The sequence below is a fragment of the Osmerus mordax genome, chromosome 16 (assembly GCF_038355195.1).
Source record: "Osmerus mordax isolate fOsmMor3 chromosome 16, fOsmMor3.pri, whole genome shotgun sequence".
In the NCBI taxonomy this organism is placed as follows: Eukaryota; Metazoa; Chordata; class Actinopteri; order Osmeriformes; family Osmeridae; genus Osmerus; species Osmerus mordax.
This window is the reverse complement of record NC_090065.1, coordinates 9,157,531-9,442,950: the sequence shown is the minus strand read 5'-3', so window position 1 is coordinate 9,442,950 and position 285,420 is coordinate 9,157,531. Positions and strand designations below refer to the sequence as shown.

The following is a 285,420-nucleotide window of genomic DNA, read 5'->3' as shown; positions in this document are numbered from 1 at the left end:
GTAACCTTGATCTTTTTTTTTATTTGAATGATTAAACTTTTATTATTTTTAATTTGTCTTACTATATGCTTTGTAGCACTCGGAGATTGCTTTAAATATAGAGTGCAATACAAATACAATTTATCATTGTTATTATTATTAACAATGGTTGTGGTAGAAACAGATCTACACTGAATGATATTCTCTCCTTTTCCAAAGTGGATGTCAGAATACCCCTCCAACCTCCAAATGATGAATGAGAATGTTTAAAAAACAAACATTTTAAAGAACAATATGGCATGGGTGTGTTTCACAACCTCCCTCTGTCAATGAATGATGTTGGCTGGCTGCCAAAGCATACTCCTAGCAAGTAGCAAAACAGAGAAGTTGGAACGATTGTGGCTTGAGCCAAGGAATGATGAATGGCTGAAAAGGGACACCCATCAAACTGATTATGACTGTTAAACATGGGTTAGTTGAGCATTCAGACAATGTTAGAGAAAGGCTTTGTTATTTCAAGGAAGAGCCTGGAATATACAACTGGAATACATTCTTCAAATCCCTATGAGCATAGACTGACATGCATGGATCATTAGCTTAAGAATGTTAAAAATAACCATAATAACGACAAAGTTATGCCCAGTAAACCAAGCAAATAACTTTTTTTATGACCTTCACTTCTCAACATGGTTTTTGCTTTCAACCACTTGTGAAGAACAGAGCTATGTTGATTCTGTGTGAATGGACTGATTTACGGTCCCTTATTGGAATTCCTTCACGAGAGAGTGCCACAGATGAAAAAGGATATGTTTCTCAATAGGAGTTCCTGAGTGATAAGGCCTATTAGAGATAGGGATCTGGAGGGCTGGAACTTTGAATCATTGTTATGTTGGCAGCGTGGTTGAAAGAAAAGAAAGTTGAGGCCTGACTTTATGCAATACACTGAGGTAGCCTAGGAGCTGCCAAAGCCAAGTTGATCTAAGGGTCTGAACTGAATGTTATTTGGATGTTGAGTTTAGAACGTTGCCCACTTCAGTTTGAAAAGTATTGCTAGTAACTTGTGGGTTGTTTGGACTTAGGACTGAACCTGGATCAAATGATGAAACCAATTACCCATGTATTATGATATGCATGCCAATGCGACCAATAATAAGTTCCAAAGTAAAAACAGACTTTGTCTTTTCTCTGCACAGCGTTTTTCTGTACCTTTTAGACTTGGGTCATGTACTGTCAACAAAGATTTACGTCACATTTTATAAAAGGCTCTTTTGGGTTAAAAGTTGACATTTAGGGAGTCAAACATTTATATCAATTTATAAATGTCACTTGCTGAAGGTTAGATTTGAGATGATGGTTTGGGAAACTATGTCTTAATGTTGGTGGGCATCAAAGGTTGACTTTCCGGTGATGCAATAGCCTGCAGTCGGGTTGTCAGCATGCTCTTCCACTCCAAGCTGACTAAATATCCAAACAGTACTACCCATATCAGAGCATTCTGAAAAGGCCATGTTTTAAAACACACCTTCCTGCTGTAACTTGCACAACATATTTCACCAATATCACAAAACCTGGGAGTCCCAATGTCTTTTTCCCCATCCCCATGGGTGAAACACGTCAACATCTTTGCTGTGAAACTTTAGCTTGAGGGTGTTTGCTCAATGTCACACGTTTTAGGCTGGGTTGCCTCTGAGAATAGTAATGTTGTGCCACGGTTGTAACATTCATGCAACATTGTTTTTTTCTGTGAGGCTGGGAGAGCTTGCAGCTCTTTTTCATCCAAAGAGGAACCTCTGCTACGTTGTGTATGAACAGAGTGAAGCCAACCCCTTTCAAAAGGACACATCTGACCTTTTCTTATGGACTGAACAGGGATGGCTCAAGATTTTAAAGGTGATTGCCTCATACCACATTTGAGTACACTTTAGAAATGATTTGCTCATGCCCAAACACATCTTACAGTGTCTGGAACATTAGTTGTTCTTAATAGGATGAATATTCTTTTGATGCCTTAAAATGTAGTCGTCACTTTCGTGCTACACTTGTCTTGGAATTCCTCCTTGAAAGTTAATACTCTGACATTGACATTCACTCAACTATTTCATATGATGAAGAAACAATGACATCAATCACAGGGTATCCTTAAAAATCAGGCTTAAGGTCAATTCTTTTTTTCTGTTTAGCAGCTGTTCAGATGTTGATCCTCGAGTGACACAAATCCTTTCCCATAATTCCCTGTTTAGTCTGTTTATCACCAGCCCTCAAGATAAATATTTGAATCCCTCAAAATGTTAAGCTGTTTATTAAGTGACAATGATCAATAATGACTGATGTTGTAATTAGGCTCTAATAACGTTGTGTAGATGTTGATTTTAAGCACCCTGCGAGGCGTCCAGAAAATAATGCAAGAACCATCTAAATCAAGTGATTTTACTCTGAGAGCTTTCTGTTTGGTCATTAATCTTCATTTTGATGGAGACTCCTCAAATAACAGAATAATAATGGACATCTTTGTTGTACGGCTCTAGACATTTACTAACGTACTGTAGGCCTGCAGACAAGAAAGCTATGTTATGGAAACGATATAGCTGTAGCTAACGATGTAGCTAAAAAAACTGCAGCAAGTGAGTTTAATTTTGTGCATACAACAGTATACTAAAGCATCTGTAAGAGTTTCAAATGAGTGGCATCCCAACAACAAACGTAATCATACATAACATAACATATTTACCAGTCCAAAAAAATAATAATCGTATTCACTTTTCCCAACACACACCTGCAATTTTCCTTTTGTTCCGCTGTTCCCATTCATTATACTGTTTGTGTGTGTGTGTGTGTGTGTGTGTGTTGTGTGTGTATGTGTGTGTGTCATAGTCCCAAGGACAAGAAGGGAATGGCAAAACATGCCAAGTCATTGTCCAGTTTGCATTGGGGAAACAAAAGGTTCACCCTCGATGTACTTCAGAGCTGTAGAAATGTGTCCTCCTTCCCAGAGCTGTTGCTACAGACCAGGCTGTGCAGCAATGCCAGCTGGGAAATGTTTGTCTCATTAATTATGTTCTGATGCTGGAAACATGTTCTTCTCTTTCTTTTCAATTAGCTCACATTCTCAGCAAAATGTGTGTATTTGTTCTCTTGTCCCTTGCTTTGCTGTGGAACTTCATGTGCTCATTATAAATAAGAATATTCATTGAATGCGAACACAAATAATCTTAAACTTCATCATTTACCCACAGCATTAGAACTTTAGTCACTTTCACCTCTAAGTCCTCTGTTGAATATTTGAAAAGTTTGGAGCACATTCCTGTGTGTCTAAATAATGCCTGGATTCTGAATTAAGTTTCTATGTCTTCAAATTCCATCACTGCTAATGTTTTTTTTTTATCAGTTTGTGTCTTCGATGATCTCCCTCAATATTAGGCACAGTGATGCAAACTTGCCTTCTTAAAGTATGTTGAGAAAGGATTCATCTAATGAGATCAGTAAGTGTTGAAAAAAAACCCTGCTCCCACCTATCCGATCACGTCAGATCAGACGATCACTCAGGTAAGAGAAGAAGTAGAAGTTGATGCATTTTACTCGGTAGTCAGATCCCTTCTAATGGTCTTAGTGAAATGGTCGTCCTGCACAAAGCCAATACTGAGCCCACTCATTTCCCTCTCCATGTCAGTATGATGAGATCCTGCTGTTTGTCTTCCCACCAGTATGACGAGAGATGCTTCCCTGTGAAAATTATCTACAGGGACTTGTTTTGTTTATGGCTTTATCAGGGCAATCTAACACGAATCCCATTTATTCAGGCTTGATTGATTTCACTCTGACAGTGTTTTCCCTCTTTGAAATATGCCATGAACCTCTCTTTTTTTCCTGTAGAGATCATTCATATTAAACTTGTTTTATGGTGAGTTTGTAAAAATGATCAACTTGATGATTGTGCGGTATTACCAGGAACACTCTCTTGAGTAGTTTCTCATTTACGTGTGTGAATTCATTCTCAAGCCAGGTTTCCTGTGACTCATTAGCAGTCATCAGCAGTACAACATCCACCATCGCTCTGAGGAGAGTGAACAAGACTGTTTAAGTATCCTGCCTTCCCTCCCACTGAGTACATGTAGTTTGAAGTGCAGTAAACCAACATAGCTGTGCGTCCAAGCCGTTTGCTACAACAAAAAAACCTTGTTCGTCTATCAAGTAGAGTTAGGGGTTGTGTTGGCCATTTTAATTTCCTGTCTTTTGAGGCTATTCAAAAAAAAAAAAAAACACAACATGAAACTTTTTTTCAATTTTAATTCAAGGGAGTACTGAGACAGGCTGGTCGACCATACCTTTGTGCGGTGAAGCATTCTATATTGAAAAGGTGCAGATCAGACCGTGCTTGTGTGTGTGTGTTTTTTGTGTGTTTTAGTCATATTGCCTCCTGTGCACGCACGCTCTGTTCTGAGTCAGTAGCGATGGTGGATTGTGAGGAGGGCAGGCAGCGTGTTCAGGCAGACGGGGGGAAGATGCAGCTTTTGTGTCATTCACAAACTCAGTGGAGCATCCACCCAACTCGTACGCTGGCAAACATCTCCCCATCTTATATCTTTCATTACAGGGCTGATGTTCTTTCTGTCTCTCCTTCTCCCACACGAACACTCGCACACATGCACACGCAGGCACATACGTGCGCAGGCCCGTGCACACACGTAAGCATGTGTACACGTTTATGAGTGTACATGTAATCTACATTACAGTACTACACATAGCCACCCCTCCCCCTTTCACACTGGCCATTTTTACAGTACATTCAAAGTCCAATGAAGTCATGGGAATGCTTGTCAGCACTCAATCCCAAATAGCTTTGCAAGTCTCTATGACATCCACAGAGAGGAAGTTGACAGTTAGATCCTAGCCAAAGTTTAGCCTGTACTTTGGTATGTTAGTACTTTATAAGTGGTGGAATTGAATTACACATTATTTTCTTTTGATCCATTTGTGTTCATCATTTCGTAGACAGGAATTGTGTGCAATGTTTTCACGAAGCTTTCTACAATTTTCTTTACAATTTCTTTTTCTGAAGAGGTTTGTGTGTATGTGTGTGTGTGTGTGTGGCCATGTGTCTGCATGTGGTGTTTTTTGCACTGCTTGGGGGTAATCCCAGTGCTGGACCACCATCCTTCACAATCGGTCGACAAAGCAGACCCTCACCCTGGCGAACACACACCACCATCATCCTTCGATGTGGCGAGTGCAAATGAAAAATTGAACAATAAAAGGATGAAAGTGGGAGTCCTCAGAGGGCTCAGCAGCAGGAGATGCCCTCAAAGCCCTTCTGTCTCTGTGCTGACAATGAGGCTTTCTGCATTTCCCATGTGAAGGCACTTTGTATTTTTTCCACTGCTCACTTCTCTTGCCAATTAGTTGACAGTTGTTTTATTATTCTATTTTAAGGAATTATCCTCAAAAGCAAAATAAAAAATTCGGTGCTTATCAACCACTGGCGTATCGCCCTAGTTGCAAACCGAGGCCGTTTTAGGAGAATAACTCAGAGATCTAACAGCTCAAATGACACATTGTTTACAGGACTTTGACTTTGGATGGCCAAATGTTTATGTATGTGTGTGTCTATGGGTGTGTGTGTGTGGTGGGGGAGGGATAAAACATGTTTTTTTTTGCCGCATTTATGTTCTGAGTTATATGTTTCTCCATCAAGCATATATGTTTCATTCAAATTGATTAAGTGTTAATCAATCATATGTCAAAACAATGACTGGTTGTCGGCACAAGAAGACACACCGTGTTTTGAAAGTGTCTGTGCATGGAAGGGGGTAAAGGAGGATGAAGGGAGCGGTGGAGAATAGAAGGAGTGTATACTTTAGTTGATGTACTGTGAATAAACATTTCCTCACATGTACTGTACTGATGTTTTTTTCTTTTACAAATCATGTCACAATATAAATTATAATCTTAACAGGCAGAGTATACCATGATTCATATAATAAAGATATCTTGTATGTTTATCTTTCATCATGGCTCAAGTGGACTTCCCTAAATGCTTCTCAGCAGAACAAAGGAAATTCACAATTACTTATATTTGGAGATTTCTACATTTTGGTTCCCCTTCAGAGCCAAACATTAGGAACTTGCACTCAACTTTTTTGTTCTCAACTTCCACAAATTGCTAGAAATGCTGACCCTTTTCTACTCTCCACAGGAAAAGCGTTGTTTTAATGAGCAGTTTTAAAGTATTAGTGAAAAAGAATAAACCCCATGGATTCCATATCTACACCAATTGGAATGGCTACCTAATGACTGGGCTATTACATTGAGCAATTGAACTACTGTCAACCTAACCATGCAAGTACTGAAAACTGCTGTAGCTATCAACATTACCGGAGTTCAGACCTAGTTAGCTTGCGATGCTAAAGGCTAAAGAAAAGGCTCAAGCTCAGGCCTACAGCCCTGTTTACGGTAAACAGAAGCTAGGACAGCCTTCTTGTTTACATCAGATAAACCAGATTGTTGCAACACGAGCCCATGGGAACCATGAGAAACATTTGAAATTAGGCTGTAAATATGAGCGCTATGGAGCCATAGGAAATCACAACCTGTTAATCAGGGTCACATCCTCTCTGGAGATACAGTATATACTGTATATACAGAGAGCGAGTGAGAGAGAGAGAGCGAGAGAGAGCGAGAGCGAGCGAGTGAGAGCGAGTGAGAGAGAGAGAGAGAGAGAGAGAGAGAGAGAGAGAGAGAGAGAGAGAGAGAGAGGGGAAGGAAACACATTGAATGCATGATGAGTTGATAGGCTCCTTCATCTGTTCTACTGACCAAGTGGAGGAATACAGTCGTTCTGTTTCTTTGGGAATACTTGTTCTTATGGACTTGCAGTAGCACATTCAGTACATCAGTAGTACAATGTTTTGAAATATGTCCTATAATGTTAATATGAATGTAAATGTCGAACACTATACAAAGTGTTTCTGCCTTCAGTTCAGTGATGGTGTTCAGTGACTGGTTCCAGTTTGGACTCAGTCAACCGGCCGCTACCAGGAGTCCCTGCTCTTGTGTCATTATTATCATGGTCCCTCCTGTCTTGATGAGGTATGCAACATACCTCTCTGCAAATAACAGGTTGTCTGTCTTTGAAGTGTCACCTTTGAACTAAAGCTTTCAGGAAGAACCTGTCTGTGATCTTGGACTGACCTCGGAGCTTGGCGAAGCACTGCTTCAAGCATGGTGGGGTGACACCCTCTGAAGTTGGGAAAAGCGCAGTCTACTGAACTAATAAATGGCATTTTTGGTTTGATGTGACAAGTTGTTTTCTGTCGGCTGTGACAGGGATGTGCTGATCTTTACTGAGACAAAGTCTCTGGGTCTTCTGTCCCCTGTCTGTCATGTGACCAGGTAGCTGAAAAATAAGAATGAAAAACTGAACTCTTACTTGGAATTAATTGGATTTTGAAAGTGAGTGTGTGCATGTGTGCATGTGACTGTGTGTTTGTGGGTTACGCTGTGCACATACACATTCTTGTTTTTGTGTGTTTACAGAAGCGTGTATATTTAGGGGGACATTGTCTGGACCCAGGGAATGAGAATGGATGGGGTAGTAATTACTGAATGGAGATATTCACACAGTGTGAAATTAGAAAAGGCTGGGCAAAACCTCCCACGGGCACAATGAGTAAAGAGAAAGTAGTTGTCATGGTGACAGGTCCATTTAGATGGAGTTTGTTAACGTAAGGGGAAGCACAAGGTGCGTATGTTTTTGTATTTTTATAAAAAGTTCCTTTTCAGTTTCCTGACCTTGATGAAAGCTGAGAGAATTGTCTTTTCAATTATCCAGTAGTCCAAAAGTTGTTCCAGTGTATTTTGCTCTTAATGGACATTTTACATTTTATATGTTTGATTGGTAATTTCCATGTCAAACATTTCTCTGTTATGGAAATCCTGGGTGCTTCTTGACATTAACAAGCATATATAATTTCACATATAGTTGTTAATCATCTGTAATGGTGAAAGGCAACCATTATATTGTCCTGTGCTGCAGTGCAACACTAACATTTTACATTTACATTTTACATTTAGTCATTTAGCAGACGCTCTTATCCAGAGCGACTTACAGTAAGTACAGGGACATTCCCCCAGAGGCAAGTAGGGTGAAGTGCCTTGCCCAAGGACACAGCGTCAGTTGGCATGACCGGGAATCGAACTGGCAACCTTCGGATTACTAGCCCGATTATTTCACCGCTCAGCCACCTGACTCCCTAACCCATCAGAACTGCCTTTCACATCATTCATAGGGTGGGTTAGCTGTAAATAGAGATTCCTTTGAATATTTAAGTACAAATACACTAGTTAAAAGTATAATAAATAAACTAGTTACTGTGCACTTACTCTCTTATAATGTCGGTTTATCTCGGTTCCAAGGAGATCAAATCTCCCTGGAAGCCCTAGACAAGAATGCCTGCTACATGCCCAACTTGTGCTGTAACTTTGCAATATATACTGGAACCCTGCAGTAGCATGGAGAACAATTCACTGGCCAACATCAAACAAGCTGCATGGCACTGACGATGAGAGACAAAACCCCTCTCCTCTCTTGCCGATGCCTCGGGCTGTTACGTAACCCTGAGCCAGGGGGACGAGCAGAAGATTCTTCAGGGAGTTCAAAGTGCAGTGTGAATGGATAATGGCTGCCTTTTATCAGGGCCCTTGGTAATGAGCCTGTACATCACAGACAGGAGGGGGGATGGGGGTTGACCAGAGAGGGGGCAGACGAAGCCAAGGAATGCCCATCCATCAGTCTCCGATCCCAGGGTCTCAAACCAGCCTCAGCCTCCCCGAAACTCTGTTCCCCCTCTGGAGCTACACCATGTTCTGTCTGCACAGTAAATAACCTTCTCTGTTCTGGGGCATTGGGAGGTACTGGGATTTACAAAATGAATTTGGGTTATTTTCTGAGGGAAATCTCTTTGAATCAAGGTTGAGGAACACTCATTTCTGTATGTCTGAATTGATTTGGAATTAGAATAGGTTGAACCAACCTGTAACAAACTGTAGCACACCCCACACATTCTACTGTTCATCTCTGTATAGTCTTTGTAACACAGACAAGCGTTATAAAATCATGTTTCGAATCTCCTGGGATTCATCAGATCTCTGTGTTGTTCCTCTTGTGGGTATGTGCACTTCTCTAAAGGTGCCTAGTATAGCACTGGGTTTGACGGTCTACTATCTCCATACTGGGTCACTGACCTTGCACTTGCGTTCTGTCTTAACAAGCACCTTAGGTCATATTCAGTGTGTTTATGTGTGTGTGTTTTTGTTTGTGTATGTGTATTAGCGAATGTAAGGGGGATGGGGGTTCTTCTCTTGTGGTTAGACTTGTGGGAGGATTTTGTGTTACTGGTCAAGCTTGCTTGTGCCGTACTGGTTTGGCCCTTCTACAAATGGTTCTACAGGGTTAGATGGGTATTGTATTACTGTAAATTAAAAAGTATCTATTCTTTGGCTGTCGTACGACAGAAAGCAAATGTACGAATCTGTTATTCATCCCGACTGTAAGAAGTTGCAGCATGTGTGATCTGCTTTCATATCAAGGGCTCACTGTTTTGGGTTGGTTTACAGAATGAGGGTGTAAGAGTCAATACAGTAAAAAGGCAAACGATTTGGATCATTCTTTTTTTATCGTTTTTTCAATAAAAAATACATTCATACAGAAACTATTTTACAAAACAATTTAAAATAAACGTTGTTATGCCAAAAAACAAACAAAAATATAAAATCATAATTTCTTTATTTCGATAAAGAGATTCTTTACTTAAAGATAGGGTCTTGTTGCGTACGTTTGTTTGATAAGAAAGAGGGGGTTAGAAACTGACCTTAAATGCAGGTAACTAACACCACATAGTGATATTGTCTAATATGTAAATATATTAGAGCTTTATTGGTCTCAAAACAGTGGTTTTGTTGTTGCTGAATGCAGAAAGCTGCTTAGTGGGTATTCCTTTGAAATATTACATTTCTATACATTTTGTTTTTACTTTGTGCAGCATTGTTTACCTTACATGTCATCGTATAAAAGCCATTCCAACATACTGTAATAGATGTGTCACTACATACACACACACACACGTGTATTCTATTTAGTTTTTCTTCATCCATTGATACTCAGTTTAGTTAAACGCATGGTCACGTTGCATTATCTCATGAATTCACATTGCCCTTGGTCCCTCACCCATCAAAATATAAGCTTCTGTACAAAATCATTATTTGAACATGCTGTATATCATTGCATGATTTCAATATTTACAATTTAAGAAGGGGCTTCCTCAGCTGGTGGACTACAACCATTGGGTAACCAGGGAGACCATGATAAGTAGAAGCATCCACAACCACAGTTGGGATCAATCACAGAGGCTAAGCCTTTGCCAGTCCCAGGGACATTAACGTGCCATGCCTGACTAGGAAGTGTTATTTGCAATAAATCTTAATTTGTCACGACCTTGGTGGTCGAGCATCATACCATATATAACGAGAACTCAACTCATCACACCACTGTACCTTTCGAAGGAATTTATCGCCTATTCCATTGGAAGAGCCGTGGCATACCACGTTATACTACATAGTAGTGAACCAATCAAATTGATTTGTTTTCAAGTGCTCCACAATATTGTGTCTTAGACCAAGGTCATTTTTTCACCCCAAACACGATTTATCTTGTCATTGAGCAGTACGTTATTTTGACAAATGATGCACAAAAATGTAAAATGGCAGTAAATATAGAGCTGATTTTTATTCAAGAATCTTGAGATCGTTTGCTAGACAAGGGCAAAGGTGCGACCATTATGAATTAGAGCCTCAATAAAGCTATTCAATCCCACACTACTGCATGTTCAACCCGATGTGAGTGATGTATTTAACTGGTCAAGGCCACGAACATAAGGCATCGTTTAGGTCAACAGTGCATTTACAGATATAAAAGAGGAGGACAAGAAATTTTAAAAAGCAAAAAGGGGCCACATTTTATTTGGATAGCCATGTGGATAATCTGAAGCTACTTTATCTGTCAACAATTTCCAACTGCCACTTTTTCTATATGCAACTGGTTAAGGTTAGGGTAAAGGTCAAGGTTACTTGATAGTGGGTTGAACATTTGTTGTAGTTAGTTGAGCATGTGAAAACCATTTATAGGCTTGTCCTACAAATAGGGTGTCACAAATGAGTTCAAATGGAATAGAGAACAGCTATTCCATGATCAGGACAGTGAAAGTGGTGTCTCCAACATATATAAGGAAATCAAACAAAAACATATCTGCCTCATATTCTGTACAATACTGTTATATGGAGTAAAATGGATGTAGCTGCTCTTTATAAGGGAATCGGCATCCTATAAGCAAACAGGTGACCAAAGCCCTAGAATCCCATGCAACTTCTGTTATAATTGAGATATTGTTGTGTACAACCTTAAGATACAGAGCTTACACAATGGACAACAAATGAGCTTCATAGCATGTACTTTTGAGACAGGCTACATAATACATTGCACATTTAATAGCTGCACCGAACACCACAACCTCCTTTTAAGAGTGTTGCGTTTCCTCCTCCTGTCGATAGGGGGCACTACCTCTTAAACAAACAGCCTCAAAACACTGCTGAACCCCCTAATCCTCCACCTCGAGACTCACTGGTCCACACAACAGCATTAGCAACACCTTTGCTTGCAGTCATCCCACACTGACACAATAAAAACCATGATGAATATATCACCCTGTCAACGTCATTCAGCCCACAAGCACAAGCCCATCCATTCCATACGGACACACCCAATCCCAGGCATTCAAAGTCCTCACGCACAAAGAAACGCACTGTCATTGGTGTAGCACCCCCCTCGTGCATCCAATGGTACTCCTCAAAGAGAATCTCTTCTCGTCCCTTCAAAACTGATGATGTTATCATTCTCTCCTCCGTCTGTGATTTTTCCAGTATGTGTTGATCTTTCAAAGCACTCTCCTCTGTGAGGTCTCTGAGGCACTAAGTGTGGTACAGATATCGGCCTGCCTCTGGCGGAAGCGTGCTGCTCTTCTCTCTCTTTCTCTCTGGGCGTCTTCAGCCTCGATCACCCACAGGTCAGGATCATCTGTCTGTTGAGTGGTGGCCATTTTAGATGTGTCTCTTCATGTGAAGCGCCAAGTGGTCCGAACGAGAGAAACACCTGAGGGAAGAGAAAGGACTCTGTGGTTACAGTAGTCTAGAGGTCAGGAGTCAACCAAATACCAAAGTCTTCAAACATATTTATGATGACTTCACAACAGAGTCGCTAAACAAATCGATTTTGTGTCGCGTCTTACCTGTCGCAATGACTGCATTTGAATGGCTTTGCCCCTGTGTGCTTCCTGAAATGTCTGGTTAGCTCATCGCTCCGTGCAAAACGCCACTCACAGCCTACCCATGAACACCTGTAAGGCTTCTCACCTGCAAATAAACATCGAAAGAGATATTGTCAAATGTGGCTGGTTTTTTTGGGCATGGGACCAGATATTCTATCCTTTCTGCACTGTTGGGTGCAGCATAGAGTACTAGCAGACAGAAGCGACTGCTGCAACTTCAAAATAAAAAAATATATATCTCAAAGGGGTTGTGGTTAATAGCTTAAAGACATGAGACACTGCTTATAGGCTGCCGAATGAATAGAGACCATTTTGTGATGGTTCAAATTCCATTGGCGCTACAATATGGTTGGCAAGGAATGCTAAGAATGCAGCATCATGGCTAATGGGCTGGACAGCTGTAAACAGCTTGGAGGGAAACCGCCCACACGCTAACTAGCAGTTCCCCCCACCCCCTTCACAAATAACAGTAAATGTCAGATTCCCACCCCTCTTCCAAACTAAATGAATCAGTGAATTCTCTTTTTCCCATGGTGTAACTGGATCTGTTTTCAACATTCACATCCTCGGTGAAGGCCCTACCCACAAAAGATTATCCCTCCCCCTTATCCCCCTAGCATTAAGTCACATACTACTGTGTGAATTAGGTCACAGTTAAGGCACTGTGTCAAGCTAAATATTCCCAGTATTCAGGGTTGATTTCAAAACTTTGGTGTAATTAATGTTTTTCTTGTGAAATTCCGAATAAGAGTGGCCATTAAGTTTTATTTATTCAGTTTTGTTTACAGTAAGAAAGTGACAATGTGACATTATAATCCAACGTGCTTTTATAGTACACTTTCCATGATTCTATGTTCTACTTTACCTGTATGTGTGCGCTGATGTGCTTTGAGATGGGAACTTTTCGTGTACACCTTCCGGCAGCCATTGAAGTGACACCTGTGCACCCGCCTCCTCCCGTCTGGAGAAGCCTCTCCATTGGCCAAGCTTCCCTTTTCCAGCGTTCGCCCAATCCCCCCTGTCCGTATTTTGCCAGGCGAATGCAGCACAGTCTGTATCCCACTCCACACCTGGGCCATGGAGCTGTCTTTGCCAGCCTCCGGAGAAGATGGCGGAGTACTTATAACTGTGGAGCTCAGATCTTCTCCTTCACCCAGAATATCACTCAGAGGGTTGGAGGAGAAGTCGAGAGTAGGCGAGAGCTCCTCGGAGCAGTCCGATGCTTCGCTGCTGGCGTCAGAGTGGAAGCTGCTGGCCTCGAGGTGAGGGCTGTCCTGATTGTCCTCCTCTTTGACGTGAGGGATCTTTGGGTCTGCCTGGGCCTTATCACCGCAGGCTAGGATCAGCTTGCTCCACAGGTCCTCCTGGTTATCAAACTTGAGGTCTGTTGCCGAGACATAGGGTTCACTCTGGAGATACCGCTCCAACTCCAAGCATGTCTGGAGGGGAAGAGAGGAGAAGGTGTCAAACAGGGAGGCTTCATCCCGAGGAACTTGGTTTGGACACCACAAAAGGTGCTCCATAGAATAACATGGTTGTTGTCTTCTAAAAATTCAAGTGTGTATTCTTTGAGCAAAAGTTAGGGGGAAATTACACCAGCATGTGTTTTGGCAACACATGTGCCCATACACAATGTCCTATTCTGTGGTTAGTCTTGTACATCCATGGGGGGTGAGCTTTGAGTCCTATCAGGGAAGCTAACAAGTACCGCATTTCCTGAGGGAAAAGTCAAGAACACTATGCTCTTTCCTAGACATACCAGCTATGCACGGCGATCATCAAATTTACATATGCTCGAGAGTCCCCCTGTGGGTTAGGGAAGTGCTTGTAGATCTTTTAAATGTATCAATTATTCAGCATAATGTGGATTTAATAATGCATTCAGCGGAATAGCTGGAAATAACATAGCACACGGGGGAATGAGAGGAGGTGGGTCTGGTTCAAGTAAGTCCATAAAAAGCCCAACATCAATACTGCAGGAGCTGCAGTGAGTTGAGAGGAGATTTTTTTAAGGGGAAGTACAGTATACTTCCGTACCGCTAGACATCGAGTTGAGAAGATCTCAATGTGCAAGACTTTAATGGCACTGACACGCTTCTTACTTTGTGACTATAGCCTATAGGTCTACTAATGATTAATCTATAAAAGCAGCCTAGCATATGTTGCCATGGCTTGCAAACAAGTTATCAACAGATTTGTAATAGTATTTACATTAGTTGCAAATATTTCTTTTTTAGAGCTCGGGATGCATTTCTGGCGAGGTTTAAATGCCTTCGAGGGCACTGAGAGAGAACTTGGCTCCAAGCCCGCGGAGAACTACATGAAGCCAATTCATTTCAATCACTCCACAAGTGAAAGCAACTGCGCAGTCCATTTCTGTTTCTCAATCTGTTTTAAAATCATGATGTCCGTCATGATAGTTATAGAGGCATAGAGTAAAAAAACGGAAGACTTTCTCTATATAGGCCTTTTCTTTCATTCACTTTCTGCCTCATACACACACGTAGCCTATTGCACAAACGAACCTTAAGACTACACTAAAATTCAGTCAATCGCAAATCAGAAACACGCTAAAACAGTCGTGCCTCTTCACATGAAAAGAAATTAACTGCAACAATGCTGTAAGTCATCACATAGCGGCTTTATACATATTAATTACACGTTCACAATTCGTTCGTGCTTTAATGACGATTTCCATGCTATTATGTAGGCTATAAGATAACAATAAGTTATAGAAACAGTCTAGGCTATACATAAAAAGTATCGAAAAAACTACTTTGGGGGTTTATATTGATATCGCTTGACTTGCATGTCCGCCAGCAAAGACCTGCGTTTTCATAATTTGGCAGCTGAAAATACAAGTCGTCCACATTTACAGCAAGTCCGCATTCGTTTATAATAACACACTAACACACTAAGATACAAACAATGTAGTATAATTGCTTGGTATTACCTGCTGCCAATACTCTTCAAGGGATGGTAAAGCTGAAAAGTATCCGGTATCGTGAACAATCTGAAGCTCCTGAAAGATGCTGCACATAGGAATTACATCCATTTCACTCCTAAAGATGCAGCTATAAATACAGCCTGAAATCAAGTTAGTAAATTGTTCTTCTTGCTTTGAAAAACAAAATACTGTCTTCAATTCTTAGCATCTATAGTTATAGAACTTGACTTTAAAGTCGCCTTCCAGTAGATAACGCAAGTGTTTTTCCCGTGAGCGCAAAAGCTTTCTTGCACTGACAGCAAGTAGTGAACCCTCTGGAAGTCCGACAGCGCACTGTAAACTTCAAAATTACATTCAACCATTCCCCACGTGATAGTGTTACGCTCTCGTGATGCCGACCAATGAGTTAGCCAATGGGTTATACCCGCCTACCATACCACTATAGACCAATGCTTTAAGACATGGGATCGATCTCCTGCGATGTGGTTGGTAGGTTGACCGGAGGTTTCTTCATTTCCATTGGACCATGATAGATCTATTTTTAGGGTACTATATAAACGCTGCTCGCGTACCACTGCGAGGAGGACAAATTTCAATACAGTAGTAAAGAGCTACCTTTAAGCAGTGAAGTGGTTACAACTGAGAAATATGCAGATAATACTTGTCAAGTCTGTACATTTAAAAGTTAGCTTTTGATATTTGAGCAGCTGAATTCGTTAATTGCTTATGTATCCCGCATCGTTCATTTTCACAAGTTTCTTAAGATGACTTGACTGGACTATCGGTCTAAAGACTACGTTGAACAGGGATCCTACTAACAGATCCAGCGCGCGCTGCACTAACAAAACGCAATCAATTTTGTTAGGCTATATTGAATTGGACATAATCAAGATCTAGCAACTTCATGTCATCGTTGTATGCTTATTCTCTTCTTGTCCAGAGCAGGGTTGAGACATGGGTTCCCGCATCCGATAGTGATGCTGATCCCAGTTGTTTTTCAGTCACCGTGTGTCTGTCTCTAAGGAAACGCTTTAGTCTGTCTCAATGCTTTATAATATACAATTGTATTCAATAATCTATATATTATCGATGTTTAATATATAGGCTACATTTGTGTTCTCCATTCTTAATGTGGAACAATGCATCTAATTAACATGCACCTCTAAATTGGCCTTGCATGTGAACTGTTAACTGTGGCTAAAACTCAACTAATCTCCACAAATACCTTCATCCAATTTGGAATGACTTAACGACTGGGATAAAGTTCCACTGGAATAACAACAACCACATTGAGAAGTTAAAGATGCTCACAATAAACAACATTTGTGGAACAGAACGCCATTGTTTTGTCCATCAGTGCAGTCTGCTGCTATAGCCTATCCTTAGCAGAACTGAGTGTCTTCTGTGAGTCCATGCTTTGGGCATATCTGCAAAAGTCAGCATTGGATTTTGTCATGCGGCAGTGTTATTTAAGGACAGCTACTATGGTGACTAAGCCCAGAAAAAATATAAGACAATACTGTTTAGACTATACTTTTACAAACAAGCAAAATAACCAATTATTTGATTGCAAACCCACCAGTCTTGGTGGTGCAAGCAGCTTGGTCCACTAAACTGAGCCACACAAGACCATATCATATTAAAAACACATTTTCCCCAGGAAAAACTCAATGTTTCACAGTTATCAAGTTTCCGTATGCAAACACACGCAGCTGATTTTGACCCCCAATGAGACTGAAGATGTCACATGAATATGCAAATGTTCATCTTGGCACGCATAAAAGTTGTGCATTTGAGACTTAAGTTGACAAATGGACGAAGCCCCTGTTAATTAGCTCAGGTTGCACTCCTGCCACCTACACTCAGTTCAACCAGAGTTCCCACCAAACCCCAAACTGTTTCCACATTATTAACTTTGACCTCTTCTTAACCAACAGCCAAAGGACAGGCCACCAGTGTATGTTCTGGATGCGTGTGTGTGCGCGTGCGAGGGATTTACATTTAGTCATTTAGCAGACACTCTTATCCAGAGCGGGATGGGTCATCATAAGTTTGATGACAGGCCACAATATGTTAACCATTTCATAGCACATCCCAGTATTTGGCCAAGGATCCTTAGGGGCACTCATGCTCTTCAGAGAGAGTACCCAGCTACACATCACTCCAATCATAGAGCCATTTACTGATGTGAATTGATGGCACCAGGCCTTGTTCAGGAGAGAGGCCATACAGCTGAGCATGACTCATAGTCGTCTCATGACTGCGTATGAGTAGAACAGATGCCTTCACTTTACCTTGACCAATAAACCATGAAGTGTGTCAATGTCCGACATTTTCCTTGGTTTATTATGGTATGAAAAATATGTCAAGGATTGCAGTCCTGCAAGGACACAGTATTGAAACTCAGAGGAAGCGTCTATTTTTCGGTTAATTGTTTACAGATGTCATCCGTTTAAATGGAATGAAGTGGTTTGATGATAAACTTTGTGGAAAATAAGAGTATAACCAAACAATATTCTCACTTGAACAAGGCAGACACAGAAATAAACTAGGCTTTCTTCTCTTGTCAGCTACTGCTAATACACAATGGTGGAAGCCCCTAATTGCACCAGTAAGTGCACCCAACATAATAAAACTGCATGCTTTTCACTTCCTCTGCCCCAACCACACTTTTAAAAGACAGGTACATTTAAGCAACAAAAAAAAAGAAAAGAAAAAGATAAGCATTCCAAAATGGTTTTAAGAGCGGATGTAAAATGTGATTGATTTTACTATTACAACGGAGGAGGAAAACAAGTGAAGTTAGGTACAAGATCCTGTACGCAAGGAGGATGATAGCATGTATCCTGCTCTCTTAAAGTCAGGAAGGAACCCACTACATACCCGCAAATGGGAAACGCAGAGGACAGAAGAACAGATTGGAAAAACAGATTGAGCAAACAGTCAAAAAGCCATTTTAGGATATGGAAGAAATGTGCATGCTATGTATTATGTAGAAGTGATGGTTGGATTAATATTACATTATCCATAGTGCAGACATATCTTTTATTTGTTATTCTGTGCAGCACAGAGAGGTTTGTTTTTCTTCTTTCAACATAAATTGACCATACTTCCATTCCTTTTTTCCTTTGGCTTACCTCATTCTTTCTACCTCACTCTTTTCTTATCTTCTTTTTTTATGTTAGACTTCTTCTTCCTAATGATGTTACTAATGTGAACTTCACTGTAAAGTTTTCCATGGGGCCAGCAGTGGTAGTGGCAGCAGCTGTGTATGTGATGATAGAAGAATTGACCCCACAGGAACTTCCCCTCTCCATGCAAGAGTACAAGGAGCGTGACCCTTTCCCACTGCATCCTAAACTTGGAATCTGCTTTCCCTCTAAGGGGAATCCTCCACCACTCCAACCGAAATTCCACATCCTGACTGACTCACAAGACAAATTCAGTGCCACTAGTGAAGCTTGCAGAAAAGAAAGAAAAGAACCCTCAGAAATGCAAACTTTATATCCCACAATGGCGTTCCAGACAGCGTGTTTACAGTACAAGGCTCTTATCTCATCACGCGTCGCCTTGTTTGAATCACATAGCTACAAACGGTGAATTAGCGTGTTGGAAAAAACACAGCAGCATGTTTGTTTAAGCTGTGGATTTGAATGTCAAGGTATTCTTAGGCAGGTGTGAGTCATCTGTCCTCAAACATGCAGTCGCTGCAACCACATTGGTTACCATGCAATCAAGTTGGTCTGTTTGTTTCCAGTGTGACTCACTTAGACCAGTCATACTGATCCCACTTATAATTTTGCCGCTGATCTCGTGTTTAGATGAAGGCAATATTGTATGCCATGAAAATGGACTCTATATACAGCACAGTGATTACTGTGTGTGTGTTTGTGTGCGTGTGTTTGCGTGTGCACATTCCATTGCTTGTGTGTTCACCCCTTGTACGTGCAAGTGTGCATGTGAGCATGTGTAGGACGGTGCGAGTGTGTGTATGTGCATTCCTTTGCTCTGTATGTGTGTGTGGGCCATGTCCAAGCATGTGTCTGTGTGTACGTGTACAACTTTGCATCCACCCTTGTGTGTGTGTATCTTTGATGTGTAACATGAGAATGGTGTCCATTTATGCTTGTTTGTGCCGGCCTCCCTGGTGCTATACAATGCAGTCTAAGATCTGCGGAGGCTACACTGTGTGGCCTGTTTGTTAGAACTACCAGGAGAACAGCAGGATGCTTCTCAGATACACCCCAGTCATACAGACAGGCTCTGTGCTCTGCGGTCACTGTGCTGAGATGATACTGGTGTCAGCACCACCAGCTTGATCCAAGACCCTAACAGACATGTTTGTGCGAATCTGAAGTTTAATGGCTTTTTTTGAGGGCTGGGGATGGGGGGGGGGGGGGGGGTTCGATTTCTCTACTTTCTGCCAAGGAGATGTCAATATTTTTTTTTTGTTCTCCACTTAAAATATGTCCCTACACGCCTTTCTTAAATGCATTTATGCGATGTTAGTCATTGCATATAAATGATATATACATTAGCAGGCAAATGATTTGTAGACCAAGGTCCAAGGTAAAACACCACAGGGTGCTCATTACATGTAATGAGTATTAAACATTCATAAGCTTCGATGCAAATGTACGCGCACCAACAATTATAATTGAGTATTGAGTAACATGGGCTGTATAGATCACCCCAAAGCAAAGGGGGAAAGGATTGTTTACCTGGTACCAAGCTCTGCATATGTACCCCATCGTGGTCCTAGACACCATGCTTTGTGAGGCGAGCGCCAAGAGCTTAGAGGCAGTCTGTCGCTCTGTCCCTCTTCTCTGCCCCTTTACCACACAGTGTGCACATGTGCACCGCTTCCTCACACGATGGTGTGTGACAGTGACTTGGTGAAGACGAGGTCCTGAGGGATGCACACCCCACATCCCGGACACCATGGCTCCCCTCACCAGTCGTTTTCTTCTACAGAAAAAAAAACATGAAAAAGGGACACTTAGCAGCAGGGCAGGGAATGGGGGCCCAGCATGTGAAAGACTCCTTTAGTGTCAAAGTCTGGCCATATCAGTGGCTCAGAATGACACTGCCTGAGCATAATGACACCAGCTTCAAGCTGTTCTCACACCTGCCATAGGGCTGCCTCATTCAGTTGACATTAACATTGAGAAAACTGTTTCCCATAAAAAAGAGAGAAAGCGCAATTATCCTTGAGAGCCCGATTAGGCAGCTAATGGACGAGTTTGCAGGAGGTGGTATGCTATATATGTGAAATAGGCTTTACCATGGCCTGTTAGCACATGTGTTCTCGTGACATGCTAGTACCTAGTTTTAGTTCTTTGGCCAGTATGTGTGATAGAACATTAAGAGGATTAATCACTTTAAATTATTTGACTCTGTTGAATGGATATGATCAATTGTTCTTTTATTACTTTAATGTATCCTTAATATTTAAAATATAATCTTATACAATGTCTTAGTCTTACTAGATTTCTTGTCTCTGCCGTATCTCACTGCATGGTCATATTTCCACACAGCACATTTCTCTGTTTTACAGGAGAGCAGGGAGGCTGGGATCCACTAGGCAACTGTCAAGCTCAGCGTGAGCCCTATTTAATTTGTTCCATGAGAAAATCTTCTGCCATAGTAGTCTGCATAGGAAGCCAAGAAGAGTTTTGGCAGCGATGCAAGGCAGCCCATTATGTAACTGTCTAATTCTCCCTCTACCTCTCTTTCTCTTGGACTGAACAGCAGTTATCAGGACCTTGTCAACACACACACGTTGAAAACATTTCTGAAGAAAACTGACTACTGCTAAACTTCTGTCTCAAGCCATTTTTGTTGTTTGTATTTTATCTTTCAACATTTTGTAGAGAGTTATGTAACAAAAGATTGCTCAATCACACTTTTTATACAAGTATTTGTTGTTTTAGTACATCTGGAGTGGTTTCAGCATCACTGTTGAGACTAGCTGCATTTTGTGATAACATCAGACTGCAACCTGCAATGTACTTTGTGTACTTAGTGGGCATATAATGTTCAAAATTATACAAAATTATGTTGAAAGGGTTAGGTTTGGCTTATGATGCATCCACATTTTCCATGCTTAGCTTCATTTAATCAAAGTGTGTACCCGTCTATGAAAGAAAGAACAAATTCGGGAATGTTTGCAATGCTAAATGTCACGGGACATCCACGCTGTCAGCACTTTATGATCTACAGTTATATGATGAGAAATGGAAATGAATGATGAACTTTCTTATTACTTTTGTCAGTCTGTCACGTGTCTCAGTTTGTGGGAGCATGGTACAACATCTGGGAAGTTGTACATGTCCTGTAGGGAGTGAATATGCTAAAATGGTTGTGTTTGCTTAAAAAGGTTTTGAATTAAAGTGCATTTTGCTGTGGCAAAATTGTACATTATATCATTTAATAGAATAGCCATAATACCTCCTGTGTATAACTACCAAAAGGCAGTATTCAAAAACAAATATTGTTAGTTACCAGAATTCTGCCAAGTTGAGTGCTCTGTCTGAGTGGACAATACTGTGGTGTTGTGTCTGTGGAACCGTAGAGAATATATATTTTATGCAAGTGCACCAAGCACCCTGGATCAATTAAGGCACAGACACACACATACACACTCATACTGCACACAAACACACAGACGCTGGAGGTGTGGGAAACAGCAGTTCAAAGAACACAAGTGTCCTCTCAAACAGACACACACACACAGTGGCAATGACCATGGAAAGGCCCTGCTATTATTAGACAAATGTGTAAACATTGCCTTACTTATACTGTATGCATGTGTTGAAGGGCAAGTTCAAATGAAGACAGTATTCATGTGGTTTTTATCCATGAGCATGCATAGCTGCAACCAAACCATGGGGAACCATAGAGGAAGTTCATAAATCTTTACAAACCTAAGTGTGGGTGTGTACCTTTTTACTGTAACATGGTCATTTACAATTGATACTTCTTACCTGCATTAATTGTGAGAAAACGTTTCAAACTAAACAAACTATGACTCAACTTCCTATCATGCATTGCATGGCAGGCTTTAATTTTGTAGTAGCCTTGCATTGGTGCCAGGGTGTTCGGTCATTACTCTCATTAATCAACCGAGATCCCTTCTCTCTCTCTCTCTCTCTCTCTCTCTCTCTCTCTCTCTCTCTCTCTCTCTCTCTCTCTCTCTCTCTCTCTCTCTCTCTCTCTCTCACACACACACACTCTCTCTCCTTATTTCTCTCTCTCACACACACACACTCTCTCTCCTTATTTCTCTTTGTAACATTTGTTTTTCCCATGGCCAACTTCCAGCTACTCTCATTTGTGTGGTGCAATCTCCTCCCACCTATGCGCCCGCACTTGTGCATGAGAAACCAAATCTGTAGTGTCGCTGTGAGAAAGAGCTTGTGTGTGCAGGACAGGACATGCATGACTACCTTCAATAAGTCCCTTTTGTATGTTGCTTTAAATAGGTATAGGTGTTTGGTTTTGTTGGTTTAGTTAAGCTATCTACTGTGCAAGAAGTATGGGGGTTTAGCTCATGAAAAGGGTTACAGATGGATGTTGTGCCAGCATCTTTATAATATAGACATGCAAGGATAGATTTCTTGAAGTGTTGGGGTAAGATGGAATGCTCAGGAGCTAATAGGTTATGCAAGAATCAATGAATGGAATCAATGTCATCAATCATCAACTGAAATTCCCATGTCACAAATCCTATAAAAATGGGCATTGAATCTCATGTAATGTTTAAGTTGGCCCATGGTTTCAACGCAAAACCGGGTTAGTTGTATGTCAAAAGCAAATCAAACTGTCACCTTAGGGATTCTCCAGGTTTACCAAAGGAGAACTGGTTCTCCTGTGTAGACTTGTGAAACATTGATGTGCTCTACTTTACACAAGGCTAGCCAGAGGCTATTGAGGCAGCCGGCACTGTCACCACCCCTCACCATTACACCACTGCACAGCCTCCAACCTGCAAGCACACACGCAAACTCTATATATTGCATGCACACACATATGTAGGCACATGTACAGTATCCAAACACGCACAAGTGCGCGCACACACACACACACACACAAGAGATGTTAAGGATTTCCTTACTGATCTATTGATCATATGTAATACAGTACACTCCAGGGGAAAGCCCTTCCCTGTTCAAGTAAATCCCATTTGCCTGATACACAAAGAACTGTTCTCATGTCACATAAACTACAGTATGATGAGATTCAACCTCATGTCTGATATTATCTCTGCCTCTGTCTCATGACAGATAGTCCTCGCTACTTCAAGCAAAGTAGCAGTTACAGTGCAGTATACTGTACTGCACTGCTCATTTACATTTCAATATTGTTGATGAAACTGTATCGAGATGACTGTATTCCTGTGATCTGTCTACATAGCCCATGTCCTCCAGGCTAGCCTCATGTATCAGCTGATAGTCATGTTTGTTTTCAGAGCGGGAAATAGCAGGAGGGATGATCAGGAGGCGAACACTGTATCTATACAGATGGAAAACCCTACGCCTACCCAGCAGGCAAAAAGCTGACGTCAGCTTTGAATTTATTGGTCGTTTCAGTGTTATATAGAAAACCTGAATTGGAAGCAGCCTTTTGTACTTTTTTTTGTACCTGTTGTACTACAGAATTGTGTTTGGTTTTTGGAGAAACGTCTGATTGGTCAATATGGGAATCATGTTTTCATCTGTAAATTATTTTAACATCATTATGCTCTGGAAGCTGTTAACTTGTAGCAGATTGTTGTTAGTTGATTTACAATCTTTAGGCTCATACCACAATTCTGGTCAGGATATCGTCTCCGGAGAGGTGTCAGGAGACACATACTGTCATTACTGTTGTCAGTTGGTTTTTCTCTGTTGACAATTGTTTTCTAAATGAATGTGCTATGAAGTGTTGTGACTTGTTTAGTTGGCACACAAGACATCAGTTCCTTATAATAACCAGCTTTCCATGGTAATATATGCGGTTCACAGGCAAACAGAGATTTCTTCGAATTTGTTGATGTTCTAGTCAAGGTTTTCCAAAAGATTGAGATACAGATAATTGGTTCATTGTATGGATGAATGCAACAACCACAAAAGAAGCAAGAAAACAATTCTTTGGCAGTTAGTTTCTTTTGAGAAAATGACCCAGACAACTAAGAATGCATGATTTCCAAACTTCTACAGTGCTACAGTAAAACCCAGAACCCCTTATTCATGTCTAATAACTGTCAACTTGGAAACTGAACTGTAACATATCCCACTGATTTAGTTTAACTTAGTTTGACTGAATGAATAGCACACTTTAAAATGCTGTACAGCAAGGGGTCATGAGAGGACCTGACCTGACCTGACTTATGTGTGTCTCAGTGTGCATATGATATCAGGCCCCCATGCCCTGTGGTTGAAACTGTCAGTGTCTGTCACTGACATGTAATCTTAGATGCCATTTCACAGTTTTCCTTTGGGAATTTCTAGCGACTTCAGTTGCGTTGCTGAACACACCCTGAAGGGAGTGCTACATAATCCGCTAGACAATGGCTGATAAACTATCTTGAGTAGATTCACTGTGGACCTTCACATCCTGTCCCAAGGTGTCAAGTGGCTGAAAAGAGGTATATCTGAAAAGAAAATTGAGGAATTGTCTAAACAACATACAACACATAGCAATTTCTTCTTGTATTGACAAAAAAAATCCAGATCTACATCCATTTACTGCATAAAGATATACTGTAGATATATACTAACTGGAAAATGAGATTGATGTTTATCTTTTCCATGGAACACTACCTGGAATTTTGCAATTTTCATTGGGTTCTTAAAAAATTGACTCTCTCACACACATGCTTAGTGACAATGTTAATGGGATTATCTCTCTCTCTCTCTCTCTCTCTCTCACTCTCTCTCTCTCTCTCTCTCTCTCTCTCTCTCTCTCTCTCTGTCAAGAGGATGGATCAAGATTCATAATTTACTGAAGTGTGCAAAGAGACTATAAAGCCTCGAGATTAGCTGTGTCATGCTCTCTGTATCTCTTCAAGGGAAGAAATCACAATCAAATTCAGTGCAAGATGGATTATTTAAAGCAGCCATTTCAAGAGAAGAACTGGAACAAAGAAGACATTTATTGTGAACTAACATCTTTCTGCAACTCAACTTCTGGCCTGTAAAATTAAACGTGCGAAAATGTCATCAGATAGAGTTCTAAACTGATTTTAACGTCCCCAAAATGCCATTGCTTGCACTGTCTTTCACAATGCAGATTGTTTTTTTATACTTTTTATTTCCAGACAATATATTCTGATAAAAGTTTACATAATTGTTAAAGGATTTATTAAAACTAAAGAAACTGATATTTATGTTATTAGATATCACATGATGATATTTATACAGTTTGTGGATTCATAGATCACTGCCATAACCATTCCTTTGAGATAAACATTTGTAACGAGTCATTGGCCGTGAATGAGCAGTCATGATTGAATAATAACCTCAACTGAACCCTTTCTTTGTTTATGTATTTATACCCACATAGCCTGCACCATATGAGTCGAGTACAGGGTGTCCTTGAGTAAATGAATCACTCTGAGTGTTCTGAGTTATCCCAAGGATACAACCCCGAATCTCATGTAAGTGAACCAGCGGGAGCATATTATCTATGACACCAATGTACCCACATAAACACATACAGCTGATATGTTTATTGAATTATATATCTTCGTAGCCCCGTTTAGGGCTAGCTTTCTCACATAAAGATCAATAGAAAATGCTGTTGAGGCTAACAAGGGGGACGGCTAGTATGGCTAACACTCCAGCCTGTCTCCAGATGGTATTTATTACGTGCTTTGTTTTAACATCAATTCCATATGAGTGAAAATCAATTTTTCATTTGGGACTAATTGTCTTGGTGGAGGTGGCGGCTCAAGGCTATCCTGTGCTTCGGTCTCAGTGTTATGGTCCAGCACCACCCACAAGCAGCTGTATTTTACACCCAATTACAGATGTCTTGGGCCACACAAAGGAGTGTAGGACCTCAGGGAGTCACGTCACTGAGGTGTGCCAAGAGGGTAGCTATCAATCTGGTAGGGTTTGAGCTATGCTTATGGCTTTACACAATAGCCTCACCCTCTGACCCAAAGCTATAGACATTGGATTTTCTCATGGTTTTTGAGAGATAGCTTTTGAGTCCCTCACAGCTTTTGATGGCCGTAGCTTTGGGGCATCTAGTCTGGAGTTTGAGATACAGTACACCGTACCTTTTGAGGACGCATTTCTGAGTCACTAGATGATGTCGTAATGATTGTGCTGATGAGGCAAACTTCAACCACATATTGAAACTAGTGGGTACTTGTTCCATAGTCACAGTTATAAGGCTTAGTAGACAGTAGAGTGATTATCTCACTTAATCCTCATTGTGAAACTCAACCACTATTACTGGAAACACAGTCAATGACATCAGCAGTGTGTGCAAGGCTTTGTGGGTCTTTCACATACACTCCTTCCTGGATGAAATGATGACAGGGCCAACTCATTGATACCAGGATGCTGATTCATAGAGAGGTAAATTGGAGACTCTGTAATGCAATGGGTCAGTGGTACACTATAATATGCTTGAGAGATCAAAAGTATCAAAGTACTATGTAACTTGAAACATTTTTGTTAATGTACATACCATGTCTGATCCTCCTTTGATGTATATTTTGCGACATACAACTCTGATATACTGTTGAAGAAGATGTACGGTACACTATAGAGATGACAATGTAACCTACAGTACACTGACAGTCCTTAACAAAAGTAATCTGTTCTCAACCAACTAAAATGCGCCATGGCAACCATACCACTCCATGGACAAGAGCACTCAGATAAAACATGTGACTCATCCCATGAAACTTTGATATGATTATCTCATCCGCCATGATGTCATAAAAAGGGGTCCTGAATTTACACACGTAGAAAGCACGGACTCTAGAAGAGTGTAGCCCCCCTCCTTGTAGCAGAGCAGTAGAAACACCGGATGATGTCACCCTCCACAGTTAATTTCCAGTGGCCTTAAATCCACTCTTCGACAAGTGGAAATTATTATGACAGGAGTGGGGCGCTAGGCTGGGGTGTGAGAGCAGCCGTCTGGAGCACTTAGTGATTATGTCATAATGGAGAATGTAGGGAACAATGTCTACCTCTGGAGCTCAATATCAGCGGCACACTAAACAAAACAATACATGGCACCTGGAAATTAACACAGCTTGTTCAAGTCAGAAGACATTATCTGCACAGTTCAGTTTCTATTTATGTTTAATTGTCTGTTGTGAGGCGCACGTAGAGACAAGTCTTGTTAGATTTTTTGAATCTTTCAGAGGTCACCTGCTTAAGTATAGGATAAAAAATTAATTTTAGGGATCAAGAAGTCGGTCAACGTTAGTTAATGCACTGGCTAGACATAGGACGATATAATAATATGTCTTCTATAATTACTTTCATGAATGGATTTTCTGTTTTTAATAAATATCAAATCTTCGATGAACATTCATTGGAAGGACAGGCGTGCCGTGCGATCCAACAATTTCATGTTCTTTGACAATGCAATTTTAAGGTTTGATTGCACTTGAGATCTTAAGAAGGACATGGAATAAAAACCTTTAGAACGTTCAGTTAGCCAAGACCGATCCAGGTCAGAAACTAAGTATCTCAACCATGTCACTCGATCTACTTCTTAATCCCAAGCTGATTTAATACCATCTCGGGGATATTGACAAAATGTAACATGATCATCAGAAATGTTACATGCTCCTGGTCTGTGGAATCTCATTATGGACTCAGGTTTCACCCTCCCTTCCCCAACTGGAACATGAAGGCAAAAGGGTAATGCCAATAAGAATGAGATAAATTGGAATGAGAAGGGGGGGGAAATCCATTCCTCCATTAACCCTCTGAGATGTTTGGCTTTGTGCACATGGGCAAGGTTCCAGTCCAGGATCATTATCCCATATGTTGCTGGAGCTAATTCTACACAGCCAGCACCACGGGCCATCCTCAGCATCCTAGTGCCCTTTCAAAAAGATCAAAAAGAGATGACCTTGTATATGCCAGCATCGCTGTATGGGTTTCCTCCTCCCTGGCTCAATGTGAACCTTATAGGCACATATACATCCATGTTATAAATAATTATATATTTGCACACAGTTTGCTAATAGTCACAGGTCACAGAGTTTTTTTCTTAAATAAAGCCCCTTGATATTTACTCTCGCTAATAATTTAGCATACTGTTTGTATGTGAAACTACTATATAGCAAGCTGAAACTGCTTATCATCTTAACCATCTATGACCATCAATACAGAGAGACAAGCTGGTAAGTGTAGATGTGGAGAGAGTATAGTATCTGTATCATCATAGGCTATATATTGTAGCAGGCCACATACAATAACAGTCCCTTGACAATGGCAATGAAACTAGGCCATGATGCGCAAACAGAGCTAGCCACATCAAACATCATCTATAGATTAAGGACATAAAACTCATTATCTTCAGTGGAAATCAATAGCAGACTGGTCAAGATGAAGGAAGCCTGCATGTTTTTGAGGTCATCTTACAGAGAACATTGTTCTTGCTGATATCATTTTCCCATCATTAACTGTGCAGATCAATACGAATGGTTCAACCGAGGTATAATGTAACAGTCGAAAATGAACAAGATGCTTTAATAGATATTCTCCAAATTGATTCAACATGTGAACTTTATAAGAACATGTAAAAGGGTTGTGACTTATTATACTTTGTATCTAGGGTTTGTCCAGAAGTTACCCATAGTGCTGTGGTGCTCAGTGAGAGCTCTGAGGTGACAGGCTGTGTTTGAAAGTCTTATTAAGGAGTAACACAGTCCCAAGCATTGTTTGTCCAGGCTTGTTCTGTTATTGGTGCACCCTCCATCCAATTCAAAGCAAGAATGATCCAGTCTCTCTATTCCATATACAAAATGTACTCAGTGTGTCTCTGAGTGGTATTAATAAATGTAAATGTGATGCGTGCAGACATAAACATAAACACAGACGACCACCTGTCACGCTATTCTCACGTGGCTCTGTGTGAAACAGTCCACCCGAGTCACATCCTGTGCATTGTGGATCCATCCCCATCCCAGCTCCAGGGAGGAGGAACACGGGGGTGAGACGGCTCTGCTCTCAGGGAGGCCCTCGCTTCCGGCCCTGCTTTCTGACACAACGCATCAATGGAACTGTTCAAAGAGGAGAGGAGGGAAAATGAATGGGAATGACTTGGCACAAAGTGCATGGGTGACATGCCGGTTAGACCCGTGTGTCTCTGAGATTAGGAACTATATTCTAAGAATGGACATAATGGTGGGAAGAAAAAATATGTGTTTTATCAATATTTTATAGTCTAGCCGTGTGTTGGCCATTTTAGCTGCATCCATTCATTGTAAATGAATTCACCCCCTGCTTACTTACACACACATATGCTTGCGCATGCACATACACACACACAAACGCACACACACACACACACACACCATTTGAATATGGCTTCTGTCCCAGACAGAGATTGTTTTGTGTCTGTACGTGTCATCCAGTTCAGAGGCCACATTCTTGGGGAGTGAAACAGAGGCTTTCAGAGCCCTCACCCCCAAGCCTTCCACCCCCGGGAGCGCTCCACCCCCATGTAACCCCCCTCCACTGTAGCTGGACTGTGTTATTACAGCTATTTGTTCGTTGCCCACGCCATTTCTGTTCTTCCCTAGTGTGGAAATAGCACCTCCCGCAAGGCTGTGTTCAACTCCAAATCAAGGCCTTAGTGGAGCCAGATGCTCTGCTCTCTAATTGTTTTCGATGGTGGAATTCAAAGAAAAGCACGTTCAATTCAAAAGGAAATGATGAACTTGTAGAATGAAGTGCTCAAAACAACCAACGTATATGTGACCCTCTGTGATCGACAACTCACAGCTTTCTGGCACATTCTGCTTTAATGTCATAGAAATTCTCAGACTGTGGCTCTATTGTGTGCTTGTGTGTCCGTACAATTTTAAGCTGTGCTTGCAGAAAATACCCCCACCACCCTAAATAGTTCAGTCTTTCACTCCTTCTCTGTCTGGGGTCCAGTTAGCTGCCCACTCCTTTGCCAGCAACCAAGAGAGAGAGGTGGGGGGGAGTGGGGGCACGGCTTGTACAATGCCATAGACCCACCCCCTCCTTAATTTCCCAGCAATGCTGTAAGTCAGCAACAATCAGGACATTCACCCAACATGGGTGCGAGCCATTTCCTCTCTGGTAAGATCTCTGATTAGCCAGAGGTACAGCGATCGCTGCAAGCGCTGTACCATGCCGGGCCAAGATTTGCCAAAGTGTTGAGAAATGACACTGTTTGGTCCCATGTGACTATGTGTGTGAACTCCAAACAATGTTCTGTTGCCAATGAGACACTGGGACAGATCCAAATCGGCAGCTCATGGTCTCCCAGTGGGCAGGATGCCAGAAAGGTAGCCATACCAGACAAGTAAAAGTAGGACCTCATTAATACATCCACACACAATGCCATTGTGCAATATATGTAAATCATGCAGTAATGCTTGTTGTTATAACAGCTATGCTTTATATGAATATCTTAACCAAGGGTCAGTTTCAGCTAATTGAGTTCTCATTGCCTCTAGTCAGATATGTGTTGCCCAGAAGATGAGCTACAGTAACCTACAGTAACTATAGTTACCTACTGTGTGGTGGTGGCAGCAGTTGTGATAAAAATATGTCTTCAAATAGATGTGCACATCATGTACATTATCTAAAGAAATAGGTTGTTGGTAACGAGTAACAAGTAAATATGCAAACACAGACCAAAGACACACCATAAAACTGTTAATTTGACAGTAAACAGAGGCAAAGTGGCGTGTGCCTCATTGAGGTGCCGCTTGGAGCTTTTCAATGGATCAATCATTGTCACCTGGGCATGGAGGAGTGGCAATTTAGATGCGAAGTACAGTCTTTAGCCATACATCTTTTGTTAGACCAAAAGAGTGAGCAAGAGGACTCCATGCACGTGTGCAAGTAAGAGAGATGGAGAGAGAGAGAGACAGAGAGACAGAGAGACAGAGAGAGAGAGAAACAGAGAGAGAGAGAGAGAGAGACAGAAAGAAAGAATCAGAGAGAGACTTACTGCAAATCAGGAGTCCATTTGTAATTGAATGCAGTGCCAGGTTGGAGGAAATGTCCTTTTTTGATCTACTTAGCATGGGACAAAGTACTCATAAATAAATAGAGCCGTTTAAAAGAGGAGGCTGGCTGCTTTCAGCTTTTGGAGCACAAAACCATCCCCTTGAACCATGTTCCATGTGGTGGAAAATAGTTCAAAGGAAACGTTAACAACGTAACACGTTTTCAGGTCTTTCATAAAAAAGATCCTATATCCAAGGGGAGCACGGTGACATAAGTAAAAAGCCAATAAATGTACAGCTATGAAGAAACATGTTCATGGTGTTTAATGCTTACATCACATGGTCAATGTAATACATCCCTTAGGACCGGTAGCACTTTAAGATGTGGGTGGTGGCAGCGAGAACACACTTCCTCCCTTTGCACTACTTTCTACCAACATGTGATGTGTGCAAAACAAATAGAACTTGTTACTATAACAGCAACCCCGTATTGAAATAGTAGGATTATCACATTAATTAAGTAATGTTATTGTGACATGAAAAATGTATCAATAATGCTTGATATCAATGTTCTGAACACTTGTACATTCTAGGTTGTTGTCCAGGGATCCAAATCAAAGAATAATTCCCATTTGGGTGAGGAGAACCTGTATTATCTTATTAACACTGTTGACTTTTTAGCCCCGTAGCCTAAATAAAAACATGTGTGTGTAAGGAAAAAGAATCCCTTTCAGATCTGAATGTAATTACTCAGGTGTCACTCTGGGAAGTTCCTCACTCCCTATCTGAGTCACTGTTACGACCCCGCCCAACAGAACATTGCTTAAGGTGCTGTAGTATGAATAGCTGCACAGTTCACAAATGTTATGTTGAAACGATCCGGCCAATGATGCATTCGTGCGATTAGGTGGCATTGTTTTGATCCATTTGGGATGAGACAAACATATCAAAATACTTCTTGCACTTCTTGCCTACAATTTATTTCGGTAACACATACATGAATGGTTTGTGAACCCAATGCATTGAACTGTTAAGCAATGCATCCCTGTAAAGAATATCAACGGCCTGACAAAGGGACCCTTTTTTCCCAAAAAGAATGGATCTGAGTTCACAATTTACGGGTGGCAATGCAGCTAGTTTGATATCGGTGTCAAATAGCACCACAGATGAGCTAGACAATGAGGAGCCCTCCAATCACACTTCACACACGACCAACCAAATCACAGGGACACAGACGAGCACCTGCAGGCCACTCCTTCACCATTTGAGGACAGGTAACCCACTTGAAGATCAGTTACCAATCACAAAAGCAGGTCAGGTCAAGTATCATACAGTCCTGGCATGGACGGCTGTATTATTCCCCTGTGAGCTCCAGATAATGTTGCTGGATGTTTCCTAGGTGATAACATCATTCCGTCACAGTGCTTCTCACACTGTAGTCTATTCATGGATTTGGCTTTGTTCAAAATCCAAACGCTGAACAAGTTCATGCATTGTGATGTCAATACCAGTGGACGGTATGCCATCTTCTCGATACCCATCCTTCGCTTTTTGTAACTGCACTCCACTGAGTATGCATTTGGCATGACATCCCCCTGCAAAACAAAGAACCACAGAGTACTGCATCTACCTGCAGCATGCACACACCAGCGGTGTAACATCAAGGACTTTCTCTACTTGTGATGTTGTCATTTGATAGCCCCTATTAGAACCACTGTGATGTATACAGTGTACTTCACTGCACAATCTGGTGTCCTCAGAGGTTCAGGTGAAGACCAACAGCATCCGTTTCACGGAACTCCTGCCATGTGTTCTCCGAGAAAGGAGGGCGATACGGGTCAGGAGTGTGTGTTTCATAATAACTTGACAAGTTAGAACAGTGCTGAGGCGAACCGCCTCCAAGGTATGCCCCCAGAACCCCCTGGGCTCACCCACACACACAACGCGTCTTTTCTTTTCATCCCTTCAGCCTTCGCTCAGCCTGTTCACACTCTGCATACATGCAACGGACTGCTCCTGCCCCGACAGTTTTGAGTTATTGGGGAACAAGCAGCCACTCCCACACCTACTAGGGTAAAGTAACCCTCTCATGAATACCAGGCGCTTCATTGCATAATGCTGATGAAAGAAATGTTGAAGCGCAAGGCCAATTTGCTTGTCTCTTTGTAAAGTGATGGTGCCGTATTCGAGTGGGAAAAACATATGGTCGTATTGAAACTACTCCTCAATTTGTTTGGTTACAGCTTCAGAGCAGATGGAGACTTCGGACTTTTCTTTTAAAACCACTGGCTGCTGCAGCTGGCAAAGAGCGATTGGACGAGAAAAAAGGCAAAAAGAAATGGGCCAAAGATGAAGCTTTATTTATCTGTGTTCCTGTCAAGCTACGCTGACTACACTGAAAGCCGACAGGGATTTAAGAGATTCTTTCTATAAGGAAATGTGTTTTCAGTCTAATATATTTAGCCAACTTCACAGTACTATTTTGTTTGGGAGCAGGATTACCACTGTAAAGCCATACATTGTTCTGATAGCTACCGTAGCTACTAGTATGTAGTCATGCTTACAGGCTATGGACAAATCCCTTCAGACACTGACGGCTGTGTCACTGAATGATGATCTCCCAGTGATGACTACTATCAATCGTTTGCATGCAGATTCTGTCTCTGACTGACGAATTCCAATGATTCTCTATGAAGTCAGCCCCTTCTATTACAGTTGTCCCCTAAGAGTTTTCAAGTCAGATCCTCTCTCCAGTACCCTGTCAAACTCTATTCAGATGCATGTGTTTCATCCCAAAATGGCAAGAGAGAGAAAAGAATACAGCTTTCCAAAAGCTGCTTCACAGCAGCCTTGATCTGCCGAGGTGTGAATTACAAGCTGCACGTCCCCTCTCTCATTGCGTCACTGTGGCAACGTAGTGCCTTCAAAACAGATGTGGCCTGACTCTAACACCAAGGTCAAAGGTCAAACTCTGACAGACGGGGTCAGGGAAGAAACGTGACCTCGGTTGAACCAGATAGTGTCACATTTCATCAGCACAGATAAACACACCTAGACTGAGGCCCTGGTTCGGGTTAGTTCAGCTCACCACCTGGTTGGAACTAGAGGTTTCTTTAATTTGAATTAGGAATGACACATTTCTGTCAGACGTCTAATCAGTTGAATCCGTTGAATCCGTTGAATCCCGTGAAAGTAGAAATGTTCAAGAGAGCTGAGACTTTTAATTGTGTTAAAACCAAACACACAGGGATGTCATTTTGAAAGACAGACAGGTAGTGACAGGTCGGATCATTATGTCTTTCCTGGTAAGCTTGTTGACCTCTCATTATTCTTTTAGTGAGGTCTTCCCAGTAGTTCATGTTTATGTGTGCACTTCCCTGAGAGAGGAAGAATTCTAAGAAATATTCCTCTATGAAGTATATCTCCCACAAAACATCTCCTGCAAGTACTTGCTTGTTTTAACTGTCAGGTAAAAAGAGCATTCTCTGGGCACAAGGCCAAGAAACTGAATTACAGATAAATGTATAGCAACTAAATATAGCACACCAAACTGATAACCAGCATCCATTAGTGTAAATATCAGAAAGTTCTCCTTGCATTTTGATAATGAGCCGGCCATCCCAACAGCTTTGTGCTGTATATTGTTAGTCAGCCAGCTAACAGTGTTTGAGTTGAATAAACAAAGCAACAGATGTTAACAGGAGAAAGATCAATCCCAGCATTCCTTCCTCGCTGAACTGAAAAAGCTTGTTCCTTGTTACTACTCTCTGTCTGCTGTCCTCTACGTGGAATATATATTTCTTCTTTCAGTAGAAACACATGTATTACAAGTCTAGTTCTATATCTACAATCTTCAGAGACATTATGTTGATGGAGACAATATACCATTGCATGTATGCGTGCAGTCGTAAGGTATCATTACAGACTAATTTCACAAGCTACTGCTTTGCACATATACATTTGTCATGTGAGACAAGTGAACTCCTCTCCTGTTTACAGCTCATTTCTGGACCCGATATCTTTGTCATGACTCATAACAAATCGAAATGAAAACCAGTCCTTGTGTCCTCATTCCTAAAACTCATTTCCTTTCAGCAGTGTATCCGAGGAAACAACATAATATTGGAGTTGTTTGGATGATTCAGTCGGGCTGGTCCATCTGTCTGTCCCCACCCTCCACACTCACACAAGACCCTCCCTCAGAGAAATAGTGTACATTTCTGAAGGAATTCCCTTGGTGTGGGAGGGGACTTGCAGATGTTGAAGCACAGCCCTTTCCCTCCCTCACACACAATCTGCTCTCAGACACACTCACTTGCATGCAAGTCTGCCCTTGCACGTCACACACACACACACACACACATTTTCCCATGACCTGATCTGGTTGTCATAATGTTTTGAAGTGAAGGAGCATTTGGAGCAGCAGTGTTCATGGGAGTCATTGTAAAATTAGATCTACATTGTTGCTGCAGCACTCATAAATTGCTGCCTTTACTGATTGTGAGTGCGCCGAGAGATGAGAGATTTCTTTTAGTACTGAAAGCTCTGTAGGGAGCACACTGTTAAATCCAGAACCTCGCTAAACACGACGAACCAGACAAAAATGTAGTACAGAGAGAGAGAAATGGAAAAGAATACATTTATTTCTATTTTATCGCATAACCCACGTTGACATTTTGATTGCCCTTTTATTGCAACTTCTCTATAGCCGTGGTTTATAAGGGGAGGCAGCAGGCAGGGCCTCTTTAATCCTCCTCTCAGCTGGTGTGGGATATGGAAAGTCTCTGTGCACCAGAGCCATACTGAGAAGGCAGAACCTGGCCCACTATACAGGGCACACAGCCATATATTGGTATTAACCACTAACACTAGCATTTACCTTATGTCACATCCTACTTTCCTAGTTTCCTACTCCAATTCTCTCTTCATAGTGCTTTCCTTAAAGTTAATACACCGTGCAATATGAAATGTATGACTGCACTAAAAATATTTTTAAAAGTCTATGGGTACACTAGTAGGTTGTTTTAAAAGAGCAGCTGCTAATATGCTACTGTATTTGTGCAATTTTCGTGTGATTATGTGTGTTTTTTTGTGTTCCTCTAAATATGTGCATACTTCCATTATTTCTATTTGAATGGCCTTGTATTGCATATTGGGCCTCCATATCATATACCACTATTTTAGCAGACACTGTCTCCATGGTGATCCTGTTTAATGAGTAAGCGTGCCACAGTCCAATCAGTAAGTGCCTCATTAGAGCTTATTTAGAAAGAGCAGTTTGTAGTGAGCTTTGCTTTAGCATGTTAACCACCATGCTGGCTCAAAACCTAGCCTGGCAAACCATGCCTCACACTCAAATGACGAAAAGCCTTTATAGTAAAAAGCAAACCACCATCCAATAATGAACAACAGATTGCTATGGCAACAAGGTCAATGCAATTATCAGTATGCTGGCCAAACAGTAGTAAGCCACAGGTTTTCAAAAGCACACATCTACGCACATGAAAGAAGGAACAATTTGTCAAGTCGAAGCAGATTGACACCTTAAAATTAATACATAATGTGCAATTACCCAACAGACTTCAAAAGAGTGTACTTCAGCCCCAGTCAAATCAAATTAACCAAGTCAAACCACGCAGACATAGAAATGTACAGCTAGAAAATGCGATTCGTTTGACCCCCTGTGTTGGAACTTCACGATAATGGAAATTGTCAAAGGTTTCAAAGACGAGGGAGGCCCCACAAACAATCAGCAAGGTAATGAAAATGATAATGCTAATCTTTATGTCCCACCATGCCAGTAGAGTCACGTTGTCCCACAGACAGGCAGGGAGATCGGATTTAATTATTTCCCCCCCTTTCCTTCTGCCCGTCTTTCATCAACTTGGCCTATAAACTATTAATGTCCTCTTAGGCAATTTAGCTTGATCACTCACACTGGTTATGTTCAGCTCATCTGAAAAATGTTTGAAGAGATTGAAAAACCTTGGCCGGGGAAAAAGAGAGAAATGGAATAAACCACCAGCTGGATTATTCATCTTGATCAAAAGCGTTCTATCATCATCATCATCGTCTGACCACCCAGTGGAAGGAGAACATCAAGGTTATCCTCTGAGCTCTTTCACATTCAGAGTGTGTTTTCTTGGCAGCACAGTTAGCATGGAATTATGTAAATGACGCTGCAGATTTATTACAATTCTCAGGCCTGTGGTAAATTGATTGGAACAAACAAAGCATTTATGCAACAATGTTGAAATGTTACTTGAAGGAGTATAGTTATCTCTATGGAAACAAAGAAGCCTCCTTCGATCTTCCTGTGCCAGTGTCTGCCACTTAACTGCCTCTCCCCAACAACCTAAATAGAAGTGTTTGTAAATATATTTTGTATGCTCATAACCTTAATGTAATGCTGAACTGCACATCCTAGAGTGTTGTATAGTGTTGTGTGTTTAGACAGTTATACTAACACTAGGGATACAACTGTAACACAGCTGAATACATTCCCCCAATCAACAGCTCAGTTACTTTTCTATGATCTACTGTATTAAAACCTTCTCAAAGGTTTTTCTTGACCAAACAGGCTCTCTAACTTTTACCCTCCACCCCTCCTTACCAGGGCATGTCCCAGGCAGATTGCTGCAGGGCTTTGTCACACTATAGCCCTCAGAGAGGAAGTCCATCCTGTTTGCTTTAAATCATTGAAGCAAATAAGTGATGTCACGCTGTACATGGGCATAGGTTCTCTAATGAATGCCTGCTGGTCTTGAAGCAATAGTGACTTATAGAAATGATTTCTGTGACTTATTTAGCTATTGAGCTACTCCCCTACCATTTTCTCTTCGGAGTTTAAGGAGAGAATCAATGCTGGATACAAAAACATATGGAGTGGTAAACTGTAATTGAACACATGTTTATTCTCCCATTCTCTTTGCTGCCAAAAGGCTTGAAGATAGAGCACAGTAATGGATCACCAGTAACCTCAGTTATTGACTCCGTTTGACTTACAGTTTTAATACTTCCCTTTCTAGACATGTATGATAAAGCATGCAAGTTGTCCGTGTCAATGGAAAAGAAAGCCCATTGGAGAAACAGCTTGCTTCTGTCTCGCTGGGCTTGTCTTGTCTCCAAAAATATATTACTCTAGGATTTTACTCTCCATCAAGCAGTTATAGCAGTAAAATAATCAAGTACAAAGTGAACACCCTGTCAATGTTGAGTTTGCCTTTAGTTTAAATATGACTTGCAGATTTTTCAACCAATCCATGTTTATGAGTTTACACACCATGTGGAACCTATTTTTAGATCACACAATCCTTTATTTTAATCACATTCACATTTTCTCTGCTTCATGGAATCTTAGTGTTGCATTTTTCAGGTTCAGACCGATACTACACTTCAGAGAAACCAATTACAACAACACTTCCTCAGGTATATAAAGATTTCTTTGAATATTATGCATAACAACATTCCGTTTTTTTGTTATTAACTCCATGACCTCCACGGTTATTTGCCTGGGGATATAAAAGCAGGCCATGTGATGATAATGGAGCCCTTAATCTGAGCAAAACACATGAATGACATTTCTCTGTCAGAGGTCCCATTCACAAACAGCAGGTGACCAATCAGAACAGCAGAGATTGAAATGAGATGGAAATGAGGCACATCTGTGTACATTATTGAAGCTTCTGTTGAAAATACTCTTCCTCAAAGTCAGGGCCATTTTGATACATTTGTTGTCATTTTTGGTAATCCATAACTTAATCCATAACTTAATTTACATACATTAAACAATACCATTTGGTTTATTACTGAACATCAGTAATACCTACTGTATAAATATGCGTTTTCACATCAACAACATTGTACAGTTACAACATTTTGTGTCATATTATCTCATTGAATCATGTGGACAAGGGCTTTCTTTCTACATTCTGTGTGGTGGTCATTGCTCATCATTTTATGTAGGATTACTGACTATTCTACTCATGAAATCACATTCATTCCATTGACATTTCAAACAGGAAACAACTGTTTTCAAACTGTTACTGATAACAGTGAATGTTGTCTAAAAGATCCCCTCATGTCTGATCATGCCAGTCCTAGAGAGGGGGACAACTGTCACCTTATCCCTCAGTGATGGATGTTTCCATGGAGTGTCATTTGTTTTGGATAGTGATAGGATTCCATGGGTTCACGACATGATCTGATGAATGTGTCACCGAATGCTACCTGTCCATCCAAATAAAGCAAATAGCAAACAGTACCATTCATCAGTAGTGTGGCATTTCTGTCTAACAAAGCAATATGTCTTGTCTTGGAAAACTCCCCAAAACCTGACAACTTTTCTGGTGTTTCTCCATGGTTTACGTCGTTCTGTTTAATGACCGATGAGAGATTTTCCAAACTCCCATTTTTACAACTGTGAATTTGAGGTAAGCCTGTGAGGATGTTGTGAGGACATCAATACAGTGAAACATCTTTAACGCATGTGAAATGAAATCTCTTTAGAATAATGTCAAAGACACGTGGAGTCTTACATTGAACGGCACCACACTTGTATTGTCCTTGCTGTGTGTCTGCGAACGTGCGTTGCACGACATTGCTGCCAATCCTGCGACAGAAAGACAAGACTGTACATCTTGCCCTTGTGAAATTCCTCTGATAAGCGCCCATTCTCCTGGAATGCCGGTGTCTTCTCTTCTCATTCGTCTCATGTCAGCGGTAATGTGTGTCTGAATCCAGGATTGTCCTTCCATCATCTTCTAAGGACATCTGGCCACGTACACAAGACATCCTCTACCTCCCCCATGTAATCACCATCGAGTCCACTGGCGCCACGCCAAGGCGTTTATCTTCAGAGAAAAATGCACAGCCGTTGCCATCTTACCTGGAAATGTATTGCTTATTGCAAAATCCATGGGGGGATACATTGTTCCCCTCATACATCTGGTTCTATATTGATTGGACGAGGACAATTTGTTTTAAATGATCGAGATGATTACACAACAGTGATCACACAACAATATTGCAGAGCGGTTGATGTATGGGCCATCCATCAACCTATGGATTGAGAAGATATTGAATTTCCTAATATTGGCAAAAGGGGGAGTGAGTTAGCTCAGAATTTATGAATGTTGCAATGATTACATTTCAAACAGCTATTTATTTTGGGGGGTATTGAATTTGGTTTGATGCTGGTCACAAATTCCAAAACCTATTCTTTATACGAAACAGCACTCTTTTTAATAAGTTCTTTAAGTATAGAATATAAACAATAATGAAAATAGGTCTATAGTGTGTCTGTGCTCCCTGTTAAAGTTAATAACCACAGCAACCTCTTTTCATTTATCCACAGGAGCTAATAGTTAAATAAATGTAGTCATAGAGACATCACGATGATACATATTGCCATTACAACAGTTACAGTATTATAGCTTCTCTTCCATGCTAACATCATATATCTCTGCAGTAACAGCAAGTGTCACTAATGGGTTTCAACTTCTCATTCAATCTACTCTCCCCCTGACCCGAAAACTTAGGCCATCCATCTCCTGCTGTGTTTCAAAAGGAAGCACGGCTAAGTGCCTTGTTACATTGGAATGGCCATGGCACAGCCATAGGACTGCCTCCGAACAAACTCTCTTTTCACATGACTTGAGTAAACAGCTCCTCTATAGATTTGTTGTGTGCTAAAGAGGGCACTGCTCCAAATACAAAACGATTATCCTGTTAAAACTTCTCTAAAAGCTCAAAAGGAAAGAGGCGCTTCCTCTGCTGAACTCCCTAGTGACGACAAGCCAATTAACCCGAAGTCATTAGCTCAAAGACCACAAGGAAATAAAGTTGCAGGATGGAGTGCTCTGTGGGTCTTTGCATTATTGATTCGTAATTAATGCCGGAAACAGCCGTCATTAGCAGGCAAAGGCAAAACTACAAGGGTTTGTAGTTAAGGTAGTTTTGACCTCTGAAGTAGAGATGTTTCCAAGTAAACATGATTATTCCCAAACATCCAGCGAGCAGAACACCATCTGTTTAAAATCACAGCCAATAGAGAGGACAGGAGCATTTGAATTACTTATAGATGCTGTACATAATAAATGATTGAATTTGCTTGATTTCTCTTGCTAACGTTGCAAGGTCACCAGGTATAGGCCAGTCGATCAAGCTTGAAGGAGAAACATAAGAGGGTGGATTGCATCATGAGCATTGCATAACTTGCCAAGGCAAATGTGCTGGATCTTGCATGATAATTGGGTTTGTAGAATAAGGCATGTTTCCTTGAAGCTACCTGACTGCATTTCGTAGAAACTGTTTTCTCAGTAGCACATACCAACTCACATCTAAGCAGGGACACTAAATACATTCATCAACAAGATTTCTTGGAGCTTTCCAAGAAACATAATTTTCCTTTCCTGCCTGTTACTGCCTGTTGGTCTCGTTTTCAGGAATGCCAAAATAGTACTGTTCAGTGTTAATGACACCCAAGTCTGTGGAATTGCAAAGTCCATACAGGAATGCTTGCCGTTCCGTGTCATCTGTATTTATTTATTCTTTTTTTTAAAGGATGAAAAAAATAGTTGTTGTAACAGTAAGGGTCAAAATAAAAACGTAGTAGTTTACATTTTTAAGTTTACATTTAAATTCACTTAAAATAAAATGTTATAACTAATTTTTCCACAACCAAATGATGGAAATGGTCATAGCGCCAAAATGTTTAAGAAGTCATAGTTTATTTATCACCATTTTCCATTGCACATTCATTTCTTATGTACACTTAAAAATGGAAAGTTCCAGTATAGCAGAGTGCAGGTGGTTTGTAATGTGAGCTATGTACCACCGTACAATAGTTTTCTAAGAATCCATTCAGTCCCCATAATAGACACACATATTTAAGATTTCCAATAATTAATACACCATCTCCCAGACACAAACAGGCTCACACACACACACACACACACACACACACACACACACACTGTATACAAAGTGAATACACACATATAATTCCTGGCCATGGAAAACAATAAGTAAACTCATTATTTTATGACTGCCTGACCATTTTCATGTTGGCCTACTGTACATACAGAACAGGAGACATGACTGTGGTGAACTGAATCTAATCCTTAATTACACAGCTGGGCTGAGGTGTGGCTGCCTCACTTTCAACGTCGACAGCAGCTCTGTCGCACCCTCTTTCATGACATGTTGTGTGTTTGTATACTTTTGTCTGTGTGTGATTGTGCTTCAGTTTTGGTGCGTGATTGCTTAATCCGAGGGTTAGTCATCACTATGCATAGACTGGGCACTGATTATTAGTATGGCTAGCAAGAACCTTGTATACACGGGCTCCTTTCCTTTTCTATAAAACAGAATATTTCTAAGCATGTTTATTCAACACAAATTGACAGAACTGGTCCTCAGTGATAGCATCTAGCTTCTTTCAAGCTTTGTTAGATTCGGCAAGGATATGCATTACAAGTTGATTCCAAATGACCAGCCAGTGCATACTGTACAGTCCATCAGGAAAGACATTTACCTTGTCACAAAGGACGCCAAATGAGCCTGCCAGTGTAAAAACACTAAACACAGCCTTATGAACGAGTCATGTCCTTCCCTCTCCCCTCCCTTCCCTCCTTAGTTCTTTCCTTCCTCCTTTTTTCTTTCCGTCACTCTTGTCTTCCTCCCCTCCCCTCCCTCCCTCCTCTAGGTGGGTGTGTCGGCCAGCTGAATCCATGATTTCATGTGTCGTAATGATGACTGTCGGAGGGAATGGCAGATGCAACTCCACAGGGTTGCATTTCCTGGGTTTTAGAAAGCCATTTTACGGCCTATGAGATCCTGTGTCGGACACCTCCATCCGCCTCGAGGCTGGATGGGGCTCCCATACACGTTCATCCATCACAATGCTTTCATTCTGCCTGCTGTCAGACACAACTATCCCCCCGAGGCAGATCTGTGTCTGTGTGTGTATGAGTGGGTGTGTGCTTGTGTGTATGCGTTTGTGCGAGTGTGTGTGGAGGAGGGGTCGGGCGGGTGGGGGCTTGGCTGAAGGCTTTGCTGGAGAGTTTATCCTGCATTGACAGTGCTTGGTGTTTCCAGAAGGAGTCAAGCCAGTTGTTTTACATTCCAAGTGGACCAAGAAATGCAATACAGCTTTTAAAAAAAGGTTGGGGGTCAGAGCAATAAAGAGAAGAGCATCCTTTTTTTTTCAACAGAGGAAAGAATTGCGAAAGCAATATTAATACAATTAATAATACACAAGTTAATCCTGAGAGGCTTTGTACTAGTGGTGTGAAGCACTTGCATCTGATATAAAATGAAATCACTCAGCAGAGCCTCGAGCGCAAACAAACCTCATCACCTGGTTACAGCGTTGTTGTTGTGAACACAGGCACGTCTAACCCCTGCTGACCACAGCTACCGGAACATTCTCCCATCACCTCCCATCTGTCATCCTGCCACTCCAGCAATAGCTTGATTCATCACACGCCGGGCATCTCACAGGTGCCCAGAACATGAGCAGGTAATTGGACATCACTTCACAGGAGGGGTTAAAAGGAGTCTGAGTGATTGTCAGGCAGTCAGGAAGTCATCATATCCCCAAGTCCTCTCCTGCGCTGCAGGAGTGGACACGCTGGATCTAATCAATCTAGTAGCCCCAGCCAAGGGACTCTCTATTAGTGGGCCACAAGTCCTCACGTTCCACAAGTTGTCTTCAGGCACAGTAGCATTTACTAGATGAATGGCTCTCAATGAAGAAAATAGAGAGCCTGGAATAATAAGACAACAAGTCCCTGTGCTGTGGTACAGGTAGTGAAATAGCTTTCAGTCAGAGAGGAGATAAAGATTGCAAAGTGAATGCAGAAAATGATGTCTACTTGGAGAAAAAATACATAGAAACTTCACAGAAAACTAAGTAGGAAACCGAAAATGATGAAAATGATGTAGTAGGAGATAGTGAAGAACAAGTAGGCAGCAGTCCCACACCAGCACCTCCCTGCTGTCTCTGCACTGCAGCACGGCTGTGACACCAAACACCCACGCTAAAGCACAATACACAAAACCCACCTAGATCTTTTTTCATTTGAAGTGATTTCTCTGTGGCTTTGCAGACATATTGATATAAAAGACTCTAGGCTACGCTCAAACGGAATGAGAGGGTTCAGCTGCCGTGTAGTGCCGAACCAGTGGACAGGAGAGGAGAATGACATGGTGCTTGGCCATGCCGGCACAGGGGGCAGGAGAAGGGGGTAGTGTAGTGTAAGATGAGCTGTGAAAGGGTTTGTTTAGATGTCGTAGTGTAAACGCAATAAAGTAGTCTGTTTTTGTATTGGGGGGTTCTTCGTGGTGGTTGATGATTGGCTGCCATAACCCCTGCTATGTTGTCGTCAATCACAATTTGTTTGTGTGAGAGAAGCTGGAGTTTACAGTTGCTTCTCCCCTGGGGTTTTGAAGATGAGATGGCGTGTCTTTTGGAGTGTAACATAACTGTACATGAGGTGGATTGAGAAGAGCAGATATGGATGGTTGGGCTGTTTACAAGGAAAGCGGCATGCAACTAATAGCCCTCTTGTTTATTCTACTGTGAGTTTAGTAAACCTTCTCATAAAACAAAATCCAAGGATCTATTCAATCCACTTTTATGGATTATGTATCAGTTATAGGACTGATAGTACTTTAGCTGCAGCAGTTATCATTGAGTCGTTAGCAGCGCTCAGTCTTCCCTCAGTCTACCCTGATGGTGGCAGGCTTGGAGGAAGCACTGGACAAGTAACTATCAGCTGTTTTGGTAAATGTCCAACAACCTCTCTCAAATGACTGGTGTAACATGTTTTTACAGAATAAGATTGCTGCTACATATTAGTTTGAGGAAATGAACACTAGAAGCAATACATAAAAGAAGAAGAATATACTGTACATAGGCCATCCCTCAGGAGTAACACTGATCTATGTTAGAAAATGCTAAATACAAAGAAGAGAGACTCAATGGTTTATTCCAAATGTGTATGTCAGACAATTTAACCCCTTAGGCTGATTGTGTAACTTCATCTAAACTCAATCTTTAACAGTATTGTTTGGTACTAATTAGCCATGCCAGGTCACTAATAGCTCATTCAAATCAGATCACCTTTTTTTGCAAAACAAAATACAGTATATCACCATATACTGTACCTGTGTAGCATATAAATATACATTTTTATAGCCGTGTGTATAATGCGTATAAATTGTGTATTTACTTCACGTATGTCTTCTGTTTTGACTGACTGTATGTCTTGTGGGGTTGGAGTAGTTTTTTTAACCTAATTTTACCTAATTGTTTTCATGGAATGACCCAGGAAAACATTGGTCGTTCCTTGTCTTCGAGACAACTAGAGAACTTCCATTTGTGTGATGTACACCCCTGTTATTCTGGGGGTATATTGTTCCATTTCCTTCATGGCACAAACCAAGTTGTGGAATGTCCCATTTCCTCAGCAAGGGTCGGTTCAGGGTCGATTGTTCCACTGGTTGGATGGCATGAGGCATGAGGTTGATGCTTGTGCATGCGCACACACACACAACTGCACACACACACATGTGCACAGTGTTTCTCACTTGGACATCATCCACTCCCTGTTGTTTCCTGTTCAGCAACAGTGCCTTGGAAGCCTTCACTCAGAACATGTCTCTGATGCACCTCCTTTAACACATACCCTGTATTTAGCTGAACAGTAAACATGATTATGAACCCATTTTCAGTTTTCACGCAACATCAAATATAAAACACACTAAATAGAATCAGCTAAATATGTATTGCTGCACTGCTGAAACTGGCTTCACTGAGTCTATGCAGGTTGGCTTCAACCTCTACTGACAACATTAGATTAAACTCCCAGTGTAATCCTCAGTGGAAGCCCAGTAAGTGTGCCAAATCAGTTAGCTTTGTTCTCCAGTTCTCTAGCCCACTGAGAAACCTCATTTGAGAGTAAACACCATCTTGGGTGACTGAGAAATGACCGTCTTCCTGCTGCCATTACCCAGCATGCACGTCGAAACCGCTGCCACTGTGACCGACGGCTCCCTCTCGGGAGTTTCCTCGATCCTTCTCTGCCACGCAGGAGGAGAGGACACGAGGAACCAACGACTGTGGAGGTTTGACCTGCTGCTCTGACGCTCCCTGGTGATGAATCAATGGAGGTTAAGTGGAGCTCTGAAGTAGTCCCCAGCTGCGATGAGAGACTTTAAACCCCATAAGCCACTCCACACTACAGCAGCCTACGAGCGTTTACTGTATGCAAAGAGAGATATTAGAGGGGCTTTCAGGAAGGTGAATGGAGATGTCGTAAGCCGCGCTAACACTTCTGAGCTAGTCTTGTTCTCATTCCTTTTCCATCAAAGCGTTTTGAGATTGTGCTTGGTTAGGAGCATCCTTTACTTGTTAAAGAAATTTTGATGTTGAACACAACGCCGTCTACGGGAATCTTGGACGATGAATGTATTCCACATTTGCACGTTCCAACTCCTGAGGTGTTTTCTTAACGCAAGAAGAGTTCCTTTTTTCTGACAGCAGGGCCTCTAGGGTCAGGTCTCGTGAGTTGAATGACTGGAGGTTCAAATCAGGGTTGAATCCACAAAGACAGTGACACTCCATAGGAGTTCAGGGTCATTCTGGCTTAGTCGTCATATTGAGTCTCCAACTGTGTGAGGTTGTTCCGGCCTAATTGAAAACTTGCTTGATCGAGGCGCCCTTCTACGGTCTGAGAACCTTTTGGAATTTTGCCCTTTTTTATTTAAGATGCTATGGGTCAACGTTCTGACTAAACAGAGATTATAATTAAAACTCCCAAAACATTTGAAATGGGAAAGTCTGTCTTTTGGTTCTATGGAAAAGTATATTTTATTATCACTAGTTGCTGGATACGGTCAGCCATGACACTTCATGAGGCACCGCTGGTCGGAACAGAAGTCAGCCCTTTTGAAAACAATGAAAACAGCATTAATCAAAGCTTTATCCTAAAATGAAAACGGCTTTGCTTGTTATCTCATTGCAATTGTCTAAAGATACATTTCAACAGTTGAAACTGTAGCTAAGAATTTGCCTCAGACCTAAACACAGAAGCATGAGTGTCTGGGCTTTGTTTTTGAAAACCAAACAACACAGCGGGTCAGCACATTTCCAGTCCTCCAGCTCACAGTCTAATCTACCAATTAACTATTAAATGTGCTCATTAAAAAGAGCAAAGCAAAATGTCCCAGAAAATTCTCAAAAAACTTGTTTGCATTTCTCCAAGATTCTCTCCCTAAGCCAGAGTGTGACGATTGGACAACAGCAAATTGGAAATGAATTCTGTTCACTTTTGAGATGTATACATTTGTATGACAGCATTCTCACAGTTGCGGTTTTTACAGGCATCGTTTAACTCCTGTGGTGCTGTGTATTACACTTGGGTGGGTAGTTTATTTGAAACTGAGAATTAACTAAAATGGCACTCGCTCGACTTAACATGCTGAAGCAATCAGATGTGGCTCTGTGGGAGGAAAAAACATCAGAGTTGCACCACACGCAGTGTTTCTGGACAGTCTCTAAGTGACATTTAAAAATGTGTATTTTTTTGGGAGGGCAAAACTAAATGTTCAAAGAAAATGCTTGAGAAACTGAGAATTTAAACAAGAAAACATGAAAACATCTCTGCAGTTCTGAATGTGTGTCACATGTGCATTCATGCCCAGCAAACGCACGCACCATAGCTCTGCTTTGACCTACAACCATGTCCATTAAGTGAACATACACAAGAGAGCATCAGTTTTTCAACAAATCTATTTAATGGCATTCCCTATTTGTCATGCTTCAGCCAAAACGTAATGTATGGTTAAATGATTGCATATGGGAAACAAAATAATAACAAAAGTCATTTAGGCTTACAGTCTTCTCAAGGATCTATAATTTGTGCTGTTTAATCTTGTTTCATGACCACTGGGCAATTTGTCCCTGTTCATTGCTTTGACATTTAGGAAGAGATATATAGAAATGCAGCATTAAATTTGATTGCCAGGAATTGTCCAAAACCGGCACTCCTGTTTCTTGGCCATTTGAGATGCATTTTTCCAACATTTAATCAAATAATTTTCCTGAAGAAAAGCACTGTGGATTAATGAAGGGGAAACCAACATTTGAGCATTTCACAAATAGAATTTATTGTTCTCAGATTGCATTATACATTATTTTAGAATATATCATTCAAATTTATGTTTATGGTTGTTATTTAGTTGATAATGTATTCTGTAATTTCAGACGTTAAAACCATTACAGATTAGAAAAGACAAGGACAAAATTGCTATGGTCAAAGGTCGAATAAACAAACACTATAAATGAGAAAGACCAAAACAAATGAAAAAACACTCAACAAAAACTTGAGTTTAAAGTTCAAAGCTGAAACAACATTGTCAAATTGGTTGGCGTGCCTTTGGGTGAGGTGACTCTGCTTTGTAGATCAGAAGGAAAAGTGCTGTCTCCCTACACTCCAATCACCTCGAAACACTTGAAGAATCAGACTGCCATTCATTCACCTCCTTTCTGTCAACCTGTTAATTCGCTTCCAAATTCCAAACCATATTTCGCAAACCTGTGGCAGACAAACATTCCTGGTGTCTGTAACCTTCCGATGCCTTCGAGCACTTGATTCCGCCCTGTACAAACGGTTTTATATGAGTCTCGACAAGGTCTTTGTACTGTTGAATGTGTTGCCTAATTCTACTCCATTTCCCAGCTGTCAACAGAGTGTTGCTTGAGCTACATACCTGTGAGGTAATAGATAAGAGGAGTGGCGAGACCACAAGGAGATCAAACACAAATTCTCCTTTTTTTTAAGGGATTGTGTGTTCGGTTGGTAACAAAACATGACAATTAACCGACATCTGCCTTACATCTTAAGTATTAGAACATTTGGGTTATAGCTTCACTCACTCACTCTAACACCATTCCATAACTAATCCTGTTCTCTTCTATCACATTTTCCATGTTGAAAAAACAGCTGTCATCAAGGTGTTGTTGGCATTGTGCGCACATATTCCCAGCTAATTGACAAGTGGGTCAGAGTTCACAGCTTGTTGATGTTCCTGAGGTGTGTGTAAAATGGAAACGGGAAAAAGAGGAATGGCCTGAGGAGGACTGTGTGTGTTTTGTGTGTGGGGGTGTGGCGTGTATGTGTGTGCGTGTGTTGCAGCTCTTCAGCAGTTGCAAAACTGCTGAAGAAGTGACCTTGTCAGAAGGGTATGCTGAAGAGGAGGCCTGTGTCAGGTGATCGAGGCATGACCAAACCCTTGTAGCACAGCTGTGGTCTCTTAGAGCTGTCTGCCTTTCATCCTCTTCAAGGCCATGGGTCTGTGCTCACACACTTTTAGCTAGAAGCAATACAAGAGACTCCTCAGCAAGCAAGCACTTTGGCAAATCATTTATGGTTCGGCATTGGAAAGGCATCCCTTGCCAGTAATATATAGCTATGATGTGGCGCAATAATGTCAGCAAGACATCACCAGTCAATGTGTGCACTCGTTTCTAGTAGGGACTCTCTGATCATGACGAACTAGGACGTCAAATACCAATGGGTTTCATTTTCATTATTGAAAAACTTTGGGAAGAAGTCTGAAACACAAAGGCATACAAAAAGAGTTTGCGAAGAAGTCTGAAACACATTCAAATTCTTTCCCACACCCAGTTTGATCTATGTGTGATGTGTGTGTGATGTGTGTGTGTGTGTGTGTGTGTGACCCAGGTCAGGGTCTCACTGCTCCCACTGACGGCGCAGAACAGAACAGCACAGCTGATGTGGGAAAGGACTGAAGGCCCATCGTAAACTTGCAATCAGGGCTTCCTCTCCAGATGCCTTGGAGAGTTACATAAGATGCAGCGTAAGCAGACACTCCATCTTCTCTCTCTCTCTCTCTCTCTCTCTCTCTCTCTCTCTCTCTCTCTCTCTCTCTCTCTCTCTCTCTCTCTACTTCCTCATCTCTGTCTCAGTAGTAAAACTTGGTTGTTGTAGTCATTGATTGGGCTCGAGTCCTGGTCTGCCTTTAGAGAACAGCTGGTTTGTGTTCTGCTCTGGCGTCAGGGGCTCTTCTCTGGCTCATGCATGTGGACGTAAATCATCTCAGCGGAGTGGAGAAGCTGTCCTCTGCAGTCTGGCTGACCCAGTCAGACTAAGGCATACACATAGTAGCTGCCAACGGAGACTGGGAACAGATGGGAGGCTGTTGGAATGTCTGCTATCGTCTTTACGTTCTCTACTTTCAGTCGCCTCTCATATCTACTGCCCTGATATTAGCTTGTTACTTCTCCTTTATTCTTTTCTCTTTCAGCCGCCTCAATTTTCTCATCCCCTCGCTCGGCTCCATTCTCCTCTTCTTTCTCCTGTCCTCACTCCTCTCCTCTTGTCTCTCCTCTGCTCTCCTCTGCCCCCTCTCAAACTGACAGATGAAGCATTAGGACATAACATATGAAGCCTGCCATCCCCGAGAGTAGTTCTGAATTTGCTTCATTTTTTTCTTTTCTTCCATTGGATCCCGTTTCAATGTTTCAACTGAGACCTGCTTCTTACTCACCACATCTGCTCGCCATTCTGTCCAAGTCTGCTGTTGACAAGTGCCGTCTCTTCATTGTCTGCCTGCCGTCTCTGGGTAGTGTCTTCTCAGGGACCCCCCGAGGGGCCAGTGATGCAGAGGACTGGGATCAGGAAGGTCCATCCTATTGCATTCATATACCCTCAAGTCCCTTGAGTGTGTTAGTCTTACGACATACAATACATACCTCCTTATTAGACTCCTCGGTGTGCGTGTGTGTGTGTGTGTGTGTGTGAGTGTGTGTGTGTGTGTGTGTGTGTGTGGGCGGTGAAATCAGTAAGGGAATAAAATGACCTCGCAAGGATTGAGAAGAGTAAGATTCATTTTATAGATCTCTAAACCGAAACAGGTTCAGAGGTACTCGATATAGAATCTGCTGCGGTGTAGCACAGCCATCTCAGACTCGTCCGTGATAGGTGTGAGGTTTCAATAATCACATCAATTAGCCTCGCAAGTCTTCATGACAAGACAATTTGTGCCCATGGTGGCTGATTATATGCCAAAGAGTGAACCGATAACAACACCTTCATTTCAGTGTAATATTTGCTCAGGCAGTTTATCATTTTGTGGTTAAATATGACTTTAATATGCCGCTCACACGCTGTGGCACTACATTGACTTGAATAAAGAATTTCAACCGAACCATTTTTGAAAACTAAAGATTTCTAGTTTAGAAACTCGGTCATTGGTTTCCTCTCTTTGTCTCTTGGTCGTCAGTGGGTAATTGATGTGTGTGTGTTTGTGGTGTAAATGACAGGATCAGTCACAAACCCCATTTCCTCTGTGATTAGATCTGAGCCTACTCTCATCTACAGATGCTCTCATTAGGACGGCAGTGAAGTACTGTGGATTCTTAACCGGAATGAACTGATTGACAAGAAAGATAAATCACTTCCAAGACTTTCTGACACATTCAATTAGTAATGTGGAATTCTTTGCTTGGAATAGTTTATCATTTGATTAGTGTAGACTAACTGACTTTAAACTTTTAGACTCTCATTTAGGGATATCTTTTGGCAGAAACCTCATAAGCAAAGTCATTTCAATGGCTAACAGCTTTACACTTTTAGGCTAAATACCACATCTTGGTACAGCAACTTATTTTCTAGTTCTGATTTTAAGAACTGTTCAATCATCATGCAGCACTCTCTTTCCCACAGTTCCAAAATGCTGAGATAACTAATTTAAAGTAGTTGATGTTTGTATCTGACCCAATCACAAAGTGTACCCTAAACCTCAAACTCCAAACAAAATATTATCACAATGCAATGCATAATTTTCTTTCTGAGGAGGCTTAAACAGGCTGGTTTGGGAACTACAGTCCTTAAATCTTTTTATAGGTGTGTGGTGGAGAGCATTCTCACCTTGTGTGTTACAGTGTGGTATGGAAACTTCTCTGTTACAGATAGGAAGGCCCTGCAGCGTGTGGTTAAGACGGCTGAGAAAATTATTGGATGTAATTTCCCTGCAATCGGTGACACATACATCAACAGATGCAGCACTGGGGCTACCAGCATTATGAATGACTTTTCCCACCCTGCCAATAGACTATTTGCCCCTCTCCCCTCTGGCAGAAAGCTGCGCAGCATCAGAACCAGAACAACCAGGTTAGAGAACAGCTTCTTCCCAGAAGCTGTCAGACTTATTAACTCTGCTCACTCCAGAACTGACAAACTGCACTTTGGACCTAAACTTACACTGAATTGTTTTACTATGCTGCTAATTTCTCAGGTTCTTTTAGTATGTATCTATGTGTGTGTATGATTGGTTATCTGTATTTATTGTAATTATTTATGATGAGTAGTTTAGTTTTTTATTTGTGAGCGGTTTTAACCGGACCTCAGTACCTAATTTCGTTCCAGCTCATGTACCATGTTTTTGGAATGACAATAAATTATCCTTATATTCCTCCACTGCATCCTTCTTTGTTACTAAAAGCTACGTGAAACCTGACTTGCCTCTACAGCTCATTCAGTTCAGGACTATATTTAGACAGCATGCCACCGAAACATCTGATAGCATAGCTGTTTTCAGTTGCAGATTGGTTTGTTTCAATGGGACCTTATGAATTGATCCAAACTATATTTAGCCCTTGGTACCGAACCGTAGATTTATTACCATCTGGAGGCCACTTTCCCCTTCATAATTTCATATCTGTTTCTTGCTCAAGGAGTTGTTTGCTCTTAGCCCCAAGGATAGTCTGTGATGCTTTAAAAATGCAGCCATTTCTGCCTGTTTGTTAAGAACAATGAGGGAATTGGAGGAAAATAGATGAATGCCAATGAAAATCACTTTGGAATCTGTTGTCAATTAAAGAACAATGGCTATATTCAGGCAACAGTAAAGGGTCAGAGAACGATGGTGGTTGGTTTGGAAAACAAGGTATGGTGTTTCTTGGAGAGGGGCGCGGCCAGAACACTGGGAGAGCTGGGCTTTGTGAAGGAAAACCTGTTGGAGGCATAACCCTTCACAAGAAGACCTACTTGTGTTCTATACTATCGATTGTCATTCAATTATCCATTCATTCTTCATAAATGTATTCATTAAGTCATTTCTTGCCGTTTGACTTCTGGTAGTTATTTAGAAACACGTTCAGGTTTTCTTTTAGTCCACAGCCCACTGTAACCAGTGGTATCTGCTGACTCAGACAAATGCAGCAATGTGGACAGTACTGCTCTTTCTATTTGGATTGTTTTAAATGGAAACAAACACAAATCTAATGGATAACATAGTAGTAAAAACAAATTATATGTTTCTCTCTCTAATCTTTCTCCCTTTTTTATATACACACACACACACACACACACACACACACACACACACACACACACACATGCAAACACATTTTTCAAAATGTGACCATATGAAATGTGAGCTATTGGTCTGGCTGGGGAGAAGACTGGGGTTGTGTTACACATAGTCTCTAGGTGAATGTAATGTTCACTCCTTGATGGTACTTGCTTGAATGCTGATATTGCACTTCAGCTGAAAAACTCAAAATCTCAGTTGTAGCAAGCAGTATTAGATTTTTGTTTTGTTTTGGGGTAACTTTATAATTCCTGACTCCATCGGAAGATGTCCTTTCAGGAACATAATGTTTTGCTTACCAAATACTACCTCAGCCTTGGCATTAGAATCTCAAGCAAAATGAGTTTGTATCAGTTCCAATGGGACACAGATACTGGGCCTCTTTTATGATTCATTAATGTATTAATTTACTCTTTTATACAACCTCTTTGTGTTAGTAAATGGCTTGCATAGAACAGTATTCAAAGAATCAAAACATAAGCCAGATTTTTACTTATCTGGAAAAAGGAAAATATTCTTGTTTCATAAAGTCCCTTTCAACTAAGGCAGGGGTCCGCAAACTATGGCCTGCGGGCCGAATATGGCCCACCCACACATTTGGATCGGCCCTCTGAACAATGCCAGAGACATTTTAAATAGGCCTATATGTTTTAATCATATCATATCTGTATTTGATTATACAGAAGAATAAGATCGGCTTTCATTTTTTTTTTTGTATTTACCTTTAAAAATGTCCCTTAGTTATTAACTATAATTATTAACGTAAACAAATTATTTGTTAGATTCACCCACCAATAGAATGGTACATTCGATACAACGTCTAAATAAAATCTCCACAATAATGCTGCTAGTCACTCCAGCCCATGTAATTTTCTGCTACAGACCGACCCGGCTCCACATTAAAGAAAGGAAAAATTATCTGGCCCTCGCAGAAAGAAGTTTGGGGACCCCTGAACTAAGGTACTGACTGACAAGAAACAGTTCCTAACAGTCTACAGCAAACCAGCCAAGACTGGAGTGCATCCTTGCCTGCTTAGTCAGCCAAACGTGTTGATGCACCCTCCACAGTCCCCCTCATGCATTCCTGTGGCGACGGTTAAAGGAACATTGAGTTGAAAACGAACCTGTGGTGTTTATAACCCGATCAAAGGGAGCACTTTCTCAGTACTGCAGTAAACGGTGACGTGCTACACAGTTTCAACGCAATAGTGGTGTCATTTCAAGATGTAAGGGGCAACTTTTAATCAAATTTCCTCTTGGTTTAAAGGGATTAGGACTAATCAAATCACCCATCACAGTCTACTCACCCCACCCCTCTCATGGGCGGTGATGTGCATTACTGACAGTGAGAAATGGTCTATGAAATTTAACCCACCACTTACATGGTAAAAGAGATCAAGTGTGTGTGTGTGCGTGTGTGGTGTGTGTGTGTGTGTGTGGTGTGGTGTGGTATGTGTGTGAGGGAGGGAGGGCGAAGAAGATGGAGATCAAGAAAGGAGTGGGGTTAAAGAGCCTCCATCTGTAATTTCCAGATAAGTGTTTGATATCTCTCAGTTACAGTGGTCGTTGCTGCTTGTTGTCTAGATGCAATTGAATCCTCCTCAAGTCAGGTGTATAATACGAGGATTCACTGCGACCAAGCAGGCATCCCTACGTACCTACACTAGGGTCAAGCAGCAGGGACATCTTCTGGTGCTCCTGGATAGTTTAGGTGGCAGTTTGTTCCAGGTATGTTCCATGTGTGTTCCAGGTACAGCATTTTGAATCCCTCATCCTGGGTATAGGTTGACCCTTGTTTTGGTTGGTGGCTTATCTATGATCTTCTCTATAAACACCTAAAATCATCATAACAACAATTAGAAAGAAATGCAACACTCCCTGTATATCTGCAATCACGGGGGGGGGGTCTTCAAACTAGTTATGTAGCCCATTCTGATAATAAACTTGACTTTTCTCATTGTGGTAGGTGGATGGAACACTTATCAGCAGAATGTTTTGACCTGGCTGTTTAAGGTAAACATAGTGCCCCCCCACTTGTGTTTCAGTGTCCCAGTCTTGCTGATCTCAGACCCAGACATGTTGATCCACCTCCTCTCCCTCCAGTCTAGTCATTTCAGCACACGCTCGTCTGGGTCTCATCATAACTTTACCTTAAGCAGCACATTCATATCATAATCAGCTTTCCATCCAATAAATATTCATTTGTCCCATGCACGTTGCCATTACATTCAGAATAAATGCAATTTAATTAGCATAATTAAACATTATCTATGGTAATATCCCCAGCCGAGCTGCCTCTTGGGAACTGTAGGCCAGCTCTAATGTATGTCAGCATCTGAAGAACCGTGATTGATAAAATCATTATGTCGCAGACAATCAGTGCACACAAGGTAATATTAGGATGTGCTGTTAATGGCACTACCACACACACAAAAGGCCTCTTGGCAAAGTGTGTGTGTGTGTGAGGTGTGAGTGCAGCGTCCAAACGTGTTTGCAGACAGCCATGTGCCCTTATGCATTTGTACATGTTCGTGCCGGTGCCTAAGTATGCACGTGTGTGCATGTGTGTGAACTTTGGGTCACACCCATCTTCAGGAATGAACCACAGAGGGTTCATCAGGCAGCAAGTGAGTCATCGGGGTGTGTTCCACCGACCACAAATAGAGGTCAACCCATGGCACGCTGCCCAAAATCATTAATTCCACTGACAGTTCATGTTTACATAAAGACCCGTTACTAGCATGTAGGCGTGTGTAAGATAGATGTTTTTCACTTGCTTCAGGTCTTTACAGTCTGGTGTTGAGGTGGAGCTGGGGTGTGCCCCCTGGTGGGATAGGCGTATGCCGCGAAAAGTTCACAAGTTAGACGGGGAAGATGTAAAGCAAAGTTTTCTGATAACTGTCTGGGGACATAGCACATGGGTGGTTATGTAACTGTGCTCTGTATCAATCAATAAAACCTCCATCTTAGAACCCGGCTCAGTACGAGGCCTTGAGTCGCTGTTTGGCACCTGACATGAATGCTGAAATGCAAATGGGATGGCTAGGATTGGAAGTACCATGCAGCAGTGCGGAGGGAGCCTGCGAACTCTTTGGTCTATCTAAATCAGACAGGCAGCGTACGCCACAGTGAGAACCTTTTTATCCTGTCTACTGTATGAACCCGTCTTGGGTTACAGGCAGCAGTGGAGCGATGGAGTGGTTGAACTAAGCATATGCCATTGTGGGCTTTTTTTTCTTTAAAGGCTCCCTGCTTGACGTTCGTTTCTGTTCACCCGGCTGGATGACAGTCGAGCAGGATACATTTATGCACAGAATGTGAGGGAGTCTTTGAAAACTGCATCCCACAATCCTACACGGCGAAATTATTTTTGTTTACAATAAACACAGTTTGTTGTCTAATAAACAATATAGTGTCTGTGTCGTTGAAACTGCTCTTAACGTTGACACCCAAACCGGCTCTGGTTGGCCTCCTCCTAGGGCTGTGTCTCTGCAACCATCCCGACTGTTTACCTTAAATGTTTGTCTCACAACAAACTGACGGAACTCACTCAATTCGGCTTTGTAGCGTCTGACAGAGAAGTTGAAAAGGTCGTTGCTATGAGGCTCATCATAATGATTGTCATAAGTATGAGGTGAAACCTCTCATGTAGAGGCGTGGTGCCAAGTTGGAAAGGTCACCACTATGTACAATGTCTGTCATCAGATCTCCCCAGAATGCTCCATTTCTTAGGTCTGAATTACCTACCTAGCACATATATAGGGAGTCATGTGGTTGAGCGGTGAGGGAATCGGACTAGTAATCCGAAGGTTGCCAGTTCGATTCCCGGTCATGCAAACTGACGTTGTGTCCTTGGGCAAGGCACTTCACCCTACTTGCCTCGGGGGAATGTCCCTGTAAATACTGTAAGTCGCTCTGGATAAGAGCGTCTGCTAAAATGACTAAATGTAAATATAATCTGTATTCATGAGGTATTGCATAGCCTATGCACAGTATCCAGATTAAACAGTATTATACACTACATGTTGGAAGTACTGGTACAATAATCCTCTTGTAATGCATGTCACAGTGAAGCAATGAACTGTGATAATCTCTAAACCTAATAAGAAATGAAGCACTTATTAAGAAATTAAGCACTTATTAATGATGAAAGGGAAGGCAATCTTAATCACTGATAAGGATCTTATCAGACATTTGCAAAAGCCAAACCTCTCACTGTATCTGTGTAGCAGACTGGGATGGGAAATGCAAAAAAGGAAGATTTCAAATATTCTGTTCATTATAAAAACATTACATCTCAAATTCAACTGTTTTACATGTCATAAAGAACTCATTATGACATACTATATCCCTTCCTTGCTGCAAAATGAAATCTTTAATTACAATTTAATAACGAAATGTGTGGAATTATTAGGCCACCTTTTCTCCAGACATAAAGGGCCCTCAGAGTCATGAGTGTAATTAAGACACATTAACACTTAACACCTACCATACTGACTCAATTATTGCTGCAGCTATTAAACTGGATTGCCCTGAAAGTCAGTGGAAATCGTGCTAGTTATGGAAACTGCTCTTCAAATGTTTCCATCACTTACAGCCCTGCCTGAACATATAAAACACTTTTTAGTCTTTGGATATCAGGTTTTTCAGCAGACACTCTTAGACTGTGGTATTCCGACACAGGAAACTATTCAACACTTCTCATTGTGGTTGATAGATGACAGTGTTTCCATCAAAGAGGGTTTGAATAGAGGTTATTTTTGCTGTGGATCTGACTGAAGAATGTATGATGTTATCTGAGGTAAGGCCATTTTGATAGGCATGTGGTAGCCTAGCACACTATGTACAAATTGAAATGAGTGTTTATATGTTTAAGTCATTATCGCATGGAAAAACAAGAATTACCCAGTTGAGAAGGTATGCTTCTGTGTAATGTGGAGCCAACAGCTTAGGAGAATCTCTGCTTGTATTGCAGCTCCCCCTTCTGACTGCTATTATATCTCAAATCCAGAACTGACAGATAAAACAATACTGTGAATGGTCCTTGAAATCACTGTTACTGCCATATAAGGGATTATATGTGATATTATAAACACCATTGTAATAAAAGATTAATTACTTTCTTCATTCAACAAGACACCAGTGGACCTCAACATTCAGACACTGGACTTAGAGACATTTAAAATATTTTATACCGTTTAAGTACAACTTAGTGTGCTTGCAAAGTGCAGTATTAGTGCATGAGTCAACAGTCCTGGATAAAGCTATAAAAAATGAAAGCCAACAGGACTATTAAAACACCGTTGAGAAATGCAGTAAAATGGGTAGTTTTGCTGTCTTAACAAGCTGAAACGCAGCACTAAATCATCATGTACTGATTCCAAAGACCTTGCAAGACCATCACTAAAGATGAACAGGCATCGCAGAGCAGCCATATAAAGTCATCCCCCCTGTCCTCCCTCTCACCAACCGAGAGACAGCAACAGAACGGCCAGACAGCTCTGACAGTTTCTTCAGCTTTCCAGGGGCTCATTAGCTAGACTTGGAGGCTGCGTTTGTGCATGTGTCTGTGTGTGTGTGTGTGTGTGCGTGTGCACGCGCAAAAGATCTTTGCATGCCTGTGTGTGTGAGTTTACTTTCTTTGAGTGTGTCTATGCGTGCATTTGTATGCCTGGGTGTATTTGCATATGCGTGTGTGTTTCTGTGTGTGTGTGCATGACAGGCCCTGGGAGCTGGCAGGGCCAGACCCCCAGTCTGCCCCTGTCAGGCGGGCCAGCTGTCAACCCTCGCACAGCCTCACACTGGGGGTTTGGAGCAGGGGCCGCTAAGTCACAGCACCAAAGGGACGCACATTAACTAGCTCCACCTGTAGACGGAGCACTCAGATGCACTCACAGCCCACACTAACACAGTAAAACCCAGCCCCACTCACTACAACACTTCATATAGGTCATAGATCTTATAGTTCCGTGACTAGAGTTGCTGGACGTTTACTGAATTCCTATTCCCCGACAGCCCCTCATGGCCTTCATGTACTGCCTGTCATTTAGGCCTCCAACAAATACTCTAGAGAGAGCAGCAGGCCATTGTATAATGACCATTAAACAGAACAAGCTGAAGTCAATGTGGTGTGTGTGATAGTGGGACATCCAAAACAGAAGATATCAAACAGCTCTAGCTTTTCAAACCCAAATTTCAGACACATCAGATATGTTGACAGGATGGAAATGATTCGGTCAGAGGGGGCTGTCAGGAGAATGGAGGGATGTGTACATATACAAAGAGAAGAACAGAGAGGAAGAGAGTACAGACAGCTGCTGTTGAAAGCCTAATAGATGGACTTAAAAAATATGGGTTGTATTTCTGAGCAAGGTGGGCTGTGTTAACCATGATTGGCATGTGGGGTAGGCCTGCGCACGCACCAACAGGCATGCACGTCTGACAAGAATGTGTCTGGCTCGCTGCTTTCCGGGTCATTCTATTCAACACTGAGATTCTCATTGAGGAAATGTCAGTTCGAGCCAGCCTTCTCTCCTGTGCACACAGTGAATCCACCATACGCTCACTTAAGGCTTAGTGTGGTGGGTAAGGTTATGTGTCGAATTAACATTTGTCTGTAAATATTATTTTCCCAGAGTATCCAAGGCTGGTTTAAATATATGGTCCCAGAACCAGTTTTTATTGAACCATGTTTTAAGGCTTTTATTGAAATTGCAGCAGAATACAAAAGTCACGTGGTCACATGTCTGAGAAAGAACAATTAATGTAGAAAATAGGGTAAAAAAAAAGAAGTAAATTAAAATCTTGTCCTGCCTGTTTGATGTAAAGGCTCCTATTAAAGATGCTATGAGTAAATAGTAGAATTCACAGGAAATTATAGTAAAATTCTCATCACATGAATTTACTATTTGAAAATCCCATGATTCTAGGGTTTAAATTTATCAGTGGCAGTAGTAAATTGTTGATTTAAATGCAACAAAACAAAACGTGAGTGTGTGTTGGCAGGTATTTAAAAACAATGATGATTGAAGTGTGTGTCCAACTTGAGTGTTTTGCTTGTTAATCTGGTGTAGATCTACATGTAGTTAGTTGATGGCATGTTACTGCACTGGTGGATTTCAACTTTGTTGACAATTCAAAACCATAAAACGGCATCTTTTTTTAAAAACTCATCATAAAAAGACCCAAACATTTGACAACAAATATATGGAACATAAGAGGTGTAGATAAAAAATAGGTTTTCTAGTAAGACCTTGGTTACAAGGTCTTACTAGAATTGGCCAACTGAAGTGAACCCCATGTGTCTGAATGCCATCTGCATGAGGAGACCATGCCCCACACTCACGCACACACACAGTGTCCATGGGACAAACATGACACCAACACAAATAAACACCTGGCCCAGTCTGGGCCTAGTCCTTATTGCCATGGTTACTATCCCTCTTTCCCCTCCTCCCCATAGGGAAGTACTAGGGCTTTGTCTTAAACTACAACCACGTCCCTCAGTCAGTACAGTAGAGGCTGGAGACGGTAGTGCACTGAAAACACCTGCTCCACGCAGGCCCCAAAATAAAACACCAGATTTATAAAAACCAACGACACAAAAACACAGGAGGAGCCGGGTCACTCGGTGACTTTGGCCGCCTCAAAGTTCACCGCCAGCTTCCTGTGTTTCCTTTTGGAGGCGGAGCCGGGGGTGTGTCCGGAGCCGGGGGCGGAGGGGTTCTGGCGCGACGCCTGGGGGGTGGAGGGGGACCTGGACGCCGACATGGCCATGTCTGGGGGGGTTTGGCTGGACGGAGGCGGAGTCTTGGAGGGCGTGGTGGCCGGGGCGGGGGCCTGTGGTTGGGCCGGGTTCTGGTTCTGGTTCCTGGCCACTGTGTGGGCGGCGCTGTAGAACTCCCGCGGCTCCTGGCTCTTCCTCCCGGATGATACCCGCTTCTTAGTCACCTGAGGGGGGGTCAAAGGAGAGAGCAGGTTACCACGGTGAACATTGTGACAGTGGAAAAGGCCCTGTTTGGTGGTCACACATGAAGCATGCCCGTTGGCCTTTCGACGTCGACATCTCACCTGCAGGGGGACGAACTGGTTGTGCGACCCAATGGGCACAGCCGGGGCCTGGGGTCTTGCACCGGGGAAGGTGCCCCCGTAGAAGGGCTGGCCCTGGTGGGGGGGCATGGGCATCCCCCAGTGGAGGGGACCGTAGCCCTGGGGGGGCATCAGGAGAGCACCTAGAGGGAGGGGTGATAGAGAGACATAGGAGCAGGAGGGAGGGGTGATAGAGAGACATAGGAGCAGGAGGGAGGGGTGATAGAGAGACATAGGAGCAAGAGGGAGGGGTGATAGAGAGACATAGGAGCAAGAGGGAGGGGTGATAGAGAGACATAGGAGCAGGAGGGAGGGGTGATAGAGAGACATAGGAGCAGGAGGGAGGGGTGATAGAGAGACAGGAGCAGGAGGGAGGGGTGATAGAGAGACATAGGAGCAAGAGGGAGGGGTGATAGAGAGACATAGGAGCAGGAGGGAGGGGTGATAGAGAGACATAGGAGCAGGAGGGAGGGGTGATAGAGAGACATAGGAGCAGGAGGGAGGGGTGATAGAGAGACATAGGAGCAGGAGGGAGGGGTGATAGAGAGACATAGGAGCAGGAGGGAGGGGTGATAGAGAGACATAGGAGCAGGAGGGAGGGGTGATAGAGAGACATAGGAGCAGGAGGGAGGGGTGATAGAGAGACATAGGAGCAGGAGGGAGGGGTGATAGAGAGACATAGGAGCAGGAGGGAGGGGTGATAGAGAGACATAGGAGCAAGAGGGAGGGGTGATAGAGAGACATAGGAGCAGGAGGGAGGGGTGATAGAGAGACATAGGAGCAGGAGGGAGGGGTGATAGAGAGACATAGGAGCAGGAGGGAGGGGTGATAGAGAGACATAGGAGCAAGAGGGAGGGGTGATAGAGAGACATAGGAGCAGGAGGGAGGGGTGATAGAGAGACATAGGAGCAGGAGGGAGGGGTGATAGAGAGACATAGGAGCAGGAGGGAGGGGTGATAGAGAGACATAGGAGCAGGAGGGAGGGGTGATAGAGAGACATAGGAGCAGGAGGGAGGGGTGATAGAGAGACATAGGAGCAGGAGGGAGGGGTGATAGAGAGACATAGGAGCAGGAGGGAGGGGTGATAGAGAGACATAGGAGCAGGAGGGAGGGGTGATAGAGAGACATAGGAGCAGGAGGGAGGGGTGATAGAGAGACATAGGAGCAGGAGGGAGGGGTGATAGAGAGACATAGGAGCAGGAGGGAGATTCAGAAAAGAGAAAAGAACATATTCAGAAACCATTTTCCTCCCCCCCAATGTCATCTCTACTTGTCGCCCGGAGCTCTCACCTGCTTGGTTGAAGACAGGAGGCATGTGACCCAGAGGGGGGGGTCTAATCTGCCCAATGCCAGGGAACAATGGAGGGGGCAGGGGGAACCCAGAGCCCACAGAGTTCTACGAACACAGGAGAAAACACACGCACAAGATGAAGGAATTAAAACTGCAAAACTCTAAAAATGACCTTAGACTCTGGACGGGGAAACAGGCGGAGCCAGAACTGACCAGGCGCTGCAGGGCGAACAGGGCAGCCTTCTCTTTGGCGTCGTTCTCCGACTGGCACTGCGGCCCGTGGACCATCAGGCCAGTAGACAGCTTCACCTGGCACACCACCAGACCCTGCAGGACACAGCACAGCTCAGCACCCCCTGGGCATTCATACACACTCTGTGTGGGGTTGTGTGTGTGTGGCTGCCTCTGACCTGTCTGTTGCGGAGGACAGTGAAGTCTGGTGGAGCCATGCCCAGACCCACGCAGATCCTGGCCAGCTCTGAGGCTACACTCGGAACCATGGCAGCGGGGGCCATGGGGGGCACCGATCCCCCCCCTCCTCCTCCTCCTGTCCCTGGGGGTAACATGGAGTCCCCCTGGGGGGCGTTCATCCTGGCAGCTGGTGGGTGATGGAAAGAGAGGACAGGTAAGGAAAGAGAAGGAAAACAAAAATGGCGTGATAACTCTTCCTAACCAGTAGCACTTGGCAGAGACCAGGGCTGCTCGTGTGTGATATCCATACAAGACTGACAGGAAGGACGGAGGCCTCCCCCCTCCCCCTGTGGGTGTGAACATACTGCTACTCTAACAGCAGGCTCCTCACCCAGCTTCTTGGTGGCTCGCTTCTTGTTGTGCTGCTGGCTCCCCAAGGGGGCGGAGCCAGCAGGCTCCTGGGCGGGACTTCCTGTCCCAGAGCTGTCGATCTTCAGCATCTCCTTCAGGACCAGAGTCCCCTTCTGCGCAGAGGAAACAACCAATCATATAGAGACACAGCCATAACTTAAAGCCAGTGACAATTAGATAAACTTTGTCACTGGCCAATAAGCTGCCACAAATGAATCAGGGTCCTGGGCTGAGGCGTAAATCCTAGGTGGCTTTAAATGTCCATAGTCAGACTCCCTACACAGCCAGACCATGAGAGCCAAACCACAGGCCTGACTCCCCACACCTCAGGGAGGCATGTGTTAGACATGCTGCCAGGAGAGCAGAGGGCTACAGTATTTCACCTTCAAGCTGCTTAAATGCCCTGGGCGTGTGTGTGTGTTCGCCTCATAAATAACACTGTGCATGTTTCAAATGTCTCACAATAGTGGTTTCTCACATGAAGAAATGTTACACCCTCGACTGCGGTCAATTCCATTATTTTTTGCTATGGTATAATCCAAATGTGCAAAGTCCTGAGGCGTGTACGAAGGTGGTTTGTTATTCCTGTGTGCACGTAATGTCTGCCGTCTGTCAGCGATTTGGGGACCACTGATAAACGTAGCCTAATCCATCTTCCAGCCCGATTTACACGTACCATAGCAAATGACTGGGGAGACAGCGGGCCGTCTGATTGGTTTATTGGCTCCGGCTTGGGAAGAGGGGGAGGAGTGTGCTCGTTGCCCTTGGAGATCTTCAGGTTGGCAATCAACTCCTCGAACTCGGTGGAGGGCTGAGGGAGAGAAACATGCTTTGGTATATGGGCAGGGAGGACACTGAACTAGGATATGACATCAGCGGGGGTCCTCTGACATGCAGGCAGTCCTGCACAGTACCTTGTTCTGAGCACCAAACACAGAGTTGACATCTTCATTTCTCTTCAGGAGTCGGATACTGCCCGCAGGACCCTGTAAAATGACACAGTTAGGACAGACACACACACACACACAAACAGCTACTCTCTCACACACAATGTGTCAGCCTGTCTTTCACATGAAAAAAACCTCTCTCGCGCACGCACACACACACAGAACTGGTTATCTGAAGTGCCTTGTGACAGTACGCTGACATGCTCCTGAATCCAATAAGAAACCCTGCACCAGTGGATGTTCATAGGAAGCTCATTTATTGACGCGTTTCTCCTGGACTACAGTCCGGTTACGTGCGGACGAGTAAGACTGAGGGGCTTCTGTGGGCCTACAGCTGAGGTTCATGGGAGTCGCAGTTCTCTGGAGCCCGATCAGTGGGGGGGGTGGTGTCTAGAGGGGGAGGAGCCTAACCAGGAAACATGGCTGAGGTGTCAGAAGCACAGGAACCATCACAGCACACCCACACTTTGAACACTCCTCTCCTCTCCCCGAGTGAGTTTAAAGACATTGCTGTCTCTTTGGGAGAGCTAGTTGGGTGTGTTAGAAAGGCTGGCTGGGTGATGAGGGGCACTCACAGGTTTGTTGTGGGGCTGCTGATGCTGCTGCTGTTGTTGATTTGGGCCCTGCTGGAACTGTCCTTCCTGGTTGTGAGTGACGGATATGTGACATGAGGGATGGGTCAGATCAGGCAAACAGGCAAGCGTGTAACACACACAGCCGCACACGCACACACACACACTTTCTGGACTTACATTGTTCTGCCAGTGAGCTGGAGGTTTCTGTGGAGGCCCAGTGCTTTGCAGAGCCTGCCACACATTGCTGAACTCCTCGTCCTTACCCTACACGCACCAGGAGAGAGTGGGGTTGGTTCGTTGGCTTCTTAAGGTGTCGAGATGTAGTTAGTGACTTAGCTAACTTGGTCACCTCCTTAGTTGCCTACAGACAGGCAGACAATGTACCTTGGGTTGGTGTTTGTGGCTGAGGCCTTTCTGTGGCGAGTTCTTGTTTCCCTGAGATTCATTCCTGAGGAAGTTCTGTCTGCCATTTTGCTGCTGAGCGAGAGGGGGAGGACAGAGAGAGAGAGAGAGAGAGAGAGAGAGAGAGAGAGAGAGAGAGAGAGAGAGAGAGAGAGAGAGATAAACTATGAGGAACACATCAACAGGGGGTGTGGTCGCACCTGTGTGAGTAGAAGGGGGTGTGGCCGTACCTGGGTGGGTACAAACGGAGAGCGCGGGGAGTGGTTCAGGCCGGCCAGCTGGGCTTTGTGAGCGTGAGAGGAGGAGGGCTGGGGCTTGACGATGGCAGTGAGCTTGTGAGAGCCTTGCTCCACCCTCAGGCCGTGGCTCAGGTTCATGAGGGCCGAGGGAGGCAGCCTGTAGCCCCGCCCCACCGCACACCTGGGAGACAAACCAACAAAACACTGAGCCCTGGATCCTGCGGTCAAACACAGAGCCCCTCTACATATGTCCTGCGATCATGTTTAGGCGAGACATTACCTGATGGTGAGTCCTCCAGCAAACTCCTCATCAAACACCACCTCGTACAGGACCTCCGCTTCACGCTCCGCTGCGCAGAGTAACACACTTTAGAAACTGCGTGCGTGTTTCTAAATGCGTGTGTATGTGTGACGTGTGTGTGTGTGTGTGTGTATGGGTGACAGATATGTGCGTGTGCTGGTGACGCGTGCGCGCGAGTTGTCCACTCACCTCCCTTGATGCCAATAACAGTTCCTCGGAGGCCCAGAGGGACAGAGAAGCTCTCTCTGACGTTGACCACACGGTCAAACAGATGGTACTCTGCATCTGGGTCAGGGACCACCCCGTGCTGCTGCTCTAGAGGCTGCGGGCCACCACACACACACACACACACACAGAAAGAGAGACGGGCAATTTATAAATCCATGTCTCTGAACCCATTGGAATGGCGTTCCCTTCGAGATGAAAGAGTAAACAGTGTTCGATACGAGAGAAACACTCACCCTGAACAGTAAATGTGGCTTCACTGTCACACGCACTTTCTTGGTGCTCTTCTTCACCTGAGAGACAGACACAGACAGAGAGAGAGAGAGACCATCAAACAAGTACATATATGTAGACGAGGTTTGTGTCCATGTAGGATGGCTGCGTGCGCTTCACCTTTGCCTTCTCCACCTCCTCCTCGATCTTATCCACAATGCCCGTGTCCAGGACCTGCAGGTCACACGACGAGCGGGACACAGAGCTGACGGGGTGCGACTTCAACCAGGACGTGATCTCCTGGACCTTCTCCGCCCTGCGGACACAACGCGGCGGCCAACACCATCACTGTCTGCTCTGATACGCATGTGTGTGTGTGTGTTTCAGTGACTTTGACGTCCTCTACCCGTTCTGGTCTTCCCCTGGCCAGATGTCATCTTCGTAGAACACATCGTCGTGGCTGTTCCTGGACACCAGGTCAAACACCTCCGAGAACCTGCAGGGGGCGACAAACACCACGCCAAAATGACACAGACTCTCATGGAGTCACGGAGGGGGGAATCTCCAAGCCAGAGCCGGGCGTTGTGTGTGTACCTGTCCAGGTATTCAGACAGGAGTTCCTCCACGGCAGGAGAGTACAGCCACTCCTTCTCGGTTCTCTTGGTGTAGCCGGGAACCTCCTCATTCTTCTTGTTGAACTTCAGGTTCAGCCCCACGTTGGCCTTCTGCTCCCCGTGCGGGCTGGGAGAGAGAGAGGGGGGGGGGGGGGGACAGAGGCAGCGGTCGTCAGCTGGCTGCAGGCAAAACGGGAGAATTCGGTCACAAGTCCGACCCGTGCCGATTGGACGAACAACTCACTTCTTCTTGGAGCCGCGGCCGATGAAGATGCTTCCTGAGAAGCGGGAGACGAGGTAACTGGTGACTCCGAGGCGGGAGGCCACGAAGTAGCCAGGACTGTACTTCACACAGTATCTCTGTTAGAGGGAATAGGCAGGGAGAGAGATGTTATAGTGGATGAGTGTGTGTGTGTGCCTGCAGTTAGGTATGCGTCTGTGTGTATGTGTGTGTCTGCTACTTACATGCTGGTTCTGTATCAAGGCTTCTAGCTGAGGTTCGTGAGGTACAGTAAATACCACCCGCACCCGTCCTTCTTTGATGACATCACTGGACTCCTGCACCTGAGTAGCCAATGGGGAACAGTAGTGAGTGGGGATTCTGAGACTGGATATACACACTGGTGGGTTCTCCTCTGGGCCAACCAGGAAGTACTGAGGAACCAGGAAATGATGCAGACCTCTCCCATGGCTCCGTAGTAAGGGCTCCCGACCATAAACACAGAGGTTGCCAGGGGAAACAGCTCTTCCAGGGTCTTGAAGCGAGAATGAGAGGAGTCAAAGGCCTTGATATCCTGGGAGAGAGAGAATGAGGGGAGGGTAGCTTGAGTAAAAAGATCAACATTCCACAGGGCTGCGCCAATGATAAGAGCGTGCGAGGGGGCGTGGGTGTACCTTGACCACCGTCTGGTAGGCGAAGGGCAGGGCCTGCTTGGCCCACTGTTTCTCCAGGTGCACCTCCCCGGACTGACCAGGGATGTACTTCCTGCCTGTCAGCTGCTGGACATACAGCAGCACAAACGTCTCATTCACCACGATGCCCTTGCGCTTGTTAAAACTGGAGGGGGGGGTGGGGGGGGGGGGGGGTGAAGGAGAAGAGACACTTTATGTAGTTGGAAATGAACATAGTTGGTAGATCTAGGCAAAGCCAGCACTTGGAACCCCCGTTGCTGTTTGGATAGGTGTGCGTGTGTGTGTCTTACTGTTCTGTGATGCCCTGGACGTCCTTCACCCAGTCCTTCTGCTCCTTGTCACTGAGGTAGATGACCTTGGTGGGTGGAGGAGTCCCCTCCTCGTACAGTCTCTGGACCCCCGCAGGCTCCTCTAGACAGAACCTACAGATGGACACAGATCAAGGACCACTCACAGGTGTTGACAAAGAAGGTTGGGGTCATTTTTAAATATTGTAATGTTCGTTGGAGCCCAGTCTTACTTGGTCTCCCCGTCACACACTGCAATGACCCTGGCCTCCTCTAGATGGGGCCAGTTGACGAAGATGGACCGTCCCAGAACCTGGGCCGCTACATTGTCACACACCTGGGGGGGGGGGGTGAGATCACAGTCAAATCTAACAGCCTGTGTATCACCACGGGTCCTTGAGAGACTGTGTGTGTGTGTGTGTGTGCTCACCGGCTCCCCCTCCTGGCTGGGCAGGATCTCCAGCATGATGTTCTCTCCTCTACTGCTCTGCTGGAATACCACCACTCCATTCTTCTTCTTATAGAACTGAGACAGCCAGAGCGAGAGAGAGCGAGAGACATAGAGAAAGAGTGAGATCACAGCGTATGGAACAAGCCCGTAAACCCTCCCAGACAAGTGCAGCGCGGCGTACCTTGTGGCGGATGTGCTGCAGGGTGGGGAACCCACAGAAGTAGAGCGCCCCTCTGTCGATGCTGCGCCCCACGTGGTCTAACGGCACGTGCCACGCGTCCATGGGGATGGGCGTCTGCCTGCCCAACACCAACACCAACACGGAGCGTTAGAGTCGCAATACGACGGCCGCGTGCGCGTGGCGCTGTCACGACGGCGTGAGCGTGTGTGCGGGTGTGGTTTTGGAAAGGTGAGAGCGTGTGTCAGAGGTCAAACCGGTGAGTGGGTGAGTGAGACTGGGTGGGTGAGAGGGTGAGTGAGACTGGGTGGGTGAGTGGGTGGGAGGGTGAGTGAGACTGGGTGAGTGAGACTGGGTGGATGAGACTGGGTGAGAGGGTGAGTGAGACTGGGTGGGTGAGTGGGTGGGAGGGTGAGTGAGACTGGGTGGGTGAGTGAGACTGGGTGGGTGAGAGGGTGAGTGAGACTGGGTGGGTGAGTGGGTGGGAGGGTGAGTGAGACTGGGTGGGTGGGAGGGTGAGTGAGACTGGGTGGGTGAGAGAGTGAGTGAGACTGGGTGGGTGAGAGGGTGAGGACAGTTACCTGACGTGGCAGTGTGTTATGTTGGGGAAGAGCTCGAGCAGGGGGGAGGCGTAGGGGTAGTCCAGCTCAGAGTCGTAGGTGTAGACTGCACACTCTGTGTGGCGGTTCCTGGCTTTCTCTGGCTTGCTCATCTTATCATTGTACTGCTCCATCGCTGCCAGCAAGCACCTCTGAAACACAACACAGGGTCAAGTAGCATATCCTCATCCCTTTGTATAACTACAAAGGTGTGTGTGTGTGTGTGTGTACCTCGTCTATGAAGGGGATGAGCACCACAGCCTCCCACTCCTGCTGCTTGCCGTTGAGGTCGGTCTTGAAGTCCAGAGGGTAGTACTCGATGATGGAGGAGCTCTCTGAGGTCATCAGGTGCTACGGACGCACAGGCGAGCAGGACGTGAACAAGGACACTCCCTCGGCACTGTGCAGGAGTTTATACATGCAGCTTTTGCTTACTGGGTGACTGGCACAATTGGCAAGGGTTTGAGTAAAGTGAGAGAGAGAGATAGAGAGTGAAAGAGGAAGAGAGAGGGAGGGTGTTACCCTGTAGCACTCAGGCAGCAGGTCCTTGCTGGCGGCAGGCAGGACTCCCAGCAGCTGTTGGAAGGGCATGAAGGGCTGGCCCATGTCAAAGGTCAACTGGAGCTCCGCGATGTTCCGCACGTCAGACAGGAAGGGGGCGTAGTGGTGCGGGTAGTACCTGCAGCCCCACACAGACGGATGGTCAGCCACACACACACACGTTACAAAACAGTGACCCCTGACCTGACTGCCACCACACGTACCAGCTCCAGGACTGCACTCCGTGGTAGTAGTAGTGAAGAATCCACTGGATTCCTTCCACATAACACCGTGCTTGACTGGCCAGGAACTCACTGAAAAGGAATACGTACGTAAGGGAACACGGATGGAATCTGATCGCACAATCCAAGCTTTCTAATTGGGAGTGTTGAAACCTCGGACCAATGTGGGGTGGAGGTGGGGGTCATTGAGTGCCTTGCTCAAGGGCACGCAAGCCGTGGTTTTATCTATAGACTCACTCCGAGACCACGTCGACACCCATCTTGGTCATGTAGTAGGTGCGTTTGTACTGGCGGAACTCCGCCTCAAACATGTCTTCCTCCTCGCCGTCCTCCTCCGCGGCCGAGCGGCCGGGAGCCCCGCCCCTTCCCCCGACCTCGTCTAGAGCCGCCAGACACATGGCGCTCTCCTGCTCACACACACACACACGCGCGTGCGTTAACAAGCAAGTCTCCGGCACATGGAGCATTTTGTGTTTTTGTACGGATGTTTGTGGGTTTACTTTGTATAAATGTGTGTGTGTTCCCCTCACCTTCTCCTTCTTCTTTTTGTCCTTGCTCATCGCTGCCTCCTCCTCAGCAGCCAGCCCCGCCGCCTCGTTCAAATACTTGTTCCCCACCTTGCTCTCGAACCACTTGAGGTCCACGAACACTTCATTGAAGTGGTCCCGGTCAAACTGGACAGAGGAGAAAGGTTTAATACAGAGCAGAACAGAGGGGTCCCTTTGAGATTCTCTCAACAAACAAAAAAATGCCTCCCTAAACATTTCCTTGTTTGGTCATTTTGTCCTTCTCTACACAGACGTCACCAGTCTCGTCAGTTCAGTGACATCTCCAGGAAGGGGACCTCACCTCGGAGAGTTTCTCCAGGTACTTCTCAAAGTTGCCCATGTTCAGATGACCGTTCTCGTTGAGGTAGCCTGAAGGACCAACACAGTTACATGAAGGCTACATTGTGCATGAGATTCTGTGTGGTGCTTTCAACAGGCATGGTTGGTAGGTTTGGTGGAGACGTGGGTGCGTGCGTGTGCCCTCACCCCCCAGCGACGGCAGCACGCTGATGTAGGTCCTATAGAGGAGCGGCAGGGCATCGTGGTTGATGTGAAGATGAGGAAGGTGAGGGATGAAGTCGTTGCCCACCAGGAAGCCCATGAGGACCCAGTCATCGATGATCCGCTCCAGGTCGTACTCAAATGAGATCTTTTTCTGAGGGGGACACACACACACACGCATATAACACAGGCGCAGGCCGTGATGCAACCCAGCATCGAGATCAAGCGCGCGCACGCGTACACAGTTACCGCAGTGTGTGTGGCTCACCCTCAGGTCTGAGAACTCGTAGTCGATGTATTCCCTCATGAGGGACAAGTGTAGCAGATGGAAGGTGGTCTCCTCTGGGGCGGTTATCCTACGGTAGGAGAATAAAGAAGAAATTAGATATAAAAGGGAAATAGGTCGTCATAAATCATAACTTGAGCACACACACACACACATCAAACACACACACACACACCTCTTTTGGTTCTTTTTCCCTCCGAATCGGACCTCTTCTCTGAGGAGTGAGAAGTGAGGCTCGTGACTGGTGAGCCCCAACATCATCTAGGAGGTCAGAAGATCAGCGTCAGCGGAAGAAAACAAACACTAACACACACACAATCAACTGTACAAACGAATACACACGCAAACTCCTGAAAGGGCAATGACAGTCACTAGCACCCACCAGGTCAGCGTCCAAGCCGTAGAGGCAGTGGCGCGTATTAGGGTTGTGTCCCGGCTTGGAGTTCTCTGAGCGTATGAATTCCATGATTTTGTGCTCTCCCTCTCCAGGGGTCTGGGGGGAAACGCAGAGACACAACACAGTCACGGTCAGGACGTCTCCAGGTGCGATCAAACACTCGTCTCATTCCAACACAGCACTAATGGAAGCACATCAATACGGATGTGTGGAGCAAGTGAATGGGTATAGTGACCAAACACGTGAGCGCCCCCCACCTCGTGGCCAGACAGGTAGACGTTGACACCCTGCCAGTTGTGGTCTGTGGACACTTTGTTGTTGACAAAATACTTGAGCTGCTCCTGTAGTCGGGCCATGAAGTCAGTTCCTAAAGGGCAGCAGGGATGAGGCTTTTAGTCACAGACAGATGCATGGAGGTGTGGATGAGGGTTGAGGTAGGTAGGTGGGTGGGTGGGAGGTGATAGGAAAAAGAAATGGGTCATGCGTGTTTGGATGGATAGATGCTTTGGGGGGGAAGGCAGGACAGTATGTATGTGGGTGGATGGATTGCTGGATGAAGGGAAGATGAAAAATAAAAGGGTTTCCAGTACCTGGGGTGATACAGTTGGAGTCAAAGCGAGCCTCGGTCGGGAGGACTTCCCCTTTCTCCAGAGCTTTTTTAATCTTGTCCTCTGCTTCTTTGGCTGACCTGTCCCAACAAAAACAAACAGGACGGAAGTTTACCCTACTGTCCAGGAGCAAATACAAACACAGCATTGAAGAAATGATCCACTCTTTCATCCGTGAGGGCTCACCTAAACCTGCGGCCTCTCTGCTGGTTCATCTTGGCACGAGGAGCTACCCCATCCACAGCCATGAAAAACACCTTCCTGGGCTTGATAATTCGAAACAACACCTCTAAATAGTGGAAGATGTCTGCAAAGATCTTCTCTTCCGAGATCCGAAAGTGGACGTCCTCATCGTTGGGGTGGGAACACTGATGGATAATACCATTCATGTCCAGATACAGGTTGTCAAATTCTGGAATCTGAATTACACAAGAGAGTAGGAGGAATATGTCAAAAGTCATTTACGATATTCTTCTCGCCTGCTTGTTATTTCAGTAACAAAAATAACTACTAGATAATGTGTGGAACTTAAAGATTTCGTGTTAATTAAATTAATTAATATTATTACTTAGCTAATGATAACAATAGATGTTACCCCTCGCTTGCTGGCTAATGTTAAGCAACGGTACTGTAGGTCATAATTCTCGTGAAATGTAACGTTACAATTACATGTGTATATGAATCTACACTACTCTGTTCATGAAATATTAGTAAGAGCTCACGCTCTGCCCGAGGCAAGTTATTTGGGTCAAAGGTGTGTTTCATCTGTCTGTAATAGACTACTACCATTATGAAAACGTAACTCAAGAACATCAGGTAGACAAAGTCTACATTGAACCAGGCTAGCTCTAGTTATATGGTAGTTCACAACATTATTCGTGTAAACGTTTTGGCTGCGAGATATCCGTAAAAAGAAGCACATTCTGTTCTGACAAATAGTTGACTGTGATTTTTTTGTACCTTGGAAAGTACCAGCTTGATGAACAGAACAAAGCAAACTCAACTGAGCCAGCACTACCACTAGTGAGCTACTTGGCCAGTTAGCTAGGCTAACAACAAAACAGCAATTAACACAAAAAATGCCATATTACGTACGCTAGCTAGAATCGGATACTAACGTTGGCAAGGTAGCTCTAGCCATCTCTAGATTTAGACGAGACATTGACGTGTTTATTTAGCAGACTATGATATAACTAGAATCAAGCCAGGATATCTGACCTGGCTAGGTGGCTAACATATTACGTGGAGCGGCAGTGAAGCTGGTGTAAATCGGCCTGCTATATTTAGCTTGTTAGCATCAATATTATACCTGGTGTTCCTTGACAACTTCACTCAGGCAAGGGTATCGCTCCGAAATCCATCGGTAAAATTTCGGCACTCCCATCGTCACCTCAAACTCTTCCCTTTAAATCAAATTAAAATAGTTAGGTAATGTGAAGAGATATCTAAAGTAACATGAGAAGTTGCTTAGGATACGGAGTCTGTCTCTGAAGTCGTGTAGCTACTAGCCTGTGACAACAGTCAGCTATCACTGTCCAATCAGTAAACCAGTCCGGGCGGGACGACGGGAGTTATACGTGACCAAGGCTAATAAACACACACAAAACATGACTTCTGAGTGGCAAAATAAATTAAAATGTTTACACATAATGGAATAAATACGTAGACTAATGTTTTTTAATTCAAATTCGAGCGTTATTTTCCAGTTTCTTAAATACACGTTCATGCAACTGTGTTCTCAATTGTGTCTGATTCTGAGATTGTATTTAAAACACACTGGGGTTATTATTTTCATTCAAATTTGTTTTTTTAGACTTTTAAAGCATTTTAAAAGCCTTCCAAACAACTGGCACATTGACATTTCCTTCCTTGTGTGAATTTTACAGAATGTGTAACGTAGACACGATAAATACAGTGAACACATTATGATAAAGTAATAACTGCGCTCTTTCTGGTGAGTAATGATAGACAACAAGCTACTAATTGTTATAAAAAATATAATATTAATAAATTATTAGGTAATCTCTTCTGATCGCGGTCGTGTGTGTCAGTGGCAACCCTTATATGGGGGTTATGAGCACCTTGAAAAGGGGAAGTAATCTGGCAACTGCAGTGCGTCGGTTGAGAGACGCACAACCTATGCGCACAACAAGGAAGCTAAATCTAGCCAGGCGGGCAGCCATTCGGTCATCCACGAGCTCCCTTTGCGCCCTATTAAAGATCGATTTTATAAAACCGGATCCTTCAAAATACCGACACGATGTTCAATAGAATGACAAGCCTTTGGATGGGTGATGTAAGTTAAACCCTATCTGTTTATTACGGTACTAGTACAGGTTTGGTTTGTTGGAACCATCGATTCTTGGCGCTTAACGACAGTCGTCGTACTGTACAGTACTAGAGCTAGCTATCTGGGCCACTAAGTTTTTGCTAAGTTGCCTGCTGCCTACAGCACTGTAGCGTAGCATGTGAAATCACCCAGTGTTAAATTATAATACACCCAATTAATTACATGCAGAAGTGTGGTGAATAGTGTGCACTTAGTATGTATTTCGGGCTACACAACTAGTGTAACAGTGTTACGTAAGCGTAGCTAGACTAGCACGGTTCTAGCCAACCTACTTCCTGAACATGCATCGCCGCCGCCTTTTGAAAGTCTGTGGCCGCGGCCATACCAATCAGTGGCTCACCTACGCCACCAGGTCATCAGACTCCACAAATGGCTCCATTGTCATATTGACTGATGAATAGGGGTGTAACGATACACTCAGCTCACGATACAATACGTATCACGATACTGGGTGTACGATACAATACGTATCGTGATATTTAGATTATTTTTTAATGAAACTGAAATTCAATTAACAGATTTATTTCCAAAACATTAACCATTTTCAATAACTTTCTTTGTTGTACATACTGTACAATTTAGTTAACTCAGTTCAAGCGATTTCTGTGAATGCACACATGAAGCAGGTGCAGAATAGGTCGCGTGCTGGTAGCTCAACCAATAGGATCAAACAGACTTCATATTGTAAAAATATTGCCATAACTTTACGATACATATTGTACAATTTTTGTATTGCGATATATTGTTCCACGATATATTGTTACACCCCTACTGATGAACATCTCGTGTTTGCAGCTGGACCCATACATGGACGAGAATTTCATAAAAGCAGCCTTCAGCACTATGGGAGAAACTGCGTATGGCGTAAAAATAATTACGCACAGGGTAACTGGGTAAGTTATCTTATACTGTACCTGGTTGTGAGGAGTCCTGAATGGATCTGGTGAGCATTGTGTTGGTTTCAGCATTATCCATTTCCTTCTGTCTGAACTTTATTGTTATTGTACTAAAAAGTGTTTGTGATTTTGTCTAATCTGCCTATGTCTGTATCATGCAGTGGTTCAGCTGGGTACTGCTTCGTAGAGATGTCCGACGAGCCGAGTGTTGACAGATGCGTCCACAGACTGAATGGGAAGCTTGTTCCTGCATCAAATCCGGTGAGCATGATCATAACTAGGAGCTTTATCGTTGAATAGTATTCCTTTCAATAAAATAAAATACAAGTGGAACAACCAGCCCCCTTTTGTTTCCTACTTTGTCAAATAATAATTTTGTTGACAGCGGAGCTTCACTAGCATTGGCCTCCACCTTGCGTTGTTAAAACGAGAACCGTCCTGTATTATGGGCCAGTGTTACTTACTGTCCTGACAGCCAAGTTACTAAGCTCCGTTATCTCCCTCATCTGATAATTAAGGTGGTTGAGGCTTGTTTGTAAAATGATTTTGTTTGAAGCTGGTGAATAAACTCTGTTAGGAACTAACTGAGGATTGGGATAAAGGCTGTACGGGGTGGTGGAGGTATGTAAACAAGCACCATATAACAACAAAAATAATACTACTCTCTATTCTCCAGCAATATAAGTCCTTACTACACGCACGTGTACCTGCGATGGCATTAACAATCTCTTTCTTCTCCTATACAGCCCAGGAAGTTTAAGTTAAACTATGCGACCTATGGGAAGAGGCCAGAGGCAGGGTAAGCAGCCCTCTCTCTCTCATTGGCAGTTTGACCTGCTTCTGTAGTGGTTGTAATAGTACTGATGGATCGTTAGAAAGTAGCACTACACAGATATAAAGTGTTATCTCAACTTTTGGTTCAAATCGGGGATGTTCTTTTCTCTCGTTTTCAGCCCAGAGTTCTCGGTCTTTGTGGGAGATTTGTCTTCGGAGGTGGACGACTACCAGCTTCATCAGTTCTTCTCCAAGAAGTACCCATCCTGCAAGGGAGCCAAAGTAGTCACAGACCAGTTTGGCAACTCCAGGTATGGGCACCTTGGAGTAGTTTGCACCTACAAAACGCCTGGACAACACAGGGTCTGAGTCAGCTTCATGGAAACCCATTGTCTTTGAAACTGAATTTGGGTTTACAATTCGCTGTTACACCATGACATGTTCATATATCTATGTCAGTGGTTTGCGGAGCAGTATGTGGGGATGTGCTGGTGCGTCTTTGTATGAGTTCACCTCTAGTCTTCATTCCAAAGAGAATATCAACACCTTGTTCCTGACCTTTTGCGCTAAAATTATTGTTTTCCCCATATAGGGAAAGCAAGAGCAACTCACAATTCAAGTGATGCTACCTCATATTAAAAGTAAAAAAACCAAGTTTCAGTTCTACCATACCATATTTGTTTAATTTTGTATTCCCTATTTGAATGCCTATGATAATGGCGAGTGTGGAGATGGGAGGTTACGCCTCGAAACTCAGCGCTGTGCTTGCTCCCTCAGGGGCTACGGCTTTGTGAAGTTTGGGGACGAGAATGAGCAGAAGAAGTCTATAGAGGAGTGCCAGAACTCCTCTGGCCTGGGAGGCAAGCCCATCAGACTCAGCATCGCCGTCAACAAGAGGTAGGGGGACGTCTCCTGCACCACTACAGCCCAATCGGAATATTCTAAACTTGATCTCAAATAAAATGTTTTGGTACAAAGCGTGGGGTTCTCTACACAATCTCTGCTAATGTTGTCTCTTCTCCAAGAAACAAAGCACATTTGATTAGGTGCATGTTAATTGTGACTTTTGCAGAGCGGTTTCATCTGCTAATGATATGTTCATGACAGCCCAGCCTGGCTTTGTGCCAGTAATGTTCAGTTCTGCATCCAGTTAAACTGCCTCCAGTATTCTAGCCTCCACTTAATTCTGTTCTCCCTGTGTTGTGTCCCGTCTAGCCAGAAGATGAATAATTACCATAGTCAGAACCAGGGTTACCATAACAACTACCAGCAGCAGCAGTACTACCAACAGTCCGGTCAGAACTACTACCCCCAGTGGGGCTACGACCAGTACAACAACTACAACAATGGCTATAACAATGGCTATAACTACAACTATGGACCCTATGGATACCCTCCCCCTGGGCCTCATGGCATGATGGGACCCCCCCCTCCCATGGGCATGCCTCCCACGCCCTCTGACATGACTGGGGCGGCCGAGGTGAGATCATGCACACATTTGAGGAAAGTTGTGGATCTGATTGAGTTTGTCACGTGCACAGCTGTCAAATTGGGCCTCACTCGGAGGGTAGATTTAGTGTTATTCACTCTACACATATCACAAATGCCCAACCGACTCAACAAGACCAAGGACCAAGTCCTTATGACCCCCGCGCTGTTCGTCGGAAGACTTCTGAACTGTTTCCTGTTCTCTCCTAGCAAACTCAGGAGGCAGAGGAGGCAGAGGAAGAGACAGCAGAAGGTAAACACCTTGTGTGTGTCCCCGCACCACCAGCCTGACTACACGACACACCTGCTACATGACACTGCTCGTGTTTCCCTCACTATCCAGTCTGGGCTCTGTCTCTCTACATCCGCTTAGAAATAATGCTCCTTCTGTGTCACCAGCTCTCAGGTGACTTATTCTAGCCTATCAGGGCGAGTGGCAGAACTGACCTTCTGTACAATTTCCCCCACTTGTGAGAGCGCTCGCCTCCTGTGATCGAACTCCTTCTCTAAAGTGTGACATGTTCTGCTTCCTCTTGCAGAGCCCAACCCTCCCCTGGACGTGGCGTCCATGAACAAGGAGTACATGGAGCGCAGCGAGGAGCTCTACGACGCTCTCATGAACTGTCACTGGCAGCCGCTGGACTCCATCACCTCCAGCATCCTTCCTTTCTCCTCCTCATGATCCTTCCAGCCTTCCTTCCTTCCTGCCAGCCTGGTGATTTACACTTTATCTCACCATCAAATTAAATGTCTTTTTTTCTAGGATGAGTGAGTCACTAAAAAACGCCTTTTTTTGTATGTTGTACACGGTAGCGATTGCTGGAACCGTACTTTTGTGTATCAGAATCTTCCCTTGTTTTTTTTAAAGGAATATTTCAGATGCTCACTTAAGCTATACATTGCAAATGTGAATGATCTTTCTGGATTTGAAGTGCATTTCAAAAGGGGAGTTTTCTGGTTTGTGCTCCCTGGACAAACAAATATCTTATGTATATGACTGGTCATGTGATGACTCTTTCATCAGATATTCTAGCAATTCTGTTTGGGATGGGTGTTTTTAAATTCATGTAATCAGTTTTGTTTGTGTTCTCGCTGTCCACTGTTTCCTGATTTTCTGTAGCTGTTTGCCATGTTGGAGACATTTGACGTCATTTTAATAAAAGCTTATTTTGGAAAAAGCACATTTGAATAGGTTGTTTTTTTTAAATTACATTTTGTAATTAACCTTGTCTTTTCATTAGAATAGACTGGAAAGACTGTGCACTTTTTCTGTGGGTCTGGGTTTCTCATACTAAACATAATATCCTTAAAATTCCCAAACAATTCCTGTTCTGAATCAGTGATGCTGCTTCCCCCTTTAACATCTGAGATGCCAGAATAATATTTGCAAGCATTACCATCAAGTTTAAAGTGTAGGTTTTAATGTCACATTCATATGGGTCGTTATAAATCCTTGAGTTTCTGCATATGATGATGGTCTATCATCCATATGGATATGCATTATCATCAAACAATAGTCATCCTCTCATCTAAAGTCTCTTATCCTTATATAACCAATCACAGCTCAGGTTATTGGGTCAAGAGATTTTAGCTGGTGCCTCCATCTTTGGGCCCGGCCTTGGTGGTAAGCAGTCCCACACCGGGCCTCCCAGGGCAGTACCAGCTAGGCCCCATCCGGTACCAGCCCTGGTAGAGCCCTCGCCAGGTCAGGCAGCCCAGAGCACCCCCCAGCAACTGTGTGGGGAACTGGGGGAAGTAAGCTAGCAGGCAGAGCAACAAGAAGATCCAGAGAGACAACAGCAGCACGCAAAACAGAAAGAGCAGGCGCAGTGGCGCCCCCGATGCCCCGCCCAGAGTCAGATAGGGCCCGAACACGGCCGTTTCCTCTGCCAAGATGAGGCAGCAGAGGCAGAGTAAGAAGGTGTCCTCCGAGACCTCGTACCCCCGCCACAGCATCCCCGAGCCCACACACACCGCCTTGCTCTCCCCCTCCCGGAGCAGCAGCAGAGGCTGCCCGTTGGCGCCTCCTCCCTGGCCCTCCGGAGAGGAAGCCAGGGGCTCGTAGCAGCTCCCTGTGGCGTTCTCCAAGAATCCCAGCAGCTGGCGGAATCCCACCCACAAGCCCCCTGCCACCGCCAGCCTGGATAGGTGGCGCAGGGAGAGAGCGAGGGATCGTCGCACAGAGAAGGACAAGAGAAAGACAAAGGAGCCCACAAAGACGCAGGTCCAGCCCCAGCCAGACCTCAGGAAGCCCCTGGAGAAGGAAAGAGCAGCAGTTGGGCACAGTAGACAAACTGAACATATTCTGATACAGGAAGTAAACATCTATCAAACGGTTGGTACCATAGACACATACAACAAACTGTATTCTGGTATTTACAGAACCAGAACAATAAATTCTGCCTGAATTTTAGGAGTACCCCTGGGTGTACAGGCTTGAGCGGAGCCCCCCAGGTGTGTATACTCTGACTAGTGAGGGCCTCTCCCAAACCTTTCTTCTTCGCCTTACCACCAGTCCACTAATGGAGATGTTACATTCTTCTCATTAAAATCAAGAAAGTAGTTCCAACCGTACAATCTGACAATATCCTAGTGCTACAGTAGTTATTTCTGTCTCCCTCAGATGTGATTCTGATCCTAAGGTTTACAGGAAGTGGGCCTCACCTGTAGAGGAAGTGGGTGCGCTTGGCAAAGACGCTGTATTGGGACACCCAGAGACTGAGGGCGGGGCCAAACATCACCAGGCAACCAGTGAGCAGCAGGTGGAAGTGACGGCGGACAGAGGCGTTGCCTAGCAACCCTGCTGCCAGGTCTGTCACCACCACCAGGATGGTGTTCAGAAACATCTGGAATCACACCTGGATCAGGATGGAACAAAAGAGGTAGAAAAGGGGAACAAAGCCTCTGTGGACTTTCCTTACTGAAGGAGCACAGTCAGTTTTATGATGGTAATCCAGAAAGGGTGTGGACTATTGACACTGTATAGATTACCCAGTTACCTAGGTCACCAATCCAGCATTTTATAATCCAATATTGAGAGTTATTTACTTGTGCCACAAATCTTGGAATGCACGGGTGTAATCCAAGAAGTAATTCTTACGAAGACGTGTCCTCACACACTGGCTTGTGAATTTCAGTTTTTGATCTCTTGCATTTCAGAAACTCCAAAAGTAGAATCACTGATGTGAATGCATACTGTATATTCCAGTTAGATGTACTTCCTGTATCCAATACACTATCAATGTCCCATTCCTCAAAAGCCCTGCTGTTTAAATTGTTACAGCAATGTCTTCGTTTAAGTTGTGTTCTATCTGGTTGAAGGTCTTGCAGAAAAGTGTGACGTTCCTTTCTGGTGACTTGACTCGTGTCCCCTGTTCTGTTCCTTTTGTTGAGGTCACTGCCTAGCTTGTCCCTGAACCACAGACAGAAATGTGGTCATCTAAAATGGCTACACCTCTTCCCCCTCTCTCTCTTTCCCACTGGTCATGCAACCGTTGCAACTGCAGACACTAACTGTTGTGAGTGTGGAGTTTCCCCTTCTCCCTGCTCTCTCTCCACCCCCCTCAAACGCAGGCAGACATATGTTCGCTCCCTGCCTTGCATCCCCCATTGCCGGTGTCACATTGCTATTACCAAAGTTCACAGGCCAGAGAATGCAGAAGCGAATGAGACAGCAACTAATGTGTGAACCTGATTACAGGGGCTTGTGAAGATGAGCATGTAAGAGAGACGTTATGTTGATTGAGCACTTACGGCGCCAGAGTAATCTCGAACAGTGTCCAAGTTATGTCGCAAGATTTTAGTTATTGAAGGTATCAGTTCAAATGACCACAAACAACTTTGTTAGTCAACAGTACTGAATGGATGTACATCGTGAGTGTGTTCTGCTACCCTCTACTGTCTAAATGCCAGGGGAAGGCTAAATAAATAGGTCTCTTCTGGTGTGTGTGTGTGTGTGTATTTATAGTTGTAAACTCTGTACTGTATCCCCTCATCGTCCCACCCACTGCTGCTCTCTCCATTCTTAGACTCAGCTGTCAGTGTGGCCTGTCTCTGTCAATCAGGAAGCCTCTCTCTTTTCCCTCTTTGTTCAAACTGCCCTCGCTCTTTCAGCTCACGGTGTCTCTCACGCGTTTTCTGGTTTCCCTCAAACACACGCATTCTTTTTTTGCTGTCCAGTTTCTCTCGACTTTACACGCACTCTTTCCAGGTATTTTTCCTGTTCTTCATTGCTTTACTGCCCGTCGCTGCCCTGCTTTCCTCTGCTCTCTGTCTGTGCAGCCCGTCCCTCTGGCTCCCTCTGTCATCACCTCCACCACCTCTACCATTTCTCCCTCTTGTATTTCAGACTGGACTACTGTCCATGTCTGTGCTTATTAATAAATATGTGCAAGCCTGAGGCTTGAAAGTCTGAAATAAACCTCGACCTAATTTCAAACGCACCATAAGAGTCTTTTGTCTTAAATTACTGACAACGTATTATTATCTCACGTGAGGGCTGTTTAATGTAACACTGTGTGCCAAAGGAAGTGCATTAACCATGGTTAATGCACATGGTTAATGCACTTTACATTTAACTTAGTTAATTCAGAGTTTGTAATGATTTGTATGTATTTATTCATTTACTGTGCGCAAACAGTGCTACCTTTCAAAAGTAACTTGTTCCCAAAATAAAAAAAATATCTCACAGAATAATTGATGACATAAGCACCTAGTTGAAGGTGTCCAATCTTTTTAACCTTCAGTGCTTCAAAATGGATAACGTGTGATAAAAACAAATCCATTTGTATTGAGATCTCACAGACCCGACAGTCCACTCAAGCAATCCACATTTATAGAGCTTTGGTGTCACCTACTGGTAGAAGAACAAGTACAGTCACCCTATTGAGACTGCAGGTGTGAGAGTGACTGTCACTCAGGACATTCTGATTGAAGACCATGGTGAGGGTGGCTAATTTGTGGACTGGTGTGGCATTACTGTCACTGTGTGGTCAAAAGCTGCCATTGCGGTGCTAACACATCTTGAATGGCTGTAACTTAGAGCCTGGGTTGCCAGCACAGATTTCCATGTGATTCAATAAGATGTGGTATACACTAGAACTCTGGAGCCCGACACAAAGGCATGTAAGGTATTCAGAGATAATACTTTTCATCTTGCATCTTGGATGTCCTTTTGTCCAGAAATGCCCTGTCTGTTTGACAGAAATAGATTCCCCACCCAGTCGCAAAGTACAAAGCAGAGCTGAGAAAAAAATGGAATTCCAGTCACTTTAAGTCAAGGAGAATGTGCAGAATGTCAGCAGGGAGACAGACTGCCTGCTCTGTCTACCTACATGTTGACTCAAGACTTGTGGATGCTCCCCTCATATAACACCTCAGATCTGTCTTGCCATGCTCAACTGGCATTTTATGAAAGATATGCGCTATATAAACAAATTGCCACACCCAAACAGACTTCATAAGAATGGAGAATTGGAAATGTTTATTTTTAGCGGCGTTACACAATAACAGATCATGATTACACATGATTGGATGAGACATTGGCATTAAAGTTACCAATAAGTCTTAACAGAATATCAGCTTGCACATTTTGTATGTGCTATTGTACCGTTTGATCAGTAACACTCCAAACTGTCTAATATACTTCAATGGGAACCCTCCATTCCCCTGTCCTTTGGTTCAATATAAGCCCCTGTGTCTGCTGGTGAACCAACAGTCAGCTGTGGGTCTTACCTCTAATCCCTGTCTTAAGGCTGTGACAGATGGGGCACAAACAGCTGCATCGGAGCCTCATTCTCTTTTTCTTGGTCCTGCAATGGACATGCTGACGTCCTTTCAGAGGAGAGGCGAAGCGAGAAGCGTGGCAGGAAGGGAGCGAGGGCAGACAAACATGAGAACAGGAGGGATCGTGGAGACAGAAACCTCTCATCTCAGTGTCTGTGGAAATGGGTTGAGGAATTGGGGTTGGTTGATTTATAAACTGCTCCACACGTATCCACGCTGACATGTCTCCAGTCCTTATCAGGGGTGAAACATTGCTGATAGCGACCATGGTGAAGTACATGGCTTTTGACAGGTCAATGAAAAGCATCTGGGGACTATTGGACTCGGGCCTGTCAAACTTGCCAACACCCTGAACTATGGTGCCCTGCCTGGTGTTGTTGTTGTCATTGACCTCTGCATCCATTCCAGAAGCCCAACCAGGACAGAAGTTAAAAGTATTCAAGAAACAATAGAAATTACATAGCTGTTTTATCAGTCACCCTGATAAATGTGGTGGAGTGGATGAGATTTGGCACTGGGTAACCTATGACTAAATGAATCCCTTGACTAACACATTTTCTGCGGGAAACCCTGTCTATCATAGCTTTTATCCCTCCCTATTTCCATAGGTAAGACTGTGGCATGAAGTGTGCCCATGCCTGCATAGTGTGCAGATGGGTCACTCATGACAAAGACATGGCTGCAGCTGACATGACGGTAAGACACATGCTCCAGGGTGGGCTCATGAAGACTGCATGCCTGGTGTGGTAAGTATGCCATAATGAGCCATGTGCTAATTTGAAACTATCACTCAGCCACTTAGCCCTGTTATCTTAGCTGTCAAGTGTCTCATTGACCACCTGGAATTCAACAATTCACAGTTATAAATAATAGACTAGACACAACAAGATAAGAGCCGCCATGTTTAGGTCTCTTCAGTGGAAGATATGTTGTGCATCAGCTAGGTGTTTATATGAACATGAACACAACCTCATCTTCTTGGACCACCACAAGCAGAGCAGGCAGGAAAAACAAACATATGGATGGACGAAGACAGGGTTTGGGTGGAAGAAACATTATTTCTGTTCACCACTCACCTTTTCTGTTCTGAATTGACCCCTTGTCACTAAGGTCATGTGGAGATAAGACAGATGGATGGATACATTAGAGCAATGCAAGGCTTCAGTGGGAGAGAAAAATCTAGTGTGGGAGAATGAGAGACAGAGGGCTCGTTTGAGTGTGACTCACAGAATAGAAATGTAAGATTCCTGGATGTGTTCCCAAAAAGTGACACACCAGACCGGAGATATGCGTTTGGGGGACGGGGTGCAGGACACATACAGCTATCAAATCTGTCACTCGTGTATCAGAAGTGGTATTTTGAGATAATAGGTATGCGCGTGTTTGGCTGTGAATGCTTGAGAGTAAGTGCGGTCACAAGTTGGCTGTGTTTTTGACCTTTTAGGGCAGGGCCTGCAGGTTATATATATTTGATCTGTGGGTTGGTTACCTTAGATACAGTGCCGAACAGCAGCAGGGTCCTGGTCTGGCTTTAGTGTAAGTTCTCCCCACTGGTCCATTGTTCCATGATATTTTATTTAGTTAGACGCTTTCTTATCAACAGTGACATACAAATAGTTGCTCTTCTTTATTTTGCTGTTAACTATTCTCTTTCCTGTGTTACACAGAGGCACCTTCACCTTCTCTCTAATGCCAACATGTGTCTTTCCTGACAGTCTTAACTCTAACCATCTTTCTCCAGGAGTGGCAAAATATTGTACACGTTCCACCTCCACCTCCGAGCACTTGAGACTACAGGTAACCTCTTCTGAACGTTGACTATGAAAAGGGAGGATTATGCGCATGCCTAGTGTTCATAATCATTTGTGTTATAATCATGTGCATGCAAAACACGAGACAGACAATGGACAAAAAGATGACAGTCATTTGACATCCCGCGTCCCGTCAGTGCAACTATGGGTGACGCGATGATGGCCGTGTTCGGGGCAGCAGCCCCTTACCTGAGGAAGTCTGACATGGAGCGTCTGGAGGCCCAGACTCAACTCTTTGACATGAAGAAGGAATGCTTTGTGCCCGACCCTGTGGAGGAGTTTGTCAAGGCTTCCATCGCCAGCCGGGAAGGAGAGAAGGTCACTGTGGATACTCAGAATGGGAAGGTTAGTGTTTCAGAGCAGTCGTCTGTACGATCCAAACGATTTGATTCGGTTGTGTTTGTGTATGTCATTGACAGTTGCAAATGCAACGGCTTGGTAACACTGTCATCTCTCCCACCCAGACGTTGACCGTTAAGGAATCTCAGATCCTGCAACGGAATCCTCCCAAATTTGACAAGATCGAAGACATGGCCATGCTGACCTTCCTCCATGAGCCTGCTGTTCTGTTCAACCTCAAAGAGCGTTATGCAGCATGGATGATCTACGTGAGAGGGAACATCATGTCGTTTACAACTATCCTTTCTGTGTTTAGTATCCCTTTGCTGTGGTTGACACATGGCATAGCATTAGCACTTTTATTTCTATAATGAGGAGTAAAATGTTTTTAAATATTTGTTGGCAGACCTACTCTGGGCTGTTCTGTGTGACTGTCAACCCCTACAAATGGCTGCCAGTCTACAACCAGGAGGTGGTGGAAGCCTACAGAGGAAAGAAGAGGAGTGAAGCTCCTCCTCACATCTTCTCCATCTCTGACAATGCCTATCAGTACATGCTGAAAGGTAAACTTGATTTAAACTTTGTAATTCAAGGAAGGTGTGAAGCGCTGTCGAGTTCTAATATGATTATTGTGTCCTACATCAATTACAGACAGAGAGAACCAGTCTATTTTGATCACGTAAGTTCTAACTCTTTCCATGTGGCTATCAACGATATCACATGCATACTCTGATAGTGGGTTATTCTGCTGTTAGATTTGAACGTTTGAAGAATGCCAGGCTGAGTTCACTAAAGACCGCTGGCTGTATTGTGTGTTTCCAGTGGAGAATCTGGTGCAGGAAAGACTGTGAACACAAAGAGAGTCATCCAGTACTTTGCAAGCATTGCAGCGTCTGGTGGGAAGAAAGATCAAGCAGCTCAAAACAAGGTCTTTAGCCACTTACTGCTTTCACACACAGTGGAGGTGCTGTGTTTGTGCATCCTCCAGACACACCCATTCAACATATTTAAGAGATATTTAAGCAAAGTCTCTGACGTGTATCAATAACAGGGGACCCTGGAGGATCAAATCATTCAGGCTAACCCAGCTCTGGAGGCTTTTGGTAACGCCAAGACCATCAGGAATGACAACTCCTCGAGATTTGTATGTTTCGGATAGATATTGAAGTTGATTGTTGATATATAAATACAAATCATTATCCAGATACATTTTTATAAACCTTTTATTTTACAGGGTAAATTCATCCGAATTCATTTTGACACCAGAGGAAAGTTAGCTTCAGCTGACATTGAGACATGTAAGGACAACGTTACCGACAACATCTCACACAACGTTTCCAAACAATGTATTTCTGTTTATTAGGGACAGCTGAATTTTCTTCTTGTCTGTGTCATTCTCTTCAGACTTGCTTGAGAAGTCTCGTGTCACCTTTCAGCTCAAGGCTGAGAGAGACTACCACGTCTTCTACCAGATTTTGTCTAACAAGAAGCCTGAGCTCCTGGGTCAGTATGAGTGACAGCACCACCGCTTGCTGCTTACCATGTGTGTATTGAAAGGATGTCTGGAAGCCTGTTAATCTGTTAACACATGTCTGTCTCAAACTGTCTACCCTCCAGAGATGCTGCTGGTGACAGCTAACCCTTATGACTACGCCTTCATCTCTCAGGGGGAGACCACTGTGGCCTCTATTGACGATGCTGACGAACTAATGGCAACAGATGTGAGTTGTTTATTCAATTAGATATGTAGCATTTTATTTTACAGTGATAAGAAACAAATTATTATATATATAAAAAAAAGTATTTCCGAATTTTGTGGGTTTGGGATGATAATGATGATGAAGCTAAAATATGATAAGAAAAATGATGTGGCTGACAGATATTTATCATGGATTTCTTGACTGATTGCTCAAATTTCCAGAGTGCCTTCGATGTGCTGGGCTTTACTCAAGAGGAGAAAAACTCAGTGTACAAACTGACGGGAGCTATCATGCACCTTGGCAACATGAAGTACAAGCAGAAACAACGTGAGGAACAGGCAGAGGCTGATGGAACTGAGGGTAAGTGCTCATTTAGAGCATACTGGCAGTAGTGTTGGTCTGTTCTAAGACTATTTCATGCAGTTACAAAAGTTAATCCCCTTCTCCAGATGCTGACAAAGTTTCATATCTGATGGGCCTCAACTCTGCTGACCTCATTAAGGGTCTCTGTCATCCAAGGGTCAAAGTAGGGAATGAGTGGGTCACCAAGGGACAGAGTGTCGCACAGGTGAGTTATTCTAGAAACAAACATTATTTCTCTGGACAGATTCAGACGTAGTGATATGATCCTTTGTGCTTGGTGTCGCAGGTGTACTCTGCCATCGGTGCCCTGTCTAAAGCTGTGTATGAGAGGATGTTCCTTTGGATGGTGGTGAGAATCAACCAATCACTGGAGACCAAGCAACCCCGCCAGTACTTTATTGGAGTACTGGACATAGCTGGATTTGAGATATTCGATGTGAGTCTCTTGACAATTAATATATTCTGGAACTATCAGTATAGACAGCTGTATGTGAGTTGCTGTAACGTCTACCCCCACAGTTCAACACCTTTGAACAGCTCTGCATCAACTTCACCAATGAGAAACTGCAACAGTTTTTCAACCACCACATGTTTGTACTGGAGCAGGAAGAGTACAAGAAAGAGGGAATTGAGTGGACATTCATTGACTTTGGTATGGACTTGCAGGCTTGCATTGATCTCATTGAGAAGGTTAGTAATATGATATTTCTGAACTCAGGTTGACATATGCTCTGAATCTAAATATTCATCTATAATTACAATTCAAACAAATCCAATAAATCCTTTTGTTTCAGCCCATGGGTATCATGTCCATCCTTGAAGAGGAGTGCATGTTCCCCAAGGCCAGTGATACTTCCTTCAAAGCCAAACTTTATGACAACCACCTGGGCAAATCCAACAACTTCCAGAAGCCCAGGATTGTCAAGGGAAAACCAGAGGCCCATTTTGCCCTGGTTCACTATGCTGGCACTGTGGATTACAACATCGGTAACTGGCTGGTGAAGAACAAGGACCCTCTGAATGAGACTGTTGTTGGACTTTACCAGAAGTCAGCACTGAAGTTACTGCCTGTCCTATTTGCCAATTATGCTGGATCAGATGCAGGTACAATAAATGTTCCATAGCAACAATTGTACTGGTCTGAACCTATCTGGACACGTGCTAGGGCATGCATTGTGTATTGTTGTGTGTTGTGTGTTTGTCTCTCTTCTGTTTCCCATACTCCGTCCATTTTGTGCCTTCTCACACTTTTGAAAGGACCTATACCACAAACACTTCATGCAAATTAATTAGTATTGATATGTAATTACATGATAGTTCATGTCATTTTAATGTAAAGTTTATCCCACTCTGTTATCCAGTAGCAATTTCAAGGTAGTGAATTTTCCTTGTTCTATTTTCTTTTCAGTTCCGGTAGAGAGTGGTGGAAAGAAGGAGAAGAAGAAAAAAGGTTCTACTTTCCAAACTGTGTCAGCTCTTCACAGGGTGGGTGGGCGTTTTTTAATAAAACATTTCAAACATTGAATATATTCATCATGGTAAACAAATTATTTCATTTCTACCACAGGAGAACCTCAACAAGCTGATGACCAACTTGAGGTCGACTCACCCTCACTTTGTGCGCTGCATCATCCCCAATGAGACCAAGACTCCTGGGGCCATGGAGAATCCTTTGGTGATGCACCAGCTGCGCTGTAACGGTGTCCTGGAAGGCATCAGGATTTGCAGAAAGGGCTTCCCTAACAGGATCCTATATGGAGACTTCAAACAGAGGTTTAGATTGCCTTTTGCAATTGTTCTTTTGAAACAAGGAGTTTAAAGATTAGGACTAACAGATGCTTCATGTATGACAGATATCGTATCCTGAATCCTGCTGCTATCCCTGAGGGTCAGTTCATTGACAGCAAAAAAGGAGCAGAGAAACTTCTGGGCTCTCTGGATATAGACCACAGTCAATACAAGTTTGGACACACTAAGGTAAAACAAATTAATTTCAAAATACTAATAGTAAAAATGAGGCGTCTTAAAAAGGAATCTCAGAATCAGAATCAGAATGGGATTTATTCGCCATGAAAGTTTGCACAGACAAGGAATTTGGTTTGGCAGGAAGGTGCATACAATAAACATATAGGGACCTAAAATTTAAATATGTGGACTATCTATACTAAGGGTACATAAACTAGCAGTACTAAGTGGGATTAGAATGGAATCTTTTAAAGTATGTTGATTTGCTGTTGTTAATATGCTCTCTTGGAAATCTCTTCAAGGTGTTCTTTAAGGCTGGACTCCTGGGGACTCTGGAGGAGATGCGAGATGACCGTTTGTCACTCATCATCACTGGAGTCCAGTCAAGAGCTCGAGGTCTACTTGCAAGAATTGAATTCCAAAAGATTGTTGAGCGCAGGTCAGACAAATAATGAACAAACCCATTGACTTACCTAGGGGTGCTATGTTGTATGTGTATATCATTGAATATACATTTTCACAGGGATGCATTGCTCGTCATACAATGGAATGTGCGAGCCTTTATGGGGGTCAAGAATTGGCCCTGGATGAAGCTGTTCTTCAAGATCAAGCCTCTGCTGAAATCGGCTGAGTCAGAAAAGGAGATGGCCAACATGAAGGACGAGTTCCTGAAGCTGAAAGAGGCCTATGCAAAGTCAGAGACCCGCAGAAAGGAACTTGAGGAAAAAATGGTCTCTCTTCTCCAAGAGAAGAATGACCTACAGCTGCAAGTCCAGGCGGTAAGCTTGAACAGTCTTCATTTCTTAATTTTTCCTGATGTTTTTTATTAGTTTAGTATTAAATTTTTTGGCAGGAGCAAGACAACCTCGGCGATGCTGAGGAGAGATGTGAGGGGCTGATTAAGAACAAGATACAGATGGAGGCCAAAGCCAAAGAGCTGACAGAAAGACTTGAGGATGAGGAGGAGATGAATGCTGAACTCACTGCAAAGAAGAGGAAGCTGGAGGACGAATGTTCTGAGCTGAAGAAGGACATTGATGATCTGGAGCTTACCCTGGCCAAAGTGGAGAAGGAGAAACATGCCACTGAGAACAAGGTCAGATCAATCTTTGATTTGTTGAGTTGTTTTGAAAACAAAAACATGTCACCATCTTCTGGTTGCTCAACATCTTTGTTTACAGGTGAAGAATATGACTGAGGAAATGGCTGCTCTGGAAGAAATCATCGCCAAGCTGACTAAGGAGAAGAAAGCTTTGCAGGAAGCTCATCAGCAAACACTGGACGACCTGCAGAGTGAAGAAGACAAAGTCAACACTCTGACCAAGGCCAAGACTAAGCTGGAGCAACAAGTTGATGATGTAAGACCTGAAGACGAGAATATCAAGTTATCAAAATGTATGTAGACATTGTTAACCATTATATTTTGTTCATTCCCCAATGCAGCTTGAGGGGTCGCTAGAACAAGAGAAGAAGGTTCGTATGGACCTTGAGAGAGGCAAGAGAAAGCTGGAGGGTGATTTGAAGTTAAGCCAGGAGAGCGTAATGGACCTGGAGAATGATAAACAGCAATTAGAGGAACGCCTTAAGAAGTATGACCTTTTTTCGCATTGAAACACATTCGGCACACTATTCGCATCTTGATTTACGCGTGAACATTTTAACGACTCAAACAAAATCATTTTCAGGAAGGACTTTGAGGTCAGCCAGCTGAATAGTAAGATTGAGGATGAACAGTCCATGATAATACAGCTGCAGAAGAAGATCAAGGAGCTGCAGGTAAAAGGTCTTCATCCATGTTTGATGTCAGTATGCTAAGTGGGTGTTTGTTTTACTGCAACGAAACGTCCTACGGTGCTATAGGCTCGTGTGGAGGAATTAGAAGAGGAGCTTGAGGCAGAGAGAGCTGCCCGGGCCAAGGTGGAGAAGCAGAGGGCAGACCTGGCCAGAGAGCTCGAGGAGATCAGTGAGAGGCTGGAGGAGGCTGGTGGATCAACGACGGCCCAGATTGAGATGAACAAGAAGAGGGAGACTGAGTTCCAGAAACTCCGCAGAGACCTCGAAGAGGCCACTCTGCAGCATGAGTCCACCACTGCCACACTGAGGAAGAAACAAGCTGACAGCATGGCTGACCTGGGAGAGCAGGTCGATAATCTGCAGAGAGTGAAGCAGAAACTGGAGAAGGAGAAGAGTGAGCTCAGGCTGGAGCTTGACGATGTGATCTCCAGCATGGAGCAGCTTGTGAAGTCGAAGGTAAATACGTCACGGCTAAATGTACAGCAGTGCTTGAGATCTAGAACCTTTATGCTTGTGAGGACGGTGGCTAAAGGTTTTTCATGCTTTTCATTTTGAAGACCAACTTGGAGAAACTTAGCAGAACCATGGAGGATCAAGCTAATGAATATAGAAACAAGTGCGATGAATTCCAAAGATCCCTTAATGACTTCACAACTCAGAGAGCTAAACTTCTATCAGAGAATGGTATGTAGATACAATGTCATATTTACAGATAGATCTACACATCCTCACATTAATGTGGTAGGTGACACAGTTTACACATTTTTCAGGTGAGCTAAGCAGACAAGTGGAAGAAAAGGAATCTCTCATTTCACAGCTCACAAGAGGAAAAACGTCTTATAGTCAACAACTTGAAGATCTAAAAAGACAACTTGATGAGGAAGTGAAGGTACAACAATTCCTGATGAATGTAATATATTCTGTACAGCATGTGTTTAACGTAATGCCCTTGACAACTATTGCTCTCATTCCACTCCTACCAGGCAAAGAATGCTCTGGCTCATGCAGTGCAGTCTGCCCGCCATGACTCTGACCTGCTGAGGGAGCAGTTTGAGGAAGAACAGGAGGCCAAGGCAGAGCTACAACGTGGCATGTCCAAGTGCAACTCTGAGGTGGCTCAGTGGAGGACCAAGTATGAAACTGATGCCATCCAGAGGACAGACGAGCTGGAGGAGGCCAAGTAAAGATAAACGTTCATTTAAATGTTGTACTAACAAAACCCTGGAAAAGTCTGAAGTGCTATACCAACTATTCATTTTTTGTGCATTTCTTAGTCACAATTGGTGTCCCTTTTCATTGAAATCAGGAAGAAGCTGGCTCAGCGTCTACAAGATGCTGAGGAGGCTGTAGAGGCAGTGAATGCCAAATGTTCCTCCTTGGAGAAGACCAAACACAGACTCCAGAATGAGATTGAAGATCTCATGGTGGATGTGGAAAGGTCTAATGCTGCTGCTAATGCCTTGGACAAGAAGCAAAGAAACTTTGATAAAGTAAATCCTATTTTCTGGTATTGATCCTGACATGATACATTTTGAAAGTAGAAAGAAGGCTTGATCTTTCATGCATAATGTGTTGGACCTACTGATTCTAGGTGCTGTCAGAGTGGAAGCAGAAGTATGAGGAGTCTCAGTGTGAGTTGGAGAGCTCCCAGAAGGAGGCTAGGTCTCTGAGCACTGAGCTCTTCAAGCTGAAGAACTCTTATGAGGAATCTCTGGATCATTTGGAAACCATAAAAAGGGAGAACAAGAATCTTCAAGGTAAGTGTCAGTTCAGGTCTGTACAAATTAGATATATGGAGATCAGGAAGGACAATCTAAATAATTTAATTAATAATCTATCAAAGGGATGTATAGACTTTGACTTTGGGTGGTACCAATTGAGTGCAACTTAAATATTTTTTTCAGAGGAGATTACTGATTTGACTGAACAGCTTGGCGAGGGAGCAAAGACCATTCATGAGTTGGAGAAGACCCGTAAACAGTTGGAGCAGGAGAAGGCAGATATTCAATCTGCTCTAGAGGAAGCAGAGGTACGTTTGAACTATTTCTCACAGCCAGGAGTTGTTCCACCTATTCTTGATTGTTTGTTTAACAGTTTTTGATATTAAAACTTTCATTGCATATTTAAATCCCAGGGTTCCCTAGAGCACGAGGAAGGAAAGATTTTAAGGGCCCAGCTTGAGTTTAACCAAGTGAAGGCTGACATTGAGCGCAAGCTGGCTGAAAAGGATGAGGAGATGGAGCAGACCAAGAGAAACCTGCAGAGGACCATAGATATCCTGCAGAGTGCTGTGGAAGCAGAGACCAGAAGCAGAAACGAGGCCATGAGACTGAAGAAGAAGATGGAGGGAGACCTCAATGAGATGGAGATCCAGCTCAGCCAGTCCAACAGACAGGCAGCCGAGGCCCAGAAGCAGCTCAAGTCTGTTCAAGCTCATGTTAAGGTAAAGGATCACAAGAGTCAACATATTTGGCTGAACTGAGAAGACTTCTTAACAGCAATACATCTTTTGGATATTTTCTGATCTTCCAGGATGCCCAGCTGCAGCTTGATGACACTCTTCGAGCCAATGAGGATCTCAAAGAGAACGCTGCTATTGTGGAGAGACGCAACAATCTAATGCAGGCTGAATTGGAGGAGTTGAGATCCTTGGTAGAACAGACTGAGAGAGGTCGTAAGCTTGCTGAGCAAGAGCTTCTGGATGTCTCTGAAAGAGTCCAGCTGCTGCACTCACAAGTAAGGTGGAGCATGCAATTAAGGAATTTCTTCAATTTCATGTTCACGTTTTTCAGATGGTTCAAATCTACATCGACCTATGTGTATGAATAGAATACCAGCCTGCTGAACCAGAAGAAGAAGCTGGAGTGCGATACATCCCAGCTTCAGACCGAGGTGGAGGAGGCGGTGCAGGAGTGCAGAAATGCTGAAGAGAAGGCCAAGAAGGCCATCACGGACGCGGCCATGATGGCCGAGGAGCTGAAGAAGGAGCAGGACACCAGCTCTCACCTTGAGAGGATGAAGAAGAACATGGAGCAGACCATCAAGGACCTGCAGCACCGTCTGGACGAGGCCGAACAGATCGCAATGAAGGGAGGGAAGAAGCAGATGCAGAAGCTGGAGGCCAGGGTGAGTTACTGTCATCATCAAAACTGTTGAATCGACATTTTTGGGGGTGGGCCTTTTATTGCTGTAACTCCTGGTTGTATTGGCCAGGTGAGGGAGCTAGAGATGGAGGTTGAAGCGGAGCAAAAAAGGGGCAGTGAGTCTGTGAAGGGCATCCGGAAATACGAGCGCCGTATCAAGGAGCTAACCTATCAGGTAAATGCACATATACAGTGTGATATATTGGCATAAAGTCACAGGAAAGAGTGTCAAATGTACTCAAAACTGCTTTACAGACTGAGGAAGACCGTAAGAACATGGCCCGCCTGCAGGACCTTGTGGACAAGCTGCAACTGAAAGTCAAAGCCTACAAGAGAGCTGCAGAGGAGGCTGTAAGTGTTAACATCCAGTGAACATACAAAGTAAAGTAAAGTAGTTCTCTCCCTGGTTTGGTAGTAGGCCTAATGGTTGTTGGTATCATTGGCTTGCCTGTGACAGGAGGAGCAGGCTAACATTCATCTGGGAAAGTTCCGGAAGATCCAGCACGAGCTTGAAGAGGCCGAGGAGAGAGCTGACATCGCTGAGTCTCAGGTCAACAAGCTGCGTGCCAAGAGCCGGGATGCTGGTTCCAAGGTTAGCAACAACTGCACACAGCACGGGGGCCAATCCGTGGCATCTGCCTCTTGTTCATGCTGCCCTCTGTCAGCTGCCTCGCTGTTTCACTAATAATTGTATGTCCTTAATACTGCGTAGTCATCTCTCTACAAGCAGCTTACTATTCCTATCTTTATTTTACTCTATGCTGTGATACATTTGCTGCACTAATGTGTTTTTTTCTGTGACACCTAATCAGTTACCTATTCAAACATACTAATTGTAATATACTCAGCTTGCAAGCTGGCACTTACTATCTTCTCTCTTTTCCTTCCAATATCCCTGGTCATCACAGAAAGGGTTTGATGAGGAGTGAAGTTTTGGACCCTTCTGAAAATCCTATTCTGCTGTGTGCTGTAGATTCCCCTCTTCCATCACTGTTCACATCCTGTTCACATCCTATAATTGTGTGAAATAAAATGTCATCCATCAGTCTGAATATTCGGTCTCCAGCCTTGTTTCCCAGCCATTTAATAAATGTAGGTCTTTACTTTAGGTAAAAAAGTGGCCTGAGTTGAATATCTTATCTACAACTAAAAACCATTTAAAAATGCAATGACATCCAATGAAAAATCTACTAAAAAGTATTTACCATAAAACATTTAATGACAGTTACTGCAGCCATTAAGATGGCAAAATTGCACTCTCTTTAGTAATACAGTGGTAGTTTAGTAAAACAGTTAAATAGTTTAGGGAGAAATCGATTCAATACAAAACTAATGATTATTAAAACAACTGATTAACAATACGCGGATATTTTGAAAAAAATACCATGAGTATCACTGCAAGAAACACATAAAAAACAAATCCTGTGTCAAATTGTGCTTCTTAAAGTATGGGGTTGGGGTTAGACAGTTGTATCAGTTACCCCCGTACAGAAACAGAACCACACAGATTCATTTGCACACTGTAGTCTCAGCTACATGTCTATATTCATGACTATCAGAGTGTTGATGGGTAGTGATAGGGTTATCTGAGGAATCCTGAGGGTCAAGCATGCCCTCTGACGGTAGCACAGAGATAAAAAATGAGCATGCAGGAATAGGGAACATGAGAAGGGCTTGGCAGTGGACAGAGAAGCCCATGGAAGCCCATGGAAGCCATGAACTAGGGTGGGCAGGCTTAAGTGTTTGAAATGCGAGGTGATGATTGCAAAAATAGAGAGAGACAAAACAAATCTTTTGTTCTCAAAATAGAGCGTTCAGGAAAGCTAAAGAGTTGGGGTGTCAAGGTCACACAATAAAACAGCATACATAGCCAGGCCACAGATAATCACAAGCAGCTGGCTGTCATAAATCCCTCTGCCACTCAACCACATGCACACACATACTCCTCTGAAGTCTGTTTAGATTTAATACAACATTTTATTTTTCATTTTTCAATTTTTGAAAATATTTTTTGCATCATTGATCATCCAAATAGAGTTAAGGATATAATTACACACACACACACACACACACACACACACACACACACACACACACACACACACACACACACACACACACACACACACACACACACACACACACACACACACACACAAAGAATGTATAACTCATATCTTGAAGTAGACACTGTATGTAAGAAATATTTAATGCACACACAACAAAACTAAACTCAGTACCAGTTTCTTTATACAGGTGTTTGCCCAAAATTGTATGTTTCAAACATGTAGTAAGTACTGTGACCAGGATAGATCGTGCAATGCACTTGATTATCTAATAGATCATTACTAAAATACACTCTCTCATAGTCTTAGTGAGGAGGATCATTTGTAATAGCCAATCAATTGCTTTACCAGAATGTATTCTGTCTTAATTTCTCTTTGTGACTGTCCATATTAAATTACATAATAATCAAAAAGAAACTTACCGTAGTAAATGAAAACAGTTGTTTCAGTGAGCAAGACATCAGTTCTTACCTTAAGGGACCTTGTGGAGGTTTTGTCTTGCTAGTTGTGTTGTTCTGGGCCCTTGGCAGTCTTACTGCTGAAGGAAGATCTTGTGATTAGAAGTAAGAGTTGGAGGGAGGGGGGAGAGACATTTAGGATTCTAATAAAAGACCCATTCTGCCATGGTGTGAATACTGTCACTGCTCTTATTACATGTCTAGTCATCATCCACACCTCCAGTGGACACACAGGTATCCATCAACAATGACTTCACGGATTAGTTAAAGGATTAACAGTATTATCCCAGATGAAGACATGTATTTGGTTTGATAAGTGAAACTTTGATCAGTTCCAACCTTTGTTAAAGTTCAACTTTGGCACCCTTCAAAATGGTTGCAAATTGACAATATTTTTAAGAAAGAATTAAAGAAATGTAATCTATAAAAAAAGAGCAAAATAAGAAACATACTACAGTATTTACAAGAAATGTACTAAGGAATATAATAATGAAGTAGTCCAGGAAAAGGATAGGACAACAAACACTAGCTGCAATGTGTGGTGGATATTCCAATGTAACTGTGATCATCAGCGATACCCCATTTGACGCTAACCAATATCTGACTTCGATTTACGTGTCTTCTTGTGTTTCCTATGACAAGTGCAGGTTTGACATTCGGCGGCATGCTATATTAGTGTTATCTTCCCTGGGTCTTTAGCAGTGGCATGGCATTTCTCACTTCATTTTGTCACCCTGACGCCAGCTGACATGTATAGGGGAGGAGTAGCTATCAGAATGGAAATGATCTCCACACTTGTCATCAGCACTTGACTCTCCTGTTATCTATTGACCTTTTAGGGCTGTAAATATTAGCCGAAGACACCTTATCATACTGATTCGTATATTCAAATGTAATGGTTAAAAGTATTTGTCAGATGTTTCAATGCATTGCAAATGGTTTAGATGGAACTTTTAAAGTTTCCTCCCTTTAAAAGTCATATTTCTTTGGTCTTTGACACCTTATCAGATATTGACAGGACATATTCTGAGGAGGGGCCTGAAGGAATACTAGCCACTTGATGCTCCACAGCTCAGTGTTGACGCCACTGTATTGCTGGTATTCCCCATTCTGATGTGTCAGGGAATATACCTGTCACCCTTTCTTTATTTATGTGAAAAAGAAACCTCTGTGGGCTACGGTGAGTAGATCCTAAACATTAGCATGGCTGGTCTAGGAAAGCCCTCTGTCCTTTGCAGCCTGTCCTATTCCATCAGTGTGAGGCAGTCTGTAGGAATTTCACAGGGTTATCTTTGTCCTCAAAGACACAATGCCATGTCAACTAGACGGCAGCTAAGGGGGCAGCTTTCACTGGCTGCTGGGTGATAATGGAGAAGGGGTCTGTGGTGACCTTGGCCACACATTGGTTCCACCCAATGGCCTTCCATTGTGCATCATCAATATTATCTTTCTGCGAATCGAAAGCACGTCACCTGTGGCAGACCTATGTCTTTTTTTCTTGACATTTGCCGCCTGGTTAATCTCACTGTCTAAATGTTCTTTATTTAGACCGTCCATTTGGGTATTTGAGAATGTCGTTTATGCGATTGTAAAGTCCAGGCTATGATGACCAAACACAATATGTTACCAATGTCACACATTAACTCCTCTTAAGTCTACTGGGTGATTGAGAATGGCATGGTGTCCTACTCCTAAATACATACTAGTATATATTTTTGAAACATCAGTATAAACAGATATACTTGTGGCATGGTAAAACCTGCCAAAAATCTTATTTGAAACCTCATTTTTATCACTTAATATTACCTTGTACATATTGCATTTGTTAATATTACATTGGCAACATTTTATTTTATTGGATCATGGATAACGATACCTGTAAAACTATATCAACGTCTTTCTTAGAATAACTGCATGATCTAAATGGCGTCCCAATACAATATTCAAAGGCAACACCCTCACTACATGGTCTTCAAGTAGTAAAACTGTGTCTTTTGTGAGTACATTTTGAGAGTGATGACAAAGGAATTCCCCAATTGTCTATTTAAAGATGGGGTTGTCTTCCATTCACTGCTTGATGAAAACAATGATTAATCACAACACTCCCTGGAACTCCTAATATGGACAAGCCAATGACTCCATCATTGATAAGACTATCCCAGCTGATTTCTATATTGCTTTCCACCACTCATGAAGCCCCTCCATATACAGACACAATGGCATTCCTGGTCACAGAGATGCACCTCCATATTAGGAAGAAGTGCTTCATTTATAAAGAGGACACATGGTTGGAGCCCCAATAGGTCACTATTCTATCTCAAGGTAAGACAAAAGAACAAAGCTCTGGACTGAAACAGAAAGTACTTGGAACTATGTGTTATTTTAAAGATTGGATAAAGAATTACGTATTTGACCATATTTAAAATACATTCAATATCTCATCAATTTTCTTTCTCAACAGGACCAGCATACCCTCATTCTTTTCTACAGGGGTTGATAAGGTAAGACATCTTGAAATCACAAAAATCTACTAAAATTATGTTTTATTGGTTGGATTCTTTGGTTTGACATCACTGCAATTAATTTGAGTTACTGATATTTTTGTAAAAATCGAAGCTTAAGAGAGACAATGTCTAATAGAATTAGGGACAATACGCAAACCTAAAGAAAATCAGTATTCACTGATGCTACAGAAGATGCTATACATTGACATTTGAAATTGAGACAATAACAATTTAAATTGATACCATTTAAAATGTCAAAATATTTACGTTATCAATATGTAGACTACCTAGGACAGAGTGAATAGGTTAACAATATAATTAATATATAATATATAATTTCCTTTACCAAGGCACAGTGAACCATGGGTGACGCGCACATGGCACAGTTTGGCACGGCTGCCCCTTTCCTGAGGAAATCAGACAGGGAGCGTCTGGAGGCCCAGACCCGACCCTTTGACATGAAGAAGGAATGCTTTGTTCCCGACACTGAAGAGGAGTATGTCAAAGCATCCATCACGAGCCGAGAGGGAGACAAAGCCACCGCTCAAACTGAGAGGGGGAAGGTTAGTCAGCTCGGAGAACATCTTCCTTGTAACTGGTCAACCAGGACATCTAGTGGTAATAGATGACACTCAAACTAAAATGATTGTCACTCGTGCATCCCCTTTAAAGAAACTGCAATCAAATGTCAAGAACTTTTACCAGGGTTCTAAATCTTCAAGACTTTAATTGGCCAACAGCACAAATTAATTTATACTTAACGAGTTGTAAATAAAAAGCTTAACCATGGAAAGTGCTCTTAACAATATGCAATACTTTTGCAGACTGTGACCGTGAAGGAGTGTGATATCCATCCTCAAAATCCGCCAAAGTTTGATAAAATTGAAGACATGGCCATGTTCACCTTCCTCCATGAGCCTGCTGTGTTGTTTAACCTCAAAGAGCGTTATGCAGCATGGATGATCTACGTGAGTATTGAAACACTGACTGTATTTTCTTATACTCCACACGGTGGATTAGAATAACATAGCTGTTGAGTCTTACAAAAAAAATAACATCCTTGGAAGACAATTCAACATCAGTTCATCCCCAACAATAGTGTTGAACTTTTTCCTATTTTCTGCAGACTTACTCTGGGCTGTTCTGTGTGACTGTCAACCCCTACAAATGGCTGCCAGTCTACAACCAGGAGGTGGTGGAAGCCTACAGAGGAAAGAAGAGGGCTGAAGCTCCTCCTCACATCTTCTCCATCTCTGACAATGCCTATCAGTACATGCTGACAGGTAAGAACAAGCTACCAAGGATAATCATGCTACCAAATTGCTTCTTTTTCAACAGTAGTACAAATAAAGTGAGCCTGGTATTATTAACTGGTATTTGACCAGCTCCATATTTTACTTTCAGACAGGGAGAACCAATCCATTCTCATCACGTGAGTTATTTCTTCTCCCCCCCCCCTCCGCCACACACTATAATCTTTCCTCCTTTAGGTATTACTTCTTTTACTGTAACTCATTTTTAGCATTGGCTTCAGCCAGTAACCATCCTAGTTAATGTATGGATGGAGATGTGATTTGCTGATATATATCCATCACATTAACAGTTAATGAATACATTTTGAAATCAGGTGTTTTTGGAGTCAATGAGGGGCAGCCCATGAAGCCTGACCAGGAGAAGGATCTTATACAGAGACGTAGTCCTGGTTGGGTGCTGAGGGAACCTTAATGGTGAACAGTATTGTGCATGTTAGCATTGGTTAAAGCACTTTCGGAAAGCTGAAGTAATGACATGATGGGCCATAGCTCCTTACAGCAGTAAGTGCAGTCTAACACTGCTCACATGGTAGACAGGATGGCTGAGAAAAAGACTGGGTCTGGCTTGTTTTGCACGTATCTGAAAGATATATTTGGAATGCTCTCTAATCTAATGTTTATAAAGGACACATCTACCTCTAAATAGAGGATGTACTTGAATATGTCAGGTGGAAACATCAAAACAGCAAATTGTAGCATGAGTACCGTTCAGTAGTTGTGGAAAAATCGATAACTCTACAGGTTAGTTTTGAGCATCTTGATGCATCTCTTTTGTTTTGGTGTTAATGCCTGGCATTTTGAATGAGCATTATTTATTTTCTTCTTTAACTAACATTAAATGTATTTGTGTCCTCAGTGGAGAATCCGGTGCTGGGAAAACTGTCAACACCAAGAGAGTTATTCAGTACTTTGCCAGCATTGCAGCTGCAGGAGGGGGGAAGAAGGACACTGGATCTGAGAAAAAGGTTTCCATCAAAAAATCTAATAGAGCACACATCATTTGCTATCTAAAAACACTGGGCTTGGAGGATTGCAATCACATGTTGCCATCTTGTATTTGTTTCAGGGGACCCTGGAGGATCAAATCATTCAGGCTAACCCAGCTCTGGAGGCTTTTGGTAACGCCAAGACCATCAGGAATGACAACTCTTCGAGATTCGTAAGTTTCTAATTGTGAAGTTGATCAATGATAAAAATGATAACGATAAAGATTTGTGAGTGTCTATCAGGCATTCTGAATGATGCTGACAAAATAGAACAGAGATAAGTACAATCATATTTGATCAATCATGTTTGCCCACAATTCTGATTCATACTGCCCAAATTAATATAGTTGACTGTTGCTTTTTAGGGAAAGTTCATCAGAATCCATTTTGCAGCGAGTGGAAAGCTGGCTTCTGCTGATATTGAGACATGTAAGGGTGCACATGCTCTATTAAGTTTCATACCTTTCAGTATCAGATAGAGAACAATCTTTAACATTTACATACGTTGCCATATCAGATCTGTTGGAGAAGTCCCGTGTGACTTTCCAGCTCAAGGCTGAGAGAGACTACCACATTTTCTACCAGATCCTGTCCCAAAAAAAGCCAGAATTGCTAGGTAAATTGTGAATACTACAAGGTACTAACAAAATAGCAACTTTGTTACAGGATTCATATGAAAATGGGACCTTTTGGTTTTGTTTTGCAGAGATGCTGCTCATCACCAACAATCCGTACGACTATGGTTTCATATCCCAAGGAGAGACCACTGTACAATCCATCAATGACTCCGATGAGCTAATAGCCACTGATGTAAGTTAAGTTGTTAGAAATGATGTTAGAAACTGATGTTAGAAACTGTTAGCGATGCTTTGATGGTATAATGTACACCCTGTCTTTCTCAGGATGCCTTTGATGTGCTGGGTTTCACTCAAGAAGAGAAGAATGGCATCTACAAGATGACTGGTGCCATTATGCACTATGGAAACATGAAGTTCAAGCAGAAGCAGCGTGAGGAGCAGGCAGAGGCTGATGGCACAGAGGGTGAGAGATGTTCCTTGGATGTCTGATACATTTCAGACTGGACCATGTCATAACTTCCAGAGGCAACGCAGACTTCACTGTGAATTATATTCTCTTTCTCCAGATGCTGACAAAGTTGCATATCTGATGGGCCTCAACTCTGCTGACCTCATTAAGGGTCTCTGTCATCCAAGGGTCAAAGTAGGGAATGAGTGGGTCACCAAGGGACAGAGTGTCCAACAGGTAATCCTGAAAAAAGGAATAGAAAATCATTCAACTTACTCTCGCCATGAGTACTCTCGCCTTTTGGGATAAATATAGATACATCTAATCTAAAAAAGGTTCTGTAACATTTGTATGTCCTTCAAAGGTGAACTACTCCATCGGTGCACTGTCCAAGTCAGTGTATGAGAAGATGTTCCTCTGGATGGTGGTGAGGATCAACCAATCCTTGGACACCAGGCAGCCACGCCAGTATTTTATTGGTGTGCTGGACATTGCTGGTTTTGAGATTTTTGATGTAAGTTCTAGCAACATGAATGTCTTATAATAATCATGTTTTTCCCTATAAATATAGTTATTATGTACGTGATGGTTGTTATACTTAATATGTACTTCCTTTTGCAGTTCAACACCTTTGAACAACTCTGCATCAACTTCACCAATGAGAAACTGCAACAGTTTTTCAACCACCACATGTTTGTGCTGGAGCAGGAAGAGTACAAGAAAGAGGGAATTGAGTGGACATTCATTGACTTTGGTATGGACTTGCAGGCTTGCATTGACCTTATCGAGAAGGTGAGTTTTTTGGCGTGTACAAGACAATGTAAACAGTCTGAGTGCGTTTAGTAATAATTAGTTAATGAATTCATTAGTTAATGAATTAATTGTGTGAACAATTCATCTTTCTATTTCAGCCCATGGGTATCATGTCCATCCTTGAAGAGGAGTGCATGTTCCCCAAGGCCAGTGATGCTACCTTCAAAGCCAAACTTTATGACAACCACCTGGGCAAATCCAACAACTTCCAGAAGCCCAGGATTATCAAGGGGAGACCAGAGGCCCATTTCTCCCTGGTTCACTATGCTGGCACTGTGGATTACAACATCGGTAACTGGCTGGTGAAGAACAAGGACCCTCTGAATGAGACCGTTGTTGGACTTTACCAGAAATCTACTGTCAAGTTGCTTGGGGTCCTTTTTGCAAATTATGCTGGATCAGAAGCAAGTAAGTCACAACCACATAATTGGCACATTGTCTGTAAAACTTGACTGCATTGTCATGACATGATACGTTATCCATGACAGGTGATGGTGGAAAGGGCAAGGGAAGTAAGAAAAAGGGTTCCTCATTTCAGACAGTGTCTGCCTTGCACAGGGTGAGTACAACATTATATTTCTAATCTAAAACCACAACACTTTAGGAAGGGGCCTACAAAGGGGAAATGGATTGGTACTGTATTGTGAAATATGTTTATTTTAAGTCTAAGACAGAACATCATTGTTACTACAGGAGAACCTCAACAAGTTGATGACCAACTTGAGGTCGACTCACCCTCACTTTGTGCGCTGCATCATCCCCAATGAGACCAAGACTCCTGGGGCCATGGAGAATCCTTTGGTGATGCACCAGCTGCGCTGTAACGGTGTCCTGGAAGGCATCAGGATCTGCAGAAAGGGCTTCCCTAACAGGATCCTATATGGAGACTTCAAACAGAGGTTTAGATTGCCTTTTGCAATTGCTCTTTTGAAACAAGGAGTTTAAATATTAGGACTAACAGATGCTTCATGTATGACAGATACCGTATCCTGAATCCTGCTGCTATCCCTGAGGGTCAGTTCATTGACAGCAAAAAAGGAGCAGAGAAACTTCTGGGCTCTCTGGATATAGACCACAGTCAATACAAGTTTGGACACACTAAGGTAAAACAAATTAATTTCAAAATAATAATAGTAAAAATGAGGCGTCTTAAAAAGGAATCTTTTAAAGTATGTTGATTTGCTGTTGTTAATATGCTCTCTTGGAAATCTCTTCAAGGTGTTCTTTAAGGCTGGACTCCTGGGGACTCTGGAGGAGATGCGAGATGACCGTTTGTCACTCATCATCACTGGAGTCCAGTCAAGAGCTCGAGGTCTACTTGCAAGAATTGAATTCCAAAAGATTGTCGAGCGCAGGTCAGACAAATAATGAACAAACCCATTGACTTACCAAGGGGTGCTATGTTGTATGTGTATATCATTGAATATACATTTTCACAGGGATGCATTGCTCGTCATACAATGGAATGTGCGAGCCTTTATGGGGGTCAAGAATTGGCCCTGGATGAAGCTCTTCTTCAAGATCAAGCCTCTGCTGAAATCGGCTGAGTCAGAAAAGGAGATGGCCAACATGAAGGACGAGTTCCTGAAGCTGAAAGAGGCCTATGCAAAGTCAGAGACCCGCAGAAAGGAACTTGAGGAAAAAATGGTCTCTCTTCTCCAAGAGAAGAATGACCTACAGCTGCAAGTCCAGGCGGTAAGCTTGAACAGTCTTTATTTTTCAGATGTTTTTTATTAGTTTAGTATTAAATATTTACAATTTTTTTGGCAGGAGCAAGACAACCTCGGCGATGCTGAGGAGAGATGTGAGGGGCTGATTAAGAACAAGATACAGATGGAGGCCAAAGCCAAAGAGCTGACAGAAAGACTTGAGGATGAGGAGGAGATGAATGCTGAACTCACTGCAAAGAAGAGGAAGCTGGAGGATGAATGTTCTGAGCTGAAGAAGGACATTGATGATCTGGAGCTTACCCTGGCCAAAGTGGAGAAGGAGAAACATGCCACTGAGAACAAGGTCAGATCAATCTTTGATTTGTTGAGTTGTTTTGAAAACAAAAACATGTCACCATCTTCTGGTTGCTCAACATCTTTGTTTACAGGTGAAGAATCTGACTGAGGAAATGGCTGCTCTGGAAGAAATCATCGCCAAGCTGACTAAGGAGAAGAAAGCTTTGCAGGAAGCTCATCAGCAAACACTGGACGACCTGCAGAGTGAAGAAGACAAAGTCAACACTCTGACCAAGGCCAAGGCTAAGCTGGAGCAACAAGTTGATGATGTGAGTCCTGTCATGTAAATTTAGAAACATCAAAAACATACTTTTGTAGACATTCTATATGTTTCTGAGACACTTTTAATCTTCTTCCTCAGCTTGAAGGTTCCCTGGAGCAAGAGAAGAAGGTTCGTATGGACCTTGAGAGAGCTAAGAGAAAGCTAGAGGGGGACTTGAAGTTGACGCAGGAAAGCCTAATGGACCTGGAGAATGATAAACAACAACTTGAAGAACGTCTTAAAAAGTATGTAATTTCTATTAAAACATTTCACCAACATTTCCAATTTATTTAAATATATATCCCCTCCCCCACAGAAAAGACTTTGAAGTCAGTCAGCTCAACAGTAAAATAGAAGATGAGCAAGTAGTTGGAATCCAGCTTCAAAAGAAACTGAAAGAGCTTCAGGTAATTAATGACTTTGAAACAAAGGGTCTTAAGTGTGTTCAATAGAATGTACATAATTCCAGAAAAGATTATGGATCTTTCTCTATAGGCCCGCATTGAAGAGCTGGAAGAGGAGCTTGAGGCAGAGAGAGCTGCCCGGGCCAAGGTGGAGAAGCAGAGGGCAGACCTGGCCAGAGAGCTTGAGGAGATCAGTGAGAGGCTGGAGGAGGCTGGTGGAGCAACAACAGCTCAGATTGAGATGAACAAGAAGAGGGAGGCTGAGTTCCAGAAACTCCGCAGAGACCTCGAAGAGGCCACTCTGCAGCATGAGTCCACCGCTGCCACACTGAGGAAGAAACAAGCTGACAGCATGGCTGACCTGGGAGAGCAGATAGATAACTTGCAGAGAGTGAAGCAGAAACTGGAGAAGGAGAAGAGTGAGGTCAGGCTTGAACTTGATGATGTGATCTCCAACATGGAACATATTGTTAAGTCTAAGGTATGACCACATTGGTTTTGTACAAAGTTTTTGTACATAAGATCTTTCAAAATATCTACCGTGTACTCAATATTTACATAAAAACATGTCCTTTTTCAGACTAATTTAGAGAAGGCTTGCAGAACTCTGGAGGACCAGATGAGTGAATACAAGTCCAAATATGAAGAGAACCAGCGCAGCATCAATGATTTCAGCATGCAAAAATCTAGGCTGCAAACAGAAAATGGTACATTTGTTGTCCCTTATCAAAGAAAACAAATGGCATGTGAAATTTGTTCCTGGCTTCAGACTAAGTAAATGTCACAAATAATTGCTCTAACCTTCTAGGTGAGCTTTCCAGACAGCTAGAGGAGAAAGACTCTCTTGTTTCTCAGTTGACAAGAGGCAAGCTATCTTTCACTCAGCAAATTGAAGACCTCAAAAGACAGCTGGAAGAGGAATCAAAGGTGACAGATAAATACTGACTGAAGTTACTGTATCAGAAGTGCTAAATATATGAATTGCCTAAAAACAGTACATAATAAGCTGCATTCATAGATTACATGAATCTGACCATTCATATTGGAAAATTATTGTTTTCCAGGCAAAGAATGCTCTGGCTCATGCAGTGCAGTCTGCCCGCCATGACTCTGACCTGCTGAGGGAGCAGTATGAGGAGGAGCAGGAGGCCAAGGCAGAGCTGCAACGTGGCATGTCCAAGGCTAACTCTGAGGTGGCTCAGTGGAGAACCAAGTATGAAACTGATGCCATCCAGAGGACAGAGGAGCTGGAGGAGGCCAAGTAAGACATTTGAATTTGTCACATTGAAATAATGTAAAATATGCAAGAAATCTCCCATGAAAGATAAATTGTTTTTTGTTTAGCAGATAAGCTTTTTGTTTGGGTTATGTTTCTTCTAAAATGTAAGACGAACAAAAGGTTTCTCTGTTAGATGACTGTGCAGCTATTAGTGGTACATTATGGTGTTAATACTCTATGAACAAAACATGTAAATAATTCCAGTCATTAACATCTGATTCTTCCATCCAGGAAGAAGCTGGCTCAGCGTCTACAAGATGCCGAGGAGGCTGTAGAGGCAGTGAATGCCAAATGTTCCTCCTTGGAGAAGACCAAACACAGACTCCAGAATGAGATTGAAGATCTCATGGTGGATGTGGAAAGGTCTAATGCTGCTGCTAATGCCTTGGACAAGAAGCAAAGAAACTTTGATAAAGTAAATCCTATTTTCTGGTATTGATCCTGACATGATACATTTTGAAAATAGAAAGAAGGCTTGATCTTTCATGCATAATGTGTTGGACCTACTGATTCTAGGTGCTGTCAGAGTGGAAGCAGAAGTATGAGGAGTCTCAATGTGAGTTGGAGAGCTCCCAGAAGGAGGCTAGGTCTCTGAGCACTGAGCTCTTCAAGCTGAAGAACTCTTATGAGGAAGCTCTGGATCATCTGGAAACCATGAAAAGGGAGAACAAGAATCTTCAAGGTAGGATTTCTGTTCAGGACTCTACAAATGTGACAGAAGTGGTTTGGAATGTCATTTGTTTGTCATTTGTTATCCGTACCAAGTACATGACAATGCATCATCTTTACATGTCAGAGGAGATATCCGACCTTACTGAGCAACTTGGTGAGGGAGGAAAGAGCATTCATGAACTGGAGAAACTCAGGAAACAGCTGGAACAGGAGAAAAGTGAGATCCAATCAGCTTTGGAGGAAGCTGAGGTAGGAACACTAGATTACGTTTGTCATATTTAAATCTATTTGTATATATATGGAAACTAAAACATCTCAAACATATCTCCCAGGCTTCTCTTGAACACGAGGAAGGAAAGATTTTAAGAGCCCAGCTTGAGTTTAACCAAGTGAAGGCTGACATTGAGCGCAAGCTGGCTGAAAAGGATGAGGAGATGGAGCAGACCAAGAGAAACCTGCAGAGGACCATTGATACCCTGCAGAGTGCCCTGGAAGCAGAGTGTCGCAGCAGGAATGAGGCCATGAGACTGAAGAAGAAGATGGAGGGAGACCTCAATGAGATGGAGATCCAGCTCAGCCAGTCCAACAGACAGGCAGCCGAGGCCCAGAAGCAGCTCAAGTCTGTTCATGCTCATCTCAAGGTAAATCTGAAGAAAAAAAACCCCACCTGGGTTTCATGAGGTGATCGGATGGATAAGACTGAAAAGATTGTGTCCGTACCTCACCAATGTGTTCATCCTTGGGTCGTCTAGGACGCTCAAATCCAACTTGATGATTCTCTCCGAGCAAATGACGATCTCAAAGAGAACATGGCCATTGTGGAGAGACGCAACAATTTGATGCAGGCTGAGCTGGAGGAACTGAGGTCAAGCCTTGAGCAAACCGAGAGAGGTCGCAAGCTTGCTGAGCAAGAGCTGCTGGATCTCAGTGAGAGGGTGCAGCTGCTGCACTCACAGGTGTGTAAAAGATGATGAGGCGCAGGCAGCAGTTACAATATTGTTTGATTGTTTGTTGTTTATATTTGTTTATATTATTGTTTATATTTAACTCATCTTTATTGCAAACACCACGGTAGAATACCAGCCTGCTGAACCAGAAGAAGAAGCTGGAGTGCGATACATCCCAGCTTCAGACCGAGGTGGAGGAGGCGGTGCAGGAGTGCCGAAATGCTGAAGAGAAGGCCAAGAAGGCCATCACGGACGCGGCCATGATGGCCGAGGAGCTGAAGAAGGAGCAGGACACCAGCTCTCACCTTGAGAGGATGAAGAAGAACATGGAGCAGACCATCAAGGACCTGCAACACCGTCTGGACGAGGCCGAACAGATCGCAATGAAGGGAGGGAAGAAGCAGATGCAGAAGCTGGAGGCCAGGGTGAGTTACTGTCATCATCAAAACTGTTGAATCGTTACTTGCCTACTAACTTTTACACACACCTGGTCACACATACCATATCCATCCCACCAAATATTATTTCGCAACTCAATGAAATTTGCTCACAGGTGAGGGAGCTGGAAAATGAAGTGGAGTCCGAACAAAAAAAGAGCACTGAGGCAATCAAGGGAATCCGTAAATATGAGAGACGCATCAAGGAACTCACATACCAGGTGAACATTTGCACTTCTATTACTTGGACTGGCACAGCCTTGCACTGTATTTGAGCTTTTCGTTTTCTGGAGAGTATTGCTAATTCATGCTGTATTCTATATGTGCTCACAGACTGAGGAAGACCGTAAGAACATGGCCCGCCTGCAGGACCTTGTGGACAAGCTGCAACTGAAAGTCAAAGCCTACAAGAGAGCTGCAGAGGAGTCTGTAAGTGTCACACAGGACTTCAGGCATTCAAGATGTGTCTTTCTTTGTGTGCTCTATTTGAAATGAAGTATTTTGTGTTGAACAGGAGGAACAGGCTAACAATCATCTGGGCAAGTTCCGGAAGATCCAGCACGAGCTGGACGAAGCTGAGGAGAGAGCTGACATTGCTGAGTCTCAGGTCAACAAGCTGCGTGCCAAGAGCCGGGATGTGGGATCCAAGGTCAGTGGAACTTCTTTTAATGAATTGTCAGTAAACTTCATTGATGCCCCAGTGTGTTTTCAGTGCAATAAAATGACACATTTTATTCATCAAGAGTCCTTGCCAAATAAACAAGACGAGAAACATTCTAAAAATCCATTTATTTGTCCTTTAGAGAATATCATAACATACTGCATTCTGCTTATATAAGTAGTGAACTGATTAGTTGATGAAGTGCAATTGCTGACTCTTGTGGACAAGCCCATAGGAACATGCCAACACATTCCAATAAATATAAAGAATAGCCTGTATCACATTGCTGACTTCTTGAACATAACCTAACCTAGGAAAATCCAGGATGTCTTCTAATACATTTTCAACATACATTTTCTTATAACCCTTTCTTACCAATGACTTGCCTTCCCTGTCTTTGTCTCTTTGCAGAAGGGACACGATGAAGAGTGAAGCACAATCCGAGACCTTCTGAGACCTTCTCAGAAGGTGTCTTCTTCTCATTACCTTTCTCTAAAGAATTCAAGTAACTGTAGAATAAAGTATAATTGCATCAGCTTTCAAGTGTCATTATTCTTTAAATGGTTTATGGTCATCTAAAGCATATCTAGCAGTCCTTCAATCCTTTATCAATTTAATTAGATTTATGAGAATCATATCTATACATATTTACTAATTGTATATGAAAAAAAAGAATCCTCCATTCAGGACAGAACTGTGACAAAAAGTATTTTAAATATATGCCTGATGAGGCAGGTTAATATTTATTTAGGATTTTCTTTTTACATTAAACCATCTCACGTTCTGTTCTTTCTGAGCACCTGTGCAGAGGCTGGTCATCCCCTAATCTGTCTCTCCTTCTGTCCTCCGCTGGGTCATGTTTGGAGCCCTCCCTCAGGTCCTCAGTCACCTTGAGGTCCAGGCCTGAAGGGAGGAACAATGTGGCACCCATGTTAGTCACATAAATGACATGAACAGGACAGTATCTAGGAATTACAATGAATGTAAAAATCAGCTATTTGTTGGTGTAAATGAGACAATGAAAAAGAAAATACATGGGTGACACAGGCCCCTTTTGTAATCCCAAAGAGGAAATTGACTACACCATCAAATCTCCAACATATTAGACATACAGACACATTTTCATGTGAATAATTCTCATTAAAAAAACATGACCTTAGAAAAAGTTATCTCGAACATGAAATTAGAATCCAGACATGTAAGGCAATGACTCTGACGGGACGTTCTCATGGAATTGCTCGAGAACAAACAGGGCTAATAATAGAAGCCTGTTTCAGACCACAAGAGTCAGGTTGCGGCGCATGACGGAGAATACCGAGGACAGATCCCTGATCAAAGGACGAAGAGCACAGCTGAGAATGGAGCCGCTTTTGATGGAAGGTTCAACCTTCACAACAGATCTAATTAAGGACCATTAGCTCAGAGGGCACGTATTAGAGAGGAGAAATGTAATAACATGGATGGAGATGAAACAAATTAAAAATAGGAGTGAACAGAGATGACATTGTGGTCTACTCTCAGAAGAAGAACTTGAATATGACAGTAACCTTGAATATGACAGTAACCTTGAATATGACAGTAACCTTGAGCTCTCATGACTACGTGTGTTATCATTGACCGTGGATTGGCAACACGTTACCGCCCTTCAATTTGTACTAGCAAAATGTCAGGTGGGTGCAGGTGGTCAGCAGGTGGTGACCACTATGCTGCTGACAGTACATTACATGCTTTAGTCTTCAACCCCACCATCTTTATGACAAGTTTGTGAGTCTCCCATTCATTGTGTATGTTAACATTATGTTTCATTCTGTACATTTAAGCATTACAAAAAGAACGCACCTGGTATTATCTTATCTAGATTGAAATGTATAACTAATTTGGACTATAAGCTATCCCTAACCCTATACTAACCCAATCAAGTCTATTGGAATTAAAACTGTCATTCAAGTAAGTTTTCATGTTGAGGTCAAGGCAAACAGCCTTACCTTAATGTGTTTACAAGAGAACATGTCTGAAGTAGACAGCTGTCCTACAGATCATCTGATTAATCTGTTTAAACAAAAGAGAGAACATGGACTTCACATGGAATTCACACCAACAAATCTTCACAATATTGGACCAGCTTTTCATTGTGGTATTACAGCCCTGAATGAAAAGATTTGGGCTAACAACATTAGCTGTGTATAAGTAGCTTATCTTCCAAATATTAAAAGTGGAGCCGAATCAACAAGCATGACCGCATCAAAAGGACTAACATGGACCTCCAACAATAGTCCCAGTCCCGTTCCTGGTGCAGTATCAGTCACCCAAGGTAGGTGCACAACCGTGCTTATTACTGGAACAATAAACAACAGCTGACCATGTCCCCTGTTAATGTCCTTGCTTGCTTCTAACCAAAGAGTTTAGTATTCTACGTATATGTGCTCATTTTGTATCGTACAATTACAGAGCAACTGCTGTGGGAATCTTAGTTTTTTTGACCCCACACGAAATTACAGGAGCAAATCGAGGAAGTGACTTGACAGGCTTCATGGAGGAACTTCAGTCATTTGCTGGATGTTCACGGGCGTTAGGATCCACCTTTTATCCGTTGTTCAGATATTTGAGAAGCCCGTAAGTTGAGCCAGCAACCCATCAGGAATGTCACAGGGTTATCTTTAACACCACTGATACCAGCGATAAAAGAAAGGAAACTCATGCCATGTCAACAAGATTTGAAGTTGAGGGCACAGTCTTTATTGGACCGAGCAACAGAGGGTGACTATGAAAAGTACTGTGACCTTGGCCTAGCCTTGCTTGTCTATGGACAGTTGGAGCCTTTTGTGGTCCCATTGTCCCTCTGACATTCACCCTGCATGACATCCTTTGAGAAACCTTGTGTGAACTTTAGTGTGATTGTTGCGTGTCAATCAATCACGTTGTCCAAAAAGGTTCATATCAGGCAAAGATGTGCTGTAACCTGCGTAGCCTGATACAAAACGTTTTATAAAACATAAGACTCAAGGCCAAACAGATTTCATTTTTATTATTGTTACTTAAAGTAAAACTGTAGAGCTCAACGTGTGTCTTAGTGCTACTTGTCTCTGTAGCCATATCCCTCTGCTGTGCAATGATGTTTGACTCTCCCCTCTGGTGATTCATAAATAACTTAAAATTTCAGGTTGGAGAGCTTGAAAATGAAGTAGAGCCTGAACAAAGACAGACCATGTCATGGGAATCAGAAAATATGAGAGACGCATCGAGTCTCAGGTCAATAAGCTGTATTGTGGGCTCCAAGGTACAGTACTCAATATTCAGAGTTTGAAAGCAAACATGGATGATTCTCTAAAACTGACATTTATTTTAGCAATAGATTCACAAAAAATCACTTTTTACTGTTAACATAACATTTCTGGCCCTACACGTGTGTTAGTGTATTTCCATGCTGCATACAATTGAGTTCAGAGTAGAGGGTTAAAAAAAAAATGGCCTCATTGGCCTGATTGCCCTGGGCAAATACATGTTTGTTTTTATACCATTAAACCCAGGCAGTCCTTGGCCTAAAAGGCCATTAGGTTTTCAGCCTGTTCGTTACATCGTTTCATGAGAATTAACTTAAAGTTAATGTATTGTTCATGATTTTGTTTTCAGAGTCTTATTTAAGTTTCATAATTCCTTGACCCAATGAGTTAATGATCTAACAACTGCCAACCTGAACACAAACCCTTAAACTATATTAGCTAATAAAGAACAATTATACATATTGTATTTACTATAGGATAGCGAAATGGTCAACCTACCTTGTGTGTTTTTTTTTTTTACAGCGGGTAGTCGCCTTTAACTCATTGGCAGACCTCCTTCCCTGTTCCATCTAGAGCCGCTGCATTCCACAATGGGGTCTTAGCAGCAGATATGCTGGAGACAAAACAGAGTCAACGTGAGAAACACCCCAGGCCTCTTTCCAGCACACACACACTTATCCAAGCAATATTCCAATGACATACAGAGCATCAAAAGCTTTGTGTGAATGTATCAAAACCACTCGTCAAAAAGGCTCAATCTTCAACCTTATCCGTCAACTACAGCTTCCTGATTTGTGATGAGTAGCCCGTTCAAAGGATCATCTTCGGTGAGAAAGTCTTTCTGTGAAGGTCCTGAGAGAGAACCCCAGGAGACACTTCAGTCCCAGCAGCCTCAGCTTAATGTCGGACCGATGGTAAAGAGAAGAGAAACACAAGGTGGAGGGTACCGGCACGATGACCTTTGAACCCCTTACATAAAAACATATAGCCTAACAATAGCCTTCTCTGAAACCCTAGCCTGCTCCAGTTTCCCACTTAAGTGAGGCAAGATATCTCACACTGTTTCTGACCCATACCAGGTGATAAAAGTCATAGACAAGGACTATCAACAGCTGGGAATGGAAACATTTCACCAAGAGTTGGGCTTAGAATAGCTCGTCCTTATGGCTAAGAAAAGAGCAGAGAATTTTTTGACAAGGACAAGGTCTCAACGTAATGTAATAAACATTGAGCTAGCACTGTCCTCTGATTTCTTTCATGTTGATGACAGTGTATAGTTCTGTAGAGTGGTTATTATGTGAGTGGTTGGGTTGGTCATGACTACATGACTACCATTCTGTTTTTAGACTGTAGCCTGGCTACTTCATTCACAAATGTAACATAAAAAAGCACAATTTCAGTATGTGTTTTGTAATATAGTTTGTTTCCTGGTAACTCACCAGTTACGTGTGCTAGTGTGCTAGCTTGACTCCACTCAGGCCTAATCCCCTAGAAGGTACCACTGTTAAGGCCCGGTTGATAATCTCATCAAGTGGTAACGTTGGCAGAATATCCTATCTCACAGACTCGAGTTCACATACCTAACTGCCTCCTAAAGGCTTGCAGCTGTCTATAACAGTAAGTCAGGCATCATATTTGAAGACGAAATCCAACAGCAAGTAAAGAAGTCAATCAATAACTATATCATGCACTTTCTTTCACTATGAAAACCATTAGTGACCTTCCTGGGCTCATATACTGTGCGATGTTGAAGGACAGGTGAGTGAGGATGGGAGACTGAAAGCGGGCAGCAGGTGCTCCCTTTTAGGCGGCAGGACATGTGAGCACTAATAACACTATGGTGTGAAAGGACCGAGGCGGGTTAAGTTACAGTCATGACATTTGGGGTGTTATGGTCACTTGTGCCTTCACTTGTGGCAGTGGGTTGACAATGAACTTTGTTCTGCGACACAGTCGGCTCTCCTCAATCAGTATGTGGCAGCTGGCAGGAATTTGTCTCACAGAGTTGTCTTTGTCTTGAAGGATAAATAGAAGAAAACAATGCCTGTCAACAACATTTTAGTCAGGGTGTGTCTGGGTTCAGCAGGCAGGATAGAGCTCACCTCAGAGTAGCCCGGTTGGTATGATCAAAGCAGCTGCATAAATGCATCCCCTGCATGTTCCCCTGTATTCGTAGAACAGCACGTGTACGACAAGGTGGAACCTCATGGACGGTCTCATGGACTCATGGAATTTTTCATGTTGTTCACAATAATAACAGAGAACAGAATCACAGAACATTCCGAAAAAAACACATATATGTTTGGATTTTCGTTTTATTTCAGGATTAATATTCACATCACTAGTTAACAATTAATCACAAAGAACATCTCTTTCATACCAAATATTCATTACATCTCAATTCAAAGGGGGGAAAAACAATGAATTCTATCTATGACAGATGTCTCTACGATCCATTGTCTCCTACATGCTCTTATGGTGTGCCTTATGGAATACACATTACTGCAGACAGGCCTCTGCATGAGGAGAGACACAGCCACAGGCTCCTAGTTGCTGTGTAGGAGCACTACTGTACACCACATGCCAAAAGACAGATGCTGTTAGTCTCAAATGGTAGGAAGGCAGGGATGTCTACACCACATTTAGGGGCGGTGTGTCAGGTGCCGCATGTGAAAGCACAACTTTTGACCTTTGACCTCGCAATTCCTGGGTCCTGTTTCTGTTCATAGCCACTCTGCTGACCAATAACGTGATACATATTTAATAAAAAACGGTATACTGTAGTGTATGCAACCATTATCAGTGTTTTAGTTTTGTCAAGCAGTTTAGTTTTGTAAAGTTTATAGTCTAACTAGAGAGTGCTTTCTTAGACCGACCATCTCTGAATCCGGACTATTCTTAGTCTTGTCCGCAGTCCCCATACAGGACTTGACACACCTCATAGTCAGTCCCATTGGATTTAATACGTCGTTTCTTAACGTGGTCTCTAAAACTGAACAAAATCTTCATACATATGTTCATAATCTTGCATCTTTAATACATTACATTTTAAAAACATTCTTGTACTTCAGCCCTTTAAAAAAAAGGCAGACTCCGAAAAGAAACAAATACCCTCCGTTAATGGGCTCATGAATGTGAAAGCTGCTCTCAAATCCACAAAACCCTGACAGCAACGTTTTTTTTAATATCTTTTTGAGATAAAAACATGTGAGGTGTCTATTTACAATTGACTGTATGGAGACTAGAGGCAGGTGCGGGTAGGGGATGGGGAAGTGTGTCCAGGTAGTTGGGAAATGCTGGAGGGGATGAGCAGTATATTAACCAAAGTGACTCCAAACAGGTACACGGAGAGCTGACTGCAAGTGAGTTGACCATCAAACACGACAGTTGACCACCAAACTCAAGCAAGCTCTATACCATCACCGACTACAAACATGACCAAAGAGAAGAAGCCACCAAGAAGAACAGATCTGATCGTCCAATCACACCGACAGTTCACTTCTACTCAAGGGTTTGATCACCAATACTCCATATAAACAAAGCGGGACGTTCAAAGTGCTTAAATCTTCTACTTTCATCGCTCCCTTCAGGGTTTATTACTGGAGACGGGGGAGGAGGGATGGGGGCAAAAGGGGGTGTTTCGGGCACAATACTGTGCAAATATCCTCATAAGGTGCTTGGTTTTATTCTTGACATGTCCATCACTTGCTAATTCATTATCTAGGAGTGCCATAGAGGATCACTATTGCGTTGTGAGAAATGGATACAAAACAGAGTTACCATCACTCATTCTTTCTGTCACTGCACATCGTTGGGCTTAATATTATTCTATCAATTATACAGCATTCTATCATCACAGTGTGCAACTACACAGCCCCCAGCACATGTATCAGAGTGGGAGAGCAGAGAGCCAGGGCGTGCTTCACTTCCTGCTCTGGGTAGGCAGTAATACCACAGCTCCACCATAGCATGCTGTATTGTTTTTCATAGCCCACTGGCTGGAAAGGGGAGATACAGTCTTCCTCTTCATGAGCCGAACTTTCAGTGCTTCAAAGGCAACCGGGTGCCTCGTAACATGCTTAACAGCAGGAGTGATCAGAGCTCAACATGGGCTTTGGGCCTTTCGGCTTATCGTGAGACCATTGCATCATCAATCCGTGACACTATTGTCCACTCACACACACATATTACTGTACACCCTGTCATTAAAAATCCAGTTTGAACTACCCTGCTTCTGTGTCAGAAAACCTAAAGCTAGTTAGTGAGGATGACTTATAACTCATTGGTTAAATAGAACAGAATGTTTGCTTAATCAGTGGTGCCCTATCCTGGCATAATACTGTCAACATAAATGTTGGGAAAAAATGTTAGCAGCCAGTTGAATTGCATCCTATTTAAGACAGCTCAGTAGTTAAGACAGCTACAAAAGTTCCCGTGTTACATTAAGACTCCCATTTTTGAACTGTGAATCAATTTAAAACCTTAATTTGTCTCTCTATTGTATTCAAATCCTTTACCACACATTAGTTATTCTTGCATATAACTTTTCGCAAAGTTTGGTCAAATTTTACAGTCTTGATCACTCTCGGAATATAGGAATAGGTCATTACTACGGGGATATCCCAGCCACACTAATCAACCAAGAGGAGGCCTTGCCTTACTCTGATTTCTGCCAGTTCTAGGCATCCAGTCTCAGTCTAGTAACCATGGAGGTTCATCTCTCTCTCTCTCTCTCTCTCTCTCTCTCTCTCTCTCTCTCTCTCTCTCTCTCTCTCTCGCTTTGTCTCTGTCTGTGACTGTACCAGACTGTAATGAATGTGTGCATGAGTAGCAAAGAATCTTGAACCCTCAGCGAGGACGGCTGTATTGCTCTCTGAGAGACGTGAAACATTAAGAGGGAAAGGGTATATTGACGATGGAACAATATAACGACACAGCCCATTGTTATACAATAAATTACGTAAAACACAATACAGAGTTTTTTTTCTTTTTTTCTTTAAGAGAGAGATGTTAAATAGTCTACCGGTTAAACAGCCTACAAGGTTCATATTGTTGTGAGTGCTGTTTCGGTGTGTGTGCTGGGGGTGGTGTTGGGGGGTTAGGGGGGTGGGGGGGGGGTAGGGTCACGAGTTTACAGAGGGGATCTAGACATAACATATTATTGGCTAGGAGTACAGGGGCGTGGCTTCGCAGCCCCTGTCATTGGGATCACATGAAAGTCCCACATGCTCACAAGGAGGGGTGCATCTCTAATAGCCATATACAGTATCATGGACCGTTTACACTACATCTCAGGAAACCTCTGGGGTCCCCATAGGGACAGTGTTACTACGCTCATTAGAAGGGATAGGTAGGGCAGATCTTTACCAGTAGGGCTAGAACAGTTACTTAGATAGCATTGGCTGGCTGTGAGTCTATGGTGAGCTAGACATTACAGTACGGTGACAAACTGTGAGTGTGGTGGATGTAGTCATTGAATATACACAGTTGTGGTAAGTGCTGAGGCTAGAAACTAAGGCAGGCAGGGATTCCCTTGTCTCTGCGCTGACATGTCAGTGAGCGTCTATGCTAGTGGGTTCACTCCGAGGCCATCTACTCCACTCATCACTGCAACATTTAGCCAGGGCCATCCAGGGAAGGCCAGAATCACACTGAACACCACCACAGTAGACACCTGTGGCTGCTCTCTCAGGGTGGGTTCTACACTCACTACTAAGCTGGAGAGACTAGGACAGAGAGATACCACGAGGGAGAGAGAGTGGTGAGAAGAGATACTGTGTATGGTTGAGGTAAAAAGCAGGATCTGGGAGCTGGAATGTGCTTGAGTCCTCGTTCTGCTAGCATCCAGTAGTTTGCCTCGCGGCTGCCCCTTGGCCGGGTTTGGGGGAGTAGGAGGGACTGGGTTGGGGGGGCACGGGGGTCTGGTGGGCTGGGAGAGGAGGCTGGCGGACCCCAGAGTAACACTGAGAGAGGTGCTGCGATGGGGGTGAGGGGTTGGCAGGGAGATGATGTCTGCGCCGTGGGTGGAAGCGAGCCTGTGCATTCTGGCCAAAGCTCAGAAAGGGAGACTCAATCTGCAGGGAGCAGGGGGAGAGGAGAAAAGAGAGAGGTAGAGACAAAAAAGCAGAGAGATGACAGGTGAGAGAGACAGAGATTAGACATTAAACAACCCACGAAGGTCCATACACACAAATAGCAAGACGTATTCATTCACTCGCACTCAAAGCACTACATGCAGGCTGTTTTATGCAATTGCAGCAGGGAGATTGAGATTGAAGAGGTACGAACTTGTCTCGGGGATGCGTTTGTCCATGCCCAGGGTGTCCCTCAGCCCCTCCCCACCAAAAGGAGTGGGTGTAGCCTGCTTCAGGCCGTTCTCCTTAGTCATGCTTCCTGGAGGTGCAGCTGGAGCACCACCAGGAGGGGATGTTTTCCCCATGGCTTTCTCCCGCACCTCCTCAGCCTGTGGAAACAGGAGAAGTCTTTCAGAGAGTGGAACACACCGAGGCAATCACAACCTCTAGTGGACAAAACCTCTCAAGGCACTGGGCATGCCTCTCACAGAAACAGCTATACCTGCGACGACTATGAGTATCGCACGAGTGAAATGGCTTTTTTTGACTTGGATAATAAATTGGATTGAATCAACCCCCACCTTGTTGTCTCCATTTCCTATCTCTTCACCAACGTTCTCCAAAGAGCCAATCTTGGACTTGGCCTTGGTGTTCACCTTGTTGGACTCGATTTTCACATCGCCACCTCCTGGGGAAAGTGAGGGTTAACAGAAAAGACAAAGTAGAACGGAAATGAAGAGAACAAAACAGAACAGAAAGGAAAAAAGAACAGAGTACAAGTTTATTTGAAATGAATCTTTCACCTCAAACAGTGTGTCTTGCAAAGAGGAATTTAATCCATCAGGTTGCTAATAGTCTCACCTGGCTTGTGCTTGATGTTATCCTTGGAGCCACACTTGGAAGTCACCTTGCTAAGATCCACTTTCTTACTCAGGATCTGGACCTTGGAGACAGCACACACACACACACACAAAAACAAAAAACTCAGCCACACATACGATAAGCTATGATGGAGAATGGACCATGGAAAATACCGTAATAACCTTCAGATCTTCTAGACAAACGACTTACTTTCACTTGTTAAGCACGGATACTTAACGTGGACAAGGTTAGGTTTGCAATAAAGATGTGTTTTGGTTTGGTATTCACCAAAAACATTTGACTGTTGTGCCATGCAAAAGAGTGAATACAAGACAGATAGAAAGCTAGATTCTTCAGCCCAGTTAGTTTTGGTTGGAGACAGCTTGCATGTACACCTGCAGTACAGTCACAGTGTACAGTGTCTATGGCAAATGGTAAAGTCCAATGGTATATGATTATGGAGCAAACAGCCACAATGGAACACCATCCCTGACTCCAACATTAACCTCTTCGCCCCCAGACATTCAGGACTGAATGGGTAACAACAACATGGCCGACATTCCACCCAACCTATCAAGCAGGTTGCTGGGCGTAACTGCCATTTGGAACTCCAGTCAGTCAGATGCGCTGGGGGTGGGGGGTGAAAGTGGGGGTGTGGGGGGGGCGGATGCCGGGGGCGGAGGTTTGATGTTGAGACTCGGGGCGGGTGTCGTAGCTACTTACGTTGCCTCCTCCAGGGACATGCTTGATATTGTCTTTGGAGCCGCAGCGCGAGGTGATGTGGCTGAAGTCCAGTTTTTTGTGGACTATCTGAACCTACGAGACAGCACAGCAGCACAGGGACAGGTGGTCACGAGAGACGAGCGTTAGTGAGGGTGGGGGGGGGGGGGGGGGGTGGGAGGTGCAGCAGCCGGCATGAAAGTGTGAGAGGCCTAACACTGTAGCACTCGGTGAGGAGCATCAACACTTAAAGCTGGAGTGGGCAGCCTAAGTGTTAACTTATAATTGGCTTTCATCAATGGCTTTGAGACTATTGCCAATTATCTGTACCAAATGTTCCGATAAATACCAAAACACACACACAAGCTTGCATGCAAGTGCATTTTTCATTAGTGTCATGTCCACTTCTGAGTTCATTATCATCGTCACATTGTAATGGCGTTGTTACATTACAGAAAGCTTCGGAGTCACAATGGAGTGTCTGTTTTTAGATCTGTAGGCAGAGAGGCCTGCTGGGTAAATGAGTTTATGGCACTATGATGACGCAGGTATCATCATCAGAGAGGGTGAGTCATCGTCTGCTCACCACAACGCACAGACCCAGCCAAGATCTGTCTGCCTCACTACTAACACTGCCCTTCAGCACACACACACACACACACACACACACACACACATGTATGCACAGATACACACACAAACAGCCAACAGGTTGAACTCACACATTTAAATGTGTTGTACGTATCACAGATGTTAAAGGACAACCACTGGCCACTCTCTTGGCCTTAATGTCATGCTGCATCTATAGCTACCCCACAGCCCACAGTCTCTCTGCAGAGGCATTCTTGTCCTGCTTGGCTTCATTCACACATAGGGAATGAAGTGCAGGGGAGATGACAGGTCTCCAGGTGACAACGTCCAAAACAAGGTGACAACAGTTCTGCTACAGTTTAGGAGAAATTCAATCTGTCGGCCTGCAGTCTGTCCGTCCGTCCGTCTGTCCATCTGTCTGTCTGTAGATGCGTGAGGTGTGTGTGTGTTGTGTCTTTGTGCGCGTGTCGATAAGCTGTACAGTATGCTTGGCAACCTTGTGTTCAGATGCCTAACAGTCACTGTCAGTACATTTATCAGTGAAAAGAGACAGTGAAGATAGTGGATGGGTGTCAGTTAGGATGAATCAGATGGTGGAGGAGTGTGGGGGAAGGAGGTGGTGGTAGTGACGATGGGAGGGACTCACTTTGGCCTGGCCGGTCTGTTTGGCATCAGTCTTTCCCTGGCTGGAGGAGACCTGGGAGGAGACAACCACCCCTGGGTCAATACCAGGACATAGGGCTGCTCGGCTCACTAGCACCAATCAGGAACCAGGATAATGGAATGTATGGCTCAGTAGCACCAATCAGGACTCAGGGTAATGGAAGGTGTGGGTCAGTACCCCTGATGCATTATCAGGAATACTGAGGCGGATGAAGGGAGGTGAGCGGCTATGTGACACCTGTCCAGGACGAGAGGCGGCGATATTTATCTGCCGTCTGCCTGTGTGACTCCCTCTCACATTTCTCACTGTGACTGACAACCTTGGGTAGAAGGACACTGTCACAACCTACGGAAGAAAAACGAGTCTACAGCCCAGTGTTGACCGAGCAATTGGCACACAGCAGTTGTGATGATTTGTATAAATGTAATTCCTTTTCCCCCACTTGGCTGGTGGATATAGGTAACGGCAGCTGGTGCCAGGCTGCTAGATGGGTGGAGGCAGCTGTCAGCTCTGATATAGAGAGATGAGAGAGGAGACAAAGAGAGAGTGACCGGCATGGAGGGTGTCTGTGATGAAGATATAGAGAGACAGAGAGAAGAGGGTGGAGGAGGGTCTGCAGTGGATGGAGAGAAATAAAGAAAGGGAGGTAGATTGACTTGGGAATGGACAGATACAGAGAGATTGAAGGTGAATTAGACTGAAAACAAAAAGACAGATAGAATAACAGAAAGACAGACTGATAGAAATGCTCTTTGGAGAAGCATGAAGGCATGCAGTAATGATAGAGTAAGAGAGTAATGCTGCTCGCGATGTGATGAGGGTGAGCTAAGATAAGCATGCTTCCCTGGTAGCAGCTGTGAGGAGGGAAGGAGCTGCAGATAATGAGATGTGCTTGGTTCTTGATTTCCTTAATAACAATGTGCCATACTGAAATAGCACCGGTTGACATACAGTAAGTGTGGAGAATAGGACAAGGCTGTTTACTGGTGGCTGCTGAAGCAAACTTGGGCTTTATCCCCACCCAACTGGCATGCTTTGCAATACAAGACCTGGTTTAAATACATTGTTTAGACCAAACTGGGTCTGTGACTATCATACAAATGTTTAACATGATATTGCGTGAGAGTGGATGACATTTCAAACAGCGCTATTAAACCAAATAACCAGTTTCCCAACTGCTAACTGTGAGACAAATCGAATACACCCCACTTTCAATTTGAAATGGTTTTTGATCATTCAGGAATGTAATTGGTCAGATTCACGCCATAGCTCCCACCCACAGTAGCATTGTGCTCCCTGTGGCCATCTCCGTCCCCTCCCCAGCTGTGTGCCCTCTTACCCGTCCTCCTCCAGGCTGGTACTTCATGTTGTCTGTGGAGCCGATCTTGGAACGCACATTCTTCAGGTCCGGGGTGGGTGCATTGAGAGGGCGGTTGGTTCTGGGGGCGCGGGGCACGGGGGGCTTCTTCTCTGGGACGGTCTGTTTGGGCACGGGGGGCTTGGTGATGCGCCTGCGGGGCTCCTTGGCCTCCCCGTTAGTGACAGGGGGGGTGGGAGGGGCTGCGGGGGTGCGGGGGGCCCGTGGGCGAGTGGCTGGATGGACAGAGAGAGGCAGGGAGCCATTAGTGAGAGAAGAAAGCCTGAGGATTTGTACAATGTCAAGTTACATGGAAAGGAACTGAACCGAGGACAATATTGTGGCTGTGGTTGTTACCTGATGCAGGCTTGGGTGTGCTAGGTTTCTTAGCTTCCCCTGTCTTGTTCTCAGTCTTATTAGCTATGGAGAACGATACAATATACAGAACATGTATTCACTTTGCACATGGACGCATCATTGGTGCATGAGTGTTGTACCAGCAGGTTTTCTTGTACTTGGTGAGCCATTCTTACCCGGTGAGCCATTCTTATTGGTTGATGCTCTGGCGGAGGGTGTGGCCTTTGGGACAGGGGGACGGCGTTCGGCTGTGCCGTTCTCTGTCTGAAGATGGAGAAAAGAAGAGTGAGAAGACGATGGAAGGCAGGGAGCCAAACGGAGGGAGAGAGTGGCTGTGGAGGATAGAGAGATCAAGCGTGCAGGAGATGAAAGGGTATAGGAAAAGGAGAGAGAACTAGGGATGGAGGAAGAGAGAGGTGTGGGGAAGAGAATAGGAAAAGTAAAAGCACAAGCTAGCCAATAGTCAGGGGAGGTCGGATCGCCCGATAGGTCGGTTTCTACAGGGAAGAGCCAACCAATGCCTTTGATGGCCGTGGCACCTCTATGGCGAGGAGGGCACTGACTCACCTTGGACTTGGTGTCCCTGGGGGTGGAGCTTGTGGGGGTTCGGCTGGTAGGCCGCTTGGCCCCAGCCGTGGGAGTGGGTGCCTTGTTAACTGGGGTTTTTTTATTGGCCGCTTCGTCAGTGGACAGGGAGGTGGGCCGTGTTTTGGCTGAGTTTGGCTTGGTTGACCCTGCAGCAGGCTGGGTATGACGTTGAGAACACGAGACGGGGAAAGAAAGAAGAAGCCAAAAGCAAACACAGATGACCATGGGAGCGTGGGCAGGCAGCGGCGCGTCCAGTCAGGAATCAGAGAAACCGTCAAATGATACAAATCATAAAATCTTAAGTCAACTCAAGAACATCAGCAGAGCGGTCGCTAACATGGGGGAAAATGCTCAAACTCTTTTTCATTCTCTGTCTCTGTCTCTCTCTCTTTCTCTGTCTCACACACACACACACACACACACACACACACACCGGAGACAGAAGTAACAGTGGCAGAAGCAGCTTGCTTTGAATTGAATGGGAACATTGTCTGATCCGAGCCTCGCCCTCCTGTTCCCAAGCCTACCTTGGTCTTACTGTCGGGACTGGCCAGGTGTTTGCTCCCGTTGGTGGTTGGGGATTTAGCTGTCCCTTTGCCAGCCTTCTCCTCCTTCTCAGCTTTCCCCGTCTTGTCTGTTACTTTCTCTGCCTGCTCCTTTTTCTCCATCTTCTCGTCCTTGTCGGTCTTCTCTGGCTTGTCCACTTTCTCAGCTTTCTCCGCTTTGTCGAACTTCTCCTCCTTGAGGATGCTCTGGGACTTCTGGGTCTGGTCGGAGCTGTCAACCTTCTTGAGTGGATCTTCTTTCTCTTTCTTGTCGAGGTGGTCCATTTTCTCTTGCTTGTCCTGCTTGTTCTCAGTCTTGATGTCAGTCTTGTTCTCAGTCTTGTTCTCAGTCTTGTTCTCAGTCTTGTTCTCAGTCTTGTTCTCAGTCTTGCTCTCAGTCTTGCTCTCAGTCTTGCTCTCAGTCTTGTCCACCTTGGGGAAGAGGTCTGCCTTCTCCATTTTCTCCTTGTTATCGGCTTTCACTACGGAGATACAAACGCAAATACAGCACAATTGTTACCTTAATCGGTTACGACCTTAACCCTGACTCTTGGTCACTCCGCCAAAACTTGCTGTGCTCAAACTCAAATACTCCGGCCACCAACATACACATACATTGCCAACACTTAACAAACCCTGCACTAAGAGTCACAGATACAGAGAGCCTTTGAACAATGACTGAGAGAGAGAGAGAGAGAGAGAGAGAGAGAGAGAGAGAGAGAGAGAGAGAGAGAGAGAGAGAGAGAGAGAGGGGAAGGCTCCCTGAGTTTTGCCAGTGACACAGTGAGGTCTTGGGGGAGGAGAGGAGAAATGGTGGTAGAGGCACAGAGAGCGGCATTGGTCGCCCTGAGCAGACAGAACGGGACATTGTTGGCCCAAACCTTATGTAACCCAGCCTGGCATAGGCTGTGCCCTCCACACAGACAGAGAAAAACAGATGATCGGAAACACCAAGAATGGAAAAAGAGAGAGTGAGTGAGAGAGAATGAGAGAGAGTGAGAGAGAGAGACAGAGAGAGAACGAGAGAGAGTGGGAGAGAAGGAGAGAGAGAGTGAGTGAGAGAGAATGAGGAGAGTGAGAGAAAGAGAGAGAGTGGGAGAGAGAGGGAGGGAGGCAGACCAACGCGGCTTTCCAATGACAAATCAGACACCTCTAGGAAAATAGAACAAATTATTCATCGTAGAAAACAGCACAATTGGCTGAAAGGGGCAAAACCGAAGACCAATACGTTGAAATGATGCATAGCAAGAAGGCTATTCACTGAGCTGGTTCTGCTGTAGCCTCGACTCAGCCATCACAATGGCACTAAAGCATGAGTCATCCACCCCTGGCAGAATGGCCTAGCTGGTCCTCGAAGGTCTCTGCTCTAGTAACTCATACACTCCACAACTGCAGCGTGGGATCGTGCGCGTGTGTGTGCGTGTGCAGGCGGAGTGTGTGTAGTTGAGTAAGCGCTGTCACATAAATGACTGTTTGACTAACACTGGGACATGGTGCTGGTGCTGGTTATGCGACCGCAGGCATCCAAAAAGCATAAGCAAACACACAAGCAACCACACACACACACTTGAGCAGGCAATAATTTGTATATCGCTCCCTCCGCATGTAAACATAATATTGTATTTTTGACCATTACATCATATCATAGATAGATAGACAGATAGATAAATAGATATATATATATATAGAGAGAGAATGACAGCTAGAAAAAGACAGATAGAGAGAGAGAGTTAAGGATTATATCCTGTGACCTTCATCTAGGGGGGAAAGAAGAGGTTGGCTGCAGGAGGCAGCAGCTGCTCATTCTGACGGCTCCCTGTTGCGCTGGCAGGAAGATGTGTGTGCAGGACCATCAATGTCCCTCAGGCTCCACACTGTGTGTGTGTTTCTGTGTGTAAACATACATATATATATATATATATATATATATATATATATATATATACGCATATCTACTTCTATGGTAGATAGATAGAACCTAATAGTATATGAAAACAGCTGTCACCTGCCCACCTGCTGCTCTCTGGTTGAGGACAGACTCAATTTCAAATCAATCCCAGCTCCATCCCCTCTCTGAGGGGGATCTCTCTCAGCAAAGTGAAACAGGTGTTATTTCTCTCTGAACAGCACAAACGGCTGGAAAAAGGAGAGTCTAGAGAAGCGTAGGTAAACACTGTCAAAGTGCCACCAGTAAAAACACACAACTAGAGCACATATTCTTGGACATTCATGGTCACGGAAGCACATTACCGAGCCTAGTTCAGCAGTTGTTATCCATGTTTTCTAGAACAACAGTTGACATTGCACCGGTCCCCTTCAACCGGACCAGTCAATACAGAATGTCCCATAAACTCTACCAGGCAGTACAACTGGGTCACATAAACGGCACTGCGACTCGCAGTTAACAACAACCATTTGGTTTGATGTTCGGAGCCCTGAACCGAACGGTCATTAACCTTGTACATCCCCCTCTGTGTTTGACTGCCCTGAGTGTAATTGGTCACCTGGCCTCCAAGCAGACATTGATTGGTCACCTACCCTCAATGTTGCTAGGCAGCCTGAACCCATTGAAGGCGGCTCCACTGAGAGGAACAGGAAGCAGTATGCTCGCCTCCGAGTTCCCGTCGTGCCTCCTGGGCGGTGGCGAGGCTGGGGCACGGGGGGAGGAGAGGCCGAGCGGTGACATCAGCGCCATGGCGCCGTGGCCCGTCCCTCTCTCGTCCGCCACGGTGAGGGAGCGTCTGACGGCGGCGTGCGGGGGCCTCGTCCCTGTGGTCGTGGGGGAGGGCTTGTCTCCAGGCAGGATGGGCGTCCCAGGGTAGGCGTCGGGTAGGTCCAGGCTGGAGGGCACGGACAGGTGAGAGCAGTCCGACATGGTGCGTCTCACCGCGGTGCGCTGGGCGGTCTCCGGGGCGGTCCCGCGGGGATCCAGGGCTCCCCTGAAGGAGGAAGGCTCCTCTTCCTCCTCCTCCTCGTCACTGTCCTCGGAGAAAATCACCACGGCCGTGCTTCTCCCCAGACCTCCATTCCTGCCTCCGCCCTGGGGACAGCCTCCCTTGTCCAGCCCTGGTAGCCCTTGGCCGGGACGAGTGCTGGCTGGAGGTGGGGTGCTGCGGGCTCCTGGGGTGTGCTGGCCTGGTTCTTGCAGCCCGGAGAAGAAGGGGTTCCAGACACAGTGCTCACTAGCCGTCCCCTGGGGCTGCAGGTGAGATGGGGCAGTCTGGGTCTGGGTGGCGGAGATCCCAGCTCGGTTGGCCTGGTTGTCGGTGGCGCTGGACGAGGGCGTCTTCCCGGGTGAAGGGAGCGAGGACGAGGAGGAGAGGGGGCTGGTGGGGCTCTGCCCGGCACTGCCCAACGACCCCCCTCCCACATGACCCGCTGGCACCTTAAGCTCCGCCTCTATCTTGAACCCCGGCTGGCGGTCGAAGAGGCACAGCTTGTCCTCATCTGTGAGCCGGGGAGCCCCTGGGATGCCGTCTCCAGGACCCAGGGCAGAGCCGCCCATCTGGCCCTGCTGCCTGCTCTGCCATGGGGGGGTGGGCATGGAGGGCACCTTGCCTAGTGCCATATCGCTGTAGTCACACCGCTGCTGGACAACACCAGTGCTGACGTTACCCTGCTGGGCATGACTGGGTAGAGAAGACATCCTCGCCTCTCTCTGTCTCTCTCTCGTCTCCCTCTTCCTCCCCCTCTCTGGATCTGCCCTCTCTTCCGCCACTCAGTCTCTCTCCTCTCTTCCTCTCAGTTGCTCTCCTCTCCTTGGTCTGTCTCCTCTTCCTCCTGTGGAAGGATTCTCTGCTTCCTTGTAGGTTGCACAGCCAAGAAATAGATCCTCTCCTGGTGGCCTGGATATATGGTGGGTGCGGTGTGTGTGTGAATGTCTTGTGAAGTGTGTGTGTGTGACGTGTGTGTGTGCAAGCTGGGTGACTATGTGTGTTTCGCTCGGTGTCTCTGAGCTCTGAATGGATCAGATGAGGCGGAGGGGCTGAGCTGAACGCTGTTCTCTCCCCCTCCCTCCCCCCTCTATGACATCACAGCCCTTACAGAATAGCTTTGGTCACATGACTGCCCAGAACATATCCCTATTCGCTGCAGAAGATTCTCAGTTCCAACCTCCAGCACTAGCTCACCCTCATTAACACACACATACGCACACACAAAACATACACGCAGACACTGTTGCTGCTCTTTAAACCACAGTGTAGTCTTTTCATGTGAAAGGCAGGATTGGCATGTATAGTTGTTGACACCCAGAGAGACAGATAAAGAAAGAAAGAAAGGAAGAAAGAGAGAGGAGAAGGGGGGGTAGAGAGAGAGGGGGGGTAGTGAGTTAGTGAGAGACTGAGACCTGCTCTGGGGGGAAACAGAGCTTCTGTTTGCCATTCCAGAGGGAGGACTCTGTCCTCTGTGCAGCAGCATCCATTACAGATACAGGGCTCTCCTGCTGGCTTGCTGCTATTAATGGGCTTATCCTCTCTCTGTTTACCCCCTGGCTCACCTTGCTATCACTCTTCTCTACCACCCCCTGCTCCCCTGCTCAACCCCTGCCTCCCCTACTCCTCTACCTCCACCTGCTCCTCTTCTCTCTTCCCCCCCCCTGCTTCTCTCCTCACTCCCACCCCCCCCCCACCTCCTCTGAGAGGACCCCTTCACCCCCTACCTCCTCTACCCAGCCCAACATATCCTTGCTGCTCTTCTCTCTTCTCCTCACCCCCCCCCACCCCCTACCTCCTCTCCTCAACATCCTGCTCTCCACCCCACCCTCCGACTCCTCCCCCCACACCCCCTTGCCCACTTTGACATCCCATACACTACCTCCTCATGCTTGCCTCACCCTGCCGTCCCTCACTCCTACCTCCCAATGCTCCCCCCCCCCCCCCATCTACCCTTCCCCCCTCCTGTCTCGCCCCTACCACCTCCCCTTTGTCCCCTATCTCTCTCCTATCTCCCCCTCGGTGTATATCACTGGGTGCTGGCTCCCGGCCCTGGCCTTCCCTTGTTTATCATGCTGGCTCTCTTGGTCGTGAACAATGTGTTCCCCTCCTCCTCACTCCACGTGCTGCCATCTGTTTTGGAAGCTATCGATCAGACGCCTTGGGGACAGAGACTGTGTATGATGACATTCCATCAATATGTACCAGTCTCAGACAGTCCTCTCTTCACTAGAGCATGGACAGACGGACAGACGGACAGACAGACGGACATGTTTAGTCCCTCCTGGTAATATCCCCATCCCCCTGTGAATGCTGCCAAAATAAAACCTCATTAAACATAAATGAATGACGCTTACGTAACGCCCCCCAAACAGGCCCCCATTTACAGTGCAAAAAGAGAACAAGGGGGAGAATGAATTATGCAAGGAGGGGGGCACTGTACAGTTTGGGGTGTCTCCAGGTGGTCCACTAAACATGATTTTCCTCTCAGACTGCCTTGAGGGTTTTAGGAAGAGTCAGTCATTTGTTGCTCACTATATTTGACGCATGTTCACCTGTATGACCTTCAAGCGCTGTATGACCCTGGTCACACAGGCTGTCATTGTAAATAGATACACAAAGGTTCAATGAAAGAAAAAAAAAACAGGAAACCTTTGAGTTGGTCACAGAGCACCAAATGTTGAAAATGATCGGTGCCAGTTCATGTTCAGTGAGTTGCGTGTCAGTGTGATGGAAAATCTCGAGGTTACACAGCATTTTGACAGACAGCCTAAGTCAGACAGACTGCCAGGGTTCAATGACATCACAACTACACTCCAAAACCTCTTTATCTGTGTTCGTTAGTTACGTCAGTCCAAAGGAACAAGCTGGCTTCTCATGAATGAATGCCATTATGCAACTGTGATGGACCGTGTTGTCCATCCAACACCGACCTACATAAGCCACTGATGATTCAACCCCAGCTTCAACCCCAAACTCATCCTTAACTCTCAACAAACTCGGTCGCTCGCATAGAGGAACACACACTGAATACTTCTCATGGATGACAGGGTCACTTCAATCTAGCAAGACACCCTGCTCAGTGTTTCTAGTGATGGTGGACAAGCTCTTGTGTTGATGCTTGGTGCAGTTAAAATAGGAGGCACTTTGTAGCAGTCATCCAACTAACAAGGCCAAGCAACTCCAACTGTAACAGAATGTGGAGCATGAGAAGAGGAGAGGGGAAGGAAAGCTACCAACCCTCAGAAGAGGTTAGACCACACAGGCTAAGGGGGACAAGGTCAAAGAGAGAAAGAGAGAGAGAGAGTGAAACTGCATATCAGACATATAGAGAGAGGGAGAGAGAGAGAGAGAGAGAGAGAGAGAGAGAGAGAGAGAGAGAGAGAGAGAGAGGTGCATACAGCTGGTTGTCATTGGTGCTGGGAGGACAGGGGGAGGAGAGGAGGAGTGGAGGAGGAGAGGAAGACTGTCAAGAGTGTTTCTATTTCTGGTATCTAACCTCCTGACAGACACACCCCATTTTCTTCTCCCTCCCCAGTCTCCGAGTCTATGTTTCCACGGAAACCACCGTCTCCCATATCCATGGCAACAAGCTTCCAGTCAGGGAGGCTGCTATGATTACGGTATGCGTCGCCGTGGCGACCCGGGGAGTCTGGGAGAAAGGCTGGAGCGTGAAGTGAAGGACGGATGGACTGAGGAGATTAGAAGGAAATAACCAAGATTATGGAAGAAGAGAGACCAGAAAGTATGGGGACAGGATAGCAGGTCATCAAACGATGGAGAGAACTCACGAAGGAAAGATTCAACATAGAAGCTTCTCTTCCCCACAGCCTGGCCCATATCTCCCTGTGTCTTACTGATGACTGACTGATGCATACACGATAATGACCCCCAAATCCAATCACGATGCCACATCAGGGCCTAAAAGGAAAACAGGGTGACGGAGTGCAGAGCTGGAGGGATGAGAGGAGACTGCTGAGAGACTGACAGGGGCTTATGTGCTGTAATGAGTCTTGATAGACATGATGTAGAGGAGACATCAGAAGGGATCAACATGAGGCAAAAGGAGGGGGAGGAGGATGTGGGTGAGAGGCATGTCTGTCCTTCCAGCTCCCCCTTGCAGGCGATGAGCATTTTCCAGACAGCTATTTCTGGGAGTGGCGCTCTAATCTAAAATAACATCTTCGGTAGAACATTCATGAGTGTTTTAGGCTGGAGCTAATATATTAATGTAGGTTTCCAAGTCCTAAAGTCTAATAATTAATTTCTTTGGAAATTAATCTTCTCAACACGGATAAAGCAAAAGAGACACTCATCTCTTTTCAAGGGTGTGGGAGTTGTAGTTCACTTAAAGGATAATATGGAACCATCCAGAACCAAACAGCATGGTGATGGTGAGACTGGACCTTCCAGTCTCTGTAGAAGACAGACAACTGCTTCATAAACAGATCAGAAAGCCTTCGCTTGTGATGTGGCCTACTTCTAATCCCGATCTCATCCATTATTCATGTTTGGCCTCTGGGCCAATGTGCTACCAATATGAGATCTCAGACTCAATCCCAGGTCTAGATATTATAATGTACTCGTGATCATCTGTACCTGATGAAACAGGAAGATAGTATATTGCATGAGGCATCTTTTTGCATTGATAGTGGTACTGCATAGTGCATACATTGTTGCTATAAAATCGCCTCGATCTCCCTCATCCTGTTACACAAGCACCACACCCTGACTGAGTCACTCAAATATCTTCTGAAGTGGATCAAAAAGTAATCCTCATTCAAATACCACGAATCCATAGTTGTTATACATAATATAAAAGCAACATAGATTCAAGTTCCTGGTTTTTGATTAGCCAATGGGGAGGCATTAACCTTGACACAGAAATGCACTAAGAGCACTATAAAGTATTTACTGAAGCTGCAGGTCTCACAGGGAATATACTTTATGTGAAAATGTGTTAAACGGCATATACATGCACAGTAAAGATCGCCTGTTTACCAGGACATGTACTGCATATGGTCATCTTAACACACAATTAATTGAAGAGAGAGAGAGAGAGAGAGAGAGAGAGAGAGAGATAGAGAGAGAGAGAGAGAGAGAGAGAGAGAGAGAGAGAGAGAGAGAGAGAGAAAGAGAGAGCCTGTCTGTCTGTCCGTCTGTGTATATACATGGTGTCAGTACCGTATGCCTAGCAGTGAGGCGAGCTGCTATGGATGGCTGTAAGCCTAACTGGCTGCTATGGATGACTCCTTTGTTTGTCTGGTGGTCGCTGTTCGCCCTACCAGAATAATGACTATGCAGCAGGACCAGCTAGCAGAGCGCAATGTGACCAGCCCGGCTGCACATTTGCTAGCACCACCCTGCTTTACCCACACACACACACCAACGCGTGTGCGGACGCACTCAAACACGCACGCGCGCGTGCCTGCGTGTATCCACCGCACACACATAGAGATCGACAGCTATAAAAAGACAGACTGTGCCCGTTTACGTAACCGCGAAAAAGTCCCAGCCATCAATATTGCATTAGCCAAAGGATGAGAGGGAGGGAGGGACGCAGGGTGAAAGAGAGGGAGGGGGGGGAAAGGTTGAAGGAGGCTGGGAGGGAGGGGGAAAGGCTGGAGGGGAGAGGGGATGGGGGGCAGAAAAACTTATAAGAAAAACATGGTGATTGAGGGAGAGGGAGGGATGGATGTACAGATGGAGGGATGGAGGGATGGATGTACAGATGGAGGGATGGAGAATGGGTGTTGAGGAAATACAGAGACACCAGCAGATGTCCCTCTCCTCCCCTGGAAGCAGACCGCCATGTGGATATAACTCCTGAACACACACTGCTCACTGACTGACTGGTCTGAGCAGAGCCCATGCTGACGACAAACCCACTGTAACCTCACTGTGTAACAACACAGTACTATAGATAGATTTCCATTGTGTAGGTTATTAAAGTATCCCATGTAGAGCGTCTTGTGTCATAAAAGATCAACAGTAGGCTTAGGAGAGGACAGCAGGACAGCTCATTTCAGCCTTCCAACACTCATCACCTCCACCATAGAGAGAATACTGGACTGAGAAGAAGACTGAATAAGCGTCCTAATTAGCTGACATTAACACACAACCCCATTATAATTAAAGGTTTTGACAAATGTGACTCACCTAGTCAGTGTTTAGTTGACGTCATCAGGGGAAGTACATGTGAGGGGAACACAAGAGAGACAAGTTTTTCGTCACGTCACTGTTTCATCACACTAAAAGCAGCAACAAAAATGAAACATAAAGCTTCTGAATTCTTATTGGAAACAGCATCCCAAAGCAAAATATGAGTCGTGTATGAGCTTTAGCATCTGATTGCTACCCTCCTGAAATTCCAGGACAATTTTGAGAACATTCAAAATGGTTCTGAAAGGCAATCAGCATACACCGTTCTGAGGTAGTGTGACATAGAGACAGTTAGTGACTAGGCCCATTGGAGGAAAAAAAACTGAATTGTTTTAGTGGAGCAGGAAGAGAGAGGTCCCCTCAGAGACAAACAGAGAGAATCACACTGCAAACCAACTTCCCAGGGTTAGCGGACAGGGTATAGGGTGGGGGGATGCCAAGAAAAAGGTTGAGAGATGCTTGGGAGTAATTTAGGATTTGGGGCATCATTCTCACTGAGCAGAACAGAATCAGTCAGAAGTCCCACAGTCCTCCAAAATAGTATAGGGACATGCCTGATATTACAGCGTTAATGATTGTTAAAAGAGTCAGGACAAGGAGGAAAGAGATGAGGTAATCAGACTGCAGACAGCAGCAGACAGACATAGATCAGGTTGAGCGTAATAGTCATAGAATGTTATTATTATTGTCATCGATTGCCAACACAGAGCTACAGAGAGCCAGGCAGGCAGAAAGATGGCCCAGCCAAGACACACACACATTCAGAACGAGACAAAGGTCTCGGCGTGTAGTTATGACAACGTTATTACAATGCTATTTACAGAAACACGGCCAGGCAAACAGCAGACCGGGTAGTCAGTCCACAGAGCCATGCACTAGTCATCCACCCCCATACTGTCTATCTAGCATGTCCCCTCTTCAGTGTCAGTGTCACCAACCTTCCAGTGGGGGGAGCTGTGGCGCCCTGGGATCCTGGTGCTCTGTGAGGGCAGGGGGAGAGGGAGAGGGAGAGGGAGGGGCTGCAGGGATAGAGGTGGTGGCCGCAGAGAGAGAGGGCGGAGCTGAAGGGATAAAGGGCGGGGCCGCAGGGTTCAGGCCGAAGCTGGCTGTAGCGGGGAGGGACGTGTCAGGCAAGCGGGTGGAGCTTAACAAGGATGAAGTCAGGTTTGCAGAAGAGGAGTGTTGCGGGGTTGGGGAAACGGGGTCGAAGGGTGAGGAGGTCTGGGTGGGGTGTGCGGAGGTCTGGGAGAGGGGGGCTGGGGTGGAGAGGTTCACGAGGGGCGTTGCCTGGGAGATAGGGGTGGTGGCAGGGGTGGTCTGGAGGACAGAGTCCAGGAAAGAGAAGGTCTGAGAGACTGGGCTGAGGCATGGTGAGCCTGGGGCAGCCTGCTCCTTCCCAGTCTCTTGGCCATGGTCAGCCAGGGTCCCAGCCAGGCCCTGGGGCTGCGGAGCCGCCTTAGATACAGCAGAGGACATGGGGAAGTCATCCAGACACATGGGCTCGTAAGGGCGTGGGGAGGAGGGGGTGTGTTCAGTGGGACCCTGGTCAGGCTTGATGGGATTAGACAGGGCAGAGGGCATGCCAGGGCTAAGGCTGTCGGAATTTCCCAAGAGGGTGTGGGAAGAATCTATCTGGTGGGCAGCATTGGGTTTACAGTCAGTGAAACTAAAGGGGCCAGTCTGGGGGTCATCTTGGCTAGAAAGGCTGTCCTCCAGGGCCGAAGCTGCCACAGGGCCAGTGTCAGTAGCCGTTGCCCAACCAGGGGCCACTGAGGCTGGGGTAGGAGATGCAGGCTCCTGGGGCGCCCCCCACTCCTCAGGCAGCTTCATCCTGCTCTTATTCTTCCTGCCCTTCACCCTCCCCCCGCCACCGCCCCCCCTCCCTCGGATCTCCCACTCCCAGGGCTCCTCCTCTTGCGGCGAGGAGGCGGGGCTGAGGGCGGCGTTGTCAGAGGCAGCGCTCTCAGATTGGCCGTCCCCCTGGGCTTCCTGTCTGTCCAGGAAGTTGTAGACCTCGTCCCGGGGCCTCCTCTTCTTCTTCTTCCTCTTCTGCTGCTTCCCCCCACCCCCCTTCTCTTCAACAGACCCCCCAGAGGGACTGAGGGGCTCAGAGGTGGAGGAGGGGGAGCTCTCATCCACGGAGTCTCCGGGGGAGAGTGGGGGCGCTGGGGGGGCCTGGGGCCTGGACTCACCTGCCCACTGCGATGGGGGGCACCCCTCTTCAGTGTGTACAGAGAGGAGGAATGAGAGTCACTGACCAGGTCATTAAAAAGCCAGTTATTTGTCAATTCAATCCCCTACTGGGATGTTAGAAATAAATAAAGTTGTCTTTTTCTATGCATTCCGGTCAAGTCATGCTCACTGTAATGGAACTTAAGAGACTGAAAAATATTAAATGTAATTAATTAATTGTGCTGTACCTGTATAGTACAACAATAGTCTAGGGTAGAAAATGTGAGTTAGAGCATATCAGCTCCTCAACAATATTTAAAAGGCCAGAGCGTTCAGTATGCACAATTGATGTGTTACCATTGGTTGTATTGACTATAAATATGTTTGCTGGCCAATGACAAATTGTAGTTGGCACTGCTGTCTGTCAGGCAGCCTATCAGGTGTGATTCTCTCTGGCTTGGGGGTTCATGGCAAAGGCCAGTTTTTAACATTTCTTCACATGGGCCAATGAGCAGAGGAGTTCATGTTCAGTATGAGTGAGAGACAGACTACACAGATGCTCACTATAGACCAGACCTGGCTTTGAATGGCTGACACACTTCAGGTGTGATTGATTTACCTGCTTGTGGCAGAAGGGAACCAATGGAACCGTTTAAAATGAACATTTCCCACCAAGCGGGCAGAGCAAGTTAAATCAACCACACCCAAGTGTTTGAGCTCTGTTAAAGCTCAGGTTTAACACACATTAACGATGAATTTCAAGCAGTTTGCGTGATGGAGAAAGGCCAATTCAAACACGTCGGAGAAATCTTTGCACAGACACAAATACAGGGAGAAAAAAAAACCTACTGCATGCATGCAACCTTTAATAAACACAAACAAGCCATCAAACAAATATAACATTTGCATGCATAGCAACAGGGGTCCCTGCATGCATTTCTGTATGTCTGTTTGAGGAAAAGACATTAAGACATTAACTTTTAATTTCCTGCATCCTTCTCTCCCCTCACATTGCCTCCACTCTTCTTGTGTCCTCTCCTCCCCAATACCCTTGACACTCCTCTAATCTCCTCCTTTACCAATCGTTAATATTGATGAATTCTCTCCTCTTAATTCTCCTTTGAAATGGCCTCTCTGCGCTTCCTCCTCTCCAGTGATTAATGTTCTATTGACTTTCTACAATTTCGGTCATCGATTGTTATTACGCTCCCATGAACAGCCCCGCTAGTGGAGACTGTGGCGGCCATCTTCTGTGTTCCATGCAGAGGAAGACGTTTGAGGGGCAGGAGGGCAGGTTCGTATGGAGCCTGGCCTGCAGCGTTAAGCAGCAGCCCTCCCCGGGGTGGGGAGAGGTCCATGTCGAACCCCTTTCAGTACGATGCCATTCAGCTTCTTTTTTTTTTTTAATCTTATGCTATTCCGTTCTTTTGAGCTTTGCACCATAACTGTGCCGAACCTTATGGTCAAATATAACTGCTTATTTGTGATGGGAGCTGATGATGATGTCTTTTTTATACCCCCACATTTCATGAACAATTAAGTTTGTTACTCAATAAATCAGGGTTTCTAACCTAAGCAAAGGAGAAGGGTCGATCAAAAATGGTTTCTTTTTTGAATACTGTATACTTTCTTTGACCTGACCCTATTTTCTATGACCTAACTTCTAGATCTAATCCGTGTTTAAACAAGATGCATAACTTTGTTCTATGGCGAGACACAACAGGGTGGTTCTTCAGTAGTAGACACCCCTGGGCAATATAAATTGTGCTTTCATCTCCCTTTGTATTAGAGTGAAAGCAGGTTGAGGATGATAAAGCTGCATAAGCTTTCTGCTCCATTGACCGCTTCTCTAAAATAGTAACTGAGTTATGCAAGTACTGACTAATACCCACTAGCTGGCATTCAAAGCTTGAGGCTATATTTAAAGTGTAAACGAAACACGTTTACAAAATCTAACCTCTGGACTAGTATTTGGCTTCCCTCTACAAACTAACACTTCCATATATACAGGCTTAGCTTTCTTTTATGAGTTAGAGATTATGCTCCTCTGCTTGAGACCACCTCCTACTATACCTGAGAATTGATCCAAGGGGTTGTGGGTGGGGCCAGAGGGGAAAGGGTCGCTTGATTTGAAAGCAGGGGCCGCTGGGGTCTGTTTGGGGGGCTCAGACCCGAACGGAGGGGAGGTCTTCTGGGTGTCAGCCATGCCGGAGGACAGGCCTGTCTGGAAGGGAGACATGCCTCCTCCTCCCAAGTTCATGTTCATCATCATCCCCGGCTGGGAGAAACCTGAAGAGAAACACACGTCAAATAATGTATCTATGTATTTACCACTATGATTACCAACGCTATGGTACATTTGTACCCTGTCTAAACTGTACTGTGCCTCACAGAAATAACGATCTATTTACAGGCATTGTCATTACTGCACAAGAATGACAAACAACATCCACTCTGCATGTTGTTATTCGTCAATCGTTTTCAACGTTTGTACTGGTGTATTGGTAAAAGTATGTTTAATATGAAAAGGATTACAGTTCCCATAATGCAATTCATTGTGAACAGAGACCTAAGAGAGACTCTGGCATGTTGCTGTCCTTCATCTTGTTTTGGTTCCCCCACTGGTCTGACATGCCCATCATAGAGACTGGACCTAAAGGAAGGAGGGAAGAGGGGAGGAGGGAGGGAAGAGGGGAGGGGGATGATTTTAGACGGATAAATAAACAGATATGTACAGTAAGCAGACAGACAGACCAACAGACAGACCGACAGACTGACAGACCGACAGACTGACAGACCGACAGACAGACATACATCGGGCAGGCAGACAGACAGCAGACAGGCAGACAGCTTACCTGACATGTAGTCTGAGCTGAAGGCAGACTGGCCAGGTGGAAACGGACGTTTCTCTCCCTGGGGCTCCTGGCGCAGCATGCCCGTCTGGCCTGCTGACATCATCAGACCAGAACCTGCCAGAACACACGGACGCATCAGGACCCCAGTCTCCTCAGAACTGTTCCTCCTTTCTCTCTCTGCCCCGATCACATCCCTGACCCCCAACCCCTCCCAGCAGCCCTCCTCCCGGCTGTTTCTCTGAAGGTTTCTGGGTCTCTGGTGAACAGCTGGAAATCCCTTCATGAAATTGCATGTAAATGGGGCTATAGAAAAACGAAAGCGCAATGTCATTACATTTGATTCGATTGGACGCTGCATGTCACCAGACGAGACAGCTAGCAGAGAAGGAAGTTAGATGCACACAACCATGGATATGAGCACATAACAATCCAAAAAGGACTTGCCTTCCCTGCCTGTCCTGTTACATCACACCTACCCTACAGGAGCAGCTGGGAGGAGGGGAGGGGGGGTTGTCTGGTCTACCGTCTAGAGTGGTCTAATGGGTTTTAATGTGTTTAGGCAGCTGGGGTACTGTCCTTAGAATCATCCTCAGTGTGTAGTATGTGTGTGTGTGTGTGTGTGTGTGTGTGTGTGTGTGTGTGTGTGTGTGTGTGTGTGTGTGTGTGTGTGTGTGTGTGTGTGTGTGTGTGTGTAGGGGGGGGGTGGTTCTGGGGACAGTGACAGAAGAGGACAGAACTAGACCCGGGGGTGCGTCACCATGGTTACGCAACCAGACCAGAGCATTTGAGGTTCCACGGACAACCCTGTCCATGGTTGGTGTCATGTCATGGACGATTGACATGAAAACCTCAGGCCTTAACAGCAATGGGCCAAACTGAGAGTTTGCCCCCCACACACACATAAAAATGTACAGATTTGATCTGATGTATTCAATAGGACGACTAGACTGTGATTTGGATTTAGATCATTTCCAACCGCAGCTTTCCTGCTTGGCTTAAAGGGGAGGCCTCAGGATACAACCAAGAATCTGGTGAAAACTAACGGTGACAAAAGAGTATCCAGGAATTAAGAATAAGTGAAGAGCACTGCTACAGTATGTGATTCTCAGTATAAACAAGAATCTTTTTCTTTTAATTCCTTCTTTACATACAGTAAGGCTATAGTAAATCATGTTTATCAACTACTAAAACTATTATTTAGTCTGTCAGACAAACAGACAGAGAGCCAACCTTCTCCTTCATGCAGCAGCCATGTCTCTCTCTCTGTTCAGCCTGGGGAAACACTGACTCTGCCCCCCGAGCACGACCTTTGGGATCATGTTTCTAACCACCTCTGCTACAGAGGGGCCACAGAGTAATGTCATTTAGGGGGAAATTAACTCCTATAAAGTCATTATCAGCTAATCCCTGTGGAGCTGATCTGCACTCAGTGTATCACCCCTGTGGTGCCACCCCACCAATTCCAGGAGAGCAGACAGTGTGTCTCCCTCTCTCTTTCTTTCCCTTCCTTGCTCTCCTTTACTCTCTTATATTTCAGAACGGCACAGTAGCAATCTGTTCCCATTAAAAACAAAAAATACCTCAATAATTAACCTTAAACTTGTGACTCATACTGTGGAGTACAGTAACACTTTATCTCCATGTGTGCTGGTTTGGGGTTAATATCCTTCAGCTGTTTATCATGGGCATCCTAATGAGGCATAGCATCCATCTCTCTCGGCAAGGGCAGGGAAGGTCAGGTCGAATCAAAGTATCGCCTTGCAACTGATGGCTTTGACAAGCTCCAGAAATATCAGCCAACCACTTAGCGATAATGGAGGAGGAGATGCAGAGGGATGGGAGGAGGAGCAAGAGGAAGAGATAGTTACAGAGGACATACAGAGAGTGGAGGTGGGAGAGGAGGGAAAGAATGGTTGGGGTGGGGGGGGGGGATGGTCATGAATGATTCATGTTGAATATCACAATGACTTTGAGGGGCCAAGGAGGCAAGGCCTGGAGTTCAGAGAGAAGGTTATGGATGAGACAGCATCTCGTGATAACATCTTGTACCTGGGCTGATCACAATATCCATCTAATCCCACAGGGACAGTAGAGGGTCTAACTAATCCCACAGGGACAGTAGAGGGTCTAACTAATCCCACAGGGACAGTAGAGGGTCTAACTAATCCCACAGGGACAGTAGAGGGTCTAACTAATCCCACAGGGACAGTAGAGGGTCTAACTAATCCCACAGGGACAGTAGAGGGTCTAACTAATCCCACAGGGACAGTAGAGGGTCTAACTAATCCCACAGGGACAGTAGAGGGTCTAACTAATCCCACAGGAGAGGACAACATAGCGGGTTGTCGACAGACAGAACATGCTACACAGTATCGTGACAGTATTGTGCTTGAGATGAACTGCCCTTCATGATTTGTTATCTATCTTTGGTAACACTTTACAATAAAGGTGCATTAATGAACGTTCATTCATGCTTTAATGCATGAATCGTCATAAATTAATACATACCTCAGAAGGTAATTCAGCTAAATTGCATACATTAATAGTTTCACAGTTCATGACTCACAGCAGATATAATTATCTTGCCATCTCTAATTTATGTGACAGTGCTAAAACTGAAACCTAAACTTGCTGAAGAGCCACATGAGACACTGACAGCATCCCAGCAAGTTTCTGCAGCTGAGCCTCCAACTGACTCCAGCTCTGGCACACTTCGCTCAGAAACATTAGTGTCTGAGCCCTTGCCAAAGAAGAAGAAGAATGACAAGAAGAAGAGACAAAAAAAAGAAACAATCAAAGGATGATGACTTCAGGAGAGGTATGAATCCATTAAGATGGCCCTAAAAGTAACTTGTCTTCCCGTATTGGTGTTTGTGGTAACAGTGTGCTGTACTTCCTTTTATATTTAATATTGTAACCATTTATTTTAGTGAGAACTCCCGAAGACGCTATTGTGAGGTAAACCTTGCCCCTTGCGCCAAATGTGCTAGGACCGCCACTGCATGAATTAACGGTATTACCATTAGTGTACCCTGTTCACTCAGGGTTTTAGTTTACAGTTAACTAACAGTATTAGTTTGCACGTTTAACTAAAGTAGTTAACTCACCTATCAGTTAATGTGTTAATCGATAGGAATTGATCCATGATGCCGAATGTAATTAATAGTAAATAATATGTGACTCCCTATTAAAATGTGTTAATGCACCCTTATTGTAAAGTGTTACCCTATCTTTTACCATATCTCCCCAATGTGAACCTTACACCTGATACTTCAGCATGGAGGTAGATGGACTTCTTGAGTCCAGGTGAGGGTCAACATCTACCTTGACACAGAAGCACTGCAGTATGGATAGATAAACACAGGGCACTGTATAGTCCAGACACCACCCCAGTCCAGGGAACCCAGAGCTAATAAGACCCAGTCTCTGCCCCGTCCCCTGGAGGGCCCTGGTGCACCCCTGCTGTCCACAGCCCTCTCCCTCCCTCCTGCTCAGGCATCAATCACACCAAACAGGATATACAATATAACTGCTGAATATAGCACACACACACAAACACACACACACACACATCCACTCTTCCACTCACAGACACCTGCCAACACCTCTGTTGTGTGTTATGTTTCTGATGAGCTCACAAGTGCAGTATTTGGCTGGCTGGCCGGCTGGTATTGATGTTGTTGTGCTGCAGTCACATGCTACAGTACTGCAGAACGCTGTCGTACTACAGTTCTTTGCTGCAGAACACTGTTCGACTATGGTAGTATTCTGCAGAACCTGATCTTCCACAGAATTGCAGGGCAGGAATCTACCATGAAATGATCAAGAGATCGTTTCATTCAAGAACATAGTATCACCTCTCGCTAGCTGAAGTGTGCTGCTAGCTAGGAGGACAAATGACAGCTTGTCTACTGTGAGGAGCCATGATGGATCAAACATTCAGCCAGAACATGTTTGTTTGACAGTATTCTGCTCCTCCTCCTCCTCTCTCAACCATGTACGCTGCTAATTAGGTACAGTTAACTGGAGGCTAGAAGTCCATGACTACACACATCCACAGCTAAGTGGAGGACTGAGGCTTTGAAAACAGCCGTGCTTGACTTGTGTTGTGTGGGCAACACAAAAAACCATTAAGGGTGAGTATAAACAGTTGTGACGTGTTTTTTCGCCCACGGAGGGAAGGGCTTCTCAGTCTTACAACACAACAGCTCCTTCCTGGCAGAAACTCACATCAAAACAGACTGGCAAGTCAGAGCCATTCTGGGAGACTGGGAGAGTTTTATCCGGTAAAGTCAGGGAAGTTGCCACCCAGGATAAGACAAAGGTTGAGAAAACAGCTCCTCAAAAGAACAGCAACAAGCTTACACACCCACACACCCACACAACACACACACACTCACGGAGCTAAGCACACACACACACGTGCACACACACACTCATCTGAGCAGATTTCTACTGAGTCAGAGTGTTACAGGGGAGGTCATGAGAAAAGACCTGAGTCACACAGCATCATGTTACCCAGCATGGGACAAACTTCCTGTTTTTGACTCAGGCTCTACCTTAGCCTCTCCTAGCCTGCAGGGCTGGTACCTAACTTACTAACTTACTGTATACCCTCATACATACCCACGTGACCAACAGTGACCTCAAACAGCGCCATATTGTATACAGTACTTGTATGAACTTTGGATCCTTTAATAATGAAACTATATGATGTAGGTCTGTTGTTGATGTTTAGAGGGATTAGGGCCAGGGCCAAATAGATAAACAGTCTTGCTGTTTCTGTATGTAGGACACAGTATAGTGGATCATTAAATCACATAGTCCGTTTGTGTGTTGCCCATAGCATGTCCTTAATACACGCAAACGCAAAGCTTTTAAAAAGCTTTCTTACACAGAACCCTTTCTCTGCTGGATAGTTTCCAAGTGTGTCTGATTCAGAGAAAGATCATTACGCTTCATACTGGCCTTCGTTATGCAGATGAATTGTACATTTTGACATGTGTTATCCTCCTGGTCTCCACCCCACAGCTAAGTGATGAGTTTATCCATGCCTGGGTTTCGAGTCCAGCTTTAACACTACCAACCCCCCCCCCCCCCCCCCCCCCCCCCCCCAGCAATGCTGCAGCTTGCCATTATGTAAAGGCACATAAATATGTGATTACCGTACGTACACACTGTTTCTACACTGCAGAGTATACTCCTAAGGACTGTAGCTCCTCTAAACATCTTAAAGTCCCAGGGCATGATGCAGCATAGCCTCACGCAGCAATTCCCTTTGATTTGACCCCTCTTCCCCTCCTCCAACTTCCTACCTCAAATCCCCACTCGCCCCTCTCCCCCCAACACCCTTCCTCCCTCGATGTTCCTCCCGCTGTACCCTCCTCTTCTCCCCCCTTCCCTCTCCTCTCCTGCCCCAACTCACCCTGTTTGCTGTCCTTGCCGTCCACCAGGGGGCGATAGTCAGTCTTGGCCACCGTCTCGCCCACCTTGTCGTCGTAGCTCTCCTTCTCCAGGGAGGACATGAAGTCTCTCTTCAGCAAACCGTCAGCAGCCGACTGGGACCCTCCATCCCTCAGAGCGTCGTGCAAGCTCAGGTCCATGGTCCTGCACGGGGGGGAAGGCCACATCAGCATCACCTTCATCACCATCACATGACTACAATCCCCGTCCTCGTTAAACCCTTTGTCCGTTTCATTCATCGACATCCTGCTTGTGCTCATCCCCTCTCTGTACCGTACCCATCGCCCCCCTTGGCCGTGATCATGATGACATTCTCAGAGATCCGGGCCCTCCTCTCAAGATGAGACGGCAGATATTCTGTCCCCGTCCCTTAGCATGGGAGAGCCTTTCTCTTCCTCTGCCTCCCTCACCTCGTTCCACCTGGGTTCAGGTGTCTGATCTGGAGTCAGCCGCTGTGAGGCGTGTAGAGCACCACTTCTGTCTCAGGGCTCAACCACATGAATCAACCCCCTAACAAATATCCTGCCTACTCTACTCTGTGACCGTATACATATTCTAGTTATCCATGATACAATATCGTCCCCATTTTCATCAATTCATTGCTCCTGAATCCATGAACTCCATAGACTATCATGTTGTATTGCGGCACTAAAGTCCCTGATCTTTAAATCTCTACGCTAATGGATGACAACATATGTAGTGTAATGCACTCTCTCAGTACACTAGATGTGTTTGCCAGGAAAGTATGAGATGATAGGGTCATTTATCCCCGGAGGTGGTTTACATGGTGTGGGTAGGGAGTAGTGAAGGATCGTTTTTTTAATTTATCAATCCCCCTCCTACCAACGATGCTGGACAGAATATGGGATTCCAGGAAGACGCAGAGAAGTGGTCAGTAAAGAACAAGCTGTCCTATGACATAATGTCTTTATCTCTGGGAGCCAGACAGACACTGTCACATGACACTTGCACAGCCCAGTCCTGCTTGATCTATGCCTGCTTGTCAGCCTGTCGCTGTCTGCCTGCTTGTCAGCCTGTCACTGTCTGCCTGCTCACTTCCTGTGCTGGCCTTCCTACATTTCTGCCTGCCTGTTCTTCCTGCATGCCTGCTCCCCTGCCTCTTCTGCCTCCCCTGCCTCCCCGGCCTCCTCCATCTCCTGTGCTAACCCTGCCTCCACTACCTCCCCTGCCTCCTCCATCTTCTCTGCTAACTCTGCCTCCCCTGCCTCCTCTGCCTCCCCTCCCTCCCCTACATCCTCTGTGTCCTTTGCCCTCCCCTACCTCCCCTGCCTCCCCTGGCACTCACCCCTCCCCTGGCCCCCTGCCTCCCCTGGCACCCATCCTTCCTCTGCCTCCTCGGCCTCCTCTGTCTGCCTGCATGCGGCATGTTATGAAAGGTTGCTGCAGTGCATGCAGCAGCTGAATAAGAGCCAACTCTCCTGTCGTCACCTGCTCAGTACAGAAGTGCCCACGAGACTGGGCATGGGAAAGTGAACCGCTCCCAGGGTTCTACTCTGTGAGTTCTAGTGAATATTTAGAGCTCAGAACAACTGTGTTACATTTCAGTGCTTGTATTGGCCATTCATCCTCTACTAGGAATGAGAGGAACTGTTACTCAGTCAGAGATATATAGAATACTTCAAGACAATCTCCCCAACTCCCAAGGTTTGGTATGAGTTCTTGCAGCTTTACAGACCGAAGCAGGATACGTGATGAGCTCAGCAGGTAGAGGTGTAAGAGAGGTCACGACTAGAGGTCAAAACACACACACACACACAAATCTAAACACCTGGGACTCCATAGGTCCTATTACCTAAACCATTACCCTAATTTAGCCAATCCCTGAGTCCCAGACAGGGGAAGAGGAGGAGCCTCAAATATTTACAGGGACATTTGATGGCCATTAGACAGACAATGAAGTATATTGATGTATGGGGTGTTTGTACACAAGTAGGCTTTGGGAAGTCTAGACAGAGATATTAATTTGATGAAATATGGAGAGGGATCATTTTAATGTATGATAAAACAAATTCACTTCTTGGCTGAGAGAACCCTTGTTTTGTTAGCCTACAGCAATTCATTCTTGTCTGCAAACGTGCATCCAAGCATCAATAAAGGAATACATTCTCTGTTCACTATGCACCATTCAGTCTTCATAATGAGTTTATCTTTGGGAGAAACACAGCCACGACACAAATACATTCAGCTGGTCTAAACAAATGCTCTATCAGAGAAACTCCCCAGCCAACATACACATGCACACACGCACACACACACAGATATGTGATTCTCTATCCTGTCCTCTCTTCCAATAAACCCTAACTCCTCCTCCATATAAACAAGTGATCATTGTCCATACACACACACACAGACACACACACAGATGCACACACGTACACACACACACACCAAACAACATTTCCATGCTCCCATTGAGATGTTTAGAGAGTTTAGAGAGTGTGGAACTGTAGGCCTTGTGTATGGAGCAGCCACACCAAGTACAGTAGACACTAGACACACATACAAACACACACACATACAGTACACACACTAGCACCACATTGATGCAGACACTGCCTGGTCTCAGAAGAGACTGCGTGACACACAAAACTCATCACAAATCTCTCCATCTAAAACTGGCAAAATACCACGCATCCAGGCTTGGAAACAGCAGGGGGGGGCGTGTATGTCTGCATGTGTGTCTGCGTGTATGCATGTGTGAGTAAAATGGCTCAAAGCAGCCCAGAAATGTGGCTTTTGAAAATGGAAAAGGTGACTTAAACATGCAAACAGGAGATCCTCAGACCATCACACCAGACATTTCATCACGTTCCTCAGAGGCCCTGTTAGAGATCTGCTAGCCGCCTTCCACCATCCTTCTCAATCACCACCAAGCAATCCACTGCTCTCTCACCCCCCCCCCTCCCTCCTAAGGTGTTGTCTTCAGGCCTGGGGTCTTTAAGTTCAGCACACGTGCGTGGAGAGGGAACAGAACGACAGGATGATCATCCTGCTGATGTGGTGATGGAGGGCTGGAGTGCTCCAGCTGGTGCATGATGGGGGATTAACGCCGGAAAGAGAGGACTTCCCAGCGTCCTCTCTTTCCGCCCTCCACTTTCGAAATCGTCATCCCACCGTCTGTCACCCAATCATCCCAATACCACAGACCTCCCGCTGCTACATGCAGACACACACGTACACACAGCGTATACTGTCTTCTTATATATACTGTACGTGTGCACACGCACACGCGATAAGTATGGCTCAGCAGGAACTGTCCGGGAATCCCCAGATTTACTGTCAAAAGCAAAACAACCCCAGAAGGGAGGGAGGAGTGTAATAGATGGGCCACATCTCTTGACCCACTCGAACCTCTCTTTTCAAATGTACCTTTCACCTCGGCAACCCGTACAAGGCTGGATGGTGAGAGGTTGAGCTGCATGGTGTGAGGAGTGACTAGACACATCTGAAAAGGTATCTACTGTCGTCTCACTCTGGTCGGTCACTAACTTCCCTCTGCTTTTGTTCACCGTGTGTTCCAAACTGCCTGTTCAGCATTCAAAATGCTGCATGTGCTGGTTATTGAATAAAAGAATCCCTCTATCTGATAATCTTTCGCTTTCTTAGAGCCAAAGCGTTGCTTTCACTGACTCAAGGCCGCTCAGGTGCTAGTCCTCATTGTACCTGCAGACCTTTGTCCCCTGAAGTAGTCTTGTTGACAGAGTTCATTTGAGCAGGAGGTATTAATGAGTCATATACAGCAATACCAGCATGATGTCACGGCTGATCTTTGAACCTTCATAAACACTACACTTCTTTCTATTACTGTAGTAGCTGGTATTTTTCGTCCTAGATGGTTGCATGCATTAATTTAGCCCACATTAAAGACAGATTTTAAGTCCTTTTCTGTCTTAGTCACTAAGACTCTTTCACCTACCAACCTGTATGTTAATGTGCAACTTATATTTTATTTTTGCAACTTATATTTTATTTTATATTCAATTGTATAGTTTATTTTAATCTAATTAAACTTAGTATTGCTAGTTATGTACCCTTAGTATAGCTAGTCCTCATATTTAAATTTTAGATTCCTATATGTTTAATGTTTGCACCTTCCTGCCAAAGCAAATTCCTTGTCTATGCAAACCTTCATGGCGAATAAAACCCATTCTGATTCTGATTCTGACTACACAAACATTGATTTGAGCACCCAGTAACCCTCCAAACTTGAGTGCCAATGGTGCAGCTGTCCTATAGTCAGTCTAGAAGCACAATGTGTAGGCTTCAACAACGAACCATGCCACAACATAACACAATGTAACATGAAGCAACATGACGCAATGTACTGCAACACAGACAGTGCATGGAACAGAACATCACAATACATCACCTCTTTCTATCTGAATTCTAATTCCAATCCACAGCAGTCATATGATATATTTGCTAATCAGAAGCTATCATCTGGTCTATTTCTGCAGATGGTTTAATTCCTCAGGCTCAGAGTTCATATGCAGTGTCTAGTGTGTGTGTGTGTGTGGGGGGGGGGGGGGGTGTGGGGGTTGTGTGTGTGTGGGTGTGTGTGTGCGTGCGTGAGCTAATGAAAGGAGCAGAGAGCTGAGTTGAGGGAGAGAGTCCAGTGGTGTTTTAGTCTAGCTCTGTAGATGAGGGATGACAGCTTCACTCTTAACGTCTCATTTTTTATTCGATAACAGTTCATCTTCTTAATCGAGGCACTGTTTCTTTAAATGTGTGGGCAGACTCCTTGACTCTTGGCAGGCAGGTTTATACACTGACATAAACTGTGGGCTGCCATTGGTCTTAGTAAGTCCTCCAAACAATCGGCCTGAGGTCTAACACTAGGTGTGAGGGTGGGCCTGGGATGAGCCTATAATGCATTACATGACACAGCGTTGCCAGTTCTGATTTACCAGGAAAATGTGCTCCGAAGTGCTGTCTTCATTTCATGGGATGAAAGACCTAAACTAGAACTAAAATGTTCAAAAAATAGCTATATTTTACTCTGTGACTCCATTATAAATAAACAATAAACCCCAAACAAACTGACTGTGGCTTGGTCTGAGTGGGGTGTGTTACGTGTTAATATTCCAATGTGATTTAGACATGGTGGCCGGTAGGCATAACAGGAGCCATGATGACACAGCGTTTCTCGGTGTCTCCTGCATGATAGGCACCAGCTCTGGTTACTGCTGACAGAACGCTGTGTCGCCTCCTCTCCTCCTCTCAGGAGGCCGTCTCACAACAGTGAGAGGCAGGTTCAGAAGCAGGCTCTCACACACACACACACACAAATAAAAGCACACACGCAAGCTGCAAGAACACACGCAAGAACACGTACTCGCGCAAGCTGGCTCGCACACACGTTATGTGAAGACGCAAACACAAGCTCACACACGGAGACACAAAGACAGGCACAGTTGTACCTAGTCGGAGCACTCCGTCAGAGTAGGAGTGATGGAAGCTGTATTTACCTCCGATGTGTGGACACTCAGCTAAATCAACTGGCCCGTGCAGTGTCCCTGAATGTGTGTGTGTGTGTGTATGTGTGTGAGAGAGAAAAAGAGAGAGAGAGAGCCAGAGAGAGACAGTGAGAGTGAGAGAGATAAAGAGAGAGACAGTGAGAGTGAGAGAGATAAAGAGAGTGAGAGAAAGAGAAAGAGAGAATGAAGAAAGTGAATATGTCAACTGTTTGCTCTGTTGGTTCTTCCCCAGGAATTCTGTAATTTGTGTTGCTATGTAAATTGTAGCCATTGGTAAATTCCAGGGGCGGCCATGAAACCAGGTTCAATCTGTGACCTGGAGGGGTGGAAAAGCCAACCAACATCCACTGTGATTCCCCTGACTAAACCATTTCTCTGCTCATTTACATGGTTTCAACCTCCCATTTCACACACAATGACACTTCTCTGCATGATGCCTAAGACATTTCCAAACAAAGTCCAGTTATCAGTCACAGAGAGAGCGAGGAGGGAGTTATGGAAGAGGAAGATGAAGAGCGATAAGGGCAGTTGAGAGGACAGAGGGTGAGAGGTGAGGAAGACGAGGGATGGTGTGAGGATCAGGCCCAGAGACGAGGAAGGAGAGGGATGAGGTCGGGGCAGACGAGACCGCCAACATTGCTCCGAGAGGAGACGAAGATGGTTTCTGACAGGGAGGGCTAGCCATCAAAACACACCAGCGGTCTCTGCCCTGACGCCACCACCACACACGCAAACAAGCAAACACACCACCGATGTCCGGCCTTCATTGGCCCCTCTCTGATCCTACGGTGTCACTTCACATTTCTATCTTACTATTCTCACCTTTATTGGAATAGTCTGTTTACCGAGAGGGTGAACAGTACTGCCCTGAGGCTGTGACGAGACAATGGAATAGCCTGAGACTCCTACCTTTAACAGATTCACTATGAATGGAAATTAAACCGACTGAAAATAGACTGCGTAAATGTCAGCCTTGAGCTATAAGCACTGCTCTGTGACAGGTCATGTAATATAGATGTTAGCACTGGAGGTCTTCTCCAGTGCTGCTTCATTGAGCCTCAGCAGTTTCCTGGCCATCCAAACTGGCAACAATGAAAAGGGATTGATCTCTGGATTCCAGTCTCAGTATGGTAGCTCAAGATGTAGTAAAGAGGGGTAAGGAATAGGAAGCACGGTCTTGTAAAGAGTTAGCCCGACCGTACCTACCGCATGACTTGCCAGCCCATGAGCTTCCCTCAGATCTAGCAGTATCTGTTGCTAGGTGAGTGGCCGGGTTCAATCCCCCCTGGATCCAGAACCGGACCATAAGTTTCTCTGTCTCTAACCCAAGAGAGGGTAAGCAAACGTCAAGAAGCACTTTATCCCCATGTACCTGAAGCGCCTGCTCGGATCGTTACAGAGATGTGCGTTGGCTGTCCCGGGGATTGGCCTGTGGTTGTCGGAGAGATTGAGGGAGTCATGATGGCAACCCAGGCTGCTGTGCTCTCCCGGCACCTCTGGGTGCATGGGTGTAATCTGGGTAGGATTGCACATAATCCCACGAGCCTGTCTATAGGACACTGACACATCATGTCATGTATGGTATGCAATGCATTAGTCCATTTGTAATGGTGCCTGAGGGCACCTGCTTGCCAGTCTGTCTGTCTGTCTGTCTTTCTGTCTGTCTGCCTGCCTGGTTGTCTGTTTCATTATTCATCTTTGTGTGACAGTAATCTCGCGGGGGCTATATTCCCAACCAAACAAGTATGGCTACAGAGAGAAAGGAGCAGCTGATGGATAAAAGCAGACAGTTCTCAGGCCAGAGTTCATACTGCTGTTCCGTGCCCGTACAACACAATACATAGTAAAAACCGCAGTCGGCAGAGAGAGGGAGAGAGGGGTTCTCATTGATAGAGAAGAACAATGTGTCCTAATCCATTGAACGGCAATGAGAGGGAGGCCACATCACTGCATATCAGCCACCGTCTTTGTAGGCATGAACCGTGTTCAAATTAAGCACGGGTCAGACGCCAAATCTCGTAACAATCTCACAAACATGGAGGCGGTAAAATACACTGTTTTTATGACACGCTGATCTATGCCACATTTGTTTGACCCGGCCTGTCAGTTCTGCTGCGTCCACCTGGCCGCCGGTTCCTCCGACGGCATCCCCAATCCAGCTCAAAATGCGGCACCATAACAAAGAGAATTCACTGCATTGGTCGTAGTGGGAGCTCAAGAGGTCCCCTACACGCCCACTGTGGATATGTAAACATCAGTGTCTACACAGAATGTGACAACAATAACGTTATTATCGCTGCGTGGGGCTATATCCATTTTCTATGCATAGTGTTACTCTCGTTGCGTGATTCAACGTTTGAATCATTTCATTAATAATTTCTCGGCTACATTTCAGGGATAAAGAGATAACCAACATAGAAAACACAATGGGCATTTGCAACCTTTAGAATAGTTTCGCCTGATGCTTCGGAGAAGCCCTAAATAGTCACATTTTATAATGCACTCACCTTTTTTCTGTCTCTTTTTAGATCAGTTTGTACAGTAGGTTGTCGCTGATGTCTCTGCTCGACTGTGCTCCACCTTCTCGTACAGTGCGCTTCGCCGACCGCAGACGGATACCCCGCCCCTTCACCACGCTCGGATTCTGTGATTTTGACGCAGAGACTGTATTGCACTATGCACAGACATAACGTAGCGAGCGCCACACAGATTCCATTCTACACTCGGGATTGGATGATGAATGTATTGTTTATGTCTGTGTATATCTGGAGAAGGACAGAAATATGTTAGAATGACTGACTCGGGACCGTTGAACTGTAGTATCAGATGCCAAAAAGGGACAGACCTTTTTCTTTTTGTACTCTTTAGGCTGTGTCCACTGCGGTCTCTTTCTTGACCATGCAGGCCATGTAAATGCCCACAGTTATAGCAGCGGGGGGTAACACGCTCAGTGAGGATGTGCTTTTCTCCTATTAGGTCTTCACCATGAAAGTATTAGGGCAGTGGTGGACTCAGGAGGGGGGGGGGGGGGGGGTTGTACCCCCCTGAATTATACATATAGTGGGTTAAGCAAGGGAAGTTTGTATTCTGCATTGTGTTGCACACTTCTTAGGAGAAAAAAGCTTAGAAGAAAAAAATAAGTGATGAGGAGCTGTGATGAGGGTCCTGTGCCTCAGTAGAGCTTCATGTCCAGCAACGCCCCTGTGCCCCACCATATGCAGCTGATGCCATTACAACAACTGAACATTCAGAACAACTGAACTTCAGACGGGTGTCCTTGACCCAGACAACACTAATTAAACACAGTAAACAAACAGTTAATGAGCTTTTAAAACGTCAAAAATCACGAACGGGCAGAGTTCTCCCATCTGACTGCCAACCAAGCAGATTCTGTAGACGCTGTGTAGAGCTTGATGTAGAGCTTTCTATAGGATTAGAACAGATTATGGGTCTCATTTGATTTGGTGAGTGTTTAATCCTTGACAAACCAAACTCAGAGTGGGTCCATGCAGTGCAAAACGGAGTGCTGCTGGTCCCTTCTCTGTCCTTGTCCGCAGGGCGCTGAAGCTTAGTCCAATCTATCCTACTGTACATCTACTACACATGGCTCAGAAGTTTATAGTCCATTTTATTGTATTAGCTCTGATGCCACTGCTCAGTTCTTTCCTCACCAGTGAACTAAGGAGCAATCAAAATTCAGCGGTGTCTTTATGCCTCTCGTAGAGTACTCTTCACAACATGGATCAAAGTCACATTATGAAAGAACTCATGTAGACATTATCCTTACCTTTATTCATCCACTGTACATTATCGAATGTAGATAAACAAGTCTCTTATCTATTCTGTATTTATACACATCTCAATGCAACATGATACCAGCATATGTTAAAAATCTATAACAAAATTATCTACATTATAAGTATCACTCTCCCCATGGCAGTCTTTACATTTTATTTACTGTAATATAGGCTGGGAACCCAACATAAATGCATGTTACACAAACTGAAGGGTTGGTTCTACTCTGGCAGACAATAAATCATGATATGTTTCATGTCATTTGACATATACAGCACACAAATACAATTTCACAATGGAGATAGACAGTATCTTATTCAACAAACGGTGCTTATACATACAGTACAGGTTATTTCGTATTATTTGTAAACATTGTTATTCTCATTCTCTCAGAGTTGGAATACAATATATCCACTAAAACTATATGACTTTATAGTCATCTCTACAGTGGTATGCCACCTTGGTGTGCTTATCCAAAACATTTTTTCTTCAGCAAAGTGAAAGAATGTATGTGTGTGAGAGAGAAGAAAGGCAGAAAGGGGAGGAGAGGAAGTGAGTCTTGTATGAAGGATGAGGCTGTGAGGTTGTGATCCTCCTCAGAGAGATGATATAATCTGTCCGATCCTCTTCTGGTCTGCAAGATTATGTCATCATTCTGCGACTCTCCCGCCTTTTGTCTCATTCAACATTAAAGTTGAAGAGGCCAAAGGAGGAGAGGAAGAGAGTAAAGTGTGTGTGTACCACACCAACGTTAAAGACAGTGCACATTGTTTGGTACAGTTCATCAGTATGATAGGTCATTTAAATCTGTAATGATTACATTTTATCTTCTTATTCGACTTCAATCTTCTTATTCAGTTTGAATATTATTATTATAGTGGATGAGCACACACTGCTACTCTGAAGTACTAGAGGTTTTCTCTCTCTAACAACAGTGATAGTACAATGCATGCCATGTTAGACCAGCTAACATTCCAGTTGACCCAACAACAACAGTGACACAATGACAGGAGTTACAAGTAAACAATAACAATATATTTTCCTTTACAATACTGCATATGGTTGTCCACTACATACACATACATACACAAAGTTGTACATATACTGATACAGACTAACCCTTATGGGATGTTGTGTCAAATGTTATTGGTCATCATTGTCTGTGCTTCTGGTCCCACCAGTACTGGTGAGAAGTCAGACTGATAAATGTCCAGAAGGTTGACCAGTTAAATCCCAGGGTCAGATCTGAACCGTGGGGTTGCTCCAGGGGTCTCCCGGGTAACAGGGTCCCCTGGCAGAGAGAGACGCCGCTGGCTCTCCGAGGGCTCTGATTGGACTAGTCCCGACCCTGTCCAGAGGAGCACCTCTAATGAGTTCCCATCATTGGTCAAAGAGAAGGATCCATCCTGTATTTTGTTGTCCGAACCCAGGGGATTGTACTCTGGTTGGCCGTGGGTGGTACGGGGGCAGTTCTGAGTTGGGCTGTCCAGGACAGGGGTTGGCTGGAAGAGGTGTAGCTCAACTGCGTTGTGTAGAGACTCAGAGGACCTGGACTGCTCTGGCTTGACCTGGGCCTGGGGAACAGGACACACCAGTATCATTACCAAGCTGCCTCTCAGGCTGCTAGCAGAAGAACACATCTAAACATATCTACCAGACTGGGATCGGCAAGGCAAACATGCTATCCAGGTTTCTATACTGTAGTACTCCAGTCCTTCACTGTAGAGAAACCTTCTGATCAACCCTTTAATAAAAACCCATTTATACTCCTATTAGAACCCTTTTTTAAATTAAATATTTTAAGTTGGGAACCTTGTTTGATGACATGATTGTACGTGGAATCAAAAGGGGGGGTTAACAGGTTCTCACACAGGGACAAGGACCTTTGTTCAGAGCATGAGCAGTTCAGCGTAACTCCATTAGAACGTAGTTGTTTCTATGGATATCCCACTGCCCAGATGCTGGTTTCTATGGATACAGTCCAGAGTTAACTCCCTAACCAGTTGATGACCCAGTTCCCCGGACCCCCCACCCTCCAAACCCCAGCAGGAATACAGCTTAGCGGATTGTCAAAAAACACTAATGCAAACCTTGTCTCTTCTTAAACCATGGTTTTACACAGAGCTAAAGCTAAAACTGCATATGAGGGCGGATTCTGCTGTCTGACTGGCACTCTGACCTAAATATCAGTATATTCTCTACAGTCAGTTCTCATATAATGACATGTGAATGTACAGTACAGATATGGTTATTTGTATCCATACACATCACTGTTAATAGGTCCTTTGTTTGGTTAGCCACAGAGTCTACTACTATGTCAGTCACTGAGCTTTGGTTTTGGGTTTGAACCCAGATTGACAAGTCTTAATTAATCCCCCATACTAAAGACTAAAGTCTCCAAACTAAAGTCTACCACTTTGTGAGCTTGTCCTATACACTGTGGTTTTGTGTCAGACAGGGTTCAAATCCATCTTTTTGCCAACAAATCACCACACAGTGTTTGTATGGCAAGCTAAAGCCATCTATGACTACCTGTGTTGTAATGTGCGTAGCTTACCTGTGTGAGAGAGACGAGAGCGTCTGCTTCTGGAATGGCGACAGGCTGCGCCTGCTTCTCTGTCGACCAGGGGCCGGATTTGGGGATCGGGGAGTACTGGGTGGGGGTGAGCATGGGGGACAGGTTCAGAGGGGCAGGGGGGGACTCTGGGAGGAGTGAGGCCTCAGTACTGTGGCTGGGAGTGGGGACGGCAGGAGATGCCTGAGTGGGAGAGTGGGGGACAGAGGCAGGGGGGGACTGGTGGGGGGGTAAGGTCACCGTGCTGTAGGATGGGGGCACCTGTATCATTTGTCTCTGCAGAAGCTGCATGATGGCCCCAATGTCTGTGGACATCCGGGATTCCAGCCTAAAGAAGTAAGCAATGACAGACACTGGCTGAGTCAGAATTTGGTCATTGGTAGAACTACAATCCGTCTATACTGATGTCCTACCCCTCACACTGCCCGTTTCAGACCTATTGTAACTAGGATCTTGGAGTTATGGTGACTTTTCCTGGAACTTGAAACATAATTCATTATTGAATTATTCTATACTAAAACTTTTGACATGATAATAAAAAACTGTCAAGAATGAACTATAGGTCCCTCACACATTCAGTAGCTGTGGGGATTTTCGACTCTAAATGCAGGACTGTAGTTAATCAATAGTCAACCAAGAATGTTCTGTCAAGAGCAGGCCAGTGACTGATCCTAGTCATACCCCACCAAAGAAAAAGGCTAAACATTCATTGCAAATTAATATTAACCAAACATCAACTGGGATGTTAACCAAACGTCATTCCACCTGTGCAGCTGTCTCTGTAGCAGGTCCAGCCTGTTCTCCAGCTCAGTGCGCTGGCGTCGGCTGATGGTGGGCAGGGGCGGGGGTGTGGGTGGGGGGTGAGGAGGGCGAGGAAAGGGTGAGGGCAAGCTGCTGTGGCTGGGGACTTGCTGATACTGCTTACGCTCCCGGTTCTCCCCCCAGAAGCTGAAGATGTTGGAGACCCCCGAGAAAGCTTCTAGAAGGGACAAGGGAGGGGGAGACAGAGAGACATAGACAGAGCTGTTACGTGCAGTTGTCAGAGTAAGTATAATACGATCATGTGAGCAGCACGCCTCCAGGTGTCTCACTGTGCTTGCGCCTGTACCTGAGAGGGAGTTACAGGTGGTGGCCTGGTCTGCCTCCGCGTGGCTGCTGAGGTGAAGCATGGTGGTGTGGCTGTGAGAGAGAGCCGCCAGTGAGGAGGGGTGGGTGGGATCAGTGAACACTGACCCCTCCTCTTCATCCCCACTGGAGCGGGAGGGACTGTCTGTGGTGTTCCCCCGCCCCTCAGACTCTATGTTGTGCATGTTGCCTTGGTTTTTGCTGATTCTCCCACCGGCTTTGTGGTCTGCTCTCTGGGATTGATTGCTCTCGCCTGGCTCCAGGTCAACTAGTGCAGCCCACAGCACACGAGTCACTCATAGCATTCCACGTTACATTGACGAAACACTAAATCTTCATCCGTATGCTTGTAAAAGTGTCTTCCTCGTAGAATTCATGAATGGAATATATGAAATAATTTTACTTCACGAATTGATATCAAATGTCATACCTCTTTCAGATTTCAGTTGGAGGGAGAGTTTGTGTCTGTGGAGGCGTCCAGTGAAGCCCCCCTGGTCAGAGTCTTCGCTGCCCATGGATTCGGCAAACAAGTTGTTCTAAACAAGGGTCAAAAGTAGGGGGAGGTAATACCCTGTACAGGCTGACTGCAGATGTGTGTGCTTGTGTGTGTCTGTGTGTATATACATTCCTGTCCAACTGGCTGCATCTGTGCATGTCTGTCAGAGAACACCCAGAAGATCCTCCTCCACTCACGTCTCGCAGGTTGAAGGTGATCTCCAGGTTTCCCCAGAAGTAGTCTGAGAACTCGGGGTACATGTCCAGCACCTCCAGCATGTCCTCACGCTGGATGGTGTGGAGGTCACAGTAGGTCAAGGCCCTCACGTCTGAGCTCGACTTCCCAGGACGGCCGTACAGGTTAATGGGCTCTCCAAATATGTCATTCTTACCTGCAGGGGGGCAATAGAGAAGGTGTTAGGGTAGAGGTGTTAGGGTAGCGACTTCTTTGTCAACATTACCTGGTGAAATAAACGTTAAATAACAAAGGGGATCCAATCATATTCAAATGATAAATGGTAAAATAGTGAAACATCTGGAGAGGGACAGTTAAGGTCAGGAGAGGTGAGACAGGAGACTGATGAGTGTGGTCTGCAGATCCGCAGAAGATGCTCTTCTTCTAAAATGCCAAATGTCATGACACAAAATGTCCACTAGAGAGGGCTGTTGTGCTGCTTTACCAGTGGGATCACATTAGTAACAACCACATGACTAAGTTATGAATAGAGGAAACATGATGAATGTTGTGAAAAATTCATGATGCAAGAAGCCAAATGCAATGAGCCCGCACCATAAGATGAGTGGATGTTTCTCCGAGATGTAAAAGTAGTTATACACAGCAACATAAACATAAATGTGTCTTAAATACATGTGCAACATGTCATCCGTGTTTCCTCTTTACCAGTATAGTATGTGTAAAGGTGCATGCTTCTTTCATCATCAAATGTCTTTTTTTTTGATAGGACATGACGTGTGTTCAGCCCTACCCAAGATGGCGACCACCACGTCTCCTCTGAGGATCTCGATGGAGCCTCGGGAGATGAAGTAGAGGGCTGAGATGACGTCGCCGGCGTGGACCAGCGTGTCTCCGGGTGGAGCGTGGGTGGTCTTGAAGCGCATGGCGAGGGCTCTCAGGCAGCCCTTGGTGGAGCCCTTGAAGGCCTTGCAGTTTTGCAGCAGAGTCCTGTTGAGGTGGAGGCAGATGTCAGCCTGCAGACACTCCGGGAAGCCCTTCAGAACCTGGGGAGAGGGAGGGAGGAGAGTCAACTTCTAGTGGGTGTGTGCGTGTATGTTTGTGTGTATCAGGTGGGTGTTTCAAACCAACCAGTATTGACCAGCGGTGATCAAACACGTTCTCACTACCCAGACCAGCCTCAGTATGGGCCGTCTCATCAGAGGAGCCTGGCTCCAACCCACATCCCCCCACACTCACTGCGTTCATGTCGATTCCGTTGGTGTAGGACCACGCGTGCTGGAAGTACTCTTCCAGCCGTTGCCTGAGTGGGTTGGGGATCTGGTGGAAGCGGATGAACTCTCGCACCCGCAGCATCTGGGTGTGGTAGCGCGCCGTGCCCGAGTACAGGCGCTGGATGATGGCCGACACGTTGCCAAAGATGCTGGCGTACATGAGGGCTGGGGGGGGGGGGGAGGGGGGAGCTTAGAAACGGCATGTGGCGTCGACGTGTGTGTGTACGTACGAGCGCGGAACCGTGGGAACGAGGTGTGTGTGCGACTTACAGCCGATGAGCATGACGCAGATGGAGAAGATCTTCTCCGAGTTGGTGTTGGGGGAGATGTTTCCGAAGCCCACGCTGGTCAGACTGCTGAAGGTGAAGTAGAGGGCCGTGACGTACTTGTCCCTGATGGTGGGTCCAGAGCCTGGGATGGACTCGTTGTACGGCCTGCCCAGCTGATCTCCTAGCGAATCCAGCCAACCGATCCGGGCCGCGCCCGACCGCTCCACGTTGCCGATGGCGTACCAAATGCAGGCCAGCCAATGAGCGATGAGAGCAAAGGTGCACATGAGCAGGAAGAGGACGGCGGCGCCGTACTCCGAGTAACGGTCGAGCTTCCTGGCCACGCGGACCAACCGGAGCAGTCGAGCGGTCTTCAGCAGGCCAATGAGAGTGGTGGTCTGGAGGGGGACATGGGGACAGTCGTCAGGAACAGTTATTAATGGGAAAATTTATCGAGTTAAGCTGTTGCTCTATCCCCCCTCCCCCCTCCTTTCCTCCTCCTCCTCTCCTCCTCCTCCTCCCACCTCTTCTCCGGAACGATAGATGAGCAGGTCAAAGGGGATGGCAGCCACCATGTCGATGAGGAACCAGCCCTTGAAGTAGTGGACAGCGATGCGCGACGACTGGCTCACCACCTCGTCGTTGGAGTTCACGTAGGTCGTCCTGAAGTTGATGACGATGTCCACAATGAACATGATGTCCACAATCAGGTCGACCACATTGAGCGGGCTGCAGGAGTAGCCACAGCTCTGCATGGCCGCCTCCTCCTGGTCGCTGAGGAGGAAGGCGGCCGAGTAGGGCGTGAAGATGGCGGTGTAGATGACCAGCAGCAGGATGAGCCAGTCCCACACCGCCTTGAAGGGGCTGTAGTGGAGGATGGTCCACTTGTGGATGCGAGGGGTCTGGAGCTTGTACTCTGGGAGCACGTCTGCACCCAGAGACAAAACCTGGAGGACAGGAGAGGTAAGGAGAGGTGAGGAGAGGAAGAGACCAGAAGAGAACACTTTTACACATAATATGTGGCATGTCTTGCGTCCTTTTTTCTCGACTTCTTTCTATTTATAAAAAAAGAATGACAGAATATAGTTTCTCGCCCTAAAAAACACTCAAAACATTTGCATAGTAATTATAACAGAGTCACCAACCGTATGTTTCACTGTCGAGCTTTAGTTTATAATTTACAATATACATTTCCATCTAAACTTCCAACCCCAAGTTTCCTGCAGACATGCAAATGACCACTGCATGGTAAGACCAGACACAAAGTGTAACAGTTGGCTTCACACAAACTAATTAATCACTAGTAACTCACAAGTAGAACTTATATTGGTAAATGAGATAAAAAATCTTCTTCTGGAAAAAAGAAACACGCGAAAGAGATAAAGAAAATGATAGTCACAAATAAAAATGGAGAGAAATGGAGATAGAGTTGTCAGGAGAACAGATAATTATCTCTGGAGAAGAGAGAGACGATAGAGGATAGGATGAGACAATCACAAAGAGTGAAAGGCAAATGAAACAGACAGAGCTATAGAAGGAGAGAGGATGATGGCCGAGTCTTTCATATTGGTTAAGGTCCAGTGCAGAGCTGCTGTGGGGATGTGTTTTATCAAGACTAATATCCCATCTGCTTGGGAGGTAATCTGGAAGCCACATCTCTCTCACACACACACACACATATTCACAAACCCCACCCCCTGCCTACACACACCATTTTTCAAGCATGCACACCCACATGTGCTTGCACGATTGCGGTTGCGCACACACTCCTAAGCACCCTTGTGTGTACGGTTGATTACAGAAACTTCACACAGGGAGAAACCAAAGTCTGTGTGTACAGGCTTGTTTCTGACTAGTAATTGGTGAAGCACACAAATAAGAAAACAAGACTGCCAAAATGGAAAACATACTATTTCATATTACGTAAACCGTCATTATCATATGCAACCATCTTGTATGTTGAAAACCTCCAGCTAAGTTTCCACAATTTGTCATGCCTCTTCTGCAGAAGCACCTTAAATCACAAAGCCAGCAACAGCCAGCCTGGTTCCTGTCTTCTGTTGCGATGTCATTAGCAGGTCCAGAATGTTCCAATGCTGCACGACACTGTTCTGCAAAATCTAGCACCCACACAACAAACAGTGACTGAGTGGCAGGTACTGATGTGTCAGGGAGAGACACCTGCCAGGTCTCATCGTCTCAGGATGAGGACTTGAGTTGAAATGCTATTTAGACTCGTTTCAACTTGATTGCTTTTGTCTTGTACACAGCAACCTAGAAACATATCCCGAAAATGCAACCCCCCCCCCCCCCCCCACCTGGCTTACTCTCAAGGCAGATTATAACAAACTCTAGAATTTGGATCAAAGGCCTGTATTGCATATAAAAAGCCAAATGTTTATACTCAGAGAAGCAGAAATACACACTTGATTGACTTAGATTTGGCTAATTGAATATTGCTCCTGCTTATTGCCCACAAGAAAGAGAAATGACTCGTGAGAAGACCTACATCCGGAACAGGCTATGACAGGGAAGCCTGACAGGGAACTGCATGCTATTCCCCACAACAGCAAAATGCAACATTGACTAAAAGATAGAAAAACCCTACTGGAATATTTTGAATGTTCTGCTGTTGAAATTGTGATGCTGATCTCTTTAAAATATGTTTGTGAATGTCCTTAAGGGGAGATATAAACAGTTTGTATAAACAACAAAAAACTGCAACTTTCCAGGTTCTCCAGGAAGGAATGAGGGATTAGTCGAAAGAGAAGAAGTAGAGCATGGTTGCAAGGTGGAGTAGTGAGAGAGATAGAGAGAGACAGAGAGAGAGAGAGAGAGAGAGAGAGAGAGAGAGAGAGAGAGAGAGAGAGAGAGAGAGAGAGAGAGAGAGAGAGAGAAAAAGAGAGAGAGAGAGAGAGAGAGAAAAAGAGAGAGAGAGAGAGAGAAAAAGAGAGAAAAAGAGAGAAAAAGAGAGAGTAAAAAAGAGAAAGATTGAGAGAGGAGCCCGCCAATTGAAGATTGTTTTAGTTAGCTGTTTATTGGAGCAGAAACAATATTTCCCTGGGCTCATTACATCTGTCTGAGGAATCTACCTTCTAAGGCCACACAGCTGGAGTTAGATAGGACAGACCGACAGACAGCTCCACTTTGATCACACCAACAGACAGACAGACAGACAGACAGACATACACCTCCATTCTGATCACAAAGGAAACAGGCACTACCCCCCTAAAACTTGAGTACTAACAAAAAACTATATGAGCAAGTTTTTACTATGATTACTAAGATTTGTATTTTATTTTTTAAACACACACAACAGAAAACCTTGTCTCTAACCACTCAACCGGAAATAGCATAGTAGGCTGAAATGGTTCAGTTGGAGGCACTGGAGCAGAACTGTCCACAACCACTGATCTCTTCCACTTATCTATTCTGTCGTTGGTTTGGAAAGCTCACGTAACCTATAGACCCATCAACTCTGTGTTGTTTATTTATTATTGTTGTGGTGGTTGTGTTTGTGCAGTTGTAGTGTTTGAAGCTAAGCGTCTCAGTTATTGTTCACTAATGGCAGTTAATTAGCACGCTAGCTCAGAACAGCGGTTCAGTTTTGTCCTCTTGGCTTATGGGAAGACAGACATTGACAAACCCACAAAGGTTTGACTGCTTAGTCGGTCATTTGGGAGGATCACTAATAACAAACCATGGGATCATTATCATCAAAGCTCCAACTCCTCTTCACCAGGGCAGCCTTTACCCGGCAGAAACTGGAGGAGGGAGTGTAGTGGACCCACACTAACCTATGTGTACCAAACGTGTGATCAGTCATCCAGCACTCCTCCATCATCATCTCCATCCAGTTGTCATCACTCTCTCAGTGATTGATTGGCTTAAAAGACCACTGTGAGCACCCAATCAGATTCCTGTCACGGCCAGACATAATGAATCCCACCCAGCCCAGTGACAGAGGTGTTGAGTTTCCTTGCCAGGCCAGATCCATCCATCCCAGATCATCAGCATTCCACATTCATTCTGTTCCAGGAGACTTGAGGATGCCTCAGCCCTCTATCAATCGAGGGAGACCTTCATCAAGACCATCCACTGAGAAGACAAGACCTCCAACATAGGTGAGGAAAAATGCCCTTTAAGGAACTTAAAAAGCCTAAGAGCCTCATGTATCAGGTGTGACACATTTAATTGTACAAAAGAGGGCAGTAGAGGGCCCTGTGGAAATCCTCAACAATGCAGCCAATGATAGTTGTGTGTGTACAGTACATGATTGATTTTCTCCAGCTGACACACCTCTCTGTCCCCTGTGTCCTTCTGTGGTAGAAACTCCAGTTCTCACCCCGCTAGTCAAGCACTAGTTCCTCAGTTTTACGTAGCCCAAGGCTGTGCATTGAAGCACCAGGGGAAAGCCGGCATCTCCAGCTGGTAATGAGTCACATCTCGTTGGTGTTCCTGCCATCAGCCATGTCATCTGGCTGGCAGAGGGGGCACATTGCCAGTGGGGGTAATGTGGAGTTCTACCCCAGCTAATCTAGATTATTTAAAGATAATGAATTGCAATATTTGGTTTTGCATGACTTAGCAAGAGTTGTTGGGTGGACAACATGACATGTTAGGCTGTCAGGTAAGGAGTCCAGGGCCCTAAACAAGCTGCGTTTCTTCTCCCAATCTGGGTGAAACATTCCCTGGTCTGCAGTTGTTTTCAGCAGGCATTAACTGCTGGACCATTAATCCATGTTCTCATGGATTAATGGTTTTCTGAACATGAAACTAAACAGTAACCTGCACGAGTCCAGCAAATTGTCATCTCTGTTTATATCACCAGTGTCCACCTACCATCTATAATCCTACACATGTAGACCTCTGGAAAGAACTCAATTACCCACCAGCCATGGCGTGGGAGCTGACTTCCCTGACGAAACTAGATTTATTACTGTAATGCACAATGGATGGTTGAAGTGGCTTCCATCCAGAACATAAATTCCAGGGCTGACAAGAGTGGTAGCTGTTATTAAGTGCGTCCATTTACACAGAAACACACGCACACACACACACACACAGAGACACACACCCAGAAACACACTGTAAACCTGCATTACAGAACCCTTACTCAAACCTCAAACTCTTTGAGCGCACGGATCTTCTAAAACACCTTCCTTTCACACAGATTTCATATTCAAACATGTGTTACACATTTGTATCAAACCAAATCTTTCAGAAAACGGTGTACCCTATACCAGGGGTAAAGTGTACATGTGTGTGTGTTTCCCAGATCCCACTCACCTCCTGAGCTACAATGCTGGAGATGCGCACGGCTCGCTGCACACGCGTGTTCCTGCGCTCGTTTCCCCCGGACGATGGCCCATCCTGGGACACCACGCTACCTCTGGCGCTCGCGGACATGACTGCACACTCCTCTCCCTCCTCTCTCTCCTTCTCTGTCTCCCTCTACTCTCCTCTCCCTATCAGACCTATACACATATGGTTCAGCTGCTGTTATCATCCACTCATCTCCTTCACAGACTCACATCCCCATCCCACTCGCAAAGGAATCCCCCCTTTTGCTTCAGTCTTCACACACAAATACATTCAAACTCCCACGCTTCCCCAGCTCAACACTTCTCCACTGCCCCCCCTCCCCCCCCCCCCTAGCCAGCTGCTTCCCTCTGGGCAACTTGGAGTCTTCCGGAGGTTCTGTTCAGGTAAGCCCACCCTCCTGCCTCTTCTTCTGAAGGAGTCAAAAGGAGATGTATGTTTCTGGGGTCCAGTTCCCTCTTGTTCTGTTGAGGTCCTGTCGGCCAGTCCAGTGTAGATCCAGCAGGATCTAGATCGTACCTTATGGTCTGTCCTACTGGCTGGAGTTTACCTTCTTCCTCCTCCCCCCTCTCTCCTCCATCTTTCTCCTCCCCCACTCTCCTCTTAACTCCGCCTTGTTCCCGATGACCCTGGTTATGTCATGGTCAGACACACTGGGAACTCTCCCAATATTGCTTTCTCTTTCACTCCAGTTTTTCTTCTCAGACTTTCTCTCCGCCAGCCTCACACTCGTTCGTTTCTCCACTTGTGCTTTGGTCCGCATCTGCGAGGTTTCACCCTCTCAGTCTCTCGCTCCCCCTCTCTGCCTTTTTTTTTCTCGCCTGTGGAAGTGCTTTCCTCTCTGCATCAGCTGTAATTGCAGCTGGCTGTCTGACCCTCCTTCTTTCCTCCTCCCCCTCCTCCTCTTCCTTATCTCCTCTTCCACATCCCTCCTCTCCCCCGGGCCAGCTGCAGGACTTCAACTTTCAACCATCCCCACATAAACACCAACAAGCTCTCATAAACTATATCCCTCTTTCTTTTTATCTTTCTCTAATTCTTCCTCCAACCATGTATCCATTAGACACCTGGTAGCAGCTTGCCAATACACAAAGGTGACCGTGAGTCCTCAGGGCATTGAGTAAGCACACAAACACATCAATACAGAATTTCCCGGATTAATTGCAGACTGGGCCCTATTTGTTTTACCACATTGATCCCTGTACATCAAGCAAATGTACAGTACCAGTCAAAAGTGTTGACACATGTTCTGACTGGCTGGCTCACCTTTCACCATCTGTGTCACACACAGGTCAGTCTGCTATTCACCCTGAACAGCTGAGTGACTGAGTGACTGACTGACTGACTGACTGACTGACTGACTGACTCACTGACTGACTCACTGACTGACTGACTGACTGACTCACTGACTGACTCACTGATTGACCGACTCACTGACTGACTGACTCACTGACTGACTGACTCACTGACTGACTCACTGACTCACTGACTCACTGACTGACTGACCAATTATCTTGCAGATGAGGATGATGGCTTGACTAAAAAAGCCAATCAGAGCTTTTACAACAATTAAGAAGAATGTAGCCATGTAAGCCTTCTATCTGCCTCTCCAGTAGGGATCCTCCCACAGGGATATCACCAGTTCCTGCCAGTCATAAGAGGTTTGTTACTCTGACAAAGCAGCTATATACGTCTGACTCACAGCCCTATAGATATATTTTAACATGCATACAACAGTATTTACGATGTACTTAGTTGAATCCAGAGGGGAAATCGATGAGGACCAAGACACTTTGCGTCAAAAATAAGCAGTGTGTGTGGGCTGTCTGGGTAGGTGTGATACAAGCCACCTTCTCTCCCCGGGTTGGTTTCTAAGGGTCAGAGCATAGATGATATAACTGTCTACAGTTTTGTGTGTATGTTAGTGTGTGCATGTGTGTGTGTGAGTGTGTGTGTGTGTGTGTGTGTGTGTGTGTGTGTGTGTGTGTGTGTGTGTGTGTGTGTGTGTGTGTGTGTGTGTGTGTTTGTGTGTGTGTGTGTGTGTGTGTGTGCGTGTGTGTGTGTAGGAGTGGATATTGATGTAATTGAATACTGTATAAAGGGATAAAAAAAAGGACTTCTACAAGAACAAAACAACACTGGAATATGTGATAAATTCACAAAAGTTGTTTAACCAACTACACAACAGTACAATACATAATACATACCTTAGAGTGTACAAATTCAGCTAATAGTATTGGAGAAAGTGTGAGCCAGTGTCTCCCAACCACACAGTATACAGACATACAGAATGTTCTCCCCATCAAGCAATTATACCTCTCACCATTCCATTGAAATGAATCCATTCAAATGTCATCAAACATGTAATAAGCCTGAATCCAACATGACCCTGTTGAACAGACCTCCTCAGGTGAGGCACTTCCAAAAGAGAGGAGGGCTGAGGTGACTGCTTCTGTAAACAGCTCCAGTCCAGAGCTTCACTGTGTACATCGTAATTACAGCTAAGAATAGACAACCGAGCCTGTCTCCTCTGAGGAAGTTTCCATCACAACATCATTATCAATGCCTCTGTCATGTACACACATCAGACCCAACCAAACACACGTCTCACACACATGCTGTCCCAGCACACTGTACACACACACAACAAAGATGAGGAGGCAGATGTAAACCTGTGTAGGATATTATGAAACTGCTCTAATTCCGTCTGCTAATGAACCCCTTCCCTGGTTCCCTGTGATGTCATCAAAACACTGCCAGGGTGAATTAACTACGTGCCATGTACATGTGTACCCCTCATAAATCACTTCTACCCCAATCTGCCCTCCACTTAAAATACCCCAAAGTTGGGGGACACTGGGGGGAAGTGCAAGGTTGCTCCTTTAACAGGTTAGTCACGTAAGCAACATCAAGGGTACATCTCTACAGTATATATGTATGCTGTACACACACCCAGGGACAGTAATGTGAGAGAAGATTGTGGCCTTGAGTTGACACTGTGGCACAACTAATAACCAAGCAATATTATTATGTTTGTATAAATACTAACTGGTCTTTACAATAACCTGTCAGTCACTACCCTTACCTGTATACCCCACCTTCTCCCTCTCTGTCCCTGGAGCTTCTGACCTAAATGCCTGTGCTAGCTAACCAGGTGTACACCTAGGCTTTAGCATAGTCAATCTTCACACCTGGAGGACCTACAGACTGGATTTATGTCATGATAGCACATCATAAAAAGATATTGCTACATTAGAAACATTTACAGTAAATATATGCTTGCACTGAGCGTTCAGCATACGTTTGTCTGAGGCTGCTCGTCTACAGAGAAAGGAAGACAAGAGTATTGAAGTAGTAAAAGTAGAGGCCGTGGATGAACAGAGTGAACCGTGCTGTGCTAGATGTCCCTCCACCTCGCTCCCCGCTGATGGAATGGGGGCAGTGTAACAGTTCATGGGACCCCAAGGCTTTAGAGGGTTCCCTTGTTTGGATCTCCTGAACGTCCTTCCTGGCACACTGCTGTGCTTGCACCGTTCGCCGCACGCTTCTCTCTACACGAAATAACGCGTCAGCAAGGAGTCCTATACGGGTCATCATTTTCCGTTACGGATGCCACTTTGACCCCCTGACGCAGTGTTTAGTGTCCTCCAGCGGACACACAGGTGGCAGCCGGGGCTCTAACGAGCAACATCCATCCAGTCTGGATCACAAGTCCTGTGGGCTTCCCTATGGAGGCTGACAACGTCCTCTGCTCTCGTGGGACAGCTGGTCAGCTGCTGTTCCCGCTGCTGGCACTCGCTCTGCCAGGCTCCGTATGCCACTGTTGTTCATCACACTGTACATAAACATTAAACAAACAACGCTCACGCAAACAGTTTATCGTCTTGTTGACGCTCGGAGCCCTGTTTTGACCTGTAAATACAATGCGTTTGTGATGTGATCTCGAGATTCACAACAAGGAAGCACCTAATTGGTTGAGTGAAATTGGGAGGGAGTGGGACTACCAGAAGCACAGCTGGGTGTTAGACTGAGACAGCCCTGAGACAGCCGCAGCAGGGGAGCTGTTTTAGGGAGGCAGCAGTAGGGACCGTCACTGCCGGCTGAACGAGTCTTCTGTGACTGATTGGAGCTGTGTCTGATGAAGAGTGTGTGTCTGACGAGGTGTCTTATGAGGTGTATGTGTGTGAGTCTGGAAGGAGTGTGTGTGTGAGTGTGTGTGGGTGTGTGTTTGAGAGAAGGTGGTTGTGAGTGTTTGCGTGTAAGTCTAGGCTTGATTGTCCCCACACTGAGTTCACTCCTCATCCCCATGGTGATCCCCCCCCCCCCAGCCAGAGGACACAGTTTGAAAAATATCCACAACAAATTCCGGCCAATCACAGACTTTCCCAACAGAGGTGTTTTTTGCCCTCTCCTTGCCCTGTCTGATCCCTGGCAGTTGTGTCCGCTAAATGAGATTACGTGAACAAGACAGAACCTGATTTTAGTAAATCAGCCATCCTACTCTGAGATGTTTAGTAACTACAAACTTTTTACACACAGCAACTGCATCTCTGGAATCCATCACGACTGCAACTCCATAGAGACACAGTAGAAGTACAGTGTTCTAATTCCATCTCTGTGCCGCTACACACAGCATGTCCTAGAGGAGACCCAGGGTCATCCATTACCATGAGCAGCCTCGGGTACAGTGAGTAATGCTGATAGCTCTGCCCCTCAGTCTGCTATTAGTAATATACAGCTCTGCTGGGCTAGGTTGGGCACAACTGACTGCAAAGTGGAACAGCCTGAGTCAGGACAGAGGCAGAAAGAGGGGGAGGAGGCGGAGGAAGAGAACCCTACTGTCCGGATTCTCAGCTTTTTTGCACACTAGCAACAGATTAGAAAAGTCTTAAACAGCTATGGAAAACAAACTTCTACCATAACCTGGTTTACGATTGTATACAATGCAAGCAGACCTGATACCCTTGTACTACAACTGCTTTTTTATTAATTCCCTGTCCCATGAACGTTGACACCACTCTAGACGACCTCTACACACAGCCAACATAGAACGTCTCCACAACCTCCATACGACCTTCGTGGTGAGACCTTGAGTTAACAGACCAACTGTCAACTGTTGCAGTGTAATCATGGTCATGTCAGGTGGTAGGCAGGGCATCCAGAGGCTACACACACAACAGTCATTTATCCATCAGCCTTTTTCCAGGCATCAGCTGCATCTGTGTAAACCTCCAGGCCTTCCCCCACTACTGACATGTCCTGTCACTTGTCCCTTAGCCTGCTAAAGCCCTCATCCATCCTCGTCCATCGTCCTCCCTGCTCATCCATCCTCATCTCTGCTCATCCATTATCTATGGATCTGCCCACTCTTTGTTTGTCTGATTCATTCAGAGGCGCATCAGCACCTGTTTCTCCTGGCCTGGCCCACTGGCTTGTCTACCCTCTCATTGGCTGTTTATGCGAGTGATGAAGGGAGGAGCCGTCCTGCTTGTTCTGAGGTAATTGATTGGCTGATCTGAAAATGGGTCAGTATTCTGGGATACAAGCAGAGGAGGCTAAGATGATGATGGGTGTGTGCATGTGTGTGCGTGTTTGTGCATGTGTGGATGTGGTGTATCTCATCATTACCACAAGGCCAAACTGTGGCTTGAAATAAATGTAATTAAACTAAATATAGGTCCACCTCTACATTATCATTTATCACAGTGTGCGCGTGTGTGTGTGTGTGTGTGTGTGTGTGTGCGTGCATGCATGTGTGTGTGTGTGTGTGAATGTGGACCCCCTACAGTTCAAGGCATTTGGTCTTTGTATCAAGACAGCAGTCACTGAAGCTTTGAACAGCTTAGTTTGAATTGTTGCCACAGCTGAAGCAATGAACAGGTGGTTCAAGACCAATTCGGACATCTTTGACGTACATATACTACACTGTATGTGACACTGTCACATGACAATGTGTTGATTACGGACCCAGAAATACCTACAGCTACAGCTGCCACAGTCCAGCCATCCAGCTGGGACAGCTGCTCCCATGCCAGTGCTGCCACCGTGTGGACACCTGGTGCAGCAACACTTTAGACCGAGAACAACAGTCTTCAGCCAAGTCATGGGAATTGAGCAGAGGTGGAGTTTCACCTGTCCGGGCACATGTGACCCCCACCTGCAGGACCAGAGTTCCCCCGCCACGCGTGTGTTAGTAGCCTACACACATGACACAGCAGCGCCACTGACCTGCGTCACCTTCTCCGTGACGTTGTGGGTGCGGTCCATGAGCTTGCAGGGAGCGGTGATGTCGTTGTCGCCGGGCGGCCGCGCCGCCAGGGGCTCCGACGCGTCCATGCAGGTGTGCACCAGCTGCTGCGCCTGGCTGAAAGTGCGGAAGCGAAACGGGTCAGAGTCCGACGTGGTGTTGGGCATACTGCTCTGGCGGGTCATGGCACCTGGGGGAGGGGGGAGGGGAGAGGAGAGAGGTCTCGGTTACCAGCCCATGCCTCAGCCAAGCCCAGCCTAGCCCCAGCCCAAACCCAAGACCTAACCCTAATCCTAGCCGTCCCCCTGTCCTACCTGTGCTGCTGGGCCGGTGGCGCAGCCTCCTCTCCGGGAGAGTCCTCTTTGTCTTGATCTCGTCCACGGAGGCAGCGTGCCTCATGCTGCCCAGGCTTTCACACGACCGTCCAGGGAATTGCCGGCCGTCCTCTCCGCCCCTCCACGGAAAATGCAGGCGGGGGGAGGAGTGGGACCAGCCCAGGGCCAGAGACAGGGGCACCGGAGGGGCCTCCGACGGGGGGTCGAGGGGGTCGTCGTCCTCGTCCCACAGCAGCACACCCCCAGCCCCCACGGATCCCCCAAAGCGCTGACAGTCGGGGAGGGACAGCAGCTTGTCCAGGGCGACGGACTCGTGGCCCAGGGGGGGCATGCTGCGCTGCGGTCCCAGCTCGGAGTCGTCCTGCAGCGACCCTTTGCTGCTGCTGAGAGAACGCAGGAGGAGCCGGAACCTCCGGCGGCGTGCTGGGGGGGGGGGGGTCAAGGGTCATGGGAGTGAGAGATGGTGGGGGCGGGAGCAAGGATGAGCAGAGAAACTGGTGAAAACAGAGTAGGAAACAAATCACTCGATCTGTAGCTTGTTGCTCTGAACGCTTTTTTTTTTTTATAAGCGTGAACACACGCTTATATAAGCAGGGTGTTACCCAGCGTGAGCCAGGGGATGGCCAGCTTCGGGTTGAGGTCTCTGCTGGGGGAGCTGGGGGCTGGTCTGGGGTCAGACGGCAGCTCAAAGTTCAGGATGAACATGATGACCAGACCGTCTTCATTCTTCACTGGGACCACGTCTATCAGGCACTGGAAGCACACTCCTGGATGCACACACACACACACAGACACACACACACACACACGTAGCAGTTCAGACTCCATACTGTATATTCAGACCCTCCTAGGCTGGGCCCAGTTCTGGATTTCATGATAACGCCATGTTTTTATCCTCCTGTAGAGGGAGACACACAACCAGACAGCAGAGCTGAGTTCTCCCTCCCTCGCTCCTAATCGAACTCACAGAGGGCACTAATGTCATAGGAGACCCCTGGAAGACAACAGAGGACTAGTGTGTGTGTGTGTGTGCATGTGTGTGTGTGTGTGTATGTTTGTGTCTACAGTATCTGGCGCTCCCTCGTGAAGGACAGATAGGACAGATAGGATAGGACAGGGCCGGGCCAAGGGACACGTAGTATCATCCAGGATTAGAGCCATGACACAAAACACTTATTCTGTCATAATTCACCTGATAGATATCATACAGTCACCCAGAGCTCTACCATCTGCTACTGGACCCCTAGGTCCACTCCAGGACTCTAATCCCCCCCCCCCACACACACAGAGCACACAGCAGAGCAAACAGATACCCCATTATACACACTGAGGCTTATCGTCTCGGGCCAAGAATAGCACCTTTCCTGCTGTAACTGCTAAATAACAAGATATGAAGCATATTCAGCATTCACTCGAGGTTTAAAACGGGATGTTCTTCTTAATTGTGGATTTTGCTCTGAGAAGATGCACAGTAATAACATCATCCCTCCAACAGTATGACCTTTTCCTTTGCTATAAAGGGACAGGCCTTTCTTCAACAACAGCGATTGTGTGTGAGCCGGAAGTGTTCATTTCTTAGAGAGCCAAGGACGAGGGCGCAGGTCATTAGGGACAGGATCACAGTTTTCATAGAAACATAAGCACCGTAGCAAGAGTTAGAATAAGTGATAGGATTATAGCCCTGGAAAAGATTACGCCTCTCCCTCTGACCTATACCACCCTGTCTCTTCCTTTTCTTCTATCTTTCTCTCACTCTCTCTCTCTCTACCCCACATTGTACTACACAGTGGCAGAAGATCTTGTATACAGTATTACTGTCTGTTTGTGAAGGATTTCCATATTAGCAGTAGGAGGTGTGTATTGTTTTTTTAATTATTCTTTTATTATTGTTATCTTATCTTTTATCTTTTATTGTTATTATTGTCCGCTACTATCTATTTGATTATTAAAACCTGCACTGTTGTAGGTAGCTCAGCGGCACAAAGCTTTTCATTGTACTTGTATACTTGTGTTTCCTGTACATATGACAATAAACTTGAATTTAACTCTTTATCAGTCTGCGCTTCCTCAGAATACAATTCTGCTACACAAACATCATGTCTGTATAGGAATGACAACCAACTAGGATAGCTCTCCATCTGGTTCTTCCTCCTGTGGAGGTCCTGAAGGTCGATGCTGAACATTAACCAGTAATAAACATCTAAACTGATCTGAGACAAGACCTTCTTGGAACGATGACTGATTAGATTGTTGAAACATTGTCTTGAAAGACTGTCTATCCATGCAGAGGTCCATCCCTTTATTGATATCTGATATTTGCGATTGGGACCCAGAGGAAATCAGGCTCATGTAAATGAGCACATTAATCCTGGAAGTTCCACGATCAATCAGGTTCATTCACATGTGAGCACTGGAATATGACTTGATGAGTCTCCATCAGGGACAACAACAATGTCCACTCCCTTTGTACCGGTATTCCCTTTACAATGTAGCAAGACTGCAAAAGTAAACAAACAAAGGGATATTTCAGACATGGGCAACCTTTGGGTTGTTTCTCCTCTCTATATGCTCTGAGTCATCATACGATGACATGTTTCAAACTTTTGTTCCAAGAGAGAGCAAACACTAACACCGATGTTTGGGTGTATTATTGTGTTTCATTAAGGACTGCAGTGAGATACGTTTACTTGAGAACCATCCTCTTGTCCGTAGAAGTTGTACTAGAAGTTCCTTTATTCAGTGGTCAACTATTGACCCACAGCATAAACTGTATAGCTTTTATGTGCTTCATGTTTTGGCTACTCGCAATGTTTTGGGGCTATCTTGTTGTTATTATCAGTGACCTATGCACTTTGTAAAGCTCTCTCTTGGAAGTCGCTTTGGATAAAAGCGTCTGCTAAATGAATAAATGTAAATGTAGAGCCCGAATAATTAATTACCTTATTAAAATATCAACCTAATTTTCTACTTAATATAACCCCACCAGACAGCTAGAAATAGATCGCTGAGATTAACAGTGGAGTCGTCATTTGAGCATATCGATTATTTATCTGGTGGTCGATTGTTCATCTTGATCCATTCAAACCGCTTCCTACTCAGTTGCGTCATTAAAGGAAACGTAAATTTGTTTCAAATGCAACGTTTCAAAGTCTTCACTCTAGTAGAGTGACTACCAGTGTTAGTAATGGAGGACTCCTGTGGGGCTGGGAGAGTTGACTGGCTTCATGAGGAGGCTGAATGTCAGAATGGTCAAGCCCACCAAGGAGAGGCATTATAGGGCCCAGTCAAAATGGAAAATGGAAACCTAGAGAGAGTAGAGGGTAGAGGATGGCCCCAAGGGGTGAGAGGCTGTGGTCTCTCTACCCCACCCCTCTCTCTCTCTCGCTCTCTCTCTCTCAGGGGACAGTCATCTTTATCAGGGAGGGGTATTCACTAATTGCTGTCATCTATTTCTCTCCATTCTGTGTATGTCTGCCTGGGAGCTGATCTCCAGTCCTCATTATCTGACAGTATTTAATCCCGGGTCTTTTCTCCCTTGGATCATTAGAAAATAATGGCCTTTCAGAGAGTCAAGCTCAGACTTCTGAGACGTTCTAGAATGACTTCATTCAAAAAAAAACTATTTTCAAGTAAAATATTGCCTTCCACACTGGGTACTGGGTTAGGTGTCGTACAGTAAAGGGATATAGTATGAATTAGTGGTGAACTTCTAAGTTGCACAACCCCTCAATACTGTTCCTATTTTACATGGTGTGTATTGTCACACTTACATGTGTGACAAGGTCCTAATGTCCTCAAAGCCCTCCACCCTTCCTGAGCGTCATTCAGCTGTCCTAGCAGGCCAAGCCTCATCACACGGTCACCACTGCTGACCATGCACTCTAGAGACTAGGGTGGCGACCTCTCCCCCTCTCCCTCTCAGTGCAAAAAAGCAATAATTCACAGGGAAAAAAACAATAACAGAACTGACAGAGGGGTGAAGATTGGACCTGAAATATTCATCCAGACAGGTGATCTTATATCCATACAGTATGTGCTGATGAAACCATGTCTGTAGTGATGGGGAGGGAACGACCGGACTCAGCAGGGTTATAAAAGAATAGAGCAGAAGAGAATATAAACTTTTTAAAGTATGCAAGAACACCACATTGAGACTTAATTCAAAGGCTAAATCAAATCAAATCAATGTATTTGTATAGCCCTTTTTACACGCAAGCATGTCACAGAGGGCTTCACATACGCCCATAGAACTGCCCCTCAACCAACCTAAACCCTCAAGGAAGACAAGGAAAAACTCCCAGAAAAACTCTCAACAGGAGAAAAAATGGAAGAAACCAAAAAAAATTCAGAGAGGGATCCCCTGCAAAAGGGACCATCTAAACAACAACAATGTACCCTCTCGCAAGTAGACCCACAGCCATGCTCATCAACCAGTCAAATCCCCATCAGACACAGTCCTGATGGAGAAAGGGCTGAGAGTGTCACAGCAGCTTATTATCTGTATCGGTAGCTAATTGGATATGATTAGAAGCTTTGCTTTACCGTACCCCTCTGTAATTCAATGTAATTCAATTCAATGTTTGCCCTCTATTCCTCAATACGATTACTGTCTCTTAAGAACTAATCAAAAAGAAACCCCAACATTGATACAGAGAGGAAGGGAGGATGAGAGACAGAGAGAGAGAGGGAGAGAGAGAGAGACCGAGAAAGAGAGAGACCGAGAAAGAGAGATCAAGAGACCGAGAGAGAATGAGAGAGAGCGAAAGAGCGAAAGAGCGAAAGAGCGAAAGAGCGAAAGAGAGAGAGACCACAGCCTCTCACCCCTGGGTCCACCCTCTACTCTCCACCCGCTCTAGGTTTCCATTTTACATTATGACTGGCCCCTACAATGACTCTCCTTGGTGGACTTGACAACTCTGACATTCAGTTCCCCAGCCTCACAAGAGAAATGATATACAACCTTCCAAAAGTTCCCTCCAATTATAAATGAAAGTCAGCAAGTACTGTAGATATGCAAAGAAACAAGTTTCAAATTGAAAAGCCAATTACACACAAGCTCCAAGAGAGGGGCACCGGAATGCATCCGTGTCCCACTATATGCTTGAGTGTGTCATGTGGTAAAACAGATAGACACTTTTTAATGTGCAACGTAACATTCGCCCTGAATATGTGTCCAAAAATATTTCCCACTGTGAACCAATTTATTATGTCTGTGTATGCATCATTGCCCTCACTGTCTGTGCCTACACACAACTGGACAATAGCCGTAATGAGTGCTGATTCCACACACCTGTTGAAAGTGTTTAAGTGCCAGATAATTGGTTGGTGGCACAAATACAGTATGAAAATGTTATATTGATTTGCTTGTAAAACACACTGCTAATCTACAGCTTTCCTCCACTAAACTAGACCACACGCTATCATCAGAACTGGGTGCAATTACTTTTCAGAATCATTTAACATTATACACTTATCAGAGCATTGGCTCGTTTTCACATGGAAATCAACAACTAGCAGAGCTCTGTGTAAATATTTGTTTCAATAGAAAGGTTAGCCTCCTGAGACCAAAAACCAAACAAATCACAACTTTGTATCATGTAGATAACATGCAACAATGGTCTGAATAGAGCTGGAATAAAACTAGATAAGTATTAAATAAGGTACTGTCTTCTCCACAGTGGTGAGAGTATTCCAGGCTATACTATATGCATTGGGCTTAAGGCTTCTCCTTCAGCAAGGTTGTCCAATCCACAGGAGAGAGCCCATCGACTGAGGAGCTCCGTAAATGGACACTGTATATCTGCAGCAGGACTCTGAGGCACAAACTACATTTGCCTTGAGAAGTGCAAACACATTAATTCCCATGTTGGATTGATTCACTGAGGTTGATGCCTCGAGGTCGCTGCTTCCTGGGCTGTCAGGGGGACTCTGTCCTTCATCCTCATAGCTTCTACATATCCTGGTATATTGAGGACAAGCACCTGGAAGAACGAATTGGCTTGGAATTCTTGTCACTGTATTATTTCTCACTGTACGCTCATGTCACTGTATAAGCTGTGTCGGGTACGATAGAAGTAGCCATATTGTTTGCAAAAAAGAGCTGACAATCAGCAGAAACAAAGAGAAGTCATTGGGTCACTGTGGAGATGTGTTTCTGTCTCTAGAATACATTAAAACCAGCCACATATTTCTAATGGGTTGATTTATGACACAGGTGGGAGGATGGGTAACCAGAACAATAGGAGCCAAATACAATGTGCATCGTGATGGCTTGAAGGACGATTACTCACAACGCCACTTAAATCCCTGGGGTAACCACTGGATTTGCAAATGTTTCATAAGAGGCAGTAACACAATGTCCTCGATCTGTTTGGAGGGGAGTCGTGGGTGGATGCGAAACGTACAGAGATGAAAAACGTGTAGACTGGACTGTGTCTGCACCAGTCGAACCAGTGTCAATTACAGCAATGTGCATTCGATATGTATGGTATAGGAGTGTCATATTTGGGAAATTGTTTTTCTAGGCTGTCTAGTTCCTTCAGTGGAAAGGTCTGTGGCCGAGAATACAGTCAGTTAAACAGACAGGTCTGTTGGTGGAGTCAGGAGGTGGGGGGATTCCTTGTGACAGGACAGTTAGGTAGATAGTCCAGTTATATAAAGCAGAGGGGGGGATCCTCCCTCCATTCCATTATATATTGTTAGTACGGTAAGTACACCACAGGAACTTTACTTGTAAATCAGGACACTCATTAGTAATAATATCAGCAACACATTCAATTCAGATATAGAACCACTTATGAATATGACTTAACTTAGACTGCTAGGAAACAGTTAAGAGGTGCAAGACCTTTGATGATGAAAAGGAGCTAACAAGACTATAGGATGAAGCTCTGTTCGTGTATGTGAGTGCATGTCTGTCCACTCGCCTGTGTGTGTGTGTGTGTGTGTGTGTGTGTGTGTGTGTGTGTGTGTGTGTGTGTGTGTGTGTGTGTGTGTGTGTGTGTGTGTGTGTGTGTGTGCGTGCGTGCGTGCGTGTGTGTGTGTGTGTGTGTGTGTGTGTGTGCACTGTGAGAAAACATCAGTGTTCCAACACAGCGGGGGACACAAGGCCTATCAAGCCATCACATGAAAAACGATAACTCTATCCTATACAATATCTCTTAATATGTCTCTCTCTCTCTATGTGTGTGTTGAAACCTCTAGAACCAGGCAGCAAATATAGAGGAAATAGCACACCACAATTTCCTGTGTTAAACTCCCTCTTAACAGACTTGAACATTTTCTTTCAAAAAAGGAGAGTTGCTAACATCAAGATTCATACCATCTTTGGTATAGAGGGAGATCTCCACTTTCCTCTCCTCGGCTCCCAGCAGAGCCTTAGCCATCTGGGCCACAGCCGGCCTCTTGGTGTGCAGCCCATACAGGAAGCTGCAGGTGCACGGCTTCTGCATAACCTCGGCACGCGTGTAGCCGCACATGCCACAGAAGGCGTCGTTGCAGAAAATAATGGCACAGTTTTCCACACGTGCGTTGGCGATGATGAACTTACGGTCTGGGGAGAGAGTGAGGAAAGTAGAGGAGAGATGGTGAGGAAGGAAGAGAGAGAGGACAGGGTTAACTCAAATATTTGTTTTAAGGATGTTTAAGATCTAGCCTGGAGCCTGTGGGATTGCTCTCACTGGGTTGGGTGTAAGTGGATCCCGTAAATATAAATAACGTTTTAGAAAGCAATTGTAAACAGTTATTAATTAGTAATTCAATCGAACACACAAGATTCTGAACATATATGAGGACTTTGACTGTAAATTGGCTTAGTCTATGCTATTACCCAAGGAAAAGAGAATCATGCTTGGCAGTAAAGGATAGGTTATTTTATATCTTCTTATCCGACTTAGATACAGCCAATGATTTGTGATCCTTCACAGGAATCTGTGAATTCTCATTCAAAACAACACAGTGGAAATACTACAAGCCAGTACAGTGCTATTCACTTCAAAAATTACTTTACTTGAATTCTATGGAATGTTTTTTCAGACATATTGGCTTTCTTTATAGTGTAGGCCTATAGCAGAAAACTAGAACTCGATTAATAATATATTTTACTTAAAATAAATCCTAAAATATAATATCAAGGACGACTAATAATAATATAGCGGATTATCTATTTATTGTGATTTGCTTATATCGTATCCTATTTAGACAAGACAACTTGAAATTTGTCTGAGGAAACAGATAATGTTAATTTGATAAACGCCCAAGAGTTTACCAGGGCTAAAAAGGACTTACTTACTTTGTCCTTCAAATTTCCGTATTATCGTATCCAAAAAGGTGTTCTGAGGAGCGACGTGTCCTCGTCTGACAGGCATGTTGGTAGACTCTTCCCTGCGCTTATGAAAGTTGGACTGACTGACCTGTCAGTCGCAGGTGTCTGCGCTCAGCGCCACTAACTGGTTTTCTCCAAATCAGTCCTGCGTGGGTAAAGGTGCTAATATTCTGTTATTTTCCTTTCGCAGAAGTTGACTAATGCTATTTATAAAGGATATGTAACCTATATTTAGATAGGCTATTTATATAAACATGTCCAGTGATATTTAGGCTACTTGCGCTCATCCAAGTCGTTGCTTACCACGCTCCAAAGCACCGCCTCATGTTTTAAAGGGTGCTGCAATTCTCGGTTCTATTGGTTTACATAGTTGACATGCGTAGGGCTGGATAGGCTAGGGCTGGTGCTGATGCTGCTGTGGGGGTTGGAAGACCATAACAGAATAACAGACCAAGATCCAAACACAATACCAAACCAATATTGTATAATATCCAATGTATCAATATGATGTCCTGATATGGGCTACATGAAAACAGAACCCCAAATGATCTTGTTCAAGAGCCACAGAATGGTGTCTTGTTCAAGAGATACCACAAGTTGTGTTCAAATTGTGATGTATACTACAACAGAATTTAGACTGGTTGTGATTAGAGGAGAGAGCACTTGAAGATTTTCACAAAACTCTTGTTTTCACACGATGATGAACAACCCAAAAATGTCCCGACAGCTCTAAGGTAGGCCTACATTCAGACCGATCTAAGGGTCTAGATTGGCACATTCTTTCCCCGTGATATATTTGATATAAGTTTACATGGAAGTAGTGAGACTGTCACTGTTTGCATTGCCATTATGGTTATGGGATATTGCGTTAGATATCTGGATGCATCAATTAAAGATCCTGTAAAGCAAATTCCATGATTTGCTTCTCAGTACATTATATAGCACGTGTGAAATGAGTTCCTGAAAGCATGTGCAAAGCGCGAAAACTTTTCGCACTGAAATGTGGAGTTAGACTATGAGTTAGACCGTTGAACAGTTTCCCTTCCGTTTTCAGCTCAGGTTTTGTATAGGCGGAGCCAAAACCCGACCGATCTACGTCACAGCGACCTATCTATGTCAGATCACAGACGGTTGCATTCTGTTACTCAGCTGGTACGATGCAAAGGCAAGTAATTAATACATAAAACACCCAGAGACTGCAGGTACGTCTGTTCTGATATCTGCAATTGATTTAGCTAGTGTTGCTGTTGTTGCCATAGACTTATATATTGGGTTGTTGCTGAATTCAATACATTCGAGGGGGCGGAGCTTCAGCTCCTTCAGGCGACACGCCCCCCCCCCCCCCCCCCCCCCCCCCCCCCCCAGTCTCAAGCAGAGAAGACTGCAGATTTTCTCACGATTTCAAAGCCCTAATTTAACATACTTGTCGGTGTTTTGTTCCATTCGAATTTGGATGGATAGTTAACACTCTTCTGTGGTGTGATGAACTTAAAACTCATTTTCAATTCCACTTTACAGGATCTTTAAAAGGTCTCTCTCTGTAGTGTTAGCTTATTTTTTTCAATGTTTCATGGCATTGAAATGAAGAGCACAGGGACATCTGGTGGTTTGCAGAAACCATAGCATCCATTGTCATCGAGACTGTAGATAAAATGTATTTTATAGCCTACACAAAGTTGATGATGTAGCAGTTTAGACAATCATTTACTATTAAATGAAGCCTGAAAGACAACTTGCTCTAACCAAAGTAGCGACAGTAGTTAAAATATAGATGCAAACCATATAGCTTCGTGACTGGAATTGTGCCTTTTTGCTCGCCTTAGCTAATTTCGTACATCAACGTACTCTGCGATCACGTAGAATTGTAGTGCGGAAGCAGTCCTAATCAGGCTGTAAAAACATAACAGTGCTGTTGCTTCGTAGCCTCCAGTTTTTTTTATATTAGGAACGCACTGTGTACCACTAAAACACAGCTGCTTCAGTTTGCTTTTATTTTCATACAAGGCGTATTTTTAAATTCAATCGGAGAGTCTCTGACCAAAAGCCTATAATGGCGAATTTTTTGCCTTTTCACACGCAGGTCACCTCGATTATGGGGGTCTTTGTAGACGCGGCCGTGGCACAGATTTGTGAACTTGTTGACGAAGGATATGCAGTTTTACGCTTGGAAATATCCAGAAGTCAAAAGGAAAACGAAGAGCTAAAGGAGAAATTGGTGAGAATGGAGATGGGTAATATGCTAGGACTTGGAAACGTCGCGCCTGCGGTGCACGAGCGCACCCCATTCTATGCGATATCAGGTATTCGACTTCCAAATTTGGCTACACTCTAGTTAGTTAGTTCTTTCATTCTATTCACTATGGTGAGTCAACACATGTAAATGCTCTTGTCTGTGTTTCATTAATTACATGTGCTATTCCCAAGAGGAGGATCGATGTTCTAACAGGAGATCTGCCTTGGAGCCAGAGTTTGATGGCTTGTGTGTCAGTGGAGAACAACCAAGCCTAGATGGGGATCACCTACTGACTAACACAGAGAAGGTTACAATAAATTAATACTGTTTTTCAGGGAAAGTCATGAGATAGATCAATAAGAAATTAGTTTCCTGTATAATGTTACACTTATTCTCTCAGTAATAATAATAATAATATCAACACAAAACATCCATCTAAGCCCCATGTTTTTGTTTTGCATTTGAAGTGTTACTAAAATGTGATTATTTTGCAGTCTGTGGAGAAATTCCCCATCCTAATCAAGGAAGAAGTACCCGAGGATGACTTTGATATGTCCTGGACGCAAAAAGAACTAGAAATCGATAGACAGAGTAAGTAACGGGGCAAGTCAGCCACAATTCCATGATATACATTGTATAATGTCTACACAGACCACATATTGTATCAATCGTTTCACTTGCAAGTGAGAAACTACACTTGTTGTAGTTTCTGTGACATATCATAACGGTAAGTTCTGATGATTTGATGTTTTAAAGTGTCAAATTCTTTAATGGTTTATTGTTCTGCACTTTTGATAGGCAGCTGTGCTGATGAAGAAGGGAATATTGACAAAATGGGGCTGAATCGGACAAACCATGTTTCTAAAGAGTGCACTCTGGTTATCAAAGCAGACCCGGAGGAACAAACACTTGAACAAATGGAGGACATGTCTGTTGAACAGAGAAACACAGGATTTGCTACACATTTGACTAAGAGTCTGTTTCCAAGTACTGAAACTGATTCTGAAGACCCAGCTTGTTCTAATGCTGCTGATATCATCCCCTCATACTTCTCAGGCAGCCCTGGGACACAGATGTCATCAGATGAGACAAGTACTACTAGGGGACAGTTGTCAAATGTCAAATTTCACACGGTTAAACCGAAAGTTGTAATGCTGGATCCTGAAGCCCACAATGACCATTATAAATCTAATAGAAATACACTACAGTTTCAAATGCAGAAAGGTACGTCTGTTCCTGGTGGCTGTGGTAACTTAAGCGAGAGGCATTTCTTGAGTCGTCGAAAGAGCCAAAGAGACAACAGAGCTAGGTTTAAACTGCCTACTACCCAACGAATCATACCAAACACAGAACATGACATACATGAAGGGGGCAGTCAAGAGAAGCAGTTCATATGTGGGTTTTGCGGGAAGAGTTTCACTGGTCAAAGATATCTCCAGGCTCACCAACGAGTTCACACAGGAGAGAAACCATATAGCTGTTCTCATTGTGGGAAAAGATTTGGCCAAGCAAGTTATCTTAGGAAACATCAGACAATTCACACAGGGGTAAAACCATATGGTTGTCCACTATGTGGAAAGCGGTTTGCAGATTCCAGTAATCTCATCAGACACAAAGGTGTTCATACAGGAGAAAGACCATTCATCTGCATCCACTGTGGCTTACGATTTGCTGTAAAACACAACCTTAGAATTCACTTGCAGAAGAACCATCCTCATTCTTCTGGAACTCGAATTGGAGATATACATTGAAAACCTTTTTATGACATCTTACATTCACTCTACTGTTTATTACATACTGTATACATACATGGAATAAAATTGAAGCCATATGTTAATGTTTGATTTAATTTACTTTCTCGAGCAATCCGAAAACACATTATTGACTTTATTTTGGCTTGCTCCTGCATTACGATATGCATTTTATAACTGAACAATATTTTCCATTACATGCAAATCACCAGAAGAGGACGGAAAAGAATGCTTGTTTTTCTCTCATGTGTAGTTTTGGATAGTCAGGTTCGCCATTACAAGTAGCCCACCCCACAGATCTCTATTGCCCAATCGACTAATATGTAAGACGTAATTGCAACTGTAGTAGTATGCCACAATGAATATTCTGTTCAATACATTAATGATGTAGCAACATTAATAAATTCATGATATTGCATAATTAGTGTTCCATTGACAAAGATGCTGAGCCTGAACAATGAACATGTATGGGCACTGGGCAGAGGCCACATAGTTGGGATTTAAAGTACGCGTGCGCGGTAGGAAAAAAAACTGTCTTAAGTACTTCCTGGTCAGCATCAGCTCCCTATTTACATTGTGATGAGAAAAGAAAACAAGTCGTTATTGTTCGTTTAGCATCCACACACGGTCTCTTTTTTACAGATACTCTTTCTAAAGGCAACAGATCGACACACACGATGTCAAATTCAGTTACATTTCAAACGCAGCTAGCCTCCATTATGGAGGTACTGGCAAATGCGGCCGTGGCTGAAATATGCGAACTCGTTGACAATGGCTATGCCGTACTGCATTTAGAAATAACGCGAAGTCAGAAGGAGAATGAGGTATTAAAAAGAAAAATGCGTCTGATGGAGCTTAAAGTTGCCCGTGCGTCTGCACTAAGAACAGCGGGAATAGGAAGCTCAATTTTTGCAAGCAGTCGAGCTCGAGCAAATCTTGTGAATGATTCGAAAAGGACTCCAAGCTGTAAGTTTCTACTTCACGTTGACTAATTTAGACACGTTTTGTAAAGCAATAGATTTTAGGCGTCTTCACGTTTACAGCATAATGTGTGTCTCGATTTGTTCTAGTAGAGGCACAATTTCGGAGAAACGCTGATTCCCATTTTGCCTCCCCTGGCACCAGTTGTATGGATGATGACCCTTCTGATGACGGGCAGACCGCCAAACAAAAAAAGGTGGATAACTTTTTTCAAATGTACATTTAACATTGTTTAAACACCCTTACATTGTGTGTAGGCTGTGCTTTTATTACTGCCTTTTGACGTCTGTATTATATCACCCTTGATTCTAGGGGGTCTCAATCACCCAATCTGCGGCACTAACTGGGTTGAAGCCCAAACCACTAGTCATAAAAGTGGAGAGGACTGATGATATCTGGGAGAACTCTGACCAACCGGAAAGAGAGAGTAAGTATATAGTATGGTAAGACAGTCTGCTGTGAAATGCACTTTGTCAAGACAGTATGCCAGATAAAGCAGTTTTAAGCAGTTACGAAAATTGGTATGTGCATGATATTATTTCAAGTGTTTTATGCTGTTTCTTTTCATGGGGCTACAGGTCATGGCACCGTTGGAGGACCAATAGATTCCATAGTACACTCGGAAGCTGCTCAGGCAATCAGCAAACTGGAAATAATGGGGCAAAGTAGTGCAAGCTCTTGCGTTTGGTCGAGTGGTGACACGAACAAAACGCTACTTTCTGAACCTAAAAACCTAAATGCCAACAAAAGGTCTCAAAGCGCAGACTTGGAAACTGGTGATGGTCTACCGATAATAGATCCAGTTCCTTTTGACTGTATGTTATATGAGCCCCACAGTCAACATGGGTCCCATAGTACACATACATTGACTGAGGATCCAGGGTGCTCGTATTCTTTAAAAATGAGTGTGAATTCCGGAACGGCTCACTCTGATTCGAGCAACGATTTCCAATTTGCTGTCGATGAGGTAAGTCGCTCTATAGCTGAGCACCAACAGCCTGCAAGTTACAGAGACAACAGACAGAGGGAGCCCTTGTCTGCAGAAGAAACCCAAATGACCGTCAGAGATGACATGGACACTGGACCCAGTGCCTTCATGGTCGACGATGACTGGGTTTCCCATAACAGTTCTAGCAGTGTCCCTAATTACAACAGTGACGGCTTGGAAAAGCTGTTCATTTGTAGTTTCTGCGGAAAGACTCTGGCTTGTCTCAAGAACCTGAAAACTCACATGCGGGTTCACACAGGAGAGAAGCCGTTCAGCTGCACGCAGTGCGGGAAACGCTTCTCCGACTCCAGCAACCTCAAGCGTCACCAGAGCGTTCATACGGGAGAGAGACGCTATGGTTGCATGCACTGTGGGAAACGTTTTGCACAGTCGGGTTCCCTCAAAGTACATATGAGCGTACATACAGGCTGTAAGCAGTTCAAGTGCCCGCACTGCGGCAAGACTTTCATTTCTGCCAATCATCTCAGGAGACATGTCACTGTTCATGAAGGAGAAAAACATTTGCCGACCACTTTTCAGTGACATTTACATTACAATTATGCATTTAGCAGACGCTTTTATCCAAAGCGACTTCCAAGAGAGAGTTTTACAAAAGTGCATAGGTCACTGATCATAACAACGAGATAGCCCCAAACATTTCATAACCTTGTCACCATTGAAACTCGTTAGGTCAACAATGCCAAAAGCACATCAACTTCTAACCACTTGTTTGGCAAGTGGTTAGAAGTTGAAAATCCAGATGAAAATCATAACCATGTCAACCCAGCATCCACACAGACCCAATCTGCCTTAAAATCAAAATACCAATTTGGTTTGATGGTTCTTGGCAACCTCCAATGATCCCCAAGGTTTTCATTTTACATGATAAAGTTAGTGTGTATTGGGTTCAAGAGGTTTACTAAGTGAAAATAGTACTGTGGCATGGTTTCATTTGGCAGTTCCGATCTTAACTCTGAAGGTTGTTTGTGGTGTGTTTGTGTCAAAATATTCAACACATTTGAGGTGTTAGTTTGTAAAATAAAGCTCATTGTCTCAATCTGGTTTTTATTATCCAGTGATTTTATTTGTTTTCAGTGATTACTCAAATGATAATGAAATGGTAATGTTGAACATTTTTCATTTCTTAATGAAACATTAACTCATGTTGCACAAATCAAGATAAGAAGTTGCATTTATATAACTCACTGATGAATATTTGGTATGTTGTGTCTGAGTTGAAGTGTTGCAGATGTTGAAATGACAGAAAACACCTTTGGTCACAAGGTTTTTGCTAGTTAAAAACGTTTTTATTAAAAAGTCCACAATTACTGTATAGGCAACATGTTACTTATCACAAATGTATTTGTAAGCTTGCAGACATAAGCTGCAATCGTTAATATTATTGGCCCACTTTTATTGACTGCTGTGCTCTTAATTTTACAGGAAGGACATGTGCCATCCGATTGAACACAATTTGCCAAGTATCTAAACATTTAAGGTTTAGTTGCATAGTGCTGGCTAGCACTTACTAAGAGCAATCGTTGAGCTTAACAACAATTCTGAAGACATTGCTAACATTTACATATACACAACCAAATGCGTGAACATCAATGTATAAGGTGTCATTTATAAGTGCAAAAACATGTATACTTAACATACTAAGTACAACATAAATCCATCTTTGGAAAACATGATTGATAACCCAAGTGGTCCTATTAACAACAGAAATATTGCTTTATAACAGCTAGTGATAGCACTACTATAAAGCAATTAGGGAACAGACGTAATACCACCTTGTATAGGTAAATTCTGCCGAATGCTATATTTTGTCATTGTAATCAAAAGCATGGACATCAAAAGTCAATTTCCTGTCATGTAACATCTATGAACATATTTTACCATTGGTGTTTACAATAAACATCCAACATTCCAATTGGCAAAAATAAACAATCATATTTAATATTTTTGGTTCATCGATAGAGTATTGATTTACCATTCGTCATTAGATCAGATTTGTCACTTAATATGAGTAAATAAAACAATACTTCTCAAGACACTTATGTCCTTTGCAAGGACAATACCTAGAAATAGATGATGCAAACACTGACACAAACAACTGCTATACCTTAATATTACTCAGAAAAGGGTTGATTCCTGCCAATCAAGCACAATTCATCCCTTATAGTTTTATTTTGATTATCTAAAAAGCTTGGCATAGTTTGAGGCCCAAACATGACCATATCATACAAAACTTTATAAAGTCAAACTTTATAAAGGAGTACAGTACATACTGTACAGTACAGTGTGTACCTGTGCCACACTTCTTTTCCTGATTAAAAACATGAAATCCTTCTGACTGGACTAAGAACCAAATCATATTCATATATCAATACAAGTATGATTTTCTTTACTGCTAAGCATTGTGCCAACTGTGAATGAAACAGAGAACCTACTTAGTCATTTGATTTTGATTTGAAGAATAGTCACATAATCTCCAAATAAGGATAAGGGGTAAATAACAAGGCAGATCAAAGTTACAAATATCCCTTGCACCTGCGATTCTTACCAGCAAAATTGACCCTGAACCAAGCCCAGAGCATTCAAATGTAAGTATTCACATCGACATGCCCCTGTATTATAGCTGCTTATTGCGCTTTCAGATTCAAGTCCCACTCTGTTTATAGGCACGACATTGGCATCTAAGGGTTAGCAGTCCCCACGTGTTCTTAGCTGAGACGAAGAAGGCACTTATCATGTATAATTTCCTCAGGAAAATTGGCACTTTGATCATTGGAATTCCAGGTAGATAAGGTTTAGCACATTTGGTTCAATTTAGATTTTGTCACAGCTCTCTTTACATTAACAAATGTAAGGTAATTAATTCCCTTGCATGTATATGCTACTTAATTTACAACCTGAAATTGTACTGGAAATACAGTACTGGAAGCTACAAAATCGGTCACGTTGGACAGCCCAAAAAAGCCAAGATCTATTAACAATATAAAGTACAACATCTGGAATACACATTCTGTATATATTCATGTATATCACATTTAAAAATGTGATATACATAATGATAGCATAAATATACTTAGATAAGGTTATCTTCTAAACTCACTTTCAGTTCAGTTCCTTGTGTGCAACCTACATGCAATTTTATAATAAAATGTGAAATATTTACTCGAGGTTTCATCCCATCCCCTTCATCAGTCCTTTTTTTTCCTTTTGTCAACTTCCATACCTTTTCCTATCAGCGCAATTCACCTCTATGAATAAACATTTCATGAATAGGCTAACCGGTGTGTGAAAAAGAGAAAGAGAGGGACTTCTTCTTTTCTCTCTATTCATTTCTTGATGTAATATCCTACAAGGAAAAAGTAAAAAAAAAAATGATTGACCATCTAAATAGTTTGACAGTTAACTATAATACAACATATTACAATGTTGAAGTAAAATGACTCACCTCCGTCTTAGCTTTTCTCCACTTGCCCATTGGTCCAGACTTTGTGAAGACTGTAAATAGCACAGTTTTGTAAACTTTGACAACACTATTGAAAAACAATTGAAAACACAAATTCAGAAGCCATAGTGTACTTACACAGAGTTGTCATTATCAGCAGGAAGGTTATAAATGCCATTGTCAGCCCCCTCAACAGGCACCTGGGTAAAAGTGTTTTACATAGAGGTTAGGATTAGGAACATGGTTCTTTGCACAAACTAATGTCTATCATTTTTAGACCTATAGCCAGAAAGCTTTGAGAAATCCAGATGCTGTGCACAGACTATACCTGTGTTGTTCTGCATTTGAAATCACAGTGAATAACAATTGGAACTCTTGTTTCATTCAGATTTAGACTTTCTAACAACTTACCCTGAAAATATGGCAGTGAAGACAAATACAGTGAAGATGAGAAGGAAGAGGGCTTTCATTGTAGGACAGTCTGAAACACAGAGCTTTGATTAATTCTACAAGTCACATGTCTTTCCGTACAAAAAATTACCCATCCAAATTGAACCCACCAACAAATAGCTATAAGTGCTACATTTTAATGGAAGTAATTTCTCAAAACAATTACATTTAGTCATTTTACTGCATCTCACCTTCTGGTTGGGACTCTGGAAGACAGCAGCTATGGGAGTGGAATGTGGAGGGAGGCGGGACATCCAAGAGACCCCCCAGTGATTGGGTGAACTGCTCTTGTGAGTAGCAGGTCTCAGAGCAAATCTCCTCCTGGATCACAGGCTCCTGAGCCAACTTCTCTGGTGGGGCTGTGATGTCACTGTGGTCTATGGTTTGGCGGAGATGGCACAAGTGAAGTCAAGAAACATTAGCCTGTTAATATTCACATGGCCACCCAGCCTGTGCCATATACATGGGATATCAGAATCAGATCATCTCTGCAAGCAGATCTTTAATCATGTCATACTGAATAACAAATCCACTCTTGTGTATTTGTTAGCATTTGTAAATGCTCCAGTTCACTAAAGTTGCCACGACAAAATAAATGAAAATGTAATGTTAATTAAACCATTGAAAGAATATTAGTACAATAAATCCATGCTCATTGTTATTGTGAGCTCCAGGTATGGAAGCCAAAAGACTTTTCCTCTACAAAGGTAGCCCCTAAAAAAGCATCCCAAGCAGTCCTAATGGGCCTCACCATATGTGAAGCTGCAGCTGGTGTCCAGTGTGGTGGTGCTGTCCTCTACCCAGGACGACTCTGCCAGTGGTGCAAAACGCTTCCCTCCAAACACCTTCTCATCCAGCCAAGACTGACACGTCTCAGTCATGTCACTCAACAGACTGGCCAGGGACCTTCGTGCTTTCCGTCTGCGCCGGAACACTCTACACGGTCAGACACATGCAGACTGAGCATGAGATTCATATTCATAGTTGTTTTTCATTCTATTCACTATTATTCAAATATTCTTGTGAATGAGAAGCTTGACATGACAGTGATTATGTATTTATATGTTCTTGCCAAGCGAGGTACAAAATGTAATTAGCTCTCTTTCAACCAAGCCTTTCCTTCCAGGCAATCTTTTTTTCAGAGCACAAAAGAGCCCTTTATGTTGATTAGGAACTGCTTGACACCATAAGAAATATCGTAGCAACAGAACAAGATGACATAATTTAACAGGCCTCAACCCAGCCAGATGTAAGGCACAAAGAATTTATAGGACTCTGGAACTCGACTAACACGTTCTGTGTAGCTCTCTCCTATAGACTACAGCACATTACCTCATTCCTACAAACATGGCTAGTGTTTGAACACTCGTGTTTGACGTGCATGGTTACCCAGTCATCTATCTGGCGACACTCTTGAGAGTTACATATCGACTCTGAGGATATTTGTAGTTTGAAACACAAAAGCAACAACCTTTGCTTGTTGCTGAGGTCATCTCATGGTAAATATCTAACATCTTACCTCACTAGATTCTCCTTGTAGGAAACGTTGATTTTTGAGGGAGTGAGGGACACGTTGCCTTCATCGTCCCAGGCGTAGCTGTCCTCCGTGATGACGTAGTAACCGTTGGAGAGGAGGCGGGGGCTGCGTCGGCAGCAGCAGGGGGAGCCTGTCACAGGGTTGACGGAATAACATTCGTAGGACGAGTCTGGTGACAGGAGGGACAGTCCAAGGCTACAGGGAAATATAGACACACAGATATTAAGAAATACATTTGAATATTTACATTGTACAATTGATAATTGTATGTTGTACAATTTATATATATATGGTAGTTTACATAAAAATACTTGATACTGTATTGGAAGAGAGAGAAGCAGTGCATCACCTCTGACATGACTGATCAGCCACTGGTTGTCTCTTTCTTAAAGGTGAACCTGACACAAGGGGAACAATGCATTGTTGATATGCACTGTTGTTGATTACTCACTTTGTTTTCCTATTTCTATTCAAATCATCTCACTGAAAGACTGTAACACGAAATAACTTTGTTAATTAATATTTACTTTTTAACTTTCCTCTCCAAAACTGAAATGTATAAAGCAATAACTATTCACTCTAGTTGAAAGAAGAAGCTACAAGGCTAGGTTTTTGAAACTAGCTGAATGTGATTAAACAACATTGTAGTAAACACACTGCAGACATGCAGGTTGGCTAACGATATCCTCATTTATACAAGAATGTACATTTCTTAAAGGAGATATTTTGGTGTGTAGGGTTTCCTGATAGATGTATGCTCAATAATTTTAGTTTCGAAGTGATCAAAAAATTTGTAGAAACAGCTGTAGGAAATATATAACATACTTGTAACAGCCCTACTGAAGAGCAGAGCCATGGCTGGCTGCACACACCACACTGTCTGAGGGAACGGAGCACGTGTGATGACAGCTTGGTCTCAATCTGGAAAACACATTAAAAAGGTCCGTTAGAGAATACAAAACAAAAAGGGAGAGCAAGTTCTGCGACTGTTGACACTCACCAGGATTGGAATTTCTGGGAAAACAACTGAGGATTCCTTCGTCAGAGATATAAAATACCTCACCAGAAACTATACATTTTTACATTAGAGAATATCTTGGAACCAGTAAAACCGGTAAATGTACACAAGAAGCAAAGCAAACATATGAGCAGATTACAGAGGAAAGACATGCAAGTACCCCTCGTGTTAAAAGAACATAAGCCTTGCTTTATCTCCTTCCATTACTTCTTCCCCTTTAAGTCAGCAAATTACTACCATGGTAGCGTTATTTGCTTCTTGAGGTCTAAGACTGACCCTTCTTTAGCTTATCTGTGTGCTGTCAGGGATTTTTTTAATCCTCCATTAGGTATCTATAGCTCATTTGGTTCTAATGGAAATTTGCAAAACTGACATTCCAAACTCATACTGGAGACTTTTATTTATGACACACAATCTTACCCATATAATTGTTCTTTAGTTCCGATTATTTTTAAACTTTAAACAGTTTATTTGCCATTAAGTTATCTTAAATACAGCACTACACATCTCTACTCTGTTGGGCAGCATCTTTTCTCCCGTTGTCCAACATATGTACTATGTGAAGCCCTGAGAAAAACTGCCTGAAAAATCTGTGGGAAGAAAAGGAAAACAAAGTTCCCTTACAGTGAGGTCGCTTTTCCTGTTAACTCTATCATGACTGCAAGCTCCTCACTAAGGCTTACTGCATGTGTCTGGTTATCGTTTCTGTCTGAGTACTGTAGACAACATACAACAATGTCCCAAAATCCAATCCAATGACTACAATGGTAAGAGAGTAAGATTTCCCTCGGCTCAGAAAGATATTTTATTCCAAAAACCTGAATTTACCTTGTTTATTGGCAACCCCAATAAATTAATAATTTGTGTTCGCTTGTGTAGTGAGGAGCCAAACATCTTATGAAAATAATTATGGAAAAGCTCTATGACTCCTGGCTCATTATATTATGTGGGTCAGACCTCAGTTTCTAACGGTCTTTTGGTCTGGTGACACAGGAAACAAGAGATACTGACTGAATGAACAGAGGCCTTCAGTGTCCTATCACAGTAGTGTCCTAAGGGAAAGTTACATTCCACAATGGTGTGTATGAAGTGGGCTTAGAGACCATCTTTTCTAGGCAAGTTTTCGAGGAGACTTTTAAGATGTTCCTTTTGTATTATTAACCATACTTTTGACAAAATTTGACTTGAATTTCAGTAAAAAATATATTTGAATCCCTGATTCGCCAACTCCACTGCCATTGTTAGGTATGTGACACCAGCAGACCAGCATGTGTCGTGCCCCACCCTGTATAAGTTAAGCCACTGCTCCACTGGTCTTCAAACATTGAGTCAAACCTGTCCTAAGTTACCCAAGTATGGGCCTCATGCTAAGAGTTCCCTATCTCCCTGTACTAAAATAGGCAGTGAGTTCAGATAGCCGACAAGCAGTCTAGTAATGTGAACCCAGAGGACTGGGCTGTTGAGTTTAATATAATGTACATTAACAACTAAAGCTTGCAGTCTTGTTGCCCAGGGTGTATTTGTTTGTAAGATTATCTAAAGCTTATGTACCGTAAACCATCTAAATATATAACCCAGGAAGTGTCAGAGGCAACTAACTTCTTGTGTCTTGGAAGTGTGAGAAGAGGCGATAAAATACTGCTGCTTGCATATCATCTGTCAAAGTTCTTAATAAGAATTAACATAATATGTAATAATATAAGCTAACACATAATGCTAAACACAGTAGACAATCTATTACAAACAATCTGACCTAATCTACAAACAAAGGCCCATCATATAATATAACCATTACTATCATGGCCATAATAGATTGATACAGCGCTTAGATCTTAGATCTGTACTTGTATGTCCATTATTGTCAAAGAAAGCAATAGAAGGTGATATTTGTGTGGAATTATTAAACAAATTAGCTATATCTTCTAGGCGATGATGGTAAACATGTAGAATTGATTTAAATCTAAATATTTTATCATAAATTATAACGAGGAAATAATTAAGTAGCATTACATTTACAAACTGTCAACATGTTCCTCAATAGCAGTCAAGGGGATAGATCCTAAACTACTAGGCCGCAACCCGGCATCACTGGTGATGATGCTGGAAGAAACACCGTCACAGACTACTGCAAGACTCGATGATGCCATTGGTGAAGAAAATGGGGTACTGCAGTGATAGTCGTCCTACAGTAGGAACAGTCATCGTAGGCTAATCATATTGTTCTTTAAAAAAATTATATAGGTTAGTCAACCCTCAGTTCTTCTGTGTATGAATCATGCTGAGCATCTCCGTGATGTTTTTGTTTTAAACTCTTATGTGTGAGAACTTAGGTGTAATGCACAGAAAGAACATATTCGAACAGTTTATACATTGCAGTGTAGCCAAGTCACATTCGCCTATTTTTATAAAATAATATATATGAATATATTGAAATACATTTACCAAACGTTATTTCAAGTTCAAAGTCGAGGAAATAGGACAGCAAGAACAAAGGGGGATCCCCATAACGCGATATAGATCGGTCTACTTACCAGCTCTCGTTTTTCAAATCCGTTATTCGACCTCATACATTAGTAAATGTGCGTTAAGTTTAACAGTTATTTTGGATTTGAGATATAGCCGCAAAGAAACATGAACTTGAACTGAATTGTCTTCCTGCTTGACAGCACACCCGCAGCCCGCAAAGCCTCGCTTACAGTGGTGAAATACCACAAGTTGTAGTGTGGAGGCGGGTGATCTTAGCTTGCCCAACTCAAAATACAGAAATTAATTCTGCAAATAATCCAAAATACGTGGATATTCTCAAACACATTTCGATTTGGTTTGCATTTATAGCTACTTCAACTCGAGAATAAATATAAAGTGCTCAGTGAAAGTAGTTCACTTTTTATATTAATTCTCATTTCCTCCCTCAAATATTGCTAAACAAATCTCAGCAGATCTTATGATGACAATGAATACCAGACATGGACTAGAATGAGCACTGTACTTTACGATTAGCCACTTGTCATGATCTGCTATTGAAAACAAGATGCAGACAAATTGCTTTTATTATGCTGCATGTCAATACTGTGACACTAATTTGTTTTGACAACATTTACTTATTTTGCATAATATACTGTATAGTTCATATTTGTAAAATGCATGGATGGGTTTGTCATCCTCACGTGACATATGACCTGGCTATGCAGCAGTGTCATCTAGTGGTTATGAGTTACTGAACGTTCATTGAATTAAAAAAGAATTGGATTAATCATTTAACATTATTTTACCAAAACTCTGTCATATTCATGCACCACACATATCAAGTTAATATAATGTATTTTATTTTTTTCTATAAATATGTACAGATAACCAAAATCATGTTTACAGTAACCAATTATACTTAAAATAGAACAGAGCTTCAGAACATCCTCAGCTACCATATATAAACACCCATCTTCTCAACACTGCTTGTGTCATCTTAATCACATTGATGGTAACTAGTAAACTGCAAAACAAAAACTGGTTATAAATGGCTATTTCAGATGTCTGATAATAGACAGGTAAATGCATTTGAGCGACCTGGTTTGTTTGAGTGGTATCATCAGTATGCACCAATGGCAGGCTCTGGAATGTTGGTGGCATGCATGTCCCTGGTCATGTTGGACTTCTCCTTAAGCTTGGCTTGAAGCAGTGTGTGCTCAACCACTCCGATGCGAATGTCCATCTGAACGATCTCTTGCTTCAGCTTTGTCAGACTCTGTTTGATCTTGACCACAGGGGCTGCAAAAGAAAATGTAAAAGATGGAAGATGCAAAGGTTGATGAAGCTGTGTATATATAATAATAGTATATAAGAAACAATCTTACCTTATGTCTTAATTCGTTCTATGTCGTTATAAGTTTACAAATGTAACAAACATATTTTTCTAATGTTTTTCAATTACTCAATGACCCCCACAATTTTTTTTTTTTAACCAGGATAGGTTATTACTTCATATTACTTGCATCCTGGACAGGTTAAGGATACTTTGAACAAATAACTCATCATAACTTTCCACTAGAAGTCATTCCAACTACACATAGTGGTGGACCGTCCAGGAGTCTCACCTCCATCTGACATACTGCTGCCCTTCTCCTCCATCTCCTGTTTCACTTTATCCAGCTCCTCTGTAATCTGGAAAACAGGCATCACAACCATCGATTTAGAATTCTAACGTGGGAAAGGATACTACCTCCAAGTGGTTAATCTTGAAATGTATACTGTTAGGGGTGAATATACTGGTGTTTTGTCTATAGTGAGACACATAAAACTAGAGAGGGTACAATTTCTGGGAAAATTGTAGGGTGTGCTTTCTTGCGTCGGTTGCAGATGGGTCCGTCCCCTTAAGTTTTTCCCTTTTAGTGATATTTTCAAGCATTTAGCCTACTCATATTGCATAATTCATTAAGAACCCCCTTTGAAACAAGCTGAACCCCCTTTGAAACAAGCTATTGTAACAACGTTGAAAGTATGCCCCCAAAAACGTAAATAAGCTTGACATTTATTTAGGGGGAAATGGCCAAAGCGCCGGAAATGAAAATGTTTCTTTTGACATAAAGTTTAGGCTGTGGCATTGAAGACAGCGACGCACCACAAAAGCTTGAGTTTAAATACATTATTTAATGTGACATTACTTACTGTACATGCAAGTCTTGATTTGCTTAATTTCAGCCTAAACCGCGCAACGGAACGTAAATCCCAATAGAAGCAACGCAATCGTGACCAAGACGAACATTTTGACCCCAAATTTGTCTGTGTAGTCTAAATATTGAGGGATCCTTAGGGCTGGGAAAATAAATAAAAATAAGAAATAATATACATGTGACAGAACAAAGGTTGTGCTCGCCGAAGGCTTGAGCCAGGCCTTTACTCCAACTGTCTTCAGTTCCTACTTGTTCTTGGGGCATTTTCCCTTCAGTTTTGTCTTTAGCAAGTGAAATGCATGCTTAATTGGATTTAGGTCAGGTGATTGACTTGGCCATTGCAGAACATTCCACTTCTTTGCCTTAAAAACTCTTTGGTTGCTTTCGCAGTATGCTTCGGGTCATTGTCCATCTGCACTGTGAAGCGCCGTTCTATGAGTTCTGAAGCATTTGGCTGAATCTGAGCAGATAATATTGCCCGAAACACTTCAGAATTCATCCTACTGCTTTTGTCAGCAGTCACATCATCGATAAATACAAGGGAACCAGTTCCATTGGCAGCCATACATGCCCACGCCATAACACTACCTACACCATGCTTCACTGATGAGGTGGTATGCTTTGGATCATGAGTAGTTCCTTCCCTTCTCCATACTCTTCTCTTCCCATCATTCTGGTACAAGTTGATCTTGGTCTCATCTGTCCATAGGATGTTGTTCCAGAACTGTACAGGCTCTTGTGGTGGCTGGCTTTCTAGCCGAACAGGTGCGAAAGGCCGACACAGGGAGTCAGCCTTTCGTGTTCAGTGCTACTTGCCCTTGTGGTCAAGGATATGTGGTTTCAAGCTATAATAAAATGCTACCCGTATAACTGCTTCTTTACTCCTTATTTCCCCCACAGACCAATACACAGTCTAATATTCCTTAATGCCTTTATGAGGCTAGTACATAAAATCCAGTATCTTAAACTTCTTCGCTAAAACCAGTTCCAAAAAGTGACTGACCCTCCACTAACCCCACAAGGTCCAAATAACCTAGTGTATGAGCACAGAGGATTCCGTCCATTGAAAAATAGTGTTAGCTGGATTTACAGTGGTGGACACAGGTGTTTCCCTTTAGAGCATAACTAATCCAAATGTTAATTGTTATGCAAAATTTTCCATCTTTCAACGAAACCGGCCTCTGGTTGTGTATGTGTTCCTACCTGGGGCCTCCATTCGGAGGGCAGTCACGTTATCTCTAAGGTGCATCGTAACTGCACCTTGATAGCAGGTTGGCAACATTAACTCTGCCTGTGGCTGGGCCCACAAATAGTGTGCTCTAGGCTGCTGTCCACAGCCTCTAGTCACTGGGCCTGTCAGACCGCCTTCCAACCCTTCGTTGTCTGCCCCTGGGGGGTCTGGTCTGGCCTTGCCTCTGCCCCTCCCTTCACCAAAGTCCTTCTGGGTAGGGCAGAGCTGGAACTCATTTGGCCACCATCAGGTGCTCTGGCTGGGAGAGTCTGGTCAGTGTGTCTGGTTAGGCTCGCTCTGCCTCCTTTCCTCGTTGCCATGAGAGGCAGCTTTGGAACAGTGGGCTTGGATGATCTAGACTTGATACAAGTATATGATTAACCATTCGAGAAAACCCCCCTTTCTCCGTTTCTCAGCTATAATGAGATATAAATCGGGTTAAAACCTCAAGACTATACCCCTCGTTAAATAATGTGTTAGTTTATTGCTATATGTGTGTGGCAGAGGTCTTGTTGGACGGGAAAACCTTTTTGCAAATGCAATTTTTGACACACATATTTCATCTGTTTAATAAACCTCCTCATGTACAACTCGGGTGTCTAGTTTGTTTGAACACTTCCTCGTGCTTGTGCCAGGCTCACTTGCCCCGCCGTCTGTAATTTCAGAAAGAACAGATGTAAGACAATTTACAGTTAATCCTTCCTTTAAAATTCTACATTTACATATTCCGTTTTATAGGACAATTAATAAACAGTTTATTCTATAAGTTTCTGAACATCATTAATTTTATTATTATTTGATTCCATTCCTTCAATCCCTGCACGTACCTTCATAACGACTTTCTTTTGACCTTTCAACATCACTCCTTCTCTTCAATCTAAAGTTTACAGCCTCTTTTCCCTTTCTATAAACTTATTCCCATACACGTACCTTCATTTAAAACTTGCTTGACCTTTCTTGAATCACCAGTTATTTTATCAATAATTTAACAGTTTACAAATATCGTTTTATTTTATCTGACTCCATTCTTACAAACATTGTGATGCTGTTATATTTATTAAAACATTAACATAACTGGTTATGTATATATATTTTTTTTTTCACCATGTTTGTACGACCTCCCATTACAGCTACCTCCGTGATTTTTATTGAAGCTCTTTTCTGTGTTTGCTCGGCGCGTCTTCAAAGATTACAGGTTTATAACTCCCGTATTTTAACTTTTTAGACTAAGAATTTAGAGTGCCCCCTATTTCTCTGCTTTTACCTTGTTTGTTTTAAGTATACAAAACTTCCAGAAATGAACTAGTTTGATTATCTTCATACATGTTTTTTACTTCCTATATACAGTTCTGCTAGACTTTGTACAGTTCATTTGTTTAGTGTTCGCAAAGAAATTGTAAATGCTTTTGTTAAGGTTTGTCCCTTAAACTATTAGCCGAATTCAAACAACAACGTATTTAGATTTGGCAAATTAGCCTAAATACGCACGCATTTTCATGAATAACATTCAAATCCTATGCGGTTTACTGTTACTCCGTTTCTTATATTATTGCTCCACTCGGTGACAAAAGTTTATTTGAAATAATCCTCCCTGCGTCTATTTCAACTAAGATTTTAGGGACAAAATGTGCGTCCAACATAATCCCCCACGTCACAACGCTGCTTCTACAAGACACTTGTAGTATAGTAGAAAGCTTAGCACATATACATTTACTCATCATTCATTCGGGTTTTTGACGTACATGGGGTTTTGAAAAGACAAATTCTGCTTGATGCAACATTGCTTACGTTTTTGCATCTGAAAACATGAGACTTTGCGCCTTCTGTCCACACACGCCACTAACTACATTTTTTATAAGTGATTCTCTTACCTTATCGAAGATGTAGGTTTGTGGATCACGTCGGGGTCACCAATTGTGGTGGCTGGCTTTCTAGCCGAACAGGTGCGAAAGGCCGACACAGGGAGTCAATCCACGTTTTCAGATGCAAACTCACGTTTATTGATCAAGTCAGAAAGGCAACATACACTAGGTCTCTCCGAACACAAGATTGAGAGCCTACTTAATAATTGAATACAGACAGTTTATATAGTGCACAGAACGCCCCTGATCTCCATGGCAGTTATCCTGCCATGGTGTGATTATCTTCTAAACCCCAAAATGTCAGTTTGCCCTGCCCTCTGTTCTTCGTACAAGGTCTGAGCTCTCGTTATCTCTTGTAAGCGTTTGGTAAATATGTGATGTTCTCTCAGTCTTCTGCTGAGAGACAGAAATGTCAAGACAACCCTACATCATGGTGTTTCCCCTTAGTTTTAACCTGAGGGGTCTTATATCCAGTTTTCGGCCCACGACACTCTTTTAGATGTTTTTTGGCAAACTCTAATCTGGTCTTCCTGTTTTTGAGACTCACCAATGGTTTACATCTTGTGGTGAACCCTCTGTATTTACTCTGGTGAAGTCTTCTCTTAATTGTTGACTTTGACACAGATACGCCTACCTCCTGGAGAGTGTTCTTGATCTGGCCAACTGTTGTGAAGGGGTTTTTCTTCACCAGGGAAATAATTCTTCTGTCATCCACCACAGTTGTTTTCCGTGGTCTTCCGGGTCTTTTGGTGTTGCTGAGCTCACCAGTGCGTTCTATCTTTTTAAGAATGTACCCAACAGTTGATTTGGCCACACCTAATGTTTTTGCTATCTCTCTGATAGGTTTGTTTTGATTTTTCAGCCTAACGATGGCTTGCTTCACTGATGGTGACAGCTCTTTGGACTTCATACTTGTAACATCCCTACTGAAGAGCAGAGCCATGGCTGGCTGCAAACACCACACTGTCTGAGGGAACGGAGCACGTGTGATGACAGCTTGGTCTCAATCTGGAAAACACATTAAAAAGGTCCATTAGAGAATACAAAACAAAAAGGGAGAGCAAGTTCTGCGACTGTTGACGCTCAGCAGGATTGGAATTTCTGGGAAAACAACTGAGGATTCCTTCGTCAGAGATATAAAATACCTCACCAGAAACTATAAATTTTTACATTAGAGAATATCTTGGAACCAGTAAAACCGGTAAATGTACACAAGAAGCAAAGCAAACATATGAGCAGATTACAGAGGAAAGACATGCAAGTACCCCTTGTGTTAAAAGAACATAAGCCTTGCTTTATCTCCTTCCATTACTTCTTCCCCCTTAAGTCAGCAAATTACTACCATGGTAGCGTTATCTGCCTCTTGAGGTCTAAGACTGACCCTTCTTTAGCTTATCTGTGTGCTGTCAGGGATTTTTTTAAATCCTCCATTAGGTATCTATAGCTCATTTTGTTCTAATGGAAATTTGCAAAACTGACATTCCAAACTCATACTGGAGACTTTTATTTATGACACGCAATCTTACCAATATAATTGTTCTTTAGTTCCGATTATTTTTAAACTTTAAACAGTTTATTTGCCATTAAGTTATCTTAAATATAGCACTACACATCTCTTCTCTGTTGGGCAGCATCTTTTCTCCCGTTGTCCGACATATTTACTACGTGAAGCCTTGAGGAAAACAGCCTGAAAAATCTGTGGGAAGAAAAGGAAAACAAAGTTCCCTTACAGTGAGGTCGCTTTTCCTGTTAACTCTATCATGATTGCAAGCTCCTCACTAAGGCTTACTGCATGTGTCTGGTTATCGTTTCTGTCTGAGTACTGTAGACAACATACAACAATGTCCCAAAATCCAATCCAATGACCACAATGGTAAGAGAGTAAGATTTCCCTCGGCTCAGAAAGATATTTTATTCCAAAAACCTGAATTTACCTTGTTTATTGGCAACCCCAATAAATTAATAATCTGTGTTCGCTTGTGTAGTGAGGAGCCAAACATCTTATGAAAATAATTATGGAAAAGCTCTATGACTCCTGGCTCATTATATTATGTGGGTCAGACCTCAGTTTCTAACGGTCTTTTGGTCTGGTGACACAGGAAACAAGAGATACTGACTGAATGAACAGAGGCCTTCAGTGTCCTATCACAGTAGTGTCCTAAGGGAAAGTTACATTCCACAATGGTGTGTATGAAGTGGGCTTAGAGACCATCTTTTCTAGGCAAGTTTTCGGGGAGACTTTTAAGATGTCAAGTCAAACCTGTCCTAAGTTACCCAAGTATGGGCCTCATGCTAAGAGTTCCCTATCTCCCTGTACTATAATAGGCAGTGAGTTCAGATAGCTGACAAGCAGTCTAGTAATGTGAACCCAGAGGACTGGGCTGTTGAGTTTAATATAATGTACATTAACAACTAAAGCTTGCAGTCTTGTTGCCCAGGGTGTATTTGTTTGTAAGATTATCTAAAGCTTATGTACCGTAAACCATCTAAATATATAACCCAGGAAGTGTCAGAGGCAACTAACTTCCTGTGTCTTGGAAGTGTGAGAAGAGGCGATAAAATACTGCTGCCTGCATATCATCTGTCAAAGTTCTTAATAAGAATTAACATAATATGTAATAATATAAGCTAACACATAATGCTAAACACAGTAGACAATCTATTACAAACAATCTGACCTAATCTACAAACAAAGGCCCATCCTATAATATAACCATTACTATCATGGCCATAATAGATTGATACAGCGCTTAGATCTTAGATCTGTACTTGTATGTCCATTATTGTCAAAGAAACCAAAAGAAGGTGATATTTGTGTGGAATTATTAAACAAATTAGCTATATCTTCTAGGCGATGATGGTAAACATGTAGAATTGATTTAAATCTAAATATTTTATCATAAATTATAACGAGGAAATAATTAAGTAGCATTACATTTACAAACTGTCAACATGTTCCTCAATAGCAGTCAAGGGGATAGATCCTAAACTACTAGGCCGCAACCCGGCATCACTGGTGATGATGCTGGAAGAAACACCGTCACAGACTACTGTAAGGCTCGATGATGCCATTGGTGAAGAAAATGGGGTACTGCAGTGATAGTCGTCCTACAGTAGGAACAGTAATCGTAGGCTAATCATATTGTTCTTTAAAAAATTATATAGGTTAGTCAACCCTCAGTTCTTCTGTGTATGAATCATGCTGAGCATCTCCGTGATGTTTTTGTTTTAAACTCTTATGTGTGAGAACTTAGGTGTAATGCACAGAAAGAACATATTCGAACAGTTTATACATTGCAGTGTAGCCAAGTCAAATTCGCCTATTTTTATAAAATAATATATATGAATATATTGAAATACATTTACCAAACGTTATTTCAAGTTCAAAGTCGAGGAAATAGGACTGCAAGAACAAAGGGGATCCCCATAAAGCGATATAGATCGGTTTACTTACCAGCTCTCGTTTTTCAAATCCGTTATTCGACCTCATACATTAGTAAATGTGCGTTAAGTTTAACAGTTATTTTGGATTTGAGATATTGCGCAAAGAAACATGTACTTGAACTGAATTGTCTTCCTGCTTGACAGCACACCCGCAGCCCGCAAAGCCTCGCTTACAGTGGTGAAATACCACAAGTTGTAGTGTGGAGAGAATATCCAAAATACGTGGATATTCTCAAACACATTTCGATTTGGTTTGCATTTATAGCTACTTCAACTCAAGAATAAATATATCGTGCTCAGTGAAAGTAGTTCACTTTTTATATTAATTCTCATTTCCTCCCTCAAATATTGCTAAACAAATCTCAGAAGATCTTATGACAATGAATACCAGACATGGACTAGGATGAGCACTGTACTTTACGATTAGCCACTTGTCATGATCTGCTATTGAAAACAAGATGCAGACAAATTGCTTTTATTATGCTGCATGTCAATAGTGTGACACTAATTTGTTTTGACAACATTTACTTATTTTGCATAATATACTGTATAGTTTATATTTGTAAAATGCATGGATGGGTTTGTCATCCTCACGTGACATATGACCTGGCTATGCAGCAGTGTCATCTAGTGGTTATGAGTTACTGAACGTTCATTGAATTAAAAAAGAATTGGATTAATCATTTAACATTATTTTACCAAAACTCTGTCATATTCATGCACCACACATATCAAGTTAATATAATGTATTTTATTTTTTTCTATAAATATGTACAGATAACCAAAATCATGTTTACAGTAACCAATTATACTTAAAATAGAACAGAGCTTCAGAACATCCTCAGCTACCATATATAAACACCCATCTTCTCAACACTGCTTGTGTCATCTTAATCACATTGATGGTAACTAGTAAACTGCAAAACAAAAACTGGTTATAAATGGCTATTTCAGATGTCTGATAATAGACAGGTAAATGCATTTGAGCGACCTGGTTTGTTTGAGTGGTATCATCAGTATGCACCAATGGCAGGCTCTGGAATGTTGGTGGCATGCATGTCCCTGGTCATGTTGGACTTCTCCTTAAGCTTGGCTTGAAGCAGTGTGTGCTCAACCACTCCGATGCGAATGTCCATCTGAACGATCTCTTGCTTCAGCTTTGTCAGACTCTGTTTGATCTTGACCACAGGGGCTGCAAAAGAAAATGTAAAAGATGGAAGATGCAAAGGTTGATGAAGCTGTGTATATATAATAATAGTATATAAGAAACAATCTTACCTTATGTCTTAATTCGTTCTATGTCGTTATAAGTTTACAAATGTAACAAACATATTTTTCTAATGTTTTTCAATTACTCAATGACCCCCACAATTTTTTTTTTTTAACCAGGATAGGTTATTACTTCATATTACTTGCATCCTGGACAGGTTAAGGATACTTTGAACAAATAACTCATCATAACTTTCCACTAGAAGTCATTCCAACTACACATAGTGGTGGACCGTCCAGGAGTCTCACCTCCATCTGACATACTGCTGCCCTTCTCCTCCATCTCCTGTTTCACTTTATCCAGCTCCTCTGTAATCTGGAAAACAGGCATCACAACCATCGATTTAGAATTCTAACGTGGGAAAGGATACTACCTCCAAGTGGTTAATCTTGAAATGTATACTGTTAGGGGTGAATATACTGGTGTTTTGTCTATAGTGAGACACATAAAACTAGAGAGGGTACAATTTCTGGGAAAATTGTAGGGTGTGCTTTCTTGCGTCGGTTGCAGATGGGTCCGTCCCCTTAAGTTTTTCCCTTTTAGTGATATTTTCAAGCATTTAGCCTACTCATATTGCATAATTCATTAAGAACCCCCTTTGAAACAAGCTGAACCCCCTTTGAAACAAGCTATTGTAACAACGTTGAAAGTATGCCCCCAAAAACGTAAATAAGCTTGACATTTATTTAGGGGGAAATGGCCAAAGCGCCGGAAATGAAATTTTTTCTTTTGACATAAAGTTTAGGCTGTGGCATTGAAGACAGCGACGCACCACAAAAGCTTGAGTTTAAATACATTATTTAATGTGACATTACTTACTGTACATGCAAGTCTTGATTTGCTTAATTTCAGCCTAAACCGCGCAACGGAACGTAAATCCCAATAGAAGCAACGCAATCGTGACCAAGACGAACATTTTGACCCCAAATTTGTCTATGTAGTCTAAATATTGAGGGATCCTTAGGGCTGGGAAAATAAATACAAATAAGAAATAATATGTGAGAGAACAAAGGTTGTGCTCGCCGAAGGCTTGAGCACACCCAACTAGTATGACAGATTTCAATTGAAAATTTAAGAGAGTGAGCAAGCCACTGTACTTTATGTAAAATGATGTAATACTAGCATTAACAGAAATTGCCAACGTATATTAACATGTTCTCCAACCTCTGCCAGCACTCTGGTTCTCGCAGTTACTCCACCACTTCCCTGCTGATAGCGCTCCTTAGCCTGGGAAGAAAAACACATCTTAGACACAATGCCTGTCTGAACCTATATGTAAGATCAGAGAGTAGATATTACCCCTGCCTATTTCTAGGTTAGCCATCACTAACAAAAAATGAGTAGAAACACTAGAAACATTAGTTTACCTCACTAAGTTTAGACTGAGCACTGCGGTACTCCTGAATGAGGTGCTCCAGCTGGTTGTTGATGTATTTCTCTCTGCTGCCCACCTTCTCCAATGTTTTCCCTATCTCCTCCTGCAGCTTGTCCAGGTAGCCCTGGGAAACATTAAAGGGTCAGTTGTGGTAGGCATGACAGACGTTGTGCCACCTCACTGAAAAAAAGGATTACTGGCTTGTCCAATTATCATTAGTCCATCTTTGAAATTATATAAAGACGAGTTGCTCAACTAAAAGCAATGGAACAATCTAACTTCAGGCCACCTGGGTCTCCTTCAGTGAGGATTTAATTCCATCTCTGTGTTGATGCATTTGGTCCACATGGATCCTCCAGTCCTAGTAAAAAAAAAATGAATGAAAAATGAATACAAAAAAATACTGAAATACTGTTATATATATATATATATATTTTGTTGTTGTTGCCAATTCATCCTACTTTGACTTTTACCCAAAATATGTTTGGAAGCAGTAACAGTCCTAACCTTGTTGTCTGTTCTGATGGTAACTTTCAGCTGTGGTAGGACCCTTTCCACCTCCAAGTTCCACTCTGCAGCATCTGTGTTGGACTCTAATATGTCATCAGGCTTTGAAGACAGGCTAGCTACCTGTAACAATAAAAATGAAAAGATAATAGGTGAAAAAATAATTAATTTTAATTAATTTACTAGATACTAGATAGATTACATTGTATTTTAATCCATTCACTGACACAACTTAATACAACCGGTTCTGAAAAGCACTCACACTCGGATTGGTCCTTGATTTCAGCGCCTCGAGGTCCATAACGTTATCTTCTTCAAAGTCATCTGGTTCATCCTGAGTAGAGAATTTGTTTTAATTGAGCATGACAGATTAAAAAAATATATTTTAAACCGGACTGCATTCATTTAGAAAAAGTGCCAAGGAAAAGAAGCTGTGGAACCGAGAAAGTAAGAAGGGGATACCTACTGTCATCTCCTCTTCCACCTTGCTGAGCGTTAGTTCAGCATCATCCTCCATCACTGACTCTTCTTCCATCTCCTCTGTGGGGTAGTTTGGTCTGAGGAAATGATACAACCTCAGAGTAAAGAAAAGTTTCAAGTCTGACTGAACAATTGAGATAAGGATGGCAGACACAGGGATGGCAGTACATAAATCTGATCAATTATTCTTCAACATACCTTTTCCAGACAAAGCCCCTCTTCTTCAAAACCTCCTCTATTAACCGGTCCAGTACATAACAGACATGTTCCCCTGAACCTGCTTTGAGTTTTGATGGAGGGAAGTCCACCAGACCACCCTGCGATAACGAGAGGAACATTATGAATGCAAATCTGACATGTCCAGAAACCTCAGCCATGCCTAAAACCATGACGTGAAAAAAGGTGGTAAATACAAATGTGGGAGTTGTAGACTACTTACAAATGCTCTCAACTCTGATAGAATATTGGACACTGTGGCGTTGGGGTCATCGTATTCTTGCGGCTGTTCGAATGGTCTTCCAGCTTCATTGATGAGCCAAGAGGCGATGATGGTAAACATGTAGAATTGCTCGCCTGGATTGGAGGGCGTGTAGGCATATGATGCAAAGTAATGTCTGCGGTAGGGAACACATACAGTAACAATAAACGTTAATGCTTAACAATAAACGCTAAATGCTTTAGCTTAATGTAAAGCTGAAGTTGGACCGTACGAGTGAACGGGAAAAGTGACTACTGTTTTGGTCACTTGTTCCACAACACACGAAACACAAGTGCGTGGCTCTACTAACCTCGAGAGCGCTTTCATGTTGTGCTTTGAAAGTACTTCCTCCTCGTAATCCAATAGTTTTAATTTGTCCAGCAAGTCCTCCATGACCATGAACATCTGATAAACTGCTCCGGGACCCCTTTCATCGTCATCTCCTCGTCTACTGTCGTCTGCCATCTGTCCGCTTAGCGTTGTAGCTTGCTAACAAGCAAATCAGTGACAATTAACCCAAGTCCAAATATTCTTTAGGATTTAGTAAAGTAGCGTCAAATGTTGATACTGATCAGCAAAGCTGTCACCAAACCAAACAACCTAACGTTAGCTAGCCAGCTAGCTGCTAGTGCTAGCTGGTCTTGTGTATGTTTACCTTCCGTCGTTGTCAAGCAAACCTGGGTGGTATTCGTCGTAGCTCGCTAAGCGGTTTAGCGAGCTAATTTTCAGGCTAAGATAAAAAACGCCCCTCTTTTTGGTTCGTGGAAGCAACTTTCGATAAATCACCATAGTAACATATCAATTAGCACCAACCTGCTCCAGAGCAGGCTAACGTAAGTGTAGCTGGATAAGCTTGCCACACCCCCGGAAAATAACATGGCAGCTCCCTTTTTGAGAGACCCAGTTGACCAAGGAGCTATATTTTAGTTCGATTAGCTTTCCATACCAATAGAGTTCTTCGCGATTGCCAAGATCCTTTATTTCACACGGATGAGTTCTTGTTTGAGCGATATCAATTCAACCGACAAGGACTCATTTATTTGCAAGACCTTCTCGGGCCGTACATTGCAAATATATCACACGCCGCAGCAAGCTTTATGCTTTATTATGAGCTTATGCTGCTGTATGTGAATATGTAACGCTATGTTTTACGAAATGTCTTGTCTTATCTGTTGTGCCTGTGCTTTTTATATGTTTCACTGTGGGAGAGTGGGAAACGTCATATCGATTCCTTTTTATGTCTTGACATGTGAAGAATTGACAATAAAGCTACTTGAAACTTTAACTGTGCTTCAGACTGCATAGCCTTGAGGTTTTTTGCGTCAGGTAGGCTATAGGCTACATTTTTATACAGTATAGGCGATGCAGAAAACATTGGCAAAGCCGCAGCATGCGTTGCTGTAAGAAAAGTGTACTTGGCGCTTAACCAGCTGATGAATCAATTCATCATATTCCCTGGCCATGTCCCAGTCAATGACATCAAAGAGGGATTTACACATATGCCTACATGCATATACACATATATAGTACATGATATAAGCGCAGTAGCTTACATATATCCTCATAATTGTCTATGAATTCGTATCAATTAGATACTCCTTGGCCTTGTTTTATTTAGCCTACTTATTCTGAAAGAGTTGAGATCATTATTTTCGCTAGCAAGATCTCATTCGATTATTAATTTCCATTAAGCCTATACCAGCAGGCACAATTAAAGAAATGTGATCTGATTGATTGGGGTAATGAGGCACTTAAGATGAGCCTATACATTTCCCCAAAACTTTCGCATTTAGCTTATCGGCAATTGTTTCCCAAGCTGCTTGTTTTGCTCTGGCAGCGGTGGCGGTGTTTGACTTAGCCATGATAATATGCTTATTGTCTTCTTAGAGACTCATTATAATAGTTTGCTCGGATGGCAACAATAGCCTATCACCGCTCTCTCTTTCGTCTTTTCCGCCATCATACCGTTAAAAAATCACGGTTTTGGTGATCGACCTTTCCTGCCTTTTGAAGTAGGACGTGCACGTGCAATTTCCCTGATAAGTTTAGCCTGATTGAAATTAACCACATGATTTGGATGCGGATCAACCGTTGACGAACCGATATTTGCTGTTCTCACTCATCTCGCTAATGTTAACGGGCTAAAGGGACAATTGATTAACTTAGCTTCAACCCTTACGACGAACGGGGCCCAGTTGGAAGTAGATAATGTTAGCTAGCTAGCACTAATGTTTTAAGATAAGTTGAATTGTTGGTAGAAGCAGTTAGTAACTAGCTCCCTCGGTAGGTAGAAACAAAGTAATTTTGAAGCAGGGGTACTTAACATTACGTATTAAGACGATAGCTACCTACTCTGCCACTACTAGTGGCACTAGTTAGCTAAATCCGATGGGAGAACTGTGTTCCTCACCTCAGCATCCCTTTGACAGCGACCAACTATTTGTTCATCTCTTTCTGCACCACGTAGCTATTCGTGGATTGCATTCAAATTATCGCCACCTACAGTACTGGAGAGGAGTCAGATACGTTTTTAATTTAAGATACCTTGACCAGCTTGAAATTATATTTTGCTTTATATAAAATGTTTTTGGCAGGTGAGAGAGTTATCAGCTTGAAGCCAATTCATATCAATTTGTACCAAGAGGTGCTCTGTTTAGTTGAAAGAAATATGGCACGAACCCCATGCTCTAATGCATGTTTACAGTTTCTCAGTGTAGGCTAATTGGCCAATGCTTTTACATAAATCATTTGGAGATGCATCAAGTGCAAGATTTCCCACATCCCACATACTCAAAGTGATGTAAATTGTCTGTAATTCTGGAATGAATAATTGCAGTGCTACCCACATAGAATACCGTTTTTTTCTACAAAATGAGAGGTAATACAGTTTTTAATAAAGTCCTTCAGGGAAACAGCTGCTTGTCCTCCCCCTTTCTGCCTCAAATTATGTCACCTCGAAAGCAGTGTATCTGCTTATTTCTTCTCCTCTCTTTGGTTGTCCTGTCCTGTTGTTTACTTGTGATCAATATTCCCTTTTTAAAACTCAGATGTCAATGTCTTTGTAGTATTTTTTTTTTGTTAATAGGCATAGCATGCTGTTGGAAATGACGATCAACGTAAATTAACCTTGCTTACTTTCTTGCTTCTCTTCTGAGTATTCAGCTGGAAGCACCTGTTCACACGTACGACTAGAGTAGTTGAGTTGATGAATGAATTTGAACAGTTTGATGGTGATGGCCATATATTTTTGTAGGAGAAAATGAATTCAATGTTTCTTTAAATCAAATTAAAAACAAGCATTCTTTGGTTGAGGTTACCATGATTATTTGCTGTCCCAATAAAAGTGTCTCACAAGAGATTTTGAATGTTGGTTCTCTCTCTGGCTTCTCTCTTGCTCTTTTGCTGTCTTGGTCTCAAATTATTTATCCTGTTCTCTCTCTTTCTCTCTCTCTCGCAGTCTCTTTCTCTCTCTCAGATGGACATATCCAGTGGAGCACGGCTGCACGCATGACTGCACATGGCATTATAGAGGCATGCAATTTCACCGGTACCTTAATACACTAGACCTTGTGCACTTTTCCATCCATCGAATAACCCAAACAAACACACACACACAAGCATGCACACTCTCAACCTATATGATATGTCAAAGCCAGACTCTGAAGGGCTAGGATGTGTTTCTGCCGGTTAATAATTCATGTTGGAGCGCACTCCTGCTGTTAAGCAGGGCTTGCCGGATGAGGAGATGGGAGGAGGGACGGGTGTGTGTGCTTGATCTGCATGCTGGTCCATGTCGGTATACACACACAGGTGCTCCCCTGGTGACTGATGTTTGAGTGGCAGGACTTGCGTGCATGGTTGGCAGACAGCTTGCTGTGTGCAGACTTGTGGGCTGACTGCGTCTATATACGTGGACGAGCAAAATAAAAGCTTTGTTAGAGATCCAATTGAATTGTTATGCCGGCTCAGCAAATAGGTATATAAAGATTTTCATTTCCAGCCATATGGGTCAGTGAGAAACCGTTTATTTTTATTTTTATACAAGATAATTACTATTGCACACGTGCAACAACTCTGCGTCATTGTAGACAATATCAGTATGTGAATAACATATTAAAATCAGTCCAGTAATTGTGCCATGAATACTGAATGAAGGATGAATCAGACGTGTTGTAGAACCACTGTTGCATTTAGAAGCATTAACTAGGATCAGGATGGAGAGGGACACACATCTCACACACATCTCACACAACACATATCTCACACAACATCCATCTCTAAAGCCGGTAGCTACTCACGTATTTCCGCTAAATGAAGCATCAGATTATCAGGTCCATACTGGAGTCAACTGACTACATTGTGTCTGTGCAAACACAGTGGGTGGAAGTCTCTAAACACACTAGTGTCTACCACATACGAGCATCTCTTTTTCAGCAGCATTAAACACACTGAAGATATTGGAAACCTGGCCACTTTCTCCCAGCACTCTGATTACAGGCTCTTGCCTGCCAGCAAACATGTCAATTTCAAGACTATTCCCTCTAGAGTCTGACAGTATTGTGTGGGACGTTCGATACAGAGGTAATTGGAAGGACAGACAGGTGGATGCACAGCTCAACCTGACTGACACTGTAATGAGCGCCCTGTTCTAAGCTGCCTTCCCGCAGGGGCGTGAGGGAGGATGTGGAGGGATGAATAACAAAGAACAGGAACAGCTTTCATTTGCTGCTTGAACCCTTGTTCTGAAGATAATGGACCTTTTTGTTCAAGTAGGCTTTCCTGATCCTTCTCAACACAGACTTGTGTGTCGCCTCTTATTTTAAACATTCCCTTTCCTTGCTTTAATCACCACCGAATGGCCTTCATTTTGTTGAGTTATTTTTGAGCACCCGGTATTTCACTGTATACCTCTTGGATATGTTGAGTTCAAATTGAGGGGGTCTCGGTCCTCTGTAAAGAGTTCACTGTCTGGAGGCATGAACCACATCTGGCAGTAAAAACTCTGTTTTAATTGAAATTGTGATTGGAACCCTGAGCTGAAACTCCTACACATGAAAACAACAACTGACACTGGGGTTACTTATAGCCTCAAATGCCTCAATCAATGAGCTGCTAAAAGCAGAATGAAAGTTCTCCTTATTCCCAGTTGACCCCACTGTATTCCAGTGGCTCTAATCCTCCTTGCAAAAATTGTTTCATAGCTTGCCTCAAATCCTGCCACTGGTGCAGTAGAGAATGTTTGTTTGGTAGGTTTAATACGAATATTTTACCAAGACAGTTTAGAAATCATAATTGTACTGTATGTCGGATGGAACACAGCTAAGGTGGTTAGACACTGACACACAAATTATCAGTCCATCAGTAAATCTAGTAAAGACCTATAGAATATAAAATATTATGGTGTTTGACATTAATCTGATATATCACATATAATATCACATATTGGGGAGGAACAAAGACAGGGATTGCAAGTAACATAATTAATTATTTAGTTTATGCAGAGAAGATCTAGTATTCACAATGCCACATGAATCGAGAGGCCCACTCATTTTGACAGGACACTTGAATTAGCCAGGAGCTAATTTCCTTTCCACAGATTGCTGGAGGGCCTGAAATCTGGGACTGTAGGTTAATGCAAACTAAATAGATTAAGATAAATGCAATCACTCTGAAAGTAGTTGCTCTTCCCCATCATAAGTATTGTATTCAGGTGATTTATAGCTTCTGTTTTGAAGGTGCCATACAGTAGCATATACAACTAGGTGTGGTTGAAAATGTCACTCCCACAAAGAAGTTCAGAGGATTGTTGCATTTTATAACTGTCCTTATCGTTGATTTTTTTTGATGATATTGGTTGCTTGACAACCTGGAACCTGTGAAGCACAAGTGTACATATTTATGCAATCGTTTGTACAGTAGGAGTGAAGAGGTACAGGCGGCGGTGGTTTCACCTTTCCAAGATTGCAGGAGCTATAAAAAGAGTCCCTGAAATTAGACCCAACAGCTGACAACCCACACAGAGCTTGAATTAATGTCCTTAAACCTCTTCCAGGCTCCACTGAACATGCAGGATATGTGGCATGTCTGATCCAGCAAACCAATTGTGTTGAAGCTATTGTTGAGAGCCTTAAGGAACAGAAGCACAGAAAGTGACTTTCTGATAGAATTGCATGGCTGTTAGTTTTTAACATTAATGCCAATAATGATGATTAAGCTTGAATGCACTGGATTCCATATAAATCTTTTTAATGCTTAAATTGCAGATTCTATAATGATTCGAATGGATTGAAGATTTTTGTGGAATTCATTAGCACAGACGCTGTGACAGGAAATAGGAGAGTATTTGCTTCAGGGCAATATTTATACTGACAAACTGCCACTTTGACCTCTCTGCTTAATATGGACTTGCACAGTAAATTCCCCTCCAAGTCGCAGAATGACTGGCATTTCATTTCCATCTTAATGCAAAAGCGAATCTTGAGGACACTGCTGACTCAGTTGACGGTTCTTGCTTTGCTCCAATCTACATCAAGTTTGTGATTTTAATTTAAACCATAGATGAGACTGGCAGGCTGTTATGAAAATGCACAAGCAAGTCATCTGGGACCTCGGTTCAGTCTGTCACTAGACATTTGCAAAGATTATTATTTAATAGGCTTGCAGTTGATTAGTTACATTTGCAAAGATTGTGAAGAGAAGCTTTTATAATAATTCCCATGAGAGTTGACTACTGCATTTTACGTTTATTTATACAAAAACAAAGCCATAATGAACCGTCAGATCTGCTTGTACAGTGCACATCAATGGCAGTTCTTGCTTGTTGTCATTAAAGCATACACAAAATCACAAACATACAATACCATTGATCCATCATATAGTATGCCCTATAGAATCAAAACTAGCAAGCAGGACATTTCATTCCACATCATCTTGAAGGAAAAACTAATGTTATGTTACAGTACACCTCAAACCAGCCCAAGATTTTACATCAAATTTGCACATTTACAGTTCATACATATAAATGTGCATTTTATTATAAAAGTCTGTATATTCTTGCGTAGCCATGAAAGAAAAGATCTTCCCAATGGACATAAAACATGTGACAATAGAAAGTATTGTAATCATAGAACAGTTCCTACAGTGTTTTCATGTTGATTTAAATAAAAAATTTAACAATAGTTGGAGAAGGTTATTAGGGGTTGCCAAAACTAAAACTAAAAGTTATAACTTATGAGAAAGGAAGTATTTTGTCAAATTAAATGCTTATCTAGTGGTACAGACCAATGACTCTTTGCATCTCCCTGACAATGTTTATGGACCGAATAAATCCAAACTACATGGCAAGATCTAAACATTTGGGTAAGAACATGCTTTTCTGTGGTCGCCAATGCACATCACAGTTCCCAAGTACAGTAGATGTTTACAGAATAAGACACCTTTGCTTGGGAGGTGTAGTTTGTTAACATCTATCTGGTATAGTACTGCATAATATTTTGTAGATCAACAGTCGAGGCCCTTTTGAATAACACTTTATGATTAATTATTTCAATTGTTGATTACATTGTATTCACTGTGGAGTTGCGTTGCCATAGTAACTTTAGTAATGAAGGGGATGATGTAAACACACTGTAAACGCTGTCAAATGAGAACCGTCTGTAAAATCAGTAAATATTAGTATATTCATTCAACAACATTGATTAAAATGGCCAATAATGTATTGCACAAGTCTTATTGCCATAAACAGAACAATAACCATTAATCATTCCCTTTGTACTTTCCTAAAATAACGCAATAACACTATCGATAAAACATGCATTTCAGGATTATCTGCACATATTATGTGAATCTATACTTTTAAACTGTGCATACTTTCTTGGACAACTTCAATAACTTGTTCTCAACTCAAATTTAACCAGCTCTCCATGGGATTTCAGACCTACAGTTACAATACATGCAATTCTAACACTTTCTTAATCCAAGTGTTTGCTATTGTAGAAAGTTTTTAGATATTTTAAATCAACCTAATGTTATACTGTTTTGCGGCTTCCATTTAACCACATATCAACCACAGCAATTTATTATACTAATTCACTAATCTACCACTGATACCTGGTGAATCAATGAATTTTAAACATACAGAGCCCAGTCTGTTGTTTATTTAACTTAATATAGCCTTACTTTTCCAGACTCTTCAGAGACCAGCTGAGATCTGTCTTGATGATTTCATGATTATGGTTTTGCTATGTACAACATTTTACATTCTGATTTAAGATTGATATCATACAAAACTTTCCTTGACATTCAGAATCCTCAATAAAATCGCAAGCTGTGTAGCTTTTTTCCCCTTTAGTTAATAATTTTCTTTCTCTTTCCAGCCAACTTGTTTAAAATACATTCCAACTTGCCGATGCTTGTTTGAACATTCATCACAAAGAAACCTCTTTACACCAGTCACACATCTTGGTATTTGGCTTCCTGACTTAAATTCATCTTAAATGTAATTTATTCCATGAAAAAAACATGTGACCCATAATGTAAATAATAAGATACATGTAAAAGCTCACTAATAATACTATCTTTAACTACTGTACCAGTTATATTCACTGACCAAGTTACAAAAAGGATAGCCCCTTCAAAGGATGCTCAAAATCTATATCCAAGCACCTTTTTTTTCCAAATAGTTATGAAGTGAAATGTCTGTCTTTGATCGCAGACCCTCTGACTTGCAATTCACTGCAAGCTCAACTTTTATTTCCACCTTTATGTTGAGTGACTTGAGTGTGTTGGAGCCACATCCCAGGCAGACTTCTACTTCCTCTCATACTCATCCTCCTTCCCCTCATCAACTGCCTCCACACTGAAATTTCCTTCCTCTCCTATCCGGATAGCGGCAGGCTCCTCCACAGGGCCTTCCCTCTTGGTTTCTGTCACCACCTCGGTGTAGGTGACTCCTGGGCTTTTCCTTCCCTTGGTTGGCGTCACCGCCTCTGCCTCCTCAGCACCCTCGGCTCCCTCCTGGCCCTCCGCCACAGTCCTTTCCTTCTTTAGCTTGATCCGGAAGGACTCCTTCGTAGGGGCCTTCTTGGCGATGTTCTCCTTCAGCCTCTCCCCGGACTGTTTGAGGCGTTCGCCAGCCTGGTGCATTTTCTCCCTCTTTTCGGGTGGCACCACCTTCTCGCCCAGGTTATGAAATTTGTTGCCCAGGTTGTCCTTGGTCTTGGTCATGCCCTCCTTGGAGAAGGCAGCCTTGATGCTCTCAATGCCCTTCATACCGGACTTTTTCAGGCGTGTAGCCCTTGTTGAGTCGGCCTCCTCCACCACCATGTACTCCTCATCCGAGGAGATGTCGGCGGGGATGTCGTAGGTGTCCGGTTCAATCTCCAGGGCCTCCATCCCAATGGCTCCCTTGGGAGTCTTTGTCACTGCTACCGAGGGGATCTCATGCTGCCCCTAGAGAAAGGCAAATACATTTGGTAAAGCAACCGTTACCTGCTGTTTTAAGGGGTTTTATTTTATGTTGTTTTATTTAATTTTACAGAAACATTCAGAACTGGCGCCTCACTGAATTAACAGTGGATATCTCAGGTTGTAAAATGTGTTTTTTAGCCTGGAATAAGGGTGGCATTGGGAGTCACAGCCAATGTGAACAATATGAAGGGGTCAGAGGTCAGAACCGTCTTTCTCTACTGATCCGTTGCAGTGGTTAAATGATTGACCTATTAAGTCTCAAATGTGATGGAAAAACAGGAGACGCTGGGGTTGTGTAAGTGATATCTTCAAAGATGGGAGCCCCATTGTTATTGCATTCTGTATGTTGCCAGGTTTTATCATTTTCTCATGAGAGTGCCATGAAATCTTTAATGTTACGCTCTTTACAAGTCTGTGTTAGTTTTTTGTTTTTTGTCCTTTCCACTGATCGTTTTCTGTTCTTTTGAATGCCTAAAATGTCTTCGAGTTTGTCCTTGCAGCGTAGAAAGTTTGCAACAGTATAGGTTCTGCTGTGCTATATATGTCATGCCATTAACCAGGCCATACCATGAGTGGTATCAAGCATCCACTCTCTGTGGGGATATCTGTTTCTCAACACAGACCACAAGATATCATGACTGTCAGCAGCCACATCAAATCTATGAATGGATGTTCTCTGTGACTTACTCGACATGGATGGCAAAGAGAGAAACTTGTAAAGAAAATTTAATTGATTCTTCTAATTATAACAAGCCAAAATGACTTCCTTTGCATTGTGAAATGTCACCTGCAAACATACAGTACAGAACTGTACTGTACTGTATGTTTGCATTCACAGTGTCAGATGATAAGACAGTCTCAGGATATGTTTTTTATGGCAAATTGAATTCTTGATTAAGTAGCGTCTCTATTTCTAATGAACACTTGCTAGGTACTGCAGGTGACTTTGAATCTGAGACCCAATTAATCCTAATTAAGACCCAGACACCAGCCAGGATCACAGTCATTAATCAAGAGGAGTACTCGTCGGTCCATGCCCAGACTCTGTGGATGACACAATAATTACACCACCAGGGAACATGGACCAGGATGTGTATTAATTTCATTACTTGATTATCACTAATGTTTTATAATAGTAAAGCCCTATTTATGTTGATCGATCAGTGCAACAGTCCTTCTGATGAAAGAACCTTCAACAGAAGGCTCAAGGAGGTTGACTTTGTTGTTTCCTCCGTTGGCATGGTTACATGAACTCAAGTATAGGCACATTCAATTATTCCTCTATATTCGGCTGAAGGATTTTTGTGTCTTAAAGTTCTTTTGATAGTGTGCATCATTTCTTTTCATGCATGGCTTTTCAGTTTTTTTTTATGGTGAGTAAAAGGAGCTGTCTTTAAGGGTTTATTCATGTAACCCCACATTTCTGTTGTTCACGTTCAACAACACGCTCAACGCGATTTATAATTAAACATGATTTATCACATTATTAGACTTTTTTGTTTATCTTGCCGCAACATTTGTTCTGGTCGTAAGTGTGCCAGTCTCATTATAAATCACTATAAAACAAGTCATTTATCTCTTTCCTATTACTTCCTTGCAGGGTGAATGTTGATTGCTGTATCCTCTTATTCATCCTTAACCATGCTTTTCCAATGCTTCTGACCATGGATCAGTGAACAGTCATTGCTTCTTAACTAACGGAACCAATAGAGCCATTGCTGTGTCATAGGCTAAAGCACTATATTAGGAGATGTATGCCCAGCAAGACGGGCCCTCGGAATAACTGACAGCAAATTAGTCATGTTGAAATCCTACACTAAGTCTGTCTCTCTTTCAGGCAAGATGAGATTCGCTGTACTGTTCAACTCTCTAAATGATCACTAGGCTTGTAATTCCAACTGTATGTAGACTGTTTGTGGTAATATAGGGCTACTATTGTAATTAGCTCCAAAAAATTATTCCTTACAAAAGCTAACCTACAGCCTTAAAGTTTAGTCAAGCTTCATGGTTTTCCATCAAACTAATGGTGTTACTAAATGACTAGACCTATCTGTAACATAAAAGGCCCAGAGGCACATTAAGAAGATCAAATGACATCAAATGTTACAGACCACATTTTGTAATAGAGACCAATTGTGCCCCATTCATTTCCACGGTATGGGATCATACCATGGACTTAGCTATTTGCCAGCCCACATTATTCATTATTTCACAATGAATTAATATTACTTTTGGGAACTGTTCCTTAATGGCGGAATAGCCCTCTCCATTGCCTACTGAAAGACTGACCCATTGGCGGGTCACAGATGTTGGCTGGTGTCATCTCTTCACATCAGAAGGGCACGGCAGAACCTTATTTTCGATGCCAGTTTATCGTGTCCCCACTGGCAGTGAGTAGCATGCCATGTCTCCCAGAATAGGCCACTCTGTCAGGGACACACAGCAGCTGCTTCCAGGGGAAAGCACAGAGTGCTCTCATTACTATTATAAAGTCAGGAAGTCTTTTAAATAAGAGCTCGATCTCTTATTTTTACTTCAGACCAGAGGGTTTGTCTATGGCACCTTTCTATTCAACGACTGTAACGAAACCAATGCTTTAGGAGTGTTGTGTCTGGTGTTTTAGATGTATTCTATATGTGCAGAGGTTAATGTTTTGTAGTCAGTCAGTTGACTTGATGGCACTCTGCAATCTGGGTAACCATCAGTCCGAACTTTCAGACTTTCAGACCAGAAACCAGAAGTGAAACCAGTAATTTGAAGAGACAGGCTCTCAAGTGGTGTCCAGTTCTCAAACAAAAGAAGTCAGCTCTGACTAATGGAAGTCCCCCACAATGAATAACTCTGCTAAAGATTGCTTGAGTCCTATGGGGCATGAGGTGAATCTCCTGCTTCTGACCCCCTAGAACCAAGTCACTACACCTTCCCTAAATTGCGTTACTCAACAAAGAAGGGGTTGCTACTTGGGGTCACATATGAACTCCATGAGAATACGATCTTTACAACTTGAGAATTTGTGTTTATTCTCGAAATGTCGTTGCCAGTTTTTGACAACTGTTAGCTTGCCTGTCATTTTTTTTGTTGTTGCATGAGTGCCATATTATTCAAACCCACTGGCAGAAAAGTTACCTGATAGATGACGACGCGGAACTTGTTGCGAGTCAGGAGTTCCTCCTGTGTGACCTCCACCTTCTTGACGCGGGAATTCTGCTTCTCCACGCGTGTGCGCACCTCCTTAACGTTGGCGCTGACCTTGCGTGTCTTCTGCAGCAGCTTCTCCACCGTGCCGCTGGTGGAGCCGTGCTCCTTGGCCAGCTTCAGCACGTCGCCCTGGATGGCCTTGATGTTGGTCTCCAGGTCCAACTGGCGTTCCTCCATGCGCTGCTGGCCAGACTGGACGTTGTCGATGATGCCCGCCACCCGCTCCAGCAGGGACAGGATGGTGAGGGCACTGATGGGGTTTCCGGCCTCGTCCTCCACCCCCAGAACCTCCAGCTTGTGATCCATTGAAGCGTCTCGGAATAAAAGCAAAACGTCTCGGAAGAAACGTTAAAGGGTCTCTCGAAAGGTTGGGAGCGGTTCAGTCGGTGTGTCGCAGAAAGTACAACTTCTCACAGGGGCTGTGCCAAGAAGTTGATGGTCTTGGATTTTATTATAATGAGCACGGAGGGCTGCTGCACCATGGGGGTTGCTGGTTCAGACACCAGAGAGAGGCGACTCCCTTCCACAGTAACCCAACTCAGGTCTAGAGCACAGGATCAAGAGTGGACCTGTTCCCAGCAATCAGACCTGGGGGCGGGGGGCTGGAGAAAGGGGTGCAGCAATGCCAGTACACACCATGCAGATATAAATACTCATTTGGTAAGTTGACACTTACGACATTTTGGGAAGATGCAAAGAAGGGGGATGATAGAAACTCCCTTCCTGCCCACTCGGTGAGACTCAGAATAATTCATAATTTTCTATTCAACAAGTGGTGCTATCGCCTTTAGATATATGCGTATGCAGCTGCGTGTTATGTATGTCAGCAGCAACTTTAGTGTCCATCTGAAGTGTGCTAATGACAGACGGAAGGACAGTGCTGTGGTTGCCAGCCATGGTTACACACATTGCTGAAATGATAGCAGGATTAAACGTTGTAGTGTCGGCCTTTTTACATTCCCCAGGGCAGCAGAGTCCACACATGGGATGAGAGTGAGATCAGAGCCCCTTTCTGTTGTCCACTCACTACCTTCTACTACAGTGGTATCAAAGTATTAAAGTGGCGCCATTTCATTGACATCACTAAACAGCTGTTTGTTCAAAGTGCTCATTGTGGGCAGATTTACGATAAGTCACTTCTAACACTTTCAATTGAAACTTAAATTCCCATTGTGCTCAAACCACTTCTAATATTACAAGCACACAACTTCAATAAAAAATGCACTCAACCTTTTTACTTAAATATGTATCCGTCATCTGATAATTCCTTGAACTGTAAATTCACTACTTATGTTCCAGACAGGAACAGTTTCAGTCAAATAAATCAGAACAATAATGAATTTTTTCAAGTCCTGTTCTGCCTCTAAACCATCTCATCGTTCTACTGTTCCTTTACCTTCCACTTGTTATAGGCTCACATCCCCCTGCCTTGCCCAGAGGTCCTATCTCCATTGATTTCCTCACAGTCAAAAGGTCAGAAAGCGAGGGCCCCACCACCTCCCCCTGAAACTAGTGGCTTGAGACTGCCTTGAGGACGAACCTCCGCCCCCCAACCTCACCTTACAGCCCCCCTTCCTCATGCATTATAGCACCCTCCCCCAATCAGAGAGCAAGTTCCTGTTCCTCACCCATCCGTCAAGAGGGGAATAGCCTCAACTGAAGCCAGCAGCTGCCTCAGCGCCTAACCCCCCCCCCCCCCCCCCCTCCCCTCCTCCTTCATGCCACACCCGTCTATAATTACACTGGAGCTGTGTCTGAGCCTACACACCCCCCCCCAACTCACCAGACCCCAATAAAATACATATCTTTATAGTCCTCCCACCTCACACACCTCTCCAGTCACCACAACACAGCCTCACTTTGGTCTATTTTCATAATGAGTGCTCAGACATTTTGACCCCATTCATACTTCCAGCATCCAGTAGTTTTAATTATATATGAGTGCCAATTAATGATGAAACTCCTCTCTTCCTGTGGTTTGAACCGGGAAGGGGGGAGTGAGGGAATTTGTGTGGGGTTCCGATTATATTGCTATATAGGCCATGTTTATCCTTGGGTGTCCCAATTTGATACAGACACAATTATTGAATGGGGGTGTAGTAACGTTTCTGAATGGGGAAGGGGATGGGGTGGGATTGAGATGAACTAGGATGATATACTTGTATGGGACCAGACAGATGAACTAGGATGATGTACCTGTGTGGGACCAGACAGATGAACTAGGATGATGTACCTGTGTGGGACCAGACAGATGAACTAGGATGATGTACCTGTGTGGGACCAGACAGATGAACTAAGATGCTGTACTTGTGTGGGACCAGACAGATGCCGCAGTGTTTAGACCGTATCTCTCTTTACTGGAAAAACAGCAGATAAGCCATTTTCCATTTTTTGCAGAGTGGAAGGAAGCGTCTCTGGTGGCCAGTCCCATTGGTGGAGAGAAGGTCATCTCATTCATCTCTGTCACTGCAGACATACGACAAACACGCTCCAGTCATACACACAAACGCACACCGAATACACACCATATTGGCTCTACACGTTGGTTAGATATGAAGACAAAAAACATCCTGTGTGGTTTAACTTTGAAGGTAAAATGCAGCATGTAGTAGAAATGACCAGTAAATAATATGTACTTGTTGGTTAAGAAATCATGGTTGAATGCAACAGCATATATGAGACATATACATGACATGAAAAAAACACTTCTGTTTTATTTTTTGGGGGGACAAAAATGGCAGATAAAGTCCTACATGCAGAATAACAACAACATGTCAAACACATTCTAGTCACATTTATAGTCACAGCTGGGATGGTCAACAACAAGTAGAAACACTTTGCTCAAAGACTTAAGACCAGAAGAACGCAGACTAAGACAGTTACATGAAGGCCCCAAGATGGAATTACAGAACACAAACACACTCAACCTGATGGTTAAGCATGACACATTTCAACCTCGGAAGTCTTCAATTCCCTTTTTTTGATTTATTCTGCCATAAAACATTCCTTGGTGTTGTGAATGTTACATTTGATCTGTTTCGGAATACATTTTGAGAGGGGGAATTAAGAACTGTGACAATTGAACTCACGTGTCCTCACATTCAGAAAAAAGCCTTGCTTGCATCCATTATCCAGCAACCTACAAGGCCTTTTACAACATAAAATCTACTATAAAGGGATGATGTACCTCAATGTGCAGTCCTTCAATTCCTTTACATGAACTAACATTGCTCCATCCAAGCCAACATATCCTCCATTACAATTCTGTGATAAGAAGATTAAATACCAAGACAGGTAAAATGCTGCCTTGTCACTTTACAATCCATTTTCATGTCTCACCGTGTCTCACCAGTAAAACTTGAGCAGTAAGGTACTTTGAAGTTAACGAGAGATGATGTCTACAACTGTGGTTTGAAGAGACAGGAGACTCATTTTAAGCATTACACATTCCATTTTTCTCACTGGCAAATTGTCCAATACTCTTCGCATCTCTGCTACCGACAAACCGAAATAGACCCATATCTACATGGGAAGACAACTATAATGTGCTGGAATAATCGGATCGGTAGCTTCAGGATGGAGGCTTTAGGACTGTCAGCTTTTCTTTAAGTTAAATCTACATCACAGAAAACAGTTTCACAAGTCATGCGATTTACAGTAACTAGAATTAGAAAAAGAATCTTCTAAATATTAATTATAAAAAAAGAACATAAGCATTAAGTAAAAAACAAAATTATATATTATTAGCTTGTTAAACACAGTGTATTCTTTAAAATTTAATTACATATCATAGAATACTTGTAAACATCCATCTGGCTGGCTGACCCCTCACTCATGAAATAAAAACTGCATTTGGTGATCAGCTGCACATCATTTGTAAAAAGAGATAAAAAGAGAACAATGGGGAGTGGGAGGGGATCAGAAAGAATTGTTTTCAATAAATATAACATTCCAAAGAGGCAGACGTTTCCATGTAATCATATGTGTATTTGTCAATGGAACCATAATCTGAAGAAAATAAATCATTCAAAGTAATTAAAAAAGAGTAATAAAAAGAAGGGAAAAGATGACATGTTGAAGGTAAAGAACCAAGCAGTCTTGTCACCAGTTTCCTTGTACCGGTAGGCTGCTGTACTGGCCTGTCACAACAGTGCAACAAGATAAGCTACAGTGCACATCCATCAGAGAAAATGAAAAGTAAGGCCCCTGACAAAAATATCCTCTTTCTTCTTTTTTGTTATCCAGAAAAAAAAGAATTAATAAAATGACACATCTTACATAAAAATGGTATTCCACACTGTAAGAAAAAACTGTCAAAAACATGAGCTATACCATCCTGGAATTAGTGTCTGATGAGAAATGTCCAATGTTTTGTTTTTGTCGACGGCCCCTGTTGTTTTTTGGGCATTTCCTGCAAAACAAAGCAACAGTCAAATTACATAGACTGCTCTGTAAAAAATGGACATTGCAGGGACGCTTGGTTTAAATGTGTGTTTGGATGGATGATTTTCACCATGGATGTCAGTGTTTTACTCAATGTTCTATTGTATTCTTAGACCACATTAAAGTGCATGGCAACACTTTACCTTAAGGTTACATGAACTAACATGAAACTACAATTCAATAGCTATAGTAACAACATTGTAGTTACATAGGAACTTCTATGTAGTTACACTTCATCGTGATTAAGTGGTACAAGTTATTTCACAATTGAAACTGTGTAGGGTAGGTTTGTCTGTAGAATACACATGTTACCCAAACATGTATTTGTCACAGTTTAACGCATCACGCCTTTGGCCTCATACTAGTAACATTATTTAGCTTCCATTTTATCCGACAAGAATGTGAAAGATTAAAATATGAGGCCTCAAAGGGAGACATAAGCTGCCATGCCACCTACCTCGTAATGCACATCACCACGGCAACAATGATGGCGATCTGCACGGCTCCGATGATGGCGGCGATGAGGACGTAGTGGAGCTTCTGTCCGCTAGGCACAACGTACAGGATGTTGAAGTCCTGGGGCTCTTCACATTGGACGCCCTTGTATCCAGAGTCACATCTATGCCACATTCACAAGAAAACAGTGGATTTAACATGAGAGCTTGAGATGAGGGTACTGACACATGTTATTGCATTGCTGAAACAAGTGTCATTTTTTTCATTTATTGCAGGTTATAGTACAGTATACATCAATGACAATTGGAAACTCCTGATCATAAAAAAAAGTGAAATGCACTTGTTATTTGTTTATTTAGTAATTAATAAAAAAAATGGTTCTATCTGAAAATAAGGCCTGGGTCTGTATCAATTGAAGTGGATTGAATTAAAAGTCCATCCACGTCTTTATTGATGCTTAGCAGAGTGCCTTTGCAGCAGTCAGTCAGTGAGATGAGATGAGGGAGAAGGAGGTGACCACACAGGACAGACCTGCAGGTGGCTGTGTTGTACTGGATCTCACAGGTCCCATGCACACAGAAGCCAGCGAAGCTCTCAGTACAGGGGATGGGCATCCCAGCGTAGAAGCCGTCCCCTGGGTCGGACTTGTCTGTGGAGTCAGAGGTCACGTGAGATTTATGAGACAACGCTGAATGAACGCTGACCGGGCTTTTAAAGACCAAATAGGGATCTTAATGTTGTGTAGGTAGTATTGTTAATACTAGCCTAATTGTGTCACAGTAAAATTGTTTCATATATTGTCTGGAAGCTACACAGATAAATACTCCTCTGAATATACAGCCACATTTATATATGTACATCATAACCCTGGAACCTTTCAATGAGTAGCTATGAGCATTTAGATTGCAGCATTTAGAATCACTGGATGTGATAATTACAGGGCCATTTTCCTCATTAATTTCCATAACCGATTGATATAATATGTCTAGCACTGTTACTGGCCTTTATTAGCGCCACAAGACTGTGCAGCATTATTTAGTCTATTGATTCAAGGACTCCGGCTTTATTGAAATTCACTCCCAGGAGAGATTTAGCACAGAAAGAATACATGAAAATGAAGTCCTGTGTTCTATTAAATTATGTTTAATCTCGGCATTGATAATCAGAATAACAGGCTTCAGGGTATACTTATGGTCCATGTACAGTACTAGTGTCATTGGCCGGGTTTCCCAGATTCGTTAAGAAGCTCTTAACGCTAAGCGCTTCTTAGGAGCGTTCTAAGAGCGTTCTAGAGCGTTCTTAGAACGCTCTTAAGAAGCTCTTAGCGTTAAGAGCTTCTTAACGAATCTGGGAAACCCGGCCATTGTATGTTTCATTTGAGTTCTGTCTTCATATGGTTATACCTTCACAAGCCCCCGATCATTTTCTTACCTGTATGATCCGGCTTGAATGAACGATCAATCTTCGGGACTCCATCATCACTCTTCCCTATTTTCTCTTTATCTGTTGTGCAGAAATAATATACATAGGATATCAGTAAATACTGTCTGTACACACATTTTGTATGTATAGACAGTGTACATACGTATTGTATGTTTATGTATTGTATGTTTATGTATATAAACATACAATACGTATGTACACTGTCTATGTGTTTATGTCTGTGTATATATACACTCCTGTATGTATATATACACAGACAAGACTGCCACACTAAAGTTGATTTAACAGTAGGCAACACCAATGTTTGGGTACTGTCAATGTTAACTGAATGTTGACATTTTGTGGTCCATGGGTTACAGGAAGCATGTCTAAATTAAACAAGGACTGAGGAATTCTAACACATATTCACCACATCCTGGCATAGCTGCTGTTCTGTGAGAGTTGGTTCCTTCACGTTCATCATATTCAGCCCACACTTGATAACAGTTTGTGTCAACTCTACATATACATGGTACTGAAAACTAATGCTGTAGTAGTTGATACTGTATAATACAGCATATTTCGTGAGTCGTGATTTCATGTTCGGGCATCTCTTTAGATTTAGGATGTATTTGTAGATGCATGTCAGTCTGTCTACAAGGGGAACAGCTGGATTCAGCCTGTCTGAGATGAGAGGTTTTCTGTGTTTGGAGGAGCTGATTGTTTGCTTTTCGGGGATTTCTAAAGACGACGGGGATGTTTACTCTTTGTCTTAGAGCAGAACTATCCGTCAAGTAGCGAGGTCATTCTAACCGAGAGGGTGTTTGTGTCTCTGCATGTGGTGCATGAGCGTGTGTACGCATGCACATCCAGTCAGTGACAGGTAGTTCAGGGAGGTTAGACCTGTTATGACAGCATTTTGAAACCTCCTATATTAAAGAACGGTCAACCGTCGGTTGCATCTGTGATACAACGCCACTCTTGTGTAGTTGGCTGGCCCTGCAGGGATGAAGGGGTGAGGGAGTGCATGCTAAGCAGGAAGGATGATTGGTGAAGAAAAAGGTGTGGAGGCAGTGAATACGTAAACACAGCCTGATGAGACACTAGTCCATCATTCTCCAGAATATTTGCTTTGGTTCGAAAGTGTATGTACGTTAATATGGTTGGCTGTAAAATATGTTGATTTTTGCTTTTTAGATGTTAGTTTGTAAGTAAAAATGCTAAAAGAAGGATTATTAAGCTAATTTAGTATGTTTTATCTTCACAAGGTAACTATGTGGCTTGTTCAAAGAATGACAATGACAATAAATGATTGTCCAAATTACTTTCTCGGATCCTGTTTAGCCAAGTAATCCTTAATTTACACGTTTCAAAATGTACAACTGTGGATAAATCATTGTTGAACAATGTCACAAAACAAAAGGCTGTGCCCTGGAGGATGGACTAGGTCCAATTAATGCTAAATAGCATTTTATCAAGTAAAAGTATCAAGATTCTGACATAAAGTTTACAGTTGCTCTCACTGAGCAGGCGGCTCCCTCCAGGTCCTACTGGTGTCAGAATTTCCCCCTTCTACCGAGCCAATCACTGGCTTTGTCACGCCACACCTGACATTTGACTGCCCTCAACGGCCGACAAGAAATCCATAAAACCTGTCCGGATCCTGTCCACTGCCAAGACCTATAGAGCAACACTGATTTAAAGCTTTATCTAGCTCGTCCTCGTGTCAAAAAAAGGAGAGGCGGTTGTAATTCCGGGGAGTGTATAAACTGAAATCACGTCTGAAAGCAAGTACTTTGAGGATGTACTTGGATAGGTTAAAAAAATTGCTCAGGGAGTTGGCACAGAGAATCTTGACACATCTGACAACAAACTGAGACTGCAAATGAGCTTCTCGTCCACATACCCCCCTTGAAAAAGTCATCCAGTACAAAACTTCTCATATCACGCCACGGCTAATGTGAGCCATTTTAGCCTCTCTAAGAAAGATGTCCATGAGACACACAAGACTATGGCAACTTCTTTGGGGCTGTGGTAAATCGAATTTAGACACTTGTGTGTGACAGGCGTTTGGAATGAAAGGGGAGAATAAATGTAATTTCTTTTGAGGATTGGTGTGTTTGTTTACTGCTTCACAGGCTTTGGTGCGCTCGGCTGGTACACATTGATTTGCATGACTGATCGGCCGTCTCAGTGGCTAGGACAGGTGTCTGCCTGGTGAGGGCTTATCTGGTAGTGAGCAGCTTCTGTCAAGCCAGCCTTCCAGTCCGCATGACGTGAGCAGGACTATCACGGGGCTTTTTGTCAACTGATAGGCTAGCTAACCCATGTAATTATGAGCTCAGCATACAGGATACCGACACTGGGCTGACACTAAAGCCTGTGAGGATATATATTTTGAATAACATAGTTCATGTAAAAGCACCTGTATCTTTTGAACACATTTAGTTTGACAAGAGCCTTGCAAGTAATGTTCCTTGAGCTACAATTTCTGCCACTGAGAAGTTTTACTTGACTGAGCCGTTTTGACGCGAGCATTGTACAAATGAAAGCAGCTAATCAGTGTGAGACTAGCTTTTTTATCCAACATAAATACACACTCTGAAACCATATTTCAGACATAGTTCAGACATTCAAAGCATCTCATGTCTCTCAGGCCTTGAGACAATATTTTCTAACTCATTTAACTCATAAAATACAGCGAGCCCGTGACAAGCTTTGACACCAGTCTTTGGAGAGATGGACTGCATAGGATGGGGTTAGCTCAGTGGTGATGATGGGTTCAAATCACCCCTCTGTACCGTACGTTGCTTTGGCTAAAAGCATCTGCCATATAATGAGGTCAGTTTACAACTAAAGCTAGGTAGCTAGTATAGTGGGTTAGGGTTCAGAACACTGCTGCTGTTCAGTCCTACCTGGACATCTCCCCAGGTGTTTGACATCAATCTGCTCCTGCTTCATACACGAGGCCTCACGCACCAGACAGGGGTTGTTGTAGGAGTTCCCGTCTGTGGCACAGACTGGATTCTCGTTGTGTCCGCTGCAGTCAATGTTACATATGCACCTAAAGAGAAGAAGCCACTCTTAACAGCTGATTATGTTGACTCCAAATAAAACCTTGTTGTTTCAATCGATGAGTGTTGGTCACAGTAGATAGATTAAGGTTTAAGGGATGGGAGTGAAAGTCAGGTTTTTTGCCAATGTTTTAAAGCCGGTTGATTTGGCAACTTTTTTGGAAGTGGAACGCATTTATCTAGCTCTTTCCTCTAGTTAGTGGTCAACAACCTAACATTCTCTGTATATAATGTCTGACATCAAAATAAAGTTCAGAACTCACCAGACATCCTCAGAGTCCTCGTCACACTCGGCTCCATATTTGCACGTGGCGCACTTGGTGAACTTTTTCCCAACATCAGTGCCTGAGCCCTCATATTCTGGAGACAGAGATTCCAAATGGTTTATTAACTAAGGCTAATTTACATGCAGGTTTTGTTCCTGTCCATCCTCATCCTAAATGCTCTGCCAGGCTCACTTTTGTCTGTTCTATGTGCCCTCTCCTAGAGATTATCTTTACATACATTTTCAGTTTCACATTCATTGTGTTAACTGCCAGTAACAAGGTTTATTCACAGAGATACATTCTGTTTTTTTTTGTGCCGGGTGCGGGATCGTTTCACTGAACACAATCATGCAATTTAATCAGATACAACACCAAACTGTTCCGCCTACAATAAAGTACCATCCACAGGAGAGCAGTCAAAAACCAGTGGTGGCTCACTCATTCTATTAGACAAGCCTGAACGAGTACAAGATTTTTCCAGACACAGTAAAAAGACAACAACCAAAGCATATACAGTATATAACCTGGCATATAATATGTCAGGGTAGTGGCGATTTGGCAATCGAGTGTACTCACGCTGAGAATCAATAACAAGCTTCCATCAAATATCAGAGAAATGGGGAGGGGGGGGATTATCTGAGCCCAGATGACTGGCCAGCAGTGATCGAAGGCCATTTCATTATTCATCAAGTGTAATTTCATTATGTAAAAAATGCCGCCCACCTTCGTCAAAGAGGATTACAATTAACCCATATTTTATGAAATGTGATAATCCCCTCAGAGTATGGAGACCACAGTATATATAGGTTTGTTCCCTGTGACATATTGGAGGGCTATTTTTATGGATGTATTGGACATGGTGTACACTGGTCAATAGATTGAAATCTGCTGCTAAGGCTTTGTTGTGGTTTAGGCTAGTTGAGTGTAACCTGTGTCAGAAGATTGTGTTATTGTGTTGCAAACTAAGTGGCATTTCAAATAATAAAACGCTAATGTATTATTGTACATTTCTGTCAAATGGTTTTAAATAATGTACAACCCCTTCTGTTAATCAGCAGAGTAATCCCTCTTCTTACAAAGAGAAGTCAATGGATAAATTATTTTTCTATCATGCTACCATAGAACAGGATCAGACTGACGTCTGACACATACAGAGATATGAAAGAAATACAACGAGAAAATAACATGTTGCTTTCAAACTCAATGGCTTAAACTGATCTGTCATATGACTCAAAAACTGCATCTGAATCCTTTGGAATAGTTATTGTGGAGCTTGTCAGCTAGAACTGTCATTTCAAATGCTATGTTTCAAATGCAAATGTTCTGCTTGCCAAGGTGAAACATGCTTCTGTAAAGAAAAGAACACACAATACACCTCCCACGTTTCTTACAGTACACCCTGTACGTCCAAGCCCTTCTGTCCTCTACATACCCACAATCAACACCAGCATTCACTCTTGTTCTGCACATTTTATCTGCATAATCACAATACACTTTCCCCCGGACTTCCTACATCGCTATTGTCCAAGAATGTGTCTTCAGCAGATAGCTAAAGCAACGTTCAGCAGCACAACATGATGAGAGACTTTAATTCAAGTGTTCAACCCCCATACACATATCCTGCTACTCTCAAAACAGGCATACTATGAAAAGAATATATTACCTAGCTTTTTCCCCTGCAGCCAAAATCAAAGTCACAAACATCCATCATAGGTTGTTATAATCTGGCAAAGGTTTTGAAATGTGGCGGCTTTTTATTCAAACAACAAATAGAATATTAGGTAGGATGTGCACGTAGTCAGTAGTGTTGTCTCTGGGGGCGTGATGGCTGGGCATCAGCGTAAATCTATCAGGAAAACACACTCTCTCCCTGAGATGGGTTACTGATGCTCTCCCCTCCCCCAGCTCAGCCACTCAATGCTGGGAGTCAAACAAGGGCAGCCGCTTGATCATGTCACAGCACAAACACCAACCAACAGAGAGGTGCACAAACATAGGCAGCGGTCGTCTCAACGCGTGGAGGACTGGGAGGGCAAACAGACACACACACATACAAACCTACTGTGATAGCTGTCAAACACAGACAGGCCAGACACACCCTTACTGGATCTTGATTATAACAACAAGACCAAACCCGAGCAGGCCAAGAATTACAGCGGACATACACAGAGGTAAACGGAAGTTGAATCGTTCAGATCAACATCCGAGCCGATAACTGTTAGGGGATTAGTCTACCCAATCGCCTACACTATTCAACATGCAGATGGTGGAGGTCTCCCGTGAAACCCTCGAATTCCAGAACAGACAGTCATGTTGAACAAGAAACGCTGTGGCAACAAATGCAATTTACAGTCTATCTACAGCGTGGAAGAGTGCAGAGCTTGGAGACCTAGGGGATGAGTAGGGATTTAAAAGTTTACATTTCTAAACAGCCACTTGGCAGACAAACCAATGGTTACGTTTAAGGGACTATATAAGCATTTAGCTTAAGTAATTGGGGATCATAGCCTGCAATATTAGTGTACTTCTTATGCCTTTGAAATAGCCCTTGATAGACTGTAGAAAAAGAAAAATTAAGTCTTCTAAAGCTCATGCATCTTTCCACCCACTGTCAGGGGGCGTTTGTTTTCTTGATCTGTACCAGACGTTTTGTGACTGTACATACTGGTAATCGATGATGACCGTCTTTTATTATGGCAATTAGGTCATCATTTGACTTTGTAATAAGAATATAACATACCTCCATCGCCAGAGCCAGAGCCTGTGTCTGTAAAAAGGAAAAAGTTGATTGTGAATGATCAATTAATTCAGTTGAAGGTTTAGTTTTCAATTACATAGAAAGTCTACCATGCAGTGTCTTCTTAAAAGAGTATCCTACTGAAAAAGGACAGGCCATCATACTTTTGGCATGAAACAGTTGCATTAAGAAAATGATCCTGAGAAGATAGAACTTGGCATTGCATTCTAGACCTAAGAAATGGACACTAGCTTCCAAAGACTCTGGCATAGAATCTACAAATTAAGGAATGGATGCTGGCTACTCTGTTGAATTCAATTTCACTTTAGTGTTGTAGCACTTCTTCACAATGTCATGGTCTAAAAGCTGTACACAAAACAACCAAACCCTCACAAAAGAACCATTCAGCTTATAGGCTTCTATCAACTGCTGTCTCCAATAATACCTGGATTTTAATCCAACCTGTATTGCACCATTATTCTATGGAACGTATTATGCCAGATGACAAAAATGCTAAGATTAGTCAAGCTAAGGTTGCCTTAACCTTACCATTGTCTTCCTTTTCTACATTTTCTTTTTCCACATCCTTGGTTTCTTTGGAAACATTTTTCCCTCCTCTGGCAGATCCTTGAATCCCCATAGCAAATCTAGAGGGATACACTACAATGTGGACCTCTCAAACTATCCCTTAACTCCTGCTGGGGGGAAATGAATGGACCTGGTCCTAGGTATTCACGGCGTCCCCTCGGCTCATAGCTGACAAACGCTTCAATTACAGGAAGAATAAATCTGGGAGAGAGGAAATTGCTCGGATTGAGTGGTGTGGGAAAGGAAGCAGAGGGCATATCGTTGATATGTACCCTTCCTAAAGCGTAACAACACCATTGCGCTGAGGTGCACCACTTGGGAAATCAGGCTGCTGGCCCTACAGATTGGGTTCACCGTGCTGCCGTATCATCGCTACAAGTTTCCCCCGCACGTTTGGCCATGTCTGATCACTACTTAACCTATGGCTAGTTTTGCGGGGGGAGGCGGGGGGCGGGGGTAGTGTCTCCAGGTCACCGTAAAGTTAAGACTGTTGATGAGCAAAGCATCTTAGTGCCGGGACACCAGTCTAAGAGCACTGTTTGAAATGTTTGGTTCCAGACCATAACATCTAGTGTGATTCTCCTGAGCTGCAGCCTGGTCAGTCTCATCCTCTGTCTCCTAATTAGTAATTGATCTAGAACTGATAAACAAGGCCTTTTCTGACCGATCAATGCGACCAATTATGCATCAGGGATAGAGTAGATTTGGCAGGCAGTCTCCCTCGAGGACTGAAGATGCCTTGGTTCAGAACTACTACTGTATTTTGTTGTACTCGGATGTTCTAGTAGGACTGTTTAGCAGAGGTACTGGTAGTTCACTGGTACCAATACTGTACCAATAATGCACCAGTACTGATACTGTACAGTTTCTGGCTGTATCATGATAACACTCACCAGCAGAGCAGGGTCCATCAGACACTCGCGAGATGAGTCTCTGCTGTTTGCAAGCAGCCTGTCTCCTGTAACATTCATTCTGGTAGGTGTCTCCATTGGAGCCACACACAGGGATGTAACTTTTGTGACACTGAAATGAAACACCCAGAACAATGTTGAAACAGAAACTCACGCTGAACTCATGTTTTTTTTTAGCATAGTTGTGATGAGACTGCTAACTGTGTATAATGCCATTCCATCTCATTTATCAATCAATGACTGTGAGGAACTAATAGTTCCTGAAAGCCTGTGATAACTACGGCAGACTAACAAACATGGACTAAATTAAGGCATTCAGTTCTGCCCCGGTATCCTCTCTCTCTCTCTCTCTCTCTCTCTCTCTCTCTCTCTCTCTCTCTCTCTCTCTCTCTCTCTCTCTCTCTCTCTCTCTCTCTCTCTCTCTCTCTCTCTCTCTCTCTCTCTCTCTCTCTCTCTCTCTCTCTCTCTCTCTCTCTCTCTCTCTCTCTCTCTCTCTCTCTCTCTCTCTCTCTCTCTCTCTCTCAGGTATCTCCCTCTGGACTCATCACACACACACCTGGTCTCCTTCTGTTGTAATTACAGTCACATTAAGGAGAAATATGGTTTCCTTCTCATCCAGCATTCAGTGGAAAAACAACTCAGCCTAAACAAATAACCCCCCCCACCACCCACCCCAGAGGCAACCAAGCACATAATGAATTAGTTTTCAATTGGAAAATATAGATATTTTAATACTTTCTTTGTGGCCCTGCCAGTTTTAAGTGGGAAAAACACTTCAGAGGAATAAGAGATGCTAGGTACAGGTGGAACTTCAGAGTAAATTAAAAAATAAAATAAAAACATCTGTTACTGTACTGTGGCTAGGGGCCTACTCTACTTCAATCATCATGTGCCGCAACACGTTCCTAATACTAAGAACGTCGAAAGCTACAAATGGAGGAACATTGGGCAGGGCTTTGTTGAGAAAGCTGTTTATAGGGAATGTGCTGTTTTCAATTTTTATCAGAATTCCTGATAAAGACTTATGTTAATTGGACTCAATATTATTATGATAAATCCTTTGCCTCCGAGTAGACACACACACACAAACTAGCACGGGTGAGCGCACTCAGACATTCAAATGACCTCAGTCTGTTAAACTGACAAAGGCAGACCCACTGCACATAAACAGACAGTTTTGCCACAGACATCATGTGTCCTAAATCACATACCTGGAACTGGCACACACACTTCAGTTGGGCACCATCGTCCCTACAGACACCCCCAAATCGGCAGGTCGAGTCATCACACAGTCGCAGGTCACTCTTCTTCTCTGACAGGTCTGAAAAAGAGCAAAATGGACGACACTTATTCAACAATTCATTCTAGTTTGTTTCTTTTATCTGTTTAAATTAGATGAGTAAACATCATGTATTCCCCACATGTCTTAGCATGTATCGCTAAGACATTGTGTTTGATGCTCATAGTTCTAGGCACAAAATATAAAATAATCATGCCTATTTAACGACAAACTGTATACCTCTAAAGGCAGTACTTCATACAACTTATAAGAACATTCAAGTTGTCTTTCCTCCTACAGCTGTGCCCCCCTGCAGTCACTTCAAAGCTAACAGTGACAGATGAAGAAATGGCTTTTGTTTCTGGCAAGTAGCCCTAACCGCTGTACTGGGGAGTCGTCCCTTCCCTATACTAATGACAGGGCTTGGTGTCTCAGAAATGTGGGGAACTTAAATTAGCGTCGTACTCTGCCGAGATAAAAGCCAGGGAATCCTGCCCACCCATGGTAAAAGGGGAGCAAAATAATGTAGCTTTAGCATGTATTACTCAGCCATGCCTCTGTAAGTGTCACACACCATGGATGAGCGACCTTTGAAGAGCCTGTAATGGTCTGTAATTACTGCTTTCCAACCAACTCAAAATGCCTACAGCGCTAACAACTAACCACACTAACCAAACAAGGCTTTAAGCTTTGCCAAATTCTAGAATTAAGGATCAAAAACATGCAATAGAATACTAACAGGTATGACTAAAATAGTCTTTGCAGAACCCAAACTGTGTATGTGGATTCTGGTATGATGTAGGTCAGATGTTTTTGACAATGTATACTGTACTGTAAAACCTTTACTAACAGAGAAACACAAGAATGCAAGAGATTGCTAATTAAAAAGTACATGGTAGTCAAGCAAAAGTTTTTATTTTGTGTATTGACAGTATTGCTCTGTGTGCTTATCCTATAATTTATATTCATAATTTGGAATAATATTCCAAATCCATCACAACAAGCTTGCTGGGAAAATCTAGGCAATCCATACAGGCTCATTTTAGGCTCACAGTGGCTTACTTAAAATAGATTTTACATGTACATTCATGCTTATCTTTCTATCCTCAGCCCAAACCAGACCATTTCTATACCCTCAAAGCAGTACAAGTCACCAAAGCGGACTTATCTCTCCTGCTGCACAAATTGGCCGATTACGATCTTTTCCGTCTGACCATCGCCTCGGTAACGCTACTACGTCTCGTCTGCATGGTCTGTGCAAGTGCCGGCAGTCGCTGAGCAAAGCATGTTGGGGTGGCGGGCCCTGAACCGTCTGTGTTCTGTCATTTGTTCTGGGAGAGGCCTGTCAACAACAGCCGTTTACAGCAGCTGTCCACTGCTGGCTGGCCTCAATCTCTCATTGTTTCCTTCCTTCCGCAGGCTAGTGTGCCTTTCATGGCTAATTAAGTCAAGCCATTGCCCCATCCATCAGGGAAGATTGTGCCTGGCAGGGTGTGGTTGAGGAGGAAAACGTGTTTGTGTGTGTATGTTTGGCACAACGCACAGGACTAAGATGACTTGAATGTATTTGGATGTTTTTATAACTGAATATAGACCCTGAATACAATACAGGCTAACTGGCATGCATGCACGCTCGAGTGTTGGTTTGTATGGTTATTATTGACCAGACATTTTCAATATTTCAAACATTTTCTCATACATATTCCAGGGGCTACACTTAATAGAAATGCACATAATTCCTTATCCTGATCCAGCCAGAACTAAAGAACCCACTGGCCCGTGGCAGTCAGGACCTGGGGCACATCGACCTCCCAAATCCCCCAGCTCGCCTGAGTCGTCATGCCCACCTAGCTGTCTGTCTCTTGGGTCGTTATCTACCCCAAACCCCCTGACTCCAGGCTACCAGACATCAATACCTCATCTCCTGTCTGAGAGACTGGGGCCTACACTCCACTGGTTTCCCTAACCCCACCAGAACAGGTCTTTAGTGCTCCCTTTCATTCTTTCAACTGGAAAACCAACCATATACCCATGCTGCCCAGGATTGGTATATTTGAATTTCTGCTACGACATGGTAGTTTAATATTCAGTCTATTACACATTCAATGCTTGAAGTGGAATTTTGACCATCTTTGTGGTTTGGAACATCTCATCTCTGTACCATGTAATTATAGAAAAAGCCTTCTTTTAACATCATTCTTCCTGTTAACGTGTATTTTTAAAGAAAACATTTCTTGTTGGACACGTGTGGAGCATTCCATTTCTTGCAAGAAAGAAAAGCCATTTCCTAAAACATGCAACAAAAAAAGCATGAACATGCATGCACACACACACACACACACACACAATACAGCAGTATTTCATGGCAGAAGTTTTCATTTCAAAGTAAAGTACAACCTTTTCAAGGGCGTCTGTAACATATTGATTTTGTCTAAAGGCAGAGACTGGGGAATGTCTGCAATGCATTCTCTCTGAAGAGAGGGGAAACATGAGAGAGGGAGATGGCAAACGATCCATGTTCATTAATACCAGGAATCAGAAATACATTATGGGACTTAAGTCCAACACGGTGTTGAAGAACTAGAAACAGCAAAAGAGTCTTTCACTTAATCAGTTAAACCTGTCTTAACTTCTTAAAAACTTCCATTTAGTTATTTCACGTTCTGTTAATCCAGATCCAGTCCTTCACTTTAACATGTGAGAGCAGAGCTCCTGCTGTGCTTTCTAATGGCTTCATTTGAATAACAGGCTCTGCCTTAAAAGGACAGGCTCCACCTGCCAACCAAGAGCTGAGTGATAGCCTAGGCCTTTTCACCCTGAGATTTACAGTGGGACAGATCTAATCCTCCATCGCCCAGAAGCACACACACACACATACTGCTGTCCACTGCTTTGGTGTCTGGATGACTTCCTAATTGACATCCTTGAGGGCTTTACCCTCCTATCCCCCACCCACACACACACATTAGACTGTTAGCTCATAAGAAATGTTATGTTGCATGTTTTCCCAACTATTCAGGTTTGGAGAGAAAGTGTTCAATAAGGCCTGTTAATCATACAACTATGATTACGAAAAATATAGGATGTAGGCTCTGTTGTCTTTATAATAGATTATGTTGTCACTACATAGAAATTGAATGACAGCCAAACCATTCTACAATACAATGTCTAAGACCTACAATCCACCTTACCACAAAATATTCCTGAGGAAAGCAAATGTTTCAACAAATTGTAAAGAATGCCACCAAAGTCAAGTTTTTTCGCAAGGCAGATCTGTTAGAATTTCTTGGAAGTTTGCTGTTTCCTTCACACCATGAGAAAACCAGCTGATTCTCACTCCAATATTGATTTTGTTTTTTTTTAATTAAATATAGCATTTTAAATTTTCATCCCCACTCCTTTTGGTGCCTTGTTGCTATGGGCCACTCAGAAAAGCTTAAACCGTTACTGAGAAAATGGATTTGGGATAGTTTTATTTGGTACAAAAGACTTACGTCCATCTGTTTTTGTCTGCTTGTTGTCTGCTTATCATCGCTACAGTGAAGTATGACTACATAAGCCAGCCATTTTGTTAACATTGAAATGAAGTACTGGTCAATGGCCACACCATGTGATTTCGTTCCTAATTACAGCACTGGACATCCTGAGGGCTACTAATTAGAACTGTGCTATTCTCCCTCCTCTGTAATTGTGACAAATTTGTCCGGTTTGCGATTTATTTCAAGGAGGGTGTAATGACCATTGCAAACACATGTAGCCTGGGGCTGAAGACACGGTTCATTTGCCTTGATCAGTTGTTGCTGAGATCATCTTTACCTGGGAAAGAGATAAATGCTTTGATGTTTTATTCATGCACGGAGCAGCCGGATTGGATTGGAATGACATTAGCCTTTTTGATATACAGTGCTGGGAACCATAGCAGATGAAAATGACTCTTGTCAACACTGTCATACACCCAGTCTAGGCCTCCGGAAGCCTGGCTTGCATTAATCTTTTGTCTCCGACACAGTGATAGAAGAGTAAGTAATAGATCTCTACAGTACCCAAAGAGAGCTGATGCTTTAGAGGTTTATAAGCGATGTAGCCCAAAGCCTCTTCAGCTCGCCATCTCTCAACTGCCTCAGGCGATAATCTAGCTAAGTCTTTAAAACAATCAAAAAAGGGTATTTTTCATGACTGCTGAACCAAGTGTAATATTTGGAAATAAAAAGAGAAACAAATTAGGTTGCAAGTCTATAAAGTTGAGTTTTTATATCAATGACAACAAATGTTGGTATGGTATCAAATAAATACCCTCATCCCAGAACTGCATGGCTACTAATGCCACCATTACTATGCAATGCAAACCACGCTCTAATCGTTCTACTCTCTTACAAATAAGAGTCGGAAAATACAAAGAATTGGAGCGTCCTCAGGAAGCCCTCCCTCTCTGCAGACAGAAGGCTGCGCTTATTACAGCCCAGTCCTGTGGGCCAAGCCTGCCCAGTCATCCTCGGCTCCTGTGGAGGTGTCTAAATGAGTGTGCCTCTTTCTCTATCAAGTAAACAGACAGCACAGGTGCAAGGGAACGGCTCTGGCTCCGAACTAGCAGAACTGTGGGGTGCTTGACGTGCCTTCAACCTTGGTAAAATCAAGATGCTTTTGTCGAAAAGGCACAAATGTACACCTCTGAAGTCAATTAAATTCAGACGAGAAACATGAAGCAGAAATTCTGTACTAAAGCTTTTTAATAGTTCGAACCATTGGCAGAAAGCCCTTGTTAATTAGAATACTGCCACAGATACAAGTGTATCTTTTCTCTGAAGCAGACTTCTTACGATTGACACTTTCAAAGACAGTTAAGTCTACCAAACACCAGTAAAAAATAAAAAAAAACAGTGTGAGCTTTTAACTTTACTAGGAAGGCACCCTTTTGTGTCAGTGTCCTCTTGTTTCAAAAAGGCATGAATCTCTTACAGCACATGTTCAACAAAGAACTTGGGGAACAAAAGTAGGGGACGGAAATCTTACAGGGGGGGAGGGCTGAAATAATGACAGTTTCTAACTAAAACCACAGAGAAGAAGCAGGGGCTTCCCAGCAGGAGGCAAAGAACTGGGGGAGAGGAGCTTGACGTGATGAAAGATTTAAGTGCTGGGGGAATTCAAAGGCTGAGTGACCCTGTGCCTTTCAGCCTGTAAGCTGCATACAGGCGTTGTGTGTGTGTGTATGTGTGTGTGTGTGTGCTTCACAGGAGCAAGAGAGAAAAGGGGGTGGTAGAGCAATAAGGGGAGGGGAGGGAGCGTGATTTGGCTTTTGACGTCTATTACCTCGACTGTAAAACAAACCACATATGAAACAAAGAGATATAAAATGGTACAGTTTTCATCTTGATTACATTTGGTAACCGCAACCCGTTCCCCCCACCCATTCCCAAAACCTGAAATGGATAAAGGAGTTGGAGAGAGAAAAAGTGCATTGCCCTCAGTGGCTCTTCGTTCCGGAGGTTTTCATCTGTCTGTGTTAACAGGACAAAAGGCCTTGACACCGTTTCAACCTGTTGGGGGCTTGCCTGCAGGAACTCCTTTATCAGAACCCCTTTATGTAACCCCAGCCACAGCACGCTTCCCTCCCTTTTCAACACCTAACCCAACAGGTCCTGTGGTTCTGGACAAAGCTACACCTCTGACATGAGGAAAAATGATGTGCTGGTAACCTTCATAATGCAAGTGATGCTAGCTCTTCACAGCAAGCTAAACTGTGTAAGATGTCACCTTGGTTTGCCTTGACCTTATCTTTCTTTTTTAAATGTATTACATTTTCATCCAAGTTTCCTTGCCATTGAGTAACATTCATATTCCATATACCGTGTGACCTGTTCTGCCTCTCCCATACCAACATCCAAGGGATTGACTAATTTACTGAATACAGAAATAGCCATTCACACCTTGGAATAGCTGTCCACTTGGCAGCTGTCCACCTGCCATAGACTACAGATCTGAGTGTGGGGACTGGCTGCTCTGACAACTACTTTGATATCCCATGTCCTAAGTTTTATATTGATCTGCTGGATTTGAGTCGCTCCCTCCCTGTATCTGTCTGTCTTGGCCTCGCTCCTGATGAAATGAGACCTACTGGCAGAGACTCTCCAGTGCCCTCCCAGTGGACCCTCTGACATCCTGTAATGCAACCTGGCTGCCCTACCTCCCTTTCCCCACCATTCTGTCTCTGCTGGACACACAAACAAGGACACACCCATCAGAGAAGCCCCACAAATTAATAACGGAGATCAACCAACATACGCTGTATGTTGGTGACACATGAATACTCTCTCGAACAAAAGGGGTCAGTTTGAGTCAGTTTGTAAGGAACCAGGGCATAAGATAACATTTCAGGAACTGGCAAAACAAAGACAGTGTCAAGGAGTAGGCCTATTCCCAAATATGTTACCAAGGTGTCTCCCACCCTAAAGGCAGGGTGACAATCCTAACACCTCCTGCCTCCCAGTATAGCCCGCACTACATCTGAGGGTCATATAACCAGCAAATGGCATCGTCACAAATTGGACGGCAACCAGTCTGCCTTCTCCAGCCCCATGTCAACCTCTTTAATCCCTTCGTCCCAGCAAATGGTATTACAATTTACATAATTGCCGCTCTAACAATTTCACATTGTATAATTTGTTTCAAAATGATGATTGCTAGTGGGAAAAATACACAGTGCACTTTAGCTGTTGCTGCTTTCCTCTCTGCTTTCAATGAAATGTAGGCAAACCGGCCCCTCACCGAGAGCTCTCTGGAAGATGCTTTTGTCTTAACTGGGGTAAGCTCTCAGAGATTCAAAAAGGGTCTGTTGTGAAAGTTGATACGGAGGGCTTTTGTCTTTCCGGTGGCAGTTCTCACAGTCCCCTTAAAGAGTGTTTACAGCTTCTCTGCATGTTCTTATTGTTTCTGAGCTCCTTATGGGACACATTGAAAGAGGGCATGGCAACCACAAACACGCAGCAAAAAAAACGGTAAAAATGACAAGTAGAGCAGATCCAACATTTCACTTTTTCTTTGGTCCACACGACAAAATCCCTTGTAGATTGTCCTGGCATTTCCATTTTTATCTGCCCATGCCTTTCTTGCAACCTCAAAGTGAACTAGCTGTCAAAGTGTGTTTATCCCTCTGCCAAAGCTTCAGTGCATGGTCCTGAAGAGGGTCTTCTCCCAATCCATGCAATCGCATATATATCACGGTGAGCATGTTACAAAGCTGAAACAATTCTCACTCCAATATTGATTTTGAAGCACAGAGACAACCGCTGTTCGATTTGATTTTACTGCTTCATATGACAAGAAACATTGCCCCCATCTGTAAAACTAAAGAGATTTAGCGGTACGTGTCTCTGCTCCTCAGGAGTATAAGACTACTCAAATTGCTGCAGTGGTCTGACGTGGAACAGCTAAACAGCTTCTGGTGAATGAGTTACAGTGATCAACAACGATAAAGCAGACAATAGAATCCAGAAGAAGAGGGAGCTTATTTCCTGTTCCTGCAGTACAAATATCAGAAGAAGTATCCACAAGATAACATTACTGTTAATAGAGACAATATAAATCCAAATACAATTATCTCTGAAAACATTTCATGATAATGATAATTTATCAAGTATTTGAGCATAGCGGGATAATATGCCTCCTGTGTCCACTCCATACTAGACTCGTAAAGCACGCTTTGAGGCTAAACCATTTCTTCTGTACATGTATAAAATGGCACAGTAAATCCACCCAAGAATTCACTGATGCGGGACTAATCAGGTCCCATTCCAATTCTGGGCACACACAGGAGGATGCCAGACCCGGGCTCTAAGCTCAAACAGCAAACCGGCAGGTGATTTGAACTCGATGCATTTTAATTGGCACATGAAGCACATTCAAAGCGCTGGTCTGCAGTGTTGTGCGCCGGCCTATGAAACCAAACTCTGTCTCTCCAGTTGGGTTTCCTGTGGTCCTGTAAGTGGAGATCACAGATCCTGCTACCATTCAATGCACACAGACCTAACCCCATCCTTCTTAGACTCTTTTGTCTTGCCACAATCAATGGGGAAGGGAAGCTACCTCCAGCCTGGCTATGGCTAATGACTACACAGCAGACCCTTCAGCGATTATGAGCTTGGAAGGTTCAATAATACAAAGGACAGAAACAAAGGCCTGCCCTAGATAGGCACACTCAGCCAAGCGAATAAATACATACCAATAAGCCTACTATAAGTAATATAGTATAAAATGTGTATGGTATGAAATAAAATACAGTGAATGGACATCTGAAATGCTTCTTATGGAAAGTACCTGTCTGTAAGGTATGAGGCAAAATGTAGCCTGAATAAACTAAGTTGGCATCAAAATTAAATAACCATGGCAGGACAGTATACCCTTGGGGTAACGGGTCAGATGAAAAGACAGAAAAACTAGATGCATCATAAATGAATCCTGCCTTCTCTCACGTTTTTGTGCTGTTCCCATGTAGTCCATTTTCTTTCCTCAACACTGAAAGCTCTTTCCACATGATTTGGTGGAAAAGCTTTCTGAAAAGGAAATGTGTTCAATTGCAGGCTTGCTGCAGTGGTTAATATGAATAGAATGAAAGTATCCTGACAAGCATTCACAGTTTTTGTGTTACTAAATGGAAGAAAAACAAAGAGATGGGTTCCTCAATACAGACAGCTTTTGGTAAATAGGGGCCAGTCTGGCCCAAAATGCCTTTTGTTGCCATGGATGTTACCACAGAGCTGTGCTTCCATCACAAGTAGGATGTGTGCACTACAGTTATAGCCTTTGTCTACATGAACTCTGCCCAAGGACACAACATCATTCGGCACAGCCGGGGATCAAACCAGCAACCTTCTGATTACTAGCCCGATTCCTTAACCACTCAGCCACCTGACTTCTTATAATAGACAGTGGCTTCCAGGTTACATTTAGTCATTTAGCAGACGCTCTTATCCAGAGCAGAGGTTACGCCTCAATGTCTTCTAGATCATACACTCTCGGGCTAGTACAGTGTCAAGAAACCTGCCCAATCCCAATAGACCCATTTATCAGAGGTCCAAATTTCACATCACTTGTGAAAAGTCATAATTAATGGTGCAAAAATTGTCATTCTATCAATCTAAAAAAAAACAACAGACAATTTCAGTTGCACACATCCAACTGACACTTTAATCAGAGCAACTGAAGTTCCAACTATTGTGGTACAAAGATTCCCTGAAGACAACTTGTTTTGGTCAAAACGACACTGCTGTGGCTGTCCTTTTAGCATGGATTAAAAGGCAGTAATCAGTGGATCTCATCCTGCCCTGCTCCAAAGACATGAGCAACAGAGACATACCAGATGTATTAGTCATCTCCATTTCCTCCAGCTGTTGTTGTCCAATAAAACCATTAAAAAAACACACAAAAACAAACAAACAGTGCAGTGCAGACACCATATAGAATTTAGGTACAACAAGTGGATCTTCACCACATATACTGCATGAAGGAGCCCTTTCTCCTTGTAGCCTATATTGGGAGACGTAAAAGCAGAAACCAGCACAAATAGCAGTTCCCTCAGTGACAAAATAGCAGGTTAGCCTATGACAGGAAACTTAAATGTAGTTTAGGAAAACAATCTTGCAGCATAATCTTAATAAAACAATCAGATTTATTGCTAATTCTGTTGAATTTCTACCCTACGCATTCCTCAATCCCATGCACACAGCACACTACTTACTGCAGGGCTATTGAGGCCACATTTTCTGCCCCTCTGCAACCCTATAATCAACCCATACTTTCACGATTTCAGATCATACAATGGCAAAGAATATCCAACCAGACTGATAAATGACACTTCCCCAATTTCCCTGGCAGTGTTGTTTTCATAAACCTGTCATTCATAGTTTATCTAAAAAGCCATTGACGCATACAGTCTTACAACGCATAATTGACAGCCCACACATTAATCTGATGTTATAAAAATCGTTTTAATTTTCTCAGCCTGTGGTTTCAACACCACATCTTAATTGCTTCCGATTTTTCAGGGGAGAAAGACCCCCGTAGGATGCTGTAGTGGGTGAAAAAGTCTAGCAAGATTAAGGGATGCTATTAGACATATACAATAACTCCTTGTGTAAATATAAGACAGCTCAGTTGATATAGTGTATCGGGGAACAGAATTAGCATGCTGAAACATTGCCTTATCTACTGTCTGCGGTGCTTACATGTCAGTGTCTTTGCTTAGACTGATGCAGTGTGTACTGACTGCGAGGCTACTGAAGATTACAGTTTGTTTGGCTGTGAACAAGAACACTCTCCTCAGACATGAGTACATAAAGGGCTGAGCAGCCTTTACCCCAAATGAAGTCTTGGTCCTTTGAAGGCTAAAACTGCTTTGAATCTGAGTGTCTAAGACTTAGCCTCCTGGCTAAATCCACACCTAGACGTGAAGGAGTTGTGTATCCCATCTAAAGCACTGACAATACCATTACAGGTTTATTTCGCTCCCTGAAACGAGAAGTGTTCAAGGCCAGAATAGATTGTATTGAGGTGCCTTCCGAAGAATCTAACAGCATGTTTCAAGATGAAAGCTTGAAATGATGCATAAATCACAACTGAACTGGTTGATCCAAGCCTCCTTAAAAGGAGATGACATCTAGGCAGTTTTATGGCTAAACCTGATCTTTTGGGAAAGTTACACCTTTTGATGTGAAATCATAACTTTTGATGTTGTTGTAAGTCATAGGAGTGCTACGTGGTGAATTAGGAAACCACAGAGTATTGTCTTTCTACACCTGAGAGGCTGGAGGGCATACAATAGTGTATAGGACCAGTGATGCATCGGTTTCTTCTGAACCATAGTGAGACATGATACTATACCATGGGAGAGTCAGGGAACACTGAGGGGGTGAGGAAATAGGGTCATCTAATACTGAAAGGTTGTCTTAAAACACAGTGTTTGGGGTTGGATTAAGGATTACTTACTTTAGAAAAGCCCTTAATAGGTTCACTTTAATACCATGATGGTGTGATATTCTCTTTGGTGGACCGATCTCTAAGCATTATTGCAGAGACCACTGGCCACTTCAACAACACAAATACTCAAGATAAAATGGACTTACTGCCAAATACCAGAAAAGAGAAACTGCTGTTTTCCCAGTTAAAAAAAATTCTGTCAATCAGAGCTTATGGTAATTGAAAAGCCAATATATATCTGCTTGACAAATACAATTCACTGCCTGCTTTTGTGAAAAAAATAACCTTCAAAATGTCACCCCATTGTGCTGAAGTTAATTGGTTCCCTTAAAACCAGGTGTTAAGCTAATTCCCTCTCAGTAGGAGAGAAATCCACCTCACAGAAACCGACAGACAAAAACACTTAAGATTGAACCTAAAGGAATTCAATCTCTACACACTGCAGATACCTCGATCCCCTTAGACCCATCATCTTCTACACCGGTTGTATAGGGCCATAAACAGGCACTGTACTGTGAGTGTTTGGTTCCAACGTCTGGGACCTGTCAGTCTAGCACGAAATAGAATGCCTCAGTTGGGTGATCATACTGTTAGAACAGCGAGGATGTCTTGACACCTTGAGCCCCATGGGACATTGAATGGGTAGCTGTATTGCCCTTGACTGACATAAAAGTCAACAGTCACCGTAGGGGGAGCTGGCTTCTTATGTTGTTTTTGCCGTTTATGAAACACAAACCAAACTTTAAAGGGGAGCTGAGTCTCTCAAAACCCATGGAAAAGATTAGTGTTAAAAATAGAGCTGGTGAGCAGTGTTAAGAATCCCATATGACTATAAACCAATTCCTATTTGAATAATGTGTAACATCAAATGACAGCAATACCAATGATTTTGCCCTCTGTCTTTATCCACATAGAGTACGGGTTTCATGACCATAATAAAACACACCATCTTGTGTTTCGCTCTTAAAGCACAGAACGTGTAATTAGCTGGAAAGCTAAGCCGAGAGAGAGAGAGAGAGAGAGAGAGAGAGAGAGAGAGAGAGAGAGAGAAGAGAGAGAGAGTTTTTGAGGAAGGGAAAAACAACATTCCCTTATTTATCACATCACTGTATGTTTATGCTTGATTACCAAGAATATCATGCTTGTTAAACCATGTAAAATAGAAAGTGGTGGTGAGTAACAATGTTTTTTTGTAAAATGAAATATTTTGAAAATATGGTAGAGATGTTTATCTACACATTAGAAAAAAATATTTATTAATATAAGGTTTGGACACTTCTCCCTGAGCTCTCCTGTTCACGAAGTTTCTAAATGTCACACTGAAGCAATTCAGGCTAAGTGTGTTGCCCAAGGACACAACAACAGTGGGCCAATGCCCCATTTAAAATCTGAACCCTCTGTACCCCATTATATAAAATAGTGAATTACATGACTCTAATTAGTCTGGAGGGCAAGCTTGAAATACTAGTGATATGTAAACATTGCAGATGATTCCAGACAGACTGATGATGGTTCCAACGCCATCATCTTTCAGAACCGTAAATTATGAAGAACATCAATATTCATCCACTGCAGAGCTTGTCGAGATTCTTGTTACATTTTTTATTAAATCTATTAGATACTGAAACGTGATACACTGTTTCCAGTTATATCATACCGACACCGGCATGTGAGATTCACTCAATCAGGTATCACATTGGGAGGTAATGAAGCTGATGAATATTGCATGAGCTGCTGAATGCTCTATTAATACAGGCAGAATTTGGGTTTTGAACTTAACTACTCTGAGAGAACTCTCCCTGGGGTAAATAGCCTATAACCTCAAAAAGAAAAGTTTCTGTCTCTACTTATCTTAGTGCATACAGCAAAGATGCCTTATGTGTCATCAAAGGCTTTGAATACCATTAAGAAATGCCTTCACATCCCACACCAGATTATATCCAAAACCTCAGACTTTCAGAGTTTTGGGATACGGCAGAATGAAGCACATGTGATCAAAACTGGTTTCTTCTTAGAGGGGAACATATGTCACTAATTATGTCACTCTTGCTCTGTAAACCACACGATTACAAAGCTCAGCTCTGAACTGGTTTCAGACCATTCAAAATATGGGGGTTCAGACAGACCTGGTGCACATATGTACTGACACACATGCGCACACACATGCGTACTGACACACACAGAGACACATGTACATGCACACTCCATAATAAGAGGCATGACAGGAAGTCTGGGTTATACAGAATAGGCATCGCTCTTGTATAACCCTTTTTGAGTGTTCTCTAGCTATAGAACCTCATTTGAACACCAATAGAAACATCACTGATGTGTTTACAAGGTAAACTGACTGCTTCTTCAAAATTAAACTTGGTCCTTTAGACCAAAAAGTAAATCATGCATTCAATAATTTAAAAAAGGAGACGCTTTAAATTCCAAATGGTTTGAAAACATGTCAGCCAGTGATCTGGATGTTTCACAATGAAGCCTACTCATCTGTCCATGATGAGACAACACATTCCTGTTACTTATGCTCCCGGTGACCCTGAAAATCAACACATGCACACACACACAAATACACACACAGGCTGTAGCTAGAAACTACAATACATGATGCTTATCCTCCAATAGCGGGGAGTCAGGTGGCTGAGCGGTGAGGGAGTCGGACTAGTAATCCGAAGGTTGCCAGTTCGATTCCCGGTCATGCCAACTGACGTTGTATCCTTGGGCAAGGCACTTCACCCTACTTGCCTCGGGGGAATGTCCCTGTACTTACTGTAAGTCGCTCTGGATAAGAGCGTCTGCTAAATGACTAAAATGTAAAAATGTAAATGCAATAGCAGTTTTGCTCTAGTTCATTATGAGGTTCAATTTGTCTACTAAGCATAGATTACTAGCCACTATGTTGATTACATGGAACTGGGCTAAATCATCTATCTCAATTACTTTATTACACCAAACATTCAAAGGATAAACAAAATCAATTCAAATCCCATTTAATGTATGTAGTAATCAGGCCTTGTCCAGGGCATTGCTTAAAGTATGTTAGGCTACTGCATGGACTGCATTGAAATTCGTATGTGTAACAATCACATTAATTAGGCTAGATTGGTTAGTGGAATAGACCATGTCCTTTGGCCTGCGCTAATACTCGTCTCATAATATACGTCTCAAATTTGGAAAGAGTATATGATTTAGTTCAGAGTCCGTCGAGGCATGATGAAAATGCTTAATTTTTTATGTAAACAAATGGAAGAAAAAACTATTCTGAGGTTCCTTAATAAAATACAGTGGAGAGTACGGATTATATTTTGCTTTTATTGTTAAAGGACAAATCTTCTAAGGTAGCCTATGTTACCAGGTAGGGGGTCAAGAGAAACATAGACGGCACACAATTTTTAAGTCTGGATGTATGTATGTATGTATAATACACCTGTGAGTTATACAACAAACGAGACTATGAATGATGTGTTGTGTGACCATCCCAAAATGAGCTAATTGCGCATCTGACACTGCAATCCCGTATTGCTTCACGAAACCAACTTGCAGTTGATGAGACGCCCAAAAAGTCATTCAGACGATTGAGATGTGACAGTTTACTACTAAAGCACAACATACAGTACTATTTCGACCACACTTACCTGTGCAGTCTTTGCCTTTGCCTTTGCATTCGCCACTTTGAGGGTAAGATGCTAGTGTTCCAGGCAGGGTAGCGATAGCCACGAAGCAGAGGAAAGCTAGGTAAAAGCCAGCCAAAGGTCCATGCAACCTTCTATGGCACAAGCCTTCGACCATGATGAAAAGGATGGAGACGATGCCCACTTAAGGTTACCGTCGCAAAATGTTTCAGAATGTTAATTCAGTTTGAAACCTTTCACTCAATGCTACAGAGAAAAAACTGCTGAATGAATGAGCACGGTATAGCCAGGGGCGCATGTATGTTGGAGAACGCACTATGACAACGACTTGAAAACGCACTGAGATTATTTGTCAAATCAGTGCAAGAAATCTTCTGAAACCTCTTTACTCCAAATACGTATATCTTCTAGAAGCCAGGTGGCTGTCTATATTCGCCAAGATGACAACCAAGGCAGCAGCCAGCATCCTCGCCGTCCTTACAACGCACTCCGGGTCTTTTTATGACATAGGCTATCTGACGCCCCAGATCGAAGACCCTGGCGACCCCTTATTTCAAAACAACTTAGTACTTGAATCTCTCACTCTCACACACTCTCTCAATTATCAACTGCACTCTCGAGATGTGTTCTTTTTTGTAAACTGAAGGTAATGTCAAGTACTGTGAAATAAAGAAAATACGACCGATGTACAACAGCTGCAGCTGCAACAGCTACAACAAAGAGATTTTGAGGGGAGAAAAGTCACGTGAGAGTAGGCTTTACCCTCCTTCCAAATCCTATCCCTTTTCTCAGCCTTCCTTGACCCGGACCCTTAAAAAACACGGGCGCGAGCGCACATACACTTTAAGAATGAGTCTAAACACACATGTCAGTTTGTCAAAAACCAATCTCTATATTTGTTGAAATCTAATTAACTAGGCTGCACCTTTGAACAGAGTGTGTGCAAACAAAATATGTTTTACATCAAATATAGGCTAGCTATAAATTCCAAACAAAAACAAGCACGTTATTTGAACAGAGGTTAATCGTCGGATTTCGTATGGATGTTCGTCACTCTGGGCATTCACTAGTTAGTTTTTCAAATAGACTGCATTGCTTCAACATGTTGGAACATGTGAACATTGTGCTAATATTTACATTGTCCAGATGGAGCCTCAGTTTCTTTTTTGGACACTGTAAACACCGCTGGAAAACACCCAAGAAGAAGGCAGGTGCCTGATTCCCCAAATTGGACCATAATTCTCAAAGGTTCTTCATTTTTAGCTTTACAACAATTTGTGGTAGTCTACTATTGAATTATGCAACCATTCATAGTAGCAGTTCCATCACTTTCTATCAGAGGTCACAGCCTCTATCTAGGCTGTTCTAAACAACTCATATAAGCATCTATGGGTGTTTAGGCTATGCTGAGACTTCTAGAAGTATTTACAGTGAAGCTGACAGAATTGGTATAGCGACTGGAAGAGAATGCCTTGAGAAGTGAAGTATGTATATCACACTATCTTTGGCCACTATGCCACAGCAGAGAGCTCTTCAAGAAAGTAGCTGCCATTTCCTGGCAACAGTGAACAATCCGACATCCCCAACCGTGATAAGTATTTTTTGGCATTTCATACTGAGCATTTGCATTGATCAATTCCAAGCTATGAGGGGTGATTTTTTTTCCTTCTATATTTAGTAGTCCCTCAGTCTGGGCACCTGTCTTTTTTTCCTGTCAATCTCTCACAACCTACAGCTTTAATATCTTCTGTTCTTACTGTTGAATGGCTTTCCAGTTAGTGTACACCATTCTTCAAGCACCAGACCAATACTTGACTCACAAATAATACTTGTTATCATATGTTGGGTCTGCCATCCAAATAGGCCTATTTCCTGCATAGATAGCTTTTGTTCACTTCCTCCAAAACTGGCAGTACAACTCAGCTTTGTCTGGTACTGTGTATTTCACTGATTCTCTTCATTTTACCTTTAACAACACAATTGTACAGTAGCCCCAACCGTAAGGTATCTTTGACGACAGCCACTGATGAATGGAGTGTAGATGATTTGCTGGTCCCTCTGCCTCAGTTAGCAGTTCTAATACAGCATGCAGTGAGAACTGCAGATTCTAAATGGATACAGCTTTGGCAAATCAGCAATGCTAATTTGATTAACCTCCATGATAGTTATCGTAATTGGCTTACGAGGGTTTTGTAGGAGTGGCAGACACTGGGTGTCTGTCCACAATGTTGTTGGACGTTCCTGGGAAATTGTCTCAAGCCATTATTCAGCCATGTTGCGGCAGTGATACAATGTGAATTGAGAAATAAATGCTGAAAACACAATTGTGACATCTTATGATTATCATATCAAGCCTTTGCGGAATGTAATAGCTAGATTACTGTGTCATTAGTCAATGGAATCTTCTTATTTAGCCCATATATGCAGGCCAAATTGATATTGATGTTTTTTGGAGCAGGAATACAATGATAGATGTACTTCTCAATGCTGGAATGTCTCAAGCAGCATTACCCACAGTGTATTATGAAAGGACACAAGTCTACAGGCCCTACAGGGAAGGACATACATGGCGGCCTTAACCATCATAGCGTGCATGGTCTAATTTACTCCACCATCTGCACTGGACTCTCCTCTGCCAATCCTGGCAGCAGACCCCCAGTGAAGGGGATAATCCAGAGCATCATGGATAACCAGGGGGTAGAGTTTAACCCCTCGTTAATCACCCAACATCTCCAACAAACTCTTACATGGTGCCCCGCCAGTTGGAGCAATGTAGCTTAGGAATCACAAACTAAAGCTTCAACGTTAGTATAAGTGCCTAGATAATTTCAGACATGCTTGTAGAGATAAACTAAATGAAAAAGCCACCCAATGTTGGTTGGAAGTTGGTACAACCCTTGTAAATACTCTGTGTTGCTCATCTCCTGGTGATCACTTGATGATGAGCAACTGATGATGTTGTGTTTTGGTACAGAATGACTTTCTGTAATATGAAAATTACATTATTGTTATTTATTGTAACAGGTTGGAAAGTGTAATTAATGCTGAACCAGTCAAATGCAGTTAAGAATCGGATTCATACTGAAGCAATCATAAAATCCATAAATGTCCTGCATTACTGCACATAATTGATGACTATTATAATATTTTAACAAGTCGTTCGAAGACACAGTAATAAAATATAAGATCATGACCTGTAAAATGTCATGGATGTTCATAAAGTCTACAAACGGAAACTACATAAATGAATCAATTTTATGCAACCATCACAATCTATATAAATGAGTTGTTAGGAAAAACAATGAGGATATTACAGTGGGACAAGACCATGTTGTACAATAGGAACTAATAACCTAGATTTTCCTTTTGATGAGCTCACAAGACCTACCTCTTCAAGTTCCACCTAGTTGAACAACTTTTTTCTTGGCCTACGGCCACAGAAAGCAGCACTTAGCAGTATATTACTTCTTGTGATACCTGTGAATTTGCTTCCTCACTGAATGTTGTATTTGAGATCCTGTTTTATCACTGTCTCGTGAAAAACTACGCCCACAAAATGGTCTGATATTGTACTTAAGACGTTGGCTATGTAGCCTACTATTGCAGTTAAATGTTATTGTTCCACTGCAATTGAGATTAAATTGTTGTCGCATCGTACTTGGTAGCTGATTGAGATGTGAGATGTTTGCACTGTGCCTTGTAAATACAAACCATTCCTAAATTGAGCACAGCTGCACAACTGCACAACTTCTAGAACTATATGCAATTCTGATAATTGACTTTGTGCTGTACTTTCTATATACATTATTTATATGTTGCTGTAGATAAAAGCATCTGCTAAATGAATACAATTTCAAACTTTTTTCACCAGCTAAAGAATGAATAACTCCTTCCGTAAAAGTAGGATATGTCACCCGGTGCAAAGTGATCATTTTGTTACATTAAATATTTCACATAATAAAATATAAAAATGAAATGATGGAAGATTTTCATCTCCACTGACAGGACAGTCTCAATGAGAGTTAGAGAAAGCGAATGCAATCTTTGTAGTAAGCTTTGTAGTAAAAGACAATGTCACCAGTGTATACCTTTGAAATGTAATAAAGTAAGTAATTTCCCCTGAGTTCTTGAATGAAAATAAATTCATTCTTCTCTAGCTGTCACTACACTGAAGTCAAATTGCAAAACCATGTTGCATTATCAAAGCAACTTGATTTGACATTACAGGATGTTTGAACATAACTAGAGTGTTGCTCCTTACCAATGTTACACATAATTGCAGCCTTGCCGCACATGGAGGCACCCCATCCTGTGGAGTAAGAATAACCAGGGAATTCTCTCCCGGTTTTCCCAATCCATAAACAAGGTTAAATAGGCATTATGTCTTTGGTGGCTCTAACTGGCAAAGGTGCCCGCTGCTCTTTCCTAGCAGAGATTATGGGTAAAACCCAGTGTCACTAAGCCCCAGTCTGCATGTTTGCCTTGTATTTTCCCTAATCCCCCCTACGGACAGATTTGTCCAGCATGAGCAGTCATTCAATACATCTCATCACATCTCAGAGCAAACAATGGAAAATGAAATTGATGACCCTGTCGTGTACACAGGTAAACAAGCAAATCAGGAAATGGTGTGTATGAGAAACCTGACAATGCTATTTCCCGTGCCAGCGCTGATGCATAAGCAATACGCAATAACTTGTATCTTTTTCATCATTGTCAATAGACACACCATTGTGCATTTTGTATCTTTTGACGTTTCAAATGTTCAAAATCTCTTTTCTCTTTTTGTGTAATCTGTGATAAAATGGTGGATATTATCAATATCTGTCGATACCACAAGACTCTCCATTGTTGCCTACAGATCTAGAAAAAAATTCTTGTAATTTGACCACTCTCTCAAGCAGTCCATATATCAACAAAGTAGACTAATGACAAACCTGTGGAGTCAATTATTTTAAAGACATTGTTCCGTCATCCTACCAATATCTAGTTTCTACCACCAAGTCCATCCACCCTCCTTTGACCCCTACCTCCCTTTCCTCCCCCACCTCTCACTATGACAATTGATTCACCCATATAAAAAGATCACATATTACAGGAGCTGCTTCCATTGATCTTATACAGGTGATAGAGTCAAGTCAGAGTTGACCTATAAGATACAAGTCGCTCAAATAGCAATCATGGATCTAATAGATGTATTGCTCTGACTACATGGTTCAGTGGCTGTATCATGGTTCTAATACCCCTTCCCCCATAGTAAAATACCTTTCCCTGAAATGCAACCTACACAAAGTTTGGCTTCCAACTGAAATACTGAGTGGATTTCTTCTGCATTCTAACTGCAGGGCTATGGCTGTACGCTGGTATTTTTAGATGTAGGGGTTAACATCTCTGTATAGCGAATTCAATTGCACTGATTTAAATTACTGTAGAAGTGCGTTCAGTTCTGCGAGAGTTCCCAGTGTGCATGTGGCTATGGATGAAATTACACTTTTTTTAAATCCTTTAGTAATTATAACAATCTACTAACCTAGAACAAATCACAGATTTTTTCATTTGAGAGCTACTTTGCGTTTTGGTCATGTGGTCATGCTTTGTCCATTCCATGAAAAGTCACATACAAGCAAATCACATTTTATAACTAGTTCATTACATTGAACAACAGTTTTTGTCCTTTATGGTCTTTTCTACAGCCTCTATATCTTTGTATAGATGGACATTCCAGCAGGCTGTCTGTCGTACAGTATGTACGAGTTCCTTGTATTATGACCTCCATCTATGAATGTGTTTGCAGACAATCCATTCATCTTGGGCCTCTATAATAAGATGCTTCGTGATATTGACAGTTCATCAGTGTGTTATTGCATCACCATGTGTTAGAGAGCTGGAAGAGTGACTTTGAACTCACAAATGGAGATGAGGGTCCAGTGCCACAGCCTGAAGAGACATGAAGATGTGCTATGAACAGACTATATTAGCTTCACACTTGTGGAATTCTACTTACTGTTTGATTTGTACTATTCTAGCAATGCAGGTAATAATAATGAGGAGTTTTTCTGTACCATTGTGACACACAATTATAAAAATGAGTTGACGTTTAGTCCCCCTTAGATAGAGGTAGAACATCGACTTTCATATGTGCTGGTCACCTTGTAGTCACACTGTCCCTGAAAACAGAGTTGAAGTTAATGATTGGTAAAGTTGTTAGACACTGCACCTAGGTTGAGGGAGCATTCTGAAAATCATGTGAGCAGAGAATTTCAACAAAACCCCATTCTGCTGTCTCTCACAGGGATAATAATTGCTTTTCTGCTCTCCACTGTCCAAATACTGCAAAGCAAAGCAAATATTGCTGGCCAAGAAAACAAAGCTTGAATAATTGAATAACAACAAGACTCTGATAAGACCATCATTATGTGAATTAAATTTCTCTACTGGCCAAAACCACACAGAACTGTCCTGAAGACACTTGTTATAATGGCATCTGTTCATCAACAAATACATGTGTTCATTAGAATGATTAATAGGAGTGTCTGTCACCGTCACAATACATTCTGTGTCACATTTCAATTATGATTCAGTTCATAATGAGTGAACACGTGTAAACAAATCAAACCATGTTCATATGCATGTGATCACTTACTGTATGTTGTTAACAAAAGGGAAATGCAGTTATTTCTTATTGAACTAAGTGCTCATTGTCCTACAAACACCCTGGTGTTCTTCTTATTCTTTTTTTGTCTGCTTTAAAATTCTGGTTTGTACTTTCTTATGCCCAGTTCCTCAGGGGTAAACTTCATGTATTTTCTGTCTGGTTTTTAAGGTTTTCTGTAATGTTTCCCCCATCGTCTTAATGTGTATATAGCCACCATTTCAGAAAGCAGAGCAGTAAAAAACTTAACAGAAGGAGGATTTTCTCCAAAGCCACTTAAACAAATCCCACGCCATAAGCTTTAATTTTCACTTCATGCTCTTGTGGTCACTAATTAAAAGGTTTCCAGCATCTTTTGAGGGGGAATTGTGTTTTTCTTAAGTGTGTAATAATTACCAGAATGTAATATTAAAATTGAATAATCGAACCACATTTGAGAAAAGCAGGCATGATATTCGTGGTAAACAACAATCTCCCCTTACAATCTCCCCTGAACTTTTATGAATCCCATAAAGGGTTGCTTGCTAGGCAGGCACATGTGTACCTTCTCTTTTGCATAAAGTGAACACATAGCAAAAATGACCTTTAACAATTGGACCTCTCTCCAACACCTGGTTCACCCTTCACCTTTGGTCTCATGCTCTCATTACCCCAAGCTGCACTTCCTATGACCCACCTCTCTTTCTGTCTTTCTTCCTTTTCTTTTCTCCGCTCTTCTGTATCTCTCTATCTCTCTCCCGCCCATTCTATCCCTTTCTTTGTTTTTCTCTCTCTAAATAGAACGCTGCTGCTCATTAAGGTGACTGATGCACTTGTTGACCGATGAGGTTACACAGGGTGGATGTTGGGGCCAGTCTGGTGTCTGGGGGTCGCCCCCCCAACCATAATCAGGAGCAGGTTAGCACCCCTGTACCCCAGTGGCCAATGTGGATGCTCCTCGTGGGAGAGGGTCAGTTTGCAGGACGTTCAAAGAGGATATGATTCCCTTGGGAGGGGGGGGGGGGGGGGGGGGGGGCAGGGTGGATTGAAGTACCCCACAAGTCTAACGCTGGGATCTGGGTATGATTAACTCCACTGAGGGTCTGTATGTGTGCTTGTTGAGCACAGAGTTCAAAGAGTAAGGGTCAGTAGACTGGGGATTGAAGCAAAGTGTGGAAGAGGTGATTGATAGACTGTTGGGAGTGTGGTCGGGAAAGGTACATTTGCTTAATGAAAACGCAGATATATTTGTTTTTCATTTGAAGAATGAGGTTTGGTGTGTAGAGTGTAGATAGACTGTGAAATGATCTTCAATTACAAACTCTTCTTCAAAAAACTGCATGCTGTTTTTTTAATCCAAACCTTTCGAAATGGGTTAAACGAATGGTTTGTTATCTAAAATATACAGTACATTGCATTTTCAGATTTTCAAATTATAACATTGTATGTATTCAGCTACACGATGCCCACAAGTAACACTCATTTCCTTTTGAAAAAACTACATAGAACAGCACAAACATGAAGCTATAATGCCCTCTTTTATCACATAGCGACTTTGCTGGGAGGACATGGTAAAGCGAGTGCATTACATTGAGATGGAGTGCCCTCTGGTGGTTTAATATAGTATTACAGGATGATTTAATACATCACCTTTTTCTTTAATCATGTGTTTTTGTTTAGAGTCTGTAGTGCACTATATAACATAAGTGCAATACAAGTCACTACATTCTGCTCAAATACATCATTTAAGCTTTAGAAAGATTCTTACTAAAGGCCAAAGAGTAAGTGCCGACTTAATTCCTAGCAATATTTAAACTCAAAGACAAACACACTGGATTCAGTTTAGTATTGGTGTAAAACACAATTTTTAGATTTAGAGAAAAATACTATTTTTGTCAAACGTATAAGAATCCGAATTAATCAATAATATATTAAAGTCTGGGTCATTTTCCTTCCGAAATGTTTTTAATTCATTACACACTAAATTTGTATTTGAGAAAAAGACAAGCAAAACTGTCTCTATGTATGAACCATTTTAAGTATGGGAAACATGGCACTGTCAGCGACGGCAGTTGATATGGTATGAGAAATGGGTCAACCCAAAACCATTAAAAAATGTTAATCAACAGTGGTTGCAAACAAATCAATACTGTAGAACACTGAAGGAGGATCTTTGCACACTGTCTAGTTTTCCTGCATTCAACAATACCACAATGTTCCCTTGTGTGTCTTGGCAAGACTTGCAACTTGGCTGAAGGGACATAGACTGGCAACCACATCAGAGAATCCAGTGAACAGAAACTAACAGAAAAGGATTCTCCATGTAACCAAACCGAAACATAATTTAGATGTTTGATTGATGTGGAAAGAAAGACTAATATTGCACTATTGTTATGTAAACATAGAGAGCTATTCTCTTTTTTTGTGTGGTTATTATTCAAAGTAAAATATTTCTAGAAATGTGAGTATATACGCCCTCGCTGAGTGCTCTTTTTACCTGTATTATATAATCCTCAAACCAAGCATGAATAGTTAATGAATGCCTGTCTGTGACCTCCTCCCAACTGAAAGACTACAGCAGGTCAGCACACACACACACATACGCGCACACACATGCACACGCTGCCTTATTTGTGAGGGCTAATATGTAGAGAAAGTGACATGTAATGTATGTTGAATGGCTGAATATCCAACATTAGACATGTTTACAACGTAGAACATATGATTGACGTATATTAGCTAACAGTAAACTACAGTTTTTAAATATACATCTTGTAACTAACAATCAATAATGGTGTTATGGGTAAACAGTCCCAAAAGCATAAGCATGAGTTTTTTTTGGAGGGGGGGGGGGAGTTTGAGCATGAATAATCGTCCTTCATCACATGTCTCTTCTGTTGCCCAATCACACGTATCCTCAGCCTCCTCCAGACACTACCTCAAGTGGGCCGCGAGGAAAAGGAGGATTTTAATCCAAACAGTTCTGTACATCTGTCTCCGTAATAGACCGACAAAGAAACCACGGATCAACGAAACCAATCATTTGTGTAAGTTCTTGCTGCGATACTAAATTTCATCAATGAATGTCCTTTGTGTTTACGGCGAGAGGGCGTACCGCGTGCATTCCACTTTGTTCAATGGATTTGAGTAATTTCCGGTAAATACAGTTTGACGTTCGAGTCTGCACACGGCCCTGGTACAAGTGCAGAGTGCATACATTCAGTTTGTGGCGCTCACTTTTGATGTTGAATGTTAACCAACGACGACGTGATATGTTGTCTTTTTCAGCAGACATCCTGTCAATAGTACAGGATTCTCGCATGGTCTGCTCTTTATCTTCAAAGACTCACTTGCCAGGCCGTAGCATATGGCAAGGCCAAGGTGGGGCCCAGATTTGCGCATTATTGTTGCTTTAGATTAATACATTTCAAATGCATGAGTAGAACTAAAACGTACAATGGCAACAACTTGTATAGGAGCTAGCTATCAAACTTCAAAGTCAGTCGAGTCTCAGCGACGTGTTAGTTATGGTATGGAAGCTTGCTTCCTACTCAGTCTTCGTACTGTATCGGCAATGTTGTACAGTAGTTTTCAGCTAACTGCTAACTAGGCTACAGTCGGTAGGTGGGTATGGTCGCGTCATGAGCATTTGCAGATGGTATTTTACTCTCTCAATCTGTTGGCACCTAATGTAGAGAAACTCAACGTGTTGTCAGGTTATGAATAGCCAACAAGGTTAAGCTAGATATATAGCGAGTCAGTTCCCAGGTGAACAACTCAAGCCTGTCAACTAGCTAGCAACATCTATCGTTTCACCACTGCAACTGTAGTTATACAGTACTAAACTAGTAGTAGCCATCACCGGCACTCACACAACGGTTAAAATGGCATTCTCTATACAACATATTTTTCCTTTTAAAGGGGATGGTAGCGCAGAGGTGGACAGTGGCAGTGTTGTGTATCCTTACACTGTTCTGGCCATACTGTAATGGGACCACTGGTCCAGAATGCAGCACAGTCTCAGGGGAGAGGACTGGAGTCCACCCTCTGCCCACAGTTGACAGTCAGATGGCAGAGCAGACTCAACGCCAGCACCTGGAGGCTCTGTTCAACAGGTATGCAATAGTAATGGACTCCAATTATTCCATGCTTATTGTTACGCTGGCTGTTTGATATGCACTATTGCACATCCATGTAACTAACTGTAATAATGAAGATCTATTTGACCTAAACAGGTACGGGGAAAATGGAACCATCTCTATATCTGGTCTGAAGCGTCTGCTGCAAAGTGTGGGCCTTGACCGTATTCGTAAAGTGATGGTTCAACACCACGAGCAAGCAGAAGATGATGATGCTGAGGCACATGGTCACAAACACCACCACCACCATCACCACCATCAACATCATGATCACAACAGCAACCAACGGCAAAAACACAGTCATTCGGAAACCAACGAGCCCAAAAAAGCCCCCAAGGACCCGAAGGTCCCCAAAGAAGAGGAGCCCACCCCGGGGAAGAAGGTGGAGAACTCGGACGCCCACCACAATCTGTACGTGAAGAAGACCACCACCTCCGGTCAGGAGATGAGCACCACTCCCACGTACACCACCAACGTGGTGGTGAAGTCCGCAGAGCGACGCAGACGCAGGGGGTCAGGCGATGACCTGTCCCAGGACAGTGGTCCTGTTGTCAATCAAACACACCTGGATATGACAGAGGGAGAAATGACCGAACATGTGAGCAATGTGCTGATCTCAGAGGACAAAACCCAGCCACCCGTGATGAGCCAGGAAGGTTCTGATGACCATCATGATCATGATGAGCACCTTGATCAAAGTCTTGACCATGCAGAGGACAAGGGAGAGGTAAGAATAATATTGAATATTTGTTATTGCATAATTGTCTAACTGTTTCATTCAGTTCTTTGTCTTGGTTAGGGTTAGCTCTGTCATAATATTTATATTTGCTTTCCCACAAAGTTTTATGAAGGCCCATGCTTTAAAATGTGTATTTTTAAATCAAAATCATATGCAGCCTTCTTTTTTGTGTGATGCATGCCTTATTTACAATGTAACTCTTCATATTCCAGTGTCATAATGCCTCCAGCCTCTTGACCTCCCATGGGATGACCAAAGAGGGGGTCCTCACTATGAAAGACTTCAGCTACCTCTGCCCTGCCCTCCTCAACCAGATTGACAGAAAGTCCTGCATACGGCATGGCGACAACCACACGCACGAAGAGACAGGTGTGAGCGGCTTAATGCAACACAGGACAGGGGGAGGTGACCAGTCCCTTCTGACTGACCTTGAGGTTCCTGGTAGCTTTGGAACATTTAGATAATGTATGAACGACAGCACACAGTTACATAAACGTATGGGAAGACCGTTTGACTCGCTCAAAAAGAAGATTGCTTTCTTAACGATTGAATTTTACTGACAAATGTTTTGCACACGAAGAGAACACTTTTGTAAGTGAGCTCTCCGATGTGAGGTTTTGTCAGAAGGACACATTTTGATTATGGCTAGAGCACTAGCATGGGAATGTCAGCTTCTAAATGCACTCAAGACTTGCTCATCCAAGGAATGCTTTCTTCTGTCACAGACCATAAGCTGCACAACCACCACAGTCATCATCACCCTCACAACCCCAACGAGACTGACTATAAGGAAAGCCACAAACACTCCATTGCTGCCGGTAAGACGATGCTAATCTCAGACCTCTAAATACATAAGTGGTGAACATTGTCAAACTGGTAGCTCCTGCACCACAGGTTTACAAAGCCAGAGTTCAGTACTAATATCTACAACACCCTAGTCTTAAGAGTCAGGCTCCTTCTCCACGTGAACTCAAGTTAACTCGAAAATTGAACTGAAGTTGCAAACTTGAACAAGGTGTGTGTGTGTGTGCGTGTACATGTGTGTTTGTTCCAGCATGGGTCGGAGGCATCGTCTCCATCACAGTCATCAGCCTGCTGTCCCTGGCGGGCGTGGTGCTCATTCCCCTGATGAACCGAGTGTTCTTCAAGTTCCTGCTCAGCTTCCTGGTGGCCCTGGCTGTGGGCACGCTCAGTGGAGACGCCTTCCTGCACCTCATCCCCCACGTGAGTGACGCCGGTCAACTGACGCCTGAGTCGGTGGATAAGAAGTCATAAGTGACTGAGTGCTAAGTGTCTCATAGATCCACTGCACCCTACACTGTCCCTCTAGCATGTTTTGTGGGTGTGTAGGACCATTGCTTTTAGCTCTTAAGATCTTAAGTTAAGCCGTACTTTTAGTTCAACTTACCTTTAAGTGAAGACGTACTTTAAGAAAAATTGACGTTCTTGTTCAGTGTCTCAAATCTTCAAATCATGCTGCTTATAGAATCGTTGTTGTAGTCTTTGTGATATTGCTGGAGTATCATATACATCAGGGGTGTCAAATCCTGGTCCTCAGGGGCCACTGTCCTGGACATTTTAGATGTTTCAGATGTTTAGATCACACCTGATTCAAATGAATGGATCAAGTTCAGCAGAAGCCTGATAACGATCATTCATTTGAATCAGGTGTGCTGGATCAGGGAAACGTCTAAAACGTACAGGACAGCGGACCCTGAGGACCAGGATTTGACACCCCTGATGTACATGATACAGAGAGCTTAACATGAACATCACAATCTCACCCAAACAGTCCCAGGGAGGCCACCAGCATCATCATGATCTGAATGAGACATCTGGACACGGTTCCCATGGGGAGGAGGACGAGCTGTATGACCTGGATCCGGTGTGGAAGGGGCTGACGGCTCTCAGCGGAGTCTACATCATGTTCCTGATCGAACATTTCCTCACGTTGGGCAAGATGTACAAGGACAGGAAGAAGAAGGTCAGATATCAACGTGGCGTTGTTTTACATCCATTATTAAAGGTTTCGATCCCGACTGATTACACCAGTTTTATTTGTACCCGTTCAAGCTTAGTGGCGGGGTGTCGTCAGTAATGGTTTTGAGCAGCCACATTTCTTTTAAGGCTAGGGAGTGTTTCGTTTCAATGTTACTTAAATCCATGTTGATCCAACAGGTTCCGAAAAAATGGGCTCCTGAAGACAAGGTGGAGGCTGAGAAACAACCTGCACTGGAGGAGAACGACCTGAAGCCAGCTGAGGGTACGTTAGTTAGACAATGTTGTCCGTGTCAACCTGGAAAGCCAGACTAGCATAGCATGTTTGTTACGCGATACCAATAATTCCATCTGTTGTCACGATCTATAGATTTCGTAGAAGTGTTGGGTACAAACGGCTTCAAAACGTCCACAGATTTGGAAACCAACGGCGCGAGCACATTCGGCGACCACGGCGACAGTGTCCACGGGGGCAGTCTGGCGGAGGAGGAGGAGGTGATGCTAGCGCCCCCTGCCGTCGTCGCCACCTCGGAGGGCTACGCCTCGGCCTCGGGCCCCTACACGGCCGAGGAATGCGAGAACAAGTGCCACTCGCACTTCCACGACACGGTGGGCCAGCCCGACAACATGCACCACCATCACCACGACTACCACCACATCCTGCACCACCACCACTCCCAGAACCACCACCCGCACAGCCACTCCCACTCGTACTCGGAGCAGCACTTCCAGCAGGCGGGCGTGGCCGCCCTGGCCTGGATGGTCATCATGGGGGACGGCTTGCACAACTTCAGCGACGGCCTGGCCATAGGTACGCTCATGTTATGTTTCCACTCTCAGAAGATGGGGGTAAGAATGCCGAGATGTCTCTGCGAGGCACTGAGAGGCTTAGAGAAACTTGTGGATGGCTGATTGAGGAGCTGTGCAAACTTTCAAGAACATGGAACCATCTAAACTGTCAGATGTTACCACCTTTAGCAAACCCAGGATAGTATTTTAGTGCAGGACTTGATGAAAGAGTGAGGGGATGAGAACAAATATTGCAGGACATGATGAAAGAGTAAGGTGATGAGCACAAACACAGCATATGTTTTGTGTAGGCTAATGTAGTATTGACTTAGAATAAGTTATGTTTAACAGTTCCATCCTGGAAATCATCAGTTTACCGGATATGGTTACAGTTATGGTAACTACCATTTACCTACAGCGCAAATAGGAAACATTTATAGGTACATACAAAACATTGTATGTAAATATGCATGCTAAATGATGACATGGTGTTGATCCCCCCTGCATGTCCCTTGGGATAAAAGCATCTTCTGTGTGAATACATTATTATCTGATGCATACAGGTGCAGCATTCACTGAAGGGCTATCCAGCGGTCTAAGTACATCTGTAGCTGTGTTCTGTCATGAACTACCTCACGAGTTAGGTAAGTCTCAAAATAAATTCAAAACCTTTTGACCCTTTTACCCTCAATTTCAAGAATACTGTATTGAGTACTACCGTAATTTTGGGAAAATAAGCTGCGGCTTGTACTCTGATTTTACAGTTTTGTGCTTGTGCGGCTTATATTTCGAAGCGGCTTATAGTCCGGTTTTAGAACAAAAAAGTGGCTTTGTCTCAAGATCTATACAGACCGTGCAGCTAATTTAATGCTCAACACTTGAACGGGGGCTTATTACTTGAAAGAGGAATTATTTACTGTGTCGTCTCAGTAATCAATCGTGAGCATTGGTCCGCTCAGCGTTAGCCGGCGCAACGGTAACGTTGTTTGCTTTCAAAGTGCGTCTTATATTCCAGTGCGGTTTATACTCCGATTTACAGACACAAAGTGCTCATTCTGGGGGGGTCCGGCTTATACACGATGCGGCTTATTTTCCGAAAAATACGGTAATCAAAGTACTGTTTGGAGGTCTTGGTCCTTGTGGCTGATGTGTGTGTTTTGCAGGTGACTTTGCTGTGCTGCTAAAAGCTGGGATGACCGTGCGTCAGGCCATTCTCTACAATGTGCTGTCTGCTATGATGGCTTACCTTGGGATGATTCCAGGCATCCTCATCGGGCACTATGCTGAGAATGTGTCCATGTGGATCTTCGCCCTCACTGCAGGGCTCTTCATGTATGTGGCGTTGGTGGACATGGTAAGGCACTTGAACATGTGGCATTGGGCTGTTTTACTTTCTTCATGAACCAGGCAAGACATGGATGTGGAAAAATAAGACTGGTGGGTCGTAGCGAATCATACGAGGGCCTTTTTAGCTGGCATTTTCAGTCATGCACAGGTCTGAATATGACAAATCGATCTTTTCTCTCACATGTTTTGGCCACGACTCAACACCACCTGTTCTGCAGATGCAGCATGTCTAGTTAAAAAAAGAATTGCTCGAAGTGAACAAGGTGTCAAGTTGTGCTTAGCTTTGCGAGGAGTTGGCCTTCAAAACCAAATGGCCTCTTCACACACTCGTGTCTTAGAATAAACAGTCACACACACACACACACATGTACACACACATGTACACTCACTGTCTGACAGTAGAAACCTGAGAATAGGGCTGTCATTAACATGTGTCCCACAGCCCAGGATAGGTGTGTTTATGTTCAACAACGGCTGACGCCTAGTGGCCATTGGCAGACATGGCCATTGACAACCCTAAAGTCTAGCAATTTCTGATAAAGAACAAACGGTTTCATATCAACAACAACAAAATTACTAGATCAATCCCCTGTCTCAGTTTCCAGCAAGTGATTTCAGTGGTCAAGTGGAGGATGAACAACCACCAACTTCATATTAAGAAAGGTTGTGCTGCTGCTTACAGGTTCCTGAGATGCTCCACAACGACGCAGGGGACCATGGCTTCAGCCACTGTGGCTTCTTCCTGCTCCAGAACGCAGGCATCCTGCTGGGCTTTGCCATCATGCTCCTCATTGCCATCTTCGAACACAAAATCCACCTGGACATCAATATATGATGTGGTTTTCAGATCTAGGAACCAGAAGCCCCTCCTGTGTAGAGGCTTTCGTGTATTCTGACATTGGGCCATGACCAAGTGCATGATGTTTAAAGGGCCATGTTGAAAAGAAAAGGGGGTTCTTTGGGGACCAGACATTTTGCGCAAAAATCCTGATACTAACTGACCAAACATTGGCGGCCTGTTAGACTACTCTAAAAGTACACCGTAAAATACTCGGGCTATAGTTTATGATCTAACATGATTGTATGGGTGAAAGCCATTGCTTTTCTTCGAAGATTGTGATTAGTGGGATCACATTGGATTAAGGATATATTCTGCCCCAGTATAGAGCCTGGTTTCGTTAAGTGTGTTCTCACCTCACTAGAGAGGTGTTTGGTCACACAATTTGATACCATTCCAAGCAATATGATTTTCCTAAATTGTGTCTTGTGGACTTCATCTAATCAGGTTACTTTTTTAAATGTAGTATACAAGCTCTTGTAGGTTGTCATTGTTTGTTAGTCGTTACTACTGATCAAGACAAACAACCAAATGTATTACTATGTCTAAAATGGAAGGGGTAAGCTTTATTACTATTGTTACACCAATGAGACAATTCAAATATAAGGCAAAATGTTTCGCCTTAATACAAGTTTCAAAATCCATGCTGTTATTGGTAGCTATCAGAACATTTGTACTTTGTGTCCAGAACTTTTGCTTTTGTAAAGCAATGTGGAGTAATTTGGTACGTTATTATTCTGTACCCTCATCACTTACTTTGACCACAGTACATCTCAGCAACTGTACAGTTACCACAGATTCAAGTGCATTGCTTACCTCTGTTCTGGAAAAGGGTCCTCAGTCCAAAACACTGTGATCAGAGTTTAAAGTCTGTTACATTGTCCTTGTAGAGGACAGGCAAACTTGTAAATGTTGTAAGTCTTTGCTTTGCAAATTGTTGTATAACTTGACTTAAAAAAACAAAAAAAGGATGAAATTTGAATGTTTCAATTACTATTATTATTATTTTTAAGCTATGCTATTGGTAACAAAGTGTAGAAAATGCAAGGAGCATGTCATTAACCAGCTGTTAAGTTATTGTGCCAATGTTTTCACACTGTGTTTAAAGAGTCTGGATTTGATTGTCTAGTTGCTTGTTTTTTTATGTTTCACATTTCTGAGAGACATACATCATGAAGGGAAATTTGTATGCTATTGACTGTAATGTACACTTAAGGTTTTTGTGTTTTACATTCCAGAGCATAATAAAACAGTTGCTTACAATTCCTTTCTCACTAGTACCCTGAGTTTTTGGTGAATCAAAGCAGTAGTAGTTTGGGAAAGAGAGAACTATTTAAATTAACAATGGTTTAGGGACTTCAAGCAAGTTCTAAATCGTATGTTGTGAAATATAAAGATTCTGAATGGGATAATAGTGATGAGTCAAAAGTTAAGATATTTGAAGTTAATGGCCTTTCCCAACATGAAATGAACGGACTGCACCAACACTGTAGAAGCCTTTAAATAGCTTTTAAACCTGGTGCACAGCACAACAATGTCAACCAAATATTGCTGCACAGGCAATCTTTCCACATCCCCTGTTCTATGTTCTCTGGAAGCATTGAAACTAAAAGATACAGTGAATTAGACTGGCCTAAGGATTCACATTCTTGTATGAAACAATCTCTTGTATTGCAGTTCAGATGGATACAGGAGAAACATGAATATAAATTGGAGGACATTATCCTCCAAAACATAAAACATGCATGAAATATTACACCAAATACACCTTTATTTGTGGTATTGAGCAGACTTGTATTATTTTAGTCAAATCTCCCGCCCCCCCAAGATGTATGCAATCAATTACAATGCAGTGTCTACAGTTGAAGTTGTTGGCATACACCTTGGCCAAATACATTCAACTAAGTTTTACACTATTCCTGACATTCAATCCTAGTAAAAAAAATAATCTTATTTGCATATATTTAATGTGTCATTTGTCATCACATTCTCCTAACATTCTGTGGTTGTAACGAAACTGTAGATTCCACCAAGTTCTTCAGTACTGTAACAATGAAACCGCATTTACCAGTGTCCTCTCTTCTGGTTTGTAAGTGTCATTCTTCCTCACTAATTTTCTTTCCACCTTTTCAGTTGGTTAAGTATGTCGGTCAATCAGCAGAAATGAATGGATCGACTCACTAAGCTCTTCCTTTGGTAGTTGGAGCTTTGATATTGTGATTGATAGATCCATCCTCTGTAAAAAGAAAAAAAAAATATATATATATATATATATAAAATTGACAGTTTTCAAGTGTAAATTTTTTTTGTTTGTGAACTGACACTAGATTCAGTAAAGAGTGTGTTATGAATAATAAGCATAAACATAATAACCACCAGTGAGGCAGGCATGGGTTCTTTGTGGAAATAGGCTTGACAGTCCTCTGGATTGCAATGGACCACTGACCCAAACAGAGCAAATAACAGGCATACCAATATCACTGCAGCAATAGCAGTAGTAGGCTTCAGCCAAGGTGCAGTATGACCTGAGAAAACAATGTTGATATTACTATAAAACTTGACCTGTTGTACATTTACCCATAGCACAGCATCCTGGAGTTTCATACATGTAGATCTATTGTAAATAACTTGCTCTATGTTGTTCCTTCAACTATGTTATTTTAATGAGCACATTCTAACAGTAGAGTGGTTAGTATATAAAATCTTTTTTTTTGTTTTTACCAGATAACAACAATACCATCATCTTAACCGCAACATTACATAAATCTAGGACTGTGCAACAAATGTAGCAACATCTCAAGTGAAGCATGCATCTCAAATAAGTTTTCCTCAAGGGCACACTTTAGTTGTTGATCACCATCATGACATGAAAAGACTATGAAAGGCTGCTGCGATGTTGCATGCTCCCACACATCAGTGTGGTGCATTCATAAAAAAAAGCAATGGTTACTTATTGCAAGGTTTTCAGCAACCATTTGAAGTTCAATTCCATGGTCAGTGTTTGTGTGTGTGATGTTTACAACTGTAGAACCCCCACCTGTGATGGTGGCACACTGTGTGTCAGTGCTGCTGCTGCTCCTGCTGTGGGAGGCCAGGTGTGTGTAGGCCTTGACACAGTATTCTGCCCCCTCCTGTAGGGAGGTGATGTGGAGGTAGTTCTGGTCCACCGGAATGACATGTGTTTTAGTCTAGGAGAGAGAGAGTTAGGTGAATTTAATGTAGTTTCATATTAGCCTTAATATCAAGATCATTTACCATTGATAGAATCCTGGACCCAACAGTTAACCAAGAAAAGGTATATGGAATAAAGACAAACAATGGAGACAACATTTACTCAAGCAGGACATGCATAACAAATTCACATATCAGTAACCACTGCTACACTGGGCACCAACTGTAGACACGTTTTGTTAATGCAATAGTTCTTATGTAGTCTTGCGAGGCATATTTTCCAGGCTGCACACCCACCAGACCATCACCAAATGACGCTTGTGTTTAAGCAGGTCAGACTCACCCTGAGTTCCTCTCCTGTCTTCCACTCTGTCACTATGACTCCCCCAGTAAGTGACAGGTTTTGGAATGTCACCATTAGGGAATGTCCCATTGCTGTCACAGTCATATCAGGAACAGTCAGGACTGCTGTTGTGGGGGGCAAGATATTCTCAGTTATACTCCAGTAAATCAAGCATGCTCTATAAGGTCATCAAAGTGATTGATTCAAATGACATGTTTTACATTGTGAACTGAATGGAAGTTATTGACCTCAAATGTCGGATATGAATGTTACAAGTTAAATGTGTCAAAAGCTGTAATAATTCTTAAATGATTCTTAAGTCAATAGAAAAGATAACAAGATACACTGGTTTCTGCTTTAAACAGTTGGTGTCAGTAGCTTCAAAGTGACTCATGTCCCATAATTCCTTACTGTCTCTCCGGTTAAATGGTTTGTGGAGCTCTGACCATGGTGAGACTCTGTTATTGCACTCCGCCCGTACACGGACGTTGTAGTCAGAGTCTGAGCTGAGGTCAAAGGTCAGATCACATTCATTTTGGGTTATTTTCTGGCATTCAGGCACATCTTCCCAGCTTCCATTCAAGAAACTCAGCTCAAACTCTCTAGGGGGGACAAAGCATCAACGCAAAAGTCACACTGGCCTATTTCAATTATCCCTAAAATCATGAAAACAAATCCTAAAGCCTTTTTTAAAAACCAGTGAAGCAAGTCAAGAGATAACCCGGGAGATAATAAGGGAGTTTTCTCATGAACATGCTAGAACACATTCCTGTAATGTTTAGGAAGCGACAGACTCACCCTTGAAATTGTACATTGTACATAGTTGTGCTACAGATGGACTGTGGGGGGCGCCATTTAAGCACATGCCGCATGTTTATTGACTTCATTGTGACATCCCTTGGGGAAGGCAACAGCCAGACACCTACACATGAAGAAACAGACAAACTGACTTTGAAAGATGAACAAGTAAAATATAATCAGATGGTCTGCATTTGTCTTTGGAATTTGAATTATTTAAATATGTGAAAAAACACACCATATGGTCAAATGTAGGCGGACTACCTCACTAATTATTGAATTCAGGTGTTTCAATCACACCAATCAGCTCACTGATGCATGGAATCCAACACATGGCCATGGAATTTCCACAGACGGACATTGGCAGTACAATGGTTGTACTGAAGAGCTCAGTGACATTAAACGTGAGACTGTCATAGGATGCCATGTTTGCCACAAGTCTGTTTGTGAGGTCTCTGCCTTACTAGATATGTCATAGTCAATACTATTGCATCTAGGAACAGCCCAGCTGCAAAGTGTAGACCAAACAAACTCACAGAGAAGGGCCGGCGAAGGCTGGAGCATGTAATCGCCTATCATCAGTTGCATTACTCACCACAGAGTTTGGTGGTTAGGTATCCAGTTATTTGGGGCCATAAAGTGTTTATTGATTGATCATGTAGTATCTCTAGTATCTTTAATAGTTTTCCATGAAGGGTATAGAAAGTGCTTACATTTAATAAAAACGTATATGTCTGTCATAAGAACAGAAAACCTTTAAAGTGCAAATATGTTGATACCCCATGTAGTCAAAGTCAAAGTGAACTTTATTGTCAATCAGACCATGCAACAAATAATGACACAGACACAAAATTGCATTTCCCAATACTCTAACTATATGTATATATATGTATATTCAAATACCTCAATAGACTTGTCATGTTTTTTTCCAAACAGTACTTACATTTTGTGAGGATGTTGAGGACCAGTAGAAGCACACTTTTTAAAAAACTTCTTCTCCTTACCATAGCTCTACTCTATGAACCAGAAGTGCTCCTTTAACCTTCTCCTGCGCTTACTCTGTCCACGGCTATCCACTAGACCATAATCCTAAACTCATCCATCAAACTCTACTTAGCTTTGTAGCATGTTCATCCCATCAACCATGATCAAATGTGTCATCTGTACCTAAACATGATCATGGTTAATTTTTAGTAGTACCGGTACTTCAAACAGCTCTTGGACCAGAAGAATACTTTATGGCTAAATGTTTAAGCTTGGCTGCGGTGCTTGAAGTGTGGCTGTTTGTCTTATGCATATTTAAAAATGTGCATATCCTATGACAAACTGGAATGACTGGATACTTCTGTCGAAATCATAGTTGAAAAGCCTGTTTGACATTCTCTACCCTCCAACACATGCACAAGCACCATACAAAATATATAGGCCAAGACTTGTCGAGCTGAAGCATGATTTTTCAGTCAGGCTTCAGCAGGGGGCAGTGAAATCTCAGATAAGCGTGCGCTTGTGCCAGGATTCCATTCTGAAAACATGAACCCCTTATTTCTCGCCATGGCAAGAAATGAGAAAAGAGAGTACATGCTTTGCTGTGAGAGTCAGGCTGCGCAAATCAGGCATGGATGAAACAAGAGAAAACTGTCATCTAGTTAAACATTGTTATAATATGTGCACTGTAAACTCATATTCTAATTTCTAAATGCTCTTATATGGGTAACATTTGTAACATTTCATCTATCTATTTCTCTTTCACAGTTGGCCCATGAAGCTGTTTCTGAGGTTACAAATGTGTGCCTGAGAGAGAGGAGAAAAAGCAGACTTTGGACTCTAATGTTGATGATCAACCATTAACTAGAGCCATAAAAGCATAAAGACTCAAGCTTCATTCCCTGTCTCTCTATGGTTAATTTTTTCTTTTTACCCTGAAACCCAATGAGGAGGTGGGTGGTAGAATGGGGGATGGTCTGCAGGATCATAACTGATGAGATACTTTCTCAAAACAACTTCTCTACAATCTATATTCATGTTTCCTCTTTACCATATTGATTTAGACAGCCTTCGAATAGGATTGGTCACCCAGTCCCTGCTACTTGTCACCAACTTCCTGATAACTCACATGACTGAAGGTGGCTATGATGTAGTCATTGTTTGGTCTGTTAAACGACTCATCCAGCATCTGTCACTCCATTCAATAAATATAGCACTGTACATATTGAGAGGTACTTTTCATGCATAGTTCTCTTTATGAAGTACAAGTTCATGCTCTGTAATCTAAAGACTAAAATGAATGATACGAAATCAATATTTATACATGCATTTATACACAGATGAACTCCAAGCTCTGGAAATATTTAAAACATGCTATATCTATGACTCTGGGCCCTTACCCTGACTTGAAGGAAAAGTAATTATAGGGTTAAACCAAAACTATTGTTGAGCATTTTGAAATGTAGCATATTCTATTGTATTCAAATGTTTATGTGGACATTAGTTCATTGTCAACTACAGACAAGGTGACAGACAGACAAGATGAATATATAATTTTCCTGTTCACTTTTTGTAAGAATGTACACTATCACTATACAGTAGCTATGATTTATTTACTTTCCTGTACCTTGTACGGGAAGTTGTGTGTGAATTAAACTTCCCTTTTATTGGGTGTGCTCAAGCCTTCGGCGAGAGCACCTTTGTTCTCTCACATATATATTATTAGGATTCCTCCGTAAGGAGGAAACCTATTGTTATTGTTAGTTTTATTATTATTATTATTAGGATTCCTCCGTAAGGAGGAAACCTATTGTTATTGTTAGTTTTATTATTATTATTATTATTAGGATTCCTCCGTAAGGAGGAAACCTATTGTTATTGTTAGTTTTATTATTAGGATTCCTCCGTAAGGAGGAAACCTATTGTTATTGTTAGTTTTATTATTATTATTATTATTATTATTAGGATTCCTCCGTAAGGAGGAAACCTATTGTTATTGTTAGTTTTATTATTATTATTATTATTATTATTATTATTATTCTAGTTCCATGGGAGTCAATGGCAGCCCCTAGACCCCTTGGATAACTTTTTGTTAAATTTGGCACAGTCATTAAGGACAGTTCCTTCTATACCTACACCAAGTTTCATGTATCCCATCAGACCACTCTAGCGCCACCAATGGGTCAAAGTTGGACTTGTGTTTACACACGCAACTTTTGAACCGTATGACTGATTTTCAAAAATGAGGTACCATTGGATTCCCTGGATCAAGACGAGTTCAACGCACCATATGACGTCAATTTCCGGTTATATAGATTTTCCGCTATTTCCGGTTGTATCAAAAACCTTTGAAAGCCTACTCCTCCTACAATTTTTGTCATATCTTCTTCAAAATGACCAGAGATGATCTTCAGACCAAGCCTCACAAAAGTTATCCCATGGCGTTTTGATTTTCTAAACCGTTTGTCCGGCACAGCCAATCAAAATCAGCAAAAAAGTAACCAAACAGGAACTTGGGTCAAATCTCAGCAAATCTTTGAGATATCAACACGTAACTTGGTATGTCACAAGGAAGACACTACAACATGTTACCATGTGCAAAGGCTATTTCATATCTCCAGAAATGGTTGATTTAAAGCAAATTGAATTTATCGCTAACGCAAAAATAATGCTTTACACATCCGCCGGTCAAAAACTGATACTTTGATTCAATCACAAGTTCATATGAAGACTCTTGAGAATGTTTAGTACACAAATCTGAGGAAAAGTTGACTGTAACATGAAAAGTCGATTTGTGGTGAATATTTGAAAAATGCATGCTTGGCTAATTGCTAACGAAATTTTCAATGAAATGTCTCCCCTGCTCTTCAGCGCGCGCGTGCTCCACATTCTCACACACTCAGCCTTTCCCTTGACACACACGCGGGCTTGGCGAGACGCATACACAACATTTCAGGCAATTGTGGGCTGACAAAGCCCCCACTCATTCCTTGGCTTGAAGTGAAGGCCCTTGTGGATCTTGATGGTAATGCATTTTAGAAAAAGTTCTCAAAATCCTGAAACATTGATAGTATTGGCCAGGAGTAACTACCACACCACAAATGACGCACCATTATCCATAGGTGGCGCTACGGCCAAGCCCCAATTGTCTATTTACAAAGTGATGCCATTCTCATCCCATTTGTCCCAAAATTCTGAAATTCAATTAGATATGCCTTATTTCTCACGAGGAACAAAAAAGCCTCAATAACCTATAACGGCCGCCATATTGGATTTTTTTGTACAATAAAGATTTAGGAAACACGTTTTTTCGCTACTTCTATTACAATTTTTGTCCAATCTTCCCCAGAATTGCCAGGTATCATCGTCAGATTAACCCTCACTGAAGTCTTCAACAGATTTTTGAATTTCAAAACCGTTTGTCCGGTACAGCCAATCAAAATCGTCAACAGTGCAAACAAACAGGAAGTTGGATCAAATCTCAGCAAATCTTTGAAATATCAACACCAAACTTGGTGTGTCACGTGAAAGACACTACGTCATGTTCCCATGTGAGAAGGCAAATTAATATCTTAAAAAATGATTGAAATAAAGGAAATCTAATTTATTTCTAACGCTAAAATAATGCTTTACACATACGGCAGTCAAAAAACTCTGATTCAATCACAAGTTCATGAAGACTCTTGAGAATGTTTAGTACACAAATCTCAGAAAAAGTTGACTGTAAGATGAAAAGTTGAATTTAGGTGAATATTTGAAAAATGCTTGCTTGGCTAATTGTTAAGGAAATTTCCAATGAAATGTCTCCCCTGCTCCTCAGCGCGCGCGCTCCACATTCTCACACACTCAGCCTTTCCCTGACACACGCGCAAGCTTGACGAGACGCATACACAACATTTCAGGCAATTGTGGGCTGACCAAGCCCCACTCATTGCTTGGTCTTTAGCAAAGGCCCATGTGGATCTTGATGGTATTGCATTTCCGATTTTGTATGCAATGGTAAAAAGTTCTCAAAATCCTGAAACATTGATAGTATAGGCCAAGAGTAACTACCACACCACAAATGGCCCAATATCACCCATAAGTGACGCTACAGGCCACGACCTGATACACAAAGATACAAGGCTTTCTGGAATGGGTAGGCTCACCAAGCCCCCTCCCTTCACTCCTTGGCTTGAAGTGAAGGCCCTTGTGGATCTTGATGGTAATGCATTTTAGAAAAAGTTCTCAAAATCCTGAAACATTGATAGTATAGGCCAGGAGTAACTACCACACCACAAATGACGCACCATTATCCATAGGTGGCGCTACGGCCAAGCCCCAATTTTCCATTTACAAAGTGATGCCATTCGCATCCCATTTGTCCCAAAATTCTGAAATTCATTAGATATGCCTTATTTCTCATGAGGAACAAAAAAGCCTCAATAACCTATAATGGCCGCCATATTGGATTTTTTTGTACAATAAAGATTTAGGAAACACGTTTTTTCTTTACTTCTCCTACAATTTTTGTCCAATCGTCCCCAGAATTGGCAGGTATCATCGTCAGAGCAACCCTCACTGAATTCTTCAACAGATTTTTGAATTTCAAAGACATTACATCATGTTCCCATGTGAGAAGGCAAATTAATATCTTAAAAAATGATTGAAATAAAGGAAATCTAATTTATTTCTATCTAACGCTAAAATAATGCTTTACACACCCGCCAGTCAAAAACCTCTGATTCAATCACATGTTCATAAAGACTCTTGAGAATGTTTAGTACACAAATCTCAGAAAAAGTTGACTCTAAGATGAAAAGTTGATTTTTGGTGAATATTTGAAAAATGCATGCTCTGCTAATTGTTAAGGAAATTTCCAATGAAATGTCTCCCCTGACCCTCAGCGCGCGCGCTCCACATTCTCACACACTCAGCCTTTCCCTTGACACGCGCAAGCTTGGCGAGACGCATACACAACATTTCAGACAATTGTGGGCTGACCAAGCCCCCACTCATTGCTTGGTCTTTAGCAAAGTCCCATGTGGATCTTGATGGTATTGCATTTCCGATTTTGTATGCAATGGTAAAAAGTTCTAAAAATCCTGAGACATTGATAGTATAGGTTAACAGTAACTACCACACCACAAATGGCCCAACATCACCCATAGGTGACGCTACTGGCCACGCCCTGATGCACAAAGATACAAGGCTTTCTGGAATGGGTAGGCTCACCAAGCCCCCTCCCTTCACTCCTTGGCTCGGAATAAAAGCTCTTGTGGATCTTGATGGTATTGCATTTCAGATTTGGTGTCCCATCGGTAAGTCTGCAGCATGGATTTTTACAGTGACAATTTGTAAAGAATATAAATTTTTCAATGGTTTGCAATGTTTGGAGGAATCCGCCATTGCTGCTTGCAGTTATATTTATTATTATTATTCTAGTTCCATGGGAGTCAATGGCAGCCCCTAGAACCCTTGGATAACTTTTTGTTAAATTTGGCACACTCATTAAGGACAGTTCCTTCTATACCTACACCAAGTTTCATGTATCCCATCAGACCACTCTAGCGCCACCAATGGGTCAAAGTTGGACTTGTGTTTACACACGCAACTTTTGAACCGTATGACTGATTTACAAAAATGAGGTACCATTGGATTCCCTGGATGAAGACGAGTTCAACGCACCCTATGACGTCAATTTCCGGTTGTATAGATTTTCCGCTATTTCCGGTTGTATCAAAAACCTTTGAAAGCCTACTCCTCCTACAATTATTGTCATATCTTCTTCAAAATGACCATAGATGATCTTCAGACCAAGCCTCACAAAAGTTATCCCATGGCGTTTTGATTTTCTAAACCGTTTGTCCGGCACAACCAATCAAAATCAGCAAAAAAGTAACCAAACAGGAACTTGGGTCAAATCTCAGCAAATCTTTGAGATATCAACACTAAACTTGGTATATCGGTGGACGACACTACAACATGTTACCATGTGCAAAGGCAACTTCATATCTCAAAAGATGATTGATATAAAGCAAATCGAATTTATCGCTAACGCTAAAATAATGCTTTACACATCCGCCGGTCAAAAACTGATACTTTGATTCAATCACAAGTTCATATGAAGACTCTTGAGAATGTTTAGTACACAAATCTGAGGAAAAGTTGACTGTAACATGAAAAGTCGATTTTATGTGAATATTTGAAACATGCATGCTTGGCTAATTGCTAACGAAATTTTCAATGAAATGTCTCCCCTGCTCTTCAGCGCGCGCGTGCTCCACATTCTCACACACTCAGCCTTTCCCTTGACACACGCGCGGGCTTGGCGAGACGCATACACAACATTTCAGGCAATTGTGGGCTGACCAAGCCCCCACTCATTCCTTGGCTTGAAGTGAAGGCCCTTGTGGATCTTGATGGTAATGCATTTTAGAAAAAGTTCTCAAAATCCTGAAACATTGATAGTATAGGCCAGGAGTAACTACCACACCACAAATGACGCACCATTATCCATAGGTGGCGCTACGGCCAAGCCCCAATTTTCCATTTACAAAGTGATGCCATTCGCATCCCATTTGTCCCAAAATTCTGAAATTCATTAGATATGCCTTATTTCTCATGAGGAACAAAAAAGCCTCAATAACCTATAACGGCCGCCATATTGGATGTTTTTGTACAATAAAGATTTAGGAAACACGTTTTTTTGCTACTTCTCCTACAATTCTTGTCCAATCTTCCCCAGAATTGGCAGGTATCATCGTCAGAGCAACCCTCACTGAATTCTTTAACAGATTTTTGAATTTCAAAACCGTTTGTCCGGTACAGCCAATCAAAATCGTCAACAAAGCAACCAAACAGGAAGTTGGATCAAATCTCAGCAAATCTTTGAAATATCAACACCAAACTTGGTGTGTCACGTGAAAGACACTACGTCATGTTCCCATGTAGGAAGGCAAATTAATATCTTCAAAAATGATTGAAATGAAGGAAATCAAATTTATTTCTAACGCTAAAATAATGCTTTACACATCCGCCAGTCAAAAAACTCTGATTCAATCACAAGTTCATGAAGACTTTTGAGAATGTTTAGTACACAAATCTCAGAAAAAGTTGACTGTAAGATGAAAAGTTGAATTTAGGTGAATATTTGAAAAATGCATGCTTGGCTAATTGTTAAGGAAATTTCCAATGAAATGTCTCCCCTGCTCCTCAGCACGCGCGCTCCACATTCTCACACACTCAGCCTTTCCCTTGACACACGCACAAGCTTGGCGAGACGCATACACAACATTTCAGGCAATTGTGGGCTGACCAAGCCCCACTCATTGCTTGGTCTTTAGCAAAGGACCATGTGGATCTTGATGGTATTGCATTTCCGATTTTGTATGCAATGGTAAAAAGTTCTCAAAATCCTGAAACATTGATAGTATAGGCCAAGAGTAACTACCACACCACAAATGGCCCAATATCACCCATAAGTGACGCTACAGGCCACGCCCTGGTACACAAAGATACAAGGCTTTCTGGAATGGGTAGGCTCACCAAGCCCCCTCCCTTCACTCCTTGGCTTGAAATAAAAGCCCTTGTGGATCTTGATGGTATTGCATTTCAGATTTGGTATCCCATTGGTAAGTCTGCAGCATGGATTTTTACAGTGACAATTTGTGAAGAATATAAATTTTTCAGTGGTTTGCAATGTTTGGAGGAATCCGCCATTGCTGCTTGCAGTTATATTTATTATTATTATTATTATTCTAGTTCCATGGGAGTCAATGGCAGCCCCTAGAACCCTTGGATAACTTTTTGTTAAATTTGGCACACTCATTAAGGACAGTTCCTTCTATACCTACACCAAGTTTCATGTATCCCATCAGACCACTCTAGCGCCACCAATGGGTCAAAGTTGGACTTGTGTTTACACACGCAACTTTTGAACCGTATAACTGATTTTCAAAAATGAGGTACCATTGGATTCCTTGGATCAAGACGAGTTCAACGCACCCTATGACGTCAATTTCCGGTTATATAGATCTTCCGCTATTTCCGGTTGTATCAAAAACCTTTGAAAGCCTACTCCTCCTACAATTTTTGTCATATCTTCTTCAAAATGACCCGAGATGAGCTTCAGACCAAGCCTCACAAAAGTTATCCCATGGCGTTTTGATTTTATAAACCGTTTGTCCGGCACAGCCAATCAAAATCAGCAATAAAATAAACCAAACAGGAACTTGGGTCAAATCTCAGCAAATCTTTGAGATATCAACACTAAACTTGGTATATCGGTGGACGACACTACAACATGTTACCATATGCAAAGGCTATTTCATATCTCCAAAAATGGTTGATATAAAGCAAATCAAATTTATCGCTAACGCTTAAATAATGCTTTACACATCCGCCAGTAAAAAACTGATACTCTGATTCAATCACAAGTTCATATGAAGACTCTTGAGAATGTTTAGTACACAAATCTGAGTAAAAGTTGACTGTAACATGAAAAGTCGATTTTATGTGAATATTTGAAACATGCATGCTTGGCTAATTTCTAACGAAATTTTCAATGAAATGTCTCCCTCTGCTCCTCAGCGCGCGCGCTCCACATTCTCACACACTCAGCCTTTCCCTTGACACACGCGCGGGCTTGGCGAGATGCATACACAACATTTCAGGCAATTGTGGGCTGACCAAGCCCCCACTCATTCCTTGGCTTGAAGTGAAGGCCCTTGTGGATCTTGATGGTAATGCATTTTAGAAAAAGTTCTCAAAATCCTGAAACATTGATAGTATAGGCCAGGAGTAACTACCACACCACAAATGACGCACCATTATCCATAGGTGGCGCTACGGCCAGGCCCCAATTGTCCATTTACAAAGTGATGCCATTTGCATCCCATTTGTCCCAAAATTCTGAAATTCATTAGATATGCCTTATTTCTCATGAGGAACAAAAAAGCCTCAATAACCTATAACGGCCGCCATATTGGATTTTTTTGTACAATAAAGATTTAGGAAACACATTTTGTTGCTACTTCTCCTACAATTTTTGTCCAATCTTCCCCAGAATTGGCAGGTATCATCGTCAGAGCAACCCTCACTGAATTCTTCAACAGATTTTTGAATTTCAAAACCGTTTGTCCGGTACAGCCAATCAAAATCGTCAACAAAGCAACCAAACAGGAAGTTGGATCAAATCTCAGCAAATCTTTGAAATATCACAACCAAACTTGGTGTGTCACGTGAAAGACACTACATCATGTTCCCATGTGAGAAGGCAAATTAATATCTTAAAAAATGATTGAAATAAAGTAAATCTAATTTATTTCTAACGCTAAAATAATGCTTTACACAAAGTTGACTGTAAGATGAAAAGTTGAATTTTGGTGAATATTTGAAAAATGCATGCTTGGCTAATTGTTAAGGAAATTTCCAATGAAACGTCTCCCATGCTCCTCAGTTCGCGCGCTACACATTCTCACACACTCAGCCTTTCCCTTGACACACGCGCGGGCTTGGCGAGACGCATACACAACATTTCAGGCAATTGTGGGCTGACCAAGCCCCCACTCATTCCTTGGCTTGAAGTGAAGGCCCTTTTGGATCTTGATGGTAATGCATTTTAGAAAAAGTTTTCAAAATCCTGAAACATTGATAGTATAGGCCAGGAGTAACTACCACAACACAAATGACGCACCATTATCCATAGGTGGCGCTACGGCCAAGCCCCAATTGTCCATTTACAAAGTGATGCCATTCGCATCCCATTTGTCCCAAAATTCTGAAATTCATTAGATATTCTCTTCTCCTGTCTGGCCCCCCAGTGGTGGAATCAACTCCCCACCTCCATCAGAGATACTGACTGTCTCTCCACCTTCAAGAAAAGGCTCAAGACGCACTTGTTCCGGGAGTACAACGGTACTTAGGAATTGTTCGCTTGACCCGATGTTAGGTTCCTCAAGGATCACAATGACTCTTGCTTAGAGACTTGTTGCTCTTGTGGTTAGTGGTAACTGTTTTAAAAAAAAATTCTCGCTGTGATATATTGTTTTTATTACTGTTGCTTGCTATTTTCCACAGGTACACTTGCACTTATAGCGGTTCATGTTGTTTAATTGTAACTTGTTTAACTACATGCTCTTATGGTTCTTCCCTTTGGCACTTACTTTGGTTGTTCACAATGTGTGCTTCATGTTTTGGCTACTCGCGATGTTTTTTGGCTATCTTGTTGTTATGATCAGTGACCTATGCACTTTGTAAAGCTCTCTCTTGGAAGTCGCTTTGGATAAAAGCGTCTGCTAAATGAATAAATGTAAATGTAATGTCTCCCCTGCTCCTAAGCGCGCGCGCTCCACATTCTCACACACTCAGCTTTTCCCTTGACACACGCGCAAGCTTGGCGAGACGCATACACAACATTTCAGGCAATTGTGGGTTGACCAAGCCCCCACTCATTGCTTGGTCTTTAGCAAAGGCCCGTGTGGATCTTGGTGGTATTGCATTTCCGATTTTGTATGCAATGGTAAAAAGTTCTCAAAATCCTGAAACATTGATAGTATAGGCCAAGAGTAACTACCACACCACAAATGGCCCAATATCACCCATAAGTGACGCTACAGGCCACGCCCTGATACACAAAAGATACAAGGCTTTCTGGAATGGGTAGGCTCACCAAGCCCCCTCCCTTCACTCCTTGGCTTTAAATAAAAGCCCTTGTGGATCTTGATGGTATTGCATTTCATATTTGGTATCCCATTGGTAAGTCTGCGGCATGGAATTTTACAGTGACTATTTGTAAAGAATATACATTTTTCAGTGGTTTGCAATGTTTGGAGGAATCCGCCATTGCTGCTTGCAGTTATATTTATTATTATTATTCTAGTTCCATGGGAGTCAATGGCAGCCCCTAGAACCCTTGGATAACTTTTTGTGAAATTTGGCACACTCATTAAGGACAGTTCCTTCTATACCTACACCAAGTTTCATGTATCCCATCAGACCACTCTAGCGCCACCAATGGGTCAAAGTTGGACTTGTGTTTACACACGCAACTTTTGAACCGTATGACCGATTTTCTAATATGAGGTACCATTGGATTCCCTGGATCAAGACGAGTTCAACGCACCCTATGACGTCAATTTCCGGTTATATAGATTTTCCGCTATTTCCGGTTGTATCAAAAACCTTTGAAAGCCTACTCCTCCTACAATTTTTGTCATATCTTCTTCAAAATGACCAGAGATGATCTTCAGACCAAGCCTCACAAAAGTTATCCCATGGCGTTTTGATTTTCTAAACCGTTTGTCTGGCACAGCCAATCAAAATCAGCAAAAAAGCAACCAAACAGGAAGTTGAGTCAAATCTCAGCAAATCTTTGAGATATCAACACTAAACTTGGTGTATCGGTGGACGACACTACAACATGTTACCATGTGCAAAGGCAACTTCATATCTCAAAAAATGATTGATAAAAAGCTAATCGAATTTATCGCTCACGCTAAAATAATACTTTACACATCCGCCAGTAAAAAACTGATACTCTGATTCAATCACAAGTTCATATGAAGACTCTTGAGAATGTTTAGTACACAAATCTGAGAAAAGGTTGACTGTGAGATGAAAAGTAGATTTTTGGTGAATATTTGAAACATGCATGCTTGGCTAATTGCTAATGAAATTTTCAATTTAATGTCTCTCTCTGCTCCTCAGCGCGCGCGCTCCACATTCTCACACACTCAGCCTTTCCCTTGACACACGCGAGCTTGGCGAGACACACACACACACAACATTTTTTGAAAAAGTGGGTCGACCTTGGCTTGAAGCAATGTGTCTTAGTAGCTATTCTGTGGCTAGTTAGGCTAGTAGCATATTTCTATTTTCTTGGAAATATTTACTCACAAATGAAAAGTCACCCTTTGCTTTTCCATGTTTGTGTTCCAAATTCTCTCACACACATGCTGGCCCCTTGACACTATTCATTCTATTTTCTTCAAAATATTTACTCACAAATGCAATAGTTTAGCTTTGAAAATGTGCT

The 285,420-nt window shown here is 43.2% G+C and overlaps 17 protein-coding genes and 1 long non-coding RNA gene across 33 annotated transcripts; 5 read left to right on the top strand and 13 right to left on the bottom strand.

The window, feature by feature from the left end:
• Positions 1–9,637: 9,637 nt before the first annotated feature.
• Positions 9,638–15,612, bottom strand: LOC136959455 (Krueppel-like factor 6). The gene is made up of 4 exons (XM_067253785.1): positions 15,304–15,612; positions 13,216–13,789; positions 12,312–12,435; positions 9,638–12,175 (listed from the first exon to the last, which is right to left on the bottom strand). Exons 1-4 carry the CDS (start codon positions 15,403–15,405, stop codon positions 12,124–12,126), a joined length of 852 nt encoding a protein of 283 aa, XP_067109886.1. The 5' UTR covers positions 15,406–15,612; the 3' UTR covers positions 9,638–12,123.
• Positions 15,613–60,551: 44,939 nt separating this feature from the next.
• Positions 60,552–74,616, bottom strand: xrn1 (5'-3' exoribonuclease 1). 3 transcript variants are annotated; one of them, XM_067253379.1, is made up of 41 exons: positions 74,445–74,616; positions 73,322–73,554; positions 73,118–73,215; positions 72,785–72,894; positions 72,513–72,623; positions 72,306–72,391; positions 72,113–72,200; positions 71,830–71,998; positions 71,645–71,712; positions 71,326–71,469; positions 71,033–71,202; positions 70,778–70,867; positions 70,536–70,692; positions 70,245–70,364; positions 69,996–70,165; positions 69,418–69,535; positions 69,216–69,311; positions 69,019–69,122; positions 68,789–68,920; positions 68,481–68,643; positions 68,267–68,380; positions 68,052–68,150; positions 67,831–67,946; positions 67,567–67,713; positions 67,379–67,468; positions 67,153–67,288; positions 66,996–67,052; positions 66,724–66,856; positions 66,514–66,583; positions 66,225–66,414; positions 65,977–66,069; positions 65,770–65,856; positions 65,593–65,658; positions 64,985–65,056; positions 64,747–64,881; positions 64,051–64,183; positions 63,659–63,846; positions 63,462–63,575; positions 63,248–63,353; positions 61,940–62,100; positions 60,552–61,819 (listed from the first exon to the last, which is right to left on the bottom strand). In XM_067253379.1, the coding sequence occupies exons 1-41, from the start codon at positions 74,517–74,519 to the stop codon at positions 61,493–61,495; spliced, it is 5,136 nt and encodes a 1,711-aa protein (XP_067109480.1). In that variant the 5' UTR covers positions 74,520–74,616; the 3' UTR covers positions 60,552–61,492. The 3 variants fall into 3 exon arrangements, with proteins under 3 accessions (XP_067109480.1, XP_067109478.1, XP_067109479.1); XM_067253377.1 differs by having other exon boundaries at positions 71,033–71,199; XM_067253378.1 differs by having other exon boundaries at positions 65,977–66,066; positions 71,033–71,199.
• A 677-nt stretch (positions 74,617–75,293) lies between these two features.
• trnau1apb (tRNA selenocysteine 1 associated protein 1b) lies at positions 75,294–79,824 on the top strand. Its single transcript, XM_067253216.1, has 9 exons — positions 75,294–75,431; positions 76,281–76,378; positions 76,543–76,642; positions 77,128–77,180; positions 77,335–77,466; positions 77,933–78,052; positions 78,371–78,635; positions 78,854–78,896; positions 79,183–79,824. The coding sequence occupies exons 1-9, from the start codon at positions 75,396–75,398 to the stop codon at positions 79,323–79,325; spliced, it is 990 nt and encodes a 329-aa protein (XP_067109317.1). The 5' UTR covers positions 75,294–75,395; the 3' UTR covers positions 79,326–79,824.
• A 220-nt stretch (positions 79,825–80,044) lies between these two features.
• Positions 80,045–82,179, bottom strand: fitm1l (fat storage inducing transmembrane protein 1, like). The gene is made up of 2 exons (XM_067253217.1): positions 81,308–82,179; positions 80,045–80,897 (listed from the first exon to the last, which is right to left on the bottom strand). The coding sequence occupies exons 1-2, from the start codon at positions 81,487–81,489 to the stop codon at positions 80,231–80,233; spliced, it is 849 nt and encodes a 282-aa protein (XP_067109318.1). The 5' UTR covers positions 81,490–82,179; the 3' UTR covers positions 80,045–80,230.
• A 4,203-nt stretch (positions 82,180–86,382) lies between these two features.
• On the top strand, positions 86,383–96,583 carry LOC136958632 (myosin-7-like). Its single transcript, XM_067252669.1, has 37 exons — positions 86,383–86,583; positions 86,703–86,846; positions 86,984–87,140; positions 87,229–87,256; positions 87,400–87,505; positions 87,629–87,721; positions 87,812–87,875; positions 87,982–88,080; positions 88,195–88,298; positions 88,499–88,637; positions 88,727–88,845; positions 88,927–89,076; positions 89,160–89,330; positions 89,435–89,744; positions 90,049–90,125; positions 90,208–90,413; positions 90,494–90,617; positions 90,908–91,044; positions 91,129–91,384; positions 91,459–91,701; positions 91,787–91,963; positions 92,049–92,194; positions 92,291–92,381; positions 92,466–92,855; positions 92,957–93,083; positions 93,170–93,288; positions 93,383–93,579; positions 93,706–93,889; positions 93,991–94,156; positions 94,304–94,428; positions 94,534–94,842; positions 94,932–95,135; positions 95,229–95,525; positions 95,613–95,717; positions 95,798–95,893; positions 96,000–96,134; positions 96,451–96,583. Exons 1-37 carry the CDS (start codon positions 86,383–86,385, stop codon positions 96,469–96,471), a joined length of 5,817 nt encoding a protein of 1,938 aa, XP_067108770.1. The 3' UTR covers positions 96,472–96,583.
• A 4,337-nt stretch (positions 96,584–100,920) lies between these two features.
• Positions 100,921–111,913, top strand: LOC136958631 (myosin-7). Its single transcript, XM_067252668.1, has 37 exons — positions 100,921–101,133; positions 101,395–101,538; positions 101,697–101,853; positions 101,975–102,002; positions 102,740–102,848; positions 102,950–103,042; positions 103,235–103,298; positions 103,387–103,485; positions 103,576–103,679; positions 103,772–103,910; positions 104,014–104,132; positions 104,260–104,409; positions 104,517–104,687; positions 104,807–105,116; positions 105,197–105,267; positions 105,402–105,607; positions 105,688–105,811; positions 105,927–106,063; positions 106,148–106,403; positions 106,479–106,721; positions 106,807–106,983; positions 107,076–107,221; positions 107,293–107,383; positions 107,472–107,861; positions 107,961–108,087; positions 108,189–108,307; positions 108,445–108,641; positions 108,891–109,074; positions 109,176–109,341; positions 109,456–109,580; positions 109,664–109,972; positions 110,084–110,287; positions 110,407–110,703; positions 110,832–110,936; positions 111,049–111,144; positions 111,230–111,364; positions 111,788–111,913. Exons 1-37 carry the CDS (start codon positions 100,933–100,935, stop codon positions 111,806–111,808), a joined length of 5,814 nt encoding a protein of 1,937 aa, XP_067108769.1. The 5' UTR covers positions 100,921–100,932; the 3' UTR covers positions 111,809–111,913.
• LOC136958633 (uncharacterized) lies at positions 111,486–115,510 on the bottom strand. Of its 3 annotated transcripts, XR_010878702.1 has the most exons (4): positions 115,423–115,510; positions 115,156–115,270; positions 112,157–112,279; positions 111,486–111,885 (listed from the first exon to the last, which is right to left on the bottom strand). It is a non-coding gene; the product is annotated as an uncharacterized lncRNA (long non-coding RNA). The 3 variants fall into 3 exon arrangements; XR_010878700.1 differs by having other exon boundaries at positions 115,156–115,510; XR_010878701.1 differs by having other exon boundaries at positions 112,177–112,279; positions 115,156–115,510.
• A 1,444-nt stretch (positions 115,511–116,954) lies between these two features.
• On the bottom strand, positions 116,955–154,130 carry map4l (microtubule associated protein 4 like). Of its 4 annotated transcripts, none has more exons than XM_067253822.1 (16): positions 154,005–154,130; positions 145,962–146,143; positions 140,537–140,650; positions 140,251–140,334; positions 139,755–139,970; positions 126,397–126,896; positions 125,849–126,025; positions 125,458–125,545; positions 125,282–125,344; positions 124,907–125,160; positions 123,550–123,600; positions 122,316–122,408; positions 121,593–121,674; positions 121,313–121,419; positions 120,946–121,120; positions 116,955–120,731 (listed from the first exon to the last, which is right to left on the bottom strand). In XM_067253822.1, the coding sequence occupies exons 2-16, from the start codon at positions 146,137–146,139 to the stop codon at positions 120,727–120,729; spliced, it is 2,187 nt and encodes a 728-aa protein (XP_067109923.1). In that variant the 5' UTR covers positions 146,140–146,143; positions 154,005–154,130; the 3' UTR covers positions 116,955–120,726. The 4 variants fall into 4 exon arrangements, with proteins under 4 accessions (XP_067109923.1, XP_067109924.1, XP_067109925.1 ...); XM_067253823.1 differs by having other exon boundaries at positions 121,313–121,416; XM_067253824.1 differs by lacking the exon at positions 122,316–122,408.
• Positions 154,131–155,470: 1,340 nt separating this feature from the next.
• On the bottom strand, positions 155,471–166,732 carry LOC136958686 (potassium voltage-gated channel subfamily H member 2-like). Its single transcript, XM_067252754.1, is given in 12 exon segments — positions 155,471–156,866; positions 157,850–158,195; positions 158,633–158,846; positions 158,976–159,260; positions 159,423–159,528; positions 159,686–159,879; positions 160,474–160,726; positions 160,920–161,119; positions 161,225–161,621; positions 161,748–162,170; positions 166,513–166,650; positions 166,652–166,732. Coding segments are annotated over 12 exon segments (2,985 nt in total). The 3' UTR covers positions 155,471–156,518.
• A 3,582-nt stretch (positions 166,733–170,314) lies between these two features.
• Positions 170,315–181,493, bottom strand: LOC136958902 (potassium voltage-gated channel subfamily H member 2-like). Its single transcript, XM_067253031.1, has 6 exons — positions 181,418–181,493; positions 180,449–180,679; positions 173,730–173,894; positions 173,107–173,550; positions 172,774–172,982; positions 170,315–170,380 (listed from the first exon to the last, which is right to left on the bottom strand). The coding sequence occupies exons 1-6, from the start codon at positions 181,491–181,493 to the stop codon at positions 170,315–170,317; spliced, it is 1,191 nt and encodes a 396-aa protein (XP_067109132.1).
• Positions 181,494–183,360: 1,867 nt separating this feature from the next.
• Positions 183,361–188,442, top strand: LOC136958901 (gastrula zinc finger protein xFG20-1-like). Its single transcript, XM_067253030.1, has 8 exons — positions 183,361–183,750; positions 183,875–183,990; positions 184,178–184,274; positions 184,482–185,432; positions 186,077–186,400; positions 186,505–186,611; positions 186,728–186,842; positions 186,994–188,442. Exons 1-8 carry the CDS (start codon positions 183,501–183,503, stop codon positions 187,944–187,946), a joined length of 2,913 nt encoding a protein of 970 aa, XP_067109131.1. The 5' UTR covers positions 183,361–183,500; the 3' UTR covers positions 187,947–188,442.
• A 256-nt stretch (positions 188,443–188,698) lies between these two features.
• Positions 188,699–196,544, bottom strand: tmem71 (transmembrane protein 71). Of its 2 annotated transcripts, none has more exons than XM_067253249.1 (10): positions 196,400–196,544; positions 193,676–193,771; positions 193,200–193,248; positions 192,833–193,045; positions 192,065–192,249; positions 191,505–191,690; positions 191,275–191,344; positions 191,002–191,063; positions 190,867–190,916; positions 188,699–190,767 (listed from the first exon to the last, which is right to left on the bottom strand). In XM_067253249.1, the coding sequence occupies exons 2-10, from the start codon at positions 193,704–193,706 to the stop codon at positions 190,744–190,746; spliced, it is 870 nt and encodes a 289-aa protein (XP_067109350.1). In that variant the 5' UTR covers positions 193,707–193,771; positions 196,400–196,544; the 3' UTR covers positions 188,699–190,743. The 2 variants fall into 2 exon arrangements, with proteins under 2 accessions (XP_067109350.1, XP_067109351.1); XM_067253250.1 differs by lacking the exon at positions 196,400–196,544 and adding an exon at positions 194,289–194,430.
• A 628-nt stretch (positions 196,545–197,172) lies between these two features.
• Positions 197,173–205,218, bottom strand: LOC136959336 (intraflagellar transport protein 57 homolog). Of its 3 annotated transcripts, none has more exons than XM_067253650.1 (4): positions 205,083–205,218; positions 202,176–202,636; positions 197,960–198,026; positions 197,173–197,633 (listed from the first exon to the last, which is right to left on the bottom strand). In XM_067253650.1, the coding sequence occupies exons 2-4, from the start codon at positions 202,569–202,571 to the stop codon at positions 197,455–197,457; spliced, it is 642 nt and encodes a 213-aa protein (XP_067109751.1). In that variant the 5' UTR covers positions 202,572–202,636; positions 205,083–205,218; the 3' UTR covers positions 197,173–197,454. The 3 variants fall into 3 exon arrangements, with proteins under 3 accessions (XP_067109751.1, XP_067109753.1, XP_067109752.1); XM_067253652.1 differs by having other exon boundaries at positions 202,263–202,636; XM_067253651.1 differs by lacking the exon at positions 205,083–205,218 and adding an exon at positions 203,155–203,292.
• A 585-nt stretch (positions 205,219–205,803) lies between these two features.
• LOC136959335 (intraflagellar transport protein 57 homolog) lies at positions 205,804–211,600 on the bottom strand. 2 transcript variants are annotated; one of them, XM_067253648.1, is made up of 13 exons: positions 211,376–211,584; positions 209,838–209,860; positions 209,493–209,671; positions 209,144–209,318; positions 208,903–209,021; positions 208,691–208,781; positions 208,487–208,558; positions 208,225–208,347; positions 208,007–208,078; positions 207,710–207,841; positions 207,507–207,569; positions 206,591–206,657; positions 205,804–206,264 (listed from the first exon to the last, which is right to left on the bottom strand). In XM_067253648.1, the coding sequence occupies exons 3-13, from the start codon at positions 209,645–209,647 to the stop codon at positions 206,086–206,088; spliced, it is 1,248 nt and encodes a 415-aa protein (XP_067109749.1). In that variant the 5' UTR covers positions 209,648–209,671; positions 209,838–209,860; positions 211,376–211,584; the 3' UTR covers positions 205,804–206,085. The 2 variants fall into 2 exon arrangements, with proteins under 2 accessions (XP_067109749.1, XP_067109750.1); XM_067253649.1 differs by lacking the exons at positions 209,838–209,860; positions 211,376–211,584 and adding an exon at positions 211,593–211,600.
• Positions 211,601–215,910: 4,310 nt separating this feature from the next.
• On the bottom strand, positions 215,911–222,496 carry cavin4a (caveolae associated protein 4a). The gene is made up of 2 exons (XM_067253875.1): positions 221,777–222,496; positions 215,911–218,632 (listed from the first exon to the last, which is right to left on the bottom strand). The coding sequence occupies exons 1-2, from the start codon at positions 222,152–222,154 to the stop codon at positions 217,991–217,993; spliced, it is 1,020 nt and encodes a 339-aa protein (XP_067109976.1). The 5' UTR covers positions 222,155–222,496; the 3' UTR covers positions 215,911–217,990.
• Positions 222,497–224,575: 2,079 nt separating this feature from the next.
• tmeff1a (transmembrane protein with EGF-like and two follistatin-like domains 1a) lies at positions 224,576–251,784 on the bottom strand. The gene is made up of 10 exons (XM_067253462.1): positions 251,631–251,784; positions 236,957–237,066; positions 235,728–235,857; positions 234,250–234,276; positions 231,507–231,603; positions 231,085–231,233; positions 228,179–228,250; positions 227,279–227,396; positions 226,749–226,910; positions 224,576–226,259 (listed from the first exon to the last, which is right to left on the bottom strand). Exons 1-10 carry the CDS (start codon positions 251,782–251,784, stop codon positions 226,175–226,177), a joined length of 1,104 nt encoding a protein of 367 aa, XP_067109563.1. The 3' UTR covers positions 224,576–226,174.
• A 9,335-nt stretch (positions 251,785–261,119) lies between these two features.
• On the top strand, positions 261,120–269,365 carry slc39a6 (solute carrier family 39 member 6). 5 transcript variants are annotated; one of them, XM_067253891.1, is made up of 12 exons: positions 261,120–261,305; positions 262,180–262,373; positions 262,494–263,124; positions 263,349–263,505; positions 263,862–263,954; positions 264,191–264,360; positions 264,929–265,120; positions 265,315–265,399; positions 265,550–265,945; positions 266,487–266,567; positions 267,087–267,277; positions 267,953–269,365. In XM_067253891.1, exons 2-12 carry the CDS (start codon positions 262,183–262,185, stop codon positions 268,103–268,105), a joined length of 2,340 nt encoding a protein of 779 aa, XP_067109992.1. In that variant the 5' UTR covers positions 261,120–261,305; positions 262,180–262,182; the 3' UTR covers positions 268,106–269,365. The 5 variants fall into 5 exon arrangements, with proteins under 5 accessions (XP_067109992.1, XP_067109990.1, XP_067109991.1 ...); XM_067253889.1 differs by having other exon boundaries at positions 265,505–265,945; XM_067253890.1 differs by having other exon boundaries at positions 264,929–265,162.
• A 412-nt stretch (positions 269,366–269,777) lies between these two features.
• crfb16 (cytokine receptor family member B16) lies at positions 269,778–273,671 on the bottom strand. Its single transcript, XM_067253762.1, has 7 exons — positions 273,364–273,671; positions 272,421–272,544; positions 272,034–272,224; positions 271,623–271,747; positions 271,146–271,296; positions 270,485–270,633; positions 269,778–270,344 (listed from the first exon to the last, which is right to left on the bottom strand). Exons 1-7 carry the CDS (start codon positions 273,425–273,427, stop codon positions 270,246–270,248), a joined length of 903 nt encoding a protein of 300 aa, XP_067109863.1. The 5' UTR covers positions 273,428–273,671; the 3' UTR covers positions 269,778–270,245.
• Between the last annotated feature and the right edge of the window lie 11,749 nt (positions 273,672–285,420).

Bases quoted from the DNA above. Each gene is read 5' to 3' on its own strand.
- LOC136959455 (XM_067253785.1), bottom strand. From the start codon at position 15,405: ATGGATGTAATTCCTATGTGCAGCATCTTTCAGGAGCTTCAGATTGTT. The intron at 13,790-15,303 runs GTAATACCAAGC...CTTCCCCTCCAG, and splicing joins TTGAAGAGTATTGGCAGCAG to ACATGCTTGGAGTTGGAGCG. The intron at 12,436-13,215 runs GTAAAGTAGAAC...GTTTATTTGCAG, and splicing joins ACATCAGCGCACACATACAG to GTGAGAAGCCTTACAGGTGT.
- xrn1 (XM_067253379.1), bottom strand. From the start codon at position 74,519: ATGGGAGTGCCGAAATTTTACCGATGGATTTCGGAGCGATACCCTTGC. The intron at 73,216-73,321 runs GTGAGCCCTCAC...TTGTTGGGACAG, and splicing joins CAGAGAGGCCGCAGGTTTAG to GTCAGCCAAAGAAGCAGAGG. The intron at 63,576-63,658 runs GTCAGAGGCAGC...TGTGTCCTGCAG, and splicing joins CTGTCCTCCGCAACAGACAG to GGTCTGGTGGTGTGCCAGGT.
- trnau1apb (XM_067253216.1), top strand. From the start codon at position 75,396: ATGTTCAATAGAATGACAAGCCTTTGGATGGGTGAT. The intron at 76,643-77,127 runs GTGAGCATGATC...TCTCCTATACAG, and splicing joins TTGTTCCTGCATCAAATCCG to CCCAGGAAGTTTAAGTTAAA. The intron at 78,897-79,182 runs GTAAACACCTTG...TTCCTCTTGCAG, and splicing joins AGAGGAAGAGACAGCAGAAG to AGCCCAACCCTCCCCTGGAC.
- fitm1l (XM_067253217.1), bottom strand. From the start codon at position 81,489: ATGTTTCTGAACACCATCCTGGTGGTGGTGACAGACCTGGCAGCAGGG. The intron at 80,898-81,307 runs GTGAGGCCCACT...TTCCTTCTCCAG, and splicing joins CGCACCCACTTCCTCTACAG to GGGCTTCCTGAGGTCTGGCT.
- LOC136958632 (XM_067252669.1), top strand. From the start codon at position 86,383: ATGGGTGACGCGATGATGGCCGTGTTCGGGGCAGCAGCCCCTTACCTG. The intron at 89,077-89,159 runs GTGAGTCTCTTG...CTACCCCCACAG, and splicing joins CTGGATTTGAGATATTCGAT to TTCAACACCTTTGAACAGCT. The intron at 90,414-90,493 runs GTTTAGATTGCC...CATGTATGACAG, and splicing joins TATGGAGACTTCAAACAGAG to ATATCGTATCCTGAATCCTG.
- LOC136958631 (XM_067252668.1), top strand. From the start codon at position 100,933: ATGGGTGACGCGCACATGGCACAGTTTGGCACGGCTGCCCCTTTCCTG. The intron at 104,133-104,259 runs GTAATCCTGAAA...TGTCCTTCAAAG, and splicing joins AGGGACAGAGTGTCCAACAG to GTGAACTACTCCATCGGTGC. The intron at 107,862-107,960 runs GTATGACCACAT...GTCCTTTTTCAG, and splicing joins AACATATTGTTAAGTCTAAG to ACTAATTTAGAGAAGGCTTG.
- map4l (XM_067253822.1), bottom strand. From the start codon at position 146,139: ATGGACCTGAGCTTGCACGACGCTCTGAGGGATGGAGGGTCCCAGTCG. The intron at 139,971-140,250 runs GTCTCTGTTCAC...GTTTCTCTTCAG, and splicing joins CATGCCAGAGTCTCTCTTAG to GTTTCTCCCAGCCGGGGATG. The intron at 121,675-122,315 runs GTAAGTAGCTAC...GCTGTCTCCAAG, and splicing joins ATGTCCCTGGAGGAGGCAAC to GTCCAGATCCTGAGTAAGAA.
- LOC136958902 (XM_067253031.1), bottom strand. From the start codon at position 181,493: ATGCCTGTCAGACGAGGACACGTCGCTCCTCAGAACACCTTTTTGGAT. The intron at 180,680-181,417 runs GTAAGTAAGTCC...CTCTCTCCCCAG, and splicing joins ACGGAAATTTGAAGGACAAA to ACCGTAAGTTCATCATCGCC. The intron at 173,551-173,729 runs GTAACACCCTGC...CCCCCCCCCCAG, and splicing joins CATCCCCTGGCTCACGCTGG to CACGCCGCCGGAGGTTCCGG.
- LOC136958901 (XM_067253030.1), top strand. From the start codon at position 183,501: ATGGCGAATTTTTTGCCTTTTCACACGCAGGTCACCTCGATTATGGGG. The intron at 185,433-186,076 runs GAAAACCTTTTT...TCTTTTTTACAG, and splicing joins TCGAATTGGAGATATACATT to ATACTCTTTCTAAAGGCAAC. The intron at 186,401-186,504 runs GTAAGTTTCTAC...GATTTGTTCTAG, and splicing joins TTCGAAAAGGACTCCAAGCT to TAGAGGCACAATTTCGGAGA.
- tmem71 (XM_067253249.1), bottom strand. From the start codon at position 193,706: ATGGCTCTGCTCTTCAGTAGGGCTGTTACAA. The intron at 193,249-193,675 runs GTATGTTATATA...CCCTTGTGTCAG, and splicing joins CTTCAGTAGGGCTGTTACAA to GTTCACCTTTAAGAAAGAGA. The intron at 193,046-193,199 runs GTGATGCACTGC...ATTTCCCTGTAG, and splicing joins GCTGATCAGTCATGTCAGAG to CCTTGGACTGTCCCTCCTGT.
- LOC136959336 (XM_067253650.1), bottom strand. From the start codon at position 202,571: ATGGCTCTGCTCTTCAGTAGGGATGTTACAAGTATGAAGTCCAAAGAG. The intron at 198,027-202,175 runs GTGAGTCTCAAA...CCTGTTTTCCAG, and splicing joins CCACAAGATGTAAACCATTG to ATTACAGAGGAGCTGGATAA. The intron at 197,634-197,959 runs GTGAGACTCCTG...TTTCTTTTGCAG, and splicing joins CAGCAGTATGTCAGATGGAG to CCCCTGTGGTCAAGATCAAA.
- LOC136959335 (XM_067253649.1), bottom strand. From the start codon at position 209,647: ATGGCAGACGACAGTAGACGAGGAGATGACGATGAAAGGGGTCCCGGA. The intron at 208,079-208,224 runs GTTAGGACTGTT...TTTTTTTACTAG, and splicing joins CCATCAGAACAGACAACAAG to GACTGGAGGATCCATGTGGA. The intron at 207,570-207,709 runs GTAAACTAATGT...TTTTCTTCCCAG, and splicing joins CTCAGTCTAAACTTAGTGAG to GCTAAGGAGCGCTATCAGCA.
- cavin4a (XM_067253875.1), bottom strand. From the start codon at position 222,154: ATGGATCACAAGCTGGAGGTTCTGGGGGTGGAGGACGAGGCCGGAAAC. The intron at 218,633-221,776 runs GTAACTTTTCTG...GCCTTTCTCTAG, and splicing joins TCCGCGTCGTCATCTATCAG to GGGCAGCATGAGATCCCCTC.
- tmeff1a (XM_067253462.1), bottom strand. From the start codon at position 251,784: ATGGTCGAAGGCTTGTGCCATAGAAGGTTGCATGGACCTTTGGCTGGC. The intron at 228,251-231,084 runs GTAGGACTGAAC...TCTGCACAACAG, and splicing joins ACACCTGGGGAGATGTCCAG to ATAAAGAGAAAATAGGGAAG. The intron at 226,911-227,278 runs GTCTGTCCTGTG...AATGTGGCATAG, and splicing joins TACAACACAGCCACCTGCAG to ATGTGACTCTGGATACAAGG.
- slc39a6 (XM_067253886.1), top strand. From the start codon at position 262,183: ATGGTAGCGCAGAGGTGGACAGTGGCAGTGTTGTGTATCCTTACACTG. The intron at 262,374-262,493 runs GTATGCAATAGT...TGACCTAAACAG, and splicing joins CTGGAGGCTCTGTTCAACAG to GTACGGGGAAAATGGAACCA. The intron at 267,278-267,952 runs GTAAGGCACTTG...TGCTGCTTACAG, and splicing joins ATGTGGCGTTGGTGGACATG to GTTCCTGAGATGCTCCACAA.
- crfb16 (XM_067253762.1), bottom strand. From the start codon at position 273,427: ATGGTAAGGAGAAGAAGTTTTTTAAAAAGTGTGCTTCTACTGGTCCTC. The intron at 271,748-272,033 runs GTAAGGAATTAT...CCCCCACAACAG, and splicing joins ACCATTTAACCGGAGAGACA to CAGTCCTGACTGTTCCTGAT. The intron at 270,345-270,484 runs GTGGTTATTATG...TTCTTTTTACAG, and splicing joins AACCCATGCCTGCCTCACTG to AGGATGGATCTATCAATCAC.